The 288,358-nt window shown below is 40.2% G+C and overlaps 2 protein-coding genes and 4 pseudogenes across 6 annotated transcripts; 3 read left to right on the forward strand and 3 right to left on the reverse strand.

Moving 5' to 3' along the window:
• Positions 1-69,509: 69,509 nt before the first annotated feature.
• Positions 69,510-103,835, forward strand: LOC307182398 (uncharacterized protein; the record flags this gene model as incomplete). The annotated part of the gene is made up of 3 exons (XM_079913624.1): positions 69,510-69,590; positions 100,023-100,901; positions 103,473-103,835. The coding sequence occupies 3 exons, from the start codon at positions 69,510-69,512 to the stop codon at positions 103,479-103,481; spliced, it is 969 nt and encodes a 322-aa protein (XP_079769750.1). The 3' UTR covers positions 103,482-103,835.
• An 18,944-nt stretch (positions 103,836-122,779) lies between these two features.
• LOC307182400 (uncharacterized protein) lies at positions 122,780-242,003 on the reverse strand (the record flags this gene model as incomplete). Its single annotated transcript, XM_079913625.1, has 5 exons — positions 122,780-123,158; positions 129,534-129,697; positions 237,598-237,743; positions 240,315-241,207; positions 241,997-242,003. The coding sequence occupies 3 exons, from the start codon at positions 242,001-242,003 to the stop codon at positions 237,735-237,737; spliced, it is 909 nt and encodes a 302-aa protein (XP_079769751.1). The 3' UTR covers positions 122,780-123,158; positions 129,534-129,697; positions 237,598-237,734.
• On the reverse strand, positions 153,708-163,335 carry LOC307182399 (non-histone chromosomal protein HMG-14-like; annotated as a pseudogene). The gene is made up of 2 exons: positions 163,306-163,335; positions 153,708-154,386 (listed from the first exon to the last, which is right to left on the reverse strand). The product of its transcript is annotated as a non-histone chromosomal protein HMG-14-like (transcript).
• LOC307182687 (vacuolar protein-sorting-associated protein 36-like) lies at positions 163,288-164,553 on the reverse strand (annotated as a pseudogene). The gene has a single exon. The product of its transcript is annotated as a vacuolar protein-sorting-associated protein 36-like (transcript).
• Positions 242,004-261,632: 19,629 nt separating the features above from the next.
• LOC307182401 (vacuolar protein-sorting-associated protein 36-like) lies at positions 261,633-262,439 on the forward strand (annotated as a pseudogene). The gene has a single exon. The product of its transcript is annotated as a vacuolar protein-sorting-associated protein 36-like (transcript).
• A 9,004-nt stretch (positions 262,440-271,443) lies between these two features.
• LOC307182402 (non-histone chromosomal protein HMG-14-like) lies at positions 271,444-271,840 on the forward strand (annotated as a pseudogene). The gene has a single exon. The product of its transcript is annotated as a non-histone chromosomal protein HMG-14-like (transcript).
• The last annotated feature ends 16,518 nt before the right edge of the window (positions 271,841-288,358 follow it).

Here is a 288,358-nt window from a genome sequence, read left to right on the forward strand (position 1 = left end):
TAATAAAGCTATCCTAAGGGGTGTGAGGTGATAGCTCATTGTGGTTTTGACTTACATTTCCCTGATGACTAGTGATGTTGAGCACATTTTCATGCACCCGATGGCTATTTCTATGTCTTCTTTGGAAAATTTTTTATTTAGGTTCTTTGCCCTTTTTTAATCAGTTTTTTTGTGTGTTTGTTTGGGAGTGGGTTGGTTTGCTTTGGGAGTTTTGTTTTTGTTTTGATTTTTGGTGTTGACGTTTATAAGTTTTAGGGAGTGTGATGCCTCTCCAACATTTTCCTTTTCCTCAAGATTGCTTTGTCTATTCAGGGTCTTTTGTGGTTCTATACAAATTTTTTTACTGTGAAAAATGCCACTGAAATTTTGATAGATATTTCACTGAATCTATAGATGGCTTTGGGTAGTATACACATTTTAACAATATTAATTCTTCCAGTCCATGAACATAGGTATCTTTCCATTTATTTGTGTTAGCCTCAATTTCTTTCATCAATGTCTTATAGGTTTTAGTGTAAAGGTCCTCCTGGGTTGAACTTATTCCTAAATATCTTATTGTTTTTAGTGGTACTGAAAATGAGATTATTTTCTTAATTTCTCTATTAGTTCATTGTTAGTGTTTAGAAACACAACCAATTTTTCATATTGATTTTATATCCTGCAACACTATCAATTTATTTATTGATTATAACAGTTTTTTGTGGGGGTGGAGACTTCAGGCTTTTTTATATGTAAGATTATGTCATCTGCACACAGACAGTTTTACTTGTTTCTTACCAACTTGAATATATTTTATTTATTTTTCTTATCTAATTGCTCTGGCTAGGAATTCTACCACCATGTTGAATAGAAGTAGCAAGAGTGGGCATCATTATCTTTTTCCTGATCTTAGAGGAGAATCTTTAAGTTTTTCGCCATTGATTATGATGTTAGCTATGGACTTGTCATATATGCCCTTTATTATATTGAGGTACATTTCCTCTATACCTAGGTTGTTGAGAGTTATTATCATGAAAGGATGTTGAATTTTGTCAAATGATTTCTCTGCATGAACTGAGGTGATCATATGAGTTTTATCTTCCATTTTGTTAACGTGGTGTATCACCTTGATTGATTTGCATATATTGAAATATACTTCATCTGAGTGATAAATCCATGATCACGGTGTAGGCTCTTTTTAATGTGGTGTTGAATACGGCTCAACAATATCTTGTGAGGATATTTCCATCTAAGTACAATACATTAGAGATTTTGAACTGCAATTTTTTTCTTCTTATAGTGCCTTTATCTGGCTTTGAATGAGGATAATGCCAGCCTCATAAAATGAATTTGGAAGTGATCTTCCTCTTCAGTTTTTAAGAAGAGTTTGAGAAGAATTGATATTAAGTCTTTAAATGTGTGATATAATTCAACAGTGAAGCCTTCAGGTTCTGGTTTTCTTTGTTAGGAGATTTTAATTACTGCTACAAACACCTTACGATTATTTGTTTCTTCATATTTTCCATTTATTCATGTTAAGCGTTTGTGGGTTGTATGTCTTTCGGAAATTATCTTTTTTTTTTTTGATTATCCAATTTTTTGGTATATAGTTGTTCATAGTAGTCTCATGTAATTCTTTGCATTTGTATTAGTTGCAATGTTTTCTCTTTCATTTCTGATGTTTAAATTTTGAGTGTTCTCTCTTTTTTTTATTAGTCTAGCTAAAGGTTTGTCAATTTTGTTTTTCTTTATATAAACAACAGCTCTTATTTTTGTTGATCTTTTCTATTGTTTTTCTGATCTTTATTTTATTTCTGCTATGATCTTTGTTATTTTCATCCTTCCGCTAATTTTGGGCTTGGTTGCTCTTCTTTTTCTACTTCCTTGAGACACAAAGTTAGGTTATTTATTTGCAATCTTTCTTTTTTCTTCTGTGTGTGTCTATTACTGTAAACTTTCCTCTTAGAACTGCATTTGCTGATCCCATAATTTTTGGTATGTTATGTATTCATTTTTATTTCAAATTTTTAAAATTTAATCTTTGACCATTGGTTGTTCAGGAGTATATTGTTTAACTTCCCTGTATTCATGAATTTTCAAGTTTTCCTCTTGTTATTAAGTTCAGGTTTTATACCATTATGGTTAGAAAAAATACTTAGTTGGACTACAACTCTTAATTTTGTTAAGACGTATTCTTTGACATAATATATGATCTATTCCTGGAAAATATTCCATGTAGCCTTGTAAAAGACTTCTATTTTGCAGCTGTGGTTTAGAATGTTCTGTATATGTCTTTAGGTCCCTTTGATCTAAAGTATAACTCAAGTCAAAAGATTTCCGTATTGATTTTGTTTTTGTCTGGATGATCTATCCACTGTTGAATGTGGGTCTTAAAATCCATTTCTATGATTGAATTATTGTCTAATACTTTCTTTAGAGCTGTTAGTATTTGCTTAGTATATTTAGGTGACCTGTTGTTGGGTACATACATATTTGCATTGTTTTAGAGTTAGGTGATTAATACACCACCATATTACAGTAAAATAGTATTATAAATTTGCTTATATACTTACTTTTACCAGTGTGTTGTATATTTTTGAATGTTTTCATGTTACTAATTAGCATCTGTTCATTTATTCTTGAGGAATTTCTTCCAGTGGTTCTTGTAAGTCAGTTCTAGTGGTGATAAATTTTCTCACATTTTCTTTGTCTGGGAAAGTCTTTTATCTTTTGGACAACTTTGCTGGGTAAAGTATTTGGTTTGCAGTTTTTTCTTTCAGCATTTTGAATATAACATCCAAATTTCTCTTGGCCTACAAAGTTTCTGCTAAGGAATCTGCTTATAGCTTTATATCTGGGAGATATTCATTTTGTAATGAGTCATATTGGAGACATATTGTCATATGTCCCCATATAGCATATGACATATAAGCTTCATGAATTTGGATGTTTAAATCTTTCCAAATCAGCCATTTCTTTTTTTTTAAAATAGATCTTTATTGGAGTATAATTGCTTCACAATACTGCGTTAGTTTCTGTTGTACAACAAAGTGAATGAGCCATATGCATACATATATACCCATATCCTCTCCCTCTTGAGCTTCCCTCCCACCCTCCCTATCCCACATCTCTAGGTCATCGCAAAGCACCGAGCTGATCTCCCTGTGATATGCTACTGCTTCCCACTAGCTATTTTACATTCAGTAGTGTATATACGTTGATGCTACTCTCACTTCGTTCCAGCTTCCCCCTCTGCCCCCTGCATCCTCAAGTTCATTCTCTATGTCTATGTCTTTATTCCTGCCCTGCCACTAGCTTCATCAGTACCATTTTTTTTTTGGATTCCATATATATGTGTTAGCATACGGTATTTGTTTTTCTCTTTCTGACTTACTTCACTCTGTATGACAGACTCTAGGTCCATCCACCTCACTAAAAATAACTCAGTTTTGTTTCTTTTTATGGCTGAGTAATATTCCATTGTATATAAGTGCCACATCACAGATTGAGAAAATACAAGAAATGTTTAACAAAAATCCAGAAGAACTAAAAAACAAACAGATATGGACAACACAAGAACTGAAATGAAAAATACACTAGAAGGAATCAATAACAGAATAACTGAGGCAGAAGAACAAATAAGTGAGCTGGAAGACAAAATGGTGGAACTATCTGCTGAGGAGCAGAATAAATAAAGAAGAATGAAAAGAATTGAAGGCAATCTCAGAGACAACACTAAACACACCAACATTCAAATTATAGGGGTCCCAGAAGAAGAAGAGAAAAAGAAAGGGTCTGAGAAAATTTTGAAGAGATTATAGTGGAAAACTTCCCTAACATGGGAAAGGAAATAGTCACCCAAGTCCAGGAAGCACAGAGAGTCCCATACAGTATAAACCCTAGGAGAAACACATCATGATACATATTAATCAAACTAACAAATTAAATTCAAAGAAAAAGATATTAAAAGGAGCAAGGGAAAAACAAAAAATAACATACAAAGGAATCCCCATAAGGTTATCAGCTGATTTTTCAGCAGAAAGTCTGCAGGCCAGAAGGTAGTGGCAGGATATACCTAAAGTGATGAAAGAGAAAAAACTACAACCAAGATTACTCTACCCAGCAAGGATCTTATTCAAATCAGTCAATGTGATACACCATATCAACAAATTAAGGAATAAAAACCATATGATCACCTCAGTAGATGCAGAAAAAGCTTTTGACAAAATTCAACACCGATTTATGATAAAAACTCTCCAGAAAATGGGCATAGAGGGAACCTACCTCAACATAATAAAGGCCATATATGACAAACCCACAGCAAACATTGTGCTCAATGGTGGAAAACTGAAAGCATTTCCTCTAAGATCAGGAACAAGACAAGGATGTCCAATCTTTCCACTCTTATTCAACATAGTTTTGGAAGTCCTAGCCATTGCAATCAGAGAAGAAAAAGAAATAATACAAATTGGAAAAGAAGTAAAACTGTCACTGTTTACAAATGACATGATACTATACATAGAAAATCCTAAAGATGCCAACAGAAAACTACTAGAACTAATCAATGAATTTGGTAGGGTTGCAGGATACAAAATTAATGCACAGAAATCTCAGCCATTATTTCTTTAAATAAGCTCTCTGCCCCATTTTCTCTCTTTCCTTTTTCTGGATTCAGTAGATAACACATAGATTATTTCCTTAAGCGATCCTATAATTAATGTGGTTTTTTTTTTTCACTCTTTTCATTCATTTTTCTTTGTTTTCCCCTGACTGGATAATTTCAAATGACCTCCCTTTGACTTAACATTTTCTTTTTTCTGCTTGATCAAGTCTGATGTTGATGCACTTTATTGCAATTTTTATTTCATTTATTATATTCTCTAGCCTCAGAGTTTTTGTTTGATTCTTTTTCGTGATTTCCATCACTCTATTAAACTCTCATTTTATTTGTGTATTTTTCTCCTGATTTTATTTAGTTATCTTTCTTTGTTTCCTGTAGTTCACTGAGTTTCCTTAATTCAACTCTTTGGAATTATTTATCACAGATCTTGACTTCTTTGGGGTTGGTTACTGGAAAATTTTTATGTTCCTTGGGTGGTGTCATGTTCCTTAAAGGCTTATATAGCTGTCTTCACATTTGAAGAAGGAGCCACCTACTCCAGTCATTACTGACAGCTTTGGTGAGAGAAATACATTCTATCAGTCCTGCAAGGAATTCTGAAGCTTTCTCAGACCTTTACTATGGTGCACTTGTTCCACATTTCTTGTTCCCTGTTGGGGGAGAATTATTAATTTTGAATGCCTTCTCTCAATCCCGAAAATCCAGCCCAGGTGCAGACAACCTCCCACTTGCTTTCTCTGAGGCAGTGATTAATGCTCGTTTGTGTGCTTTCTCCCAGTCCCTCAGACTTTGGTTTGTGTTTTGCACGTGCTTACTAGCCACCTGCAACCACTTGCACTTGCCTCCCTTGGGCCCCGTACAGGGAGCTGGCCAAGGTGTGGGGATCTGTGTGGAGTGCTAATGGTGCTCCTGGGCGAGTTGAGGATATCCACAGACAAGGTATTCTGGGGCCTCATAGGAGAACTTTCTTATGGGGTTCATGAAAAGACTCTTCATATTTATCATGTTCTTTAAGAGCCCTGACTGCAGACTTCTCAGCCCCTCTGTACCCTCCAGTGTTACAATACAACTCAGTACTCTAAATGAATTGAGAAAGAATTGTAGTTCATTGTCAGCATCCAACATGGATGAGGGAGACAGGCATTCACTCACACAACCTAATTTTCCCCTGTGGGAGCAATTTCATGCCAAGAAGTCCTTGGCACTGAGCTGTGCTGCCTTGAAGGATGGTTCACACAGGTAATTTGAAACTATTCCTCTTACCCTCTTCAATGTATCCAGTCTCTGGGGTTTTTTTGCTCCAACTCTGTGCTGGAATATTGTCACAAAAATCCTGGACTTCCAAAATGTCACTCTCATTCAAGGGTGATTGTCAATATTGGCTTCTTTGGGGGGGGAAGACAGTAGAAAATCCCTCTTTTGACATTTTTCTGATGACACTCCAGACCAAGAAGTTTAAAGAAGAACAAAAAAGAAAATATAAAAATGATGGGGGGAAAAAAGAATACAATGAAATAATCGATTTAAAGAGCTGAGATTAAAAAAAGAAATGTCCAAAGAGCCCAACTGGAAATCCTAAAGATGAAGAATACAATAATAGTACTAAAGAATTCAACAGAGATATTCAATAACAGACTTGACTAAATAGAATAAAGAATAAAGAACCAGTGAACTTAAGGTAGATAAGTTGAAAATATCCAGTCAGAAGAGCAAAAAGAAAAATGAATGAAAAAGTATGAAGAAAGCTTACAGGACTTATGGGACTCCACCAAAAAAAAAGTTGGGGGGGGGGGTTGAGAAATATAAACACTATGGGAATCCCAGAAGGAAAAGAGAAAGAAAAAGGGAAAGAAAGTATATCTAAAACAAAAATCGCTCAAAACTTCCCAAACCTGGAGAGAGAAATGGGAACACAGATTCATGCACCTCATAGAACATTTAAAATGTTGAGCCCATAAATCACAACAATATTTTTTTTGATTCATCTCCTAGAGTAATGGAAGTAAAAACAAAAATAAACAAATGGGACTTAAAAGCTTTTGCACAGCAAAAGAAACCGTAAACAATGGGCGAATGGGAGAAATAGAATGGGAGAAAATGTTTGCAAAAAATGCTACCGACATGGGATTAATTTCCAAAATATACAAACAGCTCATACAGCTTAATATAAAAAAAAGTCCAAAAATGGGCAGAAGACCTAAATAGACATTTCTCCAAAGAAGACATACACATGGCCAACAAGCACATGAAAAGATGTTCAGTATCACTAATTATTAGAGAAACACAAATCAAAACTACAATGAGGTATATCACCTCACAGAATGGCCATCATTTAAAACTCTACAAAAAATAAATACTGGAGAGAATGTTGAGAAAAAGGAACCCTCTTACACTGTTGGTGGGAATGTAAATTGGTGCAGCCACTATGGAGATTCTTTAAAAAAATAAAAATAGAGTTACCATATGATCCTGCAATCCCACTCCTGGGCATATATCCAAGAAAACAGTAATTTGAAAAGATACATGTACCCAGTGTTCATAGCAACACTATTTACAATAGCCAAGTCATGGAAGCAACCTAAATGTCCATTGACAGATGAATGGATAAAGAAGATGTGGTACATATGTACAGTGGAATATTACTCAACCATAAAAAGAATGAAATAATGCCATTTGCAGCAACATGGATGGACTTAGAGATTATCATACTAAGTGAAATAAATCAGACAGAGAAAGACAAATATCATATCCACTTATATGTGGAATCTAAAAAACTGATACAAATGAACATACTTACAAAATAGAAATAGATCCACAGACATAGAAGACAAACTTATGGTTACCAAAGGGGATAGTGGGGGGTGGGGGAGATAAAGTCGGAGTTTAGGATTATCACGTACACACTACTATATATGAAATAGATAAACATCAAGGACCTATTATATAGCACAGGGAACTATATTCAATATCTTGTAATAACCTATAATGGAAAAGAATCTGAAAAAGAATAGATATATATGTACATGTATAACTGAATCACTTTGCTGTACACCTTAAACTAACATAGCATTGTAAATTAACTATACTTCAATGAAAAAGTAGTTAAATTTTTAAAAGTAACCCTCCAAAAAGACAGTTCCATATGTATGTAATTTCTTTGGATTGGCTGTCTTCTAGCACTTTTATGTAGATGGGTCAGTTATCTAGGTTTTCTTTTGGCAAGTACCTGATTGTTGAACTGCATAGGGGAAACAAAGAGTAACTGAAAACAAAATTCATGATCCTCGGAAAGCACTATAGACGTACCACATACCTTACTGAGGTGGTGGAAGATTGTCAAAGGGTAAATGGTAGTAGTTGTTTGTCAGGTTCCCAGTGAGAGAAAAAACAAAGGAAGTTTCACAGATCAAGAGCAATAATATTGCCTATATTGAGATTAGAAACGTCCTGGTATGGAGCATGGACTTGCATTTCTGCCTTACTACCTCAGATCCCCAAGCTCAAGTGCAGTGTCATGAAGCTGTAATTGGCAAGAGTAAACTCCTCAGGATAAAGGGGGTTAAATGTACCTGCCATGGATACCTGGGTAAGCAGTGCACACTCTCACTTCTTATTAGATGTCTAGCCAGAATCAAAGTCCCTGGATTAATATTTCATCATATCAGGGCCAGAAGTGTTTTGCATCCTCCAGACATGCCTAGTAGCATACCTTAGGCATCTGGGCTGGCCTCAGAGTCTTTTCAATGGGTTTCAAGGCATTCACACATGTAAGAGAAGCAGACAGTTTTACACAGTGTTTGAAATAAAGGATCTTCTAAACACTCCTCTTGCCCCAACGTATTTACCCAAATCGAAGAACCTGTCCTTCACTTTTGGTTTAAATGTTGCTATCAGCAGGTCCTACTCTACCCTGCATCCCTTTTCCTGTAAAGAGGGCAACACACCAAGATGAACACTAACACGCTAAAAACTATTTTTAATCAGAATTATTAAGATTATTATCTTCCAAAGATAAAACAATGAGCAAGGTGGGTGGAAAAGATGATAGAAGAGAAAGGACTGGGAAGAAAAGGTGAAGTACACTTAGTCCTCCTTGTCTGCAGATGTGCCACAGTTCTCGCTTTTATCTCTCTGAAGGCAGGCAAATGAGATTTTGTGTGGGCGAATGTGTGTGTGTGTGCGCGTGCGCGCGTAAGAGAGAGAAGGAGAGTGAGAGGATATTGCGTGAGTGTCCGAGTCTTTTTCAGAGGAACAGGCTTTGCGAGTTTCCATTTTCTTCAGGAGCCCAGTGTTTTTAGCAGCCCTGGCACGGTTCTGAGTGAGGAGGCACCGGAGACGCAGCAGTTGTGCTACGGCTGCCCCGTTGCAGCTGTTGAATGGCTGTACTCCCACCTGTGCTACTCGTGGGGTCTTTCCTACGTGAGTTCTGGTAAACTTGGCCCAGAAGAAGCATTCTAGGAAATGCTTTCACCAGTTACTGGTGAAATGATTCACCAGTTACTAATCAATCGATTGAATACACATAAATGTATGTATGGGAGTGTTTTGTCTGTGTATTTTCAAGCTGTTTTATAACATTCGAATGTGGAACAATGGTAAGTACAATGGACTTTCTTAAGACTTTAGTAATCAGTAATAGCAATAAAAGGCAAAAAAGGAGGAACAAGAATAACAACTAAAATTCATTCCAGGGCTCACATTTTACCAGGCAGGCACTGTTAAGGGTATTAGCCCATTTAACCCTCCCAATCTTGCAAGTAAGGTTTTACTATTTTCCCATTTTATGGATGATGAAACTGAGGTAAGGTTTAACAGTAAACTACCTCTATGAAAGCACATATTTAATATTCTTAGAAATAGGTCATTCTGTGAAATAGCAAAAAATATATTTGCCTTTAAAATATACTTACAAATTTCAACTCAATAGGAAATAAGTGCAAAGACACTGTGCTGAGCTCTGTATGTTTTAATAAGCTTAGAAAGTGTCTACTCTTGAGGAGTAAATTGCAACCCAGTAGTGCCCAAGCTTGTGTTCAGAATGGATTTTAAGAAGGTAGATGTCTCCATGCAGAAGATAAGCTCAGTTTTACTAGCCCAAGACAACTCCTGGACTATGTGAAAATGCAAGTGGCTAGTATTTGTATGAATATACTTACGTCTTCTTTAATTGCTTGTCCTGAACCATATATAGAACTGAAATGATTTCCCTCAGATTCTTTGCGTGTGATGGTATCTGAGTTCATCATTTTTTCGTTAGGCGTTTCTGCCAGTTTGTTTGACTTCTCAAGGAAGCATTGTCTTGACAGCGTCCGGGGTCATCCTCCATAGTGGAGCTCATTAGAACAGTGCAGACACAAAGAGCACACCGAAGAAAAAAGGCAAGGCTGCAATGGGAATAACAGTGGTTTGGATAATCCAATTTACCTTCTTCTGGGGAAAAAAGAAATTCAACCTCATGGATAGAGTATCTTTCCCCAGAGTAATTCCTGGATGTTAGACAAGTTTATTCACTTAAAAAAGATGACTGTGAGTACAGAAATGCCATTTAAGACGTACAATGGAGGCCAAGGAAAAGAAACCATCTAGTTTATTTTCAGGACCATTATTAATTCCTACGGAATCTGTAAAGCAACACTTTTATAACAATGTAATTTAAAGGCTATCTCATGATATTACATCTTGGACTGAGAGGGTAGTAACTGCTTGCTTTTTTTTTTTTTTATTCAGTGTTCTGCACAATAATTTTCCTGAAGTTAAATACTGTGTTATATAATATTTTATTTTTTACTGTTAAAATCTTCATTTACAAGAGTTTTTAATAGAATTATAATGGTGAGAAATCAATGTTAATATAATCGAAGGACTGATTAGGAAAAGGGAATATTCACTGTGTGAATTTGCCTAGGTGTTTATAAGAAAATTCAATGACATGGATTTCATCATGAATTCAACTCACTCTGAGGAACATTTCCTAAATGCTTACTCTATGACAATATGAGCTAAGTATTATTTAAAAAAAAAGAGAGAGAGACTCACTATTTTCTCTGAGCTCTGGGTATTTATGGAATGTTAGATAATGTAGGCTTTAATTTTCTTATCTGTGAAATAAGAAAATTAAACTAAAATTAGAAAGAAACAGTGGAGGCATTTCTCTGAATTTTGTATGCTTGTGCTTCTATTTCTATAATTCAGCTTCCCTTCTACTCCAAACCTCATTAATAAGCAAGAATTCTCATGAAACATTAGAAATCATCTAACGGAAATGTACGTGCACAGCTTGCATCACACTATTACAACTGGATGACTTTAGAAGTTGTTTGGTTGCCAAAATGTAGTTTGCATGGAGGTCACACAGACTTAAAACTTATTATTAGTTACATTTATCCACACTACTAATAGAATAGTGTCCACACTACTGTGTTGCTTTGGAAAATAGCCCCAAACCCACCAGCTTCATATTTTTGGACTTTCAGCCTGGAGATGATTTTACTTGTTCTCCAACTTAGATGTGTGCTAAGGCCAAATAAATTGTTTGAACAACTTTAAGGAGCCCAAACTAATAAATTAATAGGCTGTGCCTAAAAATATGAGATATTTTTGTTTTATTTAATCATTGGGATTAAGCAATTCTAGTTGTCCAGAGGTACTAGGTATTGGATCATCTCAGTGAAGAGCTTGAACAAAACAGATACTGTAAAACTTGGTCTTTATTGCTAAAAATGGAAAGTCTGAAGATTGGAAATTTGACCTAATATTGGCCTCAAATGGAAGCAAATTCAAACCAGAGCATAGGGATGGAAGACGTCCGTGATGTCATTACCATTCCAAGTCTATTGTGAAACGAGGAAAATCACCTCCTGATCTCAGCTCGAGGCCTGAGGATGCAAAGTCCAAGGGGAGGCCTAGGTTCTTTCTTTATCATTGCTTTTGTATTTATCCCTAAACTTATTCTGAACACGTTTTTCCAAAAATACACAAATATGTGCTTCAGTGTACAAACAGGTGATAAAGGGAAAGAAAAGGGCATGTGGAGGAGTTAGAAGAACCAGTGTTTGAAGCCTATTCCCACTTACTTGCTGTGTGACACATATTTAATCTTTCTGAGACTTCATTTCCAAATGTATGAAAGGGAGACTTTCGCATGGGCAGCATCTGACACAAAGTAAAGCTGTCAGAAATCATTGCCTCCTTCTCTCTTTTCTATTCTGCCACCTGCTTCTAAACCGCTACACAGTCTGATCCCATTCCCAGAACCGTCTTCTCCACGGCATTGGCACTAGGGAGACTTGCTGTGTTTTGTTACTTGATTAATATCTTATAGCCATAAATAATGCATCCACCTACTTGGAGATTGCTGCATTCCAGGCTGCTGACTTATCTTGAGAGTCACAGACAGCCCAGCCTCTCTGGGGTCAATAATGGTGGGGATGAGCTCTGAGATCCTGGGGTAAAGCAGGTGGGGTGGAGGGTGGGGGTGGAGATAAGTCTACATGAAGCAGAGCTAGTGATGTTGGTCAACCAGAAATTAGAGAGCAAAGGAAGAAGCAGATGCAGTTTGCAACTAGAGTGAGAAGAAACAAGCAGAAAACAGGAGATCAATGTGAATATATTCTCTCTTTTTGTGTGGATGATATGATGAGAGGCTAACTATACATTACCTGAAGTTCCTTAATGAGATCAAATAAAAAGGGGCTATGGATTACTACCTCCATCTAGAGATTAAACAGGAGGTTCATACTGGCAGAAGCCCTGTACGCAGAAGTGGACTATCTTGTGATAGTCCTGGGTGAGGAAGCACATCTTGAGGAAGGCTGCTGCGTCAGTGTACTTGTATTAGGGTAGGACCTTCCTGTCCTTCCAGGATTAGATATTGTTTTGGGTATCATGAATTTGTGGGTAACTTTATATATGACATTCATGAGACCAAATCTGCTAGGGACTGGCTTCAATTGGCTTCAGAAGTGCAGGGAGCAGAGGGGAGTATAAAAGAAAGATGGGTCTTGGCTTTCTGTAGTTCCTTCACAGTTACCAGGGCTAACCTTCCCTTTCCCTTTCCTTTGAAGTAGCACTGATTCTTGCACCCTGGGTGAGGAAAGGACACTAAATAGTATCCTTTATCCCTTAAGCCCTAAGTGATAACCAGAAAAGTCCAACAGAAAAGTGACTGGTGTTAAGTTGCTTCTTTCAAAGAGTAGTTCTCCAAGCCTCTTCTGAAGCTAATGTGATAATATAGCTTTACTCGACCTGAGGTCTTAGGCTAAGGTGTCAAAAAGCCAGAGTGTGCTGCTGTGTTGATCATGAGCTGTAATTCCACTGACAGGTTCTCCAATTTATAGATCCTTGTCTCGGACTCAAGAGACTCGTTTGAATTCCCTGATGGAAAGCTGACAGTTTGCCAACAATTCGTTATTTTGGAGGCCAGTTAAGGCTTCATAGGAGCACATGCATTTAAATACATTTTTTAAAAAAATCTCCAGTATTCCTCAGATCTTAGTTTCTTTAATACTTCTTTTGTTTACTTGCTTTACTGGTTGCCATAGAGCTCATAATATACATTTACTACTAATCTAAGCCCACTTACAATAACACTATACCACTTTACCAGCAGTGTGAGTACCTTATAACAAAATAGTTCTACTTCCTCCCTATTTCTCCCCCTGTCCCTTATAGCACTGCCATCATTCATTTCACTTGTATATAAACATATATGTGATATTTATATAAGCATACACAACCAAACACATTGTTGCTCTAATTATTTTGAACAACCTTTTACCTGTTAGATCGATGAAGAATAAGAAAAATGAGTTTTTATTTTACCATCACTAATTCTTCTTCAATGTTCTTCCTTCCTTTATGCAGATCCAAGTTTCTGACCTATATTATTTTCTTTCTCTCTAAAAAAAAACTTCTTTTAACATTTCTTGCAAGGCACATCTACTGGCAGCAAATTTCCTCAATTTTTGTTTGCCTGATAAAATCTTTATTTCTCTTTAACTTTGAAAGGATAATTTCATAGGGTACAAATTCTAGGGTGGCGGGGTTTTTCTCTCAACACTTTAAATATTTCACTCCAGTCTCTTCTTACTTGCATGCTTTCTGAGGAGAAGTTGGATGTAATTCTTACCTTAGTTCCTCTACAGGTAAAGAGTTTCTTCCTCTGGCTTCTTTCATCTTTGATTTTCTACAGTTTGAATATGACATGCCTAGGTGTAGTTTTGGGTTTGTTTTGGGTTTGTTTAGGAGTTTTTTGGCATTTATCCTGCTTAATGTTCTCTGAGCTTCCTAGATCTGTGATTTGATGACTAACATTAATTTGGGGAAATTCTCAGTCATTATTGTTTCAAAAATCTCTTCTATTCCTTTCTCCCCTTCTTTGGAACCAAGCAGAACCCTGCAGGGCCTTCCCTAAATACAAAGGACCCTCTATGTCCCCTGCCTCTTGTTTGTAGAAAGCTGAAGTCTCCCAGGCCTCCCAGAGTCTCAAAAGCGTAGGCTCAAGTAGTTAATGATTAGGACCTTAGAGTCACAGAATCAGTGTCTGATGAAATAATGAGATTAACAGTATTGCACATAATTATATCTTTGTGGGCGTTAGAACAGCTTGCTCTGCCCATATATGTAAGCAGGAAACTAAAATTGTCAGCAAAGAGATGCTGGAGACCCATGTCAACATCTTCCACTCAGAAAATATGGTGCCCTATGTCAGCACAAAGAAGTTACAGAAGATGGACCTAGCCCCTAATCCCATAAAAATGGAATGATGTCTGACAAGTGGGGACTTGTAAGCAGCTCTTTTGCCCCTTTCCTGTTTGTCTATGTCTGTTCCCCGTAAACCTTAATTATAAAAATGAGATCACTAGGTAACATTTAACCTAACTCCTGACTTGTGCTCTACTGAATGTACACAATGCCTTTCCTAACCTGTCGACTCCTTTCCTGGATTAAAAGGAGTATGAATGAAATCCAGTAGTTAAAGAATAACTGACTCTCTACCCCAGCTTCCCCTTAGCAAATTTGCAGGCAGACCATGCAGGCAAGAGAGCGTCCAAAGGAAGATCAGGAGAAGCCAGCAGTCTGCACACAATGGAAAAATGATGAAGAATCTGACCTCCTACCTTAATGATTAACTGAGATTGTTTCTCCTTTTTCCCTTTAAAAATTGTCACGGCTGAGCAGAATCTTTGGAGTTGGTGTCCAGACATGAGTCCAACTTCTCCCCAGATTGCTGGCTTTTCTGAATAAAGCACCTTTCATTTCTACCAACACTTACCCCTCAATTATTGGCTTTTGAGCATTGAGCATCCGAACTTGTGTTTGGTAACATCTTCTCCTGTGTATTCACATTACTTATGTGTTAACTCCTTCTGCAGTTTTCTCACAGTCCTAGGATATTCCCTTCTGTTTTGTTTGTCTCTTTGCTTTTCAGCTTTCAAGGATTCTATGGATAGATCTCCTAGCTCTGATATTCTTTCCTCAGCCATGTCCAGTTTACTAGTAAGCCCATCAAAGGCATTCTTTATTTCTGTTTTAATGTTTTTGATCATTAGCATTTCTTTTTGGTTGTTTCTTAGAACTTCTGTCTCTCTGCTTACATTACCCGCCTGTTCTTTGTGTGTTGTCTACCCACTAGAGTCCTTAGCATATTTATCAGAGTTGTTTTAAATTCCCAGTCTAATAATTCTAACATCCCTGCCACATCTGGTTCTGATGCTTTCTCTGTGTCTTCAAATTGTGTTACTTGCCTTTCGGTATGTTTTACAATTTTTTTCTTAAGACTCGGACATGATGTACTGGGCAAAAAGGAACTGCTATAAATAGGCCGTAGTAACGTGGAGGTGAGGTGTGGGGGGATAGGAGACACTCTATGGTCCTGTGTTAGGTCTCAGTCTTTTAGTGAGCCTGTGTCTCCAGACCATGAACTTCACAAGAGTTTCTCAGTTTTTTTCTCCCCCCTTAGGTAGGACAGGATGGCTAGAGTGGGCTGGAGTTGGGTGTTTCCCTTCCCTGGTTAGTTAGACTGTGATAAAACCCCAGCAGGTTAGGCTCTGGTTAACTAGTTTTCCCTGCGGGCAACCCTTGTTAAGAAGAACAGAATATCCAGGCATATTTCAAAGTGGCTCTTTCCCTCTCCCCCAGCAGGAATGCTTGGGGGATTTTTCTCCTATATTTACTATGGGAATCTGGTTATATTCCTGGAGGTAAATCTCACAGTATTGACTATGACTGGGTACCCCTGATGCCTTTTAACTCTCAGACTTGTCAGCACTGAGCCTCCAGCAGTTTGTAAATTACAGTGCTGATTTCCTACCCCAGCACTGGAATCTGCTCTGGTGAGCTGAGACTCCCTGTATTTGCCTGTCCCTCTCTCCAATCTTGGGAGCAGCTGTTTGCCCTGGGGATTCAGGAAGAGTTAATTTTCCAGTCTGTTTAGCTTTTTACTTATTAGGGTGGAGTGGTGACTTTCTAAGCTCCTTATACACAGAACTGGACACTCAGTTTCTTTTAAGACACTATAATATTTTATGATATGATATTGATATATTCTACCTGTGGTAAGAATGAATAAATAATATATAGATCTTAATAGTCTCATCAGTAACATTCTGAATTTCATCTCAATTTGCTTTCTGTTTACTTCATTAGAGACTAGACTTTATTTTTCTTTTTAACTGTTTGAATCCCTGTGCTATCTATTGCTGATTTTGTCTCTCCGATTTGCACATTGTAAAATACATCCTCATTGAATTATATCTTCATGGAAATTTCAGTTTTGTGACTAATAATTTTAGCTTCTATTAGTTGTTTTGTATTTCTTTATTTACATTTAAAATGTCTTAGTATCATAGAATGATAGTCTGTCAGAATCTTGGAAATTTTCTGGTACAATTTCTTAATTTTATATCCAAGACATTAAGACACATACAATTATGCTTTTTGTGCAGGTTCATGCAGCACACATTCATAATCCAAACTAGAACTGACTTGCCATTTTGCTCTGAATAAAAGCTAACGTCATGCAAGACGTACAGGACTGGTGCCTGGCATCTCTGGTTTCACATAGAATACTTTCCCCTGTGCCGGGCCACTCCTGCTGTTCCCCAGACACCAGGTACATGGGCTGCTGGGGGCCTCTGCCTGGATGCTCCCTCTTCACAGAACTTTCTTCCCCCACTTATCTGCACAGGTAATGCTACATCGTCTTCAAGCCTTTGCTCATTGTCACCTTCTCTATAAGACTAACTCTCACCACCCAGGTTTAAATTTCACCTTCCCATGCACACCACATCTCCCTTACTAGGCTCCCATCTGTCTTTTTCTTTTTACCACTTTTGAACATACCATATCTGATACTGAACTCAGGTTCAGCTGCTCGCCACCCAAAAGCCAATAATCACGGGGCAAGTGTCAGTAGCAAGGAAAGTGCTTTATTCAGAAAAGCCAGCAATCTGGGGAGAAGTTGGACTCATGTCTGGACACCAACTCCGAAGATTCTGCTCAGCCGTGACAATTTTTAAAGGGAAAACAATCTCAGTTAATCATTAAGGCAGACGCTCAGATTCTTCGTCATTTTTCCGTTGTGTGCAGACTGCTGACTTCCCCTGATCTTCCTTTGGGTGCTCTCTTGCCCGCGTGGTCCGCCTGCAAATTTGTTAAGGGGAGGCTGGGGGTAGAGAGGCAGCCATTCTTTAACCACTTAATTCTTTATTCTTATTCCTTCTAATCCAGGGAAGGAATCAACAGGTTAGGCAAGGCATTGTGTACATTCAATAGAGCAGAAATCAGGAGTTAGTTTAAATGTTGCCTGGTGATCTCATCTTTGTGATTAAGGTCTGAGGAAACAGAAATGAACAAACAGAGCCACTTACGTATTTTCTCTTCTTTACAGTCTGTCTCCCTTACTTAGCATGTGTGTCCCACAAGGGCACAGGCTTTTGTCTACATCTGTTCACTTATGAAGCCCAAGACCTAAAACAGAGCCAGGCACCCGATAATAACTTTGTTAGCATTTGTTGAATGGATGAATGACTGAATTCCAGTTGATTGATTATTTAATTTTTATGGCAACTTCATTTATTAAGCTTATATCTTATAAGAGCATTTAATTTAATAGCATCTAACAGCCATTTTAAAATGACATTAGCAAGCAGGAACGATTGAGCTGGAAAAAATAATGAAAATTAATGTGGTCAACATAAATGTAGGTTAAAGTATTCAAATTAGTTATTTACCTTAGTGAGAACAACCTGGGGGATTAGGGAACAGAAGGTCGATGTGTAAATTCAGTTCAGGAAAGTAGTTCTCAAAATGTGATCTTATCTGTCAAAACACTGCTTGTATTAACACTAAGAAGTCATTTCCTTTTTTCCCTCTTATTCTCCCCCAAGTGTACAGTGAAGTTTTCCTGAGACTACATGATGTGTAATATCACAACAGATTGAATGCACACACAGATTTGGGAATCCAGCTGTCTTCTATGGAAGAAGACATAAAAGCAAGTTACAAAAATGTAAAATAGTGCTTTTCTTCACACTCTATATTTCTTTATCAGTATAGTTAATTTTCATTACAATATTATTTATAGTGACATGTAATGGTATCATTATTTAAAAATTAATTAATATATAGGTTTTTTTTTAAATCTTCAGCTTTAATTTCTAAAATGGTAACTATTAAGGGATATAACCCATATAGACAAAAGCTCTTTGAGGCCCCCCAAAATTTTTTTAAAAGTGTAAAATTTTCTTAAGACCGAACATTGAGGAACACTGATCTACAACAATATTGAACTGCTTTTACAGAGTTCAATGACTGTATCACTGAGGTGTTCTGGCCAGTTTGGAACATTGGTCAGATTAAATATGGACAGGTATGAATTTCAAGACCTTACTTCAAGAGTGAGGTAGTCAGACAGCCAATAAATCAGAAGAACACAGTGTAGTGGCTAAGAGTTTGGACTCTGAGGCCAGACTACCTGGGTTTGAATCTTACCTCTACTAACTTCCTGGTTGTGTGGTCTGTGCATTTTTCTTATCTATAAAAAAAATCGTAGATATGTCATACAGTTGTGAAAATTAAATGATTTAATATATGAGAAGCACTTAAAACAGTGCCTAGCACATATAAACACTATATAAATTTTAATTATTGTTGTTGTTACCGTTATTAGTTTCTGCAGGCATAATTTGCACTTCCTGAAAAAAAGCAGTAACAGGAAAGAGTCTTATGGGGCTACATCATAGTAAGAAGGGCCAGTAGACAACTAATAAACGCACAAATAATAACAAATATTATTGGAAGTAATGATAAGGGCTGTGAATAAGATAACAGTATTGGGATGCAGAATTACCAGGAGGCAGATGTCTCCTTTTAGCTGGAATGATCAGGGAAGACTTTTGAAAAAAAAATTTTTTTTTTTTTTTTTTTTTTTTGCGGTACGCGGGCCTCTCACTGTTGTGGCCTCTCCCGTTGTGGAGCACAGGCTCCGGACGCGCGGGCTCAGCGGCCATGGCTCACGGGCCCAGCCGCTCCGCAGCATGTGGGATCCTCCCGGACCGGGGCACGAACCCATGTCCCCTGCATCGGCAGGCGGACTCTCAACCACAGCACCACCAGGGAAGCCCTGCTTTTGAAAATTTAACATTTGAATAGAGACTGGAATTATGAGCAAGGAGGAAACCACATGAAGATCATTAAGAGAATAATTATACAAGGAAAGGTGAGCATCAGAGGCCCTAGAGTGGGAATGGCACTGACATGTTCAAGAGGCAGCTTTTAAGGTAATTGTTGCTAAAACAATAAATTCTGGGAAAAATGGAAGGAGATGGGGTTAGTACCATGGTACAAATTAAATATTTTCCTGCATTCTGTGGAAAACTGTTACAGGGTATTGAATGTGGAGTGACTGGAAGGGAAGTCTGTAGGGTGGAGGATGACTTTACAGGTGAAGGGGGAGGTGAACAAAGGCAAGGAGGCTGGTTAAGAGGCTGTGGCTTAGAGATGACGGTGGCTTGATCTGAAGTTGTAATAGTAGGGACGGTGAAGTGGTCATATTTTATCGTATGTTTTGAAAGTAGAACCAGTAGGATATATTGGGTTGGCCAAAAGGTTTGTTCGTTTTTTTCCATAAGATGGCTCTAGTAGTACTTAGTTGTCTTTAACTTCATTGGAAACAATTTTGTTAGATTGTATGTAACAGCCGTCATATCAGTGTGCATTTAAAAAAAGACGTATCAAAATTGGTGAATTTTTGTGTAGCCATTTTAATATTGAAGGTGGAAGAAAGAAAGCAACATTTTCGGTATATTATGCTTTATTATTTCAAGAAAGGTAAAAACGCAACTGAAACGCAAAAAAAAAAGATTTGTGCAGTGTATGGAGAAGGTGCTGTGACTGATCGAACGTGTCAAAAGTGGTTTGCGAAGTTTCATGCTGGAGATTTCTCTCTGAACGATGCACCACGGTCAGGTAGACCAGTTGAAGTTGATAGCGATCAAATCGAGACATTAACTGAGAAAAATCAACGTTATACCATGCGGGAGGTAGCCGGCATACTCAACATATCCAAATCAAGCGTGGAAAATCACTTGCACCAGCTTAGTTATGTTCATCGCTTTGATGTTTGTGTTCCTCATAAGTTAAGCGAAAAAAACCTTCTTGACCGTATTTCCACATGTGATGCTCCACTTAAATGTAATGAAAACGTTCCATTTTTATTATATTTATTTTTTGAAAACATTCAATTTTTAAAACAAATTGTGACAGGCAATGAAAAGTAGATACTGTATAATAATGTGGAACGGAAGAGATCGTGGGGCAGGTGAAATGAACCACCACCAGCCACACCAAAGGCCGGTCTTTATCCAAAGAAGGTGAAATTGTGTATACAGTGGGATTGGAAGGGAGTCCTCTCTTATGAGCTCCTTCTGGAAAACCAAACAATTAATTCCAACAAGTACTGCTCCCAATTAGACCAACTGAAAGCAGCACTCGACGAGAAGCATCCAGAATTAGTCAATAGAAAACACGTAATCTTCCATCAGGATAACGCAAGACCGCATGTTTGATGACCAGGCAAAAACTCTTACAGCTTAGCTGGGAAGTTCTGATTTACCGCCGTATTCACCGGACATTGCACCTTTGGATTTCCATTTATTTAGGTCTTTACAAAATTCTCTTAATGGAAAAAATTTCAATTCCCTGGAAGACTATAAAAGGCACCTGGCACAGTTCTTTGCTCAAAAAGATAAAAAGTTTTGGGAAGATGGAATTATGAAGTTGCCTGAAAAATGGCAGAAGGTAGTGGAACAAAAGGGTGAATACATTGTTCAATAAAGTTCTTGGTGAAAATGAAAGATGTGTCTTTTATTTTTACTTAAAAACCGAAGGTACTTTTTGGCCAACCCAATAATAAAAGGATTAAATATAAGTGTAGAGGAAAGAGAGAAATCAGGAATGATTTCTAGCTTTTGGACTTAAATACTGAATGAATAATAGTATTGTTTATTGAGATGGGGAGTTTGGAAATAAAAGAAATTTTAATAGAAAATCAGTAGTTTTGTTTGGACTATGTTGATTCTGTGACATCAAAAAAGAATTTCAAGTAAGCAAGTGTACAAATGAATTTGAGATGCATGAGAGAAGCCCAGGCTACACTTCACATTGCAGAGTCTTAGATTACTTAGAAAGAAGTATAACATATAAAAGAATGGTAAGGACAGGATTCTGGGCAAGCCAGTATTTAATAGTAGAGGACAATTTTCCAGCATATGAGTTGAGAGGAGCAACCAATAAATTATAAAGAAAACGAGGAGGGTATGGTGTCTGGGACTCCAGCAGATCAAAGTGGCACTTTCCAAGGAATGTCTATAATTAATACTACCAAAAGCAACTGAGATGAGGACAAAGAATAGACCATTGGCTTTGTCAAATATTAATGATTTTGTTAAAGTTTGTTTGAGTAGAATTGTGAGGACAAAGGCCCAACTGTAGTGATTAGAAGGTGGTTAGGTGAAAACAGAAACTTCACACAATTCTTTTGCAAAATTTGGGGCTGTAAATCGGGAGATTGCAGGAGCTAGACACGCGGTCTAAGAAGACTTTCTTAAATGTGAGAGTGAGGAAAGAACAGGTGATAATGGGTAGTGAAAAGAATCAACAAATTTAAAGTCTCAGTGAAAATGCTGGAATGGTTATAGTACAATAAATGCTTTGAAATAAAAGGTGAGAGTCCAAGACTGTCTTCACATTTGAAATCAAGGTTTCAGAAGCAGTGCAGTCATTGGTCATGACCAGATCTGGATCCTTGTGAGATCCTTGGCATCATGAGAGATGAGCTGGAGAAAAAGTTCACTAAGGATACGGAGTTTAAGGACCTGAGGGGCCAGAGTTTTAGATGAGTCATATATCTGGATGTCTGAGATCACCAAGCTTCCGGGAAGGGGAAGACAGGGGCTGAGAGATGGTAGAACACACTGACGAGGAGAGGAAATGATGAAGACTGGCACCGCACACTTCAAAGGAGCTTCTGTTTCTGAAAGGCCAGAAGATCTGGAAGTAACAAATAGAAGCAGAGATCCTATCAACTCCACAAGCACATCTTGAAGCATGAGGGAAGAAAAGAAGAAAAAGCTTTTATTTTCTAGGACTTGAAGGGAAGGAGTGGCCTCAGGGGACAACTAAGTTTCCATTGGAATAATAAACAGAGTGAATGCTTAGAGGAAGAGAATTTGCTTTTAACACACCAAGAGAACTAAGTGGAAGATTTGGGGAGGAAGGTCTGGGAGTTTGGATAGAACACATGATTTACACAAGGAATTGGGAACATGAATCTACATGATGACAATTCATCTGAGAGTCTTGTTTTTCTGACAATGACTGAGGAGCGGAGAGATGCGAGGAATGATGGGTTTCATCCTGGAAGTCTTTGAGCTAAAATGATTGAGAACTCAGGGAACCTGGAGAGAAGTGGATCCAGAGCACATGGCAATTGAGTGTCTCGGCGGGGGTGGGGGGGCGGGCACTGTCTAACCAGCAGGAAGTCTGGAAGTCAGGGGCCTTCCCTGGACACGCAAGCTGAAAATGTCGAGGCTGCTGGTCTTGCTGCCAGACAGGTTTTCAGCACCCGAAGGATGAGAAACTCAGGGCAACTGGTCTGGAACAGAGACCATTACTGAGACATTTGGGGTTTGAGAGCTGTACAGTAATGTCAATGTCTCATCTGGGGAACTTCAGGAAGGCAGTGCTTTTCCAAATGTTTGGGTATAAAAATAAAATCTGGGGATATAATTATGATCCTTGTTCTATAGACAGTGAGGCTGCTGTTAAACCACTTCAACAAATTCTACTTCAATATTCCGGACAAGTTCTCGACCAACAAATCCAAATCTTAGAATCTCAGATAGTTATGTGCTTAGATGGTTAATATCATTGCTGCTACCATGACACTATTTGTAGTTTGAAGTAAATGTCTTTTCCTCTGTTTCTCTCAGGAACGTTTTGGTGAGACGTATCCTTTCCTTTCCTTTCTCAATTTTAAGATGTCAGTGGAACAGTATTAGCTCCTCTATGTAGAGGACCTGAGACTCCCGGGAGGGAAGTGAGAGGCAGATGACACAAATTCCCAACTGGTAAAGACCAGCAGCCGTGGGCCAGGTTGAAGGGAAAGAACGAGCTCTTCTGCCACTTGAAAGGTTCTAAGAACGTGCATCTTAGTAGACACTGCAAATAGGAATCCGGGGTTTTCTGAGCAAAAGGAGTAAGTGGAGGATTCACACCCATTGTTTCTAAGTCGAGGTTTGGAGACAGGGAAGCAAGAAGCCCTGATCCAGACTGCAGACTCTGATCAGTATTCACCCCTGAATGTGTGTGGTGGTGGCAACAATGAATCAAGATTCGAGGCTGGGGACCCGGTTGGTTTTGGAGGTCCCACTGTTTTAGTAGCCTTCTCAGTTTAAGCTCTCGCCCCTGTACTTTCCTCAACTAAGAGTTTCAGTAGTCTTTCCGCCGTTACCCCAGGGGACTTGCTTGGCAAAGCTAACAAATCAGGCTGCTTTTACAAATCAACAACAAGGCCTGCTAGGTTTCTGCCTCTGCCCAGGGCTGCCAGGTTCCTAACAAGCACCAGGAGATGGAAGGAGGCAGATGGCAGGAAGCACACTTGGCCCTTGCGCTAGAGAAAGAAGGATTGCGAGGCCCCTGCTTGCTATACAACGCCTTCCTCCCTTCATTCTTTTCGAGGAAAATAAACCAAGTAGCCCTGAGGGGAATTGAAACATACCTTAACAAAACAGAGTTGGTGCATGAAGAAATATATTTAAACTGCATTTTCTGTTGGAAAGCAAGCACTGGAGAAATATCCTTTTTACTCTTGTCTGTCCTCTGCTTCCAAATGAAGGAAATAAGAAAATGTCAGGAAGAATACAGAGCTGATCTCTACAGATTGGGCTGGGTTAGAGTCCAGTGTGTTCTGTGAGCAGCTTAATCAATAGTCCCAAAGACTCCTTGACTACTCTGTGTATCTCACATTGTATCATTTTCCATCTCAAGGCCAAGTTCTAAGATGTCAGTCTATGTCTGCCTAATTGACTGTGCCCAGGAACCTCTGACACTGAGAATTACTGCTAGTCTAGTCCAATGAAAATGAAGAATTATATTGCTCACAAGGCATTAAAAAAAGAATTAAAATATACTTTAAAAACTAAATTTTAGGTAATATTTTCTGATGATCTTGGTAGTTTGAAGTGAATCAGTTACCAGGCATAGACCTAAGTATTATTTTACATACCAGTATTTGGGATTGCAGGCATTTGGATAGGATTTACATTTTTCACTAATATTTTTATGGACCTAGTGGATCATCTAAGAGTTTTAAACAGCGTTAAGGGCTACTATCATGCAAATATTTTAAAACTAGATTTTTTTCAAGGTCCAAGTAACAGAAGGAAGTGAAGATTAAGGAAAAGGAAAAGGGTGTTTCAGTAGGAGTCAATTGGATAGTAAGAATGGACTGAAAAGTAAAGTGCAGAATTTGAAATGATATTTAGCATCCCTAGCTTATTCCAACACTTGCATAATGATCCAATATACTCATTGTAATAACCTATGCTTAGTATTAAAGAGATAATCATCACATACGATTGTAAAGATCTTTCAATTTGAACAACATGAGATGAGTATTCAAACCTCTTCAAATCTCATATAAATTATGAGACCTAGGGGGCTTCCCTGGTGGCGCAGTGGTTGAGAGTCTGCCTGCCGATGCAGGGGACACGGGTTCGTGCCCCGGTCTGGGAAGATCCCACATGCCACGGAGCGGCTGGGCCCGTGAGCCGTGGCCGCTGAGCCTGCGCGTCCGGAGCCTGCGCGTCCGGAGCCTGTGCTCCGCAACGGGAGAGGCCGCAACAGAGAGAGGCCCGCGTACCGCAAAAAAAAAAAAAAAAAAAAAAAAAAAAAAAAAAATTATGAGACCTATATAGCTCTGATTGCCTAACCTGTCTGCCCAGCAGAATCACCTGGCAAATTAAAAAAGTGTTCCTGAACCTCCTCACGACCTTCAGTTTGGTCACCTAGGAACCTCATTAATTCAGCGCTCCCCAGAAGATTCTGCTAAGCACTCACATTTGAGAAACATTCCAGCATAGAATTCCGATCTTCCTCTTGCTTCTGACTGGGAGCCTATTTGCAAGTCAGGACTGGCATTGCAGCACGTGACCTGTACAGTTACATGGACTCAATCCTAGGAGGAACTCACATGCAGTTCAATGCGGGGGGCCGGGGGGCGGGTCGCCATCTTGAAATTCTTAATAATTTTTGAACAAAAGGCAGAGCATTTCCATTTTGCATTGGGTGCACATACTATGCAGCCAGCCTTGCCCCTTGTGTTTTTCTCATCAGCAGAATCACTCTTGAAAGAAGCAACCAAAGGGTCCTAGGAAAGGATGAGTCCAGGAGACTCTGAAAGCTCTACTAACCCAGACTGTTACTAATACACCCACACTTTAATATAACAATTCTCCCACACTGGTGGGATTCAGGGCGTCTCATCTCAAGGAAGGAAGGTGGCTCCTGCCCCAGCTGAGAGTTCTGATTGTGTTTGGCTCTCTGCAGTCTCCATTGCCCTGTGTCACCATCTTGTTCCACCTCCCAGAGGACACTCCTAAGATCCCTGTGGTCAGTCTTCCTTCTCTGGAGAGTTCCTCACAGCAGGACACGTATTCCTGTCAGTTGCTCCTGCCTCCCTTCATGAGAAGAGTGATAAATTCTTTGTCAGTATGTGTTTTGCAAATATTTTTGCCAGTTAATATCTTAATTTTTCATTTTTGTAAATGTGTCTCATAGAAACAAAATTTTTATTTTAATAAACTTATCATTTCATTGATTTCCTTTTTGTTAGGTCCGTTATAAGAACTCTTTTGCTAACCAATGCCACATAGATTTTATGCTATATATTCCACTAGAAATGTAATAACTTGGACTCTTACATTTAGGTCAACCAACAATTTTGATTTATTTTTTCGTGCATAGTGTGAGTTAAGAGTCAATGTTCATTTTATCCACACAGATATACAATAATTCTAGCAACATTTCTTGAAAAATATATCTTTTCCAAATTGAATTACCTTGGCACTTTCTAAAAAATCAATTGTTCACTTAATGGTGAGTCTATTTCTGGATTGTCTATACTGTTTACACTATTCTATTGATCTATATGCCTATCGTTATGTCTATTCTTACTGTCTTGATTACTGAAGCTTTATAGTAAGTTTTGAAATCGTATAAGATAAATCCTCCAATCATGTCCTTCTATTTCAAAACTGCTTTGGCTGTTTTATTTATATATATATACACATTTTTTTTCCATGTAAGTTTTAACATTATCTTGTCAATTTCTTCCAAAATCCTGTTAAGATTTGATTGTGTGGGACCTCCCTGGTGACGCAGTGGTTAGGAATCCGCCTTCCAATGCAGGGGACAAGGGTTTGATCCCTGGTCCGGGAAGGTCCCAAATGCCGTGGAGCAACTAAGCCCTTGTGCCACAACTACTGAGTCTGCGCTCTAGAGCCCAAGAGCCAGAACTACTAGATCCTACATGCATGCCGCAACTAAGGAGCCGGCAAGCTGCAACTAAGGAGCCTGTGAGCCACAACTAAGGAGACTGCCTGCCGCAACTAAGACCCCAGCGCAACCAAAATAAATAAATTTTTAAGAAAAGAATTAAATGCTCTCATTATTTAAAAAGAAAGATTTGATTGGGTAATATTAGCCTCATAAAGTAAGCTGACATATTCCCTTATTCTCTCTTTTTGAATAGTTTGTGTAAGAATGATAGTATTTATTCCTATAATATTTCTGGACTTCAACAATTTTTTATTGAAAAGTTATTTTTTTTAATTGGAGTATAGTTGATTTATAATGTTGTGTTAGTTTCAGGTGTACATCAAAGTTATTCAGTTATACATAGATATATATCTTTTTTTCAGATTCTTTTCCCTTATAGGTATTAAAAAATATTGAGTATAGTTCCCTATGCTATTCAGTAGGTCTTTGTTGGTTATCTATTTTATATATACTAGTGTGTATATGTTATGTCCCAAACTCCTAATTTATCTCCCCACCCTTTCCCCTTTGGTAACCATAAGTTGCTTTTTTGTTTTTGGCCACACAGGGTGGCACTCGGGATCTTAGTTCCCCTACCAGGGATTGAACCCATGCCCCTGCAGTGGAAACAAGGAGTCTTAACCACTGGACCACCAGAGAAGTCCCCATAAGTTTGTTTCGTATATCTGTGGGTCTATTTCTGTTTTGTATATAACTTCATTTGTATCTTTTTTTTTAGATTCCACATATAATGATATATGATATTTGTCTTTTTCTGTCTGGCTTACTTCACTTAATATGATAATCTCTAGATCCAACCATGTTGCTGCAAATGACATTATTTCATTCTTTTTTTATGGCTGAGTAATATTCCATTGTATAAATATACCACATTTTCTTTATCCATTCATCTGTCGATGGACATTTAGGTTGCTTCCATGTCTTGGATATTGTAAATAGTGCTGCTGTGAACATAGGTGTGCATGTATCTTTTCGAATTATGGTTTTCTCTGAATATATGCCCACGTGTGGAATTGCTCGATCATATGGTAACTTTAATTTTAGTTTTTTAAGGACCCTCCATACTGTTTTCCATAATGACTGCACCAATTTTCATTCCCACCAACAGTGTAGGAGGATTTCTTTTTCTCCACACCCTTTCCAGCATTTATTATTTGTAGACTTTTTGATGATGGCCATTCTGACTGGTGTGAAGTGGTACCTCACTGTAGTTTTGATTTGCATTTCTCTAATAATTAGTGATGTTGATCATCTTTTCATGTGTCTTTTGGCCATCTGTATGTCTTCTTTTTGATTATAAATTAAATGTTTTAAATCACTAGAAGACTATTCAAGTTCATTTTTTTGTTTCTTCTTGAGTCAGTTTTATTATAAAGTCTTTTTCAAGTAATTGTCCATTTAATGTAGGCAGTCAAAATTATTGGCAAGAGTTTTTTTAATAATATTTTCACATTTTTGTATATCTGCAGGATCTATAGTGATGTTTCCTATGTCATTTCTGATCTTGACAATATGTGCCTTCTCTATTTTTTACTTAACCAGTTAAGCTAGAAGCTTATCAATTTTATTGATTCTCTCAAAGGACCAGCTTTGGTTTCACTGATTTTTCTCTTTTGTTTTTTCCTTTTTTAAATTTCATTGATTTTTACTATTATAAAATATTATATGTATTATTTCCTTCTATCTACTTAATTGGGTTTAATTGTTATTTTAGTCTAATTTTATAAAATCAATCCAGATCATTGACTTGAAATCATTATTTTTTCTAATATATGCACTGCATTTAAATAATAGGTTTTACCCCAAGCACTGTTTTGACTGTGTCCTAAAATTTTTGCTGTAATTCCATTCAATTCAAAATATTCTCTAACTTCCTTTTTGATTTTTTACTTTGACCCATGGAATATTTATAAGTGTGTTGTTGAATTTTCAAATATTTGGGGTTTCCTCATTATCTTATTTTGGTAAATTTTTAATGCAATTGCATTTTGGTTAGAGGTTATACCTGAATGATTTCAATCTTTTTATTTATTTTATTTATTTATTTTTTAAATTTTTTGGCCGCGCCTCACATCATGTGGGATCTTAGTTCCCCAACCAGGGATCAAACCCATGGCCCCTGCAGTGGAAGTGTGGAGTCTTAACCAATGACACCAGGGAAGTCCCTCAATCTTTTTAAATCAATGGAGTTTTTATGACCCTGCATATGATCTAGTCTGATAAATATTTTATGTGCCCTTAAAAGGTATGTGTAATCTGCATGTATCATGTTTTATATTGTGCAGGTATCATGTTTTATAAACATAAATTGTCAGTGTTGTTGATTAGATGGTTCAGATCCTCTATATCTTTCTTATTTTTTCCCCTAATTTGACCACAAATTTCTGAGAGGAGGGGTTTATTCTCTTTAGTGCATTGAATAGTGGCCCCCAAAAGAGATGTTAACTCAGAACCTTAGAATGTAACCTTATTTGAAATAAAGGTCTTTGTAGATATAATTAAGGTAAGGCTTTTGAGATAAGATTATCCTAGATTAGAATGGGACCTAAAACCAATGATAGACGTCTTTGTAAGAGACAGAAAAGGAGAACACATACACAGCTGGCAGAGGCCATGTGAAGATGGAGGCAAAGACTGGAATTATGCTTCCACAAGCCAAGGAATGCCAGGGACCACCAGAAGCCAGGAAAGGCAAGTGAATATTTCTCCCCTAGAGCCTGCAGAGAAATCATGGTTCAGCTGAAACCATGACTTCAGCTGTCTAAACTCCAGAACTGTAAGAAAATAAATTTAGGTTGTTTTAAGCTACAAAATTTGTGGTGATTTGTTCTAGAAGCCCTAAGAAACTAACACACGCTCCATCTATGATTGTGGAATTTTCTATTTCTGTGTTCAATTCTGTCAGTTTTTGCTATTTGTATTTTGCAACTCTTTTAATGATTGCATAGATACTTAATGATTGTTATGTCTTCTTGTTTAATTAACCACTTTTTATTAGGAAATGTTTTATCTCTATTAATACTTTTCATATTAAAAATGTAATTTTTTTTCTGATTTCTATATAGCTACTCCTACACACATAAGCTTACTATTGGCATGGTAAATATTTCCCATGCATTTACAGTCAACTATTTGTGTCTTGTAATTTAAAGTTTGCTGTCTTATGGACAACATATACTTGGGTCTTGTTTTACTTAAATACTTTTAAAATTTGTGGTATTTTATTGAAAAATTTAGTCCATTAACATTTAATGTAGTCATTCATACCATTAGGTTTAGGTGTATAATTTCAATATCTGTTTCTTCTATGTCTCTTCTATTTTTATTTCCCCCCATCATGTGTTTTAAGGAATATTTAAATAGCTTTTAGAATTTAATTTAAATTTACTGTTGATTTTCAGCTATACTGCTTTTCAATCTTTTTTTTTTTTTTTTTTTAATTTTGCGGTAAGCGGGCCTCTCACTGTTGTGGCCTCTCCCGTTGCAGAGCACAGGCTCCGGACGCGCAGGCTCAGCGGCCATGGCTCACGGGCCCAGCCGCTCCGCGGCATGTGGGATCTTCCCAGACCGGGGCACGAACCCGCGTCCCCTGCATCAGCAGGCGGACTCCCAACCACTGCGCCACCAGGGAAGCCCTGCTTTTCAATCTTTAAAAATGTGGTTGGATCATAATATACATCTATAAGTTTTCACACTCCACTTACAGTAAATATTGTACCAAGTCATTAAAAATATAGAAAGCTTGCCCCAATATTCAAATCTGTACCCCCCCATCCCTTATGTTATAATTACTTTATGTATTACACCGATATACTATATAAACCTCACAAGGCCATGTTGTTGTGTTTGTTTTAAGCTCTTCTACGAAAGTGCTAGGAGGGACAAAAAATTAAAATGTACTGATTGTTTTCTACTTAACCAGATATTTACCATTTCTAATGTTCTTCCTTCTCTTCTGATGATCCAAGATTCTATCTGGTGTGATTTACCTTCAATTTGAGTAATGATTTCTTATAGTGAAGAACTGTTGGCAATGAATTCTCTTAGGTTTTTTTTATCTAAAATTGTCTACTTGTGATTTTTTTTGTTGAAGGATATTTTCAATGTATGTAGACTCTTAAATTTTCAGTTTTTATTTTAAAGTATTGTTCCACTTTTATCTGTTCTCACTGATTTTTAACAAGAAGGTAGCTGTTAGTGAGAGCATTGTTCTCCTGTATATAAAATTTCCCTTTTCTCTTTCTGTTTTTGAGATATTCTGTTTATTTTGACTTTCAGCAATGTGACAACAACGTGTCTCAACCTGGATTTCTTTGTGTTTATTCTGCTTGGTCTTCATTGAGACTCTTATATCTATAAATTTTTGTCTTTCATCAAATTTGGGGTAATAGTAGACATTGTTCCTTTAAATATTTTCTGTTCCATTTTCTCTCTGTGCTGCTTCTGAAATTCTAACTACATGTATATTGAGCTGTGTAGTATTATCTAAAAAGTTCCCGAGGCTCTGTTCATATTTTTTCAGTCACCTTTTCTTCTGTTCTTCACATCTACTGATCAGTATTCAGGTTCACTTACTCCTTCCTCTGAATCTCTGATTGCTGATTATAATTGCATCCAGTGAATTTTTTAGTTCAGATATTGTTTCTTTTCAGTTGTAGTATTTCTGTTTTGTTCTTTTTTATTGTTTCTGTTTCTCTGCTCGGGTATTGTACCTTTTTATACGCTTCAAGCATATGTTACCTTACTTCATTTAGGGTAGTTAAAATGGCTTATTTTAAGTGCTTTTCTGCTAATTCCAGTTTCTTACTCACTGCAGTGTTGGAATAGGTGGATTTTCTTTTCTCTTGAAAATATGTTCTATTTTCTTGGTTCTTTGCATGTCAGTAATTTTCTTTCTTTCTTTCTATCTTTCCTTTTTTTTTTTTTGCCACGCCACATGGCTTGTGGGATCTTATTTCCCTGACCATGCATTGAACCCAGGCCCATGGCAGTGAAAGCACCGAGTCCCAACCACTGGACCACCAGGGAATTCCCCCAAGTAATTTTTAATTGCGTCCTACACACTATTAATGTTTAATTGTAGAGAACCTAAATTGTTTGTTTTGGGGTGGTTTTTTTTTGTTTTTTTTAAATATTTATTTATTTATTTGGTTGTGCTGGGTCTTAGTTGCAGAAGGCGGGCTCCCTAGTTGTGGCTCGCCAGCTCCTTAGTTGCGGCATGCGAACTCTTAGTTGCGGCTTGCATGTGGGATCTAGTTCCCTGACCAGGGATGGAACCTGGGCCCCCTGTATCAGGAGCACGGAGTCTTACCCCCTGCGCCACCAGGGAAGCCCCTGTTTTGGGGTTTTTTGATAAATGTTTTAGTTTTTGTTTCAACAGACAATTAACTTTGCAGGATTTGAATAGCAAACTCTATTTCTTGGGCAGCAGCTCTAGTGTCAATTCAAATCTTTTATGTTTAGTTGAAATACTTTAGTCTTTTCTGCAAATATGTGACTCAGGAGACAACCATAAATATGGGTAGACCAAATTATGGGATTCTTTCTACAGATCTTTTTCTTCCATTATTTCCTCACTCTCTTAAGCCATCATGGTTTCCCAGGCTATATTTTTTTCTGAGGCTTCTTCTGATGCGTTCAGAAGAATGCATATTTCCCATTGTGTCTTACCACTCAAGTGCACTTAGCTCCAGGCGAAAAGCCACAGCTGGGAGCTTATTTAATCCCATCTCTTCCTCCCTTCCATCAGAGTCTATCTAGTTCTGATCATTCTTCATTGTCTTCAGATTTTTTTTTTATTATGTCTGCATTTTATGGTTGTTTTCTTTAGGGAAGGGGTTTTGTTAGGGCTTTAGACCATCAACACCAAAAGCAGAAGTCCACATATAATTTATCTTGGATTGAGCCCTTTTTACAGGTTAAGCAATATGTACTATATATATAGCAGCATATTTAACACAGACCATATTTCTGTAGTACAGGTAGATTAATCCCATTTTCTAGATGAGGAAGCTGAGTCTCAGGTAAAGCCACTTGCTGAATACCATACATTTAATAAGAGTTGGAGTTGGATTTGAAACCCTAGTTCTCTGAATCCACTGTTCATGTCCTCAAATTTCGCTGTGATGTGCTGGCCAATATTCTAGCTGGTGCACTATTGTAAGGAAATGTTATTCAGTATTTGGTACATATGTACAGCAACAGAGTAAAAAGCTATGATTCTTCTTTATAATGATAGAACTTGAGGTTGCAAGTGAAGTAACTTTGCTCTTTTATATTTTGGCTGGAGATTGGTTTCCTATAAAATTTCAGAAGGAAAGCATATTTCCATTGGTTTATATGAAGTGATAATGAGACAATTTTTATTCTGTTAGGGGAAAAAATTTAATTATGCAGGAATTCTCTATATCGTAACCATAGCTAAATTTGCCCATGTCTGGAGAGAGCAATTATGGACTGTCATTGTTCTCGTTTGCATACATTATTTCCCTACAGACAAGAAAGAAGACGGGCAGAGCCAAGCGATGTCCTCACCCTCAATAGAGAAAAGTTCTTAACTAGCCAGTACTTCTCAGTGTTCTTGAACCTGCATTAGTATGCAAATAGTTAACTAGTTCATCCGCAAGGCTGAGTCAGGAAGGACCTGAAACAGAAGGGTTAAGTCATGGTGAATTACAGGAGTCAGGCAACAGAGCAAAAATATTGTGAGTAAAGCTTCCTGAAGGCATATGTTATACATGGACCTTATGACTAAATGATTTAAACAAAATGATTCATTTTGTCGAAACAGTTCATCATTCCTGACTCCCCTGTTCACAAAAGCTATTAGATGTGGTGATAATGAGAAATTTCCTTCCGCATATTTGTTTATCTCAAGAAGTTACTTGTGTTGGTAAAAATGAGGAGCAGCATCATTAAGTAAGAAGGAATAATATTCAGCATAAATACAGTTTTATGAAAGATGCCAAATAAAAGCTATTCCAGATGAAATCTATTTAAACTTATAATAAGTTAATTAATGTAAGTAGTAAATGCAATTATAAGAAATGCTGGAGTGTTGCGAATAATTTCTAGTTTAAGATGACATATGGTAATGTTTTTGCTGTAGTACAGGTTTATTTTTTTAACAGATTGGAAGTTTGGCAGGAATATCAATGAGCTTCTCTCTCAGCCCTGACCCCCTGCACACATACACATTTTCCTTCTTGGCAGCACTGCTACCAAATCTCAAACTCTACGACAAAATTAGTGTTTTATTTTGAAGAATATCTGGGTCTCCAAGGTCTACACTTGAACCTGGATGATGGGCTTATACTAAACATTTTCCTTCATCTCTTAAGTAAAACCCTCTAAAGAATATTCATTTTTATCATTCTCCCTGATCATCTGTTAATGTTGCATTTTCACAGCAGATAAAGTGAGAATCTCAGGGTCGCTGTTCTCACCATAAGACAATGTAGATGCTCATTCAATTTTATTATTATTATGTTTTCAGTCCACAAAGGAGATTCAGGTATCAGCTTATTTTAATCACACAATGTTCAGAGATGCTGGTGTCAATTTTTTAGACTTATCACCAGTAAACATAGCAAATCCACCTGCTTTGTCTACTATTGTGAGTTCTAGTTTTTGGTTTACATAACATAACTCATATATAAAGAAAACAATATATATTGCAAAAGGGTTTATATACATTCAGTCCAATAATAACACAAGCAACCCCATATCTACCACCTGGTTTGAGAATTAGAATATGTTGAATTGTGTGACCCCCCTCCCCTGAGATTACCATTATCCCAAGTTTTGTGCCTATTTTCTTGCTTTTTAAAGAAATAATTTTACCACCCTAAATATACTTTTTTTTTTTTTTTTTTTTTTTTGCGGTACGCGGGCCTCTCACTGTTGTGGCCTCTCCCGCTGCGGAGCACAGGCTCCGGACGCGCAGGCCCAGCGGCCACGGCTCACGGGACCAGCCGCTCCGCGGCATGTGGGATCCTTCCGGACCAGGGCACGAACCCGCGTCCCTTGCATCAGCAGGCAGACTCCCAACCACTGCGCCACCAGGGAAGCCCATACATATATTTTAAAACAGTTCAATTTTGCACAGTTTTGAACTTTATATAAGTGAATGAGTTGCTAATATTCTTCTGTAACTTGCTGAAGAATATTAAAGTAATATTTAAGGTTTTTAAAGCTATTTTCATAAAAGGATTGGCATTTAATTGCTATTTCCCATATTAACTCTGGTTTGGGTTTTGTGGTTGTGCAAACCTCATAAAATGAATGGAGTTATGATTCCTCTTTTATTTTTTCTTCTCTATTTTAAGGTTTGGCTAAGATTTAACAATGCATTTCTCACATATTTGATGAACACATAAAATCAGTTAAGCTTGCTCTTTCCTGGGGAAAAACTATTTAACAATTAATTCAATTTCTGTATTATGGGACATTTTAATTTATTTCATATTGAGTCAGTTTTGGTAATTTATATTTTACCTGAGACATTTATTTTCTTCTAAGTTTTAAAATTTATTACCATAAAGTTTGTACATGGTTTCTTGTTTTTAATCTGTTGTATCTACAGTTAGGTCCCTCTTTTTTATCTCCTAATGTTATTTATATTGCCTACTCTCCAGTTTTATTTTGATCTTACTAGATTTCTATCAATTTTATTAGTCTTTTTAAAGAATAAATTTAGCTTCTTTTGAAGTTTTGTACTCTATTTCCTTAACATCTATTTATTTTTAAATTTGTCTTCTGTGTCTTTGTGCTATATTTGTTGTAATTTTTCTAATTTTTTGTTTCCTAGCTCATTAATTTTCTACCTTTCCTCTTCTTTCTGATAAGATTTTGTCTGAAAGCTTCTTTCTAATACTGTAAGCTTTAACATATTAATTACTTCATTTAGTTGCCATAGTAATTTACTTTATTATGAATTTGTTTAAAATGTTTTTAAATTTTCAGACATATGAGGTTTTTAAAAGTTATCTCTTTATTATGGATTTCTAAATTAATTATGTATGTTAATGAGTTTTTAAGACTCATAACCTAGCACAAGACTGATTTTAAAAATGAAGCATGGGGGGCTTCCCTGGTGGCGCAGTGGTTGAGAGTCCGCCTGCCGATGCAGGGGACACGGGTTCGTGCCCCGGTCTGGGAAGATCCCACGTGCCGCAGAGTGGCTGGGCCCGTGAGCCATGGCCACTGAGCCTGCGCATCCGGAGCCTGTGTTCCGCAACGGGAGAGGCCACAACAGTGAGAGGCCTGTGTACTGCACAAAAAAAAGAAGCATGGGGAATTCCCTGGCGGTCCAGAGGTTAGGACTCTGTGCTTCCACTTCAGGGGGCAGAGGTTGGATCCCTGGCTGGGGAACTAAAATCCTGAATGCTGTGGGGAGTGGCCAAAAAAAAATAATATAAAAAAAAATGAAGCATGAAAAGAGTATCTATCATCATGTAACAAGTATGATATTCTTTTTTTCAAATATTGATTTATTTATTCATTTGGCTACACTGGGTCTTAGTTGCAGCATGCTGGATCTTTGTTGCCACATGCAGGATCTTCACTGTGGCATGAGAGATGTTTTTAGTTGCAGCATGTGGGATCTTTAGTTACGGCATGTGCGCAGAGTCTTAGCCACTGGACCACAAGAGAAGTCCCAAGTATGATATTCTAAACAGGATTATTACAGGATTATTATTATTTACATATTCATTCATTCAAGTATTCTGTAACTTTCTCATTTGCGGTTTGCTTGAATTACCAATTAGATATACCAAACTTAAAGATGTATTACAAACTCACTTTAAGATGCTGAATTTTTCCTTATTGTTTTTAGTTCCCTAATGTTTGCCTTGTATAATTTAAGAAATTATATTAGGTTCATACAGATTTTAAGTTATCTTCCTAGTGTAATTTATCATGTGTGTTGGACATACTTATATCTAATAATGTTTTTGCTTCAAAGCCTATTTTGTCTAATATTAAAATATCTATTTAGCTTCCTTGTATGTGATATTTGCCTATTATTTTTGTGTAATTACCTGTCATTTTCTTTCAATCACAATATACTTCTTATTTTAGTTGTGTCTTTTATAAAAAACATAACTCATTTTTGTTATTAACCCACCCAATTTTTAAAAAATTTTAACTAGCAAGCTTAGTTCACATTTATTTCTTTTTTATTTTAATTTCTATTGGTTTTGTTTTTCTGATTTTTCTTTTATCTCTTCTGACATTTTTTTTGTATTGATTATAAGTTTTATTTCCCAATTCTGAAGCTACTGGAAAATTCTCCATCTTTTTTACTCCTTAAATTCTACTCCTCTCCCCACATTCTTTCTTCTCTCCTAGAACTCTAGTCAGAATCCTGTTAGACACTTACAGTCTGTTTGTCAAGAACTTTGACCATTCTTCCCTGTTGTACTGTCTGTATGCACATGCTTCTTTCTTAATATCTTCATCTAAATTCTTCAATCCATGAATTTTCTCTTCAGCAGAATCTAATTTTGGTCTGCAATCTAGCTATTGAAATTTAATTTAAATTATGTTCTCACATTCCCAGAACATCTATCTTCTTCTTTTCTAATTTACCTGGTCATTTTTTATTTTTCTCATATACATGTATGGGCTTCCACGTCCCTGCTTTATTTCTTTAAACATATCCTATATAGCTATTTTATACCTCTATTCACTAATTGCAGCATCTGCAGCCTTGAGGGGTTCTGTTTGTCTTTTGGCTGTCTCTCCTTAGTGGTATCTTTCTTTCATGTGTCTTGTAATTTTTAATCAGGAGCTTATTTTTGTGTGACTTTGATAAGTGGAATCTTGAAGTGTCTGGGTGGGGTAGTGATACCTACGGAGATAATTTCCCTGTGTTCCTACCTTGCACCTGGCCTACATTAAATATATTTCTAGGCTGGAGGTTTACCAGAGCACATAGGTGGTAACGGTTGGAATCTCAGACCTTTGTGAGAGTAAAACTGTCACTGTGAATTTTCAGAGCAGATATCTAGAATGTTTTTTGTTTTACACCAGAATCAAGGTGAAGATCAACCAATCTTCCTTTGCTTAGAAAATATTTTTCTACCTCGCCCTTCCATTGAGCGTTTAGTTTGCTGAGCCTTCCAATACTATGAGAGTCTCAGTTACAAACCCCCCCGCTCCCCCCCACCCATTATGTGGACCAAGTGTTTGTCTCTTGTTCCCTGTGTGGTCAGTGAAGTGTGCAGCACCTGGTAACAGGAAAAATTCTCACAGCAGAAGTGGTTTCAGTGCCTCATTAGCACACTGATATGCAGCCCCCTCTTTGTTTTGAGACTTGTATGTTTTCCTAACATTTTGAAGTGCTCAGCCATATATTTAAAGTTATCTTTTTGGTATTTTAGTCAGAATTCTTAGATCTTTGGTGGTGGGAATATTTTTCTTTGTGTGTCCCTACTCCATCATTGCTTGAGTGGAAATACAATAAGTATTTATCAATCAGGAGATCCTGAATTTTCATCATGTTTTTCACCGTGAAGATGCCACAGTGCTTTGAAAGAGAAAAAAAAAAACCCTACATTTCCTACAGCTCTGGTGTGTACTAACCACACTGCCTTGCGTCCTGCCTTCCTTTTACTCACTTTCCTTTTCCACTTGACTCCACATGATTATATTCAGATATATCAAACTGACATTTCCCTCCACACACAAAACACACACACACACACAATATACTCACCCAACTCCTTCAAAAACTTACATTCTTGTCAGAACGGAGAGAAACCCGTTTCTGTTCTTTTACTGACCTATTGTAAGGGCGCCATAGTGACTTTAGATGAGCCAAGAAGCTTTGATTTGAATAATAGCTCTGTCCGTATTGGCTATACAGGAACCTGAGTTTGTGATCCAACCCATATAAGCCTAGGTATCCTTTTCTGGAAAAATGAGGAGTGGAGCTGGTGAAGGAGACGGTGAGGAGTTGTTCCTTCCTGTCAAGTTCCAGTCATGAAGGGCAGGGGCAACTCTAGGGTCTGCGACCTGGTGTGTGTGTGTAACTGGAGGTTTTGTACTGCACACTTGGAAATTGCTGGGAAGGGGAATTTTAGTTATGCATTTTTTGGTCATGATAAATAAATAATAAACATAAATTTAAGAAATGAAGAGGAAGATTTAAATAATCTCTGAAACTTTTCAAATATAATAACAACTGAATCTATAAATCTGACATTTGAACAAGCATTGAAGAAGTTTTAAAATCAGGGTTCATATGATCCTACAACTTACATGAGTTTGCTCCTCAATCAACATCTGTTAGTAGAAGCCTTGCTTTAAAAACTAAAAACAGAGTTACCATATGATCATGCAATCCCACTCCTGGGCATATATCCAGAGAAAACTATAATTTAAAAATATACACCCCAAAGTTCATAGCAGCACTATTTACAATAGCCAAGACATGGAAGAAACCTAAATGGATAATATATAATGGAATATTACTCAGCCATAAAAAAGAATGAAATAATGCCATTTGCAGCAACGTGGACAGACCTAACAATTATTACACTAGGTTAAGTAAGTCAGATAGAGAAAGACAAATATCATATGATATCACTTATATGTGGAATCTGAAAAAAATACAAATGAACTTATTTACGAAACAGAAATAGACCCACAGACATAGAAAACAAACTTATGGTTACCAAAAGGGAAGGAGAGGGAGGGATAAATTAGCAGAATGGGATTCACATGTACACACTACTATATATAAAACAGATAAACAAGGTCCTACTGTATAGCACAGGGAACCATACTCAATATTTTGTAATAACCTATAAGGGAAAAGAATATATATTCACTGTGCTGTACACCTGAAACTAATACAACATTGCAAATCAACTATACTTCCGTTTAAAAAACAAGAAAAAAAATGCAGAAGCCTGGCCGAGTGAGAAGCACCACGTCTCGTGAGCAGAAGTGGTGAAATGGCTATAGCTTTCTGGGCTCCCTTTGTGGCACATCCCAAGGTGAAACGCTTGTGCTCAACTTCAGAAGCTGTTGCCTTGGAAAATGTTATTTAAAACCTTTCGCTTACAGATATCTGCATCTGATTAATCAACTCATAAACACTAAGGCCTAGATTCTGAGTTGGTCATTAATAAATTAATTGTATGAGAATAAATGACAGTCTGTTCAATAGAGTTCTAAGGATCTGAGACAAAAATATTGGTGGAAGGGAAGTGTAAAATGCTTGGACAGGTGAAAACCCAGAAGAGCTGTCCATGTAAATTGTGCCATTTTTTTGCGGACAAACTACCCAGTTTTAATGCTCAGTGTACCCTGGAGCATTTAGGTTATTCATTTTCCCCCGAAGTTGTTGCTAAGTAGAGCCCTCAAATGTCTTCCCCTTGATCGGCTCTCTCCCTTTCATCTCCTGCTCTCCATTAGCTGAATCTCTCCCAGAAGGAAGGCAGAGCTCTGCCAGACCAAGGCCAAGGGCTCTGAGTGCTCAGACAAAGCCTCCAGGTTGTAGCTCCCTCCCGGCTCCTGGGAGGCGCACTCCATCCAACACAACAGCGGCCAAAATGGAAAGTGGGAAAAAACAATCTTCTTTGGCAGGAACAGTAGGGCATGCACTGCCAAGTCTTATGAATTCATGTCAGTGAAGACTGGCATTTCTTGGAATTCTCCAAACAAATAAAAGGGAGAACCTTGCTGCATTTGCATGCAGAACATATTCAGTCCAGACGACTGCTAATTTTCTTCCAAGAGTCAAAACACAAGATCCTGACATCTTGCAGATTAGCCCCTTGTCACATTGTTTTTCTCTGTCCTGTCTCCTATTTATTCCACTGGCAGAGGGGAACCATACTTTACTTTCCTAAGAAGCTACTCTCCTAAAATCGAAGACCAGACTTTGTCATGAATTTACAACAGGGATGTGCTCTAAGACCATCGCAGGAAGAAGGCATTCAGGAAAGCAGGTCTGGGTGGAAAAGCCCTCATTAGTGCGCAAACACTACTTACTTACCCAAGGCCGGCCTGGGTGTTTTCGTTCCTGCTGATACAGATTGCAGAGATGGACTTCAGTTAATACAGTACCTGGAAAAACACACAGCGAAGTCCAGATGTGCATTGCATACAAGAGAGTATGCATTAACTTTTTACAAAAACGGATAATTAGGACTCAGGTTCACTCTCAGGTTACACACTGGATCTGCTCTACAGAACAAACTGGTCAATCAGCATAAACCCAGGATCCCCGAACCAAGATAAATTAAGCCAAGGTTGAAGAGACAGGTTATAGAAAAAAATTTTTTGAAAGGAAAAATGGTCATAATTATGCTAATTTTAAACAATTGCATTAATAATCAGATAGTCTGAGAAAAGTTCAGGTACCATATAGTGGCCTAATACGGAACTTGTATAGAGAATGACGGACTCTAGAGAATGAAATATATCAAGTAGAAATAATTTCTAGGTCCTCAATGTCCTGTCTTTCATCATTGATGCTAAAACATTTCTACCAACCAGGATAATAGGATGGTTGTTTTAAGATTTTTACTGCAAATATCTTGTTTGTTTCTAATATTTTCACTACTTTCTAATTTGTAACCTACTTCTAAGGTGAATACTACTTACATGCTTATTTTAGAGGTAAAGCATGAATATTTTACTGAGTATGCTTATATATGTACATCACTGAACTAGGTACTATGAGAGGTAATGAAGGATAAGACATGATTTCTAATGTTAATGAGATTAGTACTAATAGAAGAGGGGGGCACATTATGAGTGGCCAGCATCAGAAGAACAATTAATTGGAGGGGATCTGACACAGAGGCCAGTTCAGATGAAGGGCTGGGCGTCACTAAATGTAAATTATTTCCTTTCTCATAAATCTCACTCTAATCATATATAAAATACGAGAACTGGTTTTAAACTTTAATGAGTGATTGTGTGACTGAACGTGTATTTGGAGTTCCCAGAATCTGTGTAACACATTAGTGTGTTATTTTCATAACACTCCCACTAGTGTCCCACATAAGGGGTGGGGGAAATGCCATCAAATATCGCACAGCGCGTCTCCAAACCTTTTAAACCGACTGTCGTAATCTCTATTGAAAAGACTTCTTTGAGGCTCATGCCATTCAGCTCTGCTGTTTTCTGTTTCTCCTTGTCACAGTCATTTTTACACGTTAGCTTTCTCTGCGTAACAACTGACCTAAAACTTAGTGGCTTAAAGCAAAACTCATTTACACAACTCATATGTCTGCAGGGCAGCGATTTGGACTGTGCTCATGTGGGGTTTTCTTCTGGTCTCAGCTGCACTCATCTCCTGCTGCGAGGGTGCCTGAGGGATGACTAGACCAGGCCGACCTCAGATGGCACAGGGTATTTCTGCTCCATGTGGACTAGTGCAGCAGACTAGCCGGGGCTGGCGGGGGGAGCTGGGAAGAACCAGGAGAAACAAGTGGAAGAAGCAGTCAAGGGTTTTGAGGCCTTGGCTCCACACCATCAACTGCACCACACTCCATACATCCACTGATGCAAGTTACGAGGCCGACACAAATTCACGGGGAAGGGAAGAGATTTCTCTTCTGCCTGGGAAGGTGGGAAGGGCTACAGTCACCAGTGGCATGGATGCAGGGAGAGATGCAGCGTGGGGTCATGTCTGCATCTCTCTTACCTGATCTTCTGGTCCCTCCTCCCCAGTCCCTGAGGAGCCCTTGGAGTCATGGTCCACGTCATCTCCATGTCCATCATCTCCATCCTCTGACTGACTTCAGGATCTCCATCCAGCCTCTATTTCCCAGGTTCTGAACCTCTTCATCACCAAAGCCTCCCACCTCCATGTCCCTTTGCTCATCTGCTGCCTTACCACGCCCTGAACTTCGTCTACACTGGAACAGATCCACCTCGGAAATAGTAGAAGTGAACACTCCATTTCCTGACAAAATATCAACACTTTGCGCTCTCATGATGACCTGACCCTTTTCCGTGGGCATTCTTGGCCTTTCTTCTGGGCCTTTAAAACTTCTCCCCGTATATCAGTTCCCTTTCTGGTCACCTCCTGTGCTGTTCAATTCTAAGCTACAACATTTCAATCACTCTCCTGGTTATATCTTCAAATTCTTTCAAAAATACATCACGGCAGGGACATCCCTGGTGGCGCAGGGGTTAAGAAACCACCTGACATTGCAGGGGACACGGGTTCGAGCCCTGGTCCGGGAAGATCCCACATGCCGTGGAGCAACTAAGCCCGTGCACCACAACTACTGAGCCTGCGCTCTAGAGCCCGCGAGCCACAACTACTGAGCCCGCATGCTACAACTACTGAAGCCCGCGTGCCTAGAGCCCGTGCTCCACAACAAGAGAAGCCACCAAAATGAGAAGCCTGCACACTGCAACAAAGAGTAGGCCCCGCTCGCCACAGCTAGAGAAAACCCATGCACAGCAATGAAGACCCAACGCAGCCTAAAATAAAAATTAAAAAAAAAAAAAAACATCACAGCAATGTGGCAGCTTAGGTGTTGTTCCCTAAAGAAAAAAATACGGCCACAACACACCCCAATATTCAGCGGGACATTAGAGACAAACCTGGGCCCACAAACCACACATCTCACACTGGGGCCTGTGCAGAGTCAGCCCTGGCCTGCTTTGCCGTTCACATTCTTCGACCTCTGCCACAGTGGTTGTTACTGTCTGGAGTTTATGGAGCCCTTACATGTGTTCCTTGTTTATTGTGGTATTTTAGCTCAGCCAGGGCATTAGTAAAGCAAAGAAGACTAAGCATATTTACAAAGGGACATAGAAAGGAAACTTTTTTCCTATGAGCTTTTGGCAAATAAACTTGAAACAGCACTAGGAAAATTCGATGGTTTCCACTCCACCCTCCTAAGCCTCTTACCATCCTAATCTCGCCTCACCTACCTGAAGAGGGCTGGAGGAGCACAGTAAAGCCTTGGCTATTTCCTGAGCCAGTAGTCATTTTTAACTTCTCAGAAATAGAGGAACAAAATACTAACAATATATAAAAAGCCATAAACACAGAAAATGAGTTTCTATTCATGGAGGCCAAAGTGGTAAAATGTGGCATTTGTTTAAGAAGGACAGAGTGAGTTCCCAAGTTACATTAGCTGTAATTGAATGTGTTGAAATCCTCAGACTGGTAAAATCTTCTGGTTATACAAGGGCAAAACCTCCTTGTTGGGAATGGACCTCATTTTCTCCCTCTGACGCTAACTGCTACCAGGCGTTCATTTCACTTTAAAAAAATAAATACACTGTGTTCTTTTACCTCAGACTTCACTATTTTATTTCAAATTTTTTGTAAACAAATAGAGCATTGAAGACAGAGGAGAACACTTAGGCCCATGAAAATGATCCTTTTATCCATATCACAGTGCTAATAAATTTTATACTCAACTGGAACACAAATCTTCAGCATCTACTTCCTCTTCCTGTACTACAAGGTCAGAACAAACCCAGTTATGTATCACTTTGTTAATATACTTGTTTTCTTTTTTTGTATTGCCCTTCTTGGTAGCTATATACCTAAACATCACAGTCTAAGACAAAGTGAATCAACAAGCAGAATAAAACAAAAAAAGAAAACAATATTCCTCCTACTCTCCTGCCCCTTTCACTTTATTGCTCTGTACCGTTTTTGTTTTTTTTTTTTTTTTTGCGGTACGCGGGCCTCTCACTGTTGTGGTCTCTCCCGTTGCGGAGCACAGACTCCGGACGCGCACGCTCAGCGGCCATGGCTCACGGGCCTAGCCGCTCCGCGGCATGTGGGATCTTCCCGGACCGGGGCACGAACCTGTGTCCCCTGCATTGGCAGGCGGACTCTCAACCACTGCGCCACCAGGGAAGCCCGCTCTGTACCTTTTAATTTATGCATTCTTGCTCAGCCCCGAAGGCAGAACTATCTTAAAGGGAAATGGTCATCAGTGAATGATTACTCCAGCATCCTCTGATGACTCGCTGAAGGGTCAGCGACCCAATCAGCAGAAATACACCCTTTTAAAAATAACTAAAATATGGCTAACAAATGAGTCTCCAGTGAGGAACAGAAGGGGAATATTACAGGCAATCACTAGCTTAGGAACAGGCTACACTATAAACCTTTGTGTTTTAATTAGCTATTTTAAAAAGAAAAGGTTTTAAATTTTTTCAAATGAAGAATATTTTGTATCGTACTAATTCCCAATATCAACCTTAGAACAGTGTCCACAGAGATGGACAGTATTTAACCCAACTCTGATCTCCAGGGTGGTGGATTTCAAAATCAGGTTCAGGTACCACTTACATGGAAGCACTTGCAGAGGGAGTTGCCAAAGACGATGCCTGGACCAACAACAGACCCGCCAGGTCATGCTTCCTGTGGGAAAGCCCTGGGAGATAAGGGTGGAGGGATGGGCTGGGAAGAGAAATTGTGGAAAACTAGTCATGTATGGCATCATTCTAGGTCATTTGCATCTCAGATATTGTGGGGATTTTTCCCAGAGAGTGGAGTTGGTAAGTCTAAAAAGACCTGCCTCTCAATCACACAATGGATGCATTTATAATTTGAATAGTCATAATTTGGGTATTGCTTCTACACGGAAACCTCAGTATCTTTTAAGGAACACATCCGAGCTCTTCAACACTAGCCACTACTACATTATACATACTTAGAATCTGGGTTTTAACATGCATAAGAAACTTAAGGTAAAAAAAATTTTGAATCACAATTCTCAAAGAAACATGGCTATGAGCTCTAAATGACTCTGACAGGAAACTAGTGCTAGACTTGGAAATAATGCCTCAGACAACCTCAAGCTCGAGGCAAAGAAGGAAATTTTCCGCTGGCATAAGCAGTTTTCAAACTTCTTTCCTGTCTATGCACCACCATCACTCCAAACCCACCCCTCACCTCGACAATGGCAGCTTTATAGAGAGAATCAAAATGCAAATTTGAATCATAATTTAAAACGAGTAGTTGCAGAAAACAAGGATACTGGAGACTCTGTTATAGCAATGAAAAAGAATCATACCAAGAAAGTAGGAAATAATTAGTGAATGTAGGTTACCTGCTTAGAATTAAAAGTAATTAAAAACTTTTAAGTGTAAACTAATATTTTTATTGGTGAAAAAAGTGAGGTTCCAAAAGCTGATTTTGTTAAACTACAAATAATACAAGTCTTTAGTGGTAGAATTGTTCTTAGAACCTGACCTTTTAATAAATGGTAGCTTTCAGACATAAAAAGGCACCTATTAAAAAATATTAAATAATTAATAATTATTTAACATCGATTAAATAATTAAATGGGGGAAGATATAAAGAAATCACATAATAGAGTTGAGCAAAAAAACAAATTATGAGAAGGGTAATATCTAATTTACTGTCCACTGCTGGTTATTTGAGAGTGATTAAATTAAATTGTATATTTTATGAAATATTTAATGAATACCAATTGGCATTGATACATTGCTATATTGACTATTCAGAACCTATTTTCAGAAGTAAAATTATTTCTAAAAGTGAGCTATACATATTTATTAAAGCAAAAAATTTTACAGCCGTTACTTGCTTTGAATATTAAAAATAGAAAACAGAATAATTATATATATATTTGTATTTTATCCATTTATTAGTATCCATGTCACTAGCATTTTTCTGAAAAATATATATTTTCTTAGTATGGTATTTTACATACTTATCATCTGCTTTCTTGAGAAATGAAAAGCCAGTTCTGACTTGATTTTTTTAATTAAAATGTATTTTTTCAGATAATTTCCACTGGAAGTGGTTATTGCAGAAAGAGAACAATAAAATAGTTATAGATTTAGTCCACACAAAGCCACTACAGCAAGATCTTCTTAGCCTTTGTTATTTTTTCTTACACTTTTAGTTTCCCAAGTTTCCCTCTGACTTTTCTACCTGATCTTGTGTGTCTCCCAGGCCCCTTAGAAAGAAAGGACCATGCACAAGTGGCTGAGGTGAGCTGACATGGGGCAGGCACCAGGGACAGCAGCAAAGAATGGGAGGATTCCTCCACCCCAGACTTTTATGTCAGCTCGCAACCTGCTTACAGCTGTTGACAACCAGCTTGCTGTCCGTTAAACTGAGCAGTTAGATCAGATTTGGAAAAGAGACACAGGCTACCGTTGGCCCCCTTCAGATTTTTTTTTTTTTTTTTAGTCTTTATTGAATTTGTTACAATATTGCTTCTGTTTTATGGCCGCGAGGCCTGTGGGATCCTAGCTCCCAGACCAGGGACTGAACCTGCACCCCTTGCATTGGAAGGCAAAGTCTCAACCACTGGACCGCCAGGGAAGTCCCTCCCTTCAGGTTTAACTACATACGCTTCTTGCATACTGTGAGACAATCTATGGCAGAAGTTGGAAGTGAAAAGTGGACAGTAGCCAAGTCCATCACAGATGATTATAATGCAACAGTTAAATGTTATTTTCTTTTAAATGATAAAGCATCAAGATTAGTGCTAAATGGACAGACATGGTTCAGGAGGCATAAACCAATCCTGTCTAGGACGTCCTAATTATGAGATTTCTAGGACCAAGACCAGGAGAGTTTCTTGTCTGTGCCTTATTAAGGTGCTGATACAGCAAATGGTGTTTCTGGTATAATTGGCAACAACAAAGCATGCAATGTTTGGTATTTGTCCCACAGCGTCTTTTGAAAGAGCCTCCTTCCACCCTTTAAATATCCCCTTTAAGAATGAATCTGGCCTTGACTCTAAGGATTTTTTTTTTTTTTTTTGCGGTACGCGGGCCTCTCACTGTTGTGGCCTCTCCTGTTACAGAGCACAGGCTCTGGACGCGCAGGCTCAGCGGCCATGGCTCACGGGCCCAGCCGCTCCGCTGCACGTGGGATCCTCCCGGACCGGGGCACGAACCCGTGTCCCCTGCATCGGCAGGCGGACTCTCAACCACTGTGCCACCAGGGAAGCCCGACTCTAAGGATTTTAAGATCTTAGTGTGGTTTCCTCTCAATCCGTTCCTTTGGAGGATATTTCATCAGAAGCCTCCACTAAGTGAAATCACCTTGGAAGGTAACCCTAAGCTTTAGACAAGATTGCAGCCCCGGCCGAGACTTTGGTTTCAGCTGGGTGCAACCCTGAAACAAGGACCTTGCTAACCTGTGCTCAGATTCCCGACCAAGGAAAACTGTGAGATAATAAATTTGTGTTGTTTTAAGCTGCTAAATTTTGATAACAGAAAATAAATGCAATTTTAAATTAATAGAAATTTCAATAAATTAATTTTATTTATGTATGTATATATAATATATATGCATATATAGTAAACAGATAAAATGCACACAGCCTATCAGATACTCATGGGCCATTTGTGAGGCCCTACACAGCATGCTGTAGCATATGTATTATACGCATACATACACACATGCATTACCTATTGGAGAAGCGTGGAGTTTCCTATGAATTTACCAGGTATAAATTTTTAAGACCAACCTGCAAAAGGGCTCATTCATTACTCATAGATGAAGCTTGGCAGATATCTGCCAGTGCAATAGATGGTGATTTGGTTTTTTTTTTAATTTTCTTTTATTTTAATCGAAGTATAGTTGATTTACAATGTGGTATTAATTTCTGCTGTACAACAAAATAATTCAGTTATACATATATATACATTCTTTTTTATATATTCTTTTTTTTTTTTTTTTTTTTTGCGGTACGCGGGCCTCTCACTGTTGTGGCCTCTCCCGTTGCAGAGCACAGGCTCTGGACACACAGGCTCCAGACACACAGGCTCAGCGGCCATGGCTCACGGGCCCAGCCGCTCCACGGCACGCGGGATCCTCCCGGACCGGGGCACGAACCCACGTCCCCTGCATCGGCAGACGGACTCTCAACCACTGCGCCACCAGGGAAGCCCTATATATTCTTTTCCACTATGGTTAGTCATAGGATATTGAATACAGTAGGACCTTGTTGTTTATCCATTCTCTATATAATAGCTTACATCTGCTGACCCCAACCTCCCACTCCATCCCTCCCCCAACCCTCTCCCCCTTGGCAACCACCAGTCTGTTCTCTATGTCTGTGAGTCTGTTTCTGTTTCATAGATAGGTTCATTTGTGTCGTACTTCAGATTCCACATATAAGTGATATCATTTGGTATTTGTCTTTCTCTTTCTGACTTACTTCACTTAGTATGATAATCTCTAGTTGCATCCATGTTGCTGTAAATGGCATCATTTCATTCTTTTTTATAGCTGAGAAGATGGTGATTTAGATTTAATTTCGTAGTCTAGCGGTTAGCCTTTTATGAAGAATTTTTTAAAATAGAACAGTTGCATGTTCTACTCTGTTTTGCACATTATATAAAATATAATCCTTTTTCTACATAACAGAGTAAATATTATTCAGCAACAAATTAATGTGAATACAACACTTAAGAACAGACTAAAGCCTGTGGATTCTGCATCACCCATTTGTAGAAGTGTAACATTAGGCCTATGTTGGTGATATACCAAATGTTTTCTAGAAAATGCACGTGGATAAAACATTGCACAGCAATGTAACTTTGGGAAAGACAATGCTCTTTTCTTCCCTTGGAAATTTATTTGTAATATATAGCAGCATTCTAAAGATTCTGAGAAATCGTGTGAGTTAACACAGAGGATGAGATTGTTACTTCAGACACACAAATCAGAGATCTTTCCTGAGCTTTACAAATAATTGCTTAAAAGTGGTCAAATGGCACAAGTGAAACAGGAAGAAGGCTGAGGCATAGAGAGTGATGCCCCATGTGTTTCCTTCCCACATCACATGCATGCTCTCTGACTCATAATATTGATGAGCTTTTAGAATCAGATACACATATTATTACCTCACAAACTTAGAGGATGTAGATAGTAAAATGACTCCATCTTGGATACCAGATAGTTTTATATTTTATATGACATTTCTGGAGGGCACGCTTTTTAAACCCATAGATTCTAAGCTTGTTTTCTACAAGCAATTCTGAACCACAGACTTCCTAAAAGCATTTCACAGGTAAGGACTCTACTCCTGGCAAAGACTACGAGTCTATTTACCAGGAGGTTGGGTTTCAGCCAGGTTAACATGAAAGAATGAGTCTCCCACTCTAACAGTAATGGGAGAGAAATAGATCATGGGCCAGCTGCCTTAATTCCTTTCACTCCACACTGAAGTTTAAAAATATCTGTTTAATTTGTTTAATCTAGTTTTCAACACCTTATTTCAACACCTTATTTAACTAAGGAATAATTTCTATTAATATACAAGGAACACATTTTGGGAAACGTTGGATTAAATAATTCTGAGATTCTTTTTAGTTATGTAATCATATAAGTTATTTGAAACCTCAGACAAGATACTTAACCTCTTTAAACCTCTCATTTCATATCTGTAATGATACTTATTTTTTGCAGAATTATAGTAGGTGTTAGGAATAATGCATAAAATACCTATTATAGTTTAGCATATGACCTGTTATACTTTGGCATTAAATATGTAGTAGCCTTTTGCTCATTGGTATTTGAGTTCAGGTATCAATTTGTAAGTTTTAATTTAAAAATAACTCTTCGTATTCAGTTAACTCAGATTCCACTCTCTCACTTTGTGGTTCTGCACTCTGAGATGTCCCTCCTTGTTTATGGTTGGCAACCAGTGTTTGCGGCTGAGTAGTTTTATCCACCCGCTTCATGCCAGTAGAATTTGGGGGAATCTAACAGCTTCTTTTCATTTTGTGCTGTCTCTATTCAATTTAGTCCAAACAGACATGTTTCTGCTGGAACAGTTTTCTCAGAAACCTTGTGGGTCTTCCATGTATTTCACAGGAGTTCACATCACTGAACAAAAACAAGGCCCAAAGATTTTTTTCAAGATAATCTATTGTCTATCTTGGTGGCCTGCTGAGATGATTGAGCAACAACACACTAAATCTTCCAGAAGATTAAACACTCTGGTCTGATGGAGAGGTTCTGTGAAGAACAATTTTAATCTCTTGAAAGGGCCCTTTGTGTGATTGTGTGACTAAATACTTTGACGTTTTGACCTGTCGGAGGTTTTAGCAAAAGGTTGGATCATCACACATCAGTCTCTTCTCTATGCCATAACTTTGGCTGCCATTTCTAACTTTTAGTGTCTTTTGTTATATGAAAGGTCTTTCAGAAAGTCCTGGTTCCTCTTTGTTTAACATTTTCCCCCTAAATTTATCTCTCACCTTTCAGTTTACCATATACAGCAAAAAGAAATCAGACAGTGCTGTCAACAAAGTTGTTTGGAATCTCCTTAGCTACTTAACAAGTTGCTTCTTTCCACATAACTGCAGAAGACAATTTCATTATGTTTTCTGCCACTAAAGAGCATAACAAGGATCCTTCATTCCTCTAGTTTTTGATAACATATTCCTCACCTCCTTCTGAACCCTCACCAAAGTGTCCATAAGTCCAACTTTCTACTAACAATCTGTTCAAGGCAATCTATGCTTTCTCTGTCACATGCGTCAAAATTCTTCCACCCTATTCTAAAGCTACTGCCACATTTTAGGTTTTGTTACAGCAGCACTTCATTTCCAGGTACCAAAATCTGTGTTAGTTTTTCACTGGTCCATTACGAATTACCACAAATTTAGTGGTTTAAATCAACATAAATGTATTATCTCACAGTGTCCTTGGTCAGGAATCTGGGCTGAAAATCAAGGTGAAAATCAAGTCTCAGCTAAAAATCAAGGTGTTGGCTGAGGCTGCAACCTTGTATGAGGCTTTGGGCTCTCCTTAGGCTCACTAGCTGTTGACAGGATCCAGTGCTCATGGCTGTAGGACTCCTGGTGATTCACTTTTTCAAACCAGCAGGATTGTCGCTGCTGTGGGCTAGGCCAGGGCCAACTTTACACAGCCAAGTAACCAAGTTGAGGGCAGCTAATCCATCATAATCACAGGTCCCATCACACTCAAGGGGAGGGAATATATACACTGAGGGGCGGAAACCTTGGGGGCCTTCTTAGGTTTCTCCTTACAACAAATACATTTGTATTTTTGTCTCTTTTACATGTTCTAATTCTGAGTTCACTTGTCTCCCACAGTTACTGTGGTTTTATCATGTTATGTTTTCAGATTAAGATAATTAGGATTAACTAGCATTTAGTTAATTCTCCTAACCTAGAGACTCATATCTACTCTCAGTTCAAACAAATCTGTTCTATCATGTCATTCACTATTTTCTTTTCTCCGTCTATGTGGTTTGTTCCTTCTGGAATCCCTAATGAAAGTATTGTGAACCTCCTGGTTCTAACCTTCATGCTTCTTAAGTTCTCTTTTATAACTTTCTTATGTTGGAGAAGAATTTCTCAAGTTACATAAAAAATATTCTCAAATTTCACTGAGCTTTTAATTTGAATCTTTTTTTAATTTCTTTTAGAAATTTTCTTCTAACACTCAGTTTAATCAATTATAAAATGGGTAGATTAATAATTGTAGAGATATGGCATGGTTTAGAAATAACATTTAAAACTGTGAGATCGAGCTTCCCTGGTGGCGCAGTGGTTGAGAGTCCACCTGCCGATGCAGGGGACACGGGTTCGTGCCCTGGTCCGGGAAGATCCCACATGCTGCAGAGCGGCTGGGCCCGTGAGCCATGGACGCTGAGCCTGTGCGTCAAAGCTGTGAGATCATGGCTTGCTACAATAGGTTTTCAAAATTTTCTGTTATCACAGCAGTTCAAAGGAAAAAGACAAAAACTCTGCTCCCATAAACTGCCATTCTAGAATCATTTTAGGGTATTTTCTCTAGTTGTACAGCGTGGCCCTTCTCTTTTATGCCGTAATTTTTCTATATCTGTTTACTGATTACGTTAAAAATAAACTGGCATTGAAGATCAGTGCAAAGGGTAGAATTAGTTAACAAATCATATAAGAATTTGCTTATTCATAGAAAAAAATTGGTTTCCTTTCTTACATCATACAAACGAAAGTAATTCCCTGTAGATCCAGGACTTCAATGTGAGCTATATTAAGAGATTAAATCTTTTAGAAGAAAATAGAATATATTTATTTTCCTGAGGAAAGAAAAGATTTCTTAAATAAGAGCCAGAAGAGTACATGTAAAAGTAAGGTAAATGTGAAAGTATTCAGTTACACTAAAATTAGAACAAACTACAAGAACATAATTACGATACATGTAACCAATTACAGTTTAGTACTTGGATCAAAGAAATCAAAGAATTTCTTTGAATCTATTAAAAAAATATAAACCCAATGAAAACATAGTCATTTCATAGCAGAGGACAAAGAAATGGCTAATAAAGATATGAAAATTTCCTCAAGTCAATTTATAATCAAGGACAGGAAAATGAAACCACAAAGAGAAACAAACTCACATGTATTAGGCTGACAGAAAGTTTTGATGAGTGTTCGGAGCAATGACATCTCTCACGCACGGACAAAGGCTGTGTGAATTGGCATAATAGCATTGTGGAAGACAATCTGGCATTATCTAGAAAAGGTGAAGATAGGTACCCCAGAATTAAACTTTCAGTTCTAGAATAACCAGGAAAAACAATGCGTGTTCAAGACGTGCGCACAAGTGCACGAGTGTGCACATCAGCATTGCCTATATTAGAATCTGTGTGTAAGCAGCCCAGACGCACATCAACAATAGAATGAACGAAGAACACGTGGACTATTCACACAATGGAATAACATCTAGTGGTAAAGATGAAAGGACTAGAGTTTTAAGGAACCGCTCTGATGCATCTGAGGAAACCAATGACTGAGCGATAAACGCAAGTAAAGAAAATCATCCAGCATGTTTCCATTTGCATAATATTAAAAATAGGCCAAATTAATCATTATTTTGTTTGGGGATACACTTCTGCGAAGAAGAGAAAGTAGCATTAATGGTGAATGATTACAGAGACAGGAAAATATAGTGGTTTCAAGCACAGACTCAGGAATTAAACTGCTCTGGTTCCAGATCTGCCACTAAGTCACTGTGTGACCTTGGTCAGTTGCCCTACATCTCTGTGCCTCAGTTTCCTCATCTAAAAATGGGGTAATAATTGTACCTGTTTCAGATTATATATGGGTAGTTCAGTTTGAATTGCTCTACATGTTTGTTCTCTCTTGTTCAGACTAAATGCTGTATGGTTCTCACCATTAGTGGAGATGAGGCATGTAGGGGTACAGTCTGAAAGGAGCCCACGGGGACTCCAAACGCTTTCTCAAATCATCGCCATAAGGTGGTTGGCACATTCCCAGTGACATTTTATTCCATTCTTTAAACTGCACATATACACTGTGTACCTCTTTTATGAGTCCTACATCTTATATGTTTAAAGATACAAACATAAAGGTTTTAGACTATAAAACCATTTGCCCATTTCTTTCTCTTAAAAAGTATAATATACCATTTAAACTGCAAACTCCAGATTAGTGGACTATTTTATTTTTTCTTCTATTTCCAAGAATTGGTATTTAAATATTGTTGTTAAACTGACTTCATTCTAGACAGCACTTGATACACACACACAAATTGGTTTTTAATCTGTGTATGTGATTATGGTGACTCTTCTAAGGAATAAATGATTTCCTCTGGGCAGTGGTTCATTTCTAAGACTGTACATCTATTAATTTACTCCAAGAATTTAGTATAGTTTGGTAAATTTGTATCTGGAAGGGACTCTATTTTAATTCATATTTAAGGAACTGAAGTACAGTGAAATTGTTCTCCAAAATGGCTTAGTTTCCTTTACAGCTCCTCCCAACACGTTGTTAAGATCTCAGGAAATGTGTGAAATCTCTTGCTGCTTTGCTTCAATGGCTGAGAAAACACAGGCAATCCACCTCTGCTTTTGTGTCCTACCTTCAACCAATCTTCAGCCTTGTAACTCTGGTCTGCATTAACCAAAAATCTGTCCTGATATTTCACATTTGAACCTTCATTATCATATTGATAATTCCGTTGTCACCACTACCTGGTTTAGCTCTTTTTGTCCCTGGGATGCTGTTTATTGACCTTTTAGGATCTCATTCTCAGAAGCTTTCTTTCCAGCTTTGTGTAAACCTGAACTCAGCCCCAACCCAAAATCCCAGAACCAAGAGCTCAAGCCTGTCAAGAAGTGTGGTTTAGACATCAGGGATTTAGTCAATAATTATACAGTTAATGAACAACAAAGTTGAACCTAGGAGCCATCTGAACTCTTGTTTCACTTAGTGCAATTTAGTCGATCTGTGTGGTTTGGTATATTTGCATTAATTTGCATTATTTGCAATCTCCTCACTATTCTCCTCTTTAAATACTAACAAATTTCATCTGATAAGCAGCACATCTTAGAGGCTAAATATAAATTGGCTTAAAGCATTGGGTTTTGTGGCAACCAGTCCTGCTGATCATCTTAGCTTATCCACTAATACTCTCCCCCAGCCCATGCTGTTCAAACATACTGGCTCCAGTTTTCTGCAAAAACAACTCATATGGTTCTACCTCAGGGCCTTTGCACTCACTGCCTCTCTGCTTATAGTTCTGTTCCTAGATGTCCAGATGGCTTATTCCACCACCTCCCTTAGATCTAAGCTTAAATATTACTTTATTGATGAGGCATAGTCTGTTTATTCCATATAAGGTAGCAATCTTTCTCTCCCCAAACTTTCAATCTTCCTTCCCCTGCTATATTTTTTTTAATATCGATTGACTGATTGATTGATTGATTTGGCTGCACCAGATCTTAGTTGCAGCATGTGGGATCTTGGTTGCGGCATGCGGGAACTTTAGTTGCGGCATATCCGGGCTCTTAGTTGCGGCACGTGGGATCTAGTTCCCTGACCAGGGATGGAACCCAGGCCCCCTGCATCGGGAGCGCGGAGCCTTAGCCACTGGACCACCAGGGAAGTCTCCTCCTGCTATATATTTTTTCTACATAAAGTTTTCACCATCTGACAGAGTTTGTATTTTAACTTTGTTGGTAATACTTCTTCATCACCAGAAACATGTTCCACAAGGTCAGGGTTTTATATCTGCTTTCTAATTACCATACCACCAGTGCTAAGAACACAGGACTTGCTCAACAGTTAAGGGAAGAATAAAGAAGGTAGAAAAACAGCAAGTGAAAGTCAGCCGAGCTCATAACGGCCTGACATCCAGCGTCAGAAGCCTGCCTGCCATGTTATGTTGGGCGGGGGCCATCTGCTCCCTCTCACGTCTGTCACAAACTGCCTTATTACAGCGCATATACCACGATTTAATTAAGACCTTGCCAAGTGGAAAAGAGGAGCGTGAGTAAGAAGTGTGAAAAATGGCGTTGTCTGTTTCTTACATGTCTTCATTCCTTTTGTCTCTCTGCATTTCTTTCCTCCTTCGTGTGTCCACCTCTCCATTTTACCTTTGTGCCCTCTCCTCCTTGCTCCTTTGCCCGTTTTTATGGCTAAATGCATCTGTGGCACTAAACCAAGCTGAGGGGCAGAGATTATTGAGGGTTGATGAGGCACATAACAGGCACAGTTAATCTGTCCTGGAGAGCCTTGAAGGAGGAAGGGGGCCTTGCGGTGAAACTGGTTAGGGTATTCTGTAAACCAATGGCCTCCAATAAGCATTCGATTTAAACTGAGCAAGATATTGTGTAAGAATTGCTCTCAGTTTCTTAGAAACACCTGCCAATGAAGAAGCATTGTGATGAGTTACTTTAAAAACTGAGAGTGTTTTTCAATTAGCTTTGCTTCTTTTGTGAGGATTAGTTTCCCTTTCTGAAAAATATTTGAGTAAATGAGAAAAAGTGAGTAAGATTCAGCGTGTAAAGAAAAAGTTAAACCTTTAACATTGAGTGATTGCCTGTCAACTTGCACATTAGACAGAGGTTTATCATGGAATCAGATATGATGTTTTGGGGATACCATTTGTTAATCCTCCTGCCTACACTCAGGCACATGCTACCTGATCCCTGATCATTCTGCCGCTAGAATCCCATATTATGTAAATTCCATGGTGAGTAAATTTACTTCATAAATCCAGAATTCCTTGAAATGAAGAAAAACGGAATATCTAATGAGTTGTTGGTCATGTACCTAACTCTAAATTAGAAGTTCTAATTTAAAGAACTGGAATTATAATTGTGAGCAGGGAGTACAAACTCAGAAGCCAGTATGAAAGACCTTAGCTGTAAGTGCAAACCAATATCAGAAGCAGCTATTTGTGACAGACAAGAAGGAGTCTGTATACATTATCAGTTCTTGGACAAGAGTCTGGGAAATACAAGATAAATCCTAAACAAATAATTCTCTATTTCTTTAAATTTTTCTTTAAAGCATTTTATAACATTTCACACGAATCCATTGCTCTGTCTCAGGAGTTTTGTAAACTACCTAAAATTGTACATAAAATTTTGTGTTTATGTTTGGATGTAAATGTTTTTGGAAAGCGGGTCTATAGTAACCTTAGATAATTTTTATGAGCCCCGCCCCCCACAAAAGTTAAAGAACTACTGCTCTATAATCTTTTGGAAATTTGGAAAAAATGTGAGAGGAGTGTCTGGCTTTCCGTTCATTGTGGTGTTTTTATTTGACAGAAGTCCAAAGGGCTGCCAAAGTGAAAGTTCTTTGGTTACAAGAAACAAGCCCAAATGACCCAGCTGAAGCCGTTCTAAGATGCCTGATTGGCAAACAGAAAGAGAATCTAGTTGTTCTAAACAGAAACTTAATTTATGGGATGAATATCATGGATTTCCTAGAACTGACTGGAAGTCTAAGGAGCCAGTTTTAAAAATATGGGCAACAACTGAGGAGGGCCATTGGAGGAAAATCAAAATCCAAACATGAAGAGTGGTCAGGGCCACGTTGTTTCTAGTGCAGAGCCCTGCGTGATGTGGCAGTGCTTCCAGGACACCGGGAATCACCAACTCTTCAGAAACTTGAAAGAAATGCAAACGGTCCCAATTTCTTAATCAGTTGATTCTTTGCAAAATCAACCTTTACATTATAAAGGTTGATAGAAACGGAAATGTTGATAGATGTCATTGATAGCAATGGAAATGTCGCTTACCAATATTCTGCACAGTATCTTTTTGCATATTTGAAAGTCTATTGATAGTTAAGGTTGTTCTTCAAACCTATAGACTAATTATTTCCATGCAGTTTGAATTTCCAGGTAATGCAGACAATAAATATTAATATACATGCTTTTAAGGAGTTAATAGCAGTTCAAACCATGCCATTTCCAAATTATCTATATTTCACATAAATAAAATTTTAGTCCCCAAATTAAAGAAATAATACCATCATATAAGTGAATGCAATACCAGTCATCATTTAGATTCAACCCTTTGAGACCACTCTCTACTAAGATACACAAAAAAATAGAACTCAAATCAAATCATCATGCAAAACAAAGTTCAGTTAAAATTTTAAGTGAGAAAAAGGAATGTAACAAGATTCTTTTAAAGGTTCAGATAAAAAGTGTACCTATTAAAATAATATAAGAACAACTAGATAAGAATAAGATAACAACTAGATAAGAATAAGAATAACTAGATAACGCAACTGAGTATAGTGTTGAACATGATCACCTTAATATCTCACATAATGTTATTCTGGTCCATTACATTGATGATACAATAGTAATTGGTCCAGATTAGCAGCCAAGTTTCAAGCAATCTAGATCCTTGCTACTCAGAGTGGTCGTTGGACGGGCAGCAGCGATATTGCTTAGAAGTTTTTAGGAATGCAGAGTCTCTGGCCCCATCCCAAATTTATGAATTAGATTTTGCATTGTATCAAAATTTTCAGTTGATTCACTGAGTTGATGCTCGTTTAAATATGAGAAGCACTGCTCCAGTGGTCAGTTAACTCCTTTTCTTAAAGGACTATGGCTTTAACTAGGAAAGAATAAGGGTTAAGAAGAATCACCTGGGAGCATTAAAAAAAAAATCCCCACACCTACCCTATGACCAGACTCTGCAATATTCTCAGAGTAGAGCAGGCTTGGTAGCCCAGCACAAACGTTTTTTAGAAAACTCCCCGAATAAGCGTTTTAACCTGCCCTCCCTGGTTTGAGAATGTCTTACTTAGTAATATTCATCCCTTAATAACCATTTCTAAGTCCCTGCTCGGTCATGCTAGCTTAGAGCACAGGTCACCTGCTGGATCTATCCACTTGTATGACGCTTATCAATTTACTTTGTTACTCTTTAACTCATTTGCTGCATCTGTCAAGAAGGGATAATAATAGCACCCACCTGATAGCATTTTGAGATAATTAAATAGCATGTAAATATAACATGTTTACAACTGTTGTGATAAAATGTGCATCAATGAGAAAGTCCGTGATGATGTTGATAGTGGTGGTGGTGACAGTCCTCCCCGGCACAAAAGGTTCCTGAATATATCTTGGTTTTGAACCATTTAGAGTGTGAGTTCTAGATTTTAATTACAAAACTACAACTGTTTTAACAATGTGATTGCTTTCAAATCATCATATCATGCACACCTGTCCTTTTGTTAAATAAATTTTGTTCAATAATACAAGGGGTTTTTCTTAAAGACTACTTACAAAGAAGCTAATTTATTAATTAAGATGATGAGCTGTTAGTGGCCCCTGACTACCACTTCCCAAAGTTTCCAATGAAAATACTCATGACAATATGTAAAGAAAGGCAGATTACAACCGTATATAAACTAGGGCACTGGGTCATTGTTCTGTCAGAAACTATGAGGATTTCTCATTGCAAGGTGGAGATAGAGCCAATGACAAAATACTGGGGCTGGTTAGAGAAGGGCAAAGGGGTCTTGTACACCCTGACAGGCTACACATCTCCTCAGGGATGTGGGCCTTCACTAACCATGTATAGAAAGTGCTTCCTATGTCTCTACCCACCCAAGGCTATTTATTTCCTGCCCCACATTTCTTAATAGTCCATTAGTATACGATTTTCTCCATTTATGTTAAAACCACATCCCACCGATGCAAAGCCATCAGGGATAGAAGTAGTCCTGCATTTGAACACTAGGATTGGAAGGAAAAGGTAAATAACAGGAGGTGCCTGTGCTGTTTGGGCATGGGCTGTACTTTTTCTTTTTTGAAAACCATTTTTTTATTGAAGTATAGTTGATTTACAATGTTGTGTTAGTTTCAGGTGTACAGCAAAGTGATTCAGTTTTATATATATGTATATGTATGTGTATATATATTCTTTTTCAGATTCTTTTCCCTTATAGGTTATTACAAAATATTAAGTATAGTTCCATGTGCTATACAGTAGGACCTTGTTGGTTATCTGTATTATACATAGTAGTGTGTATATGTTATTCCCAAACTCCTAATTTATCCCTCCCCCCTTTCCCCTTTGGTAACCATAAGTTTGTTTTCTATGTCTGTGGGTCTATTTCTGTTTTGTATATAAGTTCATTTATATCATTTTTTTTAGATTCCACATATAAGCAATATCATATGATATTTGTCTTTGACTTCCTTCACTTAGTATGATAATCTCTAGGTCCATCCATGTTGCTGCAAATGGCATTATTTCATTCATTTTTATGCCTCAGTAATATTCCATTGTGTGTGTGTATATATATGTATACACCACATCTTCTTTATCCATTCATCTTTCGATGGACATTTAGGTTGCTTCCATGTCTTGGCTATTGTAAATAGTGCTGCTATGAACTTTGGGGTGTATGTATCTTTTCAAAATTATAATTTTCTCCAGATATGTGTCCAGGGGTAGGATCCCTGGATCATATGGTAGCTCTATTTTTATGGGCTGTACTTTTTTCTTGCTCTGCTTTTTAAGAATGTACAAGTTACAGTGTGCTTCAAATCATTTATAACTAAATTCTCCCACATACATTCACATAACTAAGCAGGAACATATGTATTTTCATCTATCCTTCAGAACTGCATAAAATCAATGACAAACACTAAGAATTTGGCTAGGAGCTGTGATAATCATTCAACCCTTTAGTTTCAGGTCTGAAATGAGGATTAAAATAGCAATCAGGTGGATAGTAATTGGAGCCCAGCCAAGGAGAAGGTACCCATGCAGTTTATTGGCAATCACCAGGCCTAACTCATTTCAAAGAGAAACAACAGACAAAAAAATAATTAAAGCAATCAAACAACAAAATAAAAAAACAACTTTTGGGATTTAAAAACATCATAGAGCATAAATGGAAAAGAATAGTTCAGAAGAAAACCATACTCTCAGTTAAAAAATAAAAAGGAAAATTTTTTCATAAACACATTTAAAATTTTTGTTATGCACATTATTTATTTATTTTTATTTTTTTGGCCACGCCATGCAGCTTGTGGGATCTCAGTTCCCCAACCAGGGATTGAACCTGGGCCCTCAGCAATGAGAGTGCAGAGTCCTAACCACTGGACCGCCAGGGAATTCCCTTAAATTTTTTAATTTTTATTGTATATTGGAGTGTAATTGATTTATAATATTGTGTTGATTTACAATATTGTGTTAGTTTCAGGTGTACAGGAAAGTGATCTAGTTATACATATACATATACCCATTCTTTTTCAGATTCTTTTCCCATATAGGTTATTACAGAATATTGAGTAGATTTTCTAAAAGGAAAATTTTAGTCCAAGAAGTGCAATTAAATTTTAAAGAGCATGAAATTTTTGTTAAAAAAAAAACAAGAATCAAGAAAACATTCACTCTGTTGACATGAGGCATGAAAATTATGATGACCCCACTGAGGAAATTAAAAGGGACCTGAGTGATGGGTGTGCGTTTAGAAAGAGGTCAGCCAGCTGACCTGCCCATGAACACTTCGGCCAGAGCCTCCAGAAGTGATCGAAAGGGTGGTAAGGGGAGTGGTGACCTGAAGCTCAGACACTAAAGGAGGGAATGCGTCCTAGTTAGTGAGGACACCGGAGGGTAACACCCTGCAAGGGTCAAGTGTAATGGGGTGAAAAATATAGGCAAGAGGGGAGACCTACCACAGGGAACTGACAGTCAGCATGTTTGTAATGACAGTGTTCAGATGCAGTGGTTTTAAAGATTAAGTGATCTTGAAATTGGCATTCCATGTCATTTTTAAAGATGAGTGGTAAAGCAAATATTTTATTCAGATCTCTCTGTTTCATTCTGTCTCTCCCCCTTCCTTTCCATCATCTGTTCTTAATGTGGAAGTTTAAAATCCAATCTCACATCAGTTCCTTTTAAAAGTAGAGTGTGAAAAGCTCCCCTTAGTACACCTGTGTCATCACCTGGGTTTTGCTGCCACTTGGTGGTAAGAAGAAGCCATGAGTCTTAGACACACTATTGTTCAAGTCAAGCCAGTGAACTACAGGAATACGTTCCAGGTTTACTGGTAAGAGTACTTCATCGTAAATCCTTTTATATTTTGTAGGCAAAGGGCTTTCATTGTTTTACACGCAAGGTTTGTTGAATATACTTTTTAAAACAAAGTTTGTTATAAGCATTGTATAACTTTTAGTATGAAATGGACCATAATTTAAAAGTTTGGGCTAGCTTTTTGTCTGTCTTTCTTTATATTCTGAATGTGAAATTGTATTGGAGAGAGCTAAGCATGAAATAAACTCACCCTCCTCTGCATGCAGACGTCTTTCCGCTAGTGGAGCTGCACATTGGGGATGGGGAGGGCGAGGCTGTGAGGTCCATGAACTAAGCAGTATTTGAGCCAAAGTTCAGAAACTGGGGCCCTGAACAGTTTTTTGTGTCATGACAGCACTTGGAGGTCCTTCATTTCTAAAGCATCTGGTGGAAAATGACCCCTTATTGTAGTCCAAACCCCATGCTCCCCTCCAACACAAAGCATTGCTTCATTTCCTTCATTTAGAATGTTGTTTCTTTTCAGATTCTACCCATCCCACAAGGCCTAGTTTTAAAATGTTAGCTGTCTTTATTTCTTCCCGTTCTCATCTCCCTTTAGCACTTGTGCCTTATGCTGTATTTTCCACTTGGTCACGTCTGTGATGGTGACAAAATCTTGTTATTTTTTTTGCATCAACTCATTACTTAATGTAGTCATTTAAATAGTACTAAGACAGCATGTACTAATCTGCAACGAATTTGTGCAGTAACTGAGAGTATGAATTTGGAAAATTTTGTAGCAGTATGACATTGCCACAGTGTTTTTATTACATTTTACAAAATGTAATAGGCCTTCACAATGGGTAGTTTGAGAAGCACCACTGAAGACAAAAAAAGATAAAACTTCATAAATGCTTATTGGATGATCCTTAAGGTAATAAGTAAACTAGGTATTCTATAAAGTGCTGTCCTTCACCCAAAAAAGGCAATAATTAATAACAGTAGTTACTTAAATAATTAAATTACAATGATTCATTTCTGTGGTAAGATGGAAGAATGAGTTTTCCGAGCCTGATTAATTCTTTCACAAAATGTTCGCTTAGATAAGCACTTCACTTTTAATGGATAAATGTACTTTTATAAAATCTGAAGGAAAACACGTTTTGAAAATTCTTATCCTTACCTCAAAACTACTTTTTCTGCTGGTACCTCTGACTAAAAGACTTTAATATGTCAACTAAAGACTTTCAGTCAGAGAGATACCCTCCTTTTTGAAATTTGAGCCACCTTTGAAGGTCCAAATGTTCCATCCCGTAGAACATGTTTACAAAAGTAGTTTCCTCTCTTCTCTTATTGTATTATTATATTAATGCCTTAATTTGTGGTGATTTGTGAATATGTCATATTTTCCTTAAGCTTCTTAAGGTCAAGCTCATTTATTATAATTTTGTATATTCCTTAATGTCTTGCCCAGAAGAAGTGCTCAATAAATGTTTGCTAAGTTAACACCATTGAATAAAACAAAACGATGTCATTTCTATTAGTAGTAATGATTGACTCTGCATTAGCAGGGCAGGAATCCTGAGGCATTTGTCTACAAGCATTTTCAAAACGACCAGCCAACTTTAGTACCAGAGACCAGGGTAAAGGACCTGGGTGAAGTCATTGGATGACCTTGGCTTCCTTAGACATGATTCAGCCCAATGGATCCAGATCAGAGAGTTTCAGAGTTGAAGGGGGCCATAGACGTCATCTAAATTAATAGCCAAACCAGAAAAACTATTTCAAGGACTACTTGGAAGATGTGTTAAGCTGTTAAAAGTGAAGAAGGCTAAGAATCTAAGAGGATAGTTGCTTAAGAATAATGCCGCCTCATAAAAGAATACTGCTGACCACTACAACCAAAGCAATACTTTTTTTTTTCCTGCGGCACGCGGGCCTCTCACTGCTGCAGCCTCTCCAGTTGCGGAGCACAGGCCGCGGACGCGCAGGCCCAGCGACCATGGCTCACGGGCCCAGCCGCTCGGCGGCATATGGGATCTTGCGGGACCGGGGCACGAACCCGCATCCCCTGCATCGGCAGGCGGACTCCCAACCACTGCGCCACCAGGGAAGCCCAAAAGCAATACTTTTGATGAAAGTAGATTCATAGATCTGTACACATCTTCAAATATTTAAAACTGATAATAAGCTTGATATGTGATCCAACATGTTTCTGTAAGATCTCCAACTTCTTTTTGTTTGAATGTTAAATGTATTCCTTAAGCAAGTGATTTGAAGAAGATTTTCATCATGCCTGCCTTCCCCCTGTCCTCCCTCGACTGAAGATGGGAACCCAGCCGTCTACACTGGCACAGGGTCCGCTGGTGCAGTGCCTTGGTGACATGGCGGTGGAGAAAAGCACCGGGTCAGTCTCCAGATGACTTCCTGTGAGTTTTCTGCTTTCACATGAAGCTTCTGAGAAAGGAGAAAGAAAAAACTCATAGGAAATGCATTGCCTTTCAAGAAAGGAGACCTGCTGTGCAGAGGCGCACACAACTGTGGACAGAGTTCAATATTTTAAATGAATTTTTCCACATAGTTTATGTGACCTCATTTAAAAGACTGTTTTTGGACTCCCTGTTTCTAATTTATACCTATATTTTCCTGTTCACTTAAATTTAAGGAAATACTCATGTTAGCATTGAGAGCTGTGTCTTTATTTCCCTTTTCTCTTGTGTTCTCTGACTGTGTCGCCAACGGCACTGATGCTGCACGGTGACGTGAATCCAGACACACTGCACGCTCCGGGAAAGAGCTCCCCTTGTTTAGCTCAGCCACCCACTTACTGGTCTCACATTTGATAAGGATAAAAATAGAAACACGTGTCAAACACCATAGTCAAAGTACTTAAACGTGAAAGTTAAAAACACCTTAATTGATTCATGACTGGCAAGGTGACAATACACATATGATTTATGATATTCCTCTACAATCTCTATTTATAGACTACATGTATGTAATCACCTCAGTTACTTAGAATCGTGTTCATTTACAAGTGACAGATAACACTCAAGATAAGTGTTATTCAGTGAATTCAGCAAGTGAATTCAGCAAGTGTATTTCTTGCTCATATAGAATTAGACGTTAAGTTGACCATCCAGGTTTGGTGTGGCAACTCCACTTCAGGAGTTAATAGGAACCATACTTCTCCAGCTCCAGCTAGAATATGGCTCATTTACTTATGGCCAAATGTGCCTTTGAGGAAACACAACTACCAACTCTGGGAAATCACAGACACACAGCAATTCTGCCCGTATCTTACCTTCTCTAATTTAAGTTCCATGGCCACACTGAGCTGCAAGGGAGGCTGAGGAATATAGTCTTTACCTGAATAATAATGCTGTCAGCTAAAAATATTGTTCCAGTTTCTATGAGAAAAAGGGGAGAGAAAGTTTTGAAAATAAATTAGAAATCTTTGACACACATTATCCCTTTCTATAACAGAAATGATTCCTGTTTAAGGAATTCTTTTAATACTAATGAGAAAAAATTTGGGAAATCCAACAGAATAGAGAACAAGGAGTATGAATAGGTATTTCAAGGTAGGGACAACACTAATGGATTAAAAAATATATAATCAGGTAAGCAACACAAAATAACACTTTACAGACACATTAATAAATTTTAGAAAGTTGCAGCATAACAAATATTAGTGAAGATGTGGGTAGGCAGGCATGTTCATGTTTTCTTTCAGGGATGCAGACTCATTTAGAGATCATTTTCTTTTTTTTAATGTATGTATATATTTTTATTTGTTAAGTATGGAAAGTGTGCTTTTTGGTTCCCTGTGTATTTTTTAATATTTTTAATTGAAGTATAGTTAATTTACAAAATTGTCTTAGTTTCAGGTGCACACCAGAGTGATTCAGTTTTATATATATATATATTTTTTTTACTTTTTCAATCTTTTCCATTATAGGTTAGTACAGAATATTGAATAGAGTTCTCTGTGCTATACAGTAGGTCCTTGTTGTTTACCTATTTTATATATAGTAGTGTGTATATGTTAATCCCAAACTCTGATTTATCTCTCTCCCTTTTGGTAGCCATAAGTTTGTTTTCTATGTATGTGAGTCTATTTCTGTTTTGTAAATAAGTTCATTTGTATGATTTTTTTTTAGATTCCACATATAAGTGATATCATACAATATTTGTCTTTCTCTGTCTGACTTACTTCATTTAGTATGATAATCTCTAGGTCCATCCATGTAGCTGCAAATGGCATTATTTCATCCTTTTTTTTAATGGCTGATCAGTATTCCATTGTATATATGTACCAGATCTTTATCCATTCATCTGTCGATGGACATTTAGGTTGCTTCCATGTCTTGGCTGTTGTAAATAGTGCTGCAGTGAACATTGGGGTACTTGTATTTTTTTAATTATAATTTTGTCCAGATATATGCCCAGTAGTGGGATTGCAGGCTCATATGGTAACTCTTGTTTTATTTTTTTTAAGGAAACGCCATACTGTTCTTCATAGTGGCTGCACCATTTACATTCCCACCAGCAGAGTCGGAGGTTCCTTTTTCTCCACACCCACTCAAACATTTTTTTTTAACTTTTTATTTTATATTGGAGTATAGCCGATTAACAATGTTGTGATAGTTTCAGGTGCACAGCAAAGCAACTCAGCCATACGTATACGTGTATCCATTCTCCCCCAGACTCTCTCGCTCGAGCATTTATGTACACATTTTAATGATAGCCATTCTGACTGATGTGAGGTGATACCTTATTGTAGTTTTTATCGGCATTTCTCTAATAATTAGCAATACTGAGCATCTTTCCATGTGCTTGTTGGCCATCTGTATGTCTTCTTTGGAGAAATGTCTATTTAGGTCTTCTACCCATTTTTTGATTGGGTTTTTTGTTCGTTTGTTTGTTTTTTGATATTACCTGTATGGGCTGTTTGTATATTTTGGAAATTAATCCCTGTCAGTAGCATCATTTGCAAATATTTTCTCCCAGTCTGTAGGATGTCTTTTCGTTTTGTTTATGGTTTCCTTTGCTGTGCAAAATCTTTTAAGTTTAATTAAGTCCCATTTGTTTATTTTTGTTTTTATTTCCATTACTCTAGGAGACGGATCCAAAAAATTCTTTGGCCTATTGGTTTTTCAGTAGTATGTTGTTTAGTTTCCACATGTTTGTAAAATTTCCATCTTTCCTTTTTCGACTTCTAGTTTCATACCATGTGGTCAAAAAGATACTTGGTATGATTTCAATCTTACATTTTCTAAGACTTGTTTTATGGCCTATCAAATGATCTGTTCTGGAGAGTGTTCTGTGTGTGCTTGAGAAGAATGTGTATTATGCTGCTATATGGTGGAATGTTCTGTATATGTCTGTTAGGACCACTTGTTCTGATGTATAGTGCAAATTCAAAGTTTGTTGGTTTTCTGTCTGGATGACCTACACATTGTTGAAGATGGGGTAATGAAGTCCCCTAGTGTTATTGTATTATGGTCTATTTCTCTCTTCAGATCTGTTAGTATTTGCTTCATATATTTAGGTGCTCTGATGTTGAGTGTGTATATATTTATGACGGTTATATGAATCCCTAGGTTTTTGCTTTGTGGCTACCATTAAGCTTACATAGAACATCTTATAGATCAAACAGTCCATTTAAAGTGTTATCAAATGAACTTTCATTACATACAAAAACTCTACCCTTTACTCCCTCCCCCTTACTTTTTTAATGTCATAATTCACCTCTTTTTAATATTATATTTATGATATAAATATTGTTTTTCTGGGGAAAGTCTTATTTCTCTTTCATTTCTGAAGGATGATTTTGCTGGAGAGAGTATTCTTGGGTGGCAATTTTTTTTCTTCCAACACTTTGAATATATCCTTCCCCTCTCTCCTGGCCTGTAGGGTTTCCTCTGAGAAATCCACTGATAGCCTCATGGGAGTTCCTTTGTAAGTTACAATCTTTTTCCTCTTAATGCATTTAGAATTCTTTCTTTGTCTTTGATTTTTGACAGTTTAATTATAATGTCTCTTGGAGAAGGTTGTTTTGAATTGAGATAATGGGGTGCTCTATTAGCTTCATGAACTTGGATGTCCAAGTTTTCCCAGGTTTACAGCTATTGTTTCTTTTAAAAATCTCTCTGCCCCTCTCTTCTTCTGAATCTCCCATGTTTCTGATACTGGATTGTTTGATCCCATTGATCACATAGGCTTTTTCCATTATTTTTTTTTCTCCTCTGACTCAGTTATGTCAAAGTTCCTATCCTCTAGCTCACTGATTCTATCTTCTGTTTTGTCTATTCTGCTACTGATGCTCTCCCTTACATTCTTCACTTCATTCACTGAGTTCTTCACCTTCAGAACTTCTGTTGTTTCTTTTTTGTATCTCTCTTTTAAATTTCTCTTTTTGTTAATGTATTGTTTTTCTGATTTCATTAAGTTGTCTTTCTGTTTTCTTGCAGCTCATTTAGTTTCCTCAAAACAACTATTTTGAATTCTTCATAAGGTAAATCACAGGATTCTGTGTCTTTGTTTAACTAACTGGTGGCATACTGAGGATTTTGGGGGGGAGGGTTTTTGGTGATTTTATGTTTCCTTGATTTTTCATATTCCTTGAAGTTTGTGTTGCTGTTTTTGCATTTAAAGTAGAAGTTACCTCTCAAATCTTTACTAGTTGCCTTCAGGTGGAATGTGCTTTTTGTTGGTCCTGCTTATATCTGGGACTTTCTCTGACCTTGAATGAATACACCTGACCCATGCGTCTTGCTCCCTCTGGTAGCATGATTCTCAAGCTTGTATCTTTTCTTTAGATCTTACTACTCATCAGGCTGGCTGCTGGTTTTCCAGAAGGCGTCACTACAGCTCAAATTTGCAGTTTCTCCCTGCCCACAGACCCTGGCCTGTTTTATGCATGAACTTCCTGTTTGTTTGTGCTGGCTCTCACTGTCACACTCAGGAGTACCTAAAAGAGCTGGCTGCATGGTGGGTTTAACATGTGGTGCACTGGGGGTGTCTGCAGGCCAGGTGGGGCAAATCCTCAGGTAAGGTTTGCCCAGAAGCTTGTGGGAAGGCTTACTGCTGGAGTTCAGAAAGCATTCAGTAGTAACAGTGTCCTTTTACTGCTCTGCAATATTTCTTATCTACCCTTTTCTTGATTTCCTTCCGCTCCAGAGTTGTGGAGATCTGCCTCAATATTCTGGGCACAGCAGGAGAGAAATGGGTTTCTCCAGCATTGTCCTGCACAGCTGGGAAGCTGGGCATTCTCTCACCTATCTCTCTTTCCTCACAGGAGAGTTCACTGCCAGCTTGTTTGGCCCTCTGCTGTTCTGTCTTGTGGAGGGGCAGACCTTGCAAAGTTCCTCTTACCCTCTCCAGTGCATCCAAACTCGTTTTGCTTTGTTTTGGTTTGGTTTTGCTCTGATAGCAGGCTGAATCTTTGCCCAGGAAGCCTGGATTTCAAAAAAGCCTCTCTCATCTGTGGCTGTCTGCCCAAATCAGTACTCTCCAGGTTTTCCCCAACTATGGCCGAGAGTGGATGGGGCTGGGGCTACTTCACTGGTTCCTGCTGGTTCCACAGCCTGTACCAAGTTCCGTATGCACAGGTAGGCAAGACTCTTCCTGGGTCCCTTGGCATATGATGCCAGATGCCACAACTCCCACAGAGGCACTTTTGTTCATGGATAGATTCTGAATTTTAGGTCTCAAATTTGGAGGGAGGGGCAAAAAGGAGGGCTGTTATGCCATTAGATGCTAACATTACTCCATTACACCTAGTATTTTAGTTCTATGAATTTTGTATTCTTCAGGTATGGAAAACCACATCTCATTTTTTATCTTTACTACAATTTTGTTTTTGTCATCGTTTGTTTGGTTAATAGGAAAGGTAACCTACATTATAGGACTACAAGATAATTTTTGTGAATTTCTGTCCTAAGCAAAGTTTTCTTTCTTCACAATAATACAAAAAGATTCATTTATTAGATATCAGGTATCAAATATCATTGATATTATATATCAGCCCTTATGTCTTCTAGCCAGATTTACAACTCAATTTAATTCCAGATGGCTAGAATGTCTTTGTCCTTTTCTCTAAATTATTTGAATACCTTTATAAAATCTTAATCTGAACTACCCTGTTATGGCTTCTTATAGGCCCCTTCGAATTTCTTGAGGAAGAATTACAGAAAATTTTAAAAGGAGAATAATATGAATGGCAAAGATATAAACACATGAAAATGTACTGATATCAAGTATAATGAAATAATTGCAACCTTAGACTACATTAAAGTAGCTTACATATTAATACATTTTAAAACTTTACCACATACACATGGGAATGTGGGGAAAGGCCCTTGTGCATTACTGATGGGAACCTACCTTGATGCATCCTCTTTGGATGGCATTGTGACCATTTCAAAGCTGTGAATACCGTTACCTTTGATTCAACAGTTCTTCATTGCAGCACTGTGTGAACTAGAAAAAAAAAAAGAGATAAACTAAATGTTTGAATGTATGCATCTCTTCTTTCCTTTTGCTTCTTCCCTCTTCCTTCATTTTCTGCTGGAGTTAGGCTTTCTAATTTGTTGTCTGAGACGCCTGGATAGAGAAGAAAAGTGAAAGGAGCCTCCAGAAGTCAGAGGCTTTTCAAGTCCTTGGAATGTATTCAGTGAAGGACACTAACTGTCCTGGACACAAGAGGGCAAAGGGAGAGCTTTGGAAATGGATCAAGGCAGAGTCCCCTCCCTCTGCACCTGCAGCGCTGTGAGGGGTGTGAGGGAGGGCTTTTCCCCAAGCCTGATGGCCGCTTTGTCCCCTGGTTTTGCAGGACCAGCCCTCAGAGAGGATTCACAGTCTTCAGGAGGATGTCCTGTTCCAAGTCTGGCACAAAAACAGCAGAAAATTCGTAAGTGGGAAAAGAACAGAGAAAATTCACCTTTAGTTAGTGATCAGATTTAGCTTTTCATCAGCCTGGTTGGAATTAAGTTGATTCAAAGGAAATAATTCATTTTTAAATGCACTTGAGTTTTGTATTCTGGAGTGTACACACATTGGTTTGTATACTAGAACTCATGTTGTCTATATGCCTTAAAATGGAGGACTAGAGACTTAATTAAAGAAATTATTGAAACATCCCTAGAAAGAAATACTCTACCACTTGTAAAATCCGTGTGGTATATCTACACTTGCTCATAGGGAAAGTGTTCAGGGCCCCATGCTCAGTGAAAAAAGCAAGGTTTAAGATTTGATGAATATAACACATATACTTCTATATATGCATTGATATGTTTGATATGCATAGAATATTTTTGGACTATATAGGAAACTTAACAGTGATGACTTGTTGAATGGAACAATGTTTCAGGAGATCGAATTTTTTTTTAAATGTGGATGTTGTGAGTTTATTTTTATAATATATTGATTATATTATAATATATATTATATATTATATAATAAATCGGTGCATGTCTATTTTATAATTTTCTGAACTAGTTCATAATAAGAAGCAATATGAGAAAGTCATTTTTATATTTCCTTGAGTAGGCAAAAATTTTAGCAATAACATGTATTTTTTATAAATACATTTTAAAATCATTATTTTATTTATAGTAGATATAGAGAAAGTTCACAAATTGTAAGTCAAGTAGATTATTATTTAGAATGTGCTTTACTTGAGCGTTGGAAATATTTACATAAGTAACTATATACTTATGTGACCCTGTATAGATGAATAACATGACTTATTTAGAAATCACAACTGAGGAAAATAATTATATAATAATTACAGACATCATACTTCATTTTATTGTACTTCTCTTTATTGTGCTTTGCAGATATTGCATTTTTTACAAGTTGAAGGTTTGTGGCACACCTACATTGTCATATGATGGTTAGAATTTTTTATCAGTACAGCATTTTTTTTTAAATTGGAGTATAGTTGTTTTACAATGTTGTGTTAGTTTCTACCGTACAGTGAAGTGAAGCATTTTAATTAAGGTATGTATATTAGTTTTTTTAGACATAATGCTATTGTACACTTAATAGACTGCAGTATAGTGTAAACATAACTTTTTAAATCATTTTTTTAATTCTTAATTTATTTTAAGTTTTTAAATTATTTTTGACTGCTTTGGGTCTTCATTGCTGCTTGCGGGCTTTCTCTAGTTGTGGTGAGGAGGGGCTACTCTTCCTTGTGGTGTGCAGCCTTCTTATTGCGGTGGCTTCTCTTGTTGCAGAGCACAGACTCTAGGTGTGCAGGCTTCAGTAGTTGCAGCACGCGGGCTCAGTAGTTGCAACACGCAGGCCCTAGAGCATGTGGGCTTCAGTAGTTGTGGTGCGTGGGCTCAGTAGTTGTGGTTCATGGGATCAGTAGTTGTGGCTCACGAGCTCTAGAGCACAGGCTCAGTAGTTGTGGCACATGGGCTTAGTTGCTCTGCGGCATGTGGGATATTCCTGGCCCAGGGATCGAACCCGTGTCCCCTGCATTGGCAGGCGGATTCTCAACCACTGCGCCACCAGGGAAGTCCCTAAACATAACTTTTATATGCACTAAGAAACCAAAATATTTGTGTGACTCTCTTTATTATGGTGATCTGGAACCAAACCCACAATATCTCCTAGGTGTGCCTGTATATGATAATTAGTTGAAAATATTTATTCTAATATAATCCTGTGGACCTTGTAGGCTGGTTCTTCCTGCCCTCTGGTGGCCATTTCTCAAAATGCAGACAAAGTTGTGTTAAGATGACAGTTTAAACTGTTAATGTAACACAGGTATATGCATCAGGCTCCAAATTTTAGATATTTGATGAGCCTGAGAAATCATCTGACTCGATTTTCTCATTTTGATTTTACTACATAATCACAATATCTCGATTACATAGGCTTACTTCACATTACAGACATAAAGTTGAATTTTGGCATCTCTTGTCTATGTGACTTAGATATTAAATCATCCATAGCTATAGTAACTTCCTGTAAAATGTTTGCAACTATAGTATAATCTGAGGCCCTATAAACATCTCGTAAGGTATGCTTTTCTAATTAATTAATTAATTACTTTAAGATTAGTCTCTTTCCTACTGTTAGGAACTACATACTCTACCATTTGAATTTCACAGGTAAACACAGCAATGCTGAGGGTAGCCATATTAACTTAGTAACTGGTAGACCCAGAACTTGAAAACGGTCTGACTCCTGACGTTGCGTCTTCCTTTTCCTTCTTCTGTTTCAAATCTGTATAGTTAATTAAGAATAGATTTTAAATTATTTAATTAGAATAAGTTATTAGTGTATAGCTTGTGAAGTATCATATAGCATATTTTAACATTTATCATATTTATCCTGTGCTAATATATATGTCAGCCTCAAAGATCTGGGCTTTTCTATAAAGTTTGAGTAACAATATTCTATTTTGGATCGATGATGGTGGGGAGAATGGATTCAAGTGAGAATAAGACTAAAGGAAGAAACTAATGTTGCAGCAATGCAAGTATTTCATACACTACTTAAAACAATTTGAATTATTCTAAAAATAATTTTGGAGGCAAAATGCTTGTTATTTCCCCTAATCGATTAAAATAGGATAAGGAAAGAGAAGTTTAGCAAATGGGTCCTGATTTCCTTGATATCATAATCAATGGTATCATAAATGGAACAGGAACCACAAGGGACTGGGAAATAGGAGAAAAAATAAAATAATGCTACTGGAGCATATTAAACATGAATTGCTTACAGGACCTCCAAAGGGAACTATCCAGCAAACATAGGCAATGTGTCTGGAGACCAGGTAATATCATTCTATCATTGTCAGGCATTTACTCCTCAGCTACCTCTCATTCTTTATTTACTAAAAATCTTTTAATAATAAACATATAAACAAAGGATTTTCATTATCTAAAAATTGGGCTTCTCAAATTCTGAAGATTAGTGATACAGTACACATTAGTACTTTTTTTTTTTTTTTTTTTTACCACTATGTACTTTCCCATTCTTTTTAAAATCAAAGTTCTTTCACTTGGCCGGCCTGGAGAGGGTTGTATGTCGCTCCATCCCAGCCAGCTGGGAGAGACTGTGTGTTGCTCTATCAAAAAGAAGGCGATGTGTTGCAGAGGTGGAGATCGAAAGCACCTAGTAACTCAGAAGAATGAATTGGATTCTTAAGAACTGAAATTTGGGAGACAATGAAGAAGTGGGTCAAGTAGAAGTAAAAATCAGAGCTGTGTACTCTTGGGTAGGATGCATTAGGAGTTGGGCACAGGAGCTTGGAAGCAGGTTGAAAACAATGGGAAGATTCTGGGCTGTGCAGTCTGGCATCAAGGCAATTCCTCGTGATCAAAGCAAACCCTAATAAGAGAAGTTCTCAAGATTGTCTCTCTGCGGGAGATTGGCTACTGTCTCTGCTAAGCCTCCTGAGTTACTCAAGCTAGAACATAAAGGCAGGACGCATCACCCCTCTCATTAATGAACACATCACTACCCACCCCCTTCACCAAAGAATTACAGTATCTGCACTGGGTTGGTCCTTTATTCCTTTAACTTTACAGAAGAGCAGACTGAGGCACTGGGAGAGGGAGATCCTGACCCCAGGTCCCCCAGTAAGTAGCACATGTGTCAGGACCAGAACCCAGCTTTCTGTCTTGTGGTCCAATGCTCTTCTTCCTCCCTACTTGGTCCTGAAATAAAAAATATTTTATGGAACCCCTTGTTCCATAAATTCCATGTGGAAGGAACCCCAAAAGACCAAAAGAGTTCAGGGAAACTCATTCAGATGCAAATACAATGTATCTTAAGGTAGGCAACCCTTTTCAATTAAACAATACATTGGCATGCATGTAATTTCATTTCTCTCTCATTTTAACGCAATGTGGTCACTGCCAACAATGAAGTGGACCGAAGCAAGGTTTGTTTTTAGGTGCTCCTGGTCATGGAACGGAGGATGAACCCCACTGCGTTCTCAATGACCTCCTTGCCCACAAGGTTTAGGAATTTGGGGAGCTCTGGCTCTGGTTTTGTGCCTGAACCATCTGGCTTTCCCTCGGGCTTGTCATCTGAAAAACATGACAGAATCTCAGGGATGATTCTCAGCTGGAGGAAAGGGAAATTTCTTTCACTGCAGGGAGCCCCAGAGCCTTTTATACCCCCTCTCACTAATTCTATAGCCTCAGATAATTATCCTTATTGTACATTTACTGCCTGCCTGGTTAACGTCTTCACATGCATTATGTCATTTATTCCTAAAACCGAACAGACCAACAGATATTGCTACTTAGGTAGACATTGGTCCCCTTTCCAGATGAGAAAACTGAAGCTCACGGAGGTTAAGTCACTTGTTCAGAGTTAAACAGCTGGTAAGTGCCGGTGCCGGGGCTGGAATTCAGAATGCCTGGTTTTAATGTATTTTTTCTCATGGAATCCCTGGGCCTGTGGTCATGATAATAATGAGGATGATATAATCATAGGTAGCATTTACTGAGCACACACCTGTGACAGGCAATCTACATGCATTATCTCATTTTATTCTCACAGCAACCCTACGAGGGAGGCAAAATTATTATCCCAAGTTAAACGTAAAGAAACGGAAGTTGTGAGAGGTTTAGGAGCTGGTCAAAGTCACAGAGTTGATAAGTGACAGAAACAGAATTCAATCCCATGTCCATCTGGTATTAAAATCTGGATTTTTAAGCACTCTGTAATGAGCTACATTGTGTTTGACAGAAAAGTTATGATCTAACCACAAGTGTGTTATAAGATTGAAAGTAGCATAATGATGATTAGGAGAAGTTCTATCACCTGTATATCATCTGATAGTTCTGTAGATAATGATTTTACATCTACTGTGGAATTTCACACTTGACCAATCTTGTGGATTATGCAGATTTTAGCTCACTGGACTAAGAAACTTAGAAGATAGGGCTTCCCTGGTGGCGCAGTGGTTGGGAGTCCGCCTGCCGATGCAGGGGACGCGGGTTCGTGCCCCGGTCCGGGAAGATCCCAAATGCCGCGGAGCGGCTGGGCCCGTGAGCCATGGCCGCTGAGCCTGCGCGTCCGGAGCCTGTGCTCCGCAACGCGAGAGGCCGCAACAGTGAGAGGCCCGCGTACCGCAAAAAAAAAAAGAAAAAAAAAAAAAAAGAAACTGAGAAGATTAAGCGACTTGCAGAAGATCTCACAAATAGCAAGAGAAGATGGAACTGGAGCTGCAGGTCTCTTACTCTTGACATTTAACCAAGTGCCCACATATATGGACATGACGCGCACATAAAACTCAGGGCAACCACGGTGACCAGAATTGCTTTGTTTTCGTTACAGGAAGGGGAAAGAAGGAAAAGGCCTATTTGTGATGTGCAGGTACTGGGATGTGCGTTCATCACACGGCCTGATCCTTATTCAGTTCAGTGACAGGAGTACAGTTTTACAGGAAGGAAAACAGATGCTCGGAGGAATTAAACGACACACCTAAAAGCACAGATCTAGAAAGTGGCTGAGTCAGGGTTGGAACCTACATTTTTCTTTAAACTCCACAGAGCATGTTATTTATATGATATAATACTGCCTTCAAGCAATTGTCCCTGGAGACATTCACCAGGTGCAAGCCAGGGATTCCTTGCATGAAAAGTGAGTTCCTTTTTCCTGTGTTTCTACGTGCCTACTTGCATAACAATTTAATTTTATCAACTTTTTATTTTATCATGACACTAAATGCTAACTTTTCAATATGAAAGGAGCCGTGGATTGGAGTGTGTGTGAAGGCTGAATCCTTGGCCACAGCCCTTGGATCACATATATAATGAGAGGTATTAGAGTGTGGTGGGTCATGTTTTGGAGTCCTACATACCTGAGTTTGAATCGTGTCTTCAACAAAAAATTCACCATGTGACCTTGTAAACAATACTTAACTACTCTGTTTCCTCATTGTGTTATTGTCAAGATTAAAGGATACTTTATATATCTCTATTATATACCATGTATGTATGTATATATATGCATATACATATATCTATATATCTATATTATATAAACCACTTAGGCTTACCAGGCCTAAGGTAAGCCCACAATAGATGCTCACTGTAGTATTATTACTATTATTAATAATAATAGCAACAGAATGATTCATAGTAGCTTTCTCCTCTAGTGCTTAGAGATTATGAAAATTTTGAAAGGCTGTTAAAATATTAAGAAATTTGAAACTGTTGAAAAAAATAATAAAAATTAAGAAATTTGGCATACCAAAAACAAATCATCAAAATCAATAGTTGAATGTTTTCTCCTTTCAAATATAATATGGGGTAGCCTTTATTTACATTAACTACCTGACTGAGTTTCTTAGTCAATCACAAAGTTCTGAAAAAATACAGTAATGCTGATATTTATACAGTTTTTATGGTTTACAAAGTGATTACAAAAGCATGTTCACTTGACCTGGTGAAGCTGATAGTTATCCCATTTCACAGATGAAGAAGCTAGGTTCAGGCTGTGAACTGATTTAACCACTTTCAGAGTTCATGAGAGACCGACCTGGGACTGGTCTCTAGGATACAACACTCACCTTTCACTTTACCACAGTGATGGACACATTAGTCTCTGAAGCCATCCCTGCAGTAACTCTGTGGGAGTGTCTGCCTGTGTGTCGTGCTGGTAGACAGTGGGTGGCCGAGGGTGTGAGTTCTGCCAAGTTGCATTTAGAACGACTCAGAAGGCTCTGTTACTAAATATTTGCACTGTCTGGTTTTCTGACCTATCATTCTAAATGGAGACGAGTTAAGAGCTCACTGCTTCTGCAGAGCAAAAATTAATTAATGGGAATTCTGCAGGCTGCCTTGTGGTCCTCTGTGTGCTTAGAACAGACATGAAAGAAGTAGATGCTTTATAACAGAAGGAATTGAAGGACTTAGGTTTCAGCCCAGGTGTGCCACATCTACCTGTGTCCATGCTCAAGTAACTTTCCCTCTGCAAGATCAATTTATTTACCTGCAAAAGGGAAATGATAATCTGCCTGTTTACTTACAAGATTATGAGAACTGGATGAGCTAATAATACGTGATAACAATAACAGTTAATATTTACTGGGTGCTTATTATGGACCAGATACTTTTCCAATGTTTTGTCTCTTTTATTTAATTTTCATGACAACTAAATGAGAAAGTTAACTACTGATATTCCCTTTAAGTGTAAGGCCCATAGGCGTTAAATAGCATGCCTGAACTTATATTTCTTTTTTTTTTCATTTTAACATCTTTATTGGAGTATAATTGCTTTACAATGGTATGTTAGCTTCAGCTTCAAAACAAAATGAATCAGTTATATATATACATATGTTCCCATATCTCTTCCCGCTTGCATCTTCCTCCCTCCCACCCTCCCTATCCCACCCCTCCAGGCAGTCACAAAGCACAGAGCTGATCTCTCTGTGCTATGCGGCTGCTTCCCACTAGCTATCTACCTTACGTTTGGTAGTGTATATATGTCCATGCCTCTCTCTCGCTTTGTCACAGTTTACCCTTCCCCCTCCCCATAGCCTCAAGTCCATTCTCTAGTAAGTCTGTGTCTTTATTCCTGTTTCACCCCTAGGTTTTTCATGACATTTTTTTCCCTTAAATTCCATATATATGTGTTAGCATACGGTATTTGTCTCTCTCTTTCTGACTGACTTCACTCTGTATGACAGACTCTAGGTCTATCCACCTCACTACAAATAGCTCAATTTCATTTCTTTTTATGGCTGAGTAATATTCCATTGTATATATGTGCCACATCTTCTTTATCCATTCATCCGATGATGGACACTTAGGTTGTTTCCATCTCTGGGCTATTGTAAATAGAGCTGCAATGAACATTTTGGTACATGACTCTTTTTGAATTATGGTTTTCTCAGGGTATATGCCCAGTAGTGGGATTGCTGGGTCATATGGTAGTTCTATTTGTAGTTTTTTAAGGAACCTCCATACTGTTCTCCACAGTGGCTGTATCAATTTACATTCCCACCAACAGTGTAAGAGGGTCCCCTTTTCTCCACACCCTCTCCAGCATTTATTGTTTCTAGATTTTTTGATGATGGCCATTCTGACTGGTGTGAGATGATATCTCATTGTAGTTTTGATTTGCATTTCTCTAATGATTAGTGATGTTGAGCATTCTTGCATGTGTTTGTTGGCAGTCTGTATATCTTCTTTGGAGAAATGTCTATTTAGGTCTTCTGCCCATTTTTGGATTGGGTTGTTTGTTTTTTTATTATTAAGCTGCATGAGCTGCTTGTAAATTTTGGAGATTAATCCTTTGTCAGTTGCTTCGTTTGCAAATATTTTCTCCCATTCTGAGGGTTGTCTTTTCGTCTTGTTTATGGTTTCCTTTGCTGTGCAAAAGCTTTTAAGTTTCATTAGGTCCCATTTGTTTATTTTTGTTTTTATTTCCATTTCTCTAGGAGGTGGGTCAAAAAGGATCTTGCTGTGATTTATGTCATAGAGTGTCCTGCCTATGTTTTCCTCTAAGAGTTTGATAGTTTCTGGCCTTACATTTAGGTCTTTAATCCATTTTGAGCTTATTTTTGTGTATGGTGTTAGGGAGTGATCTAATCTCACACTTTTACATGTAGCTGTCCAGTTTTCCCAGCACCACTTATTGAAGAGGCTGTCCTTTCTCCTGTACATTCCTGCCTCCTTTATCAAAGATAAGGTGACCATATGTGCTTGGGTTTATCTCTGGGCTTTCTATCCTGTTCCATTGATCTATATTTCTGTTTTTGTGCCAGTACCATACTGTCTTGATTACTGTAGCTTTGTAGTATAATCTGAAGTCAGGAAACCTGCTTCCTCCAGCTCCGTTTTTCGTTCTCAAGATTGCTTTGGCTATTCGGGGTCTTAGGTGTTTCCATAAAAATTGTGAAATTTTTTGTTCTAGTTCTGTGAAAAATGCCAGTGGTAGTTTGATAGGGATTGCATTGAATCTGTAGATTGCTTTGGGTAGTAGAGTCATTTTCACAATGTTGATTCTTCCAGTCCAAGAACATGGTATATCTCTCCATCTATTTGTATCATCTTTAATTTCTTTCATCAGTGTCTTATAATTTTCTGCATACAGGTCTTTTGTCTCTTAGGTAGGTTTATTCCTAGATATTTTATTCTTTTTGTTGCAATGGTAAATGGGAGTGTTTTCTTGATTTCACTTTCAGATTTTTCATCCTTAGTGTATAGTGTATAACTAAATGAGAAAGTTAACTACTGATATTCCCTTTAAGTGTAAGGGCCATAGGCGTTAAATAGCATGCCTGAAGTTATATTTCTTTTTTTTTTAATTGAAGTATAGTTGATTTACAATGTCTTGTTAGTTTCTGGTATACAACAAAATGAATCAATTATATATATACATATATGTGTGTACATATATACACATATATATTCTTTTTCATGATGGTTTATTACAGGATATAGTTCTCTGTGCTATACAGTAGGACCTAGTTGTTTATTTTTTATATAGTAGTTTGTATCTGCTAATCCCAGACTCCTAATTTATCCTCCCCTGTGCCTTTCCCCTTTGGTAACTATAAGTTTGTTTTTGATGACTGTCTGTTTCTGTTTTGTAAAAATGTTAATTTGTATCATATTTTAGATTCCACATCTAAGTGATATCATATATTTGTCTTTTTCTTTCTGACTTACTTCACTTAGTATGTTAATCTCTAGATCCATCCATGATGCTGCAAATGGCATTATTTCATTCTTTTTATGGCTTAGTAGTATTCCACTGTATATATGTACCACATCTTCTTTATCCATTTGTCTGTCAATGAACATTTAGGTTGTTTCCATGTCTTGGCTATTGTGAATAGTGCTGCTATGAACGTAGGGGTGCATGTATCTTTTTGAATTATAGTTTTGTCTGGATATATGCCCAGGAGTGGGATTGCTGGATCATATGGCAATGTCTTTTTTCATTTTTTAAGGAAACTCCATACTGTTCTCCATAGTGGCTGCACCAATTTACATTCCCACCAGCAATGAAGGAGGGTTCCCTTTTCTCCACATCCTCTCCAGCATTTGTTATTTGTAGACTTTTTAAAGGCGGCCATTCTGACCAGTGTGAAGTGATACCTTATTGTAGTTTTGAATTTCATTTCTCTAATAATTAGTGAAGTTGAGCATCTTTGCATGTGCTTATTGGCCATCTCTATGTCTTCTTTGGAGAAATGTCTTTTTAGATCTTCTGCTCATTTTTTGATTGGGTTATTTGTTTTTTTGTTATTGAGTTGTACAAACTGTTCGTATATTTTGGAAATTAAGCCTTTGTCAGTTACATCATTCACAAATATTTTCTCACAGTCCGTAGGTTACCTTTTTTTTTGTTTATGGTTTCCTTTTCTGTGCAAAAGCTTATAAGTTTGATTAAGTCCCATTTGTTTATTTTTGCTTTTATTTCTATTACCTTGGGAGACTGACCTAAGAAAACATGGCTATGATTTATGTCAGAGAATGTTTTGCCTGTTTTCTTCCAGGAGTTTTATGGGGCCATGTCTTATGTCTAAGTCTTTAAGCCATTTTGAGTTTATTTTTGTGTATGGTGTGAGGGTGTGTTCTAACTTCATTGATTTCCATGTGGCTGTCCAGCTTTCCCCACACCACTTGCTGAAGAGACTGTCTTTTCTCCATTGCATATTTTTGCCTCCTTTGTCGAAGATTAATTGACCATAGGTGTGTGGGTTTATTTCTGGGGTCTCTATTCTGTTCCACTGATCCATATGTCTGTTTTTGTGCCAGTGCCATGCTGTTTTGATTACTGTAGCTTTGCAGTATTGTCTGAAGTCTGGAAGGGTTATGCCTCCTGCTTTGTTCTTTTTCCTCAGGATTGCTTTGACAATTCTGAGTCTTTTGTTGTTCCATATAACTTTTAAGATTATTTGCTCTAGTTCTGTGAAAAATGTTATGGATAATTTGATGGGGATTGCATTAAATCTGCAGACTGCTTTGGGAAGTATGGCCATTTTAACAGCATGAATTCTTCCAACCCAGAAGCATGGGATATCTTTCCATTTCTTTAAATCATCTTCAGTTTTCTTTATCAGTGTTTTATAGTTCTTAGCATATAGGTCTTTCACCTCCTTGGACAGGTTTATTCCTAAGTATTTTTTTAATGCAATATTACAAGGGATTGTTTTTTACTTTCCTTTTCTGATATTTCATTGTTAGTGTAAAGAAATGCAACAGATTTCTATATGTTAATCTTGTATCCTGCTGAATTCATTTATCAGTTCTAGTAGTTTTTGTGTTGAGTCTTTTAGGGTTTTCTATGTATAGTATTATTTCATCTGCATATAATGACAATTTTACCTCTTCCCTTCCAATCTGGATACCTTTTATTTCTTTTTCTTCTTTGATTGCTGTGGCTAGTACTTCCAAAACTATGTTGAATAGAAGTGGTGAGAGTGGGCATCCTTGTCTTGTTCCAGATTTTAGCAGGAAGGCTTTCAGCTTTTCACCATTGAGTATTGTGTTGGCTCTGGGTTTGTCATTAATGGCTTTTATTTTGTTGAGATATGTTCTCTCTGCACCCACTTTGGTAAGAGTTTTTGTCATGGAAGGATGTTCGATTTTATCAAGTGCTCTTTCTGTATTTATTGAGATGATCATGTGGTTTTTGTCTTTTCTTTTGTTGGTGTGGTGTATCACATTGATTGATTTACATATGTTGAACCATCCTTGTGACCCTGGGATGAATGCAACTTGATCGTGGTGTATGATCATTTTTATCTGTTTTGGATTTGGTTTGCTAATATCTTGTTCAGAATTTTTGCATCTATCCTTGTTTTATATAAGGACATTCAAGCTTGGAGAAGTTAAGTAATTTGCCTAGCATTACAAGTCGTGAATGAGCCAGAGCAAGGAATTGAACTCAAGGACGTGTGACTTCAAACTTTGGGGTCGTAACTATTACATTATTTTGCTCAGTGCTGCTACTGGTAAAAAGTCTGGGTCAAGCAAGGACCCTGTAGTCACCAGCCTGTTTTTGCACAGATTCATCTGTGTCTGTTCTGCTTTACCCACTGACCCACATCAGTCACCTCTGTTTGAGCTCAGTTTGATATATCAAAGGTGCAGGGTACAGAGTGCCTTCTTAATCCTTGGCAGAAAGTGAGCTAGAGACAGGGCTGCAGAATTAAACACAGGATGGGATGCCTCATGACATTTGAATTTCAGATAAACAGTGAGTAATTTTTTTTAGCATAAGTATGTCCCCAATATTTCACAGGACATACTTTATGAAAAGAAATTTTGTTGTTTAACTGAAATTTAAATTTAAATGGCATCCTGTACTTTTATTTGCTGAATCTGGCCACCTTACCTGGAGAGACCCTCATCAGAGTTTTCTTACGTTAAACCTCAGATCAGAGAGTAAAGGACAGGACTGAGGGAGATCCGAGAAATGATGAAAGGGTACCATGCGAGAAGTTAAAATCATATATGGAAGGTGGAAGTTACTGAAAAGCCCCAATTCCTCTTTAATATCACATCTGGGGCATATTTCACCCCTGAATTCCTCCTAAGAAAATCATTAGCCCCTCTCTTGTTCTTGGTTCATTCTACCTAAAGTTTCAGACCAGCCATGGAAGGGATTCATGGGGCTGCAGGAAGGGCTCCCATTCCCATGGTGCCCATATGCTGAGAAGGGGCTCCAGTCTTTGTCACCCTAATCCCCTTTCTACACATCGCTTATAACTTAGTCAATCCTCATGCCACTCATCGATTTATCAATTTCTTATTCAGTGGACATTTCTTGAGCTTGCGCTATTTGCCAGGGGTTCTGCTAGGCCCAGGGACAAGAAGATGCAAAACACCAGTCCTCGACCTTGCCTTTGTTGAGGAGGCAAACATGTCACCTAACAACTGCAATTTAAATACGAGAAGTGCTGGCGGAGGTATGGACAGATTCCTACTGAAGGCTGTCAGGAGGGGTAACATTGCCTGGGGATGCAGTCATGGAGGTGTTGTGTGTTTGAGGCCTCGAAAGGTGGGTCTGTAGGTATTCACTATGCAAGCAAGGCATGGCGGAGACACTTTAGGTAGGAAGAATGGCATCTGCAAAGGCACAGAGGTGTGGAAGAGCAGACCATATATAAGCCCTCAAATTCTTGAGTGTTGAAATTAGAAGGGAAAATGAAAGTGAGCTAACTGAATCTTGAAAGATGTTTTAATTAATGAACATGCAAGGGAGATATAAAAGAGAGAGGGAGGGAGAGGAGGAAACAGAGAACACTGTGGGGAGTGAGAAACCACAAATCACTAAGTATCAATATTAGCGCTCATAGCTCTTCCTCTGCTCGTTTCCCTGTTCCAGTCTCAGATATGCACATCACCATCCATCCAACTATCTGAAATGCAAGTTTTCTTTAACTCTTTTTTGCACCACGGAACTCATTTGCTCACACAGTCCTATCAATTCTCCACTCAGATATCCTTCCGATTTATCAAATTCTCTTCATGTCCACAGGAAGTGTCATAGTTTGGGCCGTTGTCTTGACTATTCCAATAGCATTCTGGTCTTTCTGATGTGTGCCTCCCCCGTCTCCTCAACATTGCTGTCATTTTTGTCTTTCTGAAACATAATATTGTTTACATCCTCTAATGGTTTTCTTAGAAGGAATTCAGGGGTGAAATATGCCCCAGATGTGATATTAAAGAGGAACTGGGGCAATGTGTCGCTCCATCCAGGTTGGCCAGGAGAGGGCTGTGTGTTGCTCTATCAAAACCAGCCAGACAGCTGTGTGTCTCTGTTCAAAACTGGCCAGGAGAAGGCTGTGGATCTCTCCATCAAATCAGCTGGAGAAGGCTGTGTACCTCCTTATCAAAGCTGGCCAGGAGAGATGGTGTGTCGCTCCATCCCAGCCAGCAGGCAGATGGCAGCATGTCTCCCTACATTTAAAAAGGCTGGGAGAGAGCTCTATATCTCTCCATCAAAACAGGCAGGGAAAGGGCTGTGCATCACTATAAAAACTGGCCTGGAGAGGGCTGTGTATGGGTCCATGAAAATGGACCAGGGGAGTGCACTCTGTTGCTCCAACCAGGCTGGCCAGGAGAGGGCTGTGTACCATCCATCAATACCCTGCTGGGATACAGCTGTGTGTCTCTCCATCAAAACCAGCCTAAGAGGTCTGTTCATGGCTCCATCAAAATGGGCCAGGAGAGGGCGGTGCGTTGCTCCATTCCATCCACTTGTAAGAGGGCTGAGCGTCGTTCTCTTCCGGCTGGCCAGCCAGGGGCTATGTCAATACATCCAAAAGAGATCAGAGGAGAAATTAATAAAATAGAGACTCAAAAAAGGTCAATGAATCTAAAATCTGGTTCTTTGAAAAGATAAAATTGAGAAACCTTTAGCCAGACTCATCAAGAAAAAAGAGGAGAGGGCCCAAATCAATAAAATCAGAAATGAAAACACTACAACTGATGCTACAGAAATACGAAGGATCATAAGAGACTACTACGAGCAACTATAGGCCAATAAAATGGACAACCTAGAAGTGGACACATTCTTAGAAAAGTACAGTCTCCCAATACTGAACCAGGAAGAAATAGAAAATATGAACAGACCATTTACCAGTACTCTAATGAATCAGTACCACACGAAAGTCCAGCACCAGATGGCTTCACAGGTGAATTCTACCAAACATTTAGAGAAGAGTTAATACCTGTCCTTCTGAAGCTATTCCAAAAATTTGCAAAGGAAGGAATTCTTCTTAACTCATTCTGTAAGGCCACTATCACCATGATACTAAAACCAGACAAAGATATCATAGCAAAAAGCAATTTACAGGCTAGTATCACTGATGAACATAGATGCAAAAATCTTCAACAGAATACTAGCAAACCGAATGCAACAATTCATTGAAAGGATCATATACCATATCAAGTGGCATTTGTCCCAGGGATGCAAGGATTTTTCAATGTCCACAAATCAATCAGTGTGATACACCACATTAACAAATTGAAGAATAAAAATCATATGATCATCTCAATAGATGCAGAAAAAGCTTTTGATAAAATTCAACATCCATTTATGATAAAAACTCTCTAGAGAGTGGGCATAGAGGGAACATACTTCAACATAATAAAGGTCGTATATGGCAAACCCACAGCTAACATCATACTCAACAGTGAAAAGCTGAAAGCATTTCCTCTAAGATCAGGAGCAAGACAAGGATGTCTACTCTCGCCACTTTTATTCAACATAGTTTTGGAAGTCCTATCCACAGCAGAGAAGAAAAAGAAATAAAAGGAATCCAAATTGGAAAAGAAGAAGTAAAACTGTCACTGTTTGCAAGATGACATGATGCTATACATGGAAAATCATAAAGATGCTACCAGAAAACTACTAGAGCTCATTAATGAATTTGGTAAATTTGCTGGATACAAAATTGATATACAGAAATCAGTTGCATTTCTATACACTAACAACAAAATGTCAGAAAGAGAAATTAAGGAAACAATCCCATTTACCATCACATCAAAAAAGAATAAAATATCTAGGAATAAACCTTCCTAAGGAGGCAAAAGACCTGTACTCTGAAAACTGTAAGACACTAATGAAAAAAATTGAAGATGACACAAACAGATGGAAAGATATACTGTGTTCTTTGATTGGAAGAATCAATATTGTTAAAATGACCATACTCCCCAAGGCAAACTACAGATTCAAAGCAATTCCTATCAAATTACAAATGGCATTTTTCACAGAACTAGAACAAAATTTTTTTTAATTTGTGTGGAAACACAAAAGACCCTGAATAGCCAAAATACTCTTGAGAAAGAAGAATGGAGCTGGAGGAATCACACTCCCTGACTTCAGATTATACTACAAAGCTACAGTCATCGAAAGAGTATGGCACTGACATAAAAACAGATATTTAGCTCAATGGATAGAAAGGATAGAAAGCCCAGAAATAAACCCACACACTTATGGTAAATTAATCTTTGACAAAGGAGGCAAGAATATACAATGGAGAAAAGGGAGTCTCTTCAATAGTGGTGCTGGAAAAACTGGACAGCTACAAGTAAATGAATGAAATTAGAGTTGGCTGAGAGAGATCTGTGTATCGCTCCATCAAAACAGGCCTGGAGAGGGCTGAGTGTTGTGTTTTATGTTTTGGAAATACTGCTAAATTCAGTGACATTAACAGTTTAAAAGAGATCAAGCAGGATTCAATGTTTTCCACCTTCTGCCTTTTTTTTTTCAGTTTTTGAAATAATTATTATAGTATTTTGTTTAATTAATTAATTTTAAATTGATATAATTGATGTACAATATTATATAATTTTTTCAAGTCTACAACATAATGATTCACATTATTTAAAGTTTATACTCCATTTATAGTTATTATTAAATGTTGGCTATATTCCCTGTGCTGTACAGTATAGCCTTGCAGCTTATTTATTTTATACATAGTAGTTTGTACCTCTTAATCCCTTACCCCTATATTGCCCCTCCCTACTTCCCTCTCCCCATTGGTAACCACTAGTTTGTTCTCTATATCTGTGAACCTGTTTCTTTTTTGTTGTATTTACTAGTTTGCTTTGTTTTTTAGATTCCACATATAAGTGATATTATGCAGTGTTTGTCTTTCTCTGTCTGAGTTATTTCACTTAGCATAATACCCTCCAAGTCCATCCATGTTGTTGCAAATGGCAAAATTTTATTCATTTTTATAGCTGAGTAGTATTCCATTGGTATGCATGTGTGTGTGTGGTGTGTGTGTGTGTGTGTGTGTGTGTGTGTGTGTGTATATATATACCACAAGATATGTGTATGTGTGTATATATATATATATATATATATATATATATATATATATATACACATACAACTTCTTGTTTATCCACTCATCTGTTGATGGACACTTAACTTGCTTCCATATCTTTCCAATTGTAAATAATGCTGCTATAAATTTGTGTGCATGTATCTTTTCAAATTAGTGCCTTTGGGTTTTTTGGAGATATACCCAGGAGTAGAATTGCTGGGTTATATGGTAGTCCTTTTTCTTATTACTACATACTGGTGGATGGCTACTTCCTAGTGGTATTAAATATTTTAGCCCCTTTTGCTTTCCTTCCTGGGGGAAAATTTTGTTTGTTGGTGTGTTTCTATTCAAGTTCATTTTCTGAAGTGTCTTCCCAAGTGGAGCCAGTTCCAGGGCACCTTAAGTCAAGCAACCATGAATTATGTATGCATGGTTACCATAAGACTTTGATATTCTTTTCTTTTCAAATAATATATATTTTACTGAGATATAGTCAACATATTGTATTAGTTTCAGGTATACAACATAATGATTTGATATATGTATTTATTGCAAGATGAGCACCACAATAAGTTTGGTTAACACACATCACCGCACATAGTTACAAAAAATGTTTTATGAGGATGAGAACTTTTAAGATCTACTCTCTCAGCAACTGTCAGATACACAATTCACTATTGTTAACTAGAGTCACCATGCTGTACATTACATCCCCAGGACTTATTTCCATTAAACTGGAAGTTTGTACCTTTGGACCATCTTCATCCATTTCACCTACTCTTCTACCCACTGCCATTGGCAACCACCAAACTATTTTCTGTATCTATGAGTTCAGTTTTTGTTTTTGAGATTCCAGATATAAGTGACATCATATAGTATTTGTCTTTCTCTGACTTGTTGACCTAAAACAGGCAGTTATTTTACTAACAAAATGGTTTATTCAGGAACAGCAAAGAATCACAATTCAGGAGTTGCAATCTATGGTGAACCACTGGCAAGTCTGGAGAACAAAGGAGAGGAAACTTCTCTTACAGAGGAAAATGGAGAGTTAGAAGGGGCTGTTATAAACAAAGAGCCCATTGAAGGGAACTGGGAGTTTGGTGAAGTGTAGTGGCTTTTTATTGGCTGATTTGTGACAGTTTATCATCGGCTGGGTGGTACCAGGCAGGGAGAAATTCTTCCTTTCTTCTGCTGTGTAGTAAATTAGTAACCTTCTTCCTGTTGGAGATGAAAATGTACCTCTCTTCTTGTTGGGTCTGCAACTGACATTGAATGGTTAAGTGTAACAGCTCCCCCTTCTGACCCCCAACTCCATTTTAAATGAGGTTTCTGTTTATCAATTTTCACAGACTTATTTCACTTAGCATAATTCCCTCAAGGTCCATCTGTGTTGTCCTGATGGCAGGACTTCCTTCTTTTTCGTGGCCATATAATATTCCATTATATATTTATCACATTTTCTTTATCCATTCATCCATCAATGACGCTTATGTTGTTTTCATATTTTTGCTATTGTAAATAATGCTACAGTGAACATGAGGGTGCAGATGTGTTTTCCAGATAGTGATTTTGTTTCTTCTGGATAAATACCCAGAAGGGGATTACTGAATCATATGGTAGTTCTATTTTTAATTCTTTGAGGAACCTCTTTTCACGGCAGCTGCACCAATTTATATTCCCACCAACAGTGCACAACTGTTCCCTTTTCTCTACATTTTCCCAGACACTTGTTGTTTCTAGTCTTTTTGATAATAGCCATTCTAACAGGTATGAGGTGATATTTCATTGTGCTTTTGATTTGCATTTCCCTGATTACTTGTGATGTTGAACACCTTTCCATGTACCTTTCAGCCATTTTGTATGTCTTTTTTTTTTTCTTTTTTTTTTTTGCGGTACGCGGGCCTCTCACTGCTGTGGCCTCTCCCACTGCAGAGCACAGGCTCCAGACGCGCAGGCTCAGCGGCCATGGCTCACGGGCCCAGCCGCTCTGCGGCATGTGGGATCTTCCCAGACTGGGGAACGAACCCGTGTCCCCTGCATCGGCAGGCGGACTCTCAACCACTGCGCCACCAGGGAAGCCCTGTTGTCTAGTTTTGGTATCAAGGTAATGATGGCTTCATAAAATAAGTTTGGAAGAACCCACTTATCTTACATTTTTGGAAAAGTTTGAGAAGGATTGATATTCATTCTTCTTTAAACGTTTGGTAGAATTCACTTATGAAGCCATGTGGTCCTGGACTTTTTGTTGGAGAGTTTTCATTATTAATTCAATCTCTTTACTAGGAATTGATCTGTTCAGATATTCTATTTATTCATGATTCCTTCTTTTTAAGTTGTATGTTCATAGGAATTTATCCATATCTGCTAGGTTACAGATTTTTTGGCTTATAATTATTCATAGCAGTCTCCTATGATCCTTTGCTTTTTGCATGATATCACTTGTCCTTCATTTATAATTTTATTTATTTCAGGCCTCTCTTTTTATTGATTAGTCTAGCTAAAGATTTGTCTATTTTGTTTATATTTTTAAAAAACAGCTCTTATTAGTTTCATTGATCTTTTATATTGTGTTTTAGTTTCTATTTCATTTATTTCTAGTCTGCTCTTTATTGCCTTCCTTGTACTAACTTTGGGCTTAGTTTGTTCTCATTTTTCTAGTTCCTTATTAGGTTGTTTATTTGAGATCTTTTTTTTTCTTAATGTAGATTTATTGCTATAAACTTCCCTCTAAGGACTGCCTTTGCTACATTCCATAAGTTTCCGTATGTTGTGTTTCCATTTTCATTTGTCCTGAGGTATTTTTTTAATTCTCTTTTGACTTCTCATTTGACCCATTGATTGTTCAGTCGTATGTTGTTTAATCTTCACATATTTGTGAGTTTCCCAGTTTTCTTCTTGTAACTGATTTGTAGTTTCATACCACTGTGGTCAGAAAAGATGCTTGATATGATTTCAAGCTCAATTTTATTAAGACTTTCTGTGGCTCAACCTGTTATCTATCCTGGAGAATGTTCCATGCACGGTTGAGAAGAATGTATATTCTGTTGCTGTTTGATGGAATATTCTATAAATATCTCTTAAGTCCATCTGGTCTAAGGTGTCATTTAAGTCCAATGTTTCCTTATAGATTTTCTGTCTGGGTGATCTATCCATTGATGAAAGTGGGGTATTGAAGTCCTCTACCATTATTGTATTGCTGCCTATTTCTCCCTTTATGTCTGTTAATATCTGTTTTATATATTTAAGAACTCCTTGATATTCTTAACATTATTTTTAAAATGCCTTTGGATTCCTTAACATGAGTCAAACAATCAGAATATACTTGGTTCACTGGAATGTGTATAAACATGATATGTTTCCTACCCTTAACAATATCACAGGTCTAACCAAAAGGACAATGTGGAACTACAGGAAAATTGAAACTTTTTGAAGGGTCACATAGGATAGGAGATCTGTCTTGGCAAAATGTTTTTGAAGGGTATTGCCACTCATTCCAGAACCAAGTTGAGACTTGTCTTCCCTTGCTCTTGTCTTCTTTACCAGGTAGTGTTCATTAACTTTTTTTTTTTTTTTTTGGTTGCTAATATCTATTGTTTAGCTGCTGAGCTACAAAACCTATCACAACAGGCATGCCAAAAGGTGAGGGTTTCTTTGGTCTGGCTTTTAGGAAGTTAGTAGAAAAAACTAATGTAGGACATACTGGAGCAAAACAGGAGCAAAGAGCACTGAAGCCAGGCAGAGGCCACTTATACCTAGTCCCCATATGTAAGATTGCCACCCAGAACTATAGCGAGCAGTGGTGCGCTCTTCTTGAGAAATCCTGAAATAATGCCAGAACTGAGTTCTGTAGTGATTTCCTTCAGTCCCTCCAATTTTAACCCAAATGGACAGGTTGAAACTGTTTCCCGAGGCTGTATCAGAACAGCTTTCCTCATGTCACAGAAATTTCCAGAAGTTTGAGATTTAGAACCTGTAGTGGGGCAGTGGTATCAGAGCCCGCTGCAGGAGCACAGGGGAGAGGCTGGCATCCCATCAGCAACCACCTTCATCCTTGATGACACACCGCACACCTTGTTTAGTTGTTGAACAGGTTTCTCTAAGTCAGCGGGAAACTCCACACACTATTAGATTATGCAGTGATCCAATCAGTCTCTGCAGAGAGCTGACGATATGGCCACCACTTTGCAGGGTGCAGTGATGTTGGAAGGACTGAGACCCCATGCTTCCTGTCCTTGTGTCATTTAAGGCCCAGCAGTGTCTGGAGTAATACCTTTTTTGTAAAGGGACAGAAGCTTGGTTTTGGTGGATTTGACTATCAGAATGGGAGACAGTGCCCTCTGGATTTTTCTGCCCTCTGTTTTCTATATCTGTGTTTTTGCATCAATTTGTCCTGCTAGGACTCCAACTCAGACCAGTTATTTAGTGCGTGGGGCCAAGAATCCAGCAGTAGTCTACAAATTCACTACAATGTCCATTTTTGTGGGTGAAATAGTATAATCCACTAAATCCCTACAGTTTTGATTCCACTGTGTCATCTGTGGGTGCTCTGTGAACTGAGAATTGAGTACTCACATTAGAAAAAAATGAATTTGAAATCCCAGTGAGGTTGTTCAAGTGTCTGGGTGGTGTGGGTCACATGTGTTCCAAATCCTGTTCTGAGCTATTCCACTGACTTATTGACATTGAGCCACTGTGTCTTACATCAGCCTGGCCATTGTTAAACCAAGGGGTCCTGGCCAAACGTGTGGTAAACATTCCACTGCAGAATCATGATATCTCCCTAAGAGGAATGTTAACTTTGGTTTCCATTACTAATTGAGAAGAAAGAATACCAGGTTAAAATGCTGCCTCCAGCATTTACTAGCTGTATGACCCTGAGAACTTGGGCAAGTTAATATAACCTCTCTGAACTATTGCTTTAGTTCATTATGAGTAAAATGGGGCTAATAATATTTACCTTGTAGTGCTGTAGTGGTTAAATGATAAAGTCCCCAGTAGAGTGTTGACATGTACTGTGGGCAGGTGATGGTTGCTCCACGAATGGTAGCTGTGAATGACTTAACAATTAGTGTTTTAGTGCAGTGAGGAGTCAGAGAGAAAGGGATCCAAGGGGAAGACTTCATATTACTATGGAAAAAAAAAAAAAAAAAAAAAAGCAAAACAAGATTGCTGTGGAAACTGAAGGCAAAATAACAAAACTCCAAGGGGGGCTATCCTTTGTTCATTGCTTACCAAGATATGAGAAGGGAACAGAAAGTTCAAGCCTGGTAAATTGATGGATCTATTCCCGAGGAGGAAATGAAAGAATAGGTAACAACACCCTTGGGGAGGCCCCAGACAGCACTGTGGAAGCATTTGATTAGAGAGTTTCAGTTACATTGCCTCTCAGATTCATGCTGAGGTTAAAAAAAAAAAGCTTGAGTTACATTGACTACTATATGATTAAACTGAGACTCTCTGGGGAGGAAAACAAAATGGTCAGCATACATGCTTCTTGGCTGGATTTTAAATCCCTTTTTTAAAATTACCTGTCATTTCTTCAAGGATTAAATAAGAAGGTAGAGTGTTTCCTAAGTTTCAGTGAATTCAAACACTCCAGGTTTTTTTCTATCTATCTATAAAAAAGACATAGCCCAGGTATTAAAAGCTAAGTGTAGACTGCACAGCATTATAAAACGTAAAGTACTCTTATTCTTTACAGCTTCCTTTAAAACTTAAACGTGTATCAGAGAATGAAATTAAACCTCTATTTAAAAAGTACACCTTTGTTCAAAATGTTCTTTACAAGACTATAGGCCTTTCAGAACTAATTTTTGTAGAACTCTCATACTAAAGCAGTTTGTAAGAGCGGTAGGTTATTAAGGCTTCACAAGGAAAGTACTATTGTATATAATTTCAAGCCACACCTAGGTATCAGTGCCTAGTTAGGAACCTGGTGGAAAAGTGACTATTTAATTCTTCTTTATGAGTAAAGTGAGAAAAGATATGCCAGGATGAGGGGTGATGTTTTGGTGCTATTAGGATGGTGTTATTTCTATGGACCAGCATCACCCAAATTCTGTTTTGGGACTAACTCTTCCTCTGCAAAGTATTCTTGACCTGAGAGCGAGACTGAAAGAATAAAAACTAAATAGGAAACAAAACACAGGATTCTTTATATCTAAGGATAACTAATATTAGAAAAAGGTCACTCCAATGGAACCCACTTAAAGTTAGGACCAGAAACATCATAGTAGACAACATAAAACCTAGAGATTATCATATTAAGTGAAGTAGGTCAGACAAAGACAAATATGTGATATCACTTATATGTGAAATCTTTACAAATGATATAAATGAACTTATTTACAAAACAGAAATAGATTCACAGACATAGTAAACAAAATTATGGTTACCAGAGGGAATAATGGGGGCAGGGGTGAAAGGTAAATTAGGAGTTTCAGATTAACATACACACCCTACTATATTTAAAATAGATAATCAATAAGGACCTACTGTATAGCACAGGAAACTCTAGTCAATATTCTGTAATAACCTAAATGGGAAAAGAATCTGAAAAAGAATAGATATAAGTATATGTAAAACTGAATCACTTTGCTGTACACCTGAAACTAACACAACATTGTAAACCAACTATACTCCAATATAAAATAAAATTTTTTAAAATAAAAATAATAAAAACACAGGTTTGATAGGTATGATCTTTGACAAATAAAATGAAAATTTATAAAAATGAGTTTATTTTGTTTTATAATTAACAAAATGATCTTATAATGACAATTGTGCACTAAATCATTTGGCTCAACCAAAAATAAATGGAGTGTTGATTTGAAGGATGTGATGGACTGTCACTTTGGTGGCCCTCAATGAACCATGCTTCTTTTTATCTGTACCCCTGTGAGTCGCTTCACACATTGATTCTGGTCTTGGCCACATGACTAGCTTTGACCAATGGAACATTAGTGAAAGAAGTGAAAGACTGGAAAATCCTTGGACCTTGTCTTCTTAGAATGCTTCTTCTTGGAACCCATCCACCACGCTATGAGAAAGCATAAGCAACCATATGGAGAAGCCCACCTGGAGGAGAATCGAGACCCCCTAGCCAAGTCAAACTGGGCTCCAGACTGCAGCCAGTACCAATTTCCATCCCTGTATGAGTCCATTTCTAAAATGAGTCCATTTTAGATCTTCTAGACATCCCGTCTCCAAGCCAACAACATGTGAAGCCCAGTAACCTCCTGGTCAACCTACAGAGTTGTATGAGGTAATAATAAATTGTTAGAAGCCATTAAATTTGGGGTGGTGTGTTATGCTGCAATAGATTAACTAAAGCAGAAACTATTACCTCCAAGTGGGGTCCTGCCATCACATGTGGCATTGATTTTGAGTCTGGGAGAGGAATGGAGAAATTTGGAGGAATGATGAAGAGACTGTTTGGTGGAGGCCGAAAGGTAGTGAGGAATATCTTATTGGAAGCTGAAGGAAAGAGAACTTTCAGCTTCCAATAGGATATAGGCAGAAAAATTAGCAAAACTATTAGCAGTATTGCAGAAAAACTAGCAAAACTATTAGCCTGTGGACATATGGGAAATAGAAAGGGTACCTCATGACCTTGTGGATCTGGCTGAGGAGAGTTCTGGACAGAATGTTGAAGGTGCCATCTGGCTTCTTTTAGATGCCTACGGTAAAGTCCAGGAGGAGCCTGTTGAGGCAAAGAGGGGACTATTTAGATTTCAAGCAGAATTTAGAAGAACTCAAAAAGCACTAGAACTTGTGGGCTTGATAACAAAATTGCATTCAACCCTAGTCTCTCCAAGAAAACATTTCTCAACGTAAGAAATGGCCTTGGTTTGCAGATGAAATACAGGGTGCTGTTAGTAAAATATGACCTCAGGGTCAACGTCTCTGTTAAGGCATCAGAAAGATTTTAAGGAGTATCTAAATCATCCTCTCAGCTACACAAGAAGACGTCTAAGAATCTTAAAGGTGTTTTCCCATAGCTTCCTGATTTGCAGCTCCAAACAGAGAGATGGTTGTCTTGAAGAGATTTGTGAGTGTGATGATTTATCTAATAGAGTGGATTATAATTTGATACATAGAAAACTACAAAGTTTGTAATGTAATGTAAGCTACAGTAATCAAAACAGTATGGTACTGGCACAAAAACAGAAATATAGATCAATGGAACAGGATAGAAAGCCCAGAAATAAACCCACACACCTATGATCGATGAATCTATGACAAAGGAGGCAAAAATATACAATGGAGAAAAGATAGTCTCTTCAATAGGTGGTGCTGGGAAAGCTGGACAACTACATGTAAAAGAATGAAATTAGAACATTCTCTAACACCGTATACAAAAATAAACTTAAGATGGATGAAAGACCTAAATTTAAGGCCGGACACTATTAATAGCTCATTTTTTAAATTGCTGAATAATACTTCATTTTATATCAGTTTGTTTATCTGTATACTTGTGGATGGACTTTTGGGTTGTTTCCTGTTTGGGGCTATTACAAATAAAGCTGTAATGACATTCATATTCAAGTCTTTGTACGGAATATGTGTTAATTCTCTTGGGTAAATACCTAAGAGTGAAATGGCTCTATTGTATGTTTACCTTTTTAAGGAACCATCACATTGTTTTCCAAAGTGGTTGTACAATTTCCCTTCCCACCAGCAGTGTATACATGTTCCAGTTCCTCCACATTCTCAACAACACTTGATATGACCAGTCTCTTTAATCTTTGCCATTCTAGTAGATGTTTAGGGGTAGCTCACAATGGTTTTAATTTGCATTTCTCTAACGACTAATGATGCACTTAGTTGCCATCCTGGTATCTTTTTTGGTGAAGTGTCTGTTCAAGTATTCTGCCCGTTTTTATATTGGGTTTTTTGTCTTCTTACTGAGTTTTGAGAGTTCTTTGAGTATTCTGGATATGCATCCTTTATCAGATATACGCTTTGCAAACATTTCCTTCAAGTCTATGGCTTGACGTTTTATTCTCTTAACAGTGTCTTTTATAGACGGAAGTTTTAAATTTTGATAAAGTGCTATTTTTGTCTAACCCAAGTAAGCAGAGGCTTTCTCCTAAAAGTTTCATGTTTTGTATTTTGAGTTAATTTTTGCCTATGGTGCAAGTTATGGATTGAAGTTCTTTTTTTTTTTTTTTGCATATGAATATCAAATTGTTCTATCACCATTTGTTCAAAAAACAATCCATTCTTCAATGAATTGACTCTGCATCTTTGTAGAAAAACACTTTATTTATTTATTTACTTCTGCAGTCTCTATTCTATTCCATCGGCTCATGTATCTGTGTTTACACCAAAGCACACCATATTGATTACTATAACTTTACAGTAAGTCTTGAAACCAGGTAATGTTAGTCTTCTAAATTTGGTCTTTATTTTTTAAGTTGGTTTGGCTAAGTTCTTTGCATTCCATATGAAATCTGGAATCTGCTTGTCAATTTCTACCAAAAAGTCCACTGAGATTTTGATTGAGATTGCATTAAATTTGTAGATTAGTTTGGTTAACATTGACACCTTAACAACATTGAGTCTCCTGACCTGTTAGCAAACTGTGTGTCCATTTTTCACAGACTTCTTCCATTTCTCTCAGTAATATTTATAGTTTTCAGTGTATAGTTTTTTCAGCTTTATTCCTAAGTATTTTATATATTTTGATACTACTGTGAATGGTATTGCTTTTTAAATTTCAATTACCAAACGTTTGTTGTTATACATAGAATACAATTAATTTTTGTATGTTGATCTTGTATTCCATACTTTGTTAAACTTGCTTCTTAGTTCTAGTAGCGTTTTTTTGTGGATTGTATCAGATTTTCTATATAGATGATTATGTCAGCTATAAATAAATAGAATTTGTTTACTAAATGAGTTAAAACATTTCATAATATCACTGTCTTAGTCTGCTCAGGTAAATGGTTTATTTATTAAACCATTTTAATTGAAGTATAGTTAATTTATAATGTTGTGTTAGTTCCAAGTGTACAGCAAAGTGATTCAGTTATATATATATATACACACACATATATATGCATGTATATATGCAGATTCTTTTGCATTATATGTTATTACAAAATATTGAATATAGTTCCCTGTGCTATATAGCAGGTCCTTGTTGGTTATCTATTTTATATATAGTAGTATGTATCTGTTAATCCCAAATTCCTAATTCATACCCTCGACTTTCCCTTTTGGTAACCATAAGTTTTCTCGCTCTGCCTGTGTGGACTCTGGAATCTCATGCTGGGGTTTGAATCCTTGCTCAGTCACTTTGTAGCTCTGTGATCTTGGGTAAGTCAATTAACCTCTCTGTACCTAAGTATCTTATCTGTAAAATGAGGACAATACTAATACCTACTTTGAAGTGTGGTTTGGAGAATTAATTAAGATAACATATGCAAAGTCCTTACAACAGTGCTTGGCCTGTAGTATGCAATGTATAAGTGTTAGCAGTTGTTAATATTATAATTTGGCAATGCTTGCTCGCTCTACGTCAGCTTGCCAGGAGTATAAACCGTTTCATATCCTCTCTCTTTTTTTCTAGCAAACCTGCAAAACACCTGCTAAATAACTGTTATGGACTGAATTGTGTCGCCCTCCCCCCACTCCCCACCCCCTACCCCCGTCCCGCCTCCTTCTCCCTGTCCAAATTCATATATTAAAGCCCTAACCCCCAATGAGGCTATATTTGGAGACAGGACCTTTAGAGAAGTAATTAAGGTTAAATGAGGTCACAAGGTTGGGTCTTAATCATCTTCATAAGAAGACACACCAGAGATTTCCCTCTCTTGCTACATGTACACAGAAAAAGGCCAAGTGAGGACACAGTAGGAAGGCGACCATATAGGAGACTGGAAGAGAGACCACACCAGAAAGCAATCCTGCTGGCACCTTGATCTTGGACTTCCAGCCTCTCACTCTGTGGTATTTTGTTACGACAGCCTGAGCAGACTAAGACAGTGATACTATGAAATGTTTTAACTCATATATTCCATGAGAGGCAAATAAGCAGTCCTGACATACAACATCTGATGCCAACCTCGGGTACCATTTCCGCATTGTGGGAAAGTCTGGCATCTACCATGGTTGAGGTGGGGAAGTGCTGCAGAGTCATATACCATTGGGACTACTGCCCACTTGCTTCCCTCAATATAGCTATTTTTCCTACAAAATTTGTTGAAGCCCCAGGCTGACTACTAGCTATACAGGGGTTAGTTATTAACTGCGAGAGCTGTTACTCTTATTTCTTTCTTCTTTCAGGCCCATCACAGAGTCCACTAAGTCGCTGATCAGATTCTGGACTAGTGTGACCTCATGCAGGCTGTACCTTCCATTCCCTCCCGAGCTGGGCAGTGCTGGCTGGAGTCCTGGTCATTCCACTTGTTGGGATTCCCAAAGCCCTCCCGATTTGGGGGTCATGGGAGGTGAGGCCCAGCCTTGGAATTTTCTCTCCTGCTTCTCTATCCTCTTTTCTCTTTACCTTTCCTTCCAGAATTCCCTAAGAACTCTTTTCCCTTCAGTACAGAGAAGAATTCAGCTGGGTTCCAGGGCTTAAACTTGCAGACACCCTGGTTAATAAGATGTTTGCAGAACAAAGAGCCTGCCATTTTAAGGCAGTTTTGCTTCTACACTTATTATAAATATATATTATATATAACATGTATGATATATGTACGATGGTATGTATATTATATGCATGATATTATGTATATGTGTGCTATATTGAATATATAAAAGATACATATTTCTAAGTAATATCCTTTATTTTCTTCTTCTTACTACATTAGGAACAATTAAAGAAAATTGGAGATAAAAGCAACCTCTGAGTTTAGAAATATAGAACTGTGAGTTCGGGTCTCCTCAGGTTCACTCACTGACTTATGAAAAGCTGTTTGCAATTTACCTCTGAATTTATTTCTCAGGTGTAGGGTGTTCAGAATACGAAAGCAGTAATTATGTAAATCATGAAGTCAGGTGGCTGCAGGAAAATCAGAGCACTATGGCTTTGGCTTTTCAAATCTTTTATTAAGACTTTCCAAAGACCATCATTAAAAAATAAGCAGAGAGAGAGAGGAGGTCCAGAAAAGTTTATTAGATCACACTTAATTTCCTAGTTAACCTCTGCGAAGGTAAAGTCAGATTGCTATATATTTGACTCTAAATGAACTACATAGAAAATGCAAAAACATATACAGAGTAATCGTGGCAATTGACAGCGCTCGTTTTAAAGAGGCCGCGGGTGTGCAACAGGCTTTGCGCCTGGAAAGCTTTGACTCAGTCATCTGCGCGCAGGAAGAGGGCTGGGCCGCGGCTCCCAGCACTGCCTTTCTCGCGTGCTGCTCCCAGATACCGCGCCCGCCCCGGGGCGACGCATCCAGCGCAGAGCGTCTGCGGAGCATCGCGAGCCCCCCACCCCCGGCCGGCGTCCCGGCTCCGCCCCTCCCGCCGCGGCCCACGCCCCTGCCCCGGGGGGCGTGAGGAGGCGGCGGCCAGTCATCGCCGCGCCGCTGTGGGGTGTCACTGGCTGGGACGGGCCGAGTGCGCCTGGCGGCAGAGAGAGCGGCGCGTGGAGCTGGGCGCCCAGGGCTGCGCTTCTCCGGCCGGCGGGGCGGCGTCGTGGGCCGGACGCTCCGGGCTCCCCGACGCCGCCGGCGGCCCAGCTCCGCCCCGGGCCTCCCCGCCCAGCGCCCTGGTAGTGCGCCCCGGGCGCAGCGCCCACCTGGCCGGTCGCAGCCGGCACGCTGCCCTCGCGGCTGCTCGCCGCGCTCTGCCTGGCCGAGCGGCTCGGGGCCGCCTGCGGCTGCCAGCTGCCTTCAAGTGGAGACCCCTGAACGAGGGCTTCGGCGCCCAGCTGACCGAGAGCATCTCGTACGCCAAGGTGCTGGCGCTGCACCAGGAGGTGCATGGCCTATACAGCTCCTGCCCCGGCAGTACGAGGCCGGCAAGGCGGGGCGCCTCTACCGGGCCGAGGTCAAGCTGCTGTGGACCAGGCGTGGGGCAGCGTGCTCGAGGTGCCCGCGGGCTGCAGGCTCCACCTCAGCGGCCTGGGCTACTTCTCCTGTCACTCCCACACCGTGGTCTAGGATTACGCCTGTTCCTTCTTCCTCAGGTGAGCCTGCCACCTCCCGCCCATACCACCCCCTCGGCCCATTTGCGTGACCAACTGAGGTCGCCTTTATCCGGAGCCGGATCAGGAACTCGCAGGGAGTCCTGTCCGTGCGATGTTAGATGACGCCTTGGGCTCCTTCCCGTGCTCTTCGTTCTTTCCTGTTCCTCCCGTCGTGTCTACAACATCCTGGGTACCTCTGGCCAAGACTGTTGGAAAAACAGGGAGGATTCCCGTGCTTTAAGGACAGAAGAGTGTTTCAGGCAAAAGCTCCAGGTGCTTTCCAGTAACAAGTAGCCAGCCCATTCCAGATAGCAAAGGTTTATGCGCGGGGCTCCGCGGGGAGACCCTGGTCGCAGTGCTTTGAGGAATATAAAGGTAAATCAGGCAGGACCCTCTCTGATTGAGTTTATGCAAGTTGGTCTGTGGTCCAGATGAAACGCTTGTGTGTAAGAATTCAGGTGACAGGTCTGACTAAGGTTTGAAATAACAGCAGGTGGAACCCTAATTGAGGTGGAATCCTAGTATACTTGGAACTCTGTGTTTTAAACTGGATTTGGTGGGAGTAGTTTGGGATGGGTGGTGGTCACACCAAAGCAGAATCCCTTTGAAATCAATTGTTGGAATTCTGGCTCCTCTTTTCCTGTGAGTTTGAGCAAGTTACTGACCTTGTCCAGAATCTCAATAGCCTCACCTTCATAATGTGAGAAACAAGGTTGCTTGAGACTAAAAGCCAGTCACTCACACAAAACACCTGGTGCAGGTTAGATGCGGACCAGTCACTATTCTGCACACCTGCTTAAATGCCAAGATGGCGCTGGTGTGGAATGCAGCCCAGCTGGTCTCCCGTTTCACCCGCGTTATCTCCCATCGGCTGCCGGCAGATCTCAATGCCAGGCTCTAACAAACAAATTTATGGAGGAGGGGCGGGGGGTAGGGTGCTGGATGGGGTCAGGGCCTTGCGGGGGTCACAGGGCTTTGAAGAATATAGAAGTGAATTAGGCAGGAGGCCCTGTCTGATTGGAGACTCCTGGAATCTTGGGCAGTTCCGTGAAAGTTGGGCTGTGGTCAAGACGAAACACATGTGGATAAGAATTTAGGCAATGGGTTTGACGGAAGTTTACAGTAAAAAAACTGCAGGTGGAACCCTAAATGCATTGGTTGTCTCCAGTTGAAGGAGGAGACTGAGAGGAACCTCAGAATGGAATCGAATGCATCTATCGAGATAGCGATCGAATCTACAGCTGTGATGGGCGATAGATCCAGTCTTCCCAGTCTGTGGAGTAGGATTAAAGATATTTGGAATGACCATGACCTTGGTCTGCAGACTCACTCTTAGCTCTTTAGATTTCATGTCACTGAGAAACAAGAGTGAGTTCTGCAGAGGGCTGTCCGTAAGCTCATGGCAACATATTTTCCATGCTGAATCCAGAATATCTAAGATTAGAATATGTGGCGTGCCTTGTGTTGGCTTGGGTGGCTTAGCTAGATTCAGTTGAATTTATTTTTAATTGCTGAACAAGTACAGCTTCTAAATAAACTCGTCAAGGAGTGAGACAGTACCTTCTTGATACAGAGAAAAACTAGACTTTTCATGTCTTTATTTAAGGAAAACACTGGGGACCCAGCTACAAAACTATTCAACAATGAAACTTCATTTTCCAAAGAAAAAAACCAGAGTACTTGAGAAGACGTTATTTTCTTTTCCTATTGTATAATGAAATACTGTTTTGTCCACTGGTTCTGTGGTCAACCAACTCTTTCATCTTCTCTCTGACATGTTTATAAAACGTTAGGGCAGAACTACAGAGTCAAATGGTAGTCTGATAGATTTCTATTTCACAGAGTTATGTTGCCCTGATGTGTGTTAACAGCTGCATACAAAGCATTCCTCCTCTGTTACTCTGGGACCCATTGAGAAGAGAACAGATTCCGGTCAGCGTCACAGGAGAGGGTGGCGCTGGAGACTCCCTGGTGAGCCCCACATGCCCCCCATGGGCTGGAGAGTAACTCGTGTCTCTCCTTTTCCTTTTGTTTACTTCTTCATCTTGACAACAGGCATTTTTTGCGAGGCTCCATAGAAATGTTAACTAACTTTCATACTGCAGTTACTCTAGCCAGAGACTTTTTTTTTTAATGCAATCCTTACATCACCATCAAAAAGCAAGGTGCTTTTGTCATCCTCTTTTTATAGATTGTAATACTGAAGCTTAGAGAATTTAAGAAATTCGTTTCCTATCAGACAGAAGTAGTAGTGGTAGGACTTGAACCTGGGTCATTGCAACTGGCCTCCCTTTCACCAGGAAACAAGGAACACACTGTCTATGAGAAGGAAGGCCACCTGGGAGATAACACAGATAGACAAACGCAGACACATGCACACACTCCCTCTGCCCCCAAACTCACCTTTTTCAAAAGCTTAAGAATAGACTCATGAAGTAGGAGGCAGAGAAACAATTAGAAATAATGAGAGCCGACGGAGACTGTCACAGTCTTCTGTTGACTCAAGATTCAAGATGGCGCACCCCATGGCTGTCCAATCTACAGCTCTACTTTCTTCCTCTTTCTTGTTAGGATGGATGAAAATTATAACCTCTTGCCTCATGGAGTCAGTTTCCAACATGCCATCTTTCCAGATACTCAAGAGAACAGAAGGATGTTTTCCCAGTGGCAGCAATGGTGACTTTTTCCAGTGACCGGGAGATCCAAGAAGACAATTGGTAAGAATTGGTACCCTGTGCCAGAGCAAAATAATAGAATAGCTACATTTTGACGCAGAGAGTCAAGAGTGCTCTTCCAGAAGCTCAGACCAAAGAGTATTTTCCTCCGTGCCCCCGACCGCCACTCCCAGCAGTTAACAAACCCTGCTCATAAACCTTCGACTCCTGAGGCTTTACTGTTGGGCGTGGAGTTCCTCACAGTCAGGGAACAAGGTGGGATGAAGGTTGGCACGCTGTGCCTCAATTGCCTCTTCTGTCAAATGGAAACAATAGTAGCATCTATGCTATAGGGCTGATGCCGTAGGATTTAACTCTGTAGGAAATGTAGATATGTAAAGCCCTTAGCATAGCGCTTGACAGAGAAAGTGCTCAATACATGTGAGCTGTTATGACTACTACCATTATTATTATTATAATTGATAGCATAAGGCTACTCTGATTGATAGCATAGGGCTCTGAGGAATTTTCTAAGAGGAAAGAAAAGTCCTCAAGAAAATGAAATGAGAGAATTATAGTAGCAAACACTTCTATGATTCTTATCTATAGCTATTAAGACGTAGAGGTACAGGGCGACCAAGGTAGTCGTGGACTGTAAGGGTCAGGATGACTTGGGGCATGAACATATAAAAGGGGTATTCCAATCTGAGGCATTAGCCAGAGTTGTGGGGACATTCTGAGGACTGTCACTTTGCCAAAGCAGTGGCATTGACACAGTTGAGCTGGGACGATTGTGGGACCAGGTCAGGAGAGGTGGTGGCCCATGGCTCGCAGTCTCCCATCTGAGATGTTTTTAGGACCACATGACAGACTACTGGAGAGAGTTCTGATGTGGGTGTCCCCCAGGACAAGGACTTTTTTGTGGGTCAAGGAACCGATCTGAACATGTTGGGTGGCTTCCTTCTTTCCACCCGTCTGTGCTGGCCTTGCGAAGAGTGTCTTTCTCTCGTCTGGTGGGTTGGCCTAGGGGACGGCCTTGTTCTTCCAAACCTCCTTATCTTCTTCCCTGGCTCCCTGGCACCTGGAGGCCTTCTGCATGTTCTTTGCACAGAACCTGTTCTCACGATGGGCAGGGGTATCCAGCTAAGGAAAAATGTTGATTCTTGCTTCCTAGACATTATCAAGGGTCCCTTCCTCAGGCCTACCCTACTGACAGATCTAGACTCCTCTGACCCCTCCTCCATGGTTTGCCAGAATTTTCTGAACTCTACTCCCAGCATGGTTCCAAGCACCTGTTTGTTTTTCTGCTCTTAATCTGTACTGGTACCCACTCCACATTGAGCTGGACCTACCAGGTGTCAGCCTGAGTATCCCTGGCTTGAGTCAGACCTTAGCATGTTCCAAATGAAATCTTTTTGGTCTCCGTCCTTTGCTTCTCCATTTTTATGGGAGTTTGCTTATTTTACTAAATCTTTGGTAATAGTAGATTTGTATCAAAAGATCAGATGTTGTTCCAAAAACACCTTATAGCTTAGCCCCCAAACTCTTCAGGTGCATCACTAATTAGCCCTATGGTCACATAATGAAGCTATTAATATTTCCCTGGAATTAGATATTCCATCATTAGAAAAAAATAGAACAACAGGACCGTGGAGAATTGTTTCAAGGTGAAGGCAGTTCTATTTCGGGTGGTCAGATGTTGATTTTGGGGAGAATCTCTTTTCCCTTTCATCACCCTGGTCTCTTAGATAACAAGGGGGTGGGTGTGTGCATTGCCCTGAGAGTCAAAAGCTTTGGGGGAAGAAAATTAATTCTTCCAGATTGCTGAGCTGCTGTGTAGCTGAATTTACGCGTTGGAACCAATGGACCTTGCACGTTTCAACACCTTAGCTCCTTCCATTTTTATCCCTTGTCCTCTTTGAAAGGTACCACATCAGACCTCAGTTAGCTTGTTAGTTTCAGAATTTAAATTTAAACTAAAAATAAATTGGCTTTTTGGTAAATTTTAGCATTTACATTTTATGATACTCGAGAAATTTTTACTTCCTCTGCAGTGAGTAAAGTAGTTGTAAATTGAAGATCTCAGAGTTAGATGAAGAATTGACAATTACTTGCTCTTTTCTTCCCAAAAAACCCACTAAAACTTCTCTGCCTTTTCCTTTTGAAGGTGAACGTCTTATTTTCTCTCCTACCCAGAAAAAATACATCACGCTACATCAGAAGCAGTCTGTTTTTCCTATGGTGGTGTGTCCTCAGTCTTAGGAGGAATCAGAGGAGCTGTTCAGGTCACCTTTTGTTTAAAAATTTATTTTATTGAAGTATAGTTGATTTACAATATTGTGCTATTTTCTGCATAGTAGAGTGATTTCATTATACATATATATACATTCTTTTTCATATTCTTTTCCATTATGGTTTATCACAGGATACTGAATATAGTTCCCTGTGCTATACAGTTGGACCTTGTTGTTTATCCATCCTATAGATAATAGTTTGCCTCTGCTGACCCCAGCCTCCCAACCCACCCCTCCCCCCTTGACAACCACAAGTCTGTTCTCTATGTCTGTGAGTCTGTTTAGTAGATAAGTTCATTTGTGTCATATTTTAGATTCCACATATAAGTGATACGGTATTTGTCTCTTTCTGACTTGCTTCACTTAGTGTGATAATCTCTAGGTCCATCTGTGTTGCTGCAAGCAGCGTTATTTCATTCTTTTTTAGGGCTGAGTAGTGTTCCGTTGTATATATGTACCACATCTTCTTTATCCGTTCATCTGTCAGTGGACATTTAGGTTGTTTCCACGTCTTGCCTATGGTGAAGAGCGCTGCTGTGAACGTAGGGGCGTGTATATCTTTTTTGTTTTTGCCGCTGTTGTTTGTGGCTGCACCGTGCAGCCTGTGGGATCTCAGTTCCCCGACCAGGGGTCAAACCCCTGCCCCCTGCAGTGGAAGCATGGAGTCCTAACCACTGGACCACCAGGGAAATCCTAGGAGTGCATGTATCTTTTTGAATTAGAGTTTTGTCTGGATATATGCCCAGGAGGGGGATTGCTGGATCACATGGCAACTCTATTTTTAGTTTTTTGAGGAACCTCCATACTGTTTTCCAGTTTACATTCCCACCAACAGGAGGGAGGGTAGGAGGGTTCCCTTTTCTCCACACCCTCTCCAGCGTTTGTTATTTGTAGACTTAATGATGGCCATTCTGCAGGTCAGCTTTTTGTTTCAGTTAGACGTTTGCTAATCAGAGCACGTGAACCTTCCGCATGCTCTGAGGCCTTTATGAATGGCCCTGGACGTTGCACGTTACACGGCTTCCCTGTATTCCATGCTGTATCTTAGAGGATGATAAATCCTAGAGGAACACTGCCGAGCTCTTGTCCTTTTCCCTGCTGCTGCTCTCTAGTCCCCCAGTCAGCCTGATCGGTGGATCTGGGCCTTGGTTGTCAAGAGCGCATTTCATTCCTTTCCCTCAGAGGTCTCACTCTCTCAGAGCATCACGTGAATCTGGGACTGCAGTGTCAATCCAGAGGTTAAGAAATGGAAGCAGAGGACGATCTTATGTAGGGAAGCTTTTTGTGATGCACACCCAGGGTGACATGCAGCTCCGTCCTCAGCAGGCAAATAAATCCTCCCATTCTCTAGTTCCATCCTCAAACATCCCACCCACGCCTCAGTCAGTGGAAACACATTCTTGCTTTCAAAAGTTGCCGGGAAGTCAGCATCATCGTTACTAAGTATTCAGCGTCTCTGGTGCAGTATCACGGTGTTAATGGGACCTCAGGGGACGTCTGTGGCAGGTCAGAGCATCCATCCCCTTTACTGGCAGCGTTCTCTCCACACCAGCCAAGAACGTTTTCCTTCCTCTTCTCTTCTCTGCTGGGTGAGTGTAACACAAAACAGAAGTCGGCTGTTCTCCCCTCTCTGCAAGTCCTGTCCCCTAGGACCAAAACCCAGACTCACCCACACTTACATCAGTCTGTCCTAGAATGTCATGGGGTTGAAACAAAATCTGTGAAAGACCTGCTGCCATGTTTCTTTTCCTTTTTTGGAATCTGGAAGGGTGGTGGGGAAGTTGTCATCCTCCGAACTGCATGGGAAGGAATGTCGACTTTTCATCAGAAGATCGAAATTGACTCTGACATTTCCAGAGGCGTGACCTTGGGAAGGACCCTTTATTTCTCACAACTTCAGTTTTCTCATCCATAAAATGGGGCTAAAACCATGTAAACTGTCTCAGGTTGTTGTAAGGACCTAATTAGAGAACATGTTTGAAAGCACTTAGTAAACTATACAAAGTGATGCAAGGGTTTACGACTAAATTGATAATTAGAGAGTATGGCTTTATAAAAAGTGATGCAAGGGTTTACGACTAAATTGATGATTAGAGAGTATGGCTTTAAATGTTAAAGAATACGTAGCTTTTGAAAAGCTGCTTACTTCTTCCCAGGGCGGTGGCAGAGTGGTGGCGGCAGTGCTGAGGGGGGATGTGTGTTAGAGACGGGAACGGTGATGGCGAAGCTGTCCTGTGAGCTGTAATTCATTCAACGGTTCATTGGGTTCTGGCCAGGGAGCACGTCTTTAAAAATTCATCTCTTCAGTTATAAACATATAACACATTCAGGTGGGTTCCCAAATCTAAGTATAAAATGATAGTAGAGTTTTTTCCCCCACCTCTGACACCCGTCTACCCAGTTAGGTACACCTACCCTCTAAACAAGTAGCCACTGTTAAGTTTCTCAAACATTCCATGAGTATTTTCACCCAATAAGTAATTCAAATGTGATTTGCTGTTGTCTCTGACACCAGCGGTACTTCACTATGCACATGCGCTTTGCTATGCCCTGCTTTATTCACAAGTAGAGCTTGAAGATCTTTCCATATCAGTGCATGTAAATTGCTCTAGATAGTATTCCATTGTATGAATGTCTCACAGTATATTTAATCAAGTCCCCTGTTGATGGGTCGTTACGTTGTTTCCAATCCATTGCTATTATTAAAGAGTGCAGACGTGTATGACATTATACATACCTCATTTTGTGGGATTGTTGATTCCAATCTTTAGCAAATATTTACTGAGTGCCTACCTTGAGGCAGCTACTGTGTTAGATACTAGAGTTTCAGCGTTGGGCAAAATACAAAGTCCCTGATCATGGAGTTTATAGCCCTAGTGTTGGTGGTTGACATGATCAAAAGACCACATTAATGACTTCATAATTTTATTTTTTAATTAATTTTTATTGGAGTATAGTTGATTTACAAGGTTTCTGCTGTGCAGCAAAGTGAATCAATTATACATGTACATATATCCACTCTTTTTTAGATTCTTTTCCCATATAGGTCATTACAGAGTATTGAGTAGAGTTCTCTGTGCTGTACAAGTAGGTCCTTAATAGTATAATTTTAAGTGGAAATAAATACTCCAAGGAAAAGAAAGGAAATCAGGAAGTCTGGTGTAAACTTCAGGGTAAAGAAAACGTTTTCTGCTTAATTGATTCTGGGGCTAAAATCTGATGGAAGAGAGGTATCCTAGTTAATATTGGGGTAATGGGGTCATGAGAGCAATCCAGAGGAGAAGAATCTGTGCAAAGGCCCTGTGGTAGCAGGGTCCATGGTACCTTTGAGGGAATCAAAGAAAGCCCCTGTAGCTGGAGGAAAGGGAGTGAGTGCGAAGGATGAGGCCAGAGCACAAGGTGGGGCCAGACCATGCAGGGACTGATAGATCCTGGTGAGGATTTGGGCTTTGTTCTAACGGTAATGGGAAACCTTTGATGTTTGGAAAGAGAGGGTGATGGGACCAAATTCACATTTATAGAAAGACAAAGTGACAGGAGTGGAGAACTGGATTGGAGGGGATCCGGGTGATATAGTAATAAGTAGTGGTGGTTAGAAAGCTACCAGATAGAAGTTGGTCCAGGACTGAGGCAGAGAGCATGGAGCGATGTAAGCAAATTTGAGAGATATTTAGGAAATTAAATCAGTAGATGTTAATGACAGGTTGAATTTGGGTGGTAAAGGAGGTGGGAGGGTCAAAGATAAGTCCTGTGTTCCTGGCTGACGGCATGCCAGGACCAACACTGATAAATGGGAGTAGGACAGGTTTGGTAGGAAATTCGTGAGTCCAGTGTTGGACATCTTGAGTTGAGGTGCCCTTGAGCCGTCCATGTGAGATCTTGACGAGGTGGTTGGATCTATAACTTTGCAGCTTTGAGAAGAGCTCTGAGTAGAACTTACACCTTTGGGTCTGAGCCATAACTAGGTGTCAGCTGAAATGGGAAATGGGTGACATTTCCAAGGGAGAGGGCTTAGAGTAAGAGTAGAAGCCCCAAGGTAGGACCGAGTGGTGTAGAACGCTAACACTGGTGGAGAAGGAACAGTCAGACAGATACGAGGAAAACTATGAAAGTCAATGGCACAGAATATCTCTGAAAGGATGAGTGATCGACAGAACCAAAAGCTGTTGAGAAGTAAAGATGAGGGCTAAAAAGTAACCAGTCGACTTCGGCAGAGGTGAGGACAGTTCCATGGAGTGAGGGAGTAGAGTCTAGGCTGTGGAGGTGGGAGGAGGGAGTGGGACAGGAGGATATGGAGATGGTGGGGGTGGACGACTCCTTCAGGACGTTTGGCTGTGGAGGGTTGAATACAGATGAGGCTGCAGGTACAGGGCGCAGAACGGTTGAGGGAGGGGGTTTTGTTGTATTTAAAGATGGCAGCCATCCTGGTCAAACCATCTTGGTCCCTGTTTTCCTACTTATCAGATGCTGTCTTCCCAAGTAGACTAAACTACTCAAGGGCAGGGATATCTATTTGATACACTGTTGTATACTGTTGTGCATTTTTATGGTGTCTTACACATTTATTGAATAAATTATCTCTCATCCAGAGAGCTCTGAGGCCTTAGGAAGCAGGGGTCTTCTCTCTCTCCCTCTCTATTTCTGTTTTCTAAATTAATATTTAAAATCCACATACAGTAAAAAATTTTTTAAATATTTATTTATTTATTTATATTTTGGCTGCGTTGGGCCTTTGTTGCTGCACGGGCTTTCTCTAGCTGCTGTGAGCGGGAGCTACTCTTTGTTGCGGTGTGTGGGCTTCTCATTGCAGTGGCTTCTCGTGTTGCGGAGCACGGGCTCTAGGCGTGCGGACTTCAGTAGTTGCAGCACGTGGGCTCAGTAGTTGTGGCTCTCGGGCTCTAGAGCACAGACTCAGTAGTTGTGGCGCACGGGCTTAGTTGCTCTGCGGCATGTGGGATCTTCCCAGACCAGGGATTGAACCTGTGTCCCCTGCATTGGCAGGTGGATTCTTAACCACTGCACCACCAGGGAAGTCCGTATACAGTAAAATTTGCTTTTTTCACGTATAGTTATGTTTTGGCAAATACACATGGTTGTATAATCACGACTACAGCCACAATATAGAAAAGTTCCATCATTGCCAAAACCCTCCCCTGTGCTGTCGCTATATAGCCAGACCCTTCCCCAACCTCAACTCCTGGGAACCTCAGTGTGGACTGTCATCCATAATGACTGTACCAATTTACATTCCCACCAACAGTGTACAAGGGTTCCCTTTTCACCATGTCCTCAATAACACATCTTTCAAGTTTTGGCTAATAGCCATCCTAACATCCCATTATGGTTTTGGTTTGCATTCGGCCATTTGCATGTCTTCTTTGGAGAAATGTCTGTTCGGGTCCTTTGCCCATTTTAAAATCAGGTTTTGTTGTTTTGCTATTTACTTGTATGAATTCCTTATATATTTTGGACGAGATAGATGGCTTTCAAATATTTTCCCCCTATCCATATGTTGCCCTTTCATTTTAATTGATTGTTTCCTTTGCTGTACAGAAGCTTTTTATTTTGACACAATTTTTGCTTTTGTTCCTGTGCTTTGTGGGTCATATCTAGAATATTATTGCCCACACCAATGTCAAGAAGCTTTTTTCCTATTTTCTCGTAGTTTTATAGTTTTGGGTCTTACATTTAAGTCTTTATTTTGAGTTAATTTTTGTATATGTGTGTGAGATAAGGGTCCAGTTTCATTCGTCTGCATGTGAATCCAGTTTTCCCAACACAATTTATTAAAGAAACTATTCTTCCCCATTTTGTGATCTTGGCATCTTTACTGAAGCTCAGTTGACTGTAAATCTGTGGATTTGTTTCTGGGCTCTTGATTCTATTCTGTTGGTCTATCTGTTTTTATGCTTGTACCATACTGTTTTGATTACTGTAGCTCTGTAATATAATTTGAAATCATGAAGTGTGTTGCCTCCAGGTTTGTTCTTTTCTCAAAATTGCTTTGGCTATTCAGGAGATTTTGTAGTTCCACACAAATTTTAGAATTGTTCCACTTCTGTGAAAAATGCCATTGCAGTTTTGATAGTGATTGCTTTGGGTACTATGAACATTTTAACAGTATTCTTCCAATCCATGAACATGGGATATATGTCCATTGATTTTTGTCTTTCTCTCATCAGTGTTTTAAACTTTTCAGTGCATAGGTCTTTCACCTCCTCCATTAAATTTATCCCTAGCTCTTTTGTTCTTTTTGGTGCTATCATAAATGGGATTGTTTTCTTCATTTCCTTTTCAGATAGATTGTTGCTGGTGTAAAGAAATACGATTGGTTTTTTTTGATATGTTGATTTTGTATCCTGCAAATATACTGGATTCATTCATTCTAATCTTTTGTGGTGTCTTCAGGGTTTTCTACATATAGAATTGTGACATCTGCAGACAGAGAATTTTACTACCTTTGTTCTAATTTAGATGCCTTTTATGTCTTTTTCTTGCTAGTACTTCCAGTATTATGTTTAATAGAACTGGGAAGAGGGGGGAAAACTTTCAGTTTTACCAATTGATTATTATGTTAGCTGTGGGCTTTTCATAAATGGCCTCTATTGTTTTGAGGAAATTTCTTTCATATCTATTTTATTGAGCATCTTTTATCATGAATGGATGTTGAACTTTGTCAAGTGCTTTTTCTTCATATTGAGATGATCACATCATTCAGATCTTTCATTTTGTTAATGTGCTGTATCACATTGATTGATTTGCATATGTTAAACCAACCTTCCATCCCAAGGGTAAATACCATTTATTCATGGTGTATAATCTTTTTGATGTGTTGAATTCAGTGTGCTAGTATTTTATTGAGGATTTTTGTATCTATGTTTATCAGAGACATTTATCTGTAGTTTTGTCCAGCTTTGATATCCAGTGAGGCTGGTGTCATAAAATGAGTCTGGAAGTAATCCCTCTACATGTGTATTTTGGAAGAGTTTAAGAAGAATTGGTATTAATTTTTATTTGAATGTTGGTAGAATTCAACTGTGAATCCATTTGGTCCTAGGCTTTTTGCTTTTGGTAGTTTTTTGATTACTATTTGAATCTCCTTATTTGTTACTGGTGTGTTCAGTTTTACTGTTTCCTCTTGATTCAGTCTTGACAGGTTGTATATTTCTCAGAATTTTTCTGTTTCTGCTAGGTTATCCAATTTGTTCACATAATTGTTCATAAATAGTCCCTTATGATCCTTTTTACTCCTGATGTATCTATTGTAATGTCTCTTTCGTTTCTGTATTTATTTATTTCAGTCTTTTTTCTTCTCAGTTTAAGTAAGGGTTTATTGATTTTCTTTCAAAAATTCAACTTAGTTTTTTTCTGTTGTATTCTAGTCTCTATTTATTTCTGCTCTGATCTTTATTTTTTCCCTTCCTGCTGCTAACTTTGGGTTTGTTCTTTTGTAGTTCATTGAGGTGTGTAAAGTTTGGTTGTTTACTAGAGATCTTCTTTTATAATGTAGTCATTTATCACTGTAAACTTTTCTCTTAGTACTGCTTTTACTGTGTCCCATAAGTTTTGGTATGTTGTGTTTTCATTTTCATTTGTTTCAGTGTTTTTAAAAATTCCCTTTTAATTTCCTCCTTAACCCATTGGTTATTCAAGAGTGTGTTGTTTAATTTCTGTGTATTTGTGAATTTTCCTCTTTTCCTTCTATTATTGATTATTCCATTGTGTTCAGAAGAAAATGCTTGGTATAATTTCATTCCTTTTAAACTTGTTAAGACTTGTTTTGTAACCTAACGTGATATATCCTGGAGAATATCTGTGTGTGCTTGAGAAGAATGTATACTCTTCTGCTGTTGGGTGAAAAGTTTTCTATATGTCTCTTAGGTTCATTTGGTCTATACTGTTGTTCAAGCCTACTCTTTTATTTTAAATTTATTTATTTATTTGGCTGTGCCAGGTCTTAGTTGTGGCACACAGATCTTCGTTGCAGTGTGCAGGATCTTTAGTTGCTGTGTGTGGGATCTTTTAGTTGCGGCATGTGGTATCTTTTAGTTGCGGCATGTGGGCTCTTAGTTGTGGCCCATGAGATCTAGTTCCCTGACCAGGGATCGAACCCAGGCCCTCTGCATTGGGAGCCTGGAGCCTTAACCACTGGACCATCAGGGAAATCCCCTGTTTAAGTCCACTCTTAATTGATTTTCTGTCTAAGTGTTATCTCCATTATGAAAGTGGGATACTGAAGTCTGCTACTATTACTGTATTGCTATCAATTTCTCCTTCAGATCTGTCAATATTTGTTTTATATACTTAGGTGCTCTGATATTGGGTGCATATATATTTATAATTATTATATCTTTCTATTGAACTGACCCCTTTATGATTATGTAATGACCTTCTTTATCTCTGGAGACAGTTTTTTTTTTTTGCGGTATGCGGGCCTCTCACTGTTGTGGCCTGTCCCGTTGCGGAGCACAGGCTCCGGACGCACAGGCCCAGCGGCCATGGCTCACGGGCCCAGCCGCTCCGCCGCATGTGGGATCTTCCCGGACCGGGGCACGAACCCGTGTCCCCTGCATTGGCAGGCGGACTCTCAACCACTGCGTCACCAGGGAAGCCCTGGAGACAGTTTTTAAAACCTACTTTGTCTGATATTAGGATAGTCACTCCTGCTTTCTTTTGGTTACCATTCACATGGAATATCCTTTTCCATTCCTTCACTTTTAGTCTCTGTGTCTTTGAATCTAAAGTGAGTTTCTTATAGATATACAACTGTATCTTAATTTTTTTGTATCTCTCCAGCTACTCTGTATCTTTTTATTGGGGAGATTAGTCCATTTATGTTTAAAGTGATTACTGATGCAGAAGGATTTACTGTTGTCATTTTGTAACTGGTTTTTGTTTGTCTTATAATTCCGTTGTCTGTGTTCTTCTCTCTTGCTATCTTCAACACTTTGTGCTATGGGGTTTTTTTTTATTGATAAGTTTTGATTTCTTTGTCTTTTTTTCTTTTGTGTAACTTCTGTAGGTATTTTCTTTGTGGTTACCAAGGGGCTTACATAATATACTCTATAGTTATAACATTCTGTTTTAGGCTGACAACTACTTAACTTCACTTGCATACAAGAAGTCTTGTCTTTTACCTCTCCTCCTCACTGCATTATATGTTCCTGATGTCACAGTTTACTTTGAGTTTCACATATTCATTAACATTTAGTTGTTTCTAATGCTTTAGTCTTTTATAGTCTAAAGTAATACAGTATGGTCTTTGTTTATATATTTACCAACTAGTTTCATGCTTTCTTATGGTCTCATATTTCTGATCAGTGTCTTTCATTTCAACTTGAACTGCCTTTAGCATTTCTTGTAAGGCAGGTGATAGACTTTCTTAGGCTTTGTTTGTCTGAGGAAGTCTTTATCTCCCCTTTGTTTTTGAAGGACAAGTTTGACAGAATTGTGTTCTTGGTTGGCAGTTCTTTTCCTTTTTTTTTTTTTTTTTTGACTGTATTGGATCTTAGTTGTGGCACGCAGGATCTTCATTGAGGCATGCGGGATCTTTCCTTGTGGCGCGCGGGCTTCTCTCTAGTTGTGGCAAGCAGGGGTTTTTTCCCTCTCTAGTTGTGGCATGCAGGGTTTTTTTCCCTCTCTAGTTGTGGCATGCGGGCTTAGTTACCCCACAGCATGTGGGATCTTAGTTCCCCGACCAGGGATCAAAACCGTGTCCCCTGCATTGGAAAGTGGATTCTTTACCACTGGACCATCAGGGAAGTCCCTTCTTTCAGTATTTTAAATACATCATTCCACTCCTTTTGACTGGCAAGAATTCTGTGAAAAATCCTCCGATAGTCTTATTGGAGCGGGTGCAGAGTTCCCGTCTACGTCACAAGTTGCTTTTCTCTTGCTCCTTTCAAAATTCATTCCTTGTCTCTAATTTTTGACAATTTGAATGTAGTGTCTTGGTGTGGGTCTCTTTAGATTCACCTTATTGGTGTTCTCTAGGCATCCTGGATCAGGATGTCTATTTCTTTCCCCAGATTTAGGAAGTTTTCAGCCATTATTTCTTTCAACAAGCTTTTTGCCCCTTTCTCTCTCTTCTCTTTCTGAGTCCCCCATGATGTGTACATTGGTCCACTTGGTGGTTCCCCATAAGTGTCTTAAGGTATCTTCACTCTTTTTCACCTTTTTTTTTTTGCTCCTCTGCTTAGATGATTTCCACTGATCTGTCTTTAAGGGTGTTGGTGCTTTCTCTCGTTTTATCTGGGATGCTGTTGAACTTCTCTGTTGAATTTTTCACTTCAGTTATTGTATTCTTCGGCTCTATGATTCCTCTCTGGTACATTTTTTTATTTATGTTTTGAGCATACAGATCCTGCCCATATTTTGCTAGATTTATACTTCATTATTTATTTGTATTCTACAATCAATGATACTGCTTTTAATGTTTTTATTTCTAATTATTGATTGCTTGTCTGTGGAAATACAATATTTTTTTTACTTACTTTGTAACCCACAATCTTGCTAAACTCACTTATTAGTTCTAAGAGCTTTTGTAGATTCCATGGCTTTTTTTTTTTTTTTTTAATGTGGTGCGCGGGCCTCTCACTGTTGTGGCCTCTCCCGTTGCAGAGCACAGGCTCCGGACGTGGAGGCTCAGCGGCCATGGCTCATGGGCCCAGCCGCTCCACGGCACGTGGGATCTTCCCAGACCGGGGCGGGAACCCGTGTCCCCTGCATCGGCAGGCGGACTCTCAACCACTGCACCACCAGGGAAGCCCTCCATGGCATTTTGTATGTAAGTTATTATGTCTTCAATGAAGAGAGAGAGTTTTATTTCTCCCTTTCAAGTCTGCCTTTTTTTCCTATTGCATCGGCTAGGACTTCCTGTATGAGGTTGCATAGGAGTGATGAGAGTGGACAGCCTGTTTTAAGTATGCTATTTTTAGTTTTTGGTGTTCATGCCTTTTACCAGGTTAAGGACGTTTTCTTCTATTCCTAGCTTGGTAAGAATTTTAACCATGAATTGAAGTTGAATTTTGTGAGATGCTGTTTCTGCATCTGAGATGATCATGACATCTTTCTTCTTCAGTTTGTGATAAAGTGAACTACATTGATTGTCAAATGATGAACTACCCTTGTATTCTCAGTATAAATCCCATTTCTTATATATTGATGGACTTAATCTGCTAATATTTTGTTGAGAATTTTTTACATTTATGTTCATGAGGAATATTGGTCTGTAGTTTTCTTATAATAAAATAATCAAAAAGTGGGCATCAGGATAATATTGGCCTCACAAAATGAGTTGGGAAGTGTTCTTTCCTCTCCTTTTTTTTAGATGAGATTGTGTAGAATTAGTATTTTTTTCCACTAAATGTTTGTGTATTAGTCTTCTGTGGAAAACAAAATACCACATAATGGGTGGCTTAAACGAGAGAAATTTATTCTCTGTCAGTTCTGGAGGCCAGCAGTCCCAGATCAGGGTGCTGGCAGGGTTGGGTTCCTCTGGGTCCCTGTCTGCGGCTTGCACAAGGCCACCCTCTTGCTGCCTCTGCACAGGGTCGTCCCTCTGTGCGTGAGCATCTTTAGCGTCTCTCCCTTTGTCCTCATCTCCCTTCTTATAAGGACACCAGTCTGGTTGGATTAGGGCCCACCCTGACAGCCTCATTTTAACTTAATGACTGATTGAGAGGCCCTACCTCCAAATACAGTCACATTCTGAGGTACTGGGGGTACACAGTTTTGGAGGAACACAATTCAGTCCATAACAGTTTGGTAAGAATTTATCAGTGAATAATCTGGGCCTGGAGTCTTCTTTTGTTGGAAGTTTCTAAACTACTCACTCAATTCCTTTGATAGGACTACTTAGGTTGTCTGTTTTTCTTATGCCTCGTGGCAGTGCAGATCTAAGACTAGGGTTGGCCGCAGTGCAAGGCTGGGTGAGGAAAAAAAAGAAAAAAGAAGAAAACCAGGGACTTCCTCCATACTCTCTAGTACACTGGGGCTCCTTTTCTGGGTCTTCTGGATAAAAATAGATTTCTCCTAGAGTTTTTGCTGCACAGGTCAACGACTCAGCCCCCTTTATTCAGGTCCCATTCAGGTCCCCTAGTTGTTTTCAGGGTCTTCGTGTATTATGTGCAGAGATTTTAACATAATCGGTAGAAATCATAGGCTGTGTTCAGTTTACTTCATCTTGACTGGCACTGGAAGCTGATGTTTCTGTTCGGCCCCATTAACAACATCTGGTCCATCTTGCATAGGACATACTGCAGGGAGGAAAATAACTATTTATTTTCTGATGATCAAAAGCAAATAGGAACGGGAAAGAGGATCTGTAGTTTTTCAAGTGAAGTTTGAGACCAAATGGGTCAAGAAAATCATAATTCAGTTCATCAGTATCTTCCATGAAGCCCTAGAAGTATTTGATTTAAAATGTCCCTGGAACTTTGTTTTGCCTAGACAGTCTAGTTAACCAGATAATTTGTTCAAGAACGAAGACATCCCTTAGGGATGGAGGAGTATGACATCAGTTTAACAAGAATGTGTCCACTTGTTAAATGCAAGTTAAATACTTTTCTGTATTTATTCTTCTTTGATACCACATCAAAACTCAAAAAGTAATAGTTTCTTAAAAGTTAGTTGGAGTACAGATTCTAAAACCTTATCAATGAACTTTTTGAATTCCTACATGAAAACCCAATAGTCTTTCTTGTACTTTGAATGGATTTTTTTAGTTCATGTGTGATTTTGTAACATGATGAGTTGACCATGTGAAAAATATTAGTTCAGAGTTATACAGATCTTGAAAATGTTGAGATTTTTATTGTACAATATTAAAAAAAGTCCTTTTCATCAATATCACCACTGATCTCATCAGGAAAGTCTCAAAGTAATGGAAAAACGTCGAGCACAAAGTTTTCTAAAATTCTAATTTTTGCTTGAAAGCTCACATTTTATCCCTGGCAACAAATACTGCTTGTTTTCCTTGAAGTGACAGACTTACTTTATTCATTTTCAAGAAAATGTCTATCACAAAGTGAGAGAGAGGCATGGACATATATACACTACAAAACGTAAGGTAGATAGTTAGTGGGAAGCAGCCGCATAGCACAGGGATATCAGCTCGGTGCTTTGTGACCGCCTGGAGGGGTGGGATAGGGAGGGTGGGAAGGAGGAAGATGCAAGAGGGAAGAGATATGGGAACATATGTATATGTATAACTGATTCACTTTGTTATAAATCAGAAACTAACACACCATTGTAAAGCAATTATACCCCAATAAAGATGTTAAAAAAAAGAAAATGTCTATCAAACTTTCAAATCTATAGTTTGTCATTCATTGTTTCAAGGAAAAATAGTCTTTCACAAGGAAAGCTACTAGTTCAGCTCAGAACGCAATCACCTAAGTGCTTTTCCTTGAGACACGACCATTGTACCTTGATAAGCAGCAGAAGTGCTTTGTGTCAGCTTCTGATTTCTTCACACAGAGTATTAAAAACATGTGTCCTCAAGGGTCAGGATTTAATTAATGATTTTTCACTGATTCATCAAGGACATTCTTAAATTAAACTGCCGCCTTCTTTTCTGCCCACACAAGGCACTGAAAATAGGTCATTCATTTGGCCAGACAGGGCCAGAATATGAAGTAGGTAGGGTTAGGGTGGTGGTCTTTTTCATTTATTCAGACCTTCATAGTACACATATTTATTGAATACCTGCTATATGTCAGGCACTGAGAATACAAAAGAAAACAAGCTTCTGCCCTCCTGGAGCTTATACTGTAGTGGGATGAGGGAGAGATAGTCAACACATCAGTCAATACATCAGCCCATTAAAAATGGCAGGTAATGACGTGTTTGATCAAGAATTGAAAGAGGGTGGTAATTGACAAAGAGGAACTAGTAACTACTTTAGGTTGAGGAGGTAACCCCTACACTGAAGTCTGAATGACACAGTTCCAGCTGTACGAAGATCAGGCAGCAAAGCGTTCCAGGGAGAAGAAAAAGCCGGTGCCGTTGTGCAAGACAGACCGCGCTTGGCATGCTTGGCGGGTGGAAAGGTGTGAAGGGGAGCGATATTGGTGGGGAAGAACAGAATGAGATGAGTTTGGAGAGGTGAGCAGGAGCTGGACCATCTAGAGCTTTCTAAGCAAGGGTAAGAAGTTTAGATCTTTGTGCTTCGGGGAGCCGTTGAGGGGAGTGATGTGCCCTGAGTGACGGACTCTGGGCCTAGGGGTCGGCAGGTGCTGGACAGGAATGGCTAAGTTCAGGGGACACTTGGAAGTGGGGTTCCTCCAGTGTTCCCTGATCACAGTCTACTCTTCTATTCCCACTTTTTAGGGCTTTTCCTCTTTTTCCTCTTCCTAAAGAGCCTTGGCCACCCCCAAGGTGTTGGCCTAGTACCCTATTTTGTGCTGCACAATTTACACTTTGTTTTGGGAATATTTGCATCTTAATTTACTAGTAATTTGACTCTTTACGAACAGAGTTTAAAAGTGGCAATTTGCCTCTCCATAGGGTTTTAGGATGAGCCTTGGGTTCTGACATTGATCCAGTACCAATTGTGACTCTGCGTATCACTTACCCACTCTGAACCAAGGTTCCTTACCTGTAACACGGGTCAGATTATACCTCCTATGCTTTGTTCATAGCACTGTATAAAAAACAACTGAAACGACATATTTAAAAGTACACAGTCGTGATTACGTGTGAGACGTTGTGTCTTGGCTTTCATGCCCCGTGTGTACCCATTCTCCATCACGTAGCTCACAAGAGTGAGAATAAAAGATCTTGAGGCAGGCATGCCTTTATTCCATCAGTAGAGATTTTTGATACTTCCTACATTCTCAGCATTGTGTCGTGTATTATGGAGGATGTGGTAGAGGAAGACGACCTGGTGTCTGAACTCAAGCATCTAGTTAGAGAGATACGGTTAACCCATGTGGAAAGATGGATACTGCTGCTGGGCCTAATGACCCAGTGGGAAGGACTTGGATAAGTGGTGAGAAGATGGAGTCAGACAGGAAAGAGCATGGAGGGAAGCCCGCAGGTGAGGATGTGTTAGGACAGCAGAGCTGCATTGGGGGACTGGAGGGCAAGTGAGGACACTTGTTAGCAGGTCCACGCGGGAGTTCTTGATTTGTTATCAAGTATGTGCAGTTCATCTGAAAGGAGGATTCCCTCCAACATGTTGTAGAGGTGATGGCTTGTGGCTGTACTGCGTGGTCTGTCATTTCCTCTTGACTTCTGCCTTCAACTCTGAGCTTTATTGAAATACTTCCATTACTTTGAAACATTGGCTAATGCTCTGACTGTATAGTTAAAAATTTAAAAAAAGCTCACAGACTTCTTGTTTTGGAATAAATATAGATTCACAGGCAGTTGCAAAGAAATGGAGAGAAGTCTTTGGTACCCCTTGCCCATTCTCCTCAGCTAAGCATCTTGTGTAACTAGCGCAACAGCAAAACTCGGTAATGACATTGGAAAATGCACACAGCTGATTCAGATGCTACCAGTTATACACGCACTTGTTTGTGTGTGTAGCTTCCTGTCACGACCAACAGAGTCAAGATACAGAACCGTCCCATCACCCCAGGCTCCCTCGTGCTACTCCTCACAGCTACACCTTCTCCACTGCCCATTCCCGGCCACTCATCTGTTCTCTATCTCCAGAATTCTATTTCAGGTGTTACATGAGTAGAACCATATAGTTTATGGAACTTTCTGAGATTATCTTCCTTCAATCAGTATGATGTCCCTGAGGTTAATCCAAGTTGTTGTATTTCTTTTTATTACTGAGTAATAGTCCATGTTATGGATGGACCATTTTTTGGATAACATACACCCCTCAAGGACATTGGGGAGTTCCCAGTTATGAGCTATAATGAAAAAAAGCTACTCTGAACATTCATGCATAGGATTTTGTGTGGACAGAAGTTTTTATTTCTCTACAGTAAATACCTAAGAGTGTTGTATGCTGGGTCATCTGATACACCCATTTGTCATTTTAAAAGAAACTTGCAAAATATGTTCCAAAGTGGCTGAATCATTTACAATCCCACCAATAACGTATGAGTGATCCAGTTTTTTACATCGTTGCTAGCATTTGCTATTGTCATATTTTTGTTTTAGTCATTCTGATAGGTATGTTCTCACTGTGTTGAAATTTTTTCCAGATATAATTCACATACCATAAAACTCACCCTTTTAAAGTATATTATTTGATGGTTTTTAGTATATTCACAGATATATGCAACCATCATCATTGTCTGTATTTCCAAAGCATTTTCATCCCTCCAGAAAGAACCCAGTACCCATTACCAGTCACTCCCAATTCAGCCCTCTTCCCAGCCCCCGGCAGCCACTATCCTCTGTCTCTATGGATTTGCCTGGTACAGACACTTCTTATGAATGAAACCTTATACTATCTGGCCCTTTGTGAACGGCTTCTTTCACTTAGCATAATGTTTCCAGGGTTCATCCACGTTGTAATATGAATCTGTACTTCCTTTATATAGCTGGGTAATACTCTATTGTATGAATACACCACATTTTCTTTCCATCAGTTGATGGACATTTGGGCTGTTTCCACATTTGCCTGTTGTGAATAATGTTTCTAACAACATTTATGTACAAGTTCTTGTGCATCTGTGTGTTTCCATTTCTTCGGGGTATTTTCCTAGGAGTTGAATTGCTGGGTCGTAGGGTACTTATATGTTTAGCCTTTGGAGGAGCTGCCAAACTGATTTCCGAAGCAGCTGCACCATTTTCCATTCCCACCAGCAGTGTGTGAGGGTTCCAGTTTCTCTACATCTTTTCCAACACTTGTTATCTGTCTGATTGATTCTAGCCATCCTACTGGAAGTGAAGTGGTCTTTCATTGTAATTTTGTTTTTTCATTTCCCTGATGACTGATGATTTGAGCATCTTCTCATGTGCTTACGGGCATTTGTGTAGCTTCTTTGGAGAAATGGCTATTCGTCTTTTGCCCAGTTTTGAATTGGGTTGTCTTTTTATTGTTGCGTTGTCACAGTTCCTTACATATTTTAGATACTAGACCCTTATCAGATATATGATTTGCCAGTATTTTCTCCCATTCTGTGGGCTGTCTTTTCACTATGGTTTCAATTTGTGTTTCCCTGATGACTGCTGACGTTGGTTATCTTTTCACCTGCATGCTTTACCATCTGTATGGCCTCTTTGATGAAATGTCTGTTCATATCTTTTGCCCATGTTGGTCATTTCTTCCTACTAGAGCTGTGGCTGTAGACATTTTCCTTTAGAGTATATACGTGGTCAAACTCATCTCTGCAGCAGCACTAAGATGGATCAGAGACACAACTGTTAAGCTACGCGTCGCTATAGATTTTTTAAATTGTGATTAAAAAAACACGTAACATGGCATCTACCCTCAACAGTTAGGTACACAGTACAAATGTTAACTGCATGCGTGTCGTTGTACAGCAGATTTCTAAGACTTCTCCATTTTGCACAAACTGAAACTCTAGACCCGCTGAATAGTAACTCCCCATTCCCCCCACCTCCCGGCTCCTGGCAGCCACCAGTCTGCCTTTGCCTCTGAGTTTGACTACGTTAGGTGCCGTAGACCAGTGGAACCACGCGTCATTTGTCACTCTGTGAATGCTTTGTTTCACTTCACAGTGTCCTCCAGGTTCATCCATGCCGTAGCCGGTGACCGTGCTATAGATTTGGATCCATGCGAGGCCAGTTCTCATTTTTAACTCATTAATAATCACGTTCTCTCACCATGACTCAGTTTCTCCATCACGGAAAACTTGGCCGTAACTAAACTCAGAGCTTTGTGACTAATCCGTACTCTCGTCCCGTGGACCGCCTCACAGGTGGCAGTTACGCGCGCCTTTGCCAAAGAATCAGAGGTCAGCAGGAGAAGGTCTCATCCTGGTTTGTTGAAGAGGCTTCACTGAGTGGCCTCATTTCTTCATTAATTTTTCATTTATTGCATAAGGAAGCTCACCCTTTAATCCCCAGTCCATTCCAGAGTACCTCAGCACATATATCCTGAAATGCAGAGGGGAGGGCCAACAAGGGGTCTGGTTCTCAGTAAAGGGTCTTCTATGGCCCCAAAGGGAGGATGCTCAAGCTGGCCTCCATCTGGCCCCTTGAGGCACCCGGTTCTCGGGGAGTTGCTATGGAAACGTGCTCCAGTACTAGGAGGAAAGGAAATGAAGCATTCCGAGAGTCTCGCAGGCTGGCAATGGACGTTCTGACGTCTGTTCCCCAAGTCTCCTGCAGTTGCTTTCTTTGTTGAGTTCTTTATGTTTCACTGTTCCCATGTGGACACAGAGGCTGAATGTGTTGACTGTCCTTGTAGAGGCTTTACAACGCAGCATGAGAGATGTATAAGATCTCTGCCCATCAAGCTGTGGATTGAAATGAGAAGGGATGAGCGTTTATTGCCATTATCTTGGAAGCTAAAAATCTGCCACCATCTGAGCTCTCCTGTGCGCATCTCAGCTCATGCAACCTTCTCTTGGGAAGGGAAAACGTATCTTTGTCTTTATGCTTTTTTCTTCCCCAAACCCCCTCCACCCTGTAGGCCCTTTGCTTCTGCATCATCCCATCCCGGGAGGTGATCAGCAGCTTCAACTCTCCCCCGTCTCAGCACACACTGTGGTTTTGCGCACAGGCGGGGGCCCCTGGGGATGGATCTCGGTGGTCAGAACAAACACCACCTGTGAATTTTGAGCCAGAGGAGATTCCTCCAGTCTCCTCCATACTGCCAGACCCTCAGGGATGCTGTCAGGCTTCAGTTCCCATGGCTGGTTGAAATCAGCTGTGACCCCTGCAAGAGCCACACTTCCCCTGGGGGCCTAGGCAAACCCGGATGCTGCCAGCATGTTCTGGGGTCGGTGTCCCTGGAGCCTACTCAAGGCCAGTCCATTTACTCTGCACAGATGCAGAGAGAAGAATGTCGGTGCTAGAAGGGAGCCGAAAAGTCTTCTAGTCAACCCCTTAATGCACCATCACAGAAGAATTTTATAGGAAAACAAAGACCTGCCCCAGAGCTACAGCTCTTAGCAGGTGGCCAAGTGATGCTGTTTTGTTTGTTTTTTTTTGTTTTTTCCGGTACGCGGGCCTCTCACTGTTGTGGCCTCTCCCGTTGCGGATCACAGGCTCCGGACGCACAGGCTCAGCGGCCATGGCTCACGGGCCCAGCCGCTCTGCGGCACGTGGGATCTTCCCGGACCGGGGCACAAACCCGTGCCCTCTGCATCGGCAGGCGGACTCCCAACCACTGCGCCACCAGGGAAGCCCAGTGATGCTGTTTTGACTTTAAATACAATAATCATAATTTCAATGATAAAACTTAAAATATTAGTAGAAGCTAGCATAGGGTTCCAAAAGTGTGAAGCCTCTGTCGCAGCTTTGTAGTAAAGCAGAATAGTCATAATACAGATCAAAGGAAGTAAACCAATGCATGTGTGCATACGTACATACAGTACATTCATACATTCGTAAAAAGGAAGGACATTCTTGCACAGTGTCAGCTGGTAACGCTGCAGGTGCTTTCCAAATTATTTCTGTTTATTTATTTGCCCTGAGAAGAGGGTCATTTTTCAATCTCCTTATTCTGTGGCCAGAGAGAAGGGTTGATTTCTCAGTGTTCTGGGAAGTGGTTGTAGTTGTGTCTGGAGACCAGGGTTAGTCTCTGTGCTGTTTGTCTTTTTGTTTCCATCTCTAGGTTCTCCCTGCAGACCCGGGTTGGGCACCTGCCCGGTGCCCTCGGTTCCCACCTTTCTCTTTCTCAGAGTCCCGTTCTCTAGGCCCCAGAGATTTCTTCTGCCCCACCTGTCCTTTGCTGATCTGTGTTGTATAGCCCCGAGGCTCTGCTAGACAGGTGAAGCTGATCCCATGCACTAATTCCAGGTGAAGTGGTAAAGGAGATTAGTGGCATTGTTGCCTTTCCATGAACATTTACATTTTAAAGCGTTAGAGCCTTTAATTCTAAAAAAAAAGAAAAAAGAGTAGGAGGGGAGAGGGTAGGGACATGATAGGGGAAGGGGATTAAGAGGTATAAATTACTAGGTATAAAATAAGATACAGGGACTTCCCTGGCAGTCCAGTAAAAGACTTCGCCTTCCAATGCAGGGGGTGCGGGTTTGATCCCTGGTCAGGGAGCTAAGATCCCACATGCCCTGCGGCCAAAAAACCAAAACAGAAGCAATATTGTAACAAATTCAATAAAGACTTTAAAAATGGTCCACTTAAAAAAAATCTTAAAAAAAATAAGATACAAGGATGTAATATACAGCACAGGGAATACAGCCAATATTTTATAACTTTAAATGGAATATAATCTATAAAGTATTGAATCACTATATTGTAAACCTGAAACTAATATAGTATTGTAAGTCAACTACAACTGAAAAACAGTGAGTGGAACAGGCCACTCAAGCAACAGTGGGAACGCAGCTTTTCTTTTCTGGGCAATGCCTTGGGTCACTCAAACCACATAGTTGATAGCACCCAGACACCATGCACAAGCCCAGGCCCAAGTTTGTTCCTCTGTCCAGTTCTTCCTAAGGAAGATTAAACCTGCTTTACTCCAGGTGTGTCTTTTATGAGTATTTATCTGTCTATAATCTGGTCCTAAGCTACTCATGAAAAGGGATCCTCTCCTTTGAATCCAATGTATTCCTTAGGATTAGGTTCAGGCCAAGGACCAGAAAACCCAAGAGGCTTAGGTAGAAGTTTGTTTCTCACTCTTGTGAAAGTCAGGTAGGCAGGCCAGGCTTGAATGGAATGCCCTGGGGTCTGGCCCTTCCATCTGGTTACTCCACTGTGCATGGTCTCCATGACTAACTCGACTCATGGCCTAAGATGTCCACTCCAGCTCCAGCCATCACGTCTGCATTCTTGCCAGTAGGAAGGAAAAAATGTTAAGAGAAGGACATGCCTTTTCCCTTCATGAAGCACTTCCCAGAAGTTGTACATTATACTATTCTACCTACCACTTCTACCCACATCCCGTGGTCAGAACTTGTTCACATGGCCGCACTTGGTTCAAGGCAGCCGGGATACGTGGGTTCTCACCTGGGCAGTTACAGTTAGTTACAGCCAGTTCTCACAGGACTCTGTTACCGAGGAAAAGAGAGAACCAATATAGAGGGGCCACTGGCAGTGGTGTTTGGCTCTTCTGCTATTTAAATAACCAAATGAGTCTTCCCTCCCAGGGACCCTGAAAATCAAATGTGATGTTGCAGTCCATTCACAGCCCCACTGCTTCCCAGGTGTCCTCATAATGTCACAAGAGATAAATGAACTGGCCTAAGGACAAGGACTTGAGCTCTGACCAGACTTGTTGGTCGTCAGTTGGTCACCAGGTGTTTATTTAGTGCTCCCAGACTTAGGGCATATAAGGGCAAACACTGTCTGATAATGACCTTCATTCCCATCATTAAGATTAAAGAGAGAGACCAGCTGCTCTAGGAAGAGTCCTGCAAGTACAGAGAGAGAGGGAAGGGGTCTGAGGTGAAGGGGGCCCCTCCCCTCATCGTGTATGTGTGCTGCCTTCCTTCAGCACATCCGATTCTCATCCCCGCCATCCCTTTGACGAGGGAACCACCCTGACCCTACGGTGACTTCTGCAGACATCTAAGCTCATTCATAACATGGATGTTATTAGCGTAACTCTCCAGGGATCATGTGATTCTGAAGTCCTTGCAGACCATTTCATCGCAGTCTGCTGTGAACCAGGAACATATGTGAAATGTAGCAGTTTTCCAAACTGTAAAGTCTTATTCCCAGGAGAAACAGTGTACTGGGGCTTGGCTTGGGGGGGAAAAACTCAGTCACTCTTTTTCCAGATGCCTTGTTTCTCTCTGTGGGTGTTGCTTCTGTAACTGAGATAGTCTGGTGTATTTACGCAATTTTCTTTTCTCTGTAAAACACAGCTGCCAGCAGGGTCCTGTGCTTTGCCAAAAAATCAGCCTGTTTTTAGTTAAGTCTGCTGTGTTTACACAGAAGTAAAACTGGAGATAGGGAAGGTCCTGGGATGGGCACTTAACCCATCCGAGCCAGGTCTATCCTCTCCAAATTTAAAGGCCTCCAGTCTTACTTTGATGAACTGTGCTGGTACATAACAGTCTTTATTTTCAGGAAATGGGGAGTTAGCCAGTTAAGATTTTTACTAAGTCACTGGCTATAAACGTATTGATTTTGGTCACTCTAGATTGCTCAGGCTTTGATTTCATCATTCTTTTAGGTGATTATCATGATTTGGTTGGAATCTCTAGTGTGTCTCTGTGTGGCCCCGTGTGAGAGAGCTGACCTTCCCAGAGTGTCTAATTTATTCTTTTTATTTTATTTATTTTTTTAAATTTTTATTGGAGTATAGTTGATTTATAATGTTGGGTTAGTTTCTGCTGTACAGCAAAGTGAATCAGTTATACATATATCCACTCTTTTTTAGATTCTTTTCCCATATAGGTCCTTACAGAGTATCGAGTAGAGTTCCCTGTGCTATACAGTAGGTCCTTATTAGTTATCTATTTTATATATAGTAGTGTGTATATGTCAGTCCCAATCTCCCAATCTAATTTATTCTTAGAGACCAGCTGATATCTGGACAGAATCAATCCATTTCTACTGTTTATCACATACTAGTAATCTGCATTATAAAATATAAAGCTTCCTTCTCCGGCAGCTTAAAAGCTGCAGTTGGATGGGTTGGATGGAAGTTGAGCGCTCGAGTAGGCATTTAGCTTACTCCAAAGAAGGGCAGCTTTTCTGTTGGAATGGGGAGATCAGAAGATGCAGATATGTTTAAGGAATGAGGAAGAAAGTTGAGGAGACTATTCTGCCCCCCCCGTTTCTCTCATACACACACACACACACACACACACACACACATACACACACACATACATACATACATACATACATACATACATACATACATACATGGAAGTGTTTATTTCTCTATAAAGCAGGAAGCAAAGTCATCTGCCAGGAGTGAAGAAAGAGGCGGTAGGAGAAGGGTTTGCGCAGAGTGCTGAAGGCTGGCATCACAGTTGTGAGCGACAGGAAAGAGTTGACTTGAGACACATAAAGGAAGGGCTGGGCAGGGTTGAAGCTGGAGACGCTGAGTTTGTAGCGGAAGCAGTCAGCATCTGGGAGTAGAAGGAGAGAAGGTAGGTCTTTGGTTAGATCTGGAGCTGCTGTACTGTTGGGGTTTTTATTAAAAGGACAAGAAGGCGGAGGGGTTGCGGGTATGAGAACATAGTTGAAGTTATGGGTCACTGATTCATTCATCCATTAAGCAAATATTTATGAAGCAGCCGTGGGAGACAGGGTGGCTGGCTAGGGAAGGAGGTGAAGTCAGGAGTAAACGGAGAGGTGAGGAGGTAAGAAGCCTCAGGAAGTCAAGGACCAACAGAGGAAGTGAGGGCGTGAGCAATCTGGAAGGATGACAGTGGAAGCCGGTGTGTAAATAGCTCAGCATGTGTGCCAAGCGTTATTATAGATTTTGGGGTAAATTAACTCATTTAACTCTCACAGTAACTGTATGAGAAAGGACTATTGTTCTTCTTATTTTACAAGCATGGGAAGGTTAAGTAACTTGTCCAAAGTCTCCCCACTATTACAGAGCTGGAATTTGAACCCAGATAGCCTGGCATCAGAAGGCCCAGGCTTTCACACACTGTACTTACACTGCCTCTAGGAAGGTGTGGTCAGAATGGGTGCAGAATGTTAAAGGTGGAGTGGTTCCACACGATTACCCCATACTGAAGACATCCATAGGAGAAAGGGGCTAAAGCCCGGAATAGACAAACATCCCTGAAGGCAAAATCGAGGTGCATTATCCGTGTGGTTCCTGTGGGGAGAGAAGAATGGGCTAAAAGCATTCACGGGTGTAGGCTGGTGATTAGAAGGCCAGTGGATGACAAATGAAGAAGTGGAGATGGTCATACAATCAGATGGCCTGAGTCTGAAAGAAGGCTCCAGGGTTCTCATATGTGAGTAGAGGAGGAATAGTTTGGAAATGCCATTGTCGGGGAAAGAAAAAGCGAATCCCTTCTCCCAGCCCTGCAGCCTGAGGGACCGGGAAGCTGTGTTCTTAGGGACAAGCCAGGCTTTAGCGAAGCAGGCAGATGGAAGGAGGATTGTCCCTGTGAGATGAAGGTGCTTGAGGATTGATTTTCTATACTGCAGAGTTCCAGGGATTTGGGACGGAGGAGGGTGTGGGGAGCCTGGATCAAAGCAAAAGAACACAGAGAAAATTAGAGTGGCAGCAGGGCCAAGGATGGGAGACGGAAGGGGCCAACATTTGGGGTGATGACAGACCTGGACAGATTGTTTGCCTTCAAGGGTCCAGGTAGGGCCCTGGTGTGAAGTTGCATGGGCCTCCGTGCAGGCCATGGCCCAGGTCATGATCGTCGTCCAAAGGGCTCGGGTTGGCCTTCCATCTGAGCCAGGCCAGTGAACATGCTTTCCGCAGACCATCAGCTTTCCTTTCAGCTTTCCTTTAGCCGTGGCAACAAGCTGTGAATGGGCTTATTCTGAGGGACACTCTATCCCTGTCCAGCATAGAGCTCCGTGACAGTCTGGTGAAATGTAAGGACCCCTTTTCAGAGTAATAATTTAAATGCATAAAATAAGATGCCCAGGGTTACAAAGGCAACCAATTTTATGTACACAGGTGATCAGAATATGAAAAACGAATTTGTGATATAGAAATATACATGCTCTATTGACACATTCTAAAATAAGAACTAGCTACAGGTCTAATAAAAATTTCAAAGTAATGATGAGCAAAAGGACTGAAATTGGGTCATTTATAGAGACATGGATGGACCTACAGACTGTCCTACAGAGTGAAGTAAGTCAGAGAAAAACCAATATTGTGTATTAATGCATATATGTGGAATCTTAAAAAAATGGTATAATCTTATTTGCAAAGCAGAAATAGAGATACAGATGTAGAGAACAAATGTATGGATACCAAGCGGGGAAGGATGGGGTGGGATGAATTGGGAGATGGGGATTGACATATATACACTATTGATACTATGTATAAAATACATAACTAATGAGAACCTGCTGTAAAGCACAGGGAACTCTACTCAGTGCTCTGTGGTGACCTAAATGGGAAGGAAATCCACCAGTGACATAAATGCCGGGTATTGCTAATGCTGCTGCGGCTCGTTGAATGAATGTGTAACAGGGTGAAATGGGATATTTCAGTGAGTGAAAATAAATATGTGATATCTTCCCACCCAAATCCACAGTCTGTGAATTCTACTTACAGACCCTTTGGGGCCTGAGGACCCCAGAGTAAGAACCCCATAGAGGAAGCACACACATAGGACCTAATTCTTGATATGCAGACAGTTTAGGACTCCTGGCTTTTCCCATTCTCCTATAGATGCCTAAAAAGTTGAGAACTGTTGCTTTTGTGGGTGGACCTCATTCATAAAGGTTTGTGAATACAGTGTACTTGTCAGATCTGTAAATCAGATCTTCAAATCAATTTGTGCCCCCCACTATGTAGAGTCAAGTCTGGACCAGAGCCTGGGACAGACACATGTCATTGGAGTTCCACCGATGCCCCGTCCTTACAAGCCCCTCCTTCACTCTGTGCTCCAGATCTTCTGGAACGGGCTTTCTCAACCTTAGCACTGTTGGCATCTGGGGATGGATACTTCCGTGTTGTGGGGCCTGGCCTGTGCGTTGAGAGATGTTTGGCAGCATCCCCGGCCTCTGTCCACTGACGGCAGTAGCATTATCCCTTAAGTCATGACAAAAATGTCTCCAAACACTGTCAAATATCCCCGGGAGGTAAAATCACCCCCAATTTGAGAACTATCCTCCAGAACACGGTTTCAGCTGTTAACCCAATAGTAGTAGCCACTGTCTGCTATGGCCATTGTCAGCTGCAGAGGAAGACAGTTCTACTGCACGTGTCAGAACGGCATCCCGTCCCCTTAGTGTCACATTAACCTCTTACTAATCATACAGAGCAACGTTCACACATTGAAGGGACTTCTCATTCCAGTCATGGAAAGAGAACCTTTTATTTTCTTAACCATTTTTAAATTGGAGTACAGTTAATTGACAGTATTGTGTTTCAGATTACAGCAAAGTGATTCAGTTATATATAAATATTTTTCAGATATTTTTCCATTATAGGTTATGATATTGAAATGTAGTTAAGATATATTATATCTTATATCTTAATATAAAGATATTGAAATATAGTTCCCTGTACTATATAGTATGTCCTTGTTTAACTTACATAGTAGTGTACAGATGTTAATCCCAAGCCCTTAATCTGTCTCTCCCCCCATCCCTTTTGGTAACCATATGTTTGTTTTCTATGTCTGTGAGTCTTTCTGTTTTGTAAATATGTTCATTTGTTTCATTTTTTTAGATTCCACATATAAGTGACATCATAGGATATTTGCTTTCTCTGACTTAACTTCAATTACTATGATAATATCTACATCATCAATGTTGCTACAAATGGCATTATTTCATTTGTTTTTATGGCTGAGTAATAATTCCATTGTGTATATATATATCACATCTTCTTTATCCACTCATCTGTCGATGGACGTTTAGGTTGCTTGCATGTCTTGGCTGTTGTGAATAGTGCGGCTATGAACACTGGGGTACATGTATCTTTTTGAATTAGAGTTTTGTCCAGATATATGACCAGGACTGGGATTGCAGGATCATATGGTAACTCTATTATTAGTTTTTTAAGGAATCTCCATACTGTTTTGCACAGTGCCTGCACCGATTTTCATTCCCACCAACAGTGTAGGAGGGTTCCCTTTTCTCCACACCCTCTCCAGTGCTTATTATTTGTAGACTTTTTGATGATGGACATTCTGTCTGGTGTGAGGTGAGACCTTATTGTAGTTTTCATTTGCATTTCTCTAGTAATTAACGATGTTGAGCATTTTCTCATGTGCCTGTTGGCCATCTGTATGTCTTCTTTGGAGAAATGTCTGTTTAGGTCTTCTGCCCATTTTTTCATTGGGTTGTTTATTTTTTGGATATTGAGCTTTATGAGCTGTTTGTATATTTGTAAATAAAGCTGTTATCAGTTGCATCATTTGCAAGTATTTTCGGCCAGTCCATAGGTTGTCTTCATTTCGTTGATGGTTTCCTTTGCTGTACAAAAGGTCCCATTTGTTTATTGTTTTTATTCCGTTACTCGAGACGGATCCAAAAAAATATTGCTACAATATATGTCAAAGAGTGTTCTGCTTATGTTTTTCTCTAGGAGTTTTATAGTGTTCAGTCTTACATTTAGGTCTTTAATCCATTTTGAGTTTAGTTTGTATATGGTGTTAGATAATGTTCTAATTTTATTCTTTCACATTAAGCTGTCCAGTTTTCCCAGCACAACTTATTGAAAAGACTGTCTTTTCTGCATTGTATATTCTTGCCTCCTTTGTCAGAGATTAATTGACCATAAGTGCTTTGGTTTACCTCTGGGCTTTCTATCCTGTTCCATTGATCTATATTTCTGTTTTTGTGCCAGTACCATACTGTTTTATTTTAATTATTATTTATTTATTTATTTTACAGTAGGTCCTTGCTAGTTAGGTCTAACTGAGATGCTAGGACGTCCCCTCGGGCAGTGGTTCTCAAAAATGAAACGGTCATGAGAAGCACCTGGGCATCTTGTTAAACCGCAGATTACGATTCAACAGGCCTGGGATGAGGCCTGAGATTCTAAATTTCTAACAAGCTCCCAAGAGACGCAGGTGCTGCAGGTTCAAGACCACACCTTGAGGGACGAGACCCTCCCATCGGTGTGTCTTCGACAGGGGAGTCCAGTCTTTCCCGAGCCTGTCACAACTAGCTGGCAGCAGTCCAACAGGTGTGGACTCCAAGAGAGGCTGGCACTGGTGGGCTCTACCTAAAGCAGAGAAGCTAAAGGTAGTAACTAACTAAGGTAGTTACTAAGGTAGCCCAGCCAACTACCCTTCAGTATCACCTCCAGCCAATCAGATGGCACCTTCCCGTGAAACTTCTTTAAATCCACTTCCCATCCTTTCCGAGGGGTGGGCACTGCAGCGGGAGACAAGCCGCTCTTTCAGGGAAGAGGCAGCAGCTGAGCAGCTGAAAATAGCTCCGAGGGCAGATGAAGTGGGGCTGCATCTCTGCTTGGGCTGTCAGCGCAAAGCCCTCCCAGGGTAGCTCTTCGTGGAAAGTCCCCCTGTGACCTGAGCCGGCAGAGAGGCAACTCCAGTGGGAATAAGCCAGCTCTCACGTGCTGGGCAGGACTGGTTCCAGCACCCACACCTCAAAGGTAAGACCAGGAGCCCCAGGGGCAGCCGTTTCTTCCGGTCGGGACCACTGTGGTTCTTCCTCTCCTTTTCTGAAGGAAGCTGCCCGCTGGGATTTCAAGGCGATACTCTGGCCCCCGCGCTCCCGTGAAGTGGCTAGAAACTGCTGTTGTCTTTCACTAGAGAAGACGTAAAGGAAAAAGATTTTCTCAGTAGCGAGAAAAGCTGTTAGACTTGGTTGAAGCAGAGCAAGGTGCCCCAACCCCCCAGGTAAACGTGTGCAACCCTGTTTTCCCCAGAGGAAATGAGGCAGTTTTTGAAACGTTTCTTAAAGCGACTGTGAATTAGCTTGTGATACTCTTCAAGGCATCTGCCCGCAGAGTCACGCTTTGAGCAGACTTGCCAGTGAATCGTTTTGGGAGGCTACGTGGCTGATTTCCCCACTCAGGAAGAGCTGCAGGAACCTCTTGCTTTCCCTTACCGACCCCTGGTTATTCGTTACAGATGGCGGTAGTGGAGGGTGGATCTGAATGACTGAGGGCAAATGCCAGGAATATTTTGCTCACCTTCTCACCCCCAGGACACCAGTCAGCACTATTTGTTGCACGAATTTATGAATCTCCAAATTACTGGGTTAGTAAATGGAACTGGCAGGTCAGCCTCTCTGCCAATTACATGTCCCGGGCGAATGCACGTGGTCCCGCCATGCAGCTCCCCTTGGTTCTCCCACCTGCAGCCTGCTTGTTTGGGCGCTGGCTGTCTCAGCTGTGCTGCTTCGTTTTCCCTTTGTCTACGCTCTGCTCTCGCTCTGGCCATTCATTAGCCTGCTAGATTCAGGGCCCTCTTAGAAACTACCCGGACGCTAGCTCTGCTTTCCTGCTTACAGAGGACAGCCAGGTGGAGCCTTGAGAGCCCTCACCAGGTGTGCTGTCACCAGCACCACTGTCTAACTTGCTCGCGGGGGCCATCAGAGGGGAAGGTTTGAGAAAGTAGGGCTTTGCCGCATTGCCTTGAAGCCCAGTTGGAGTAGAGGTCAAAACCCTCCTCTATGTCCTTTTAACCCCTTTGTTCGTCTTCCCTCTGTGCCCAGGCAGAGGGACTTTTAAACTGGAAAAGGTATTGGTTCAGAGCTGAGCAACCCAGCCTAGCATGTCAGGGCCGCGATGGCTTCTGGGAAATGGCCAGAACCTACCTGGAGCTAATGGGGACACGAGTCACCAACCTGCGCTGGACCTTGCCTGGTGTCATCTCTGTGTCATCTTAGGGTCAGCTTAGTGTCCTCCCACCACTAGGATGGATGTTCACCCAGTATTCCGTTTTAACCAAGCCTGGCCCTCTAGCAGTATTCATAACAGCTGGAAGGGACAGTGTTCCGAGTCAATTTAATCAGACAGTTCCAGATGTTTCCTTTCAGTGGCCAACTGTGTGTATGTGACGCCTTCAGGATGCCTAGGAGAACGCCAGGGGCTCTGAGGACCTAATCAACAACAGACACGCTTAGGCAGCGGTGGCCAGGGCTTGGCCAGGTGGAAAGGATGAACAGCTGGGGCACAGAGGATTTTCAGGGCAGTGGAAATACTCCGCATGATACTATAATGGTAGATACACGTCATTATATGTGTTCAAACACCAAGAGTGACCCCTAATGCAGACTGTGGACTTTGGAGGATGATGGCGTGTCAGTGTAGGTCCATCCGTTGTAGCGGATGCTTCACTCTGGTGGGGGGGGGACGTTGCCGGTATGTGGCTCTGCTCCTCTGAGAATGAGGTACAGGGAGAGAAAGTCATGGATTAAGACCTGGAGGCGCGGGGACACGCTCTGGCCGATCTGGACGTGACGGGTGGGTTGTCTGCACACGACGGGGGCAGGAAAGAGGCTGCTGTTGGTTATGACAGAAACTCATCTAGGGTTCCTTCCCCGACCCTGCCTCGCCTGGCCCCTCCCTCCCTCCCTCTTGGGGAACAGACGCTGAGCTGTGTGCAGGCTGGAAACTCACATTCTGCGTCAGATGCTTAGTTTATTTGGGAGCCGATTGTGAGCAAGCTTGGACCTCCTTGTCTGCTTCCCTGTGGCCCAAACACTGGCTGGCCACATGGCCAGGCATGGGCCAGCCTGGAATGAAGACCCTGTGGTAGGGCCCCCCATGGTGTCCAAGACTTCAGGCTGCCTCGGTTGGCTAATTCTCACCTGGGGTGATTTGCTCACTCCTGGTTGCTGGAGTCTGGGGAGGGGGGTGGGGACCCTTCGGGATGACCTTTCTCACGTCTTGTTTGAACTCTTACAATTTGGCTGAATTTCTTTTTTTAAAAAAATTTATTTTATTGAAGTATGGTTGATTTACAATGTGTTAATTTCTACTGTACAGCAAAGTGATTCTGTTATACATATATATATATATATACATTTTTTCATATTCTTTTCCATTATGGTTTATTACAGGTTACTGAATATAGTTCCCTGTGCTATATAGTAGGACCTTGTTGTTTATCCATTTTATATATACCAGTTTGCATCTGCTAAACCCAAACTCCCACTCCATCCGTTCCCCACCCCCTCTCCCCCTTGGCAACCACCAGCCTGTTCTCTATGTCTGTGAGTCTGTTTCTGTTTCATAGAAAAGTTCATTTGTGTCATATTTTAGATTTCACATAGAACTGATATCATATGGTATTTGTCTTTCTCTTTCTGACTTTCTTCACTTAGTATGATCATCTCTAGGTCCATCCATGTTGCTGCAAATGGCAGTATTTCATTCTTTTTTATGGCCGAGTAGTATTCCATTGTATATATATATATATATACACCACAACTTCGTTATCCATTCCCCTGTCGATGGACATTTAGGTTGTTGCCATGACTTGGCTGAATTGCTTAAGGACCTGGCTCAGTGGTTGTCGGATGTGGCTGCACATTGAAATCACCCGTATGAGTCTCGCTGGTTCTGATGTAATTGGTCTGGGGTGTGACCTCTGCAGTGGGAATGTTTAAAGCTCCCTCTGATGATTCTAGTGTTGGGAAAAGGCGGGGGCTCAGTGGCCCAGCTGAAGCATTTCTAGATCTGATGAGGAGTAAATAGCCTGACACTGGAACTCCTTACTGCCCTCATCTGGTTCATACAAAGAAGAGATGACTTGGAGAAGAAAGATTGGATTAGGATGCTTCTCTGGAAACCCTCCTATCTTTAAGGCTAAATGTTCTTTAAGGCTAAATCCACCAGGTGACCAATCTCTTATCTTTTGAGTAAAGGATTTGAAAACACTTTTGATACATGTTATATATCAGATAAGATACAGAATGCCCAGTTAAACTCGAATTTCAGAAAACAGTGAATTTATTTAGTATAAGCATAGCCTATGTAATATTTGGGATATACTTATACTAAGAAATTGTTCAAATTCAACTTGGAATCCCGTATTTTTGTCTGAAAACATTGGGAGATTGTAATAGATAAAGTACTCAGAATTCTTCTGTTACAGATGACAAAAACCCAACTGAAACTAATTCAAGCAAAAAAAAAATAAATTAATTAATGGGTTTCTGTAACTGAAAAGCCTGCTTATTGGGGCTGTGTTTAGATGTGTCCAGGGAGCTGTCTCCATATTTCTTAGCTCCTCTTTTCTCCATCCAAGTCTTTCGAAATAGAGGGAAAGAAGGCCTTTGGGGGCTCTGGCCTTGCCTAGTCCTAACAGCTTGTGATCCCAGTGGAAGAGAGTCTCTCCTGAGTGCTGAGGAACAGGCAAGGCTGATTTTTCTGGCTTGAGGCCACACATCTACCCCTGAACCACTGTGGCCGAGGAAGTTGAGTAGTGGGTTTGCTCTTGTGTTTATCCCATGCCCGTCCCTATGGCTGGAGGGGTGGTTACTCCCTGCCCCCGCCCCAAATCACATGGACTGATCAGCATTACAACAGATGGGAATATGGGCGGTTTTCCAAGCGAAAGGATTCTGAGCATGCGTATGTCTACTACATGCAAAGAGGGAATGCACTTTTTTTTTTTTTTTTTTTTTTGCGGTACGCGGGCTTCTCACTGTTGTGGCCTCTGCCGTTGCGGAGCACAGGCTCCGGATGCGCAGGCTCAGCGACCATGGCTCACAGGCCCAGCCGCTCCGCAGCATGTGGGATCTTCCCAGACCGGGGCACGAACCCGCGTCCCCTGCAGGCGGACTCTCAACCACTGCGCCACCAGGGAAGCCCGGAATGCACTCCTTGATCATCCCAAGCGTGACATCCACTGCCTAAGGAAGGGAGGATCTGAATTAGCTAGGATGGCTGTGAGGTCAGAAAGAGTGGGCGACCCCCTGAGGGTCTCTAAATGAACTTCACAGCTGTTAAGCTGTTCTAGCAGGAGAGCACACACACCTTACCTCTCTGCCGTCCAGCGGGGGCTCGTGCATGAAGAAGAGACCAAGGTCTTTAGTGTGTCATGTGGGGTGGGGCTAGAGGGCCAGTACTGCCTTGCCTGGGGCATCCTTCCTCCAGCTCTGTGTACCCCTCTGGCTATACAGAAAGGGGGAAACCTCTCAATCTGCTATGGTTGAAGACCCCCACTTCTGATGTCTGAATGGCTCATCCACAACATACTGACTGCACTGTGCCCTGGTCACCTCACCAAGGTGGCACCTGAAAATTCTCTGGCGGGTGGGTGGCTGGCTGTTTACACTCCAGAGGGAGGGGGAGGGCTGCAGGAGTTGCCCCATTCTGCTCTGTGTCATGACCTTTCTGTTCGTGGGGCTCATGTTTGAGTTCTCGGCTGTCCCGCTAGAGCATAGGCTTCTTAAAGGCAGAGATTCTTCCTTCTCTTCTTTCCTTGGGTCCAGCGTGGGGCTTTGTTGGATGTATTAAATTACTAGAAAGGTGGGGAAGAAGGCTCTGTTATCCTCCTGTCCCCAGTTCTCATAAACCAACATTTCTATTTAACACACCTATCCATCAGGGAGTGTCTATCAGAATCAATGTGTTCAAATGAAATGGCCTATCTCATGCTTTAGGAAATCGTGGTGGAGAAGGTGGGGATGTTGGGTTGGACAGGAATGTGTTTTTGGTTTTTGAAGAGCTCCACCAATAATTCTGATAAGCTGCTCTCTTCTTCCCACAAACCACCTTCAACGGAAAATAGTTCTGAAACAATTCTCTCCTGTGGCTTAGAATATCAAAACTAAGTCTGGAGCAGCAATGCCTGTGGTTCGATTTCAACACATCTTCACACTACGTGGTATGCCACGATTATGTTGGAAATAATTCAGTAGAAACGTCAGCCAAATAAAGTTGCATGTCGCTAACCAATTCTAGTCTTATATTTAGAAGTACTTTCATGCAAGCACAAAAGGAGATTTCTAGAAAAAGAGGTTCATTAATTGGGGGAGGTGGTTTCCCTTCTTCCGATGACTTAGGTTTAGTTCTGACAGAGCTTGAGGGTGGGACTTAAAGTTCTTTTTCCTCTGGCTCCTGAAAAACGTGTTGTGACAGTGATCCCCATGATGTCTGGGGATGGAACTACTATTGGCAACATGGATATTAAATATGGGGAGGAAGGAATGCTCTGTTTGCTTTACTTCAAGTTATAATGAATAAGAATCAAATCCTGCGCAATAATGTCAAAAAGAACTGGGAGCTGGGAAGCATGAAGTCGAACAATAGCAGTGGGAGGGGCTCAGTGTGGGGTTGCCAGGCTGGCAGAATAGCAACGGAAAGTGGTGAGTAACAGCTTGTGGATGAGAGACACCTAAAACCCAGGACTCGGACTCGCCTGTGATGTATGTTCCACCTGGCGACTCTGAACTTATTCCAGTGTCCCAGCTATCGGCAACCACAGAAGAGCTTTCCCACCCCCAGGTCTCCTCCATCTCTGTCCCACTCAGCTCAAGGTAAACCACGCCTCTCTAGAACCAGTGGGAACATAACTAAACTCAATGGTTATCTGGTCCCAACACTTAGGTTTTAAATGATGACAAATGAATCAGAATCACTCAAGAAGTCAGGGGCCTCTCCCACCCCTGCTCCTGACACCCCCTTCCCCCAAATAAAAGCAGTATTTTCCAGTCAGCATAAGTTTCCACATTGCAGGTTTATACGTGAGTATTTTTTAAAATAAATTTATTTATTTTTGGCCGCGTTGGGTCTTGGTTGCGGCACGCAGGGTTTCTCTAGTTGAGGCAAGCGGGCGCTACTCTTCGTTGTGTGCGGGCTTCTCATTTTGGTGGCTTCTCTTGTGGAGCATGGGCTCTAGGCACGTGGACTTCAGTAGTTGTGGTACGCGGGCTTCAGTAGTTGTGGCTTCTGGGCTCTAGAGCGCAGGCTCAGTAGCTGTGGCTCGCGGGCTCTAGAGCGCAGGCTCAGTAGTTGTGGCTCGCGGGCTCTAGAGCGCAGGCTCAGTAGTTGTGGCATATGGGCTTAGTTGCTCCGTGGCATGTGGGATCTTCCCAGACCAGGGCTCGAACCCGTGTCTCCTGCATTGGCAGGCAGATTCTTAACTACTGCACCACCAGGGAAGTCCTATACATGAGGATATTAACATCTAACCAAATCCATTATTTTCTGATTCATACTTGAACTGAAATGATAATAATACTTTATAATTAATTTTTTTAACCATTAGATTACTTCCCTAATGGTGGAAACTTTCCCACCGAAATACAGCCATAGGGCTTCTGTGCTCCACCCTCCCAAGGGATTTGAAGTCATTGTCTAAAGAAGTCATGCACAAGCCCTAAATTTCCCCACAGACCTATGATTTACCTTGAAAACCACCTAAGTTTTTCTTATTCTACATCATAATAGATCTGGGCTTATTTTAATATAAAATAAGATTTTAAACCATTAACTATCAGGAAAGCTGAAATGAACATAAGTGATATCATATATTAGGGTTATAAAAATTTAAGAACATAGACTCACATAAATATGTAGAAAATAACAGTGTTTTCTCACTGCTATACAAGTCATGATTGGTAATTACTAAGGAGAGCTGCCCAGAATAGTGTCAAAGACTTGGTATAGTATAACATTTGGGGCCACTTTTGGTATAAATTTACTGAGACAGTGGGGTTGAATGGTACACTGAAAAAGTTCCCAATCCACTATATCGTCACCATCTTGCGAAGTATTCATCAACATTTTCTGTGAGGAAAGATGGTGGGTCCTTAGATAGTGTCCTTAATTTTACCATCAGTGTGATGATTTTTATTACACATCAAATACTTAAGAGTCCCGAACACATTATAGTTCTCTCAGTTCATTCTCTTTAACTCTCAAGCCTTTTTTCATTGCAGGGATCTTGTCATGTTTAGGTTTATTTTTTTAATGTAATTTTGCCTTGAGATTGTTGAGAGTGTCAGGCCTTGGAAAAATATCTGCCTAAATAAACCAATTTTGAGATATTTAAAAAAATTTATTACTATGTTTAACCAGTGGTGCACTATTTTTAAAAAAGCCCTGACATGTTGTTTGCCAATTACAGTGGTGTAAATAGTCCCACCATGGCCGATTTCTAGCTGTCAACACGCATCACTGAATAGGAAGTTGGGATAAAATAGCACACGTTGGTATGAGGAGGCAGGACCAGCAGACTCTGGAACAGCAGTGACGTTAACCTATATGGAAAGATGCACACAACCTGTACATATAAGTTAACAAATTCTTTTAGAGAGAATACCCATATAACTCCACCAAGGTCAGGAAATAGAACACTGTCAGTGCCCCAGACGTCTACCGCATGCCCTTTCCCATTTATAACCTCTTCTTCCCCGTGAGAGTTAACCGTACCCTCCCTTTTATGGTGATCTCTCCCATGATATTCTTTATACTTTTACCACCTAGGTATACATCCCTAATCATTCTGACTTATTTTGGCCTATTTTGAACTTTATGAAAATGGAATCATACCCTATATCTTCTTCTGTCCTTTGTTTACTTGGCTCAATGTTACATTTGTGAGATTTACCCATGTTGGTGCACGGAGCTAGAGTTCGTTCACTTTTACGGCTGTCTAGTGTTCCAAAGTCTGAATCTACTGGATGATGTGCTGGAACCGGCTTGTACTGGCTCAGAGGAGCTGACTGTTGAATGTTCAGGACTTTTGCAAGCTGGTTGATACCATGTTGGGAGCTTGAAATTGGCCATGAATGGGAGTATTTACATCACAGAAATTGGCAAATGCTACAAACCAGGGTTTTCCCCCACTGTTGTTAAACATCTTCCAGCATGCCCCTGAATCTACTGTAATGCATTTATCCGTTCTACAGTAAATGGACGTTTGGTTTGTTTCCAGTTTTTGCCAATGAATATTCTTACCTGTGTCCTGGTACATAGGTACTCACATTTCTGAAGGCTAGACTATCCCTCAGGAGGGAAGTTGTTGTTAGGTCATAGGGTATGCCCATGTTCAATCGTAGTCAGTAATGTCAAATTTTCCAATTATTTCCATTTACATGGAACTCCAGCAGCTTTGAGAATTCCTGTTACTCAATATTATTGCCGTCCTTGGAACTGCCAGACTTTTAAATTTTTACCAAAATAGTGTTCGTCCACTTATGTATCATTGTACATATGTGATACTTATGTATCCTAATAGTTTTAGGTTGCAGTTTCCTGATAGCTAGTGAGCTTGAGCACCTTTCCTTAGGTTATTGGCCCATTTGAATGTTTTCTTTGTAAAGTATTAATACTTAAGTCCTTTGCCGATTTTTTTTTACCGTCTTTTGTTGATTTTCAAATTTCTTTATACTGATATTTTAATATAAGCATCTAAGGCTATAAACTTCCCTGTATTCCTTATCTCTTGCTTGAAGTTTATTAGCATAGTTGCTTTGCCATTAACAAAAAGTCTTGTTTATGGTTAATATGGGTGCCTTAGTATAGACGTTATGTTTACTGTGATCGTCTCGTGAATTTGGCTTGACATCCTTTAAACCTCTCTGGAATCACTTTATTCCTCTTCATTCTGAGCCATAATTTAAAGACGGAGTGTAGAGATTCTTTCCATTTCTCTGAGGCTTAAAGAGGCAGGAAGAAGAGGGGAAATTTTGCACGGGTTGTATATGGGGTCCTGTACTATCCCCTCCAGCCTCAGATACTTGTAAATGTCCTGAGCCCACTCTTTGTAGCCAGTGTATTGCCTTCTCTTGGGTGCTGGAAACTTCCTGTAACCCAGCACAGTGCACTGGAAGATGGCAAGTCTTGAATGCCCTTCTAGACACCTGCTAGGTCCCACTGAAGGCTAATGGTAAAGGGAAAGAAGGAAGCAAAATATTATTATATAATAAAAAGACATATGTCTTAGTCCACTTGAAACTGCCATAGCAAACTCTCATGGACTGGGTGGCTTAAACAACAGACATTATTTCTCACAGCTCTGGAGACTGGGAAGTCCAAGATGAAGGTGCTGGCAGGTTCAGTGTCTGGTGAGGGCCCACTTCATAGACAGATGTTTTCTCACTGTGTCTTCACATGGCACAAGGGGCAAGAGAGCTCTCTGGGGTCTCTTTTATCAGAGCACTAAGCTTACTCTGTTGCTTCACCATCCCACTAGTGCCCTGTCTAACTGCATGGCCAGGAAGAGCTCAACACCACCACCCTCAGCCAATGAGAAGGGGGGAAAAATGAGTGATGGGCATACAGCTCCCATGTAAGTGCCCAACCATAATTGCATACATCACTTGTGCTCATCCTATTGGACAGAACTTAGTCATGTGGTCACACCTAGTTGCAAGGAAGGCTGGGAATTGTAGTCTTTACCTGGGGGGCTAAAATTGAGGGGTTCTAGTAATGAAAGGAAGAGGTGGGGGAAGATCTGTTGGGAGTCAAGAAACAGTATTTCCACAGGTACTCAGCCAAGCTGCCTGGTGACGACATTAAGAGATCACCAGGCACCTCACCCTGCCTCTACCTCTGGTCTCACTTTCCCCTGTAAGTTTTCTTCTTCCCTTCCTGTACCTGCTCTTATCTCCTTCTCAGGTTCTGCTAGCCCTTTGGATATCAGGCCCTCAGAAATAGCTCAGGTAAGTTCTATCAGAGCCCCCAAGGCTCTATAAAGTAGGAACCATGGCAAAACCTAAGGACCTCTTGAGGCACGTTATACCCATCATGTTCTGTGGCCTTCATCCTTTGGTTGCATGGTGAGCCATCAGAACTCTAGTTTTAATTTTTCTGATATTTGGGTTTTGGCCTTGGAAAATGAAGCTGCTTGGGGGAAAGGAAGAGAGACTAGAAAATGGGGCTGGCCCACCTACAATAGAAGGTATAGAACATGGGTTCTCAATGTTAGGGTCACCCAGGGAACTTCAAGGGACCACCAAGGCTGAGAACCACTGGTGTAGATTGTAGAGAGCACATACCCCATGTTTTGCAAACCCAGCTTCACAAGCTCATAGATGGGGTGACAAAGGTCAATATGACCCATCAGTGACTATGTTTCAACTTTGACTGCTCAGAACTATGTCACCCCACCCTAGGAGCCTTCTGGAAATGTTTGTGCATCCTGAAAGACCATTTAGGGTGTGAGCTAGAAACTAGAATCCTCAGAAACAATCCAGCTACCTGGGAGTAAAAAGCACACCAGTGAATATGATTCCTATTTCAGGTGCCACATCTGTCACAGCTTCCCCTCTGCTCCCTTTTCTGAGCAGCTTCTCTTGTCCCCAGGGCCAGATCTTTTTAAAAAATTTCTATTTTTACCCACTCCTGGGCATATACCCAGAGAAAACCATAATTCAAAAAGACACACGCACCCTAATGTTCATTGCAGCACTATTTACAATGGCCAGGTCATGGAAGCAACCTAAATGCCCACTGACAGACGAATGGATAAAGAAGATGTGGTACATATATACAATGGAATATTACTCAGCCATAAAAAGGAACGAAACTGGGTCATTTGTAGAGATGTGGAAGGACCTAGAGACTGTCATACAGAGTGAAGTAAGTCAGAAAGAGAAAAACAGATATTGTATATTAATGTATATATGTGGAATCTAGAAAAATGGTACAGATGAACTGGTTTGCAAGGCAGAAATAGAGACACAGATGTAGAGAACAAACATATGGACACCAAGGGGGGAAAGCAGGGGTGGTAGTGGTGGTGTGATGAATTGGGAGATTGGGATTGACATATATACACTAATATGTATAAAGTAGATAACTAATAATAACCTGTATAAAAAAATAAAAATTCAAAAAGTTTTTCTATTTTTATCTCCTATAACTTTTTTATTGGAGTATAGTTGATTTACAATGTTGTGTTACTTTATGTTGTACAGAGAAGTGAGTCACTTATACATATACCACTCGTTTTTAGATTCTTTTCCCATATAGGCCATTACAGAGTATTGAGCCGAGTTCCCTGTGCTATACAGTAGGTCCCTATTAGTTATCTATTTTCTACATAGTAATGTATATATGTCAGTCCCAATCTCCCAATTTATCCCTCTCCTGGTAACCATAAGTTTGTTTTCTATGTCTGTGAGTCTGTTTCTGTTTTGTAACTAAGTTCATTTGTATCATTTTTTAGATCCCACATTTAAGTGATATCATATGATATTTGTCTTTCTCTGACTTCACTGAGTATAACAATCTCTAGGTCTATCCATATTACTGCAAATGGCATTATTTCGTCCTTTTTTATGGCCAATAGTCCATTATATGTACATGCCACGTCTTTATCCATTCCTCTGCTGATGGACATTTAGGTTGCTTCTATGTCTTGGCTATTGTAAATAGTGCTGCAATGAACACTGGGGTGCATGTATCTTTTCAAATTATGGTTTTCTCCAGATATATGCCCAGGAGTGGGATTGCTGGATCATATGGTAGCTCTATTTTTAGTTTTTTAAGGAACCTCCATACTGTTCTCCATAGTGGCTGTACCAACTTACATTCCCACCAACAGTGTAGGAGGGTTCCTTTCTCTCCACACCCTCTCCAGTATTTACTGTTTGTAGATTTTTTGATGATGGCCATTCTGACCGGAGTGAGGTCATACCTCACTGCAGTTGAGATATGCATTTCTCTAATAATTGGTGATGTTGAGCATCTTTTCGTGTGCTTTTTGGCCATCTGAATGGCTTCTTTGGAGAAATGTCTATTTAGATCTTCTGCCCACCTTTTGATTGGGTTGTATTTTTTCTTTTTTGATATTGAGCTGCATGAGCTGTTTGTGTATTCTGGAGATTAATCCCTTGTCGGTCGCATCCTTCGCAAATATTTTCTCCCATTCTGAGGGTTGTGTTACATTTTGTTTATGGTTTCTTTTCTGTGCAAAAGCTTTTAAGTTTAATAAGGTCCCATTTGTTCATTTTTGTTTTATTTCGATTACTCTAGGAGGTGGATCAAAAAAGACATCGCTGCGATTTATGTCAGAGAGTGTTCTGCTTATGTTTTCCTCTACGAGTTTTATAGCATCTGGCCTTACATTGAGGTCTTTAATCCATTTTGAGTTTAGTTTTGTGTATGGTGTTAGAAAATGATCTAATTTCATTCTTTCACATATAGCTGTCCAGTTTTCCCAGCACCACTTAATGAAGAGACTGTCTTTTCTTTATTATATTTTCTGGCTTCCTTTGTCATAGATTAGCTGACCATATGTGCGTGGGTTTACCCCTGGCCTTTCCTGTTCCATTGATCTATATAACTGTTTTGTGCCCAGGGCCATATCTAATGCCCTGATATTGCTGCCAACAGGAAGGGGCAAGAGGGATAAGGGGACAGGTGGCGAACTGGGGGCTGGTTTACTGAGGGATGTGGGAACACCCTGGAGTGGTTCCCACCCCTTGTGTGCCCTCTTGTTGCCTCAGGTGTCCCTCTTCTTGTGAAATAAACAGGTCGAGGGGCAGAAAGCTGCCATTTGAAAGTCCACTAGAATCTGGACTGAGCTGGTTGCTGTACTCGGGCAGCCGAACCCCCACCAGGAAGATGACAGGCTGATGGTCAGCACACAGGGGGTTCAGAGGACAGTGCAAGGCTCCCCATCAGGTGTCCTTCTATACGCACAGTATCCTCTTAGATGGGTTCCTGGAAATCGCTTTTTCTTGGTCACTTGCTCATTCTCCTTCCTTTACACCCTTCTGTGCACCTGACCTGATCCCGGATCCCATGTGCCTCTGTTCCTGTGTCCAAGTCTGGGCCACCTATGCCTGGTTCTGTCTTAGAAGGGCTGCGACTGTCCATCCATCACGAGATCCTTCAGGCACAAGCGCCCTCAAGACCCACACCTCTCACCTACCAAGGTGGCTTCCTTCACATAGCATCAGGCTGGGCGTTATTGTGCTGAACGACCCCCGTGGACAGGCTGGGATCTGGGAGGGACACACAGAGGAGAGAGTAGGTAGAAGAGGCAGGGAGGCCAGTCCTGCCCCACACCTCAGCCTGTGTGACAGAGGAGCAGCTCTGGGCTGATGGTGTGGGGTGACGTGAACCACAGGGGGCTGGAACCGTCTGCAGGAGCACAGCTGAGCTGCCCTGGGCCCCAGAGTGAAGCAGAAGGTGAGTGACTCAAGGTGCATGATCGTCCTCTGGGAATTCTTAGAAAAATGGGTGTCGATTCACAGAGTTTTTCACAGTTTTCCAATTCTGGGAATTTCCCAAGAGGGGGGCATATAGAATTTTATTTCCATTGAAAAATGTCTCTAGGTGACTTAGAGCTATTCCAATTATAAATGTACTCCTAAATAGAATAAAACTAAATTACAAAAAATTTTAGAGTGGGAGACACAGATCTTGAAGGGAATCACTTCCTGAAGTGAACAGTCGTGTGTGAGGAGAGTGATCATCTCTGCGGAGTGATGGGCACGTCGAGAGGAGGGGAATGTCCTCAGACAGTCCCTCCCCTGCACACCTGTGCTCCCAATGCATAGCTCTTCCCTCCTTTACACTTTGGATATTTCCATTTGTTCCTTCCATGCCAACTCCATGTCTCATTTGACTGGCGCGACCACTAAAAATTGTCTCAGTTTTTGGCTTCAGTGGCTTTTTTCTTAGGTATCCTTTCATCATTCTGAAGGCAGTGTATCTGCCCCATTAGCGTCACGTCACTCCCAAAAGCCCCGGGCTCAGCTCACCTCTCGCACCTCTTCTCCCAGTTATAATCCCTGCTAAAAAGAGCTTTTGGCTCCCTTTTGCATAATAAGGACCCTCAAATCTACTATATGAGTAGCCTTCAGTGCTACTCAAAGTGTGGTTTCTGAGAAGAGAAAAATAGTGGAAACATCCAGAAAGTTTTTAGCAAGTTGACTTTGCTATAACATCCAAGTGGGTGATTTTGAACTTTACATGCTATTCCCAGTTGCCAGCTCCCTTCCAGTGGTTAAAATGGGCCCTGGAGTTGCTAAAGTGGTGTGCTGAGGATGCAGGTTCCTAATGCATTATAGTGGCAACACGGAGGAAGTAGGATGACCTATGACCTATGTCTTGGTTTGCCTGGGAGAGTCCCAGCTTGTAACTGTTGTCCTAGCATAATTATGTCAGAGTGTCCCTATTCAGTCTCAGAAGTGTCCACGTTTGGACAGTAAATTAAATGGCCACTCTCCCTGATCCCCATCCACATTGCATGGCCTCTGTGTTCACCCTCATCTCGTCGCCCCAAATTGCATAAGAAGCCACGGTGATTTCAGAGGAGGCCAGAGAAATGCTCCATCCAATTCAAGTACGTTTCTTCTTCAGGGATCTCATCCTCGGATTCATTTTCTTTATACGCGCTGGGTGCCTTGTGAGTTATATTCCAGTCATTACTGAGAAAGCCCCCTGGTGGGATCAGAGAGCCTTGCTCCATAAGCAACTTTCTGCGATGAGACGTCACAGGAGTCAAGAGCCAGAGGATGCAAGGAGATGGAGAAAGGGTGATGCCTTCTTTTCACTCTGAGTTGACTGATGTTCTCTGTACATGACGATCTGTAGTTACTGCCTATGTGGTCCCTCGGGAAGAAACTAAAAGTCCAACTTGTCTACAAATACATGCCCTTAACCTGTTACTATGTCTAAAATTCCTACTTCACAGCTACTCTTTCAGTTGAATCCCAAACTCCCAATCCTTCCCTCCCACACTCCCCTCCCCCTTGGCAACCACAAGTCTGTTCTCTATGTCTGTGAGTCTGTTTCTGTTTTGTAGATAAGTTCACCTGTGTCATATTTTAGATGCCACATATACGTGATATCATGTTATTTGTCTTTCTCTTTCTGACTTACGTCACTTAGTATGATAATCTCTAGTTGCATCTGTGTTGCTGCAAATGGCATTATTTCATTCCTTTTTATGGCTAATATTCCACTGTGTGTGTGTGTGTGTGTGTGTGTGTGTGTGTGTGTGTGTGTGTTTATACACACATATACCACATCTTTATCCATTCATCTGTCGATGGACATTTAGGTTGTTCCCATGTCTTGGCTATTGTAAATAGTGCTGCTATGAACATAGGGGTGCGTGTATCTTTGTGAACTATAGTTTTGTCTGAATATATGCCCAGGAGTGGGATTGCTGGATCATATGGCAACGCTAGTTATTTGAGGAACCTCCACACTGTTTTCCACAGTGGCTGCACCAACTTACATTCCCACCAGCAGCGTAGCAGAGTTCCCTTTTCTCCACACCCTCTCCAGCATTCATTGTTTGTAGGCTTTTAAATGATGGCCATTATGACCGGTGTGAGGTGGTACCTCATTGTAGTTTTGATCTGCATTTCGCTAATAATTAGTGGTATTGAGCACCTTTTCGTGTGCCTATTACCCATCTTTATGTCTTCTTTGGAGAGATGTCTATTTAGGTCTTCTGTCCATTTATTGATTGGGTTGTTTGGGAATTTTTTGTTATTGAGTTACCTGGTAGTTGGTTTTGAGCCAAAGTACAAAAGAACTGAAGGATGAGAAGCGATAATTGGCTGTTGTTTAAATATGTATTTATTTATTTTGGCCACGCTGGGGCTTTGTTGAGGCATGCGGGATCTTTAGTTGCGTCATGCACACTTTTTAGTTGTGGCATGTGGACTCTTAGTTGCAGCATGCATGTGGGATCTAGTTCCCTGACCAGGGATTCCACCCGGGTCCCCTGCATTGGGAGCGTGGAGGCTTAGCCACTGGACCGCCAGGGAAGTCCCGGCTGTTGTTTAAAACTGTGGACATTCAAATGACTTTTCTCCTTTGTATTTTCATAGAATGCTAAGAAAGGCTGTAGTGGATTTTGCACGGCTTGGATTATCAAAGATGGAAACTAAATTGTCTTAATCAGGATAGCCTCCCCATTGCCCTTCAACTCACCCTTTTTTCTCCCTTTCCTTAAAACACCAACAGTATTCTTGCCTTTTAGGGAGGTCCTTCTTCTGAAGAGCAACTTCTTCACTCCTAGACATGTGGCTCAGTGCAGCCCTGAGCAGTTCCCAGGGTTGGAGCTCCTGTGTGTGGACCTTCCTAAGAACCTTGTAATGAGGAGTTAGGGACCCTGCGTGGTATGGGCTCACACGCTGACTTCTGCAATGGACTGTAGTGGAGCGATGCTGGCTTTCTCATGTGCAAATGTGCTGTTTTACAATCTCAGGTAGAGAATGGAGCTGTTATAAAACTAAGCTCTACTTACAAGTTGAACTCAAGCATCAGCGCCCTTCTTTTCAAGGCTCCCCACTTTCCAGTGCATATGGCAAAGGTGTAGGTGTTAGCTTCGGTGTCTCCTGAGGGGACTCTTGGTATTACTCCTGGAGTCTGAGAGCTCTTCCATCCCTCAGGGATCCCACTTTCCTGCTGGCGTGGATGCACCTTTTTGATAGGGTGCCATTCCCTGCCCCTGGGTACCAGCGGAAGGAGGGATGAGGAATCAGTCAGAATTCCCCTCACTGCCCCATCACATTAGGGTCCACACCAGCACCACACAAGACTGAAGTCTTCACAAAACCATTTCATGACACTTGACCTAACAATATGAAAGAGGATGACTAAATAAGACTTCCCCCATAGTTGACGGAAAAAATATCTCAAAACTTAACCCTCCATGGACAATAAATTACCTGCTTTAAGAATGAGGAATGTTTTTTTAATGTACTGACATGGAAAATCTCCAATATGTATTTTTAAATAAGGAAAGTACAGAGTAGTGTTCTCTGTGTGTGTGTGTGTGTGTGTGTGTGTGTGTGTGTGTGCGCGTGCGCGTGTGTGCGCGTGCGCGTGCATGTGTGTGTATGTGATAAGATACACAAGAAACTGATAATTTTGGCTGGTTCTGGAGAGGAAACCAGATGGCTGGGGTATTTGGGTAGGACTTTTCCTTATACTTCCTTTGCCACCTTTTGAATTTGGGATCATGTGAATGTATTAATAATTCAAAAATTAAAGCTAAAGTTATCAGTTTTTGTTTAACATAGCTGGAGCTGGATTTTCTGTCATTTGCAACCAAAGAAACGTGACTGGGCTACCTTTATGGCTATATATTTAGTTTGCTCTGTCCACAAGGCAGGTATCTGTTCCTCACATATGAAACACTCAATGTTACTTATTTCTTTTTAGTTCCGTAGTGAGTTCTGTATGGATTTCTTCATGTTACCACCTGCTGCCTTGTGCCTTTTACTGAAGGGTTTGGGTAATTAAATGGAATTTCATCCTAGGGGTGGGCGCAGTACCTTATAATTATGTGCTAAATATGACTTTCCTCAAAGTCCAAGAGGAAAATAGTTAAGAAGTGAAGCCTTACCAGGGAATCCCCTCAACGGAATATTCCTTTTCCTGCCCAGTTCCCAAAGGGAAATGTTTCAGCTCTACAATCTTCCAACATGTGGGAATCTCCACCCACCTAGAGTGTGTACTGCAAAGCCTTAGTACATGTGAGGGCTCCTGAAACAGAAGCTCTTATTAGTATTCCTACTCTGCAATTCACTTGAGGGCCAAGAGACTCCCTGGGAATCAGATATCTAAAAGTTCACAAGCCAGGGCCCATCACTTACTAGCTATCTGAGTGGGAGGAAGTTAGCCTTTCTGACCTTTATTTTTCTCATCTGTAAAATAAGTTTCCATTTTATATTTGTAAAATACTTGCTCCAGGATGGTTATGGGGATCCAATGAGACAACGGAGAAAAAGCATTTAACCCAGAGTCTGGTGCAGAGTAAATAACAAACAGCTCAAGACCTCACAGTGGCGAGGCGTCTCCATGTGCATCACGAGCCGTTAGGCACACTTCTGTATTCAGAGGATAGCTGTGTGCCGCTCAGAGTGCAACTCTTCAGTGGTGCTGAACTTCTTCTTTTTAATAACATGGGTTTTATAACCATGCTCCCCACAGCCTAGCCTTCATTTTCTGTGCCTCACAGTAACCTTTTTAAGGAAAGAACTACTTGGCAGTATCAAACAAGGCCAGCTGCCCTAAATTAAAAATTTTAAACATTTAGTCTGGTTCTACACTGAAGAGAGCTCTCTGATATCTGGAGAAGTTTTTCTTTTCCTTTTGGAAAGTGAAGCATTTTGTTCTCTGAGTGATTGGATATAGGCCTAGATTGTCAAATGATTACCACAGTAAATTTAGACTATTCATTTTTCTTCTTGTGAAAAGATCTTTGAAGATTTACTCTCTTAATTTTGAAATATGTAGTATCCCATTGTTAACTATTGTCACCATGCTGTATATTACATCCCCAGGACTTACTTATCTTATAATAGAAGTTTGTACCTTTTGACCACATTCATCCAGTTTGCCCACTTTCATCCAGTTTGCCCACTCCCTCCCCCTGCCTCCGGAAACCACCAATCTGTTCTTTGTATCTGTAAGTTCAGTTTCTTTTTAGATTCTATCTATGAGTGAGATGATACAGTATTTGTCTTTCCTTGTCTGACTTATTTCACTCAGCGTAAAATCCTCAAGGTCCCTGCTTGTTGTCCCTAATGGCAGGATTTCCTTCTTTTTTATTGTTGAATAATATTCATATGTTTATGTGTATATATATGTATGTATTTGTATACACATCATATCTTCTTTTTCCAGTCATCTGTTGAGAGACACTTAGATTGTTTCCATGTCTTGTCTATTGTAAATAATGCTGCAGTGAACAGGGGGGTACAGAGAGCTTTTCGAGAGAGTGATTTTTTTTCTTTCATAATTGAGATTTTATTGGTTGTTTTGAGGATGAGTGCACAGACATTTCAATTTGTCCACAATTCTCAACATACGTACCAAAAATCTAAAAAATCATGTAGTTGTGATTCTTTTCTACACAGTCATTGCAGTGACTTTCCAGCTTAAAATTTGGAGGCAAATTTCCCTTAACAGGACATCAAGTACCAACATCTTCAGATATTGGCATGTTGTTACATCGTAAGTCCTACTAATTCACAATTTAATATCACATACCCTACATAGTCAAATTGTCGATCATTCACAGCACATTAACAAAGTTACTAGGAAAACCGGACTACCGCCACCAAGGATGTTACAGAGTGCACAGAATTCTGACCAGGAGAGCCAAGATCAAGGAGTGGGTGGCTCGCTTTAGGAAACAATTCTACCAGAAACAACATGGGAAGAGAAGCAATTTAAAGTGTTCAGGACATTAAATGCACAACTGACTCCAAACTGCCATTTAGTGTGCTTTGTATTATAGGATAGAAGGGCTACCCCCCCCCATCTATGGAATGTTAAGCTCACACCCAAGACAATCAAAGCCTCCCATATTCAATATCCCACTATTTTCTGGTTGTACCAAAAAATAAGCAACCAGCAAATGATTTCACCTCTTAAGAATAAAAAAAAAAAAGCATTTACAGTTAAAAAATGGGATGAGGTAGGATTCCCTCGTTTTTAAAAATGTTTCTAGAACTACTAAAAAACTTGCATTTACAAAATAGTTGATAAAAATGTTCCCCTGGAAGGTACAAGAAGGGAGACAGGGACCACTGATGGGACCGGGTGCGTGGTATTAATCAGACTTGGCTTCTTTCTCTGCTGCTTTATCAGAGGCTGGGGGCTCCTCGTTTTTAGTTTCTCTGTTTTCCGCAGGTAAGTCGTCTTCAGTCTCTTGGTTAGCCACTTCGGCCTGTTTTCCCTTTGCTCCCCTCTTCACTTTTTTTGCTCCCCTTTGCACTTTTTTGTCTGAAGATGTATCCTTTCCTGCCGCCTGTTTTGGGCTTCGTTCCCACTTCTGCAGGAGCGGGTGTAGCTGACAACCTCGCCCATCTCCCCTCGGGCTCCTCGTTTGCCGCCCCCGTGGCGGAGCTGACCTTTGGCGAAGCTGGGATGGCTGGCCGCTGCCGTTCCTCCTGCTGCCCGAGCTGCTTGGGGACCCGCTTGAGATAGTGATTTTGTTTCTTTTGGATAAATTCCCATAAGTGGGGCTGCTGTATCACATGGTCGTTCTCTTTTTAATTTTTGGAAGAAACTCCGTACTGTTTTCCATAGTGGCTGCACCAGTTTACATTCCCATCAACAGTGCACAAGTGTTTCCTTTCTCCACATCCTCTCCGGTATTTATTTCTTGTCTTCTTGATAATAGCTATTCTAACAGGTATGAGGTGACATCTCATTGTGGGATTGATTTGCATTTCCTGATTATTAGTGATGTTGAACACTTTTTCATGTATCTGTTGTCCATTTGTATGTCTTCTTTGGAAGAACGTCTATTCAGTTCCATTTTTTTTGTTTCTTTTTTTATATTGCGAGTTCTTGTTAGTCATCAAATTTATACACATCAGTGTATACATGTCAATCCCAATCGCCCAATTCAGGACACCACCATCCCCACCCCACCGTGGTTTTCCCCCCTTGGTGTCCATACGTTTGTTCTCTACATCTGTGTCTCAACTTCTGCCCTGCAAACCAGTTCATCTGTACCATTTTTCTAGGTTCCACATACATGCGTTAATATACGATATTTGGTTTTCTCTTTCTGACTGACTTCACTCTGTATGGCAGTCTCTAGATCCATCCACGTCTCAACAAACGACTCAATTTCGTTCCTTTTTATGGCTGAGTAATATTCCATTGGATATATGTGCCACAACTTCTTTATCCATTCATCTGTCAATGGGCATTTAGGTTGCTTCCATGACCTGGCTATTTTAAATAGTGCTGCAATGAACAATGGGGTGCATGTGTCTTTTTGAGTTATGGTTTTCTCTGGGTATATGCCCAGTAGTGGGATTGCTGGATCATACAGTAATTCTATTTTTAGTTTTTTAAGGAACCTCCATACTGTTCTCCGTAGTGCTGTATCAATTTATATTCCCACCAACAGTGCAAGAGGGTTACCTTTGCTCCACACCTTCTCCAGCATTTGTTGTTTGTAGATTTTCTGATGATTCCCATTCTAACTGGTGTGAGGTGATACCTCATTGTAGTTTTGATTTGCATTTCTCTAATAGTGATGTTGAGCAGCTTTTCGTGTGCTTCTTGGCCATGTGTATGTCTTCTTTGGAGAAATGTCTATTTAGGTCTTCTGCCTACTTTCGGATTGGGTTGTTTGTTTCTTCAATATTGAGCTGCATGAGCTGTTTATATATTTTGCAGATTAATCCTTTGTCCGTTGATTCGTTTGCAAATATTTTCTCCCATTCTGAGGGTTGTATATTTGTCTTGTTTCCTTTGCTGTGCAAAACTTTGAAGTTTCATTAGGTCCCATTTGTTTATTTTTGTTTTTATTTCCATTACTCTAGGAGGTGGATCAAAAAAGATCTTGCTGTGATTTTTGTCAAAGAGTGTTCTTCCTATGTTTTCCTCTAAGAGTTTTATAGTGTCCGGTCTTACATTTAGGTCTCGAATCCATTTATTTTTGTGTATGGTGTTAGGGAGTGTTCTGATTTCATTCTTTTACATGTATCTGTCGAGTTTTCCCAGCACCATTTATTGAAGAGACAGTCTTTTTTCCATTGTATATCTTTGCCTCCTTTGTCATAGATTAGTTTACCATAGGTGTGTGGGTTTATCTCTGGGCTTTCTATCTTGTTCCATTGTTCTATATTTCTGTTTTTGTGCCAGTACCATATTGTCTTGATTACTGTAGCTTTGTAGTATAGTCTGAAGTCAGGGAGTCTGATTCCTCCATCTCTGTTTTTTTTCCCTCAAGACTTCTTTGGCTATTCAAGGTCTTTTGTGTCTCCATACACATTTTAAGATGATTTGTTGTAGTTCCGTAAAAAATGGCTTTGGTCATTTGATGGGGATTGCATTGACTCTGTAGATTGCTTTGGGTAGTAGAGTCATTTTCACAATATTGATTCTTTCAATCCAAGAACATGGTATATCTCTCCATCTGTTTGTATCATCTTTAATTTCTTTCATCAGTGTCTTATAATTTTCTGCATACAGGTCTTTTGTCTCCCTAGGTAGGTTTATTCCTAGGTATTTTATTCTTTTTGTTGCAATGGTAAATGGGAGTGTTTCCACAATTTCTCTTTCAGATTTTTCATCATTAGTGTATAGGAATGCAAGAGATTTCTGTGCATTAATTTTGTATCCTGCTACTTTACCAAATTCATTGATTAGCTCTAGTAGTTTTCTGGTGGCATTTTTAGGATTCTCTATGTTTAGTATCATGTCATCTGCAAACAGTGACAGTTTTACTACTTCTTTTCCAATTTTTATTCCTTTTATTTCTTTTTCTTCTCTGATTTCCGTGGCTGGGACTTCCAAAACTATGTTGAATAATAGGGGTGAGAGTGGACATCCCTGTCTCGTTCCTGATCTTAGAGGAAATTCTTTCAGTTTTTCACCATTGAGAATGATGTTTGCTATGGGTTTGTCATATATGGCCATTATTATGTTGAGGTAGGTTCCCTCTGTGCCCACTTTCTGGAGAGTTTTTATCATAAATGGGTGTTGAATTTTGTCAAAAGCTTTTTCTGCATCTATTGAGATGATCATATGGTTTTTATTCTTCAATTTGTTAATATGGTGTATCACATTGATTGATTTGTATCACATTGAAGAATCCTTGCATCCCTGGGATAAATCCCACTTGATCATGGTGTATGATCCTTTTAATGTGTTGTTGGATTCTGTTTGATAGTATTTTGTTGAGGATTTTTGCATCTATATGCCTCAGTGATATTGGTCTGTAATTTTCTTTTTTTGTAGTATCTTTGTCTGGTTTTGGTATCAGGGTGATGGTGTCCTCGTAGAATGAGTTTGGGAGTGTTCCTTCCTCTGCAATTTTTTGGAAGAGTTTGAGAAGGATGGGTGTTAGCTCTTCCCTAAATGTTTGACAGAATTCACCTGTGAAGCCATCTGATCCTGGACTTTTGTTTGTTGGAAGATTTTTAATCACAGTTTCAATTTCATTACTTGTGATTGGTCTGTTCTTATTTTCTGTTTTTTCCCAGTTCAGTCTTGGAAGCTTATACCTTTCTAAGAATTTGTCCATTTCTTCCAGGTTGTCCATTTTATTGGCATAGAGTTGCTTGTAGTAGTCTCTTAGGATGCTTTGTATTTCTGCGGTGTCTGTTTTAACTTCTCCTTTTTCATTTCTAATTTTATTGATTTGAGTCCTCTCCCTCTTTTTCTTGATGAGTCTGGCTAATGGTTTATCAATTTTGTTTATCCTCTCAAAGAACCAGCTTTTAGTTTTATTGATCTTTGCTATTGTTTTCTTTGTTTCTGTTTCATTTATTTCTGCTCTGATCTTAATGATTTCATTCCTGCTGCTAACTTTGAGTTTTGTTTGTTCTTCTTTCTCTAGTTCCTTTAGTTGTAATATTTGATTGTTTATTTGCGAATTTTCTTGTTTCTTGAGGTAGTCTTGTATGGCTATAAACTTCCTTCTTAGAACTGCTTTTGCTGCATCCCATAGGTTTTGGATCGTCGTGTTTTCATTGTTATTTGTCTCTAGGTATGTTTTGATTTCCTCTTTGATTTCTTCAGTGATCTCTTGGTTATTTAGTAACCTATTGTTTAGTCTCCATGTGTTTTGTTTTGTTTTTTACGTTTTTTCCCCTGTAATTCATTTCTAATCTCATAGCGTTGTGGTCAGAAAAGATGCTTGATATGATTTCAATTTTCTTAAATTTACTGAGGCTTGATTTGTGACCCAAGATGTGATCTATCCTGGAGAATGTTCCGTGCGCACTTGAGAAGAAAGTGTAATCTGCTGTGTTTGGATGGAATGTCCTATAAATATCAGTTAAATCTGTCTAATCTATTGTGTCATTTTAAAGCTTCTCTTTCCTTATTTATTTTCATTTTGGATGATCTGTCCATTGGTGTAAGTGAGGTGTTAAAGTCCCCCACTATTATTGTGTTACTGTCGATTTCCTCTTTTATAGCTGTTAGCAGTTGCCTTATGTATTGAGGTGCTCCTATGTTGGGTGCATAGATATTTATAATTGTTATATCTTCTTCTTGGAATGATCCCTTGATCATGATGTAGTGTCCTTCCTTGTCTCTTGTAACATTCTTTATTTTAAAGTCTATTTTATCTGATACGAGTATTGCTACTCCAGCTTTCTTTTGATTTCCATTTGCATGGAATATCTTTTTCCATCCCCTCACTTTCAGTGTGTATGTGTCCCTAGGTCTGAAGTGGGTCTCTTGTAGACAACATATAGATGGGTCTTGTTTTCGTATCCATTCAGCAAGCCTGTTTCTTTTGTTTGGAGCATTTAATCCATTCACGTTTAAGGTAATTATCAATAGGTATGTTCCTATGACCATTTTCTTAATTATTTTGGGTTTGTTTTTGTAGGTCCTTTTCTTCTCTTGTGTTTCCCACTTAGAGAAGTTCCTTTAGTATTTGTTGTAGAGATGGTTTGGTGGTGCTGAATTCTCTTAGCTTTTGCTCGTCTGTAAAGCTTTTGATTTCTCCATTGAATCTGAATGAGATCCTTGCCGGGTAGAGTAATCTTGGTTGTAGGTCCTTCCCTGTCATCACTTTAAGTATATCATGCCACTCCCTTCTGGCTTGTAGCGTTTCTGCTGAGAAATGAGCTGTTAACCTTATGGGAGTTCCCTTGTATGTTATTTGTTGTTTTTCCCTTGCTCTTTCAATAATTTTGGTTTGTCTGTAATTTTTGCCAATTTGATTACTATGTGTCTTGGCATGTTTCTCCTTGGGTTTATCCTGTATGGGACTCGCTGCACTGCCTGGACTTGGGTGGCTATTTCCTTTCCCATGTTAGGGAATTTTTGACTATAATCTCTTCGAATATTTTCTCTGGTCCTTTCTCTCTCTCTTCTCCTTCTGGGACCCCTATCATGCGAATGTTGTTGTGTTTAATGTTGTCCTGGAGGTCTCTTAGGCTGTCTTCATTTCTTTTCATTCTTTTTTCTTTAGTCTGTTCCACAGCAGTGAATTCCACCGTTGTGTCTTCCAGGTCGCTTATCCGTTCTTCTGCCTCAGTTATTCTGCTGTTGATTCCTTCTAGTGTCGTTTTCATTTCAGTTATTGTATTGTTCATCTCTGTTTGTTTGTTCTTTAATTCTTCTAGGTCTTTGTTAAACATTTCTTGCATCTTCTCGATCTTTGCCTTCATTCTTTTTCCGAGGTCCTGGATCATCTTCGCTATCATTATTCTGAATTCTTTTTCTGGAAGTTTGCCTATCTCCACTTCATTTAGTTGTTTTTCTGGGGTTTTATCTTGTTCTTTCATCTGGTACCTAGCCCTCTGCCTTTTCATCTTGTCTATCTTTCTGTGAATGTGGTTTTTGTTCCACAGGCTGCAGGATTGTAGTTCTTCTTGCTTCTGCTGTCTCCCGTCTGGTGGATGAGGCTATCTAACCATTTTTTTTTTTTTTTGTCATTCATTCGGTAGCCATTTATTGAATGCTTACTGTGTACCAGGCCTTACTCAAGGCTCTGAGGAGGCATCCATGAACAAAGCAGATAAAAATCTCTGCTCCTGTAGAGCTTACATTTAAGATCTATCATAAGGGATGGGATTAGCAATAAATTTACATAAATTCAACCATACCTATCAGCAAAGTGAAAAAGACACATTTAAATAGTTTAATTATTGGTACTACAAAAGTCTACTGTTAATATGTAGTTTTTTATATATATATTCTACTTACTATGTTCATAAAATATTCATACCCATGTATAACTCTACAGGCATTTGAATTGTAAGATTATAGAGATTTCCGAGGACCATTTTGAGCATGCTTGATTCCATCCTTAGCGCAGCCCTAAACACCCACCCACCTTCTGAGCTGTGACTGTGTTGTACCACAGTGGAAACTCTGAGATTGTTGGGCAAAGGAGAACCATTTTAAGTATTTGAGCATGAGAGTGACAGCATGATAAATACATGGCTGGTCGGTTTAGTCTGGTAACAGGGAACAAGAGATAGTACATTCACATAAACATACACAGTCAATCAACAGTGGAATTCATGTCAAGAATTTTAAAAAAGTTCGTGAACCATTTCCCATTGTTTAAAAACAGCTAAAATAGTAAGAGCTTGAGGTCATAAATATTTATAATCAACTCCTGATTATAAAATCTAAAAGAAAAAATCTTAACACATGGGCTTATTCTGACTAAAGGGTTGTCATTTTAATCAATTTTTTCAAAGAGTATTTAAAAAGAACACCTAGTTAAGAAAAAATCATTTTTAAATTTTGCAGTATTGGCAAAGTGATTGGTATACATTAATACCAATCATTTAACACTGAAAACATTCTTGTACAATGTAAAAAAATTTTTGACAGTATGTGACTAGAAATATTCCATTACCATAAAGCTACAAACAGATTTATGCTCCTAAGAGCAAAGTTAGAAAAGCAAAAATAATACTATAACACTGATTAACACCAAGACAGAACTTTTTTGCACTTAGGGCCTGATTGGTTGTATTTAAACATAACCTCTACCAAAAAGGACCAAAATAACACCTTATTTGGTAAAAACAAAGAAAAAAAGGATAAAAATATATACACTGAGGTCTGGAAACTGAAGAATGCCCACTTTAAAACAATAAAACCAGTCGTACCTGTGTTTTAACTAATGTGACATTTGCAAAATACATCCATGCCACTTCTCTTCCTCTTTAGTTCACTTTTACAATGCAGACTGCTCCATTTTTGTTAATGTGTTGTCACACTAGTGTAAATAGATATTCTGAATTACAGGAGTTTGCCATAATGAATCCAGACCATTGGAGCCAGACCCAGTAGCTCAAACAATCTTAGCTGCAGCTCATTCCAACTAGTGAAACACATTATTTATCTGTGTAGTTTTAAAAAACCTTAGCTAGATGAGGGGTGTGTGTGTGTGTGCGTGTGTGTGTGTGCCTGTACACATACAAGTTTGCCAGGGCAGTGGGAGAGTGTCTGCATCCCAGAGAGAGGAGTGATATACAAGCAACCGTACACAATGGCCCCAAAGACTTGGGCAGCCAGACACCGAATTGCCCCCCAAACAAACCTGAGGCTGAGCAATGGGGGAATTACAGGATCTGTGCTCACAACGTGGAATCAGTGAGAGGTTCGGAAAACTAAGACGAAGGCAGGATGCCTCGGCCACAACATTCCCATGACACTGGAGGCTGTGAAGCAGCGACAGGGTTCAGGCAGGGATCAGGGACTGACTCTGGCTGCACTTGGAGGGATTCCCTGGGTCTGCAGCTGAGGATCCCTGGACCTTCCCCAAAGGGCATTGGCAGTGGCCCTCCACCTCTTAGCGAGGACGTCTCACGGATCCCAGGGTCTGAGCCTGGGTATCCCCGCCTCCTGGTCTCAGAGGTTCTCTCAGTACAGATACTATCCCTTCTAGAAGCTTGGCCAAAACCCATCACTACCTTCCACTGCCAACTCAGTCTTAGAAAGGGGTTCTCCTTCTGTCTCTGTGGGGTCCCTGAGTTTGAGGTAATGCCAACGTACCGTACGCTGTGTGGCAGTAACAAAGTCAGGCAGTCCACTGGAAAGCTCAAGCAATCTAGATTCAATATATTAGCCTGTTTCTGCTATCTCAGTAATACCTTTTAGCGAGATAGTTTCTCCACACAACTTATAATGTGTGGGGTAAAGGAAAAAAATATTGCTGGAATATGATAGAAAGATTTTAAAAGTTCAGCACTGAAACTCCTTCTTTAGGGAAGGAAAAGGAGACATATTATGTTCCCACTCTCTATTTCCATCCTTGGCTCTGAGGTACAAGAGCACCAAGGTTCCTGTAGAGCGTGTTAAAGGTTCTCCTGGTCCCTCTACCCACAAAACAATCCTAGGGAAATCCTGAAGCGTCTGCTTCCCAAATCTGTAACCATATCTCTGGGCATGTCTATGTAGCTCTTTAATTCACTTTCAAAATCCATAGCATTTTTAAAACAAAATGACATAGTTGCATTCTTTAAATGCCAGCCATGAAATCATCACTTAAAAAAAAAAAAACTAGTCAGATTATATATACATAAGTCAGATAAAATTCTATCTTTTTTTTAAAAAATTTATTTATTTATGGCTGCGTTGGGCCTTCATTGCTGTGCGCAGGCTTTCTCTAGTTGCGGCAAGTGGGGGCTACTCTTCCTTGCGGTGCATGGGCTTCATTGCGGTGGCTTCTCTTGTTGGGGAGCACAACTGCGCTAGGCGTGCAGGCTTCAGTAGTTGGGACACGCGGGCTTCAGTAGTTGTGGTACACAGGCTCAGTAGTTGTGGCACATGGGCTTAGTTGCTCCACAGCATGTGGGACCTTCCCAGACCAGGGCTTGAACCCGTGTCCTCTGCATTGGCAGGCAGATTCTTAACCACTGTGCCACCAGGGAAGCCCTCTCTCTCTTTTTAAGGAGCTTTATTTGGTCTGCTGAAGACATGCCTATGGCTGCTTCTAAAAGCCCTTAGGGAGAGCCTCAGATGATATCCTGCAGTTGGATAGTTTGCTCCAGTGTTGTCAGGTTCTTAAACTACACTGTAGGTATAAGTTGTTGCATGAAAATCTCCCAAAATGTGCACACTAAATGCAGAGAAAAACCTCATTTATAATTCAGGTGAATTTTCATCACACCAAAATAATCAAACCTGTTCAAACATGTAACTTTTCTCTTTTTTCCCCCATGAACTAAATCCTCTTCTTTAAAAAATGGTCAGATTTGAAGATCAAGTTAAAATCCACCATATTTCAAGTTAAACTCTGAGGGTTTCTATACAACTGTAGCATGATTTCAAATTCATATTGGCATTCATCTTTCTATATTTTCCTGTATTTATCCTAAATAGGCTTCCTGGATCATAATATTTACATAGAAATTGAAAGCGTTTTATATTATATTGCGAAGTTCCAGTAAATTCTGTTTATCAGGGTTTACCCTTAGCTCGATGTCATACAACTTCTGCATGAGGCAAGTATACCGGTAACAAGTTATTTCAAATACAAAACTCTTAGCTCTGTGTCATAATTAAATTTGGGTAAAACTGCAAGCCTTCCACTGAATCATCTCAGCAAGAAGCAACCTTTCTTTAGCCAGGAGGACAGACATTCCCACAGGCTTAGCAAACTCTTCTGATGTTAGAGACCCCTTTTCTGAAACCGTCTCCAAGGCTGAGGCCACCGTTGACTCCTCCTTGTGGGACTGAAGTTCAATTACCATGATGCCGCTGTCAAACACACGGAGGCCGAGAGGTAATTTCAGGGCTTCCAGCATCTTGCATGCATTCACTAAATCTTCTGGTGAGAGCAATTCCATTCCTCGAGCTTGGTTTACTAAACAGTACACCTCTGTGAGTGACATTTATTCCCCCTCGTTCCTCCAAAGGCGCCTGCAATATTCCAGCCAGCTGTTTGGCCAGCTGCATGTGGTACTGTGTGCCTGAGCCGTAGGTTTCTCTGGTAACCGGGTTAGCTATTCCCATGCTCAGTAAGTAGGATTTAAACCTGATGGTCTCATCATCTGTGATGTCACCTTGCTTCTCTTTAATCTTATTAGCGATGGATTTTGATAACACCACCAATTCCCTCAGCCTTGACCATTAGCTTACTGAGGTCTCTGAAGGCCTCAGAAATGTTTGTCAGTTTCTTTTCTTTTTTTCTTCCAGTTTCTTTTCAATACCTACAATTCCTACAGCCCTTATTCTTCCTGGCTGGGGTCCTCTATTTGCTTGTAACGACTGGGAAACTGGCATATTCTCCCACCTTCTCTGTGTCACTTCCTCTGATAAATGCCTGTAAAACTCAATCTGGCCGTGTTCTTCGAAGGAAAGCTTGATGTAGGAGTTCTTACTACTCTGGAATGGGCCAGGTTCTTTGTTAGAAGGAGCTGGGTGAAGATGAACCACTATTTGGGCACTTTTCCCAATTCCAGCTGCCTGTTCTTCAATGAACACAAGTTGGGAAAGAGGAAAGGCCATGCAGCATCATGATTTTTCTGATCTCTCCAAATTAGATGGTGTGTACTAAGAAGGAGGGCCCCAGCATCAAATGTTATCTTCTCGCCATCACAGATGTGCACCCTGCCTCAGTTCCATTTTTAAGTGGATCGTTTTTTGCCCTAATAAGTTGTGTTCTTTATATCTTTTGGATATTAACCCCCTTATCAGATATATGATTTGAAATATTCCCTCCTATTTAGTAGGTTGCCTTTCATTTTGTTAGTGGTTTTCTTTGTTACGAAGAAGCTTTTTAGTTTGAGGTCGTCTCTCTTGAATTTTTGCTTTTGCGGCCTTTGCTTTTGGTGCCAAGTCCAAAAATTATTGCCAAGACCAACTTCAAAGAGCTTACTCGCTATGATTTCTTCTAGGAGCATTATGCTTTCAGGTATTACATTCAAATCTTTAATCCATTTTGAGTTGATTTTTGTGTATGATAGAAGATAGTGATTCCGTTTCATTCTTTTGTATGTGTTCAGTTTTCCCAACACCATATTTTGAAGAGACCATCCTTTCCCCACTGTATATACTTGGCTCCTTTGGTATAAATTAATTGACCAAATACGTGTGTGTTTCTGGAATTTCTACTCTGCTCCACTGATCTATGTGTCTGTTTTTATGTCAATACCATACTGTTTTTATTACTTAGTTTTATAATATATTTTGAAATCAGGAAGCATGATGCTTCCAGCTTTATTCTTTTTCAAGATTGCTTTGGCTATTTAGGGTCTTTGTGGTTCCATACAAATGTTAGGATTGTTCTATTTCTGTGAAAATTGCCGTTGTAAGGATTGCACTGAATCTGTAGATTGCTTTGGATAGTTGGACATTTTAAAAATATTAATTCTTCCAATCCAAGAGCACAGACTATTTTTCTATTTGTGTTTTCTTTAAGTTCTTTCATCAGTGTCTTATATATTTCAGTGCACAGGTCTTTCACCTCCTTGGTTAAATTTATTCTTAGGTGTTTTATTCTCTTTGATAAAATTGTAATTGGGATTGCTTTATTAATTTCTCTCTTTGTTAGTTCATTGCTAGTGTATAGCAACACAACAGATTTCTGTATATTAATTTTGTATACTGCAACCTTACTGAATTCATTTAGTAGTTCTAATAGTTTTTTAGTGGCATCTTTAAGATTTTCTATATATGGTATCATGTCATCTGTAAACAGTGACAGTTTTACTTCTTCCTCTCCAACTTGGATTCCTTTTATTTCTTGTCTGATTGCTGTGGCTAGGACTTCCAATACTGTGTTGAATAAACATGGCGAGAGTGGGCATCCTTGTTCCTGATCTCAGAGGAAATTCTTTCAGCTTTTCACCATTGAGTATGATGTTGGCTATAGGTTTGTCATACATGGTCATTATTATGTTGAGGTTTGTTCCCTCTATACCCATTTTGTCGAGGATTTTTAACATAAATTGATGTTGAATTTTGTCAGTAGTTTTTTCTGCATCTATTGAGGTGATCATATGATTTATTCTTCAATTTGTTAATGTGGTGTATCACATTGATTTGCAGATATTGAACCATCCTTGCATCTCTGGAATAAATCCCCCTTGGTCATGGTGTAGGATCATTTTAATGTATTGTTGAAAATGTTAAAACCGTTGGCTGAGCACCTACTAAAAGGCTGGAATGAGCCTGAATAGTAAAGAAAAGCTCAAAAGCTCAGTATGACCGGAGAGTCGTGAGCAAAGTTGAGAGTCGGGAGCAAGGTGAATGGTCTGAGATAGAGCTGAGAAAAGTATGGATCAATGGCTTTTCAGGGATTATGAAGGCCATGGAAGCCCTTGAAAGGTTTACAAAGGGATTAAGAAGACCTGATTTAACATTACAGTAATCACTCTGTCTATGCTGTGGAAAATTATTACAGAAGCAAGGAAACTTGTAGGAGGCTGTTGCAGCAGGCTGTTACAGGCACTGGGGGCTTGGACCATGGTGGTGGCCTTGGACCATGGTGGTGGTCTTGAAGAAGGAGAGAAGTGGATAGTTCTGGATATATACTGGTGATAGAGTCTTGCTAATGTATTTCACGAAGGAGATGAGAAAAAGAAAAAAATCAAGAATGACTCTGTTTTGGCTTGTGCTACGGGTAGATGCTGGTGTCATATGTAAGGTAAGGGAATCCCAGGCAGAAAATTGAGTTCTGTTTTAGACCTGATAAATTTCAGGTGTATATTAGACAGCCATATGGAAACGTCATGCACACAACAGAATCTGATAGTTTGGAGCTCAGGGACAAGATCAAGGCTCAAGATACAAGGAAATGTCCGTAGCAACATAGAGTGTGTTGTTACTACGTCTCCTTGAAATCGCAGTGGCCACCATTTCTCTGTCCCCCCCTAAGGTCCAGTTCAGTGTCTCTAGATGCCTACAGGGAGCAAAGTCTAGGGGCTTTGGAAGGGGAGGCAAACATAGAGATGGTTCTCACTCAACACTGATAGTCAATCACCACATTCCTATGAATATTTCCCTTTCCTGCAGGATCATATGTATTTTCAGACTCCATTTAACTCCCTGTTTTTCAGGTCTCACGTTAAAGGTCACCTTCTTAGAAAGACCTTCTCTAGCCTCCCTATGCAAAATAGGTCTCCTCGCTTGGTTTCCACCCCTACTGCACCATTTCCTCAGCCAGCACACTGTTAATTTTATTCATATCATTCATTTATAATAATTAGTTTATGTTTTTTATTTCCCCCCTCCACTGGAGAGAGAATTAGACTCTATGATGGAAGGAAACGTGCCTGCGTGGTCATCACTGTCAGCCAGAACTAGCACTGTGCCTGGCACATAGTAGGTGCACAATAAATATTTGTTGAGGATGTGAACAAGCTTCCCCTGTCTATCATGAGTGGATTAATTGATGCTCTAAGCATGGGCTGGAGTAGCCTTCCTCCAGATCACCAAGCCCTCTGCCCAAGACAAGGAATGGGTTTTGCTCTATTTTGTTTATTATGATAAGAACATTTAACATGGGGTCTACCCTCTTAACAAAATAGTCAAACTCGTAGAAGCAGAGAGTAGAACGGTAGTTGCCAGGGCAGGGTGAGGGGGATGTGGGAAGTTGCTATTCAATGGGTATAAACTTTCAGTTATGCAAGATAAAGCAGGTCTGAGGAGCTGGATTTTATTTAACCTTTTTAAATTTTTATGTATTTTAAAATTATTTATTTGTCTGCACCAGGTCTTCGTTGCCACATGCAGGATCTTCGTTGTGTCATGTGGGATCTTTTTTTTAGTTGTGGCATGTGGCATGCGAATTCTTAGTTGCGGCATGTGGGATCTAGTTCCCTGACCAGGGATCAAACCAGGGCCCCCTGCGTTTGGAGCATGAAGTCTTAGCCACTGGACCACCAGGGAAGTCCCTATTTAACTTTTTAAAAATATATATATAGTAAATTTACAATGTCATGTTAGTTTCAGGTATACAGCAAAGTGATTCAGTTATACACACATACAAATATATTATTTTTCAGATTCTTTTCCATTATAGGTTATTACAAGACATTGAATATAGTTCCCTGTGCTATATAGTTGGTCCTCATTGTTTATTTATTTTACACATATTGTGTATTTGTTAGTCCCAGACTCCAAATTTATCTCTTCCCCCTCCTGCCCCTCCCCCACTGCAATTCCCTTTGGTAACCATAAGTTTGTTTTCTATGTCTGTGAGTCTATTTCTGTTTTATAAATAAGTCCACTTGTGTTCTATCTTAGATTCCATACATAAGTGATATTATATATTTGTCTGTTTCTTTCTGACTTACTTCACTTAGTATGATAACCTCTAGGTTCATCCATGTTGCTGCAAATGGCATTATTTCATTCTTTTTTATGGCTGAGTAATATTCCATTGTGTATCTATACCACATCTTCTTCATCCATTCATCTGTAGGTGAACATTAGGTTGCTTCCATGACCTGGTTATTGTAAATGGTGCTGTTATGAACATAGGGGTGCAAGTATCTTTTCGAATTAGAGTTTTCTGTGGATATATGCCCAGGAGTGGGATTGCAGGATCATATGGTGACTCTATTTTTAGTTTCCTACGGAACCTCCACACTGTTCTCCATAGTGAGTGTACCAATTTATCTTCCCACCAACAGTGTAGGAGGGAGGAACTGGATCTTAAAGACCCCACCTGGGATAATTACCAGGGAACATAGAGGCAAACAACATGGTAGAATTCCAAGACCCGTGAGTGCTGTTTGCTTCAATCACTGAGCACGATGGCATATGCAGAATTATGGCCCAGAGTTGGGTGGATCCACTGTAACACCCTGCTAAGCTCCTGAAATGAAAGATGTTTTGTAAGCATTTTAAGTTGTTCTCACGAGATGTCAGGGCCAGCGAGCTGAAAAACCATGTGACTGTTTGCCACCTGCCTGGTTTGAAATCTAGTCCCTTCCATGGAAAATGCAATTGAGAAAAATATTTCAAGATTTCTAATCAAGATGTGTCCCCTGCAGGAGAGAAGGCTATTTTTATGTTCCATCCCAACACACTGCAGAGTTCTGGGAATGCAGCAAGTATCCAGCTTCTATGAGCGGAACTGGAATGAGAAGCTAAGTGCTAGCTCTCCTCCTAAGGAGGAAGCTGAAAATATGACAGAGCTCTCTGTTTCCCAGCAACATCTCCCCTCCAAATCTCCTGAGAGGCAGAAAGAAGGAACAGCGGGACCAGTTAAGAAAATATACTGGGACTTCCCTGGTGGCCCAGTGGTTAAGACTCTGCGCTTCCACTGCAGGGGGCTCGGGTTTGATCCCTGATCTGGGAACTAAGATCCCGCATACCATGCTGTGGCCAAAATGGGGGAAAAACAATATATACACACACACACACACACACACACACACACACATAGATATATACACAGTGGCAGAAATATTATAAAGGGAAGATGAAATGGTAAAGGCTTTTGTTAATCTGAAGTAAAGGTATTCTTAAGAGTATTAATCTATACATGTGAATTAGCCAATAGGGAGGCATGAAGGCAAAGGGAAAACCTGTCAAAATTTCCATTATTCTAGAGGAGGTCAGAGTTCATAGCTTGAGACACATCGTGATCTACGCATGTTAGAATTTGTTCTTCTTTTGAAATATTGTTTACGCCTCTTTTTAGTCTGATGAAAAAGTCTCACTAAACAGTGTAATAAAGTTCTGGAAACATCTGTATATATATCAATCACTGTAATTTGGAAGGGAAAATCAGAAAAGGGAGGGCTTAAATCTTTGCAGTCTGAGTTTCCAGGAAAGAGGAGCTGGTGACCCTCCTAGCCAAAACCTTCCTGATATTCGATTATCTGAGAGCCAGAAAATGGGAAGCACTTGATGTGTGCAACCTGTTGGCACTTGGTGTCTGACACCAAAATGGTAAAAATGAGTTGAGAGTAGAGCCTTTTCCTCAGGGATGTAAGAGTAGTTGTTTGTGAAATGCTGTGTGGTCACATTCAGTGTGCTGTGCTCTATGGGTTATAATGTTCCCTTTATTCCCCACCACAACTCTCCAAAAAAAAAAAAAAAAAGGACAGTAGTCCAATCCTTCAAAGTCCCAGTGCAAAAGTAAAATTTAAAAATGGCCAATAGCATGGGTTGAAAACATGTATAACCATGACTGACATGCTTTTAAAAGTAGAAATAGGTTCTATGTGAGGGGAGTTAGGACTATGGGAGAATCCTCCCATTCTTTCCTCCTCTTTTGTAGCTGAAAGCCAGTTGTAGGCCTCCCCCCGCATCAGTGACCCTGCTGAATGTCCCTGGTGGGCATCCGTCGCCACATGCAGATGAGGGAGCGATGTTGAAGGCCCAGCCTCACACTGCTTGCTGGGGTGGATGATGGATGGATAAACATTCTGTAGCGGTGGCAGGACAAATATTCTACCCATCACTGATGTTTATGATCGAAACAAAAAATCTATGGAGATTAGAGGAAATCATGTCTCTCAAACTGATCATGTTGCTTTCCTCTCAGAAGTCCCCGTGGTGTACAGTTCTTGGCAAACAGGCAGACCGGGTGGGTGTAAAGGCGTATGTATGCCTCTGGGACATTGACAGGGGTTACCTGGAGGAGAGCGGTGGAAGGGCTGGGCTGGCCCCTCCCTCCACCTGCTGCTTAGAAAAACTTTCCACTTGGCCTTGGATTAGGTAACCCAAGATTGACAATAACTTCCGTCTTCCAAACTAAACACTTGGGTCTGAGTTATTAACTCCAAGTAAAAAATTGCCTTGGGGGATCCAAAGCAAAGTCACACTTAACGAAGAAAGTCCATTTTTAGTGCTGCCCACACGCAAGGTCGGGGGGTGTAGGTAGAACCACTCTTTGGAAGAGAATCCCGTACTTGAGCAAATGTAAAAAAATCAATCCTCTTCATGTATCTTCCAGGGCTATGTTGGAAAGCAAATATAGATATAAAGATAATAGATTGATTGGTTTTTAAATGTACTAATGGGGAAACTAGTATAGAGAAGCTAAATCATCTCTATAACATGAAACCAAAATGGTAAAAATGAGTTGCGAGTAGAGCCGTCTGATAAAGGGTTAATATCTAAAGTATATAAGGAACTCAACTAACTCAAAAGCAAGAAAACATAGTTTTAAAATGGGCAAAGGACCTGAATAGATATTTCTCAAAGGAAGACGAAGAACCAACAGGTATATGAAAAGGTACTCAACATCACTAATCATCAGGAAATGCAAGTGAATGCCACCATGGACATCACAAAAAAGACAAAAGGTTAAGTGTTGGCAAGGATGTGGAGAAAAGGGAACACTTGCGCACTGTTAGTGTGATTGTAAATTGGTACAACCATTATGGAAAACAGTATGGAGGGTCCTCAAAAAATTAAAAACAGGACTACCATATGATCCAGCAATCCTTCTTCTGGGTATATATCCAAAGAAAATGAAATCAGTATTTCAAAGAGAGATCTTCACTCCCACATTTATTGCAGCATTTATTGATAAAACAGCCAATGAAACAACATAAGGGTCCACTGACAGATAAATGGATAAAGATGATGTGGTGTATATATGTGTGTGTGTATATATATAATATATACATATTATACAATGGAACATTATCCTTAAAGAGAAGGGAAATCTTGTCATTTGTGATAACATAGATGAACCTGGAGGACATTATGCTCAATGAAATAAGCCAGACACAGGAAGTCAAATACTGCATGATGTTGCCTATATAGAATAATCTGAAATATTCAAACCCTTAGAGAGTAGAATGGTGTTTACCAGGGGCTGGAGAGTAGGGGAAGTGGGACAATGTTGGTCAAAGAGTACAAAGCTTAAAATATGCAGGATGAATAAGTTCTGGATGTCTAATGTACAGCCCAGCAACTACAGTTAAATATACTGTATTGTATACTTGAAATTTGCTAAGAGAGTAGTTCTTAATTGTTCTTAACAAAACAAAAAAGGTAACTATATGAGGTGATGAATATCTTAACTAGCTTGATTGTGGTAAGCATTTCATGATGTATCTATACATATATGAAAACATCATGTACACCCTAAATATATACAATTTTTATTTTTAAATTATTCCTCAGTAAAGCTGGGAGAAAAATGTGTCCATAGGGATGTACCCTTCTCACCACAGGACATGATTTATACCATTAAATTGAATTATTGAACCCAAGTTGAGGCAGGAAAATTCTAAGATGGCTCCCACAGATCCCCAACTCCTGGTATTTATGTTGGGTTGTCCTCCCTTTGGGTGTGTGTAGGACCTTGTGACTTCATTCTAACCAATGGAATACTGTAAAGGTGATGGGATATGACTTTCTTGATCAGGTTACACAAGACTGTAACTTACACCTTACTTGTGGACTTTCTCTGTTGCCCTCCTGGTTTGTATGCTTTGAAGTAAACAGTCATGCTGGAGCAGCCCACGTGGCAAGGAATTGAGGGCAGCCTCCAGCCAACAGCCAGCTAGGAACCAAGGGCCTCGGTTCAACAGCCTGCAAGGAACCAATCTTACCAACAACCACGTGAGCCTGGAAATAATTCGAGCCTTCAGATAAGACCCCAGTCCCGGCCAGCTCCTCAGTTGCAGCCTCGTGATAGTCCCTGAGGCAGAGAACCCAGCTAAGCCGTGCCCAGAATCCATGGAAAATGTGAGATAATAAATGCATCGTGCTGTGAGGCAATAAAACAATGCTCATGTGCTATCTCACAGTTAGTTACTAAGTCATTAGTAATTACACAGTTATTACTGTGTGGTACTTCGTTACACAGCAGTAGGTGGCTAACGTATCAGTCTAAACTACTTGCATTTGGATCAGTTTACCGATGTTCAGAGGTGCTCCAGGTACCTCAATGTTTATCTTCTTCCCCAGGGGGCTCCCCAAGATAATTACCCCTAAAGTGTTTATTCTGAAGATAAATAACCTATTTTACCTTCAGAGCAGTGACTTCTCAATTCTTGCTGCATATTATCATCATAGGGAAGGTGGTTTATTTTGCTTATAGATATTCCCTATTTAGTAAGATATTGTTCTAATGGATTCTGTTTTGTTTACTATTTTATATATTTTCACATTACTTAAGAGGAGAAGCTTCAGGGTTTCCTCTTGACCTTCCTTGCCATACTAGCCTTAACCGCATGGTTCAGGGATCCAATGTGGGCGTCCGACAGGTGCCAAGAATATCTATTCCAACTGTATACTTGGGAGCTGGGGAAAGTAAACACAGAATGGGTTCACAGACCCATGAGACTTACTGTGACAGGGACTTGGGCCAGAATACCATTTACTATGAGACACCCCCCTCCCTCAATAAGCATCGCCTCTGTTAGCTCAGGGACAGCTCAGTGCCGTCATCGAATCCTATTCAGGTTTTAGGGTTTCCCTTTCTCTGGTGCACATGTACACGAGTGAGCACCTGTACACACAAGGAAGATGTATAACGTCCTGTAATGTTACCACAGGGTTTTCTTCAGGGTTTCTGATCTCCCCTTTAATCAAGGGCTCTATGAACTCTCTCAGGTCTTGGAATCAGTTGAAGGACCATGACTAACGTATAAGTAGAGACTCAAGGCAGGCCTCTGTTTCATGTATATATTGGGATGGCCAGAAAGTTCGCTCGGGAGTTCGTTCGGGTTTTCCCCATATGATCTTTTTTTTTTTTTAATTCCCTCCCCCCTTTTTTAAATTAGTAGATATCTAGAAGTTTAACATCTGGGTCATGGGTATGAACGTTTTACATTTTAACAGGTGGTGCAAAGTGAATGTTCTAATCGACCAGGTCGCCACTGGTAAATAGATCCCTCTGTCTATAAAACCTTGCCAATGCATGGTATTCTCAAATGTAACATTTCTTCTTATCTGATCACTGTAAAATACCACTAGTGATTTAATTTGTATTTCCCTGGTTGTTAGTGAGGGCAAACTTACTGTCCTGTTTTTTGGCCATTTGTATTTCCCTGGTTGTTAGTGAGGGCAAACTTACTGTCCTGTTTCTTGGCCATTTGTATTTCCTATTCAATGAATTGCCTATTATATTTATTTTCCTACTGGATCATCTTTTTCTAATTTTTAGCAGTTCTTTTTATATTCTGGATATGAACATTTTGTCTTTCATATTTGTGTTGACTATCTTTCACAATCTGGTTCTTGTCTTTGAACTTTGTTTAGGTGTCTTTTGTTTAAAAGTAGTTTAAAATTTTCAGGTAATCGATTTTATTTATATGTTCTTTTACGGTTTTTACTTCTTTTAATTTTAGGAAGACAGGTTTAGTTCCTTTTTTGTTCTCTAGTACAATGAGTATACAGTAATTTTGAATCAGATGTGAAATCAATGTAGAGTTGAAACTCAGTGGATACTGGTCCTGATGGACTTAATCAACGGAGAATCTCAGGAAATATCTAATACGTGTACCCCACTTTAACAAAGTGAAGGTACCGTTTTCTTTTCTCATCAATGATTTTATGCCTGAGCTTATTATATTTAGCAGTTGGATTCTCCTCCTTTGATTTTCAACATCGTGTAATTAGACATTTGACAGTCTCCACTGAATGGCTTTCTCATTCTGTCACTAAAATTTTAACAGCAGTTATTAAGTGAAACAAGAGAAAGCTGTGTTCACCAAGATATACTCCAAATTCAAGGGAAAAAGGGTTTCAGAATGGAATTAACATGGTTATGTCACATGAGAAAAATCTATCTTGGACTTTCCTGCTTTATGTACACCTGGCCCACTCTGTTCACACATTAAATTTCCTGTGTCCCAAACACCTTACAGCACATTTATCCTTGTCTGTTTATTAGCTTATGTTCAGAGTAAGGTATCAAGTAGTGAGACTTTTAGAAGTTTGACAAGGTCTAAAGTGACTGCTGCCCCAAATTTTAGCAATGGAGATCGAATACAGAATCTTAGTGAGACAGACAGACTCCTGGCATACCACTGTACCTTGGGGCCAGCCTCCAGATTTCTTATACATGCTAATTTAAGAACGTGTGGTGGATAGTGACTACTTGATAGTTTTTTTTTTTTGAAACTTAGTAACATTTTATTTCAGTTCCCAACTAGTTATTAATACAATTTGTGCTGTCACAATAACTGCACCACTTTATGAAAACATTTAGTTTCTGTTCATGAAGAGACCACTTTCCCTCCTACAATACACTCTTTAGTTGAGCTCCAGTTTACTTTTTAAGTAATTTATACAAACTCCTTTATAGAAAAACATTTTCCACTTCAAATTTATGGTAATATTGAAATTATTTTTTTAGATGTTCGCTCAATGAATAGTTTTTACCAGGAAAAAAAAAAGCAAATATTAATTCATCCTTTCTTTGAAGGGTCTAAAACATGTAATTTAGGCATATACAATCTTTTTTTTTTCCACAACTCACATACACACTGTATTTTATTTTTACAAGAGATAAATAGACTGACACCAAGCATCGTAAACGGATGACCACAACAAAAGCAACAATGATTGCAATGACCAAACACGAAACACACTCACACTATGTCATAATAGTGACATTCAGTCCAGGAATCCTCCACGGTAACAGCTCCTTTACTTTGCAGTGAAAATTGATCTGTATATTTTTTGCCTCTGAGTCCTTGTGGGATTTTTTTTTTTAATTCAAACAGAAAGTCACAAAAATTATAATCATCCTCATCAGTTCACTCAGTCCCATGTAATTAATTTTTTTCATCTTGATCTTTTGTTAGCACTTTTATGAATTCATCACTTTTCCATTAGAGTTCCGAAAATTCTTATTCATTCAGTTCAGCGGTATAGTCAGTTACCAGAAACCTGTACTTGTCTGAGTCTTTTCCATGAATTCCTTGAAGATGAAACCCTTTTATAGGAACATTTTTGCGAAAGCATCAGAGTACACCCAGAACTGTCTGTAAATGACAAAAGACTTAAAAGTGACCACAGTTAAAGATTTGATGAAAGTTCATAATAATGCAATTGACAATAAAATTTAGTTATTTCTGAGATATACATTTTAAAGTAATAACTAGAATTATGACTTATAACATTATACCAGAACGTATAAGATTTTTAGAAATTTCAGGTAATGTCTGAAACATTTATATTAACATATTTCCATACACATAACCCAAAGAAAGTTTAGTATTCTTTGTTTTTTTATACTGCAGGTTCTTATTAGTCATCAGTTTTATACATGAGTGTATACATGTCAATCCCAATCACCCAATTCAGCACACCACCATCCGCACCCCCCGTGGCTTTCCTCCCTTGGTGTCCATACGTTTGTTCTCTACATCTGTGTCTTAACTTCTGCCCTGGAAACTGGTTCATCTGTACCATATTTCTAGGTTCCACATACATGCGTTAATATATATTTGTTTTTCTCTTTCTGACTTACTTCACTCTGTATGGCAGTCTCTAGATCCATCCACATCTCAACAAATGACTCAATTTCGTTCCTTTTTATGGTTGAGTAATATTCCATTGTATATATGTACCACAACTTCTTTATCCATTCGTCTGTCAATGGGCATTTAGGTTGCTTCCATGACCTGGCTATTTTAAATAGTGCTGCAATGAACAATGGGGTGCATGTGTCTTTTTGAATTATGGTTTTCTCTGGGTATATGCCTAGTAGTGGGATTGCTGGATCATATATTCCTATTCCCACCAACAGTGCAAGAGGGTTCCCCCTTTGCTCCACACCCTCTCCAGCATTTGTTGTTTGTAGATTTTCTGATGATGCCCATTCTAACTGGTGTGAGGTGATACCTCAGTGTAGTTTTGATTTGCATTTCTCTAATAAATGGTGATGTTGAGCATCCTTTCATGGGTTTGTTGGCAACCTGCATGTCTTCTTTGGAGAAATGTCTATTTAGGTCTTCTGCCTATTTTTGGATTGGGTTGTTTGTTTCTTCAGTATTGAGCTGCATGAGCTGTTTATATATTTTGCAGATTAATCCTTTGCCCGTTGATTCGTTTGCAAATATTTTCTCCCATTCTGATGGTTGTCTTTTCATCTTCTTTATGGTTTCCTTTGCTGTGCAAAAGCTTTGAAGTTTCATTAGGTCCCATTTGTTTATTTTTGTTTTTATTTCCATTACTCTAGGAGGTGGATCAAAAAAGATCTTGCTGTGATTTTTGTCAAAGAGTGTTCTTCCTATGTTTTCCTCCAAGAGTTTTATAGTTTCCAGTCTTACATTTAGGTCTTTAATCCATTTTGAGTTTATTTTTGTGTATGGTGTTAGGGAGTGTTCTGATTTTATTCTTTTACATGTAGCTGTCCAGTTTTCCCAGCACCACTTATTGAAGAGACTGTCTTTTCTCCATTGTATATCCTTACCTCCTTTGTCACAGATTAGTTGACCATAGGTGCGTGGGTTTATCTCTGGGCTTTCTATCCTGTTACATTGATCTAGATTTCTGTTTCTGTGCCAGTACCATATTTTCTTGATTACTGTAGCTTTGTAGTATAGTATGAAGTCAGGGAGTCTGATTCCTCCAGCTCCATTTTTTTCCCTCAAGACTGCTTTGGCTATTTGGGGTCTTTTGTGTCTCCATACAAATTTTAAGATGATTTGTTCTAGTTCCATAAAAAATGCCACTGGTAATTTGATAGGGATTGCATTGACTCTGTAGATTGCTTTGGGTAGTGTAGTCATTTTCGCAATATTGATTCTCCCAATCAAAGAACATGGTATATCTCCCCATCTGTTGGTATCATCTTTAATTTCTTTCATCAGTGTCTTATAGTTTTCTGCATACAGGTCTTTTGTCTCCCTAGGTAGGTTTATTCCTAGGTATTTTATTCTTTTTGTTGCAGTGGTAAAATGGGAGTGTTTCTTTAATTTCTCTTTCAGATTTTTCATCATTAGTGTATAGGAATGCAAGAGATTTCTGTGCATTAATTTTGTATCCTGCAACTTTACCAAATTCATTGATTAGCTCTAGTAGTTTTCTGGTGGCATTTTTAGGATTTTCTATGTTTAGTATCATGTCATCTGCAAACAGTGACAGTTTTACTTCTTCTTTTCCAATTTGGATTCCTTTTATTTCTTTTTCTTCTCTGATTTCCGTGGCTAGGCCTTCCAAAACTACGTTGAATAATAGTGGTGAGAGTGGACATCCTTGTCTTGTTCCTGATCTTAGAGTAAATGCTTTCCGTTTTTCACCATTAAGAATGATGTTTGCTGTGGGTTTTTCATATATGGCCTTTATTATGTGGAGGTAGGTTCCCTCTATGCCCACATTCTGGAGAGTTTTTATCATAAATGGGTGTTGAATTTTGTCAAAAGTTTCTCTGCATCTATTGAGATGATCATATGGTTTTTATTCTGCAATTTGTTTATATGGTGTATCACGTTGATTGATTTATGTATATTGAAGAATCCCTGCATCCCTGGGATAAATCCCACTTGCTCGTGGTGTACGATCCTTTTAGTGTGTTGTTGGATTCTGTTTGATAGTATTTTGTTGAGGATTTTTGCATCTATATGCCTCAGTGATATTGGTCTGTAATTTTCTTTTCTTGTAGTATCTTTGTCTGGTTTTGGTATCAGGGTGATGGTGGCCTCATAGAATGAGTTTGGGAGTGTTCCTGCCTCTGCAATGTTTTGGAAGAGTTTGAGAAGGATGGGTGTTAGCTCTTCTCTAAATGTTTGATAGAATTCACCTGTGAAGCCATCTGATCCTGGACTTTTGTTTGTTGGAAGATTTTTAATCACAGTTTCAATTTCATTACTTGTGATTGGTCTCTTCTTATTTTCTGTTTTTTCCCAGTTCAGTCTTGGAAGCTTATACCTTTCTAAGAATTTGTCCATTTCTTCCAGGTTGTCCATTTTATTGGCATAGAGTTGCTTGTAGTAGTCTCAGGATGCTTTGTATTTCTGCGGTGTCTGTTTTAACTTCTCCTTTTTCATTTCTAATTTTATTGATTTGAGTCCTCTCCCTCTTTTTCTTGATGAGTCTGGCTAATGGTTTATCAATTTTGTTTATCTTCTCAAAGAACCAGCTTTTAGTTTTATTGATCTTTGCTATTGTTTTCTTTGTTTCTGTTTCATTTATTTCTGCTCTGATCTTTATGAGTTCTTTCCTTCAGCTACCTTTGGGTTTTGTTTGTTCTTCTTTCTCTAGTTCCTTTAGGTGTAAAGTTAGATTGTTTACTTGAGATTCTTCTTGTTTCTTGAGGTAGGCTTGTATAGCTATAAAATTCCCTCTTAGAACTGCTTTTGCTGCATCCCATAGGTTTTGGATCATCGTGTTTTCATTGTCATTTGTCTCTAGGTATTTTTTGATTTCCTCTTTGATTTCTTCAGTGATCTCTTGGTTTTTTAGTAACGTATTGTTTAGCCTCCATGTTTTTGGTTTTTTAATGTTTTTTTCCCTGTAATTCATTTCTAATCTCATAGTGTTGTGGTCAGAAAAGATGCTTGATATGATTTCAATTTTCTTAAATTTACTGAGGCTTGATTTGTGACCCAAGGTGTGATCTATCCTGGAGAATGGTCTGTGTGCACTTGAGAAGAAAGTGTAATCTGCTGTGTTTGGATGGAATGTCCTATAAATATCAATTAAATCTGTCTGATCTATTGTGTCATTTAAAGCTTCTGTTTCCTTATTTATTTTCATTTTGGATGATCTGTCCACTGGTGTAAGTGAGGTGTTAAAAGTCCTCCACTATTACTGTGTTACTGTCGATTTCCTCTTTTATAGCTGTTAGCAGTTGACTTATGTATTGAGGTGCTCCTATGTTGGGTGCATAGATATTTACAATTGTTGTATCTTCTTCTTGGATTGTTCCCTTGATCATTATGTAGTGTCCTTCCTTGTCTCTTGTAACATTCTTTATTTTAAAGTCTATTTTATCTGATATGAGTATTGCTACTCCAGCTTTCTCTTGATTTCCATTTGCATGGAATATCTTTTTCCATCTCCTCACTCTCAGTCTGTATGTGTCCCTAGGTCTGAAGTGGGTCTCTTGTAGACAGCATATAGATGGGTCTTGTTTTTGTATCCATTCAGCAAGCCTGTGTCTTTTGTTTGGAGCATTTAATCCATTCACGTTTAAGGTAATTATCAATAGGTATGTTCCTATGACCATTTTCTTTATTGTTATGGGTTTGTTTTTGTAGGTCCTTTCCTCCTCTTGTGTTTCCCACTTAGAGAAGTTCCTTTAGCATTTGTTGTAGAGCTGGTTTGGTGGTGCTGAATTCTCTTAGCTTTTGCTTGTCTGTAAAGCTTTTGATTTCTCCATCGAATCTGAATGAGATCCTTACCTGGTAGAGTAATCTTGGTTGTAGGTTCTTCCCTTTCATCACTTTAAGTATATCATGCCACTCCCTTCTGGCTTGTAGCTTTTCTGCTGAGAAATCAGCTGTTAACCTTATGGGAGTTCCCTTGCTCTTTCAATAATTTTTGTTTGTAATTTTTACCAGTTTGATTACTGTGTGTCTTGGTGTGTTTCTCCTTGGGTTTATCCTGAATGGGACTAGCTGTGCTTCCTGGGCTTGGGTGGCTATTTCCTTTCCTATGTTAGGGAAGTTTTTGACTATAATCTCTTCGAATATTTTCTCTGGTCCTTTCTCTCTCTCTTCTCCTTTTGGGACCCCTATAATGCGAATGTCATTGTGTTTATTGTTGTCCCGGAGGTCTCTTAGGCTATCTTCATTTCTTTTCATTTTTTTCTTTAGTCTGTTCTGCAGCAGTGAATTCCACCATTCTGTTTTCCAGGTCACTTATCCCTTCTTCTGCTTCAGTTATACTGCTATTGATTCTTTCTAGTGTAGTTTTCATTTGTTATTGTAGTGTTTATCTCTGTTTTTTCTTTAATTCTTCTAGGTCTTTGTTAAACATTTCTTGCATCTTCTTGATCTTTGCCTCCATTGTTTTTCCGAGGTCCTGGGTCATCTTCACTATCATTATTCTGAATTCTTTTTCTGGAAGGTTGCCTATCTCCACTTCATTTAGTTTTTCTGGGGTTTTATCTTGTTCCTTCATCTAGTACATAGCCCTCTGCCTTTTCAGCTTGTATGTCTTTCTGTGAATGTGGTGTTTGTTCCACAGGCTGCAGCACTGTAGTTCTTGCTTCTGCTCTCTGCCCTCTGGTGGATGAGGCTATCTAAGAGGCTTGATGGGAGGGACTGGTGGTGTGTAGAGCTGACTGTTGCTCTGATGGGCAGAGCTCAGTAAAACTTTAATCCACTTCACTGTTGATGGGTGCGGCTGGGTTCCCTCCCTGTTGGTTGTCTGGCCTGAGGCAACCTAATACTGGAGCCTACCTGGGCTCTTTTATGGGGTCAATGACAGACTCTGGGAGGGCTCCCACCAAGGAGTACTTCCCAGCACTTCTGCTGCCAGTGTCCTTGTCTCCTTGGTGAGCCACAGCCACCCCCTGCCTCTGCATTGAGACCCTCCAACACTAGCAGGTAGGTCTGGTTCAGTCTCCCCTGGGGTCACTGCTCCTTCCTTTGGGTCCTGATGAGCACACTACTTTGTGTGTGCCCTGCAAGAGTGGTGTCTCATTTTCCCCCAGTCCTGTCAAAGTCCTGGAATCAATTCCCACTATGCTTCAAAGTTTGATTCTCTAGGAATTCCTCCTCCTGTTGCTGGACCCCCAGGTTGGGAAGGCTGACGTGGGGTTCAGATCTTTCACTCCAGTGGGTGGACTTCCGTGGTATAAGTGTTCTCCAGTCTGTGAGTCACCCACCCAGCAGTTATGGGATTTAATTTTACTGTGATTGCGCCCCTCCTACCATCTCATTGTGGCTTCTCCTTTGTCTTTGGATGTGGGGTATCTTTTTTGGTGAGTTCCAGTGTCTTCCTGTCTATGATTGTCTAGCAGCTAGTTGTGATTCTGGTGTTCTCGCAAGAGGGGGTGAGAGCACGTCCTTCTACTCCGCCATCTTGGTTCCTCTATCTTCCCATACGATCTTACGGAAAACCCCGAACGAACTTTTTGGCCAATCCCAATATTTATATGTATATATTTAGTAGGAGGTCCATCAGCTTTTCAGTCCTGGGAACTCCATGATCAGTTGTTTGGATGGCCTCTTTAGTCATGCTTTCTTTTGGTTTAACACTCATTTTTGTCTCTTGAAGATGAGCACTGCGACATGGACTTTGCACCCTAGGACCCCATTCTACACTGAAATCACAGGACTAGTTCAATGGCCTCTCCCACGTTCATCTCTCAGCTTCTGAAGATGGCTTCAGTTTTAAGGACAGTGACGCTAAATACGTTTTCATTTTCGTTTTCTTTTTTCACAGCTTTACTGAGATATATTGACATACAACATTGTGTAAGTTTAAGGTGTACAATGTGTTGAATTGATACACTTAACATATTGCAAAATGATTACCACCATGGTGTTAGCTAACACCTCCATCACTTCACATATATACTATTACATTTTTGTGGTGAAAACATTTAAAATATACTCTATCTTTTAGCAACTTTCACACATATAATACAGTATTATCTGGAATCACCATGCTGTACACTTCAGATCCCCAACTTACTCATCTTATAACTGGAAGTTTGTCTGTTTGACCAACATTTCTCCATTCAGTCCCTCCTCCCTCCCAGCCCCTGGTAACAACCATCCTAGACTGTTTCTATGAATCTGAATTTTTGGACTTAACGTATAGGTGATATTATACAGTAGCTGTCTGTCTCTGATTTATCACAATTAGCATAATGCCCTCAAGGTCCATCTATGTTGTTGCAGATGGCAGATTTCTTTCTTTCTCATGACTATTATTCGTGTGTGTGTGTGTACATACCACATCTTCTTAATCCATTCATCCATGGACAGATACTTAGACTGTTTGCATATTTTGGCTATTGTGAATAATATTGCAATGAACATGGGAGTGCAGATATCTTTTCAAGATCCTGTTTTCATTTCCTTTGTATATACACCCAGAAGTGGGATTGCTGGATCACATGGTAGCTCTATTTTAAATTTCTGACAAACCTCCCTCCTGTTTTCCATAGTGGCTGCACCAATTTGCATTCCCACCAACAATGCTCAGAGATTACCTTCTCTCCTCTTCGCTAACACTTTTTCTCTCTTGTCTTTTTGATGATAGCCATTCTAACAGGTGTGAGGTGACATCTCATTGTGGTTTTGATTTGCATTTCCCTGATTATTGATGTTCAGCTCTTTTCATATAACTGTTGGCCATCTGTATATCTTCTTTAGAAAAATATCTATTCAGATCCTCTGCACATTTTTCAATCTTTTTTTTTAACTATTGAATAGTGTGAGTTACATATAAAATTTGGATATTAACCTCTTATCAGAAATGTGGTTTGTCAATATTTTCTCCCATTCAGTTGGCTGTCTTCTCACTCTATAGATTGTTTTCCTTACTGTGCAGAAGCTTTTTAGTTTCGTGCAATCCCATTTGTCTATTTTTGCTTTGGTTGTCTTGCTTTTAATCATACCATGAAAAGTACTGCACAATGTCAAGAAAAATTTCCCGTATAATTTCTTCTAAGAGTTTTATGGTTTCAGGTCTACGTTCAATTCTTTAGTCCATTTTGAATTAAATTTTGTATCAGGTGTGAAATAAGGGTCCAATTTCATTCTTCTGTATGTGGTTATCCAGCTTTTGCCAACACCATTTATTGATGAGACTATCTTTTTCCCATTATGTATTCTTGGCACCTTTGTCAAAGATCAGTTGACTGTAAATGCATGAATTTACTTCTGGACTCATTCTGTTCAATTGGTCTAAATATCTGTTCTTATACTAATACCATACTGTTTTGATTACTATAGCTTTGTAATATACTTTGAAATCACACAATGTGATGCTTCCAGTTTTGTGTTCTTGCAGAAGATTGCCTTGGCTATTCAGCTCTTTTGTGGTTTCATATACATTTTAGGATTGTTTGTTCTATTTCTGTGAAAAACACCACTGGAATTTTGAGAGAAATTGCATTGAATCTATAGGTCACTTTGGGAAGTGTGGACATTTGAGCAGTATTAATTCTTCCAGTCCCAAAGCACAGAATATATTTCCATTTATTTGTGTCTTCCTTTCATCACTGTCTTATAGTTTTCAGTGCACAGATTTTTGCCTCCTTGGTTAAAGACATTCCTAGGCATTTTATTCTTTTTTTTTTGAGATATAATTGACATATAACACTGTATTAGTTTTAGGTGTACAACATGATTTCATATATATATATATATATATATATATATATATATATAATAATGAAAGGATTACAACAGTAAGTTTAGTCAACATCCATCACCAGACATAGTTACAGTTTTTTTCTTGTGATGAGAACTTTTAAGAACTACTCTCTTGGTGACTTTCAAATATACAATATAGTATTGTTAACTAGGGTCACATGTTGTACATTACAATCCCAGGACTTGTTTATCTTACAACTGGAATTTTGTGCCTTTTACCACTTTCATCCATTACAACCACCACCTACCTTTGGCAGCCACCAATTTATTCTCTGTCTTTTAAAATTTAGATTCAACATATAAATGATAACATATGGTATTTATCTTTCTCTGATTTATTTCACTTAGCATAATGCCCTCAAGGTCCATCTGTGTTGACCCACATCGCAAGACAGTGAGATTTCCTTCTTTTTTGAAATGGCTGAATAATATTCCATTGTGTGTGTGTGTGTATATACACACACACACAAAGGTATATATACATACATATGCATATATATAGATATATATATACACACACACACACACACACACAGATTCTTTATCCATGTGTCCATTGATGGACTCTGGTTGTTCCCATATCTTGGCTGTTATAAACAATGCTGCAATGAACACGGGCTTGCAGGTATCTTTTCAAAATAGCGATTTTGTTGTTACTTTCAGATAAATATCCAGAAGTGGGGATTGCTGGATTATGTGGTAGTTTTATGTTTAATTTTTTGAGGAACCTTTCTGTTTTCTACAGTGGCTGCACCCATTTACACTCCTGCCAACAGTGCACAAGGGTTCCCTTTTCTCCACATCCTTGCCAACATTTGTTATTTTTATCTTTTTGATAATAGTCATTCTAACAGGTGTGAGGTGATATCTTGTGGTTTTGATTTGCATTTCTCTGATGATAGTGATGTTGAGTACCTTTTTATGTATCTGTCAGCCATTTGTATGTCTTCTTTGGAAAAACATCTATTTAGATCCTCTGTACGTATGTTAATCTGATTTTTTTTTTTTTTGCATTGAGTTGTATGAGTTCTTTATATTTTTTGGATATTAACCCACTATCAGATGTGTGATTTGCAGATATTTTCTTCCATTCCATTGGGTGCCTTTTCATTTTCACGGATGGCTTCCTTTGTTGTGTGCAAAATATTTTTAGCTTGATGTAGTCTCACTTATTTATATTAGCTTTTGTTTTGGGGATCAAATCTAAAAAAACTTTGCCAATACTGATGCCAAGAAGCTTACCCCTTAGGTTTGTTTTAAAAATAAATTATTTATTTATTTAAAATTTTGGCTCCGTTGAGTCTTTGTTGCTGCACGCAGGCTTTCTCTAGTTGTGGTGAGCGGGGGCTACTCTTCATTGCGGTGAGCAGGCTTCTCATTGTGGTGGCCTCTCCTGCTGCGGAGCACGGGCTCTAGGCATGCAGGCTTCAGTAGTTGTGGTACGCAGGCTCAGCAGTTGTCACACACAGGCTTAGTTGCTCCTCGGCATGTGGGATCTTCGCAGACCAGGGCTTGAACCTGTGTCCCCTAGGCAGATTCTTAACCACTGCCCCACCAGGGAAGTCCCTATTTGTGTCATCTTTTATTTCTTTCATCAGTATCTTTTAGTTTTCTGAGTATAGGTCTTTTGCCTCCTTAGGTAGGTTTATTCCTAGGTATTTTATTCTTTCTGATAGGATGGGAAATGGGATTGTTTCCTTAATTTCTCTCTCTGATCTTCTGTTGTTAGTGTATAGGAATGCAAGAGATTTATGTGTATTAATTTTGTATCCTGCAACTTTACTGAATTATTGATGAGCTCTAGTAGTTTTCTGGTAGCATCTTTAGGATTTTCTGTGTATAGTATCATGTCATCTGCAAACAGTGACAATTTTACTTCTTTTCCAATTTGGATTCCTTTTTCTTCTCTGATTGCCTAGATTAGGACTTCCAAGACTATGTTGAATAATAGTGGTGAGAGTGGACATTCTTGTTTTGTTCCTGATCTTAAAGGAAATGATTTCAGTTTTTCACCACTTTCTGGAGAGTTTTTATCATAAATGGGTGTTGCATTTTATCAAAAGCTTTTTCTCCATCTATTGAGATGATCATATTTTTATTCTTCAATTTGTTAATGTGTATCACAATGATTTGCAGATACTGAAAACTCCTTGCCTCCCTGGGATAATCCCACCTGATCATGGTGTCTGATCCTTTTAATGTGGTGTTGGATTTGGTTTGCTATTATTGTGCTGGAGATTTTTGTATCTATGTTCATCTGTGATATTGGTCTATAATTTTCTTTTTTTGTGGTATCTTTGTCTAGTTTTGGTATCAGGGTGATGATGGTGGCCTAGTAGAATGAGTTTGGGAGTGTTCTGGAGAAAAGTCTCTTCAATAAGTGGTGCTGGGAAAGCTGGACAACTACATGTAAATCTAACACCACATACAAAAATAAACTCAAGATGGATTAAAGACTTAAATGTAAGACTGGATACTTACTGGATACTGGAGGAAAACATAGGCAGAACACTCTTTGACATAAACTGCAGCAGTATCTTTTTGCATCCACCTCCTAGAGTAATGAAAATAAAAACAAAAGTAAAAAAATGGGACCTAATTAAACTTAAAACCTTTTGCACAGCAAAGGAAGCCATAAACAAAACAAAAAGACAACCCACAGAATGGGAAAATATATTTGCAAACTAAGTGACCAACAAGGGATTACTCTCCAAAATACACAAACAGCTCATGTAGCTCAATATCAAAAAAAACAGCCCAATCAAAAATGGGCAGAAGATCTAAATAGACATTTCTCCAAAGAAGACATACAGATGGCCAAAAAGCACATGAAAAGATGCTCAACATCACTAATTATTAGAGAAATGAAAAGCAAAACTACAGTGAGGTATCACCACTCAGAATGGCCATCATCAAAAAGTCTACAAACAGTAAATGCTGGAGAGGATGTGCAGAAAAGGGAACCCTCCTACACTGTTCATGGGAATGTAAATTGGTGCAGCCACTATGAACAGTATGGAGGTTCCTTAAAAAACTAAAACTAGAGCTACCATATGACCCAGCAACCCCACTTCTGGGCATCTACCTGGAGAGAATCGTAACTCGATAAGATCCATGCACCCCAGTGTTCCTGGCAGCACTATTTACAACAGCCAAGAGAGGAATGGATAAAGAAGATGTGGTATTACTCAGCCATAAAAAGAATGAAATAATGCCCATTTAATGCAGCAATATGGGTGGACCTACAGATTATCATCCTAAGTGAAGTAAGTCTCACAGAGAAAAACAAGTATCACAAGCTATCACTATAAGTGGAATCTAAAAAAATGATACAAATGAACTTATTTAGAAAACAAATAGACTCAGGGACTTTGAAAACAAACTTACGGTTACCAAAGGGGAAAGGTAGTGGGGGGGCAGGGATAAACTAGGAGTTTGGGATTAACCTATACACACTACTATATATAAAAACCACTATGCTGTATACCTGAAACTAACAAAACTGTAAATCAACTATACTCCTATGTAAAATAAAAATTAAATAAAAAAATATGCTCCATGGTTTATCTTCCTACATGCTTATCCGTTTGTATACTGTTGATTCCCTGTTGGGGCAGGTCACTCTTCACTTTCTGCTTTCAGTTAGCAATTTTGCCTATTAGGTTGTAATCTGGGTCCAAATCATTTTCCAGTAAAGCCAAAGCTTGAGGATCAGCCAGCTGGAAGGGAAACAGGATCCACAGAGGGCCTTTAGCATCTTTCCACGAAAGGGCTTTGCCTGCACTGAGGTGCAAATACCCGGATTCTGGAACCTTTTCTAGTCATCACGAGATGGGATGGAAGTGACTGTCTCTTTTGAAAAATTGAGTTTTTTGTTTCTTACCTAAGCCACCTTGGTTTCTAACAGAAAATAAAAGATAGTCTAACTATTTGTCACCCCTATCCAAAAGGACAGAGCTCCAGTGACCCAATCAGCAAATGACCAAAACCCCAAATAGAAAAATGCACAGGGAATATGGAGAGTCCACAGGCAGGGGAATGTAAATCTCTCTTAAATGGAGGAAAAGCTTAGGCCTACTCTTAATAATTGCAAAGTAGATCCACAATGAATTTTTTTTCTTTTCACAAAATCAAATTTTGATTTTACTCTTTGGTAAAATCAGAGTTAGGATTTGGGGAAATAGGCATTCGCATATACTGCGGGGTAGAGTGTAAACTTTGATAAAGAGAAATTTGTATCAAAATGAAAACTGCATATACCCTTTGATCTAGTCATTCTGGGACTTCATCTGATATATATACTCCCACGTGAGCGTGTGTGTGTGTGTATTACAGCTAACACTGTAATAAGAAGGTTGAGGAATGACATTAGCATCATGGCCATATAAAATATCCCTCACGCCCCTGTCCACCAACAAAAAGTTGGCATTTATCCATGAACGAAAGTGACTTTGAGAGAACTGTGGGGTCTACCAAGGGACCCAGAGGAGCCTTGCCCACCCATGTATTGATGTCGACAGACATCAGTCCTGGCTGTGGACCCTGCAGTGGTCTGTGAGCTCCCTCCAGCCCCTCTCAGGCAAAGGACCTCAACAGGTATTTCTCCAAAGTAGATATACAAATGGCCAACAGATATATGAAAAGGTGCTAATCATCACTAATATCACTAATAATCAGGAAAATACAAATCAAAAACCATAATGCGATATCACACCTGTCACGATGATTCTCATCAAAAAAATAAAGAAATAGGGTCCCAGTTCAAGATGGTGACCTAAGAGGATCCTGAGCTCACCTCCTGCCATGGACACACCGAATCTACAGCTACATGCAGAACTTCTTCCCCTGAAAGAAACCCCAAAACTAGCTGACTTCTACATATGAGGCAACAGAGAAAAAACCCACATCGTAGGAGGTAGGAGAAGCTGAGACAATCTCATCATAAACCTAATGCAACAACCTGCTATCAAGAGGGAACTGATAACTCGGAGCTCATCCCCGATGAGCAAAGGGGTTCAACCCCACATCAGGCACCCTAACTTTCAAGACCTGCACCTGAGAGGTGAGCCCTGAAATTTCCAAGTTTGAAAGCCACCAGGGCTTGGGTACATGAGATCCAGAGGCTATGGGTGAGCTGAAAAACAGTTCCTAAAGGGCTCACACAGACGCATCTGGCTACCCACCACCACAGCCCAGTGCAGAGGCGGCCAGCTGAAAAGCACCCAATTTGTTTATCTTAAAGCTTTGGCCTGAGGAGCAGACTTCTAGCTGAACACACAACTAAAGGCCAACTGCAACGCTCTCCAAAGACGATGGCCAGCAGGTGCCACCATTGTGCTTTCCCTCTGCCCACTCCAGGTCGCGGTGTCTCCAAGAAAGGGGCTTAGGTGTATACCTGACACCCTAGCTTTTGTGTCCGCCACCCAGAGAGCACATCCTTTGATGGTGTGGCTCTTGTGGCCAATGGGGCTTGTCTTCATGGGTTCATCAGGATGGTGTCAAACAAAGAAATAGTTCTTAACTGGCTATCATCATAGGGTTCAAAAGCAGAAGGAGCAGACAGAAATGCCCATCTCCCAGTCTTCTCCTGAAAGAGATGTATTTGAAAGCTATAAACGCTGCTGCCTGTGGGTCTGGTTTCCAATCAGCCTGAATCTAAGGGCTGACCGAAATCCTCCCCCTGGCAGGTCAGAACACACTCAACTACCAGTTAAGAATAAAGTAGGCTTCTTGGACAATCACGAAGGTTTGAGAGACAACCAAGAGCTAGGGCAGAGTTGAACAATAAGATTCATCTCCTACACAAAGCCACTCCTTCAAGACTGGGAGAGGTAGTTGTTTTATCTAATGTATATAAGCCAACACAGAGAGTCAAGGAAAATGAAGAAACAGAGGAATATGTTCCAATGGAAAGAACAAGATAAAACCCCAGACAAAGGCCTTAATGAAATGGAGGTAAGTAATTTTTCTGATAAAGAGCTCAAAAGATGGTGATAAAGATGCTTGCTGATCTCAGGAGAACAACCATGAATGAGAATTTCAACAGAGATTGAAAATATAAGGAAGTACCAAATAAAAGTGACAGAGCTGAAGAATATAATAACTGATCTGAAAAATTATACAATAGAGGTCGTTCAGAAGACGAGATGAAGCAGAAAAAAGGATCACTGAACTCAAAGCCAGGGCAATGGAACTCATCCAATCAGAACAGCAAAAAGAAAAAAGAATGAAAAGAGTGAATGAAGGCAGCTTATGAAACAACATCAAGCAAAGGGATTCCAGAAGAGGAAGAAAGGGGCAGAAAACTCATTTGACGAAATAATGGCTGAAAACTTCCCTAACCTAGATCCAGATCCAGGAAGCCCAGAGACTATTAAATAAGATGAACCCAAAGGAAGATACATTGCAATTCAAGTATCAAAAGTTAAAAGACAAGGAGAGAATCTTAAAAGCAACAAGAAAAATACAATTTGTTATAGACAAGGGAATCCTACAGGACTATGAGCAGATTTTTCAGCAGAAATTTCACAGCCCAGAGGGTGTGGCGTGATATATAAAGAGCTAAAAGAAAAAAACCGCCAACTGACAATACTCTACCCAGGAAAACTGTCCTTCAGAACTGAAGGAGAAAGAGAGAGTTTTCTAGACAAGCAAAAGCAAAAGAAGTTCATCACCACTGGACCAGCCTTACAAGAAACGTTAAGAGGGAGTTATTCAAGCTGAAAAGAAAACGTGATAATTAGTAATAAGAAAACATATGAAATTATGAATCTCACTGGTAAAGGTAAGTATACAGTAAAATTCAGAATAATTTCATAAAGGCAGTGGGTGGTTAAGCACTTATTAAGCCAGTAGGAAGATGAAAAGTAGTAAAAATATAACTATATAATTTGTTAATGGATACATAAAAGATGTATCTGTGACATCAAAAGCATTGGAAAATAAGTTATCAACTTAAAATGGACTGTTGTAAGTTGTTTTATGTATATCTCATTTATATAAAATGAGTAGTTTTGCTTTGCTAACTACAAAAAAAAACCTATAGTAGATACACAAAATATAAAGAGAAAAGACTAAGCATACCACTACAGAAAATCATCAGACAGTAAAGAGAGCAAGAGAATAAAGGAACAGAGGGATTACAAGACAACCAGAAAGAAATTAACAAAATGGCAATAAGTACATACCTATAAGTAATTACATTAAATGTAAATGGACTAAAGTTTCCAATTAAAAGACAGACTGGCTGAATGGATATAAAAAATGACCCATCTATATGCTGCCTAAAAGAGATTCACTTCAGGGGAATTCCTTGATGGTCCAGTGGTTAGGACTCAGCACTTTCACTGCCAGGGCCTGGGTTTGATCCCTGGTTGGGGAACTAAGATCAAGCAAGCCGAGCAGCATGGGCAAATAAATGAATAAAATATAAAATGTAAGAGACTCACTTCAGCTTCAAGGACGCATAGAGACTAAAAGTCAAGGTATGGAAAAAGATATTCCACACAAATGGAAAACAAAAGCAAGCTGGAGTAGCTGTATTTATACCTTAAGAAACAAATGTCATTATATAATGATAAAGAATCAATTCATCAAGAGGATATAACATTTGTAAATATTTATGCACCTAACATAGGAACATCTAAATATTTAAAGCAAATATTAACAGACGGGAGAAATAGGGAGCAATACAGTAATATTAGGGGATTTCAGTACTCCCCCATCCACAATGAAGAGATCATACAGACAGAAAAATAAGGAAACACTGGGCTTAAGTCAATCTGGTCTAACATGTAGTTTAACATTTACAGAACATTCCATCTGAAAGCAACAGAACATAAGATTCCTCTCAAATGTACAGGAAACATTCTCCAGGACAGGTAATATGTTCGGTCACAAAACAAGTCTTAATAAATTAGAAGACTGAAATCTTGTCAAGCAGCTTTTCTGACTACAATGGTATAAAAATAGAAATCAATTACAGAAGAAAACTGGAAAATTCACACATATATGGAGAATAAATATGCTCCTGAACAACCAAGGAGTCAAAAGAGAAAGCAAGGAGTAATGCATACCAGGGACTTCCCTGGTGGTCCAGTGGGTAAGACTCCGCACTCCCAATGCAGGGGGCCTGGGTTCAATCCCTGGTTGGGGAACTTGATCCCGCATGCATGCCACAACTAAGAAGCCTGCATGCCGCAACGAAGATCATGAGTGCTGCAACTAAGACCCGGCATAGCCAAAATAAATAAAATAATAAATAAATAAATATAAAAAAAGAAATAATATATACCATAACTTATGGCATGCAATAGAATCTGTTGTAAGAGGGAAGTTCATAGTGATAAATGCCTACATGATGAAACAAGAAAGATCATGAATAAACCTAATTTGACACCTCAAGGAACTAGAAAAAGAAAAAAAATGAAGCCCAAAGTTAGTAGAAGGAAGGAAATAACAAAGATTGGAGCAGAATAAATGAAATAGAGACTAAAAAGACAACAGTGGGATTAGACCAAGATGGCAGAGTAGAAGGACCTTGGGTTCACCTCCTCTCACGAATACACCAAAATCACAACTGACTGCTAAACAACCATCATTAAAAAGACTGGAACCTACCGGAAAAAAAAAATCTTCTACAACTGAAGACATTAAGGAGAAACCACAATAAAACAGCATTGGTGATATAATCAAATCCCATACCCCCCAGGTGGGTGACCCACAAACTGGAGAATAATATAGTGCAGAGGCTCCCCCACAGGAGTGAGAGTTCTGAGCTTCATGTCAGCTCCCCAGCCTGGGGATCTGGTACTGGGAAGAGGAGCCCCCAGAGCATTTGGCTTTGAAGACCAGTGGGGCTTAATTTCAGGAGCTCCACAGGACTGGGGGAAACAGAGGTTTCACTGTTAAAGGTGTACAAAAATGTCACACTCAGTGGGACCAAAAGCAAAAGCAGTAACTTCATAGGAGCCTGGGCCAGACATACCTGCTGGTCTTGGAGGGTCTCCAGGGGAGGAAGGGGGTGGCTATGGCTCTCTCTGGGGATACAAAAGCTGGTGGCAGACATACTGGGGAGTATTCACGTGCATGCGCTCTCCTGTAGGATGATACCTTGCTTGGGTCATCAGCACCAAGACCTGGCCCCACCCGACAACCTGTAGGCTCCAGTGCTGGGACACCTCACGCCCAACAACTAACTGGGCAGGAACACAGCCCCACCCATCAGTAGAAAGGCTGCCTAAAGACTTACTGAGACCACAGCCACTTCTAGACATGCCCCTAGCTGCAGCCCTGCCCACAAGAGGGCCAGGATGCAGCTCCATCCCCCAGTGGGCAGGCGCCAGCCCCTCATACCAGGAAGCCTGCACAAGCCTCTAGAGCAGCCTCACCCACCAGGGGACAGACACCAGAAGCAAGGAAATTACAGTCCTGAAGCCTACGGAATGGAGTCCGCAAACACAGGCCAGACCCTACCCTGGGACCAGCTGGCCCCTGGCCCTTGGGTAACAAGAGGGGACACGTAGGACATCCCCTACAGAAGGCCACTTCGCCAAGGTCGAGAAACATAACTAACCCACCACATACATAAAATACAAATAGAGATTTAGACAAAATGAGGTAGCAGAGGAATATGTTTCAGATGAAGGAACAACATAAAACCACAGAAGAACTAAGTAATGTGGACATAGGTGATCTACCTGAGAAAGAGTTCAGAGTAATGATCATAAAGATGATCCAAGAACTCGGGAGAAGAATGGATGCACAGAGCAAGAAGTCAGAAGTTTTTAAAAGAGTTAGAAAATATAAACAAAAACCAGACTTGAAGAATATAATAACTGAAATGGAATGCTAGAAGGAATCAACAGTAGAATAAGTGAGGCAGAAAGATGGATCAGTGAGCTGAAAGAGTAGTGGAAATCACTGCCACAGAACAAAGAAAAAAGAATGAAACAAATGAGGTCAGTTTAAGAGACCTCTGGGATGACATTAAGTGCACTGATATTCACATTAGAGGGGTCCCAGAAGGAGGAGAGAGAGAGAAAGGGCCTGAGAAAATATTTGAAGAGATACTAGCTGAAAACTTCCCTAGCCTGGGAAAGGAAACAGTCACCCAAGTCCAGGAGATGCAGACAGTCCCATACAACAGCGGTTCCCAACCTTTTTGGCACCAGGGATCAGTTTCGAGGAAGACAATTTTTCCACGGATGGGGTTGGGAGGGTGGGGGATGGTCAGGCAGTAATGAGAGCGATGGGGAGCAGCAGATGAAGCTCCGCTCACTCCCCTGCTGCTCACCTCCTGCCGTGTGGCCCGGTTCCTAACAGGCTGCGGACCGATACTGGTCTGCAGCCTGGGGGTTGGGGACCCCTGCCATACAGGATTAACCCAAAGAGGAACACACACAGGCACACAGTAATCAAATTGACAAAAATTAAAGACAAAGAGAAAGTATTAAAAGCGAAACATACAAGGGAATTCCAATAAAATTATCAGCTGCTTTTTCAGCAGAAACTCTGCAGGCCAGAAGGGAGTGGCAGGACATATTTAAAATGATGAAAGGAAAACACCTACAACCAAGAATACTCTACCCAGCAAGACTCTCATTCAGATTTGATAGAGACATCAGAAGCTTTACAGATAAGCAAAAGCTAAAAGAGTTCAGCACCACCAAACAACCTTTACAACAAATACTAAAGCAACTTCTTTAGGTGGGAAAAAAAGGCCACATCTAGAAACAAGAAAATTATGAAATGGAAAGGCTCACCAGTAAAGGCTAATATACAGTAAAGGTAGGAAATCACCAACACGTAAACTAATAGGGAAGTTAAAAGACGAAACTGGTAACATCAGGGGACCTTCAAGATTGGTGGAGGAGTAAGACGTGGAGATCACCTTCCTCCCCACAAATACATCAGAAATACAGCTACATGTGGAACAGCTCCTACAGAACACCTACTGAACGCTGGCAGAAGACCTCAGACCTCCCAAAAGGCAAGAACTCCCCACGTACCTGGGTAGCGCAAAAGAAAAAAAGATAAACAGAGACAAAAGAATAGGGACGGGACCTGCACCAGTGGGAGGGAGCTGTGAAGGAGGAAAGGTTTCCACACACAAGGAAGACCCTTCACTGGCAGGGACGGGGGTGGCGGAGGGGGGAAGCTTTGGAGCCACGGAGGAGAGCGCAGCCATAGGGGTGCGGAGGGCAAAGCGGAGAGATTCCCGCACAGAGGATCGGTGCCGACCGGCACTCACCAGCCCGAGAGGCTCGTCTGCTCACCCGCCGGGGCGGGCAGGGCTGCGAGCTGAGGCTCGGCTTCGGTCGGATCCCAGGGAGAGGACTGGGATTGGCTGCGTGAACACAGCCTGCAGGGGACTAGTGCGCCAGAGCTAGCTGGGAGGGAGTCGAGGAAAGAGTCTGGACCCCCTAAGAGGCAAGAGACCATTGTTTCGGGGTGTGTGAGGAGAGGGGATTCAGAGCACGGACTAAACGAGCTCCAGAGATGGGCGCGAGCCGCGGCTATCAGCGCGGAAAACAGAGACGGGCATGAAACGCTAAGGCTGCTGCTGCCGCCACCAAGAAGCCTGTGTGCGAGCACTGGTCACTCTCCACACCTGCCTCCCGGGAGCCTGTGCAGCCCACCACTGCCAGGGTCCCGTGATCCAGGGACAACTTCCCCGGGAGAATACATGGTGCACCTCAGGCTGGTGCAACGTCATGCTGGCCTCTGCCACCACAGGCTCGCCCCCTAATTCGGTAACCCTCCCTCCCCCCAGCCTGAGTGAGCCAGAGCCCCCTAATCAGCTGCTCCTTTAACCCCGTCCTGTCTAGGCGGGAACAGACGCCCTCCGGCGACCTACATGCAGAGGCGGGGCCAACTCCAAAGCTGAGCCTTGGGAGCTGTGCGAACAAAGAAGAGAAAGGGAAAGCTCTCCCAGCAGCCTCAGGAGCAGCAGATTAAATCCCCACAATCAACGTGATGTACCTGCATCTGTGGAATACCTGAAAAGACAGCGAATCATCCCAAAATTGAGGCAGTGGACTTCGGGAGCTACTGTAGACTTGGGTTTTGCTTTCTCCAAACGTCTAACTTGTTTCTGGTTTTATGTTTATCTTAGTTTAGTATTTAGGGTGTTATCATTGGTAGATTTGTTGATTTTTGGTTACTCTCTTCCTTTTTTTCCCATATATAGTTATATATATATATTTCCTTTTTCTCTTTTTGTGAGTGTGTATACTTCTTTGTATGATTTTGTCTGAATAGCTTTGCTTTTACTATTTGTCCTAGGGTTCTGTCAGTTTTTCAGTATAGTTTTTAGTGCTTGTTGGCATTGGTGCATTTGTTTTTTGGTTTCATTGCTCTCTTCTTTCTTTCTTTTCTTTTTTATTACTTTTTTAAAATTTTTACTAGTTATTTTTTATTTCAATAACCTTATTTTATTTTTTCTTTCTTTTTTTCTCCCTTTTCTTCTGAGCCGTGTGGCTGACAGTGTCTTGGTGCTCCAGCTGGGTGTCAGCCCTGTGCCTCTGAGGTGGGAGAGCTGAGTTCAGGACATTGGTCCACCAGAGACCTCCTGGTTCCACATAATAGCAAACAATGAAAGCTCTCCCGGAAATCTCCATCTCAACGCTAAGACCCAGATCCACTCAACGATGAGCAAACTATAGTGCTGGACATGCTATGCTAAACAACTAGCAAGACAGGAAAACAACCCCACCCATTAGGAGACAGGCTGCCTAAAATCATAATAAGGTCACAGACACCCTCAAACACACCATCAGACACGGTCTTGCCCACCAGAAAGACAAGATCCAGCCTCATCCACCAGAACACAGGCACCAGTCCCCTCCACCAGGAAGCCTACACAACCCACTGAACCAACCTTAGCCACTGGGGGCAGACACCAAAATCAACGGGATCTACGAACCTGCAGCCTGTGAAAAGGAGACCCCAAACACAGTAAGTTAAGCAAAATGAGAAGACAAAGAAATACACAGCAGATGAAGGAGCAAGGTAAAAACCCACCAGACAAAACAAATGAAGAGGAAATAGGCAGTCTACCTGAAAAAGAATTCAGAGTGATAGTAAAGATGACCAAAATCTTGGAAATAAAATGGAGAAAATACAAGAAACATTTAACAAGGACCTAGAAGAACTAAAGAGCAACCAATGATAAACAACACAATAAACGAAATTAAAAATTCTCTAGGGCTTCCCTGGTGGTGCAGTGGTTGAGAGTCCGCCTGCCGATGCAGGGGACACAGGTTCATGCCCCGGCCCGGGAAAATCCCACGTGCCATGGAGCAGCTGGGCCCGTGAGCCATGGCCGTTGAGCCTGCGCGTCCGAAGCCTGTACTCCGCAACGGGAGAGGCCACAGCAGTGAGAAACCCGCGTACCGCAAAAAAAAAAAAAAAAAAAAAAATTCTCTAGAAGGAATCAATAGCAGAATAACTGAGGAAGAAGAACGGATAAATGACCTGGAGCATAAAATAGTGGAAATACCTACTGTAGAAAAGAATAAAGAAAAAAGAATGAGAAGAATTGAGGACAGTCTCAGAGACCTCTGAGACAACATTAAACACACCAACATTCGAATTATAGGGGTCCCAGAAGAAGAGAAAAAGAAAGGGACTGAGAAAATATTTGAAGAGATTATAGTTGAAAACTTCCCTACTATGGGAAAAGAAATAGTTAATCAAGTCCAGGAAGTGCAGAGAGTCCCATACAGGATAAATCTAAGGAGAAACAGGCCAAGACACATATCAAACTCTTAAAAATTAATTACAAAGAAAAAATATTAAAAGCAGCAAGGGAAAAGGAACAAATAACATACAAGGGAATTCCCATAAGGTTAACAGCTGATCTTTCAGCAGAAACTCTGCAAGCCAGAAGGCAGTGGCAGGACATATTTAAAGTGATGAAAGGGAAGAACCTACAACCAAGATTACTCTACCCAGCAAGGATCTCATTCAGATTCGACGGAGAAATTAAAACCTTTACTGACAAGCAAAAGCTAAGAGAATTCAGCACCACCAAACCAGCTTTAAAACAAATGCTAAAGGAACTTCTCTAGGCAGGAAACACAAGATAAGGAAAAGACCTACAATAACAAACCCAAAACAATTAAGAAAATAGTAATACAAGCATACATATTAATAATTATCATAAATGTAAATGGATTAAATGCTCCAACCAAAAGACACAGACATGCTGAATGGATACAAAAACAAGACCCATACAAAGGGTGTCTACAAGACACCCACTTCAGACCTAGGGACACATACAGACTGAAAGTGAGGGGACAGAAAAAGATATTCCATGCAAATGGAAATCAAAAAAAGCTGGAGTAACTTTACTCATATCCGATAATATAGACTTTAAAATAAAGAATGTTACAAGAGACAAGGAAGGACACTACATAATGATCAAGGGATCAATCCAAGAAGAAGATATAACAATTGTAAACATTTATGCACCCAACATAGGAGCACCTCAAAACATAATGCTAACAGCCATAAAAGGGGAAATTGACGGTAACACAATCATAGTAGGGGACTTTAACACCCCACTTTCACCAATGGACAGATCATCCAAAATGAAAATAAAGAAGGAAACACAAGCTTTAAATGATACATTAAACAAGATGGACTTAATTAATATTTATAGGACATTCCATCCAAAAACAACAGAATAAACTTTCTTCTCAAGTGCTCATGGAAGATTATCCAGGACAGATCATATCTTGGGTCATGAATCAAGCCTTGGTAAATTTAAGAAAACTGAAACCGTATCAAGTATCCTTTCTGACCACAACACTATGAGACTAGATATCAATTACAAGAAAAAATCTTACAAAATACAAACACGTGGAGGCTAAAGAATACAGTACTTAATAACCAAGAGATCACTGAAGAAATCAAAGAGGAAATCAAAAAATACCTAGAAACAAATGACAATGAAAACACCACAACCCAAAACCTATGGGATGCCAAAAGCAGTTCTAAGCAGGAAGTTTATAGCAATACAATACTACCTCAAGAAACAAGAAGCATCTCAAATAAACAACCTAATCTTTCACCTAAAGCAATAAGAGAGAGAGAACAAAAAAAACCCAAAGTTAGCAGAAGGAAAGAAATCGTAAAGATCAGATCAGAAATAAATGAAAAATAAATGAAGGAAACAGTACCAAAGATCAGTAAAACTAAAAGCTGGTTCTTTGAGAAGATAAACAAATTTGATAAACCATTAGCCAGACTCATCAAGCAAAAAAGAAGACTCAAATCAATAGAATTAGAAATGAAAAAGGAGAAGTAACAACTGACACTGCAGAAATACAAAGCATCCTAAGAGACTACTACAAGCAACTCTATGCCAATAAAACGGACAACCTGGAAGAAATGAACAAATTCTTAGAAAAGCACAACCTTCCGAGACTGAACCAGGAAGAAGCAGAAAATATAAACAGACCAATCACAAGTACTGAAATTGAGACTGTGATTAAAAATCTTCCAACAAACAAAAGCCCAGGACCAGATGGCTTCACAGGCGAATTCTATCAAACATTTAGAGAAGAGCTAACACCTATCCTTCTCAAACTCTTCCAAAATATAGCAGAGGGAGGAACACTCCCAAACTCATTCTACGAGGGCACCATCTCCCTGAGAGCAAAACCAGACAAGTATGTCATAAAGAAAGAAAACTACAGGCCAATATCACTGATGAACACAGAGGCAAAAATCCTCAACAAAATACTAGCAAACAATGCAACAGCACATTAAAAGGATCATACACCATGATTGAGTGGGGTTTATCCCAGGAATGCAAGGATTCTTCAATATATGCAAATCAATCAATGTGATATGCCATATTAACAAATTGAAGGAGAAAAACCATATGATCAACTCAATAGATGCAGAAAAAGCTTTTGACAAAATTCAACACCCATTTATGATAAAAACCCTCCAGAAAGTAGGCATAGAGGGAAATTACCTCAACATAATAAAGGCCATATAAGACAGACCCACAGCCAACATCATTCTCAATGGTGAAAAACTGAAAGCATTTCCACTAAGATCAGGAACAAGACAAGGTTGCCCACTCTCACCACTATTATTCAACATAGTTTTGGAAGTTTTAGCCACAGCAGTCAGAGAAGAAAAAGAAATAAAAGGAATCCAAATCAGAAAAGAAGAAGTAAAGCTGTCACTCTTTGCAGATGACATGATACTATACACAGAGAATCCTAAAGATGCTACCAGAAAACTATTAGAGCTAATCAATGAATTTGGTAAAGTAGCAGGATACAATATTCATGCACAGAAATCTCTTGCATTCCTATACACTAATGATGAAAAGTCTGAAAGGGAAATTAAGGAAACATTCCCATTTACCATTGCAACAAAAAGAATAAAATACCTAGGAATAAACCTACCTAGGGAGACAAAAGACTTGTATGCAGAACACTATAAGACACTGATGAAAGAAATTAAAGATGATACAAACAAAGGGAGAGATATACTCTGTTCTTGGATTGAAAGAATCAACATTGTGAAAATGACTATACTACCTAAAGCAATCTACAGATTCAATGCAATCCCTATCAATCTACCAATGGCATTTTTCAACAGAACTAGAACAAAATATTTCACAATTTGTATGGAAACATAAAAGACCCCAAATAGCCAAAGCAATCTTGAGAAAGAAAACTGGAGCTGGAGGAATCAGGCTCTCGGACTTCAGACTATACTACAAAGCTACAGTAATCAAGACAGTATGGTACTGGCACAAAAACAGAAATATAGATCAATGGAACAGGACAGAAAGCCGAGATATAAACCCACACACATATGGTCACCTTATTTTGATAAAGGAGGCGAGAATATACAATGGAGAAAAGTGGTGCTCGGAAAACTGAACAGCTACATATAAAAGAAGGAAATTACAACACTCCCTAACACCATACACAAAAATAAACTCAAAATGGATTAAAGACCTAAATGTAAGGCCAGACACTATAAAACTCTTGGAGGAAAACATAGGCAGAACACTGTTTCTGTTTATGTCAAACAGAATACTGTTTGACATAAATCACAGCAAGAACATTTTTGACCCACCTCCTAGAGAAATGGAAATAAAAACAAAAATAAAGAAATGGGACCTAATGAAACTTGCACAGCAAAGGAAAACATAAACAAGACAAAAAGACAACCCTCAGAATCAGAGAAAATATTTGCAAATGAAGCAACTGACAAAGGATTAATCTCCAAAATGAACAAGCAGCTCATGCAGCTCAATATGAACAAAATACACAACCCAATCCAAAAATGGGCTGAAGACCTCAATAGACATTTCTGCAAAAAAGACATACAAATGGCCAACAAACACATGAAAGAATGCTCAACATCACCAATAATTAGAGAAATGCAAATCAAAACTACAATGAGGTATCACCTCACACCAGTCAGAATGGCCATCATCAAAAAATCTACAAACAATAAATGCTGGAGAGGGTGTGGAGAAAAGGGAACCCTCTTGCACTGTTGGTGGGAATGTAAATTGATACAGCCACTATGGAGAACAGTATGGAGGTTCCTTAATAAACTAAAAATAGAACTACCATACGCCCCAGCAATCCCACTGCTGGACATACACCCTGAGAAAACCATAATTCAAAAAGAGTCATGTACCAAAATGTTCATTGCAGCTTTAGTTACAATAGCCAGGACGTATTGGAAGCAACCTAAGTGACCATCGACAGATGAATGGATAAATGTGGCACATATATACAATGGAATATTACTCAGCCATAAAAAGAAACGAAATTGAGTTATTTGTAGTGAAGTGGATGGACCTAGAGTCTGTCATACAGAGTGAAGTAAGTCAGAAAGAGAAAAGCAAATGCCATATGCTAACACATATATGGAATCTAAAAAAAAACAGTTCTGAAGAACATAGAGGCAAGACAGGAATAAAGACGTAGATGTAGAGAATGGACTTGCGGACACAGGGAAGGGGAAGGGTAAGCTGGGACGAAGTAGAGTGGCATGGACATATATATACTACGAAATGTAATATAGCTAGTGGGAAGCAGCCGCATAGCACAGGGAGATCAGCTCTGTGCTTTGTGACCACCTAGAGGGGTGGCATAGGGAGGGTGGGAGGGAGACGCAAGAGGGAGGAGATATGGGCATATATGTATATGCAGAGCTGATTCACTTTGTTATAAAGGTGAAACTAACACACCATTGTAAGGCAATTATACTCCAATAAAGATGTTAAAAAAAAGAATAAAGAACAAGGCAGAGAAAAACAGAAATAGAAAGCATAGAAAACATGTTGGCTGAGGCCTTGATTAGGGTAAGAAGGAATAGCAGATAAGTACAGAGCCCATTGTTGGCTTGGTGTTTGGTGACTGGCTGAGTGGATATACTGCATTTCTGGCCAAGTGGATGAGTATTTACAGGGATGCAAAAGATACCTAAGTTTTCGTTCACTGACGCATCACCCTGAGCAGGAGTGACTCCATCTTGGGCCTAGCAATCTATTTCAACAAGACTAAATCATTAGTGATAGAATTCCAGGTAACTGACTGTTAAACAGGGGAGATCTTTGGGGAAAAGATAAGGGTGGTCTTTTAGTGCTACTTTACATTATAGAGGCAAATGATTATCCAACTTATTTTTAAGAGCTGTCCAAGCTGAAAATTGCTGTACCAATTTTTAGAGAAAATGTATATCCAGTGTAGATGATGTAGTTTGAATATCATTTATAATTATTACTGATGTTCCGAGCATACTGTAGAATCATTACTACTTTAAATTTCTAATGTAAAAGTTAGCTTCTTATCAAGTAGTTAAGTACTTTATATATTATTTTTACAACTAGGCTGCCTCAGCAAATAAATGTTTCTCCTGAATCCAAAAAAAGTAGTAACATCATCTGTATCCACAAGAAGCAGTTAAGGGATGCACAAAACAATTAGATATAAAATATGATAACAAAACCAGTAATAATGAGGGAAGGAGAGTACAAATGCAGGGTATTTACAGTGCATTTCAAACTGAGAGATCAGCAGCTTAAAATAATCATGTATACATGACTGCTATACCAAAACCCCATGGTAATCACAAAACAAAAATCCATAATAGATATACACACAGAAAAGAAAAAGAATCCAAACATAATACTAAAGATAGTCATCATTTCAGAAGAGAAAAGAACAAAAGAAGGGATAAAAAGACGTAGAAAAGCAAATCCCAAACGATTAACAAAATGGCAATAAGATTTACGTTTTGATAATTACCTCAAATGTAAATGGATTAAATGCTCCAACTGAAAGTCACAGACTGGCTGAATAGAAACAAAAACAAGACCCATATATATGCTGTGTAAAACAGATCCACTTCAGATCTAGGAACACACACAGACTGAAAGTGAGGGGATGGAAAAAGGTATTCCATGAAAATGGAAATTAAAAGAAAGCCTGAATAGCAATACGCTCATATCAGAAAAAATGGACTTTAAGATAAAGACTGTTACAATAGACAAGGACCAAGGGCTCAATCCAAGAAGATGATACAACAGTTTTAAATGTATATGCACCCAATATAGGAGCACCTCAGCATATAAGACAAATGTTAACAGACACAATAGGAGAAACTGACAGTAACACAATCGTAGGCGGGACTTTAACACCCCACTTACATCAATGCACAGGTCATCCCAACAGAAAATCCATAAGGAAACACATGCTTAAATGACACATTAGACCAAATGGACATAATTGATATTTATAGAGTGTTCCATCTGAAAGCAACAGAATATGTGTTCTTTTCAAGAGAAAATGGAACATTCTCCAAGATAGATCACATGCTGGGCCACAAAGCAAGCCTCAGTAAATTTTTAAAAATTGAAATCATATCAAGATTCTTTTCCAACCACAATGCTATGAGGCTAGAAATCAACTACAAGGAAAAAAAACTGCCAAAAAATACAAACACGTGGAGGCTAAACAATATGCTACTAAACAACCAATGGATCACCGAAGAAATCAAAGAGGAAATAAAAAAACACCTAGAGACAAATGAACACGAAAACATGATGATCCAAAACCTATGGGATGCAGCAAAAGCAGTTCTAAGAGGCAATTTTATAGCAATATAAGATTACCTCAAGAAACAAGAAAAATCTCAAAGAAACAACCTAACCTTACACTTAAAGCAACTAGAGAAAGAACAAACAAAACCCAGAGTTAGTAGAAAGAAATCATAAAGATCAGAGAAGAAATAAATGGAGACTAAGAAGATAGAAAAGATCAATGAAACCAAAAGTTGGTTCCTTGAAAAAATAAACAAAACTGATAAGCCTTTAGCCAGACCCACCAAGAAATAAAGGGAGAGGGCCCAAATCAGTATCAGAAAAAGAAGTTACAATTTGGACCACAGAAATACAAAGGATCCTAAGATGCTACTATGAGCAACTATATGCCAATAAAATGGACAACCGAAAAGGAATGGAAAAATTCTTAGAAAGGTACAATCTCCCAAGATGGAACCAGGAAAGAATAGAGAATATGAACACACCAATCACAAGTACTGAAATTGAAACTGAATTTAAAACTCCCAACAAACAAAAGTCCAGGACCAGATGGCTTCACAGGTGAATTCTAACAAACTCAGAGAAGATTTAACACCTATCCTTCTGAAGCTATTCCAAAAAATTGCAGAGGAAGGAACACTTCCAGACTCATTCTATGAGACCACCATCACCCTGATACCAAAACCAGACAAAGATGTCACATAAAAAGAAAACTACAGGCCAATATCTCTGATGAATATAGATGAAAAATCCTCAACAAAATGCCAGCAAACAGAATCCAACAGCACATTAAAAAGATCATACACCATGATCAAGTGGGATTTATCCCAGGAATGCAAGGATTTTTCAATATCTGCATATCAGTGTGATGCACTAGATTAACAAATTAAAGAATAAAAACTGTATGACCATTTCAACAGATGCAGAAAAAGCCTTTGATAAAATTCAACATCCATTTATGATAAAAACTCTCCAGAAAGTGGGCATAGAGGAAACCTACCTCAACATAATAAAGGCCATTTATGACAAACCTACAGCTAACATCACACTCAACAGTGAAAAGCTGAAAGCATTTCCTCTAAGATCAGGAACAAGACAAGGGTGCCACTCTTGCCACTTTTATTCAACATAGTTTTGGAAGTCCTAGCCAAGGAATCAGAGAAGAAAAAGTAGTAAGAAGAATCTAAATCAGAAAAGAAGTAAAACTGTCACTGTCTGCAGATGACATGACACTATACATAGAAAATCCCAAAGACACTACCGGAAAGCTACTACAGCTCATGAATGGACACAAAATTAATATACAGAAATCTACTGCATTTCTACACACTAACAATGAACTATCAGAAAGAGAAATTAACAATCCATCAAATGCAACCACTGCATCAAAAATAAGAAGATATCTAGGAATAAACCTACCTGAGGAGGCAAGAGACCTGTACTCTGAAAAATACAGGACACTGATGAAAGAAATTGAAGATAACACCAAGAGATGGAAAGATATACTGTATTCTTGGATTGGAAGACTCAATATTGCTAAAATGACCATACTACCCAAGGCAATGTATGGATTCAATGCAATCCCTATCAAATTACCAATGGCATTTTTCACAGAACTAGAACAAAAAATTTTTTAACTTGTATGAAAACACAGAAGACCCTGAATAGCAAAAACAAACGAGGAAAAAGAATGGAGCTGGAGGATCATGCTCCCTGACTTCAGATTACACTACAAGGCTACAGTCATCAAACCCATATGGTACTGGCACAAAAACAGAAATAGAAATAAATGGAGCAGGATAGAAAGCCCAGAAACAAACCCACACACTTATGGTCAATTTATCTACAACAAAGGAGGCAAGACTATTCAGTGGAGAAAAGACAGTCTCTTCAATAAATGGTGCTGGGAAAACTGGACAGCTACATGTAAAACAATGAAATTAGAACATTCCTTAACCCCATATACAAAAATAAACTCAAAAAGGGATTAAAGAACTAAATGTGGGCTTCCCTGGTGGCACAGTGGTTAAGAATCCACCTGCCAATGCAGGGGACACAGGTTCGAGCCCTGGTCCAGGAAGATCCCATATGCCTCAGAGCAACTAAGCCCATGTGCCACAACTACTGAGCCTGTGCTCTAGAGCCCCTGAGCCACAACTACTGAGCCCATGTGCCATAACTACTGAAGTCCACGTGCCTAGAGCCTGTGCTCCTCAACAAGAGAAGTCACCACAATGAGAAGCCCGCACACCGCAACAAAGAGTAGCCCCCACTCGCCACAAATAGAGAAAGCCCACACACAGCAACAAAGACCCAAAACAGCCAAAAATAAATAAATTTTTTAAAAAATTAAAAAAAAATTTAAAGACCTAGATGTAAGACTGGATACTATAAAACTCTTAGAGGAAAACACAGGCAGAACACTCTTTGACATAAATTGCAGAAATAAATACCTTTTTCGATCCATCTCCCAGAGTCATGGAAATAAAAACAAAAATAAACAAATGAGACCTAATTAAACTCAAAAGCTTTTGCACAACAAAGGAAACCACAAAGAAAATGAAAAGACAACCCACAGGATGGGAGAAAATATTTGCAAACAATGCAACTGACAAGGAATTAGTCTCCATAATTTACAAACAGCTCTTGCAACTCGATATCCAAGAAACAAATAACCCAATCAAAAAATGGGCAAAAGACTTAAAGAAGACATACAGATGGCCAAGAGGAACATGAAAAGATGCTCAACATCGCAAATTATTAGAGAAATGCAAATCAAAACTATAATGAGATATCACCTCACACCAGTCAGAATGGCCATCATCAAAAAGTCTACAAAGAACAAATGCTGGAGAGGGTGTGGAGAAAAGGGAACCCTCCTACACTGCTGGTAGGAATGTAAATGGATACAGCCACTATGGAAAACAGTATGGAGGTTCCTTAATAAACTAAAAACAGAGGTACCATATGATCCAGCAATCCCACTCCTGGGCATATATCTAGAGAAAAACATGGTTTGAAAGGATACATGCACCCCAATGTTCACTGCAGCACTATTTACAGTAGCCAAGACATGGAAGCAACCTAAATGTCCATTGACAGGAATGGATAAAGATGTGGTACGTGTATACAATGGAGTATTACTCAGCCATTAAAAAGAATGAAATAATGCCACTTGCAGCAACATGGATGGACCTGAAGATTATCGTACTAAGTGAAGTAAGTCAGACAAAGACAAATACCATATGATATTACTCATATGCAGACTCTAAAAAACAAAATGATACAAATGAACTTATTTACAAAACAGAAGCAGACTCACAGACTTAGAGAATGAACTTACGGTTACCAGCGGGGAAGGACAGATTGGGAGTTTAGGATTGACATGTACACACTGCTATATTTAAGACAGATAACTAGCAAGGACCTACTGTAAAATAAATAAATAAATAATAATTAAAATAAAACAGTATGGTACTGGCACAAAAACAGAAATATAGATCAATGGAACAGGATAGAAAGCCCAGAAATAAACCAAAGCACTTATGGTCAATTAATCTCTGACAAAGGAGGCAAGAATATACAATGCAGAAAAGACAGTCTTTTCAATAAGTTGTGCTGGGAAAACTGGACAGCTTAATGTGAAAGAATAAAATTAGAACATTATCTAACACCATATACAAAATAAACTCTAAATGGATTAAAGACCTAAATGTAAGACTGAACACTCTAAAACTCCTAGAGAAAAACATAAGCAGAACACTCTTTGACATAAATTGTAGCAATATTTTTTTGGATCCGTCTCAAGTAACGGAAATAAAAACAAAAATAAACAAATGGGACCTTCTATACAGCAAAGGAAACCATCAACAAAATGAAAAGACAACCTATGGACTGGCCGAAAATACTTGCAAATGATGCAACTGATAACAGCTTTATTTACAAATATACAAACAGCTCATATAGCTCAATATCCAAAAAATAAACAACCCAATGAAAAAATGGGCAGAAGACCTAAACAGACATTTCTCCAAAGAAGACATACAGACGGCCAACAGGCACATGAGAAAATGCTCAACATCGTTAATTATTAGAGAAATGCAAATCAAAACTACAATAAGGTCTCACCTCACACCAGACAGAATGTCCATCATCAAAAAGTCTACAAATAATAAGCGCTGGAGAGGGTGTGGAGAAAAGGGAACCCTCCTACACTGTTGGTGGGAATGAAAATTGGTGCAGGCACTGTGCAAAACAGTATGGAGATTCCTTAAAAAACTAATAATAGAGTTACCATATGATCCTGCAATCCCAGTCCTGGTCATATATCTGGACAAAACTCTAATTCAAAAAGATACATGTACCCCAGTGTTCATAGCCGCACTATTCACAACAGCCAAGACATGCAAGCAACTTAAACGTCCATCGACAGATGAGTGGATAAAGAAGATGTGATATATATATATACACAATGGAATTATTACTCAGCCATAAAAACAAATGAAATAATGCCATTTGTGGCAACATTGATGATGTAGATATTATCATAGTAATTGAAGTTAAGTCAGAGAAAGCAAATATCCTATGATATCACTTATATGTGGAATCTAAAAAAATGAAACAAATGAACATATTTACAAAACAGAAAGACTCACAGACATAGAAAACAAACATATGGTTACCAAAAGGGATGGGGGGAGAGACAGATTAGGAGCTTGGGATTAACATCTGTACACTACTATGTAAGTTAAACAAGGACCTACTATATAGTACAGGGAACTATATTTCAATATCTTTATATTAAGATATAATATATCTTAACTACATTTCAATATCATAACCTATAATGGAAAAATATCTGAAAAATATTTATATATAACTGAATCATTTTGCTGTAATCTGAAACACAATACTGTCAATTAACTGTACTCCAATTTAAAAATGGTTAAGAAAATAAAAGGTTCTCTTTCCATGACTGGAATGAGAAGTCCCTTCAATGTGTGAACGTTGCTCTGTATGATTAGTAAGAGGTTAATGTGACATTAAGGGGACGCGATGCCGTTCTGACACGTGCAGTAGAACTGTCTTCCTCTGCAGTTGACAATGGCCATAGCAGAGAGTGGCTACTACTATTGGGTTAAGAGCTGAAACCGTGTTCTGGAGGATAGTTCTCAAATTGGGGGTGATTTTACCTCCCGGGGATATCTGACAGTGTTTGGAGACATTTTTGTCATGACTTAAGGGATAATGCTACTGCCGTCAGTGGACAGAGGCCGGGGATGCTGCCAAACATCTCTCAACGCACAGGCCAGGCCCCACAACACGGAAGTATCCATCCCCAGATGCCAACAGTGCTAAGGTTGAGAAAGCCCGTTCCAGAAGATCTGGAGCACAGAGTGAAGGAGGGGCTTGTAAGGACGGGGCATCGGTGGAACTCCAATGACATGTGTCTGTCCCAGGCTCTGGTCCAGACTTGACTCTACATAGTGGGGGGCACAAATTGATTTGAAGATCTGATTTACAGATCTGACAAGTACACTGTATTCACAAACCTTTATGAATGAGGTCCACCCACAAAAGCAACAGTTCTCAACTTTTTAGGCATCTATAGGAGAATGGGAAAAGCCAGAAGTCCTAAACTGTCTGCATATCAAGAATTAGGTCCTATGTGTGTGCTTCCTCTATGGGGTTCTTACTCTGGGGTCCTCACGCCCCAAAGGGTCTGTAAGTAGAATTCACAGACTGTGGATTTGGGTGGGAAGATATCACATGTTTATTTTCACTAACTGAAATATCACATTTCACCCTGTTACACATTCATTCAACGAGCCGCAGCAGCATTAGCAATACCCGGCATTTAGGTCACTGGTGGAAATTACAGATATCTTCATTTTACCTTATATCTCAATAAATTATTTATGCTCATCATTTATTTTTAATTCAGTTTATTTTATTGTTACATATTTTATTTGATGTCTTTTAAAAAATTTTTATTGGAGTAGAGTTGCTTTACAATGTTGTGTTAGTTTCTACTGTTCAGCAAAGTGAATCAGCTATATGTATATCCCCTCTTTTTTGGATTTCCTTCCCATTTAGGTCACCACAGAGCACTGAGTAGAGTTCCCTGTGCTTTACAGCAGGTTCTCATTAGTTATGTATTTTATACATAGTATCAATAGTGTATATATGTCAATCCCCATCTCCCAATTCATCCCACCCCATCCTTCCCCGCTTGGTATCCATACATTTGTTCTCCACATCTGTATCTCTATTTCTGCTTTGCAAATAAGATTATACCATTTTTTTAAGATTCCACATATATGCATTAATACACAATATTGGTTTTTCTCTGACTTACTTCACTCTGTAGGACAGTCTGTAGGTCCATCCATGTCTCTATAAATGACCCAATTTCAGTCCTTTTGCTCATCATTACTTTGAAATTTTTATTAGACCTGTAGCTAGTTCTTATTTTAGAATGTGTCAATAGAGCATGTATATTTCTATATCACAAATTCGTTTTTCATATTCTGATCACCTGTGTACATAAAATTGGTTGCCTTTGTAACCCTGGGCATCTTATTTTATGCATTTAAATTATTACTCTGAAAAGGGGTCCTTACATTTCACCAGACTGTCACGGAGCTCTATGCTGGACAGGGATAGAGTGTCCCTCAGAATAAGCCCATTCACAGCTTGTTGCCACGGCTAAAGGAAAGCTGAAAGGAAAGCTGATGGTCTGCGGAAAGCATGTTCACTGGCCTGGCTCAGATGGAAGGCCAACCCGAGCCCTTTGGACGACGATCATGACCTGGGCCATGGCCTGCACGGAGGCCCATGCAACTTCACACCAGGGCCCTACCTGGACCCTTGAAGGCAAACAATCTGTCCAGGTCTGTCATCACCCCAAATGTTGGCCCCTTCCGTCTCCCATCCTTGGCCCTGCTGCCACTCTAATTTTCTCTGTGTTCTTTTGCTTTGATCCAGGCTCCCCACACCCTCCTCCGTCCCAAATCCCTGGAACTCTGCAGTATAGAAAATCAATCCTCAAGCACCTTCATCTCACAGGGACAATCCTCCTTCCATCTGCCTGCTTCGCTAAAGCCTGGCTTGTCCCTAAGAACACAGCTTCCCGGTCCCTCAGGCTGCAGGGCTGGGAGAAGGGATTCGCTTTTTCTTTCCCCGACAATGGCATTTCCAAACTATTCCTCCTCTACTCACATATGAGAACCCTGGAGCCTTCTTTCAGACTCAGGCCATCTGATTGTATGACCATCTCCACTTCTTCATTTGTCATGCACTGGCCTTCTAATCACCAGCCTACACCCGTGAATGCTTTTAGCCCATTCTTCTCTCCCCACAGGAACCACACGGATAATGCACCTCGATTTTGCCTTCAGGGATGTTTGTCTATTCCGGGCTTTAGCCCCTTTCTCCTATGGATGTCTTCAGTATGGGGTAATCGCGTGGAACCACTCCACCTTTAACATTCTGCACCCATTCTGACCACACCTTCGTAGAGGCAGTGTAAGTACAGTGTGTGAAAGCCTGGGCCTTCTGATGCCAGGCTATCTGGGTTCAAATTCCAGCTCTGTAATAGTGGGGAGACTTTGGACAAGTTACTTAACCTTCCCATGCTTGTAAAATAAGAAGAACAATAGTCCTTTCTCATACAGTTACTGTGAGAGTTAAATGAGTTAATTTACCCCAAAATCTATAATAACGCTTGGCACACATGCTGAGCTATTTACACACCGGCTTCCACTGTCATCCTTCCAGATTGCTCACGCCCTCACTTCCTCTGTTGGTCCTTGACTTCCTGAGGCTTCTTACCTCCTCACCTCTCCGTTTACTCCTGACTTCACCTCCTTCCCTAGCCAGCCACCCTGTCTCCCATGGCTGCTTCATAAATATTTGCTTAATGGATGAATGAATCAATGACCCATAACTTCAACTATGTTCTCATACCCGCAACCCCTCTGCCTTCTTGTCCTTTTAATAAAAACCCCAACAGTACAGCAGCTCCAGATCTAACCAAAGACCTACCTTCTCTCCTTCTACTCCCAGATGCTGACTGCTTCCGCTACAAACTCAGCGTCTCCAGCTTCAACCCTGCCCAGCCCTTCCTTTATGGTCTCAAGTCAACTCTTTCCTGTCGCTCACAACTGTGATGCCAGCCTTCAGCACTCTGCGCAAACCCTTCTCCTACCGCCTCTTTCTTCACTCCTGGCAGATGACTTTGCTTCCTGCTTTATAGAGAAATAAACACTTCCATGTATGTGTGTGTGTATGTGTGTGTGTGTGTGTGTGTGTGTGAGAGAGAGAGAAACGGGGGGGGGGGGGGCAGAATAGTCTCCTCAACTTTCTTCCTCATTCCTTAAACATATCTGCATCTTCTGATCTCCCCATTCCAACAGAAAAGCTGCCCGTCTTTGGAGTAAGCTAAATGCCTACTCGAGCGCTCAACTTCCATCCAACCCATCCAACTGCAGCTTTTAAGCTGCCGGAGAAGGAAGCTTTATATTTTATAATGCAGATTACTAGTATGTGATAAACAGTAGAAATGGATTGATTCTGTCCAGATATCAGCTGGTCTCTAAGAATAAATTAGCTTGGGAGATTGGGACTGACATATACACACTACTATATATAAAATAGATAACTAATAAGGACCTACTGTATAGCACAGGGAACTCTACTCAATACTCTGTAAGGACCTATATGGGAAAAGAATCTAAAAAAGAGTGGATATATGTATATGTATAACTGATTCACTTTGCTGTACAGCAGAAACTAACCCAACATTATAAATCAACTATACTCCAATAAAAATTTAAAAAAATAAATTAAATAAAAAGAATAAATTAGACACTCTGGGAAGGTCAGCTCTCTCACACGGGGCCACACAGAGACACACTAGAGATTCAAACCAAATCATGATAATTACCTAAAAGAATGATGAAATCAAAGCCTGAGCAATCTAGAGTGACCAAAATCAATAACTTTATAGCCAGTGACTTAGTAAAAATCTTAACTGGCTAACTCCCCATTTCCTGAAAATAAAGACTGTTATGTACCAGCACAGTTCATCAAAGTAAGATTGGAGGCGTTTAAATTTGGAGAGGATAGACCTGGCTCGGATGGGTTAAGTGCCCATCCCAGGACCTTCCCTATCTCCAGTTTTACTTCTGTGTAAACACAGCAGACGTAACTAAAAACAGGCTGATTTTTTGGCAAAGCACAGGACCCTGCTGGCAGCTGTGTTTTACAGAGAAAAGAAAATTGCATAAATACACCAGACTATCTCAGTAACAGAAGCAACACCCACAGAGAGAAACAAGGCATCTGGAAAAAGAGTGACTGAGTTTTTCCCCCCCCAAGCCAAGCCCCAGTACACTGTTTCTCCTGGGAATAAGACTTTACAGTTTGGAAAACTGCTACATTTCACATATGTTCCTGGTTCACAGCAGACTGCGATGAAATGGTCTGCAAGGACTTCAGAATCACATGATCCCTGGAGAGTTACGCTAATAACATCCATGTTATGAATGAGCTTAGATGTCTGCAGAAGTCACCGTAGGGTCAGGGTGGTTCCCTCGTCAAAGGGATGGCGGGGATGAGAATCGGATGTGCTGAAGGAAGGCAGCACACATACACGATGAGGGGAGGGGCCCCCTTCACCTCAGACCCCTTCCCTCTCTCTCTGTACTTGCAGGACTCTTCCTAGAGCAGCTGGTCTCTCTCTTTAATCTTAATGATGGGAATGAAGGTCATTATCAGACAGTGTTTGCCCTTATATGCCCTAAGTCTGGGAGCACTAAATAAACACCTGGTGACCAACTGAAGACCAACAAGTCTGGTCAGAGCTCAAGTCCCTGTCCTTAGGCCAGTTCATTTATCTCTTGCGACATTATGAGGACACCTGGGAAGCAGTGGGGCTGTGAATGGACTGCAACATCACATTTGATTTTCAGGGTCCCTGGGAGGGAAGACTCATTTGGTTATTTAAATAGCAGAAGAGCCAAACACCACTGCCAGTGGCCCCTCTATATTGGTTCTCTCTTTTCCTCGGTAACAGAGTCCTGTGAGAACTGGCTGTAACTAAGTGTAACTGCCCAGGTGAGAACCCACGTATCCCGGCTGCCTTGAACCAAGTGCGGCCATGTGAACAAGTTCTGACCACGGGATGTGGGTAGAAGTGGTAGGGAGAATAGTATAATGTACAACTTCCGGGAAGTGCTTCATGAAGGGAAAAGGTATGTCCTTCTCTTAACATTTTTTCCTTCCTACTGGCAAGAATGCAGACGTGATGGCTGGAGCTGGAGTGGACATCTTAGGCCATGAGTCGAGTTAGTCATGGAGACCATGCACAGTGGAGTAACCAGATGGAAGGGCCAGACCCCAGGGCATTCCATTCAAGCCTGGCCTGCCTACCTGACTTTCACAAGAGTGAGAAACAAACTTCTACCTAAGCCTCTTGGGTTTTCTGATCCTTGGCCTGAACCTAATCCTAAGGAATACACTGGATCCAAAGGAGAGGATCCCTTTTCATTAGTAGCTTAGGACCAGATTAGAGACAGATAAATACTCATAAAAGACACACCTGGAGTAAAGCAGGTTTAATCTTCCTTAGGAAGAACTGGACAGAGGAACAAACTTGGGCCTGGGCTTGTGCATGGTGTCTGGGTGGTATCAACTATGTGGTTTGAGTGACCCAATGCATTGCCCTGAAAAGAAAAGCTGCGTTCCCACTGTTGCTTGAGTGGCCTGTTCCACTCACTGTTTTTCAGTTGTAGTTGACTTACAATACTATATTAGTTTCAGGTTTACAATATAGTGATTCAATACTTTTATAGATTATATTCCATTTAAAGTTATAAAATATTGGCTATATTCCCTGTGCTGTATATTACATCCTTGTATCTTATTTTTTTTTTAATTTTTTTTAAGTGGACCATTTTTAAAGTCTTTATTGAATTTGTTACAATATTGTTTCTGTTTTGGTTTTTTGGCCGCAGGGCACGTGGGATCTTAGCTCCCTGAACAGGGATCAACCCGCACCCCCTGCATTGGAAGGCGAAGTGTTTTACTGGACTGCCAGGGAAGTCCCTGTATCTTATTTTATACCTAGTAATTTATACCTCTTAATCCCCTTCCCCTATCATGTCCCTACCCTCTCCCCTCCTACTCTTTTTTCTTTTTTTTTAGAATTAAAGGCTCTAACGCTTTAAAATGTAAATGTTCATGGAAAGGCAATAATGCCACTAATCTCCTTTACCACTTCACCTGGAATTAGTGCATGGGATCAGCTTCACCTGTCTAGCAGAGCCTCGGGGCTATACAACACAGATCAGCAAAGGACAGGTGGGGCAGAAGAAATCTCTGGGGCCTAGAGAACGGGACTCTGAGAAAGAGAAAGGTGGGAACCGAGGGCACCGGGCAGGTGCCCAACCCGGGTCTGCAGGGAGAACCTAGAGATGGAAACAAAAAGACAAACAGCACAGAGACTAACCCTGGTCTCCAGACACAACTACAACCACTTCCCAGAACACTGAGAAATCAACCCTTCTCTCTGGCCACAGAATAAGGAGATTGAAAAGTGAGCCTCTTCTCAGGGCAAATAAATAAACAGAAATAATTTAGAAAGCACCTGCAGCGTTACCAGCTGACACTGTGCAAGAATGTCCTTCCTTTTTACGAATGTATGAATGTACTGTATGTACGTATGCACACACGCATTGGTTTACTTCCTTTGATCTGTATTATGACTATTCTGCTTTACTACAAAGCTGCGACAGAGGCTTCACACTTTTGGAACACTATGCTAGCTTCTACTAATATTTTAATAGTTTTATCATTGAAATTATGATTATTGTATTTAAAGCAAAACAGCATCACTGGGCTTCCCTGGTGGCGCAGTGGTTGGGAGTCCGCCTGCCGATGCAGAGGGCACGGGTTTGTGCCCCGGTCCGGGAAGATCCCACGTGCCGCAGAGCGGCTGGGCCCGTGAGCCATGGCCGCTGAGCCTGTGCGTCCGGAGCCTGTGATCCGCAACGGGAGAGGCCACAACAGTGAGAGGCCCGCGTACCGGAAAAAACAAAAAAAACAAACAAAAAAAACAGCATCACTTGGCCACCTGCTAAGAGCTGTAGCTCTGGGGCAGGTCTTTGTTTTCCTATAAAATTCTTCCGTGATGGTGCATTAAGGGGTTGACTAGAAGACTTTTCGGCTCCCTTCTAGCACCGACATTCTTCTCTCTGCATCTGTGCAGAGTAAATGCACTGGCCTTGAGTGGGCTCCGGGGACACCGACCCCAGAACATGCTGGCAGCATCCGGGTTTGCCTAGGCCCCCAGGGGAAGTGTGGCTCTTGCAGGGGTCACAGCTGATTTCAACCAGCCATGGGAACTGAAGCCTGACAGCATCCCTGAGGGTCTGGCAGTATGGAGGAGACTGGAGGAATCTCCTCTGGCTCAAAATTCACAGGTGGTGTTTGTTCTGACCACCGAGATCCATCCCCAGGGGCCCCCGCCTGCGCGCAAAACCACAGTGTGTGCTGAGACGGGGGAGAGTTGAAGCTGCTGATCACCTCCCGGGATGGGATGATGCAGAAGCAAAGGGCCTACAGGGTGGAGGGGGTTTGGGGAAGAAAAAAGCATAAAGACAAAGATACGTTTTCCCTTCCCAAGAGAAGGTTGCATAAGCTGAGATGCGCACAGGAGAGCTCAGATGGTGGCAGATTTTTAGCTTCCAAGATAATGGCAATAAACGCTCATCCTTTCTCATTTCAATCCACAGCTTGATGGCCAGAGATCTTATACATCTCTCATGCTGCGTTGTAAAGCCTCTACAAGGACAGTCAACACATTCAGCCTCTGTGTCCACATGGGAACAGTGAAACATAAAGAACTCAAAAAGAAAGCAACTGCAGGAGACTTGGGGAAGAGACGTCAGAACGTCCATTGCCAGCCTGCGAGACTCTCGGAATGCTTCATTTCCTTTCCTCCTAGTACTGGAGCACGTTTCCATAGCAACTCCCCGAGAACCGGGTGCCTCAAGGGGCCAGATGGAGGCCAGCTTGAGCATCCTCCCTTTGGGGCCATAGAAGACCCTTTACTGAGAACCAGACCCCTTGTTGGCCCTCCCCTCTGCATTTCAGGATATATGTGCTGAGGTACTCTGGAATGGACTGGGGATTAACGGGTGAGCTTCCTTATGCAATAAATGAAAAATTAATGAAGAAATGAGGCCACTCAGTGAAGCCTCTTCAACAAACCAGGATGAGAACTTTCTCCTGCTGACCTCTGATTCTTTGGCAAAGGCGCGCGTCACTGCCACCTGTGAGGCGGTCCACGGGACGAGAGTACGGATTAGTCACAAAGCTCTGAGTTTAGTTACGGCCAAGTTTTCCGTGATGGAGAAACTGAGTCATGGTGAGAGAACGTGATTATTAATGAGTTAAAAATGAGAAGTGGCCTCGCATGGATCCAAATCTATAGCACGGTCACCGGCTACGGCATGGATGAACCTGGAGGACACTGTGAAGTGAAACAAAGCATTCAGAGTGACAAATGACGCGTGGTTCCACTGGTCTAAGGCACGTAACGTAGTCAAACTCAGAGGCAAAGGCAGACTGGTGGCTGCCAGGAGCCGGGAGGTGGGGGGAATGGGGAGTTACTATTCAGCGGGTCTAGAGTTTCAGTTTGTGCAAAACGGAGAAGTCTTAGAAATCTGCTGTACAACGACACGCATACAGTTAACATTTGTACTGTGTACCTAACTGTTGAGGGTAGATTCCATGTTACGTGTTTTTTTAATCACAATTTAAAAAATCTATAGCGATGCGTAGCTTAACAGTTGTGTCTCTGATCCATCTTAGTGCTGCTGCAGAGATGAGTTTGACGACGTATATACTCTAAAGGAAGATGTCTACAGCCACAGCTCTAGTAGGAAGAAATGACCAACATGGGCAAAAGATACGAATACGCATTTCATCAAAGAGGCCATACAGATGGTAAAGCATGCACATGAAAAGATAAGCAACGTCAGCAGTCATCAGGGAAACAAAAATTGGAACCACAGTGAAAAGACAGCCCACAGAATGGGAGAAAATACTGGCAAACCATATATCTGATAAGGGTCTAGTATCTAAAATATGTAAGGAACTGTGACAACGCAACAATAAAAAGACAACCCAATTCAAAACTGGGCAAAAGACGAATAGCCATTTCTCCAAAGAAGCTACACAAATGCCCGTAAGCACATGAGAAGATGCTCAAATCATCAGTCATCAGGGAAATGAAAAAACAAAATTACAATGAAAGACCACTTCACTTCCAGTAGGATGGCTAGAATCAATCAGACAGATAATAACAAGTGTTGAAAAAGATGTAGAGAAACTGGAACCCTCACACACTGCTGGTGGGAATGGAAAATGGTGCAGCTGCTTCGGAAATCAGTTTGGCAGCTCCTCCAAAGGCTAAACATATAAGTACCCTACGACCCAGCAATTCAACTCCTAGGAAAATACCCCAAAGAAATGGAAACACACAGATGCACAAGAACTTGTACATAAATGTTGTTAGAAACATTATTCACAACAGGCAAATGTGGAAACAACCCAAATGTCCATCAACTGATGGAAAGAAAATGTGGTGTATTCATACAATAGAGTATTACCCAGCTATATAAAGGAAGGACAGATTCATATTACAACGTGGATGAACCCTGGAAACATTATGCTAAGTGAAAGAAGCCGTTCACAAAGGGCCAGATAGTATAAGGTTTCATTCATAAGAAGTGTCTGTACCAGGCAAATCCATAGAGACAGAGGATAGTGGTTGCCGGGGGCTGGGAAGAGGGCTGAATTGGGAGTGACTGGTAATGGGTACTGGGTTCTTTTTGGAGGGATGAAAATGCTTTGGAAATACAGACAATGATGATGGTTGCATATATCTGTGAATATACTAAAAACCACCAAATGATATACTTTAAAAGGGTGAGTTTTATGGTATGTGAATTATATCTGAAAAAAATTTAAACACAGAACATACCTATCAGAATGACTAAAACAAAAATATGACAATAGCAAATGCTGGCAACGATGTAAAAAATTGGATCACTCATACGTTATTGGTGGGATTGTAAATGATTCAGCCACTTTGGAACATATTTTGCAAGTTTCTTTTAAAATGACAAATGGGTTTATCAGATGACCCAGCATACAACACTCTTAGGCGTTTACTGTAGAGAAATAAAAACTTCTGTCCACACAAAATCCTATGCATGAATGTTCAGAGTAGCTTTTTTTCATTATAGCTCATAACTGGGAACTCCCCAATGTCCTTGAGGGGTGTATGGTTATCCAAACAATGGTCCATCCATAACATGGACTATTACTCAGTAAATAAAAAGAAATACAACAACTTGGATTAACCTCAGGGACATTATACTGAGTGAAGGAACATAATCTCAGAAAGTTCCATAAACTATATGGTTCTACTCATGTAACACCTGAAATAGAATTCTGGAGAAAGAGAACAGATGAGTGGCCGCCAGGGTTTGGGAATGGGCAGTGGAGAAGGTGTAGCTGTGAGGAGTAGCACGAGGGAGCCTGGGGTGATGGGATGGTTCTGTATCTTGACTCTGTTGGTCGTGACAGGAAGCTACACACACAAACAAGTGCATGTATAACTGGTAGCATCTGAATCAGCTGTGTGCATTTTCCAATGTCATTACCGAGTTTTGCTGTTGCGCTAGTTACACAAGATGTTCGGCTGGGGGGAATGGGCAAGGGGTACCAAAGACTTCTCTCCATTTCTTTGCAACTGCCTGTGAATCTATATTTATTCCAAAACAAGAAGTCTGTGAGCTTTTTTTAAATTTTTAACTATACAGTCAGAGCATTAGCCAATGTTTCAAAGTAATGGAAGTATTTCAGTAAAGCTCAGAGTTGAAGGCAGAAGTCAAGAGGAAATGACAGACCGCGCAGTACAGCCACAAGCCATCACCTCTACAACATGTTGGAGGGAATCCTCCTTTCAGATGAACTGCACGTACTTGATAACAAATCAAGAACTCCCGCGTGGACCTGCTTACAAGTGTCCTCACTTGCCCTCCAACCCCCCAATGCAGCTCTGCTGTCCTAACACATCCTCACCTGCGGGCTTCCCTTCATGCTCTGCCCTGTCTGACTCCATCTTCTCGCCACTTATCCAAATCCTTCCCACTGGGTCATTAGGCCAGCAGCAGTATCCATCTTTCCACGTGGGTTAACCGTATCTCTCTAACTAGATGCTTGAGTTCAGACACCAGGTCGTCTTCCTCTACCACATCCTCCATAACACATGACACAATGCTGAGAATGTAGGAAGTATCAAAAATCTCTACTGATGGAATAAAGGCATGCCTGCCTCAAGATCTTTTATTCTCACTCTTGTGAGCTACGTGATGGAGAATGGGTACACACGGGGCATGAAAGCCAAGACACAACGTCTCACACGTAATCACGACTGTGTACTTTTAAATATGTCGTTTCAGTTGTTTTTTATACAGTGCTATGAACAAAGCATAGGAGGTATAATCTGACCCGTGTTACAGGTAAGGAACCTTGGTTCAGAGTGGGTAAGTGATACGCAGAGTCACAATTGGTACTGGATCAATGTCAGAACCCAAGGCTCATCCTAAAACCCTATGGAGAGGCAAATTGCCACTTTAAAACTCTGTTCGTAAAGAGTCAAATTACTAGTAAATTAAGATGCAAATATTCCCCAAACAAAGTGTAAATTGTGCAGCACAAAATAGGGTACTAGGCCAACACCTTGCGGGTGGCCAAGGCTCTTTAGGAAGAGGAAAAAGAGGAAAAGCCCTAAAAAGTGGGGATGGAAGAGTACACTGTGATCAGGGAACACTGGAGGAACCCCACTTCCAAGTGTCCCCTGAACTTAGCCATTCCTGTCCATCACCTGCCGACCCCTAGGCCCAGACTCTGTCACTCAGGGCACATCACTCCCCTCAACGGCTCCCCGAAGCACAAAGATCTAAACTTCTTACCCTTGCTTAGAAAGCTCTAGATGGTCCAGCTCCTGCTCACCTCTCCAAACTCATCTCATTCTGTTCTTCCCCACCAATATCGCTCCCCTTCACACCTTTCCACCCGCCAAGTATGCCAAGCGCGGTCTGTCTTGCACAACGGCACCGGCTTTTTCTTCTCCCTGGAACGCTTTGCTGCCTGATCTTCGTACAGCTGGAACTGTGTCATTCAGACTTCAGTGTAGGGGTTACCTCCTCAACCTAAAGTAGTTACTAGTTCCTCTTTGTCAATTACCACCCTCTTTCAATTCTTGACCAAACACGTCATTACCTGCCATTTTTAATGGGCTGATGTATTGACTGATGTGTTGACTATCTCTCCCTCATCCCACTACAGTATAAGCTCCAGGAGGGCAGAAGCTTGTTTTCTTTTGTATTCTCAGTGCCTGACATATAGCAGGTATTCAATAAATATGTGTACTATGAAGGTCTGAATAAATGAAAAAGACCACCACCCTAACCCTACCTACTTCATATTCTGGCCCTGTCTGGCCAAATGAATGACCTATTTTCAGTGCCTTGTGTGGGCAGAAAAGAAGGCGGCAGTTTAATTTAAGAATGTCCTTGATGAATCAGTGAAAAATCATTAATTAAATCCTGACCCTTGAGGACACATGTTTTTAATACTCTGTGTGAAGAAATCAGAAGCTGACACAAAGCACTTCTGCTGCTTATCAAGGTACAATGGTCATGTCTCAAGGAAAAGCACTTAGGTGATGGCGTTCTGAGCTGAACTAGTAGCTTTCCTTGTGAAAGACTATTTTTCCTTGAAACAATGAATGACAAACTATAGATTTGAATGTTTAATAGACATTTTCTTTTTTTTTTTTAACATCTTTATTGGGGTATAATTGCTTTACAATGGTGTGTTAGTTTCTGATTTATAACAAAGTGAATCAGTTATACATATACATATGTTCCCATATCTCTTCCCTCTTGCATCTTCCTCCTTCCCACCCTCCCTATCCCACCCCTCCAGGTGGTCACAAAGCACCGAGCTGATATCCCTGTGCTATGCGGCTGCTTCCCATTAGCTATCTACCTTACGTTTTGTAGTGTATATATATGTCCATGCCTCTCTCTCGCTTTGTGATAGACATTTTCTTGAAAATGAATAAAGTAAGTCTGTCACTTCAAGGAAAACAAGCAGTATTTGTTGCCAGGGATAAAATTTGAGCTTTCAAGCAAAAATTAGAATTTTAGGAAACTTTGTGCTTGATGTTTTTCCATTACTTTGAGACTTTCCTGATGAGATCAGTAGTGATATTGATGAAAAGGACTTTTTTTAATATTGTACAATAAAAATCTCAACATTTTCAAGATCTGTATAACTCTGAACTAATATTTTTCACATGGTCAACTCATCATGTTACAAAATCACACATGAACTAAAAAAATCCATTCAAAGTACAAGAAAGACTATTGGGTTTTCATGTAGGAATTCAAAAAGTTCATTGATAAGGTTTTAGATTCTGTACTGCAACTAACTTTTAAGAAACTATTACTTTTTGAGTTTTGATGTGGTATCAAAGAAGAATAAATACAGAAAAGTATTTAACTTGCATTTAACAAGTGGACACATTCTTGTTAAACTGATGTCATACTCCTCCATCCCTAAGGGATGTCTTCGTTCTTGAACAAATTATCTGGTTAACTAGACTGTCTAGGCAAAACAAAGTTCCAGGGACATTTTAAATCAAATACTTCTAGGGCTTCATGGAAGATACTGATGAACTGAATTATGATTTTCTTGACCCATTTGGTCTCAAACTTCACTTGAAAAACTACAGATCCTCTTTCCCATTCCTATTTGCTTTTGATCATCAGAAAATAAATACTGTTATTTCCCTCCCTGCAGTATGTCCTATGCAAGATGGACCAGATGTTGTTAATGGGGCCGAACAGAAACATCAGCTTCCAGTGCCAGTCAAGATGAAGTAAACTGAACACAGCCTATGATTCCTACCGATTATGTTAAAATCTCTGCACATAATACACGAAGACCCTGAAAACAACTAGGGGACCTGAATGGGACCTGAATAAAGGGGGCTGAGTCGTTGACCTGTGCAGCAAAAACTCTAGGAGAAATCTATTTTTATCCAGAAGACCCAGAAAAGGAGCCCCAGTGTACTAGAGAGTATGGAGGAAGTCCCTGGTTTTCTTCTTTTTTCTTTTTTTTCCTCACCCAGCCTTGCACTGCGGCCAACCCTAGTCTTAGATCTGCACTGCCACGAGGCATAAGAAAAACAGACAACCTAAGTAGTCCTATCAAAGGAATTGAGTGAGTAGTTTAGAAACTTCCAACAAAAGAAGACTCCAGGCCCAGATTATTCACTGATAAATTCTTACCAAACTGTTATGGACTGAATTGTGTTCCTCCAAAATTTGTATGTTGAATCCCTAACCCCCAGTACCTCAGAATGTGACTGTATTTGGAGGTAGGGCCTCTCAATCAGTCATTAAGTTAAAATGAGGCTGTCAGGGTGGGCCCTAATCCAACCAGACTGGTGTCCTTATAAGAAGGGAGATGAGGACAAAGGGAGAGATGCTAAAGATGCTCACGCACAGAGGGACGACCCTGTGCAGAGGCAGCAAGAGGGTGGCCTTGTGCAAGCCGCAGACAGGGACCCAGAGGAACCCAACCCTGCCAGCACCCTGATCTGGGACTGCTGGCCTCCAGAACTGACAGGCAATAAATTTCTCTCGTTTAAGCCACCCATTATGTGGTATTTTGTTTTCCACACAAGGCTAATACACAAACATTTAGTGGAAAAAAATACCAATTCTACACAATCTCATCTAAAAAAAAGGAGAGGAAAGAACACTTCCCAACTCATTTTGTGAGGCCAATATTATCCTGATGCCCACTTTTTGATTATTTTATTATAAGAAAACTACAGACCAATATTCCTCATGAACATAAATGTAAAAAACTCTCAACAAAATATTAGCAGATTAAGTCCATCAATATATAAGAAATGGGATTTATCCTGAGAATACAAGGGTGGTTCATCATTTGACAATGAATGTAGTTCACTTTATCACAAACTGAAGAAGAAAGATGTCATGATCATCTCAGATGCAGAAACAGCATCTCACAAAATTCAACTTCAGTTCATGGTTAAAATTCTTACCAAGCTAGGAATAGAAGAAAACGTCCTTAACCTGGTAAAAGGCATGAACACCAAAAACTAAAAATAGCATACTTAAAACAGGCTGTCCACTCTCATCACTCCTATGCAACCTCATACAGGAAGTCCTAGCCAATGCAATAGGAAAAAAAGGCAGACTTGAAAGGGAGAAATAAAACTCTCTCTCTTCATTGAAGACATAATAACTTACATACAAAATGCCATGGAGGGCTTCCCTGGTGGTGCAGTGGTTGAGAGTCCGCCTGCCGATGCAGGGGACACGGGTTCCCGCCCCGGTCTGGGAAGATCCCAACGTGCCGTGGAGCGGCTGGGCCCATGAGCCAGGGCCGCTGAGCCTCCACGTCCGGAGCCTGTGCTCTGCAACGGGAGAGGCCACAACAGTGAGAGGCCCGCGCACCACATTAAAAAAAAAAAAAAAAAGCCATGGAATCTACAAAAGCTCTTAGAACTAATAAGTGAGTTTAGCAAGATTGTGGGCTACAAAGTAAGTAAAAAAAATATTGTATTTCCACAGACAAGCAATCAATAATTAGAAATAAAAACTTTAAAAGCAGTATCATTGATTGTAGAATACAAATAAATAATGAAGTATAAATCTAGCAAAATATGGGCAGGATCTGTATGCTCAAAACATAAATAAAAAAATGTACCAGAGAGGAATCATAGAGCCGAAGAATACAATAACTGAAGTGAAAAATTCAACAGAGAAGTTCAACAGCATCCCAGATAAAACGAGAGAAAGCACCAACACCCTTAAAGACAGATCAGTGGAAATCATCTAAGCAGAGGAGCAAAAAAAAAAAGGTGAAAAAGAGTGAAGATACCTTAAGACACTTATGGGGAACCACCAAGTGGACCAATGTACACATCATGGGGGACTCAGAAAGAGAAGAGAGAGAAAGGGGCAAAGAGCTTGTTGAAAGAAATAATGGCTGAAAACTTCCTAAATCTGGGGAAAGAAATAGACATCCTAATCCAGGATGCCTAGAGAACACCAATAAGGTGAATCTAAAGAGACCCACACCAAGACACTACATTCAAATTGTCAAAAATTAGAGACAAGGAATGAATTTTGAAAGGAGCAAGAGAAAAGCAACTTGTTACGTAGACGGGAACTCTGCACCCCCTCCAATAAGACTATCGGAGGATTTTTCACAGAATTCTTGCCAGTCAAAAGGAGTGGAATGATGTATTTAAAATACTGAAAGAAGGGACTTCCCTGATGGTCCAGTGGTAAAGAATCCACTTTCCAATGCAGGGGACACGGTTTTGATCCCTGGTCGGGGAACTAAGATCCCACATGCTGTGGGGTAACTAAGCCCGCATGCCACAACTAGAGAGGGAAAAAAACCCTGCATGCCACAACTAGAGAGGGAAAAAACCCCTGCTTGCCACAACTAGAGAGAAGCCCGCGCGCCACAAGGAAAGATCCCGCATGCCTCAATGAAGATCCTGCGTGCCACAACTAAGACCCAATACAGTCAAAAAAAAAAAAAAAAGGAAAAGAACTGCCAACCAAGAACACAATTCTGTCAAACTTGTCCTTCAAAAACAAAGGGGAGATAAAGACTTCTTCAGACAAACAAAGCCTAAGAAAGTCTATCACCTGCCTTACAAGAAATGCTAAAGGCAGTTCAAGTTGAAATGAAAGACACTGATCAGAAATATGAGACCATAAGAAAGCATGAAACTAGTTGGTAAATATATAAACAAAGACCATACTGTATTACTTTAGACTATAAAAGACTAAAGCATTAGAAACAACTAAATGTTAATGAATATGTGAAACTCAAAGTAAACTGTGACATCAGGAACATATAATGCAGTGAGGAGGAGAGGTAAAAGACAAGACTTCTTGTATGCAAGTGAAGTTAAGTAGTTGTCAGCCTAAAACAGAATGTTATAACTATACAGTATATTATGTAAGCCCCTTGGTAACCACAAAGAAAATACCTACATAAGTTACACAAAAGAAAAAAAGACAAAGAAATCAAAACCTATCAATAAAAAAAAACCCCATAGCACAAAGTGTTGAAGATAGCAAGAGAGAAGAACACAGACAATGGAATTATAAGACAAACAAAAACCAGTTACAAAATGACAACAGTAAATCCTTCTGCATCAATAATCACTTTAAACATAAATGGACTAATCTCCCCAATAAAAAGATACAGAGTAGCTGGAGAGATACAAAAAAATTAAGATACAGTTGTATGATATCTATAAGAAACTCACTTTAGATTCAAAGACACAGAGACTAAAAGTGAAGGAATGGAAAAGGATATTCCATGTGAATGGTAACCAAAAGAAAGCAGGAGTGACTATCCTAATATCAGACAAAGTAGGTTTTAAAAACTGTCTCCAGGGCTTCCCTGGTGACGCAGTGGTTGAGAGTCCGCCTGCCAATGCAGGGGACACGGGTTCGTGCCCCGGTCCGGGAAGATCCCACATGCGGCGGAGCGGCTGGGCCCGTGAGCCATGGCCGCTGGGCCTGTGCGTCTGGAGCCTGTGCTCCGCAACAGGAGAGGCCACAACAGTGAGAGGCCCGCATACCGCAAAAAAAAAAAACTGTCTCCAGAGATAAAGAAGGTCATTACATAATCATAAAGGGGTCAGTTCAATAGAAAGATATAATAATTATAAATATATATGCACCCAATATCAGAGCACCTAAGTATATAAAACAAATATTGACAGATCTGAAGGAGAAATTGATAGCAATACAGTAATAGTAGCAGACTTCAGTATCCCACTTTCATAATGGAGATAACACTTAGACAGAAAATCAATTAAGAGTGGACTTAAACAGGGGATTTCCCTGGTGGTCCAGTGGTTAAGGCTCCAGGCTCCCAATGCAGAGGGCCTGGGTTCGATCCCTGGTCAGGGAACTAGATCTCATGGGCCACAACTAAGAGCCCACATGCCGCAACTAAAAGATACCACATGCCGCAACTAAAAGATCCCACACACAGCAACTAAAGATCCTGCACGCTGCAACGAAGATCTGTGTGCCACAACTAAGACCTGGCACAGCCAAATAAATAAATAAATTTAAAATAAAAGAGTAGACTTGAACAACAGTATAGACCAAATGAGCCTAAGAAACATATAGAAAACTTTTCACCCAACAGTGGAAGAGTATACATTCTTCTCAAGCACACACAGATATTCTCCAGGATATATCACATGTTAGGTTACAAAACAAGTCTTAACAAGTTTAAAAGGAATGAAATTATACCAAGCATTTTTTTCTGAACACAATGGAATAATCAATAATAGAAGGAAAAGAGGAAAATTCACAAATACACAGAAATTAAACAACACACTCTTGAATAACCAATGGGTTAAGGAGGAAATTAAAAGGGAATTTTTAAAAACACTGAAACAAATGAAAATGAAAACACAACATACCAAAACTTATGGGACACAGTAAAAGCAGTACTAAGAGAAAAGTTTACAGTGATAAATGACTACATTATAAAAGAAGATCTCTAGTAAACAACCAAACTTTACACACCTCAATGAACTACAAAAGAACAAACCCAAAGTTAGCAGCAGGAAGGGAAAAAATAAAGATCAGAGCAGAAATAAATAGAGACTAGAATACAACAGAAAAAAACTAAGTTGAATTTTTGAAAGAAAATCAATAAACCCTTACTTAAACTGAGAAGAAAAAAGACTGAAATAAATAAATACAGAAACGAAAGAGACATTACAATAGATACATCAGGAGTAAAAAGGATCATAAGGGACTATTTATGAACAATTATGTGAACAAATTGGATAACCTAGCAGAAACAGAAAAATTCTGAGAAATATACAACCTGTCAAGACTGAATCAAGAGGAAACAGTAAAACTGAACACACCAGTAACAAATAAGGAGATTCAAATAGTAATCAAAAAACTCCCAAAAGCAAAAAGCCTAGGACCAAATGGATTCACAGTTGAATTCTACCAACATTCAAATAAAAATTAATACCAATTCTTCTTAAACTCTTGCAAAATATACATGTAGAGGGATTACTTCCAGACTCATTTTATGACACCAGCCTCACTGGATATCAAAGCTGGACAAAACTACAGACAAATGTCTCTGATAAACATAGATACAAAAATCCTCAATAAAATACTAGCACACTGAATTCAACACATCAAAAAGATTATACACCATGAATAAATGGTATTTACTCTTGGGATGGAAGGTTGGTTTAACATATGCAAATCAATCAATGTGATACAGCACATTAACAAAATGAAAGATCTGAATGATGTGATCATCTCAATATGAAGAAAAAGCATTTGACAAAGTTCAACATCCATTCATGATAAAAGATGCTCAATAAAATAGATATGAAAGAAATTTCCTCAAAACAATAGAGGCCATTTATGAAAAGCCCACAGCAAAATAATAATCAATTGGTAAAACTGAAAGTTTTTCCCCCTCTTCCCAGTTCTATTAAACATAATACTGGAAGTACTAGCAAGAAAAAGACATAAAAGGCATCTAAATTAGAACAAAGGTAGTAAAATTCTCTGTCTGCAGATGTCACAATTCCATATGTAGAAAACCCTGAAGACACCACAAAAGATTAGAATGAATGAATCCAGTATATTTGCAGGATACAAAATCAACATATCAAAAAAAACCAGTCGTATTTCTTTACACCAGCAACAATCTATCTGAAAAGGAAAAGAAGAAAACAATCCCATTTATGATAGCACCAAAAAGAACAAAAGAGCTAGGGATAAATTTAATGGAGGAGGTGAAAGACCTATGCACTGAAAAGTTTAAAACACTGATGAGAGAAAGACAAAAATCAATGGAGATATATCCCATGTTCATGGATTAGAAGAATACTGTTAAAATGTTCATAGTACCCAAAGCAATCACTATCAAAACTGCAATGGCATTTTTCACAGAAGTGGAAAAAAACAATTCTAAAATTTGTGTGGAACTACAAAATCTCCTGAATAGCCAAAGCAATTTTGAGAAAAGAACAAAGCTGGAGGCAACACACTTCATGATTTCAAATTACATTACAGAGCTACAGTAATCAAAACAGTATGGTACAAGCATAAAAACAGATAGACCAACGGAATAGAATCAAGAGCCCAGAAACAAATCCACAGATTTACAGTCAACTGAGCTTCAGTAAAGATGCCAAGATCACAAAATGGGGAAGAATAGTTTCTTTAATAAATTGTGTTGGGAAAACTGGATTCACATGCAGACGAATGAAACTGGACCCTTATCTCACACACATATACAAAAATTAACTCAAAATAAAGACTTAAATGTAAGACCCAAAACTATAAAACTACGAGAAAATAGGAAAAAAGCTTCTTGACATTGGTGTGGGCAATAATATTCTAGATATGACCCACAAAGCACAGGAACAAAAGCAAAAATTGTGTCAAAATAAAAAGCTTCTGTACAGCAAAGGAAACAATCAATTAAAATGAAAGGGCAACATATGGATAGGGGGAAAATATTTGAAAGCCATCTATCTCATCCAAAATATATAAGGAATTCATACAAGTAAATAGCAAAACAACAAAACCTGATTTTAAAATGGGCAAAGGACCCGAACAGACATTTCTCCAAAGAAGACATGCAAATGGCCGAATGCAAACCAAAACCATAATGGGATGTTAGGATGGCTATTATCCAAAACTTGAAAGATGTGTTATTGAGGATATGGTGAAAAGGGAACCCTTGTACACTGTTGGTGGGAATGTAAATTGGTACAGTCATTATGGATGACAGTCCCCACTGAGGTTCCCAGGAGTTGAGGTTGGGGAAGGGTCTGGCTATATAGCGACAGCACAGGGGAGGGTTTTGGCAATGATGGAACTTTTCTACATTGTGGCTGTAGTCGTGATTATACAACCATGTGTATTTGCCAAAACATAACTATACGTGAAAAAAGCAAATTTTACTGTATACGGACTTCCCTGGTGGCACAGTGGTTAAGAATCCACCTGCCAATGCAGGGGACACAGGTTCAATCCCTGGTCTGGGAAGATCCCACATGCCGCAGAGCAACTAAGCCCGTGCGCCACAACTACTGAGTCTGTGCTCTAGAGCCCGAGAGCCACAACTACTGAGCCCACGTGCTGCAACTACTGAAGTCCGCACGCCTAGAGCCCGTGCTCCGCAACAAGAGAAGCCACTGCAAGGAGAAGCCCACACACCGCAACAAAGAGTAGCTCCCGCTCACAGCAGCTAGAGAAAGCCCGTGCAGCAACGAAGGCCCAACGCAGCCAAAATATAAATAAATAAATAAATAAATATTTAAAAATTTTTTTACTGTATGTGGATTTTAAATATTAATTTAGAAAACAGAAATAGAGAGGGAGAGAGAGAAGACCCCTGCTTCCTAAGGCCTCAGAGCTCTCTGGATGAGAGATAATTTATTCAATAAATGTGTAAGACACCATAAAAATGCACAACAGTATACAACAGTGTATCAAATAGATATCCCTGCCCTTGAGTAGTTTAGTCTACTTGGGAAGACAGCATCTGATAAGTAGGAAAACAGGGACCAAGATGGTTTGACCAGGATGGCTGCCATCTTTAAATACAACAAAACCCCCTCCCTCAACCGTTCTGCGCCCTGTACCTGCAGCCTCATCTGTATTCAACCCTCCACAGCCAAACGTCCTGAAGGAGTCGTCCACCCCCACCATCTCCATATCCTCCTGTCCCACTCCCTCCTCCCACCTCCACAGCCTAGACTCTACTCCCTCACTCCATGGAACTGTCCTCACCTCTGCCGAAGTCGACTGGTTACTTTTTAGTCCTCATCTTGACTTCTCAACAGCTTTTGGTTCTGTCGATCACTCATCCTTTCAGAGATATTCTGTGCCATTGACTTTCATAGTTTTCCTCGTATCTGTCTGACTGTTCCTTCTCCACCAGTGTTAGCGTTCTACACCACTCGGTCCTACCTTGGGGCTTCTACTCTTACTCTAAGCCCTCTCCCTTGGAAATGTCACCCATTTCCCATTTCAGCTGACACCTAGTTATGGCTCAGACCCAAAGGTGTAAGTTCTACTCAGAGCTCTTCTCAAAGCTGCAAAGTTATAGATGCAACCACCTCGTCAAGATCTCACATGGACGGCTCAAGGGCACCTCAACTCAAGATGTCCAACACTGGGCTCATGAATCTCCTACCAAACCTGTCCTACTCCCATTTATCAGTGTTGGTCCTGGCATGCCGTCAGCCAGGAACACAGGACTTATCTTTGACCCTCCCACCTCCTTTACCACCCATATTCAACCTGTCATTAACATCTACTGATTTAATTTCCTAAATATCTCTCAAATTTGCTTACATCGCTCCATGCTCCCTGCCTCCATCCTAGACCAGCATCTATCTGGTAGCTTTCTAACCACCACTACTTATTACTATATCACCCGGATCCCCTCCAATCCAGTTCTCCACTCTTGTCACTTTGTCTTTCTATAAATGTGAATTTGGTCCCATCAACCTCTGCTTTCCAAACATCAAAGGTTTCCCATTACCGTTAGAACAAAGCCCAGATCCTCACCAGGATCTATCAATCCCTGCATGGTCTGGCCCCACCTTGTGCTCTGGCCTCATCCTTCTCACTCACTCCCTTTCCTCCAGCTACAGAGGCTTTCTTTGGTTCCCTCAAAGGTACCATGGACCCTGCTACCACAGGGCCTTTGCACAGATTCTTCTTCTCTGGATTGCTCTCATGACCCCATTACCCCAAAATTAACTAGGATACCTCTCTTCCATCAGATTTTAGCCCCAGAATCAATTCAGCAGAAAACGTTTTCTTTACCCTGAAGTTTACACCAGACTTCCTGATTTCCTTTCTTTTCCTAGGAGTATTTATTTCCACTTAAAATTATACTATTAAGGACCTACTGTACAGCACAGAGAACTCTACTCAATACTCTGTAATGACCTATATGGGAAAAGAATCTAAAAAAGAGTGGATATATGTACATGTATAATTGATTCACTTTGCTGCACAGCAGAAACCTTGTAAATCAACTATATTCCAATAAAAATTAATTAAAAAATAAAATTATGAAGTCATTAATGTGGTCTTTTGATCATGTCAACCACCAACACTAGGGCTATAAACTCCATGATCAGGGACTTTGTATTTTGCCCAACGCTGAAACTCTAGTATCTAACACAGTAGCTGCCTCAAGGTAGGCACTCAATAAACATTTGCTAAAGATTGGAATCAACAATCCCACAAAATGAGGTATGTATAATGTCATACACGTCTGCTCTCTTTAATAATAGCAATGGATTGGAAACAACGTAACGACCCATCAACAGGGGACTTGATTAAATATACTGTGAGACATTCATACAGTGGAATACTATCTAGAGCAATTTACATGCACTGATATGGAAAGATCTTCAAGCTCTACTTGTGAATAAAGCAGGGCATAGCAAAGCGCATGTGCATAGTGAAGTACCGCTGGTGTCAGAGACAACAGCAAATCACATTTGAATTACTTATTGGGTGAAAATACTCATGGAATGTTTGAGAAACTTAACAGTGGCTACTTGTTTAGAGGGTAGGTGTACCTAACTGGGTAGACGGGTGTCAGAGGTGGGGGGAAAAAACTCTACTATCATTTTATACTTAGATTTGGGAACCCACCTGAATGTGTTATATGTTTATAACTGAAGAGATGAATTTTTAAAGACGTGCTCCCTGGCCAGAACCCAATGAACCGTTGAATGAATTACAGCTCACAGGACAGCTTCGCCATCACCGTTCCCGTCTCTAACACACATCCCCCCTCAGCACTGCCGCCACCACTCTGCCACCGCCCTGGGAAGAAGTAAGCAGCTTTTCAAAAGCTACGTATTCTTTAACCTTTAAAGCCATGCTCTCTACTCATCAATTTAGTCGTAAACCCTTGCATCACTTTTTATAAAGCCATACTCTCTATCAATTTAGTCGTAAACCCTTGCATCACTTTGTATAGTTTACTAAGTGCTTTCAAACATGTTCTCTAATTAGGTCCTTACAACAACCTGAGACAGTTTACATGGTTTTAGCCCCATTTTATGGATGAGAAAACTGAAGTTGTGAGAAATAAAGGGTCCTTCCCAAGGTCACGCCTCTGGAAATGTCAGAGTCAATTTCGATCTTCTGATGAAAAGTCGACATTCCTTCCCATGCAGTTCGGAGGATGACAACTTCCCCACCACCCTTCCAGATTCCAAAAAAGGAAAAGAAAAATGGCAGCAGGTCTTTCACAGATTTTGTTTCAACCCCATGACATTCTAGGACAGACTGATGTAAGTGTGGGTGAGTCTGGGTTTTGGTCCTAGGGGACAGGACTTGCAGAGAGGGGAGAACAGCCAACTTCTGTTTTGTGTTACACTCACCCAGCAGAGAAGAGAAGAGGAAGGAAAACGTTCTTGGCTGGGGTGGAGAGAACGCTGCCAGTAAAGGGGATGGATGCTCTGACCTGCCACAGACGTCCCCTGAGGTCCCATTAACACCGTGATACTGCACCAGAGACGCTGAATACTTAGTAACGATGATGCTGACTTCCCGGCAACTTTTGAAAGCAAGAATGTGTTTCCACTGACTGAGGCGTGGGTGGGATGTTTGAGGATGGAACTAGAGAATGGGAGGATTTATTTGCCTGCTGAGGACGGAGCTGCATGTCACCCTGGGTATGCATCACAAAAAGCTTCCCTACATAAGATCGTCCTCTGCTTCCATTTCTTAACCTCTGGATTGATACTGCAGTCCCAGATTCACGTGATGCTCTGAGAGAGTGAGACCTCTGAGGGAAAGGAATGAAATGCGCTCTTGACAACCAAGGCCCAGATCCACCGATCAGGCTGACTGGGGGACTAGAGAGCAGCAGCAGGGAAAAGGACAAGAGCTCGGCAGTGTTCCTCTAGGATTTATCATCCTCTAAGATACAGCATGGAATACAGGGAAGCCGTGTAACATGCAACGTCCAGGGCCACTCATAAAGGCCTCAGAGCATGCGGAAGGTTCACGTGCTCTGATTAGCAAACGTCTAGCTGAAACAAAAAGCTGACCTGCAGAATGGCCATCATTAAGTCTACAAATAACAAACGCTGGAGAGGGTGTGGAGAAAAGGGAACCCTCCTACCCTCCCTCCTGTTGGTGGGAATGTAAACTGGAAAACAGTATGGAGGTTCCTCAAAAAACTAAAAATAGAGTTGCCATACGATCCAGCAATCCCACTCCTGGGCATATATCCAGACAAAACCATAATTCGAAAAGATACATACGCTCCTAGGATTTCCCTGGCGGTCCAGTGGTTAAGACTCCATGCTTCCACTGCAGGGGGCAGGGGTTTGACCCCTGGTCGGGGAACTGAGATCCCACAGGCTGCACGGTGCAGCCACAAACAACAGCGGCAAAAACAAAAAAGATATACACGCCCCTACGTTCACAGCAGCGCTCTTCACCATAGGCAAGACACGGAAACAACCTAAATGTCCATCGACAGATGAACGGATAAAGAAGATGTGGTACATATATACAATGGAACACTACTCAGCCCTAAAAAAGAATGAAATAACGCTGCCTGCAGCAACACAGATGGACCTAGAGATTATCACACTAAGTGAAGCAAGTCAGAAAGAGACAAATACCGTATCACTTATATGTGGAATCTAAAATATGACGCAAATGAACTTATCTACTAAACAGACTCACAGACATAGAGAACAGACTTGTGGTTGTCAAGGGGGGAGGGGTGGGTTGGGAGGCTGGGGTCAGCAGAGGCAAACTATTATCTATAGGATGGATAAACAACAAGGTCCAACTGTATAGCACAGGGAACTATATTCAGTATCCTGTGATAAACCATAATGGAAAAGAATATGAAAAAGAATGTATATATATGTATAATGAAATCACTCTACTATGCAGAAAATAGCACAATATTGTAAATCAACTATACTTCAATAAAATAAATTTTTAAACAAAAGGTGACCTGAACAGCTCCTCTGATTCCTCCTAAGACTGAGGACACACCACCATAGGAAAAACAGACTGCTTCTGATGTAGCGTGATGTATTTTTTCTGGGTAGGAGAGAAAATAAGACGTTCACCTTCAAAAGGAAAAGGCAGAGAAGTTTTAGTGGGTTTTTTGGGAAGAAAAGAGCAAGTAATTGTCAATTCTTCATCTAACTCTGAGATCTTCAATTTACAACTACTTTACTCGCTGCAGAGGAAGTAAAAATTTCTCGAGTATCATAAAATGTAAATGCTAAAATTTACCAAAAAGCCAATTTATTTTTAGTTTAAATTTAAATTCTGAAACTAACAAGCTAACTGAGGTCTGATGTGGTACCTTTCAAAGAGGACAAGGGATAAAAATGGAAGGAGCTAAGGTGTTGAAACGTGCAAGGTCCATTGGTTCCAACGCGTAAATTCAGCTACACAGCAGCTCAGCAATCTGGAAGAATTAATTTTCTTCCCCCAAAGCTTTTGACTCTCAGGGCAATGCACACACCCACCCCCTTGTTATCTAAGAGACCAGGGCGATGAAAGGGAAAAGAGATTCTCCCCAAAATCAACATCTGACCACCCGAAATAGAACTGCCTTCACCTTGAAACAATTCTCCATGGTCCTGTTGTTCTATTTTTTTCTAATGATGGAATATCTAATTCCAGGGAAATATTAATAGCTTCATTATGTGACCATAGGGCTAATTAGTGATGCACCTGAAGAGTCTGGGGGCTAAGCTATAAGGTGTTTTTGGAACAACATCTGATCTTTTGATACAAATCTACTGTTACCAAAGATTTAGTAAAATAAGCAAACTCCCATAAAAATGGAGAAGCAAAGGACGGAGACCAAAAAGATTTCATTTGGAACATGCTAAGGTCTGACTCAAGCCAGGGATACTCAGGCTGACACCTGGTAGGTCCAGCTCAATGTGGAGTGGGTACCAGTACAGATTAAGAGCAGAAAAACAAACAGGTGCTTGGAACCATGCTGGGAGTAGAGTTCAGAAAATTCTGGCAAACCATGGAGGAGGGGTCAGAGGAGTCTAGATCTGTCAGTAGGGTAGGCCTGAGGAAGGGACCCTTGATAATGTCTAGGAAGCAAGAATCAACATTTTTCCTTAGCTGGACACCCCTGCCCATCGTGAGAACAGGTTCTGTGCAAAGAACATGCAGAAGGCCTCCAGGTGCCAGGGAGCCAGGGAAGAAGATAAGGAGGTTTGGAAGAACAAGGCCGTCCCCTAGGCCAACCCACCAGACGAGAGAAAGACACTCTTCGCAAGGCCAGCACAGACGGGTGGAAAGAAGGAAGCCACCCAACATGTTCAGATTGGTTCCTTGACCCACAAAAAAGTCCTTGTCCTGGGGGACACCCACATCAGAACTCTCTCCAGTAGTCTGTCATGTGGTCCTAAAAACATCTCAGATGGGAGACTGCGAGCCATGGGCCACCACCTCTCCTGACCTGGTCCCACAATCGTCCCACCTCAACTGTGTCAATGCCACTGCTTTGGCAAAGTGACAGTCCTCAGAATGTCCCCACAACTCTGGCTAATGCCTCAGATTGGAATACCCCTTTTATATGTTCATGCCCCAAATCATCCTGACCCTTACGGTCCACGACTACCTTGGTCACCCTGTACCTCTACGTCTTAATAGCTATAGATAAGAATCATAGAAGTGTTCGCTACTATAATTCTCTCATTTCATTTTCTTGAGGACTTTTCTTTCCTCTTAGAAAATTCCTCAGAGCCCTATGCTATCAATCAGAGTAGGCTTATGCTATCAATTGTAATAATAATAATGGTAGTAGTCATAACAGCTCACATGTATTGAGCACTTTCTCTGTCAAGCGCTATGCTAAGGGCTTTACATATCTACATTTCCTACAGAGTTAAATCCTATGGTATCAGCCCTATAGCGTAGATGCTACTATTGTTTCCATTTGACAGAAGAGGCAATTGAGGCACAGCGTGCCAACCTTCATCCCACCTTGTTCCCTGACTGTGAGGAACTCCACGCCCAACAGTAAAGCCTCAGGAGTCGAAGGTTTATGAGCAGGGTTTGTTAACTGCTGGGAGTGGCGGTCGGGGGCACGGAGGAAAATACTCTTTGGTCTGAGCTTCTGGAAGAGCACTCTTGACTCTCTGCGTCAAAATGTAGCTATTCTATTATTTTGCTCTGGCACAGGGTACCAATTCTTACCAATTGTCTTCTTGGATCTCCCGGTCACTGGAAAAAGTCACCATTGCTGCCACTGGGAAAACATCCTTCTGTTCCCTTGAGTGTCTGGAAAGATGGCATGTTGGAAACTGACTCCATGAGGCAAGAGGTTATAATTTTCATCCATCCTAACAAGAAAGAGGAAGAAAGCAGAGCTGTAGATTGGACAGCCATGGGGTACGCCATCTTGAATCTTGAGTCAACAGAAGACTGTGACAGTCTCCGTCGGCTCTCATTATTTCTAATTGTTTCTCTGCCTCCTACTTCATGAGTCTATTCTTAAGCTTTTGAAAAAGGTGAGTTTGGGGGCAGAGGGAGTGTGTGCATGTGTCTGCGTTTGTCTATCTGTGTTATCTCCCAGGTGGCCTTCCTTCTCATAGACAGTGTGTTCCTTGTTTCCTGGTGAAAGGGAGGCCAGTTGCAATGACCCAGGTTCAAGTCCTACCACTACTACTTCTGTCTGATAGGAAACGAATTTCTTAAATTCTCTAAGCTTCAGTATTACAATCTATAAAAAGAGGATGACAAAAGCACCTTGCTTTTTGATGGTGATGTAAGGATTGCATTAAAAAAAAAAGTCTCTGGCTAGAGTAACTGCAGTATGAAAGTTAGTTAACATTTCTATGGAGCCTCGCAAAAAATGCCTGTTGTCAAGATGAAGAAGTAAACAAAAGGAAAAGGAGAGACACGAGTTACTCTCCAGCCCATGGGGGGCATGTGGGGCTCACCAGGGAGTCTCCAGCGCCACCCTCTCCTGTGACGCTGACCGGAATCTGTTCTCTTCTCAATGGGTCCCAGAATAACAGAGGAGGAATGCTTTGTATGCAGCTGTTAACACACATCAGGGCAACATAACTCTGTGAAATAGAAATCTATCAGACTACCATTTGACTCTGTAGTTCTGCCCTAACGTTTTATAAACATGTCAGAGAGAAGATGAAAGAGTTGGTTGACCACAGAACCAGTGGACAAAACAGTATTTCATTATACAATAGGAAAAGAAAATAACGTCTTCTCAAGTACTCTGGTTTTTTTCTTTGGAAAATGAAGTTTCATTGTTGAATAGTTTTGTAGCTGGGTCCCCAGTGTTTTCCTTAAATAAAGACATGAAAAGTCTAGTTTTTCTCTGTATCAAGAAGGTACTGTCTCACTCCTTGACGAGTTTATTTAGAAACTGTACTTGTTCAGCAATTAAAAACAAATTCAACTGAATCTAGCTAAGCCACCCAAGCCAACACAAAGCACGCCACATATTCTAATCTTAGATATTCTGGCTTCAGCATGGAAAATATGTTGCCATGAGCTTACGGACAGCCCTCTGCGGAACTCACTCTTGTTTCTCAGTGACATGAAATCTAAAGGGCTAAGAGTGAGTCTGCAGACCAAGGTCATGGTCATTCCAAATATCTTTAATCCTACTCCACAGACTGGGAAGACTGGATCTATCGCCCATCACAGCTGTAGATTCAATCGCTATCTCGATAGATGCATTCGATTCCATTCTGAGGTTCCTCTCAGTCTCCTCCTTCAACTGGAGACAACCAATGCATTTAGGGTTCCACCTGCAGTTTTTTTATTTTAAACTTCAGTCAAACCCATTGCCTAAATTCTTATCCACATGTGTTTCGTCTTGACCACAGCCCAACTTTCACGGAACTGCCCAAGATTCCAGGAGTCTCCAATCAGACAGGGCCTCCTGCCTAATTCACTTCTATATTCTTCAAAGCCCTGTGACCCCCGCAAGGCCCTGACCCCACCCAGCACCCCACCCCCCGCCCCTCCTCCATAAACCTGTTTGTTAGAGCCTGGCATTGAGATCTGCCGGCAGCCGATGGGAGATAACGCGGGTGAAACGGGAGGCCAGCTGGGCTGCATTCCACACCAGCGCCATCTTGGCATTTAAGCAGGTGTGCAGAATAATGACTAGTCCGCATCTAACCTGCACCAGGTGTTTTGTGTGAGTGACTGGCTTTTAGTCTCAAGCAACCTTGTTTCTCACATTATGAAGGTGAGGCTATTGAGATTCTGGACAAGGTCAGTAACTTGCTCAAACTCACAGGAAAAGAGGAGCCAGAATTCCAACAATTGATTTCAAAGGGATTCTGCTTTGGTGTGACCACCACCCATCCCAAACTACTCCCACCAAATCCAGTTTAAAACACAGAGTTCCAAGTATACTAGGATTCCACCTCAATTAGGGTTCCACCTGCTGTTATTTCAAACCTTAGTCAGACCTGTCACCTGAATTCTTACACACAAGCGTTTCATCTGGACCACAGACCAACTTGCATGAACTCAATCAGAGAGGGTCCTGCCTGATTTACCTTTATATTCCTCAAAGCACTGCGACCAGGGTCTCCCCGCGGAGCCCCGCGCATAAACCTTTGCTATCTGGAATGGGCTGGCTACTTGTTACTGGAAAGCACCTGGAGCTTTTGCCTGAAACACTCTTCTGTCCTTAAAGCACGGGAATCCTCCCTGTTTTTCCAACAGTCTTGGCCAGAGGTACCCAGGATGTTGTAGACACGACGGGAGGAACAGGAAAGAACGAAGAGCACGGGAAGGAGCCCAAGGCGTCATCTAACATCGCACGGACAGGACTCCCTGCGAGTTCCTGATCCGGCTCCGGACAAAGGCGACCTCAGTTGGTCACGCAAATGGGCCGAGGGGGTGGTATGGGCGGGAGGTGGCAGGCTCACCTGAGGAAGAAGGAACAGGCGTAATCCTAGACCACGGTGTGGGAGTGACAGGAGAAGTAGCCCAGGCCGCTGAGGTGGAGCCTGCAGCCCGCGGGCACCTCGAGCACGCTGCCCCACGCCTGGTCCACAGCAGCTTGACCTCGGCCCGGTAGAGGCGCCCCCCCTTGCTGGCCTCGTACTGCCGGGGCAGGAGCTGTATAGGCCGTGCACCTCCTGGTGCAGCGCCAGCACCTTGGCGTACGAGATGCTCTCGGTCAGCTGGGCGCCGCCGCCCTCGTTCAGGGGTCTCCACTCGAAGGCAGCTGGCAGCCGCAGGCGGCCCCGAGCCGCTCGGCCAGGCAGAGCGCGGCGAGCAGCCGCGAGGGCAGCGTGCCGGCTGCGACCGGCCAGGTGGGCGCTGCGCCCGGGGCGCACTACCAGGGCGCTGGGCGGGGAGGCCCGGGGCGGAGCTGGGCCGCCGGCGGCGTCGGGGAGCCCGGAGCGTCCGGCCCACGACGCCGCCCCGCCGGCCGGAGAAGCACAGCCCTGGGCGCCCAGCTCCACGCGCCGCTCTCTCCGCCGCCAGGCGCACTCGGCGCGTCCCAGCCAGTGACACCCCACAGCGGCGCGGCGATGACTGGCCGCCGCCTCCTCACGCCCCCCGGGGCAGGGGCGTGGGCCGCGGCGGGAGGGGCGGAGCCGGGACGCCGGCCGGGGGTGGGGGGCTCGCGATGCTCCGCAGACGCTCTGCGCTGGATGCGTCGCCCCGGGGCGGGCGCGGTATCTGGGGGCAGCGCGCGAGAAAGGCAGTGCTGGGAGCCGCGGCCCAGCCCTCTTCCTAAGCGCGGATGACTGAGTCAAAGCTTTCCAGGCGCAAAGCCTGTTGCACACCCGCGGCCTCTTTAAAACGAGCGCTGTCAATTGCCACGATTACTCTGTATATGTTTTTGCATTTTCTATGTAGTTCATTTAGAGTCAAATATATAGCAATCTGACTTTACCTTCGCAGAGGTTAACTAGGAAATTAAGTGTGATCTAATAAACTTTTCTGGACCTCCTCTCTCTCTCTGCTTATTTTTTAATGATGGTCTTTGGAAAGTCTTAATAAAAGATTTGAAAAGCCAAAGCCATAGTGCTCTGATTTTCCTGCAGCCACCTGACTTCATGATTTACATAATTACTGCTTTCGTATTCTGAACACCCTACACCTGAGAAATAAATTCAGAGGTAAATTGCAAACAGCTTTTCACAAGTCAGTGAGTGAACCTGAGACCCAAACTCACAGTTCTATATTTCTAAACTCAGAGGTTGCTTTTATCTCCAATTTTCTTTAATTGTTCCTAATGTAGTAAGAAGAAGAAAATAAAGGATATTACTTAGAAATATGTATCTTTTATATATTCAATATAGCACACATATACATAATATCATGCATATAATATACATACCATCGTACATATATCATACATGTTATATATAATATATATTTATAATAAGTGTAGAAGCAAAACTGCCTTAAAATGGCAGGCTCTTTGTTCTGCAAACATCTTATTAACCAGGGTGTCTGCAAGTTTAAGCCCTGGAACCCAGCTGAATTCTTCTCTGTACTGAAGGGAAAAGAGTTCTTAGGGAATTCTGGAAGGAAAGGTAAAGAGAAAAGAGGCTAGAGAAGCAGGAGAGAAAATTCCAAGGCTGGGCCTCACCTCGCATGACCCCCAAATCGGGAGGGCTTTGGGAATCCCAACAAGTGGAATGACCAGGACTCCAGCCAGCGCTGCCCAGCTCGGGAGGGAATGGAAGGCTACAGCCTGCATGAGGTCACACTAGTCCAGAATCTGATCAGCGACTTAGTGGACTCTGTGATGGGCCTGAAAGAAGAAAGAAATAAGAGTAACAGCTCTCGCAGTTAATAACTAACCCCTGTATAGCTAGTAGTCAGCCTGGGGCTTCAACAAATTTTGTAGGAAAAATAGCTATATTGAGGGAAGCAAGTGGGCAGTAGTCCCAATGGTATATGACTCTGCAGCACTCCCCCACCTCAACCATGGTAGATGCCAGACTTTCCCACAATGGGGAAATGGTACCCGAGGTTGGCATCAGACGTCGTATGTCAGGACTGCTTATTTGCCTCTCATGGAATATATGAGTTAAAACATTTCATAGTATCACTGTCTTAGTCTGCTCAGGCTGTCGTAACAAAATACCAGAGTGAGAGGCTGGAAGTCCAAGATCAAGGTGCCAGCAGGATTGCTTTCTGGTGTGGTTTCTCTTCCAGTCTCCTATATGGTCGCCTTCCTACTGTGTCCTCACTTGGCCTTTTTCTGTGTACATGTAGCGAGAGAGGGAAATCTCTGGTGTGTCTTCTTAGAAAGATGATTAAGACCCAACCTTGTGACCTCATTTAACCTTAATTACTTCTCTAAAGGTCCTGTCTCCAAATATAGCCTCCTTGGGGGTTAGGGCTTTAATATATGAATTTGGACAGGGAGAAGGCGGCAGGACGGGGGTAGGGGGCGGGGAGTGGGGGGAGGGCGACACAATTCAGTCCATAACAGTTATTTAGCAGGTGTTTTGCAGGTTTGCTAGAAAAAAAGAGAGAGGATATGAAACGGTTTCTACTCCTGGCAAGCCGACTTAGAGCGAGCAAGCATTGCCAAATTATAATATTAACAACTGCTAACCCTTACACATTGCATACTACAGGCCAAGCACTGTTGTAAGGACTTTGCATATGTTATCTTAATTAATTCTCCAAACCACACTTCAAAGTAGGTATTAGTATCGTCCTCATTTTAGAGATAAGGTACTTAGGTAGAGAGAGGTTAATTGACTTACCCAAGATCACAGAGCTACAAAGTGACTGAGCAAGGATTCAAACCCCAGCATCAGATTCCAGAGTCCACACAGGCAGAGCGAGAAAACTTATGGTTACCAAAAGGGAAAGTCGAGGGTATAAATTAGGAATTTGGGATTAACAGATACATACTACTATATATAAAATAGATAACCAACAAGGACCTGCTATATAGCACAGGGAACTATACTCAATATTTTGTAATAACATATAATGCAAAAGAATCTGCATAGATACATGCATATATACACACACACATATATATATAACTGAATCACTTTGCTGTACACTTGGAACTAACACAACATTATAAATTAACTATACTTCAATTAAAATGGTTTAATAAATAAACCATTTACCTGAGCAGACTAAGACAGTGATATTATGAAATGTTTTAACTCATTTAGTAAACAAATTCTATTTATTTATAGCTGACATAATCATCTATATAGAAAATCTGATACAATCCACAAAAAAATGCTACTAGAACTAATAAGCAAGTTTAACAAAGTATGGAATACAAGATCAACATACAAAAATCAATTGTATTCTATGTATAACAGCAAACGTTTGGTAATTGAAATTTAAACAGCAATACCATTCACAGTAGTATCAAAATATATAAAATACTTAGGAATAAAGCTGAAAAGACTATACACTGAAAACTATAAATATTACTGAGAGAAACGGAAGAAGTCTGTGAAAAATGGACACACAGTTTGCTAACAGGTCAGGAGACTCAATGTTGTTAAGGTGTCAATGTTAACCAAACTAATCTACAAATTTAATGCAATCTCAATCAAAATCTCAGTGGACTTTTTGGTAGAAATTGACAAGTAGATTCCAGATTTCATATGGAATGTAAAGAACTTAGCCAAACCAACTTAAAACATAAAGACCAAATTTAGAAGACTAACATTACCTGGTTTCAAGACTTACTGTAAAGTTATAGTAATCAATATAGTGTGCTTTGGTGTAAACACAGATACATGAGCCGATGGAATAGAATAGAGAGTGCAGAAGTAAATAAATAAATAAAGTGTTTTTCTACAAAGATGCAGAGTCAATTCATTGAAGAATGGATTGTTTTTTGAACAAATGGTGATAGAACAATTTGATATTCATATGCAAAAGAAAAAAAAAGAACTTCAATCCATAACTTGCACCATAGGCAAAAATTAACTCAAAATACAAAACATGAAACTTTTAGGAGAAAGCCTCTGCTTACTTGGGTTAGACAAAAATAGCACTTTATCAAAATTTAAAACTTCCATCTATAAAAGACACTGTTAAGAGAATAAAACGTCAAGCCATAGACTTGAAGGAAATATTTGCAAAGCGTATATCTGATAAAGGATGAATATCCAGAATACTCAGAGAACTCTCAAAACCCAGTAGAAGACAAAAAACCCAATATAAAAACGGGCAGAATACTTGAATAGACACTTCACCAAAAAAGGTATCAGGATGGCAACTAAGTGCATCATTAGTCGTTAGAGAAATGCAAATTAAAACCATTGTGAGCTACCCCTAAACATCTACTAGAATGGCAAAGATTAAAGAGACTGGTCATATCAAGTGTTGTTGAGAATGTGGAGGAACTGGAACGCGTATACACTGCTGGTGGGAAGGGAAATTGTACAACCACTTTGGAAAACAATGTGATGGTTCCTTAAAAAGGTAAACATACAGTAGAGCCATTTCACTCTTAGGTATTTACCCAAGAGAATTAACACATATTCCGTACAAAGACTTGAATATGAATGTCATTACAGCTTTATTTGTAATAGCCCAAAACAGGAAACAACCCAAAAGTCCATCCACAAGTATACAGATAAACAAACTGATATAAAATGAAGTATTATTCAGCAATTTAAAAAATGAGCTATTAATAGTGTCTGGCCTTAAATTTAGGTCTTTCATCCATCTTGAGTTTATTTTTGTATACAGTGTTAGAGAATGTTCTAATTTCATTCTTTTACATGTAGTTGTCCAGCTTTCCCAGCACCACTTATTGAAGAGACTATCTTTTCTCCATTGTATATTTTTGCCTCCTTTGTCATAGATTCATCGATCATAGGTGTGTGGGTTTATTTCTGGGCTTTCTATCCTGTTCCATTGATCTATATTTCTGTTTTTGTGCCAGTACCATACTGTTTTGATTACTGTAGCTTACATTACATTACAAACTTTGTAGTTTTCTATGTATCAAATTATAATCCACTCTATTAGATAAATCATCACACTCACAAATCTCTTCAAGACAACCATTTCTCTGTTTGGAGCTGCAAATCAGGAAGCTATGGGAAAACACCTTTAAGATTCTTAGACGTCTTCTTGTGTAGCTGAGAGGATGATTGAGATACTCCTTAAATCTCTCTGATGCCTTAACAGAGACGTTGACCCTGAGGTCATATTTTACTAACAGCACCCTGTATTTCATCTGCAAACCAAGGCCATTTCTTACGTTGAGAAATGTTTTCTTGGAGAGACTAGGGTTGAATGCAATTTTGTTATCAAGCCCACAAGTTCTAGTGCTTTTTTAGTTCTTCTAAATTCTGCTTGAAATCTAAATAGTCCCCTCTTTGCCTCAACAGGCTCCTCCTGGACTTTACCATAGGCATCTAAAAGAAGCCAGATGGCACCTTCAACATTCTGTCCAGAACTCTCCTCAGCCAGATCCACAAGGTCATGAGGTACCCTCTCTATTTCCCATATGTCCACAGGCTAATGGTTTTGCTAGTTTTTCTGCAATACTGCTAATAGTTTTGCTAATTTTTCTGCCTATATCCTATTGGAAGCTGAAAGTTCTCTTTCCTTCAGCTTCCAATAAGATATTCCTCACTACCTTTCGGCCTCCACCAAACAGTCTCTTCATCATTCCTCCAAATTTCTCCATTCCTCTCCCAGACTCAAAATCAATGCCACATGTGATGGCAGGACCCCACTTGGAGGTAATAGTTTCTGCTTTAGTTAATCTATTGCAGCATAACACACCACCCCAAATTTAATGGCTTCTAACAATTTATTATTACCTCATACAACCCTGTGGGTTGACCAGGAGGTTACTGGGCTTCACATGTTGTTGGCTTGGAGACCGGATGTCTAGAAGATCTAAAATGGACTCATTTTAGAAATGGACTCATACAGGGATGGAAATTGGTACTGGCTACAGTCTGGGAGCCCAGTTTGACGTGGCTAGGGGTCTCGATTCTCCTCCAGGTGGGCTTCTCCATATGGTTGCTTATGCTTTCTCATAGCGTGGTGGATGGGTTCCAAGAAGAAGCATTCTAAGAAGACAAGGTCCAAGGATTTACCAGTCTTTCACTTCTTTCACTAATGTTCCATTGGTCAAAGCTAGTCATGTGGCCAAGACCAGAATCAATGTGTGAAGCGACTCACAGGGGTACAGATAAAAAGAAGCATGGTTCATTGAGGGCCACCAAAGTGACAGTCCATCACATCCTTCAAATCAACACTCCATTTATTTTTGGTTGAGCCAAATGATTTAGTGCACAATTGTCATTATAAGATCATTTTGTTAATTATAAAACAAAATAAACTCATTTTTATAAATTTTCATTTTATTTGTCAAAAATCATACCTATCAAACCTGTTTATTATTTTTATTTAAAAAAATTTTATTTTATATTGGAGTACAGTTGGTTTACAATGTTGTGTTAGTTTCAGGTGTACAGCAAAGTGATTCAGTTTTACATATACTTATATCTATTCTTTTTCAGATTCTTTTCCCATTTAGGTTATTACAGAATATTGACTAGAGTTTCCTGTGCTATACAGTAGGTCCTTATTGATTATCTATTTTAAATATAGTAGGGTGTGTATGTTAATCTGAAACTCCTAATTTACCTTTCACCCCTGCCCCCGTTATTCCCTCTGGTAACCATAATTTTGTTTACTATGTCTGTGAATCTATTTCTGTTTTGTAAATAAGTTCATTTATATCATTTGTAAAGATTTCACATATAAGTGATATCACATATTTGTCTTTGTCTGACCTACTTCACTTAAAATGATAATCTCTAGGTTTTATGTTGTCTACTATGATGTTTTTGGTCCTAACTTTAAGTGGGTTCCATTTGAGTGACCTTTTTCTAATATTAGTTATCCTTAGATATAAAGAATCCTGTGTTTTGTTTCCTATTTAGTTTTTATTCTTTCAGTCTCACTCTCAGGTCAAGAATACTTTGCAGAGGAAGAGTTAGTCCCAAAACAGAATTTGGGTGATGCTGGTCCCTAGAAATAACACCATCCTAATAGCACCAAAACATCACCCCTCATCCTGACATATCTTTTCTTACTTTACTCATAAAGAAGAATTAAATAGTAGGTTTTCCACCAGGTTTCTAACTAGGCACTGATAACTAGGTGTGGCTTGAAATTATTTACAATAGTACTTTCCTTGTGAAGCCTTAATAACCTACCGCTCTTACAAACTGCTTTAGTATGAGAGTTCTACAAAAATTAAAAGAACATTTTGAACAAAGGTGTACTTTTTAAATAGAGGTTTAATTTCATTCTCTGATACACGTTTAAGTTTTAAAGGAAGCTGTAAAGAATAAGAGTACTTTACGTTTTATAATGCTGTGCAGTCTACGCTTAGCTTTTAATACCTGGGCTATGTCTTTTTTATAGATAGATAGAAAAAAACCTGGAGTGTTTGAATTCACTGAAACTTAGGAAACACTCTACCTTCTTATTTAATCCTTGAAGAAATGACAGGTAATTTTTAAAAAGGGATTTAAAATCCAGCCAAGAAGCATGTATGCTGACCATTTTGTTTTCCTCCCCAGAGAGTCTCAGTTTAATCCTATAGTAGTCAATGTAACTCAAGCTTTTTTTTTAACCTCAGCATGAATCTGAGAGGCAATGTAACTGAAACTCTCTAATCAAATGCTTCCACAGTGCTGTCTGGGGCCTCCCCAAGGATGTTGTTACCTATTCTTTCATTTCCTCCTCTGGAATAGATCCATCATTTTACCAGGCTTGAACTTTCTGTTCCCTTCTCATATCTTCATAAGCAATTAACAAAGGATAGCCCCCCTTGGAGTTTTGTCATTTTGCCTTCAGTTTCCACGGCAATCTTGTTTTGCTTTTTTTTTTTTTAAAAAAAAAAAAAGGACCTATAAATGCTGCTTCAGTATCAGCTCTGCTTCCCTCGAACTTGAAAACAAAACTGCGGAAGGCCAGTGAGTTGGTCTATCACCAAGTGGGAAGGGTTAGGGATGAGCTTATAACAAGGGTCAGGGTCTGGGTTCATGGGTAAATTTCAACAGCAATCCCTCTGTTAACAGACATTTCCCAGAACCCAAAGTATACCTCAGAGGGTTATCCACTCTGTAGTGAATTCTTTCAACGGATGGGTATTGTCTTATTTTAAAGAATCTAATGAGAAAGAGATTCAATGGCTTCCTTCAGAAATGGTTCCCATTTGTCCTGCCTTATCAGGAATTCCTTCACATTCCATAGTAATATGAAGTCTTCCCCTTGGTCCCCTTTCTCTCTGACTCCTCACTGCACTAAAACACTAATTGTTAAGTCATTCACAGCTACCATTCGTGGAGCAACCATCACCTGCCCACAGTACATGTCAACACTCTACTGGGGACTTTATCATTTAACCACTACAGCACTACAAGGTAAATATTATGAGCCCCATTTTACTCATAATGAACTAAAGCAATAGTTCAGAGAGGTTATATTAACTTGCCCAAGTTCTCAGGGTCATACAGCTAGTAAATGCTGGAGGCAGCATTTTAACCTGGTATTCTTTCTTCTCAATTAGTAATGGAAACCAAAGTTAACATTCCTCTTAGGGAGATATCATGATTCTGCAGTGGAATGTTTACCACACGTTTGGCCAGGACCCCTTGGTTTACAATGGCCAGGCTAATGTAAGACACAGTGGCTCAATGTCAATAAGTCAGTGGAATAGCTCAGAACAGGATTTGGAACACATGTGACCCACACCACCCAGACACTTGAACAACCTCACTGGGATTTCAAATTCATTTTTTTCTAATGTGAGTACTCAATTCTCAGTTCACAGAGCACCCACAGATGACACAGTGGAATCAAAACTGTAGGGATTTAGTGGATTATACTATTTCACCCACAAAAATGGACATTGTAGTGAATTTGTAGACTACTGCTGGATTCTTGGCCCCATGCACTAAACAACTGGTCTGAGTTGGAGTCCTAGCAGGACAAATTGATGCAAAAACACAGGTATAGAAAACAGAGGGCAGAAAAATCTAGAGGGCACTGTCTCCCATTCTGATAGTCAAATCCACCAAAACCAAGCTTCTGCCCCTTTACAAAAAAGGTATTACTCCAGACACTGCTGGGCCTTAAATGACACAAGGACAGGAAGCATGGGGTCTCAGTCCTTCCCACATCACTGCACCCTGCAAAGTGGTGGCCATATCGTCAGCTCTCAGCAGAGACTGATTGGATCACTGCATAATCTAATAGTGTGTGGAGTTTCCCGCTGATTTAGAGAAACCTGTTCAACAACTAAACAAGGTGTGCGGTGTGTCATCAAGGATGAAGGTGGTTGCTGATGGGATGCCAGCCTCTCCCCTGTGCTCCTGCAGCGGGCTCTGATACCACTGCCCCACCACAGGTTCTACTTCTAAATCTCAAACTTCTGGAAATTTCTGTGACATGAGGAAAGCTGTTCTGATACAGCCTCAGGAAACAGTTTCAACCTGTCCATTTGGGTTAAAATTAGAGGGACTGAAGGAAATCACTACAAAACTCAGTTCTGGCATTATTTCAGGATTTCTCAAGAAGAGCGCACCACCGCTCTCTATAGTTCTGGGTGGCAATCTTACATATGGGGACTAGGTATAAGTGGCCTCTGCTTGGCTTCAGTGCTCTTTGCTCCTGTTTTGCTCCAGTACGTCCTACATTAGTTTTTTCTACTAACTTCCTAAAAGCCAGACCAAAGAAACCCTCACCTTTTGGCATGACTGCTGTGATAGGTTTTGTAGCTCAGCAGCTAAACAATAGATATTAGCAACCAAAAAAAAAAAAAAAAAGTTAATGAACACTACCTGGTAAAGAAGACAAGAGCAAGGGAAGACAAGTCTCAACTTGGTTCTGGAATGAGTGGCAATACCCTTCAAAAACATTTTGCCAAGACAGATCTCCTATCCTATGTGACCCTTCAAAAAGTTTCAATTTTCCTGTAGTTCCACATTGTCTTTTTGGTTAGACCTGTGATATTGTTAAGGGTAGGAAACATATCATGTTTATACACATTCCAGTGAACCAAGTATATTCTGATTGTTTGACTCATGTTAAGGAATCCAAAGGCATTTTAAAAATAATGTTAAGAATATCAAGGAGTTCTTAAATATATAAAACAGATATTAACAGACATAAAGGGAGAAATAGGCAGCAATACAATAATGGTAGAGGACTTCAATACCCCACTTTCATCAATGGATAGATCACCCAGACAGAAAATCTATAAGGAAACATTGGACTTAAATGACACCTTAGACCAGATGGACTTAAGAGATATTTATAGAATATTCCATCAAACAGCAACAGAATATACATTCTTCTCAACCGTACATGGAACATTCTCCAGGATAGATAACATGTTGAGCCACAGAAAGTCTTAATAAAATTGAGATTGAAATCATATCAAGCATCTTTTCTGACCACAGTGGTATGAAATTACAAATCAGTTACAAGAAGAAAACTGGGAAACTCACAAACATGTGAAGATTAAAGAACATACGACTGAACAATCAATGGGTCAAATGAGAACTCAAAAGAGAATTAAAAAAATACCTCAGGACAAATGAAAATGGAAACACAACATACGGAAACTTATGGAATGTAGCAAAGGCAGTCCTTAGAGGGAAGTTTATAGCAATAAATCTACATTAAGAAAAAAAAAAGATCTGAAATAAACAACCTAATAAGGAACTAGAAAAATGAGAACAAACTAAGCCCAAGGTTAGTACAAGGAAGGCAATAAAGAGCAGACTAGAAATAAATGAAATAGAAACTAAAACACAATATAAAAGATCAATGAAACTAATAAGAGCTGTTTTTTAAAAATATAAACAAAATAGACAAATCTTTAGCTAGACTAATCAATAAAAAGAGAGGACTGAAATAAATAAAATTATAAATGAAGGACAAGTGATATCATGCAAAAAGCAAAGGATCATAGGAGACTGCTATGAATAATTATAAGCCAAAAAATCTGTAACCTAGCAGATATGGATAAATTCCTATGAACATACAACTTAAAAAGAATGAATCATGAATAAATAGAATATCTGAACAGATCAATTCCTAGTAAAGAGATTGAATTAATAATGAAAACTCTCCAACAGAAAGTCCAGGACCACATGGCTTCATGAGTGAATTCTACCAAACATTTACAGAAGAATGAATATCAATCCTTCTCAAACTTTTCCAAAAATGTAAGATAAGTGGGTTCTTCCAAACTCATTTTATGAAGCCATCATTACCTTGATACCAAAACTAGACAACAGGGCTTCCCTGGTGGCGCAGTGGTTGAGAGTCCGCCTGCTGATGCAGGGGACACGGGTTCGTTCCCCGGTCCGGGAAGATCCCACATGCTGCAGAGCGGCTGGGCCCATGAGCCATGGCCGCTGAGCCTGCGCGTCTGGAGGCTGTGTTCTGCAGCGGGAGAGGCCACAGCAGTGAGAGGCCCGCGTACCGCAAAAAAAAAAAAAAAAAAGACATACAAAATGGCTGAAAGGTACATGGAAAGGTGTTCAACATCACAAGTAATCAGGGAAATGCAAATCAAAAGCAGAATGAAATATCACCTCATACCTGTTAGAATGGCTATTATCAAAAAGACTAGAAACAACAAGTGTCTGGGAAAATGTAGAGAAAAGGGAACTGTTGTGCACTGTTGGTGGGAATATAAATTGGTGCAGCTGCCGTGAAAAGAGGTTCCTCAAAGAAATAAAAATAGAACTACCATATGATTCAGCAATCCCCTTCTGGGTATTTATCCAGAGGAAACAAAATCACTATCTGGAAAACACATCTGCACCCTCATGTTCACTGTAGCATTATTTACAATAGCAAAAATATGAAAACAACATAAGCATCATTGATGGATGAATGGATAAAGAAAATGTGATAAATATATAATGGAATATTATATGGCCATGAAAAAGAAGGAAGTCTTGGCATCAGGACAACATAGATGGACCTTGAGGGAATTATGCTAAGTGAAATAAGTCTGTGAAAATTGATAAACAGAAACCTCATTTAAAATGGAGTTGGGGGTCAGAAGGGGGAGCTGTTACACTTAACCATTCAATGTCAGTTGCAGACCCAACAAGAAGAGAGGTACATTTTCATCTCCAACAGGAAGAAGGTTACTAATTTACTACACAGCAGAAGAAAGGAAGAATTTCTCCTTGCCTGGTACTGCCCAGCCGATGATAAACTGTCACAAATCAGCCAATAAAAAGCCACTACACTTCACCAAACTCCCAGTTCCCTTCAATGGGCTCTTTGTTTATAACAGCCCCTTCTAACTCTCCATTTTCCTCTGTAAGAGAAGTTTCCTCTCCTTTGTTCTCCAGACTTGCCAGTGGTTCACCATAGATTGCAACTCCTGAATTGCGATTCTTTGCTGTTCCTGAATAAACCATTTTGCTAGTAAAATAACTGCCTGTTTTAGGTCAACAAGTCAGAGAAAGACAAATACTATATGATGTCACTTATATCTGGAATCTAAAAAACAAAAACTGAACTCATAGATACAGAAAATAGCTTGGTGGTTGCCAATGGCAGTGGGTAGAAGAGTAGGTGAAATGGATGAAGATGGTCCAAAGGTACAAACTTCCAGTTTAAGGGAAATAAGTCCTGGGGATGTAATGTACAGCATGGTGACTCTAGTTAACAATAGTGAATTGTGTATCTGGCAGTTGCTGAGAGAGTAGATCTTAAAAGTTCTCATCCTCATAAAACATTTGTTGTAACTATGTGCGGTGATGTGTGTTAACCAAACTTATTGTGGTGCTCATCTTGCAATAAATACATATATCAAATCATTATGTTGTATATCTGACACTAATACAATATGTTGACTATATCTCAATAAAATATATATTATTAAAAAAAAAGAATATCAAAGTCTTATGGTAACCATGCATACATAATTCATGGTTGCTTGACTTAAGGTGCCCCGGAACTGGCTCCACTTGGGAAGACACTTCAGAAAATGAACTTGAGTAGAAACACACCAACCAACAAAATTTTCCCCCAGGAAGGAAAGCAAAAGGGGCTGAAATATTTAATACCACGAGGAAGTAGCCATCCACCAGTATGTAGTAATAAGAAAAAGGACTACCATATAACCCACAAATTCTACTCCTGGGTATATCTCCAAAAAACCCAAAGGCACTAATTTGAAAAGATACATGCACACAAATTTATAGCAGCATTATTTACAATTGGAAAGATATGGAAGCAAGTTAAGTGTCCATCAACAGATGAGTGGATAAACAAGAAGTTGTATGTATATATACATACATATATATATATATATATACATACACATATCTTGTGGTATATATATATACACACACACACACACACACACACACACCACACACACATGCATACCAATGGAATACTACTCAGCTATAAAAATGAATAAAATTTTGCCATTTGCAACAACATGGATGGACTTGGAGGGTATTATGCTAAGTGAAATAACTCAGACAGAGAAAGACAAACACTGCATAATATCACTTATATGTGGAATCTAAAAAACAAAGCAAACTAGTAAATACAACAAAAAAGAAACAGGTTCACAGATATAGAGAACAAACTAGTGGTTACCAATGGGGAGAGGGAAGTAGGGAGGGGCAATATAGGGGTAAGGGATTAAGAGGTACAAACTACTATGTATAAAATAAATAAGCTGCAAGGCTATACTGTACAGCACAGGGAATATAGCCAATATTTAATAATAACTATAAATGGAGTATAAACTTTAAATAATGTGAATCATTATGTTGCAGACTTGAAAAAATTATATAATATTGTACATCAACTGTATCAATTTAAAATTAATTAATTAAACAAAATACTATAATAATTATTTCAAAAACTGAAAAAAAAAAGGCAGAAGGTGGAAAACATTGAATCCTGCTTGATCTCTTTTAAACTGTTGATGTCACTGAATTTAGCAGTATTTCCAAAACATAAAACACAACACTCAGCCCTCTCCAGGCCTGTTTTGATGGAGCGATACACAAACCTCTCTCAGCCAACTCTAATTTCATTCATTTACTTGTAGCTGTCCAGTTTTTCCAGCACCACTTATTGAAGAGACTCTCTTTTCTCCATTGTATATTCTTGCCTCCTTTGTCAAAGATTAATTTACCATAAGTGTGTGGGTTTATTTCTGGGTTTTCTATCCTTTCTATCCATTGAGCTAAATATCTGTTTTTATGTCAGTGCCATACTCTTTCGATCACTGTAGCTTTGTAGTATAATCTGAAGTCAGGGAGTGTGATTCCTCCAGCTCCATTCTTCTTTCTCAAGAGTATTTTGGCTATTCAGGGTCTTTTGTGTTTTCACACAAATTTAAAAAAATTTTGTTCTAGTTCTGTGAAAAATGCCATTTGTAATTTGATAGGAATTGCTTTGAATCTGTAGTTTGCCTTGGGGAGTATGGTCATTTTAACAATATTGATTCTTCCAATCAAAGAACACAGTATATCTTTCCATCTGTTTGTGTCATCTTCAATTTTTTTCATTAGTGTCTTACAGTTTTCAGAGTACAGGTCTTTTGCCTCCTTAGGAAGGTTTATTCCTAGATATTTTATTCTTTTTTGATGTGATGGTAAATGGGATTGTTTCCTTAATTTCTCTTTCTGACATTTTGTTGTTAGTGTATAGAAATGCAACCGATTTCTGTATATCAATTTTGTATCCAGCAAATTTACCAAATTCATTAATGAGCTCTAGTAGTTTTCTGGTAGCATCTTTATGATTTTCCATGTATAGCATCATGTCATCTGCAAACAGTGACAGTTTTACTTCTTCTTTTCCAATTTGGATTCCTTTTATTTCTTTTTCTTCTCTGCTGTGGATAGGACTTCCAAAACTATGTTGAATAATAGTGGTGAGAGTGGACATCCTTGTCTCATTCCTGATCTTAGAGGAAATGCTTTCAGCTTTTCACTGTTGAGTATGATGTTAGCTGTGGGTTTGCCATATACGACCTTTATTATGTTGAAGTATGATCCCTCTATGCCCACTCTCTAGAGAGTTTTTATCATAAATGGATGTTGAATTTTATCAAAAGCTTTTTCTGCATCTATTGAGATGATCATATGATTTTTATTCTTCAATTTGTTAATGTGGTGTATCACACTGATTGATTTGTGGACATCGAAAAATCCTTGCATCCCTGGGACAAATGCCACTTGATATGGTATATGATCCTTTCAATGAATTGTTGCATTCGGTTTGCTAGTATTTTGTTGAAGATTTTTGCATCTATGTTCATCAGTGATACTAGCCTGTAAATTGCTTTTTGCTGTGATATCTTTGTCTGGTTTTGGTATCATGGTGATAGTGGCCTTACAGAATGAGTTAAGAAGAATTCCTTCCTTTGCAAATTTTTGGAATAGCTTCAGAAGGACAGGTATTAACTCTTCTCTAAATGTTTGGTAGAATTCACCTGTGAAGCCATCTGGTGCTGGACTTCCGTGTGTTACTGATTCATTAGAGTACTGGTAAACGGTCTGTTCATATTTTCTATTTCTTCCTGGTTCAGTATTGGGAGATTGTACTTTTCTAAGAATTTGTCCACTTCTAGGTTGTCCATTTTATTGGTCTATAGTTGCTCGTAGTAGTCTCTTATGATCCTTCGTATTTCTGTAGCATCAGTTGTAGTGTTTTCATTTCTGATTTTATTGATTTGGGCCCTCTCCTCTTTTTTCTTGATGAGTCTGGCTAAAGGTTTCTCAATTTTATCTTTTCAAAGAACCAGATTTTAGTTTCATTGACCTTTTTTGAGTCTCTATTTCATTAATTTCTCCTCTGATCTCTTTTGGGTGTATTGACATAGCCCCTGGCTGGCCAGCCGGAAGAGAACGACGCTCAGCCCTCTTACAAGTGGATGGAATGGAGCAACGCACCGCCCTCTCCTGGCCCATTTTGATGGAGCCATGAACAGACCTCTTAGGCTGGTTTTGATGGAGAGACACACAGCTGTATCCCAGCAGGGTATTGATGGATGGTACACAGCCCTCTCCTGGCCAGCTCTGACAGAGCAACACACAGCCCTCTCCTGGCCAAATGGGATGCAGGGACACGCCTGCTTCTTGTGTCTGGCCAAAATAGGGTGAAACATCACCCTCTCCCATCTGGATTTGATGGAGCTATACACAGCCCTCTCCCTACCTGCCACACTAGAGGGACACACCACCCTCTCCTGGCCTGTTTTGATAGAGGGATACCCACTCTTCTCCCTGCCAATTTGATGGAGAGATACACAGCCCTCTCAGGTCACGCTTTGATGGAGCAAAACACAACCTTGCCAGGCCTGTTTCAATGGAGTGACACACAGCCCTCACCTTGTCTGCCGTGATAGTGACACACAGCCCTCTCCCGGCGTGCTGGGATGGAGGGAACTCAGCCCTCTCCTGGCTGGCCTGGATGGAGGGACATACCTTCATCTACTGGCTGGTTTTGCTAGAGCAACACACAGCAATAAACTTCGACTGGTGTTGATACAGCAAAACATAGCCCTGTCTCAGCCAGACAGGATGGAGCGCCATGTCTGCCATTCCCATCCGGCCAAAATAGAGTGACACACCATCCTTTCCCATCTGTATTTGATAGAATGACACACCGCCCTCTCCCGGCCTGTTCTGATAGAGCGATACACAGTCTTCTCCCAGCTGGTTTAATGGAGACATAGACAGCCCCCTCTCAAGACATGTCTTTTTTTTTTTTAAATGGAAATTATTTATTTATTTATTATTTTTCGCTGCATTGGGTCTTCGTTGCTGCGCACAGGCTTTCTCTAGTTGTGGCGAGCGGGGGCCACTCTTCGTTGTGGTGTGCGGGCTTCTCATTGCAGTGTCTTCTCTTGTTGCAGAGCACGGGCTCTAGGCACGTGGGCTCAGTAGTTGTGGCTCACGGGCTCTAGAGAACAGGCTTAGTAGTTGTGGCACATGGGGTTAGTTGCTCCACAGCATGTGGGATCTTCCCAGGCCAGGGACTGAACCCGTGCCCCCTGCATTGGCAGGAGGATTCTTAACCACTGAGATGGTGGGATATACCACCATCTACCGTCCAATTTTTAAAGTGCAACACGCAGCCCTCTCCTGTCCAGCCTGGTTGGAGCAACAGAGTGCACTCCCCTGGTCCATTTTCATGGACCCATACACAGCCCTCTCCAGGCCAGTTTTTATAGTGATGCACAGCCCTTTCCCTGCCTGTTTTGATGGAGAGATATAGAGCTCTCTCCCAGCCTTTTTAAATGTAGGGAGACATGCTGCCATCTGCCTGCTGGCTGGGATGGAGCGACACACCATCTCTCCTGGCCAGCTTTGATAAAGAGGTACACAGCCTTCTCCAGCTGATTTGATGGAGAGATCCACAGCCTTCTCCTGGCCAGTTTTGAACAGAGACACACAGCTGTCTGGCTGGTTTTGATAGAGCAACACACAGCCCTCTCCTGGCCAACCTGGATGGAGCGACACATTGCCCCAGTTCCTCTTTAATATCACATCTGGGGCATATTTCACCCCTGAATTCCTTCTAAGAAAACCATTAGAGGATGTAAACAATATTATGTTTCAGAAAGACAAAAATGACAGCAATGTTGAGGAGACGGGGGAGGCACACATCAGAAAGACCAGAATGCTATTGGAATAGTCAAGACAATGGCCCAAACTGTGACACTTCCTGTGGACATGAAGAGAATTTGATAAATCGGAAGGATATCTGAGTGGAGAATTGATAGGACTGTGTGAGCAAATGAGTTCCGTGGTGCAAAAAAGAGTTAAAGAAAACTTGCATTTCAGATAGTTGGATGGGTGGTGATGTGCATATCTGAGATTGGAACAGGGAAACGAGCAGAGGAAGAGCTATGAGCGCTAATATTGATACTTAGTGATTTGTGGTTTCTCACTCCCCACAGTGTTCTCTGTTTCCTCCTCTCCCTCCCTCTCTCTTTTATATCTCCCTTGCATGTTCATTAATTAAAACATCTTTCAAGATTCAGTTAGCTCACTTTCATTTTCCCTTCTAATTTCAACACTCAAGAATTTGAGGGCTTATATATGGTCTGCTCTTCCACACCTCTGTGCCTTTGCAGATGCCATTCTTCCTACCTAAAGTGTCTCCGCCATGCCTTGCTTGCATAGTGAATACCTACAGACCCACCTTTCGAGGCCTCAAACACACAACACCTCCATGACTGCATTCCCCAGGCAATGTTACCCCTCCTGACAGCCTTCAGTAGGAATCTGTCCATACCTCCGCCAGCACTTCTCGTATTTAAATTGCAGTTGTTAGGTGCCATGTTTGCCTCCTCAGCAAAGGCAAGGTCGAGGACTGGTGTTTTGCATCTTCTTGTCCCTGGGCCTAGCAGAAACCCTGGCAAATAGCGCAAGCTCAAGAAATGTCCACTGAATAAGAAATTGATAAATCGATGAGTGGCATGAGGATTGACTAAGTTATAAGCGATGTGTAGAAAGGGGATTAGGGTGACAAAGACTGGAGCCCCTTCTCAGCATATGGGCACCATGGGAATGGGAGCCCTTCCTGCAGCCCCATGAATCCCTTCCATGGCTGGTCTGAAACTTTAGGTAGAATGAACCAAGAACAAGAGAGGGGCTAATGATTTTCTTAGGAGGAATTCAGGGGTGAAATATGCCCCAGATGTGATATTAAAGAGGAATTGGGGCTTTTCAGTAACTTCCACTTTCCATATATGATTTTAACTTCTCGCATGGTACCCTTTCATCATTTCTCGGATCTCCCTCAGTCCTGTCCTTTACTCTCTGATCTGAGGTTTAACGTAAGAAAACTCTGATGAGGGTCTCTCCAGGTAAGGTTGCCAGATTCAGCAAATAAAAGTACAGGATGCCATTTAAATTTAAATTTCAGTTAAACAACAAAATTTCTTTTCATAAAGTATGTCCTGTGAAATATTGAGGACATACTTATGCTAAAAAAAATTACTCACTGTTTATCTGAAATTCAAATGTCATGAGGCATCCCATCCTGTGTTTAATTCTGCAGCCCTGTCTCTAGCTCACTTTCTGCCAAGGATTAAGAAGGCACTCTGTACCCTGCACCTTTGATATATCAAACTGAGCTCAAACAGAGGTGACTGATGTGGGTCAGTGGGTAAAGCAGAGCAGACACAGATGAATCTGTGCAAAAACAGGCTGGTGACTACAGGGTCCTTGCTTGACCCAGACTTTTTACCAGTAGCAGCACTGAGCAAAATAATGTAATAGTTACGACCCCAAAGTTTGAAGTCACACGTCCTTGAGTTCAATTCCTTGCCCTGGCTCATTCACGACTTGTAATGCTAGGCAAATTACTTAACTTCTCCAAGCTTGAATGTCCTTATATAAAACAAGGATAGATGCAAAAATTCTCAACAAGGTATTAGCAAACCAAATCCAAAACAGATAAAAATGATCATACACCACGATCAAGTTGCATTCATCCCAGGGTCACAAGGATGGTTCAACATATGTAAATCAATCAATGTGATACACCACATCAACAAAAGAAAAGACAAAAACCACATGATCATCTCAATAAATACAGAAAGAGCACTTGATAAAATCGAACATCCTTCCATGACAAAAACTCTTACCAAAGTGGGTGCAGAGAGAACATATCTCAACAAAATAAAAGCCATTTATGACAAACCCAGAGCCAACACAATACTCAATGGTGAAAAGCTGAAAGCTTTCCCGCTAAAATCTGGAACAAGACAAGGATGCCCACTCTCACCACTTCTATTCAACATAGTTTTGGAAGTACTAGCCACAGCAATCAAAGAAGAAAAAGAAATAAAAGGTATCCAGATTGGAAGGGAAGAGGTAAAATTGTCATTATATGCAGATGAAATAATACTATACATAGAAAACCCTAAAAGACTCAACACAAAAACTACTAGAACTGATAAATGAATTCAGCAGGATACAAGATTAACATATAGAAATCTGTTGCATTTCTTTACACTAACAATGAAATATCAATGAAAGGAACAATGAAAAGGAAAGTAAAAAACAATCCATTGTAAAATTGCATAAAAAAAAATACTTAGGAATAAACCTGTCCAAAGAGGTGAAAGACCTATATGCTAAGAACTATAAAACACTGATAAAGAAAACTGAAGATGATTTAAAGAAATGGAGAGATGTCCCATGCTTCTGGGTTGGAAGAATTCATGCTGTTAAAATGGCCATACTTCCCAAAGCAGTCTGCAGATTTAATGCGATCCCCATCAAATTATCCATAACATTTTTCACAGAACTAGAGCAAATAATCTTAAAAGTTATATGGAACAACAAAAGACTCAGGGGCTTCCCTGGTGGCGCAGTGGTTGAGAGTCCGTCTGCCGATGCAGGGGACACGGGTTCGTGCCCTGGTCTAGGAAGATCCCACATGCCGCGGAGCGGCTGGGCCTGTGAGCCATGGCTGCTGAGCCTGCGCGTCCGGAGCCTGTGCGCTGCAGCGGGAGAGGCCACAGCAGCAAGAGACCCACGTACTGCAAAAACAAACAAAAAAAAAAACAACAAAAGACTCAGAATTGCCAAAGCAATCCTGAGGAAAAAGAACAAAGCTGGAGGCATAACCCTTCCAGACTTCAGACAATACTGCAAAGCTACAGTAATCAAAACAGCATGGCACTGGCACAAAAACAGACATATGGATCAGTGGAACAGAATAGAGACCCCAGAAATAAACCCACACACCTATGGTCAATTAATCTTCGACAAAGGAGGCAAGAATATGCAATGGAGAAAAGATAGTCTCTTCAGCAAGTGGTGTGGGGAAAGCTGGACAGCCACATGGAAATCAATGAAGTTAGAATACACCCTCACACCATACACAAAAATAAACTCAAAATGGCTTAAAGACTTAGACATAAGACATGGCCCCATAAAACTCCTGGAAGAAAACAGGCAAAACATTCTCTGACATAAATCATAGCCATGTTTTCTTAGGTCAGTCTCCCAAGGCAATAGAAATAAAAGCAAAAATAAACAAACGGGACTTAATCAAACTTATAAGCTTTTGCACAGAAAAGGAAACCATAAACAAAAAAAAAGGTAACCTACGGACTGTGAGAAAATATTTGTGAATGATGTAACTGACAAAGGCTTAATTTCCAAAATATACGAACAGTTTGTACAACCCAATAACAAAAAAACAAATAACCCAATCAAAAAATGAGCAGAAGATCTAAAAAGACATTTGAGATTGAGTTTTACAGGCATTTATCAGAGGAAGTGACACAGAGAAGGTGGGAGAATATGCCAGTTTCCCAGTCGTTACAAGCAAATAGAGGACCCCAGCCAGGAAGAATAAGGGCTGTAGGAATTGTAGGTATTGAAAAGAAACTGGAAGAAAAAAGAAAAGAAACTGACAAACATTTTTGAGGCCTTCGGAGACCTCAGTAAGCTAATGGTCAAGGCTAAGGGAATTGGTGGTGTTATCAAAATCCATCGCTAATAAGATTAAAGAGAAGCAAGGTGACATCACAGAAGATGAGACCATCAGGTTTAAATCCTATTTGCTGAGCATGGGAATAGCTAACCCAGTTACCAGGGAAACGTACGGCTCAGGCACACAGTACCACATGCAGCTGGCCAAACAGCTGGCTGGAATATTGCAGGCGCTTTTGGAGGAACGAGGGGGAATAAATGTCACTCACAGAGGTGTACTGTTTAGTAAACCAAGCTCGAGGAATGGAATTGCTCTCACCAGAAGATTTAGTGAATGCATGCAAGATGCTGGAAGCCCTGAAATTACCTCTCGGCCTCCGTGTGTTTGACAGCGGCATCATGGTAATTGAACTTCAGTCCCACAAGGAGGAGTCAATGGTGGCCTCAGCCTTGGAGACGGTTTCAGAAAAGGGGTCTCTAACATCAGAAGAGTTTGCTAAGCCTGTGGGAATGTCTGTCCTCCTGGCTAAAGAAAGGTTGCTTCTTGCTGAGATGATTCAGCGGAAGGCTTACAGTTTTACCCAAATTTAATTATGATACAGAGCTAAGAGTTTTGTATTTGAAATAACTTGTTACCGGTATACTTGCCTCATGCAGAAGTTGTATGACATTGAGCTAAGGGTAAACCCTGATAAACAGAATTTACTGGAACTTCGCAATATAATATAAAACGCTTTCAATTTCTATGTAAATATTATGATCCAGGAAGCCTATTTAGGATAAATATAGGAAAATATAGAAAGATGAATGCCAATATGAATTTGAAATCATGCTACAGTTGTATAGAAACCCTCAGAGTTTAACTTGAAATATGGTGGATTTTAACTTGATCTTCAAATCTGACCATTTTTTAAAGAAGAGGATTTAGTTCATGGGGGAAAAAAGAGAAAAGATACATGTTTGAACAGGTTTGATTATTTTGGTGTGATGAAAATTCACCTGAATTATAAATGAGGTTTTTCTCTGCATTTAGTGTGCACATTTTGGGAGATTTTCATGCAACAACTTATACCTACAGTGTAGTTTAAGAACCTGACAACACTGGAGCAAACTATCCAACTGCAGGATATCATCTGAGGCTCTCCCTAAGGGCTTTTAGAAGCAGCCATAGGCATGTCTTCAGCAGACCAAATAAAGCTCCTTAAAAAGAGAGAGAGGGCTTCCCTGGTGGCACAGTGGTTAAGAATCTGCCTGCCAATGCAGAGGACATGGGTTCAAGCCCTGGTCTGGGAAGGTCCCACATGCTGTGGAGCAACTAAGCCCATGTGCCACAACTACTGAGCCTGTGTACCACAACTACTGAAGCCCGCGTGGTCCCAACTACTGAAGCCTGCACGCCTAGCGCAGTTGTGCTCCCCAACAAGAGAAGCCACCGCAATGAAGCCCATGCACCGCAAGGAAGAGTAGCCCCCACTTGCCGCAACTAGAGAAAGCCTGCACACAGCAATGAAGGCCCAATGCAGCCATAAATAAATAAATTTTTTTAAAAAAAGATAGAGAGAATTTTATCTGACTTATGTATATATAATCTGACTAGTTTTTTTTTTTAAGTGATGATTTCATGGCTGGCATTTAAAGAATGCAACTATGTCATTTTGTTTTAAAAATGCTATGGATTTTGAAAGTGAATTAAAGAGCTACATAGACATGCCCAGAGATATGGTTACAGATTTGGGAAGTAGACGCTTCAGGATTTCCCTAGGATTGTTTTGTGGGTAGAGGGACCAGGAGAAACTTTAACACGCTCTACAGGAACCTTGGTGCTCTTGTACCTCAGAGCCAAGGATGGAAAATAGAGAGTGGGAACATAATATGTCTCCTTTTCCTTCCCTAAAGAAGGAGTTTCAGTGCTGAACTTTTTAAATCTTTCTATCATATTCTAGCAATATGTTTTTCCTTTACCCCACACATTATAAGTTGTGTGGAGAAACTATCTCGCTAAAAGGTATTACTGAGATAGCAGAAACAGGCTAATATATTGAATCTAGATTGCTTGAGCTTTCCAGTGGACTGCCTGACTTTGTTACTGCCACACAGCGTACGGTACGTTGGCATTACCTCAAACTCAGGGACCCCACAGAGACAGAAGGAGAACCCCTTTCTAAGACTGAGTTGGCAGTGGAAGGTAGTGATGGGTTTTGGCCAAGCTTCTAGAAGGGATAGTATCTGTACTGAGAGAACCTCTGAGACCGGGAGGCGGGGATACCCAGGCTCAGACCCTGGGATCCGTGAGACGTCCTCGCTAAGAGGTGGAGGGCCACTGCCAACGCCCTTTGGGGAAGGTCCAGGGATCCTCAGCTGCAGACCCAGGGAATCCCTCCAAGTGCAGCCAGAGTCAGTCCCTGATCCCTGCCTGAACCCTGTCGCTGCTTCACATCCTCCAGTGTCACGGGAATGTTGTGGCCGAGGCATCCTGCCTTAGTCTTAGTTTTCCGAACCTCTCACCGATTCCACGTTGTGAGCACAGATCCTGTAATTCCCCCATTGCTCAGCCTCAGGTTTGTTTGGGGGGAAATTCGGTGTCTGGCTGCCCAAGTCTTTGGGGCCATTGTGTACGGTTGCTTGTATATCACTCCTCTCTCTGGGATGCAGACACTCTCCCACTGCCCTGGCAAACTTGTATGTGTACAGGCGCACACACACACGCACACACACACATACCCCTCATCTAGCTAAGGTTTTTTAAAACTACACAGATAAATAATGTGTTTCACTAGTTGGAATGAGCTGCAACTAAGATTGTTTGAGCTACTGGGTCTGGCTCCAATGGTCTGGATTCATTATGGCAAACTCCTGTAATTCAGAATATCTATTTACACTAGTGTGACAACACATTAACAAAAATGGGGCAGAGTCTGAATTGTAAAAGTGAACTAAAGAGGAAGAGAAGTGGCATGGATGTATTTTGCAAATGTCACATTAGTTAAAACACAGGTACGACTGATTTTATTGTTTTAAAGTGGGCATTCTTCAGTTTCCAGACCTCAGTGTGTATATTTTTATCCTTTTTTTTTCTTTGTTTTTACCAAATAAGGTGTCATTTTGGTCCTTTTTGGTAGAGGTTATGTTTAAATACAACCAATCAGGCCCTAAGTGCAAAAAAGTTCTGTCTTGGTGCTAATCAGTGTTATAGTATTATTTTTGCTTTTCTAACTTTGCTTTTAGGAGCATAAATCTGTTTGTAGCTTTATGGTAATGGAATATTTCTAGTCACATACTGTCAAATTTTTTTTACATTTTACAAGAATGTTTTCAGTGTTAAATGATTGGTATTAATGTATACCAATCACTTTGCCAATACTGCAAAATTTAAAAATGATTTTTTCTTAACTAGGTGTTCTTTTTAAATACTCTTTGAAAAAATTGATTAAAATGATAACCCTTTAGTCAGAATAAGCCCATGTGTTAAGATTTTTTCTTTTAGATTTTATAATCAGGAGTTGATTATAAATATTTATGACCTCAAGCTCTTACTATTTTAGCTGTTTTTAAACAATGGGAAATGGTTCACGAACTTTTTTAAAATTCTTGGCATGAATTCCACTGTTGATTGACTGTGTATGTTTATGTGAATGTACTATCTCTTGTTCCCTGTTACCAGACTAAACCGACCAGCCATGGATTTATCATGCTCTCACTCTCATGCTCAAATACTTAAAATGGTTCTCCTTTGCCCAACAGTCTCAGAGTTTCCACTGTGGTACAATACAGTCACAGCTCAGAAGGTGGGTGGGTTTTTAGGGCTGCGCTAAGGATGGAATCAAGCATGCTCAAAATGGTCCTTGGAAATCTCTATAATCTTACAATTCAAATGCCTGTAGAGTTATACATGGGTATGAATATTTTATGAACATAGTAAGTAGAATATATAATAAAAAACTACATATTAACAGTAGACTTTTGTAGTACCAATAATTAAACTATTTAAATGTGTTTTTTTCATTTTGCTGATAGGTATGGTTGAATTTATGTAAATTTATTGCTAATCCCATCCCTTATGATAGATCTTAAATTTAAGTTCCACAGGAGCAGAGATTTTTATCTGCTTTGTTCACGGATGTGTCCTCAGAGCCTTGAGTAAGGCCTGGCACACAGTAAGCAGTCAATAAATGGCTACCGAATGAATGACAAAAAAAAAAAAAATTGTTAGATAGCCTCATCCACCAGACGGGAGACAGCAGAAGCAAGAAGAACTACAATCCTGCAGCCTGTGGAACAAAAACCACATTCACAGAAAGATAGACAAGATGAAAAGGCAAAGGGCTAGGTACCAGATGAAAGAACAAGATAAAACCCCAGAAAAACAACTAAATGAAATGGAGATAGGCAAACTTCCAGAAAAAGAATTCAGAATAATGATAGCGAAGATGATCCAGGACCTCGGAAAAAGAATGAAGGCAAAGATCGAGAAGATGCAAGAAATGTTTAACAAAGACCTAGAAGAATTAAAGAACAAACAAACAGAGATGAACAATACAATAACTGAAATGAAAACGACACTAGAAGGAATCAACAGCAGAATAACTGAGGCAGAAGAACGGATAAGTGACCTGGAAGACACAATGGTGGAATTCACTGCTGTGGAACAGACTAAAGAAAAAGGAATGAAAATAAATGAAGACAGCCTAAGAGACCTCCAGGACAACATTAAACACAACAACATTCGCATGATAGGGGTCCCAGAAGGAGAAGAGAGAGAGAAAGGACCAGAGAAAATATTCGAAGAGATTATAGTCAAAAATTCCCTAACATGGGAAAGGAAATAGCCACCCAAGTCCAGGAAGTGCAGCGAGTCCCATACAGGATAAACCCAAGGAGAAACACGCCAAGACACATAGTAATCAAATTGGCAAAAATTACAGACAAACAAAAATTATTGAAAGAGCAAGGGAAAAACGACAAATAACATACAAGGGAACTCCCATAAGGTTAACAGCTGGTTTCTCAGCAGAAACGCTACAAGCCAGAAGGGAGTGGCATGATATACTTAAAGTGAAGAAAGGGAAGGACCTACAACCAAGATTACTCTACCTGGCAAGGATCTCATTCAGATTCAATGGAGAAATCAAAAGCTTTACAGACAAGCAAAAGCTAAGAGAATTCAGCACCACCAAACCAGCTCCACAACAAATACTAAAGGAACTTCTCTAAGTGGGAAACACAAGAGAAGAAAAGGACCTACAAAAACAAACCCAAAATAATTAAGAAAATGGTCATAGGAACATACCTATTGATAATTACCTTAAATGTGAATGGATTAAATGCTCCAAACAAAAGACACAGGCTTGCTGAATGGATACAAAAACAAGACCCATCTATATGCTGTCTACAAGAGACCCACTTCATACCTAGGGACACATACAGACTGAAAGTGAGGGGATGGAAAAAGATATTCCATGCAAATGGAAATCAAAAGAAAGCTGGAGTAGCAATACTCGTATCAGATAAAATAGACTTTAAAATAAAGAATGTTACAAGAGACAAGGAAGGACACTACATAATGATCAAGGGATCATTCCAAGAAGGAGATATAACAATTATAAATATCTATGCACCCAACATAGGAGCACCTCAATACATAAGGCAACTGCTAACAGCTATAAAAGAGGAAATCGACAGTAACCCAATAATAGTGGGGGACTTTAACACCTCACTTACACCAATGGACAGATCATCCAAAATGAAAATAAATAAGGAAACAGAAGCTTTAAAATGACACAATAGATCAGACAGATTTAATTGATATTTATAGGACATTCCATCCAAACACAGCAGATTACACTTTCTTCTCAAGTGTGCATGGAACATTCTCCAGGATAGATCACATCTTGGGTCACAAATCAAGCCTCAGTAAATTTAAGAAAATTGAAATCATATCAAGCATCTTTTCTGACCACAACGCTATGAGATTAGAAATGAATTACAGGGGAAAAAATGTAAAAAACAAAACACATGGAGACTAAACAATAGGTTACTAAATAACCAAGAGATCACTGAAGAAATCAAAGAGGAAATCAAAACATACCTAGAGACAAATAACAATGAAAACACGACGATCCAAAACCTATGGGATGCAGCAAAAGCAGTTCTAAGAAGGAAGTTTATAGCTATACAAGCCTACCTCAAGAAACAAGAAAAATCGCAAATAAACAATCAAATATTACACCTAAAGGAACTAGAGAAAGAAGAACAAACAAAACTCAAAGTTAGCAGCAGGAATGAAATCATTAAGATCAGAGCAGAAATAAATGAAATAGAAACAAAGAAAACAGTAGCAAACATCAATAAAACTAAAAACTGGTTCTTTGAGAAGATAAACAAAATTGATAAACCATTAGTCAGACTCATCAAGAAAAAGAGGGAGAGGACTCAAATCAATAAAAGTAGAAATGAAAAAGGAGAAGTTAAAACAGACACCGCAGAAATACAAAGCATCCTAAGAGACTACTACAAGCAACTCTATGCCAATAAAATGGACAACCTGGAAGAAATGGACAAATTCTTAGAAAGGTATAAGCTTCCAAGACTGAACCGGGGAAAAAACAGAAAATAAGAACAGACCAATCATAAGTAATGAAATTGAAACTGTGATTAAAAATCTTCCAACAAACAAAAGTCCAGGATCAGATGGCTTCACAGGTGAATTCTATCAAACATTTAGAGAAGAGCTAATACCCATCCTTCTCAAACTCTTCCAAAAAATTGCAGAGGCAGGAACACTCCCAAACTCATTCTACGAGGACACCATCACCCTGATACCAAAACCAGACAAAGATACTACAAAAAAAGAAAATTACAGACCAATATCACTGAGGCATATAGATGCAAAAATCCTCAACAAAATACTATCAAACAGAATCCAACAACACATTAAAAGGATCATACACCATGATCAAGTGGGATTTATCCCAGGGATGCAAGGATTCTTCAATGTGATACAAATCAATCAATGTGATACACCATATTAACAAATTGAAGAATAAAAACCATATGATCATCTCAATAGATGCAGAAAAAGCTTTTGACAAAATTCAACACCCATTTATGATAAAAACTCTCCAGAAAGTGGGCACAGAGGGAACCTACCTCAACATAATAATGGCCATATATGACAAACCCATAGCAAACATCATTCTCAATGGTGAAAAACTGAAAGAATTTCCTCTAAGATCAGGAAAGAGACAGGGATGTCCACTCTCACCCCTATTATTCAACATAGTTTTGGAAGTCCCAGCCACGGAAATCAGAGAAGAAAAAGAAATAAAAGGAATAAAAATTGGAAAAGAAGTAGTAAAACTGTCACTGTTTGCAGATGACATGATACTAAACATAGAGAATCCTAAAAATGCCACCAGAAAACTACTAGAGCTAATCAATGAATTTGGTAAAGTAGCAGGATACAAAATTAATGCACAGAAATCTCTTGCATTCCTATACACTAATGATGAAAAATCTGAAAGAGAAATTGTGGAAACACTCCCATTTACCATTGCAACAAAAAGAATAAAATACCTAGGAATAAACCTACCTAGGGAGACAAAAGACCTGTATGCAGAAAACTATAAGACACTGATGAAAGAAATTAAAGATGATACCAACAGATGGAGAGATATACCATGTTCTTGGATTGAAAGAATCAATATTGTGAAAATGACTCTACTACCCAAAGCAATCTACAGATTCAATGCAATCCCCATCAAATGACCAAAGCCATTTTTTACGGAACTAGAACAAATCATCTTAAAATTTGTATGGAGACACAAAAGACCCTGAATAGCCAAAGAAGTCTTGAGGGAAAAAAAACAGAGATGGAGGAATCAGACTCCCTGACTTCAGACTATACTACAAAGCTACAGTAATCAAGACAATATGGTACTGGCACAAAAACAGAAATATAGAACAATGGAACAAGATAGAAAGACCAGAGATAAACCCACACACCTATGGTAAACTAATCTATGACAAAGGAGGCAAAGATATACAATGGAGAAAAGACTGTCTCTTCAATAAGTGGTGCTGGGAAAACTGGACAGATACATGTAAAAGAATGAAATCAGAACACTCCCTAACACCATACACAAAAATAAACTCAAAATGAATTCGAGACCTAAATGTAAGACTGGACACTATAAAACTCTTAGAGGAAAACATAGGAAGAACACTCTTTGACAAAAATCACAGCAAGATCTTTTTTGATCCACCTCCTAGAGTAATGGAAATAAAAACAAAAATAAACAAATGGGACCTAATGAAACTTCAAAGCTTTTGCACAGCAAAGGAAACAATAAACAAGACAAATATACAACCCTCAGAATGGGAGAAAATATTTGCAAACGAATCAATGGACAAAGGATTAATCTGCAAAATATATAAACAGCTCATGCAGCTCAATACTGAAGAAACAAACAACCCAATCCAAAAGTAGGCAGAAGACCTAAATAGACATTTCTCCAAAGAAGACATACACATGGCCAAGAAGCACACGAAAAGCTGCTCAACATCACTATTAGAGAAATGCAAATCAAAACTACAATGAGGTATCACCTCACACCAGTTAGAATGGGAATCATCAGAAAATCTACAAACAACAAATGCTGGAAAAGGTGTGGAGAAAAGGTAACCCTCTTGCACTGTTGGTGGGAAAGTAAATTGATACAGCATTATGGAGACCAGTATGGAGGTTCCTTAAAAAACTAAAAATAGAATTACTGTATGATGCAGCAATCCCACTACTGGGCATATACCCAGAGAAAACCATAACTCAAAAAGACACATGCACCCCATTGTTCATTGCAGCACTATTTAAAATAGCCAGGTCATGGAAGCAACCTAAATGCCCATTGACAGATGAATGGATAAAGAAGTTGTGGTACATATATCCAATGGAATATTACTCAGCCATAAAAAGGAACGAAATTGAGTCGTTTGTTGAGACGTGGGTGGATCTAGAGACTGCCATACAGAGTGAAGTCAGTCAGAAAGAGAAAACCAAATATCGTATATTAACGCGTGTATGTGGAACCTATAAAAATGGTACAGATGAACCGGTTTGCAGGGCAGAAGTTGAGACACAGATGTAGAGAACAAACGTATGGACACCAAGGGGGGAAAACCACGGTGGGGTGGGGATGGTGGTGTCCTGAATTGGGCGATTGGGATTGACGTGTATACACTGATGTGTATAAATTTGATGACTAACAAGAACTTGCAATATAAAAAAAGAAAAAAAAAATGGAACTGAATAGACATTCTTCCAAAGAAGACATACAAATGGACAACAGATACATGAAAAAGTGTTCAACATCACTAATAATCAGGAAATGCAAATCAAACCCACAATGAGATGTCACCTCATACCTGTTAGAATAGCTATTATCAAGAAGACAAGAAATAAATACCGGAGAGGATGTGGAGAAAGGAAACACTTGTGCACTGTTGATGGGAATGTAAACTGGTGCAGCCACTATGGAAAACAGTATGGAGTTTCTTCCAAATATTAAAAAGAGAACTACCATGTGATACAGCAGCCCCACTTATGGGAATTTATCCAAAAGAAACAAAATCACTATCTCGAGCGGGTCCCCAGCAGCTCGGGCAGCAGGAGGAACGGCAGCGGCCAGGCATCCCAGCTTCGCCAAAGGTCAGCTCCGCCACGGGGGCGGCAAACGAGGAGCCCGAGGGGAGATGGGCGAGGTTGTCAGCTACACCCGCTCCTGCAGAAGTGGGAACGAAGCCCAAAACAGGCGGCAGGAAAGGATACATCTTCAGACAAAAAAGTGCAAACAGAAGAGAAAAGGGGAGCAAAGGGAAAACAGGCCGAAGTGGCTAACCAAGAGACTGAAGACGACTTACCTGCGGTAAACAGAGAAACTAAGAACGAGGAGCCCCCAGCCTCTAATGAAGCAGGAGAGAAAGAAGCCAAGTCTGATTAATACCACGCACCCGGTCTTATCAGGGCCCCTGTCTCCCTTCTTGTACCTTCCAGAGGAACATTTTTATCAACTATTTTGTAAATGCAAGTTTTTCAGTAGTTCCAGAAACATTTTTTAAAAGGAGGGATCCTACCTCATCCCATTTTTTAACTGTAAATGCTGCTTTTTATTTTTTTGCTTCATTTTATTTTTAAGAGGTGAAATCATTTGCTCGTTGCTTATTTTTTGGTACAACCAGAAAATAGTGGGATATTGAATATGGGAGGCTTTGATTGTCTTGGGTGTGAGCTTAACATTCCATAGATGGGGGGGGGGGGTAGCCTTTCTATCCTATAATACAAAGCACACTAAATGGCAGTTTGGAGTCAGTTGTGCATTTAATGTCCTGAACACTTTAAATTGCTTCTCTTCCCATGTTGTTTCTGGTAGAATTGTTTCCTAAAGCGAACCACTCACTCCTTGATCTTGGCTCTCCTGGTCAGAATTCTGTGCACTCCGTAACATCCTTGGTGGCGGTAGTCCGGTTTTCCTAGTAACTTTGTTAATGTGCTGTGAATGATTGACAATTTGACTATGTAGGGTATGTGATATTAAATTGTGAATTAGTAGGACTTACGATGTAACAACATGCCAATATCTGAAGATGTTGGTACTTGATGTCCTGTTAAGGGAAATTTGCCTCCAAATTTTAAGCTGGAAAGTCACTGCAATGACTGTGTAGAAAAGAATCACAACTACATGATTTTTTAGATTTTTGGTACGTATGTTGAGAATTGTGGACAAATTGAAATGTCTGTGCACTCATCCTCAAAACAACCAATAAAATCTCAATTATGAAAGAAAAAAAATCACTCTCTCGAAAAGCTCTCTGTACCCCCCTGTTCACTGCAGCATTATTTACAATAGACAAGACATGGAAACAATCTAAGTGTCTATCAACAGATGACTGGAAAAAGAAGATATGATGTGTATACAAATACATACATATATATACACATATACATATGAATATTATTCAACAATAAAAAAGAAGGAAATCCTGCCATTAGGGACAACAAGCAGGGACCTTGAGGATTTTACGCTGAGTGAAATAAGTCAGACAAAGAAAGACAAATACTGTATCATCTCACTCATAGATAGAATCTAAAAAGAAACTGAACTTATAGATACAAAGAACAGATTGGTGGTTTCCGGAGGCAGGGGGAGGGAGTGGGCAAACTGGATGAAGGTGGTCAAAAGGTACAAACTTCTATTATAAGATAAGTAAGTCCTGGGGATGTAATATACAGCACGGTGACAATAGTTAACAATGGGATACTACATATTTCAAAATTAAGAGAATAAATCTTAAAAGTTCTTTTCACAAGAAGAAAAATGAATAGTCTAAATTTACTGTGGTAATCATTTGACAGTCTATGCCTATATCCAATCACTCAGAGAACAAAATGCTTCACTTTCCAAAAGGAAAAGAAAAACTTCTCCAGATATCAGAGAGCTCTCTTCAGTGTAGAACCAGACTAAATGTTTAAAATTTTTAATTTAGGGCAGCTGGCCTTGTTTGATACTGCCAAGTAGTTCTTTCCTTAAAAAGTTTACTGTGAGGCACAGAAAATGAAGGCTAGGCTGTGGGGAGCATGGTTATAAAACCCATGTTATTAAAAAGAAGATGTTCAGCACCACTGAAGAGTTGCACTCTGAGCGGCACACAGCTATCCTCTGAATACAGAAGTGTGCCTAACGGCTCGTGACGCACGTGGAGACGCCTCGCCACTGTGAGGTCTTGAGCTGTTTGTTATTTACTCTGCACCAGACTCTGGGTTAAATGCTTTTTCTCCGTTGTCTCATTGGATCCCCATAACCATCCTGGAGCAAGTATTTTACAAATATAAAATGGAAACTTATTTTACAGATGAGAAAAATAAAGGTCAGAAAGGCTAACTTCCTCCCACTCAGATAGCTAGTAAGTGATGGGCCCTGGCTTGTGAACTTTTAGATATCTGATTCCCAGGGATTCTCTTGGCCCTCAAGTGAATTGCAGAGTAGGAATACTAATAAGAGCTTCTGTTTCAGGAGCCCTCACATGTACTAAGGCATTGCAGTACACACTCTAGGTGGGTGGAGATTCCCACATGTTGGAAGATTGTAGAGCTGAAACATTTCCCTTTGGGAATTGGGCAGGAAAAGGAATATTCCACTGAGGGGATTCCCTGGTAAGGCTTCACTTCTTAACTATTTTCCTCTTGGACTTTGAGGAAAGTCATATTTAGCACATAATTATAAGGTACTGCGCCCACCCCTAGGATGAAATTCCATTTAATTACGCAAACCCTTCAGTAAAAGGCACAAGGCAGCAGGTGGTAACATGAAGAAATCCATACAGAACTCACTACGGAACTAAAAAGAAATAAGTAACATTGAGTGTTTCATATGTGAGAAACAGATACCTGCCTTGTGGACAGAGCAAACTAAATATATAGCCATAAAGGTAGCCCGGTCACGTTTCTTTGGTTGCAAATGACAGAAAATCCAGCTCAAGCTATGTTAAACAAAAACTGATAACTTTAATTTTTGAATTATTAATACATTCACATGATCCCAAATTCAAAAGGTGGCAAAGGATGTATAAGGAAAAGTCCCACCCAAATACCCCAGCCATCTGGTTTCCTCTCCAGAACCAGCCAAAATTATCAGTTTCTTGTGTATCTTATCACATACACACACATGCACATGCGCACACACGCACACACACACGCACACAGAACACTATTCTGTACTTTACTTATTTAAAAATATATATTGGAGATTGCTCCATTTCAGTACATTAAAAAAATTCCTCATTCTTAAAGCAGGTAATTTATTGTCCATGGAGGGTTAAGTTTTGAGGTATTTTTTCCGTCAACTATGGGGGAAGTCTTATTTAGTCATCCTCTTTCATATTGTTAGGTCAAGTGTCATGAAATGGTTCTGTGAAGACTTCAGTCTTGTGTGGTGCTGGTGTGGGCCCTAATGTGATGGGGCAGTGAGGGGAACTCTGACTGATTCCACATCCCTCCTTCCACTGGTACCCAGGGGCAGAGAATGGCACCCTATCAAAAAGGTGCATCCACGCCAGCAGGAAAGTGGGATCCCTGAGGGATGGAAGAGCTCTCAGACTCCAGGAGTAATACCAAGAGTCCCCTCAGGAGACACCGAAGCTAACACCTACACCTTTGCCATATGCACTGGAAAGAGGGGAGCCTTGAAAAGAAGGGCGCTGATGCTTGAGTTCAACTTGTAAGTAGAGCTTAGTTTTATAACAGCTCCATTCTCTACCTGAGATTGTGAAACAGCACATTTCCACATGAGAAAGCCAGCATCGCTCCACTACAGTCCATTGCAGAAGTCAGTGTGTGAGCCCATACCATGCAGGGTCCCTAACTCCTCATTACAAGGTTCTTAGGAAGGTCCACACACAGGAACTCCAACCCTGGGAACTGCTCAGGGCTGCGCTGAGCCACGTGTCCAGGAGTGAAGAAGTTGCTCTTCAGAAGAAGGACCTCCCTAAAAGGCAAGAACACTGTTGGTGTTTTAAGGAAAGGGAGAAAAAAGGGTGAGTTGAAGGGCAATGGGGAGGCTATCCTGATTAAGACAATTTAGTTTCCATCTTTGATAATCCTAGCCATGCAAAATCCACTACAACCTTTCTTAGCATTCTATGAAAATACAAAGGAGAAAAATCATTTGAATGTCCACAGTTTTAAACAACAGCCAGGACTTCCCTGGCGGTCCAGTGGCTAAGCCTCCACGCTCCCAATGCAGGGGACCCGGGTGGAATCCCTGGTCAGGGAACTAGATCCCACACGCATGCTGCAACTAAGAGTCCACACGCCACAACTAAAAAGTGTGCATGACGCAACTAAAGATCCCGCATGCCTCAACAAAGACCCAGCGTGGCCAAAATAAATAAATACATATTTAAACAACAGCCAATTATCGCTTCTCATCCTTCAGTTCTTTTGTACTTTGGCTCAAAACCAACTACCAGGTAACTCAATAGCAAAAAAAATCCCAAACAACCCAATCAATAAATGGACAGAAGACCTAAATAGACATCTCTCCAAAGAAGACATAAAGATGGGCAATAGGCACACGAAAGGTGCTCAATATCACTATTAGAGAAATGCAGATCAAAACTACAATGAGGTACCACCTCACACCGGTCATAATGGCCATCATTTAAAAGTCTACAAACAATGAATGCTGGAGAGGGTGTGGAGAAAAGGGAACTCTGCTACGCTGCTGGTGGGAATGTAAGTTGGTGCAGCCACTGTGGAAAACAGTGTGGAGGTTCCTCAAATAACTAGCGTTGCCATATGATCCAGCAATCCCACTCCTGGGCATATATTCAGACAAAACTATAGTTCACAAAGATACATGCACCCCTGTGTTCATAGCAGCACTATTTACAATAGCCAAGACATGGGAACAACCTAAACGTCCATCGACAGATGAATGGATAAAGATGTGGTATATGTGTGTATAAACACACACACACACACACACACACACACACACAGTGGAATATTAGCCATAAAAAGGAATGAAATAATGCCATTTGCAGCAACACAGATGCAACTAGAGATTATCATACTAAGTGACGTAAGTCAGAAAGAGAAAGACAAATAACATGATATCACGTATATGTGGCATCTAAAATATGACACAGGTGAACTTATCTACAAAACAGAAACAGACTCACAGACATAGAGAACAGATTTGTGGTTGCCAAGGGGGAGGGGAGTGTGGGAGGGAAGGATTGGGAGTTTGGGATTCAACTGAAAGAGTAGCTGTGAAGTAGGAATTTTAGACATAGTAACAGGTTAAGGGCATGTATTTGTAGACAAGTTGGACTTTTAGTTTCTTCCCGAGGGACCACATAGGCAGTAACTACAGATCGTCATTTACAGAGAACATCAGTCAACTCAGAGTGAAGAGAAGGCATCACCCTTTCTCCATCTCCTTGCATCCTCCGGCTCTTGACTCCTGTGAGGTCTCATCGCAGAAAGTTGCTTATGGAGCAAGGCTCTCTGATCCCACCAGGGGGCTTTCTCAGTAGTGACTGGAATATAACTCACAAGGCACCCAGCGCATAAAGAAAATGAATCCGAGGATTAGATCCCTGAAGAAGAAACGTACTTGAATTGGATGGAGCATTTCTCTGGCCTCCTCTGAAATCACCGTGGCTTCTTATGCAATTTGGGGCGACGAGATGAGGGTGAACACAGAGGCCATGCAATGTGGATGGGGATCAGGGAGAGTGGCCATTTAATTTACTGTCCAAACGTGGACACTTCTGAGACTGAATGGGACACTCTGACATAATTATGCTAGGACAACAGTTACAAGCTGGGACTCTCCCAGGCAAACCAAGACATAGGTCATAGGCCATCCTACTTCCTCTGTGTTGCCACTATAATGCATTAGGAACCTGCATCCTCAGCACACCACTTTAGCAACTCCAGCGCCCATTTTAACCACTGGAAGGGAGCTGGCAACAGGGAATAGCATGTAAAGTTCAAAATCACCCACTTGGATCTTATAGCAACATCAACTTGCTAAAAACTTTCTGGATGTTTCCACTATTTTTCTCTTCTCAGAAACCACACTTTGAGTAGCACTGAAGGCTACTCATATAGTAGATTTGAGGGTCCTTATTACGCAAAAGGGAGCCAAAAGCTCTTTTCAGCAGGGATTATAACTGGGAGAAGAGATGCGAGAGGTGAGCTGAGCCCGGGGCTCTTGGGAGTGACGTGACGCTAACGGGGCAGATACACGGCCTTCAGAATGATGAAAGGATACGTAAGAAAAAAGCCACTGAAGCCAAAAACTGAGACAATTTTTAGTGGTCGCACCAGTCAAATGAGACATGGAGTTGGCATGGAAGGAACAAATGGAAATATCCAAAGTGTAAAGGAGGGAAGAGCTATGGATCGGGAGCACAGGTGTGCAGGGGAGGGACCGTCTGAGGACGTTCCCCTCCTCTTGACGTGCCCATCACTCCCCAGAGATGATCACTCTCCTCACGCACGACTGTTCACTTCAGGAAGTGATTCCCTTCAAGATCTGTGTCTCCCACTCTAAAATTTCTTGTAATTTAGTTTTATTCTATTTAGGAGTAGATTTATAATTGGAATAGCTCTAAGTCACCTAGAAACATTTTTCAATGGAAATAAAATTCTATATGCCCCCCTCTTGGGAAATTCCCAGAATTGGAAAACTGAAAAACTCTGTGAATCAACACCCATTCTTCTAAGAATTCCCAGAGGACGATCATGCCCCTTGAGTCACTCACCTTCTGCTTCACTCTGGGGCCCAGGGCAGCTCAGCTGTGCTCCTGCAGACAGTTCCAGCCCCCTGTGGTTCACGTCACCCCACACCATCAGCCCAGAGCTGCTCCTCTGTCACACAGGCTGAGGTGTGGGGCAGGACTGGCCTCCCTGCCTCTTCTACCTACTCTCTCCTCTGTGTGTCCCTCCCCACATCCCAGCCTGTCCACGGGGGTCGTTCAGCACAATAACGCCCAGCCTGATGCTATGTGAAGGAAACCACCTTGGTAGGTGAGAGGTCTGGGTCTTGAGGGCGCTTGTGCCTGAAGGATCTCGTGATGGATGGACAGTCGCAGCCCTTCTAAGACAGAACCAGGCACAGGTGGCCCAGACTTGGACACAGGAACAGAGGCACATGGGATCCGGGATCAGGTCAGGTGCACAGAAGGGTGTAAAGGAAGGGGAATGAGCAAGTGACCAAGAAAAAGTGGTTTCCAGGAACCCATCTAAGAGGATACTGTGCGTATAGAAGGACACCTGATGGGGAGCCTTGCACTGTTCTCTGAACCCCCTGTGTGCTGACCATCAGCCTGTCATCTTCCTGGTGGGGGTTCGGCTGCCCGATTACAGCAACCAGCTCAGTCCAGATTCTAGTGGACTTTCAAATGGCAGCTTTCTGCCCCTCGACCTGTTTATTTTACAAGAAGAGGGACACCTGAGGCAACAAGAGGGCACACAAGGGGTGGGAACCACTCCAGGGTGTTCCCACATCCCTCAGTAAACCAGCCCCCAATTCACACCTGTCCCCTTATCCCTCTTGTCCCTTCCTGTTGGCAGCAATATCAGGGCATTAGATATGGCCCTGGGCACAAAAACAGTTATATAGATCAATGGAACAGGAAAGTCCAGGGGTAAACCCACGCACATATGGTCAGCTAATCTATGACAAAGGAAGCCAGAAAATATAATAAAGAAAAGACAGTCTCTTCATTAAGTGGTGCTGGGAAAACTGGACAGCTATATGTGAAAGAATGAAATTAGATCATTTTCTAACACCATACACAAAACTAAACTCAAAATGGATTAAAGACCTCAATGTAAGGCCAGATGCTATAAAACTCGTAGAGGAAAACATAAGCAGAACACTCTCTGACATAAATCACAGCAACGTCTCTTTTGATCCACCTCCTAGAGTAATCGAAATAAAACAAAAATGAACAAATGGGACCTTATTAAACTTAAAAGCTTTTGCACAGAAAAGAAACCATAAACAAAATGAAAACACAACCCTCAGAATGGGAGAAAATATTTGCAAAGGATGCGACCGACAAGGGATTAATCTCCAGGATACACAAGCAGCTCATGCAGCTCAATATCAAAAAAAAAAAAATACAACCCAGTCAAAAGGTGGGCAGAAGATCTAAATAGACGTTTCTCCAAAGAAGCCATTCAGATGGCCAAAAAGCACATGAAAAATGCTCAACATCACCAATTATTAGAGAACTGCATATCTCAACTGCAGTGAGGTATCACCTCACTCCGGTCAGAATGGCCATCATCAAAAAATCTACAAACAGTAAATGCTGGAGAGGGTGTGGAGAGAAAGGAACCCTCCTACACTGTTGGTGGGAATGTAAGTTGGTACAGCCACTATGGAGAACAGTATGGAGGTTCCTTAAAAAACTAAAAATAGAGTACCATATGATCCAGCAATCCCACTCCTGGGCATATATCTGGAGAAAACCATAATTTGAAAAGATACATGCACCCCAGTGTTCATTGCAGCACTATTTACAATAGCCAAGACATAGAAGCAACCTAAAAGTCCATCAGCAGAGGAATGGATAAAGACGTGGCATGTACATATAATGGAATATTGGCCATAAAAAAGGACGAAATAATGCCATCTGCAGTAATATGGATGGACCTAGAGATTGTTATACTCAGTGAAGTCAGAGAAAGACAAATATCATATGATATCACTTAAATGTGGGATCTAAAAAATGATACAAATGAACTTAGTTACAAAACAGAAACAGACTCACAGACATGGAAAACAAACTTATGGTTACCAGGAGAGGGATAAATTGGGAGATTGGGACTGACATATACACATTACTATGTATAAAATAGATAACTAATAAGGACCTACTGTATAGCACAGGGAACTCGGCTCAATACTCTGTAATGGCCTATATGGGAAAAGAATCTAAAAAAGAGTGGATATATGTATAAGTGACTCGCTTCTCTGTACAACATAAAGTAACACAACATTGTAAATCAACTATACTCCAATAAAAAAGTTATAGGAGATAAAAATAGAAAAACTTTTTGGATTTTTATTTTTTTATACAGCAGGTTATTATTAGTTATCTATTTCATACATATTAGTGTATATATGTTAATCCCAATCTCCCAATTCATCACACCACCACTACCACCCCTGCTTTCCCCCCTTGGTGTCCATATGTTTGTTCTCTACATCTGTGTCTCTATTTCTGCCTTGCAAACCAGTTCATCTGTACCATTTTTCTAGATTCCACATATATGCATTAATATACAATATTTGTTTTTCTCTTTCTGACTTACTTCATTCTGTATGACAGTCTCTAGGTCCTTCCACATCTCTACAAATGACCCAGTTTCGTTCCTTTTTATGGCTGAGTAATATTCCATTGTATATATGTACCACATCTTCTTTATCCATTCGTCTGTCAGTGGGCATTTAGGTTGCTTCCATGAACTGGGCATTGTAAATAGTGCTGCAATGAACATTAGGGTGCGTGTGTCTTTTTCAATTATGGTTTTCTCTGGGTATATGCCCAGGAGTGGGTAAAAATAGAAATTTTTTTAAAAAAAGATCTGGCCCTGGGGACAAGAGAAGCTGCTCAGAAAAGGGAGCAGAGGGGAAGCTGTGACAGATGTGGCACCTGAAATAGGAATCAGATTCACTGGTGTGCTTTTTACTCCCAGGTGGCTGGATTGTTTCAGAGGATTCTAGTTTCTAGCTCACACCCTAAATGGTCTTTCAGGATGCACAAACATTTCCAGAAGGCTCCTAGGGCGGAGTGACATAGTTCTGAGCGGTCAAAGTTGAAACATAGTCACTGATGGCTCATAGTGACCTTTGTCACCCCATCTATGAGCTTGTGAAGCTGGGTTTGCAAAACATGGGGTATGTGCTCTCTACAATCTACACCAGTGGTTCTCAGCCTTGGTGGTCCCTTGAAGTTCCCTGGGTGACCCTAACATTGAGAACCCATGTTCTATACTTTCTATTGTAGGTGGGCCAGCCCCATTTTCTAGTCTCTCTTCCTTTCCCCCAAGCAGCTTCATTTTCCAAGGCCAAAACCCAAATATCAGAAAAATTAAAACTAGAGTTCTGATAGCTCACCATGCAACCAAAGGATGAAGGCCACAGAACATGATGGGTATAACCTGCCTCAAGAGGTCCTTATGTTTTCCGTGGTTCCTACTTTATAGAGCCTTGGGGGCTCTGATAGAACTTACCTGAGCTATTTCTGAGGGCCTGATATCCAAAGGACTAGCAGAACCTGAGAAGGAGATAAGAGCAGGTACAGGAAGGGAAGAAGAAAACTTACAGGGGAAAGTGAGACCAGAGGTAGAGGCAGGGTGAGGTGCCTGGTGATCTCTTAATGTCGTCACCAGGCAGCTTGGCTGAGTACCTGTGGAAATACTGTTTCTTGACTCCCAACAGATCTTCCCCCACTTCTTCCTTTCATTACTAGAACCCCTCAATTTTAGCCCCCCAGGTAAAGACTACAATTCCCAGCCTTCCTTGCAACTAGGTGTGACCACATGACTAAGTTCTGTCCAATAGGATGAGCACAAGTGATGTATGCAATTATGGTTGGGCACTTACATGGGAGCTGTATGCCCATCACTCATTTTTCCCCCCTTCTCATTGGCTGAGGTTGGTGGTGTTGAGCTCTTCCTGGCCATGCAGGTAGACAGGGCACTTGTGAGATGGTGAAGCAACAGAGTAAGCTTAGTGCTCTGATAAAAGAGACCCCAGAGAGCTCTCTTGCCCCTTGTGCCATGTGAAGACACAGTAAGAAAACATCTGTCTATGAAGTGGGCCCTCACCAGACACTGAACCTGCCAGCACCTTCATCTTGGACTTCCCAGTCTCCAGAACTGTGAGAAATAAATGTCTGTTGTTTAAGCCACCCAGTCCATGAGAGTTTGCTATGGCAGTTTCAAGTGGACTAAGACATATGTCTTTTTATTATATAATAATATTTTACTTCCTTCTTTCCCTTTACCATTAGCCTTCAGTGGGACCTAGCAGATGCCTAGAAGGGCATTCAAGACTTGCCATCTTCCAGTGCACTGTGTTGGGTTACAGGAAGTTTCCAGCACCCAAGAGAAGGCAATACACTGGCTACAAAGAGTGGGCCCAGGACATTTACAAGTATCTGAGGCTGGAGGGGATAGTACAGGACCCCATATACAACCCGTGCAAAATTTCCCCTCTTCTTCCTGCCTCTTTAAGCCTCAGAGAAATGGAAAGAATCTCTGCACTCCATCTTTAAATTATAGCTCAGAATGAAGAGGAATAAAGTGATTCCAGAGAGGTTTAAAGGATGCCAAGCAAAAATCCTGAGACGATCACAGTAAACATAACGTCTATACTAAGGCACCCATATTAACCATAAACAAGACTTTTTGTTAATGGCAAAGCAACTATGCTAATAAACTTCAAGGAAGAGATAAAAAAGAAATACAGGGAAGTTTATAGCCTTAGAGGCTTATATTAAAATATCAGTATAAAGAAATTTGAAAATCAACAAAAGACGGTAAAAAAAAAATCGGCAAAGGACTTAAGTGTTAATACTTTACAAAGAAAACATTCAAATGGGCAAATAACCTAAGGAAAGGTGCTCAAGCTCACTAGCTATCAGGAAACTGCAACCTAAAACTATAAGGATACATAAGTATCACATATGTACAATGATAGATAAGTGGACGGACACTATTTTGGTAAAAATTTAAAAGTCTGGCAGTTCCAAGGACGGCAATAATATTGAGTAACAGGAATTCTCAAAGCTGCTGGAGTTCCATGTAAATGGAAATAATTGGAAAATTTGACATTACTGACTACGATTGAACATGGGCATACCCTATGACCTAACAACAACTTCCCTCCTGAGGGATAGTCTAGCCTTCAGAAATGTGAGTACCTGTGTACCAGGACACAGGTAAGAATATTCATTGGCAAAAACTGGAAACAAACCAAACGTCCATTTACTGTAGAACGGATAAATGCATTATAGTAGATTCAGGGGCATGCTGGAAGATGTTTAACAACAGTGGGGGAAAACCCTGGTTTGTAGCATTTGCCAATTTCTGTGATGTAAATACTCCCATTCATGGCCAATTTCTAGCTCCCAACATGGTATCAACCAGCTTGCAAAAGTCCTGAACATTCAACAGTCAGCTCCTCTGAGCCAGTACAAGCCGGTTCCAGCACATCATCCGGTAGATTCAGACTTTGGAACACTAGACAGCCGTAAAAGTGAACGAACTCTAGCTCCGTGCACCAACATGGGTAAATCTCACAAATGTAACATTGAGCCAAGTAAACAAAGGATAAAAGAAGATATAGGGTATGATTCCATTTACATAAAGTTCAAAATAGGCCAAAATAAGTCAGAATGATTAGGGATGTATACCTAGGTGGTAAAAGTATAAAGAATATCATGGGAGAGATCACCATAAAAGGGAGGGTACGGTTAACTCTCACGGGGAAGAAGAGGTTATAAATGGGAAAGGGCGTGTGGTAGACATCTGGGGCACTGACAATGTTCTATTTCCTGACCTTGGTGGAGTTACATGGGTATTCTCTCTAAAAGAATTTGTTAAATTATATGTACAGGTTGTGTGCATCTTTCCATATAGGTTAACATCACTGCTGAGTCTGCTGGTCCTGCCTCCTCATACCAACGTGTGCTATTTTATCCCAACTTCCTATTCAGTGATGCGTGTTGACAGCTAGAAATCGGCCATGGTGGGACTATTTACACCACTGTAATTGGCAAACAACATGTCGGGGCTTTTTTTAAAAATAGTGCACCACTGGTTAAACATAGTAATAAATTTTTTAAAATATCTCAAAATTGGTTTATTTAGGCAGATATTTTTCCAAGGCCTGACACTCTCAACAATCTCAAGGCAAAATTACATTAAAAAAATAAACCTAAACATGACAAGATCCCTGCAATGAGAAAAGGCTTGAGAGTTAAAGAGAATGAACTGAGAGAACTATAATGTGTTCGGGACTCTTAATTATTTGATGTGTAATAAAAATCATCACACTGATGGTAAAATTAAGGACACTATCTAAGGACCCACCATCTTTCCTCACAGAAAATGTTGATGAATACTTCGCAAGATGGTGAAGGTATAGTGGATTGGGAACTTTTTCAGTGTACCATTCAACCCCACTGTCTCAGTAAATTTATACCAAAAGTGGCCCCAAATGTTATACTATACCAAGTCTTTGACACTATTCTGGGCAGCTCTCCTTAGTAATTACCAATCATGACTTGTATAGCAGTGAGAAAACACTGTTATTTTCTACATATTTATGTGAGTCTATGTTCTTAAATTTTTATAACCCTAACATATGATATCACTTATGTTCATTTCAGCTTTCCTGATAGTTAATGGTTTAAAATCTTATTTTATATTAAAATAAGCCCAGATCTATTAATGATGTAGAATAAGAAAAACTTCAGTGGTTTTCAAGGTAAATCATAGGTCTGTGGGGAAATTTGGGGCTTGTGCATGACTTCTTTAGACAATGACTTCAAATCCCTTGGGAGGGTGGAGCACAGAAGCCCTATGGCTGTATTTCGGTGGGAAAGTTTCCACCATTAGGGAAGTAATCTAGTGGTTAAAAAAATTAATTATAAAGTATTATTATCATTTCAGTTCAAGTATGAATCAGAAAATAATGGATTTGGTTAGATGTTAATATCCTCATGTATAGGACTTCCCTGGTGGTGCAGTAGTTAAGAATCTGCCTGCCAATGCAGGAGACATGGGTTCGAGCCCTGGTCCGGGAAGATCCCACATGCCACGGAGCAACTAAGCCCATGTGCCACAACTACTGAGCCTGCGAGCCACAACTACTGAGCCTGCGCTCTAGAGCCCGCGAGCCACAGCTACTGAGCCTGCGCTCTAGAGCCTGCAAGCCACAACTACTGAAGCCCGCGTACCACAACTACTGAAGTCCACGTGCCTAGAGCCCATGCTCCACAAGAGAAGCCACCAAAATGAGAAGCCCGCACACCACAACGAAGAGTAGCGCCCGCTTGCCTCAACTAGAGAAACCCTGCGTGCCGCAACCAAGACCTGACGCGGCCAAAAATAAATAAATTTATTTTAAAAAATACTCATGTATAAACCTGCAATGTGGAAACTTATGCTGACTGGAAAATACTGCTTTTATTTGGGGGAAGGGGGTGTCAGGAGCAGGGGTGGGAGAGGCCCCTGACTTCTTGAGTGATTCTGATTCATTTGTCGTCATTTAAAACCTAAGTGTTGGGACCAGATAACCATTGAGTTTAGTTATGTTCCCACTGGTTCTAGAGAGGCGTGGTTTACCTTGAGCTGAGTGGGACAGAGATGGAGGAGACCTGGGTGTGGGAAAGCTCTTCTGTGGTTGCCGATAGCTGGGACACTGGAATAAGTTCAGAGTCGCCAGCTGGAATCTACATCACAGGCGAGTCCGAGTCCTGGGTTTTAGGTGTCTCTCATCCACAAGCTGTTACTCACCACTTTCCGTTGCTATTCTGCCAGCCTGGCAACCCCACACTGAGCCCCTCCCACTGCTATTGTTCGACTTCATGCTTCCCAGCTCCCAGTTCTTTTTGACATTATTGCGCAGGATTTGATTCTTATTCATTATAACTTGAAGTAAAGCAAACAGAGCATTCCTTCCTCCCCATATTTAATATCCATGTTGCCAGTAGTAGTTCCATCCCCAGACATCATGGGGATCACTGTCACAACACGTTTTTCAGGAGCCAGAGGAAAAAGAACTTTAAGTCCCACCCTCAAGCTCTGTCAGAACTAAACCTAAGTCATCGGAAGAAGGGAAACCACCTCCCCCAATTAATGAACCTCTTTTTCTAGAAATCTCCTTTTGTGCTTGCATGAAAGTACTTCTAAATATAAGACTAGAATTGGTTAGCGACATGCAACTTTATTTGGCTGACGTTTGTACTAAATTATTTCCAACATAATCGTGGCATACCACGTAGTGTGAAGATGTGTTGAAATCGAACCACAGGCATTGCTGCTCCAGACTTAGTTTTGATATTCTAAGCCACAGGAGAGAATTGTTTCAGAACTATTTTCCGTTGAAGGTGGTTTGTGGGAAGAAGAGAGCAGCTTATCAGAATTATTGGTGGAGCTCTTCAAAAACCAAAAACACATTCCTGTCCAACCCAACATCCCCACCTTCTCCATCACGATTTCCTAAAGCATGAGATAAGCCATTTCATTTGAACACATTGATTCTGATAGACACTCCCTGATGGAGAGGTGTGTTAAATAGAAATGTTGGTTTATGAGAACTGGGGACAGGAGGATAACAGAGCCTTCTTCCCCACCTTTCTAGTAATTTAATACATCCAACAAAGCCCCACGCTGGACCCAAGGAAAGAAGAGAAGGAAGAGTCTCTGCCTTTAAGAAGCCTATGCTCTAGCGGGACAGCCGAGAACTCAAACATGAGCCCCACGAACAGAAAGGTCATGGCACAGAGCAGAATGGGGCAACTCCTGCAGCCCTCCCCCTCCCTCTGGAGTGTAAACAGCCAGCCACCCACCCGCCAGAGCATTTTCAGGTGCCACCTTGGTGAGGTGACCAGGGCACAGTGCAGTCAGAATGTTGTGGACGAGCCATTCAGACATCAGAAGTGGGGGTCTTCAACCATAGCAGATTGAGAGGTTTCCCCCTTTCTGTATAGCCAGAGGGGTACACAGAGCTGGAGGAAGGATGCCCCCAGCAAGGCAGTACTGGCCCTCTAGCCCCACCCCACATGACACACTAAAGACCTTGGTCTCTTCTTCATGCACGAACCCCCTCTGGACGGCAGAGAGGTAAGGTGTGTGTGCTCTCCTGCTAGAACAGCTGAGCAGCTGTGAAGTTCATTTAGAGACCCTCAGGGGGTCGCCCACTCTTTCTGACCTCACAGCCATCCTAGCTAATTCAGATCCTCCCTTCCTTAGGCAGTGGATGCTAACGTTTGGGACGATCAAGGAGTGCATTCCGGGCTTCCCTGGTGGCGCAGTGGTTGAGAGTCCGCCTGCAGGGGTCGCGGGTTCGTGCCCCGGTCTGGGAAGATCCCACATGCCGCGGAGCGGCTGGGCCTGTGAGCCATGGTCGCTGAGCCTGCGCATCCGGAGCCTGTGCTCCGCAACGGCAGAGGCCACAACAGTGAGAAGCCCGCGTACCGCAAAAAAAAAAAAAAAAAAAAAAGAAGTGCATTCCCTCTTTGCATGTAGTAGACATAGCGTGCTCAGAATCCTTTCGCTTGGAAAACCGCCCATATTCCCATCTGTTGTAATGCTGATCAGTCCATGTGATTTAGGGGCGGGGGGTGGGGCAGGGAGTAACCACCCCTCCAGCCATAAGGACCGGCATGGGATAAACACAAGAGCAAACCCACTACTCAACTTCCTCGGCCACAGTGGTTCAGGGGTAGATGTGTGGCCTCAAGCCAGAAAAATCAGCCTTGCCTGTTCCTCAGCACTCAGGAGAGACTCTCTTCCACTGGGATCACAAGCTGTTAGGACTAGGCAAGGCCAGAGCCCCCAAAGGCCTTCTTTCCCTCTATTTAGAAAGACCTGGATGGAGAAAAGAGGAGCTAAGAAATATGGAGACAGCTCCCTGGACACATCTAAACACAGCCCCAATAAGCAGGCTTTTCAGTTACAGAAACCCATTAATTAATTTATTTTTTTTTCTTGGATTAGTTTCAGTTGGGTTTTGGTCATCTGTAACAGAAGAATTCTGAGTACTTTATCTATTATAATCTCCCAATTTTTCAGACAAAAATACAGGATTCCAAGTTGAATTTGAATAATTTCTTAGTATAAGTATATCCCAAATATTACATAGGCTATGCTTATACTAAATAAATTCACTGTTTTCTGAAATTCAAGTTTAACTGGGCATTCT

The sequence above is a fragment of the Stenella coeruleoalba genome (assembly GCF_951394435.1).
Source record: "Stenella coeruleoalba genome assembly, chromosome: 2".
Lineage (NCBI taxonomy): Eukaryota > Metazoa > Chordata > Mammalia > Artiodactyla > Delphinidae > Stenella > Stenella coeruleoalba.